The 288,358-nt window shown below is 41.4% G+C and overlaps 12 protein-coding genes and 1 non-coding gene across 21 annotated transcripts; 7 read left to right on the top strand and 6 right to left on the bottom strand.

The window, feature by feature from the left end:
- Positions 1 to 86,785: 86,785 nt before the first annotated feature.
- LOC125761407 (putative tRNA (cytidine(32)/guanosine(34)-2'-O)-methyltransferase 1) lies at positions 86,786 to 87,980 on the bottom strand. Its single transcript, XM_049422498.1, has 3 exons — positions 87,769 to 87,980; positions 87,048 to 87,706; positions 86,786 to 86,974 (listed from the first exon to the last, which is right to left on the bottom strand). The coding sequence occupies exons 1-3, from the start codon at positions 87,887 to 87,889 to the stop codon at positions 86,831 to 86,833; spliced, it is 924 nt and encodes a 307-aa protein (XP_049278455.1). The 5' UTR covers positions 87,890 to 87,980; the 3' UTR covers positions 86,786 to 86,830.
- Positions 87,981 to 88,313: 333 nt separating this feature from the next.
- LOC125761410 (heme oxygenase 1) lies at positions 88,314 to 89,590 on the top strand. The gene is made up of 3 exons (XM_049422503.1): positions 88,314 to 88,485; positions 88,556 to 89,212; positions 89,336 to 89,590. Exons 1-2 carry the CDS (start codon positions 88,389 to 88,391, stop codon positions 89,200 to 89,202), a joined length of 744 nt encoding a protein of 247 aa, XP_049278460.1. The 5' UTR covers positions 88,314 to 88,388; the 3' UTR covers positions 89,203 to 89,212; positions 89,336 to 89,590.
- LOC125761395 (mucin-5AC) lies at positions 89,297 to 126,076 on the bottom strand. 3 transcript variants are annotated; one of them, XM_049422480.1, is made up of 11 exons: positions 125,948 to 126,076; positions 124,250 to 124,488; positions 110,058 to 110,150; positions 99,419 to 100,644; positions 94,290 to 96,357; positions 93,252 to 93,586; positions 93,078 to 93,174; positions 92,808 to 93,014; positions 92,320 to 92,741; positions 92,063 to 92,246; positions 89,297 to 91,844 (listed from the first exon to the last, which is right to left on the bottom strand). In XM_049422480.1, exons 4-11 carry the CDS (start codon positions 100,423 to 100,425, stop codon positions 91,794 to 91,796), a joined length of 4,371 nt encoding a protein of 1,456 aa, XP_049278437.1. In that variant the 5' UTR covers positions 100,426 to 100,644; positions 110,058 to 110,150; positions 124,250 to 124,488; positions 125,948 to 126,076; the 3' UTR covers positions 89,297 to 91,793. The 3 variants fall into 3 exon arrangements, with proteins under 3 accessions (XP_049278437.1, XP_049278436.1, XP_049278438.1); XM_049422479.1 differs by lacking the exon at positions 110,058 to 110,150; XM_049422481.1 differs by lacking the exon at positions 110,058 to 110,150 and having other exon boundaries at positions 93,252 to 93,565.
- On the top strand, positions 120,335 to 121,548 carry LOC125761405 (serine protease 27-like). The gene is made up of 2 exons (XM_049422496.1): positions 120,335 to 121,145; positions 121,221 to 121,548. Exons 1-2 carry the CDS (start codon positions 120,368 to 120,370, stop codon positions 121,424 to 121,426), a joined length of 984 nt encoding a protein of 327 aa, XP_049278453.1. The 5' UTR covers positions 120,335 to 120,367; the 3' UTR covers positions 121,427 to 121,548.
- Positions 126,077 to 142,430: 16,354 nt separating the features above from the next.
- Positions 142,431 to 142,502, top strand: Trnae-cuc (transfer RNA glutamic acid (anticodon CUC)). Its single transcript has one exon. It is a non-coding gene; the product is annotated as a tRNA-Glu (tRNA).
- A 1,318-nt stretch (positions 142,503 to 143,820) lies between these two features.
- Positions 143,821 to 149,155, bottom strand: LOC125761398 (elongator complex protein 1). Of its 2 annotated transcripts, XM_049422485.1 has the most exons (4): positions 149,120 to 149,155; positions 145,500 to 149,060; positions 145,020 to 145,420; positions 143,821 to 144,934 (listed from the first exon to the last, which is right to left on the bottom strand). In XM_049422485.1, exons 2-4 carry the CDS (start codon positions 149,015 to 149,017, stop codon positions 144,870 to 144,872), a joined length of 3,984 nt encoding a protein of 1,327 aa, XP_049278442.1. In that variant the 5' UTR covers positions 149,018 to 149,060; positions 149,120 to 149,155; the 3' UTR covers positions 143,821 to 144,869. The 2 variants fall into 2 exon arrangements, with proteins under 2 accessions (XP_049278442.1, XP_049278441.1); XM_049422484.1 differs by lacking the exon at positions 149,120 to 149,155 and having other exon boundaries at positions 145,500 to 149,113.
- Positions 149,156 to 149,305: 150 nt separating this feature from the next.
- On the top strand, positions 149,306 to 151,845 carry LOC125761400 (vacuolar protein sorting-associated protein 45). The gene is made up of 3 exons (XM_049422491.1): positions 149,306 to 149,761; positions 149,850 to 150,048; positions 150,113 to 151,845. The coding sequence occupies exons 1-3, from the start codon at positions 149,669 to 149,671 to the stop codon at positions 151,543 to 151,545; spliced, it is 1,725 nt and encodes a 574-aa protein (XP_049278448.1). The 5' UTR covers positions 149,306 to 149,668; the 3' UTR covers positions 151,546 to 151,845.
- On the bottom strand, positions 151,831 to 153,528 carry LOC125761402 (metaxin-1 homolog). The gene is made up of 4 exons (XM_049422493.1): positions 153,343 to 153,528; positions 152,811 to 153,254; positions 152,244 to 152,744; positions 151,831 to 152,178 (listed from the first exon to the last, which is right to left on the bottom strand). Exons 1-4 carry the CDS (start codon positions 153,409 to 153,411, stop codon positions 152,104 to 152,106), a joined length of 1,089 nt encoding a protein of 362 aa, XP_049278450.1. The 5' UTR covers positions 153,412 to 153,528; the 3' UTR covers positions 151,831 to 152,103.
- Positions 153,529 to 153,632: 104 nt separating this feature from the next.
- LOC125761408 (methyl-CpG-binding domain protein 2) lies at positions 153,633 to 155,614 on the top strand. Of its 2 annotated transcripts, XM_049422499.1 has the most exons (4): positions 153,633 to 153,920; positions 154,329 to 154,628; positions 154,861 to 155,038; positions 155,111 to 155,614. In XM_049422499.1, the coding sequence occupies exons 1-4, from the start codon at positions 153,799 to 153,801 to the stop codon at positions 155,420 to 155,422; spliced, it is 912 nt and encodes a 303-aa protein (XP_049278456.1). In that variant the 5' UTR covers positions 153,633 to 153,798; the 3' UTR covers positions 155,423 to 155,614. The 2 variants fall into 2 exon arrangements, with proteins under 2 accessions (XP_049278456.1, XP_049278457.1); XM_049422500.1 differs by lacking the exon at positions 154,329 to 154,628.
- A 114-nt stretch (positions 155,615 to 155,728) lies between these two features.
- Positions 155,729 to 162,259, top strand: LOC125761394 (mucin-19). The gene is made up of 2 exons (XM_049422478.1): positions 155,729 to 156,971; positions 157,051 to 162,259. Exons 1-2 carry the CDS (start codon positions 156,622 to 156,624, stop codon positions 161,756 to 161,758), a joined length of 5,058 nt encoding a protein of 1,685 aa, XP_049278435.1. The 5' UTR covers positions 155,729 to 156,621; the 3' UTR covers positions 161,759 to 162,259.
- Positions 162,260 to 162,508: 249 nt separating this feature from the next.
- Positions 162,509 to 164,223, bottom strand: LOC125761406 (3-ketodihydrosphingosine reductase). The gene is made up of 3 exons (XM_049422497.1): positions 163,938 to 164,223; positions 163,628 to 163,870; positions 162,509 to 163,561 (listed from the first exon to the last, which is right to left on the bottom strand). The coding sequence occupies exons 2-3, from the start codon at positions 163,839 to 163,841 to the stop codon at positions 162,792 to 162,794; spliced, it is 984 nt and encodes a 327-aa protein (XP_049278454.1). The 5' UTR covers positions 163,842 to 163,870; positions 163,938 to 164,223; the 3' UTR covers positions 162,509 to 162,791.
- A 361-nt stretch (positions 164,224 to 164,584) lies between these two features.
- LOC125761399 (phosphofurin acidic cluster sorting protein 2) lies at positions 164,585 to 199,013 on the top strand. 4 transcript variants are annotated; one of them, XM_049422487.1, is made up of 12 exons: positions 164,585 to 164,857; positions 166,756 to 167,040; positions 192,766 to 193,591; positions 193,680 to 193,992; positions 194,824 to 194,976; positions 195,715 to 196,243; positions 196,331 to 196,485; positions 196,559 to 196,818; positions 196,908 to 197,261; positions 197,350 to 197,437; positions 197,519 to 197,635; positions 197,725 to 199,013. In XM_049422487.1, the coding sequence occupies exons 2-12, from the start codon at positions 166,931 to 166,933 to the stop codon at positions 197,853 to 197,855; spliced, it is 3,036 nt and encodes a 1,011-aa protein (XP_049278444.1). In that variant the 5' UTR covers positions 164,585 to 164,857; positions 166,756 to 166,930; the 3' UTR covers positions 197,856 to 199,013. The 4 variants fall into 4 exon arrangements, with proteins under 4 accessions (XP_049278444.1, XP_049278445.1, XP_049278447.1 ...); XM_049422488.1 differs by having other exon boundaries at positions 164,585 to 164,933; XM_049422489.1 differs by lacking the exon at positions 164,585 to 164,857 and adding an exon at positions 164,981 to 165,234.
- Positions 199,014 to 201,529: 2,516 nt separating this feature from the next.
- On the bottom strand, positions 201,530 to 204,470 carry LOC125761404 (UPF0692 protein CG33108). 2 transcript variants are annotated; one of them, XM_049422494.1, is made up of 4 exons: positions 204,204 to 204,470; positions 203,199 to 203,753; positions 203,000 to 203,096; positions 201,530 to 202,932 (listed from the first exon to the last, which is right to left on the bottom strand). In XM_049422494.1, exons 1-4 carry the CDS (start codon positions 204,341 to 204,343, stop codon positions 202,711 to 202,713), a joined length of 1,014 nt encoding a protein of 337 aa, XP_049278451.1. In that variant the 5' UTR covers positions 204,344 to 204,470; the 3' UTR covers positions 201,530 to 202,710. The 2 variants fall into 2 exon arrangements, with proteins under 2 accessions (XP_049278451.1, XP_049278452.1); XM_049422495.1 differs by having other exon boundaries at positions 203,199 to 203,989; positions 204,204 to 204,316.
- Between the last annotated feature and the right edge of the window lie 83,888 nt (positions 204,471 to 288,358).

The following is a 288,358-nucleotide window of genomic DNA, read 5'->3' as shown; positions in this document are numbered from 1 at the left end:
TAGGCAAAATTTGGTGCAAAAATGAGGAAAATTTTACATTTTCTCTAACAGGGTAAGGAACTTGGTTCCTCGCATAACTTCTGGCACAGACATCTGAGGGCATGGCCGGCCAAGATGAAAATGTAGCCATTGATGCCATCTATCGACCACAGGCAAATATTGGAGATCCGTTAGATACCGACCGAGTTATAGGCAAAATTTGGTGCAAAAATGAGGAAAATTTTACATTTTCTCTAACAGGGTAAGGAACTTGGTTCCTCGCATAACTTCTGGCACAGACATCTGAGGGCATGGCCGTCCACGAAGAAAATGTAGCCATTTGTACCATCTATCGACCACAGTTTAAAGATTGGCGATCCGTTGGATACCGACCGAGTTATAGGCAAAACTTGGTGCGAAAATGAGCCTTAGTGGATTGACAAATTTATAGATTTTTTCAATTTTTTTCATTATTTTTTACCTTTTTTTAATTTATAGCATTGTTTGAGTGAAAAGGAACTAATTGCAACAATTTCGCATTAAAATAAAACAAATTTTTAAACTTTGCTAAATTTCTCAAAAAAAATGGCAAGGGGTTCCCCTTATGAAATTTTCGAGTGGAAATTTTTTTTGAAATTTTTTTCTGATTTTTTATTCTTTTCTTAATTTAAAGCAATATTTGAGTAAAAAGAAACTTATTGCAATGAATTTGCAAAAAAATATATCGCATTTAAAAATTTTGCTGAATTGCAGAAAAATGAGGAACATTTTACATTTTCTCAAACAGGGTAAGGAACTTGGTTCCTCGCATAACTTCTGGCACAGACATCTGAGGGCATGGCCGTCCAAGAAGAAAATGTAGCCATTGATGCCATCTATCGACCACAGGCAAAGATTGGAGATCCGTTAGATACCGACCGAGTTATAGGCAAAGTTTGGTGCAAAAATGAGGAACATTTTACATTTTCTCAAACAGGGTAAGGAACTTGGTTCCTCGCGTAACTTCTGGCACAGACATCTGAGGGCATGGCCGGCCAAGAAGAAAATGTAGCCATTGATGCCATCTATCGACCACAGGCAAAGATTGGAGATCCGTTAGATACCGACCGAGTTATAGGCAAAATTTGGTGCAAAAATGATGAAAATTTTACATTTTCTCTAACAGGGTATGGAACTTGGTTCCTCGAATAACTTCTGGCACAGACATCTGAGGGCATGGCCGTCCAAGAAGAAAATGTAGCCATTGATGCCATCTATCGACCACAGGCAAAGATTGGAGATCCGTTGGATACCGACCGAGTTATAGGCAAAACTTGGTGCAAAAATGAGCCTTAGTGGATTGACAAATTTATAGATTTTTTCAATTTTTTTCATTATTTTTTACCTTTTTTTAATTTAAAGCATTGTTTGAGTGAAAAGGAACTAATTGCAACAATTTCGCATTAAAATAAAACAAATTTTTAAAATTTGCTAAATTTCTCAAAAAAAATGGCAAGGGGTACCCCTTATGAAATTGTCGAGTGGAAAATTTTTTGAAATTTTTTTCTGATTTTTTATTCTTTTCTTAATTTAAAGCAATATTTGAGTGAAAAGAAACATTGTTACCGCCTAAGTCCTGATATTTGCCCAATGTGCAGTTGTGCTGCACGATCGAAGGCAGCTTAGTGCTGTCAGTAAGTGCTGTCAGTGCGTGCTGTCAGTGTGTGTAACTGTCAGTCAAAAAACACGTTACAAATTATTACAACATCAACAACAGTACCACGACGGAAAGTTACAAAGTAAAGCAAACGTGTAAAACCAAAAAATCTGATTTCACGAAAGTGTTGAAACCCCACAAAAATCCGAACACACAGTTATATCGATTAACATTTGGTCCTTCGAACCGGATTTGTGGACTATCCAAATCGGATTATTGGTTATATCCCACCGTATCATACGGATCACGCCACGTGCAAGCGTTGTAACAACTCCTAGCTAACCCTACTCTACGTTTTTTAGCTGGATTTTGGCAAAGAAGGAAAAGTTGTGAAGGATGGCTACCGATGGAAGGAAAACCGACACGAAGAAGGTGCTAGCACGAGTTGCCACGATGCGATCACGTTCTCAGATCGAAGCACTCGAAGACTTTATAAACCGGTACACGGATGATGATTTGCTTCAGGTAAACGTTCGATTATCCCACCTGGAAGCATCGTGGACCTCCTTTGAAGCTGCCAATCTAAAGCTGGAGACGCTAGAAGAGGAGGAAGCTGCCCTAGTGATTTTGTTTAAAGAGCGAAATATGTTGTTTGAGCGGTACTGCAAGGCGAAAGATTTCCTAACCTCAAAGGTTCCACAAGAATCGACTACATCGGTAACAGTGAACGCAGCAGATGTGTCTGTTTCATCCTTGTCGAAGCTACGTTTGCCAAAGTTGGATCTACCAACCTTCGACGGGAATACCACCGAGTGGCTGAGCTTCAAGGATCGATTCATTTCAATGATCGATGCATCCCCCGATCTAACCCCAGTTATGAAGCTACAGTATTTGTTATCGGTGCTGAAAGGTGACGTTGCCAAACGATTCCAGCAAGTTACGTTGATTGCCGATAACTACGATACCACATGGCAGGCTCTCCTGGACAGATACGACAATGTGCGTGCTCTAAAACGGGAATATTTTAGGGCTCTAACTTCTATTCCTCCAATGAAGGGAGAATCCATCGAAGAGCTTCGTCGAGTAACAGACGAATTCCATCGCCTTACGCAAGGTCTAAGTGCACTCGACGAGCCGATCGCGCTATGCAACACCGTTATGCAACTTGCTGTTCTACAAACTAGATGCAAAAACTCTGTTAGCTTGGGAAGAATTTTCATGCAATGAAACAGAGGACTCATATAAGAAACTACAAGAGTTTCTTCAGAAGCGATTAAGAATTCTCGTTGCAACGAACCACTCCACGCATGACGTACAAAGGCCGAGTACCAGCAAGGTAGCCGGCACTAAACCCATCATTAGACTTGCTAATGCTAGTGTTGTGCCCTCATCGAGCAGTAAGTGCTACGCCTGTGATGATTCGCATTATCTTCATCAGTGCATCAAATTTAAGGAAATGTCATTATCTCAAAAGGATAGCCTTATTGCATCGCACAAGTTATGTCGAAACTGTTTCCGGACCGGACATGTGGCAAAAGGCTGTCAATCGAAGTTTAGGTGCCATAAGTGCCAACAACGGCATCATACCCTGCTCCACATTCATCAGGCTATGCCAGAAGTATCAACCCCCGATAACCTGATAGTGGCAACCACCGCATGTAACACTAATCTCACGGTGCTGCTGCAGACGGCGATGGTTTGTGTTATAGACGACGACGGCAATGTTTTCAAGGCGAGAGCATTACTGGACTCAGGTTCGATGTCGAACTTTATGTCCACAGCATTAGCGAAGCGACTATCCAACAAGATTCAGAACGAAAATGTATCGATCATAGGCATTGGGAAAAGCGAAAGTCTTATACGTCATTCTGTTAATGCAACCATCTCATCGCACGCTGAAAACTTCAGAACAAGGCTCAACTTTTTAGTGCTAGACTCTCCTACTTCCTGCTTGCCCACCATCGACGTTGATATTCGAGATTGGAAAATCGAAGAACTTGTACTAGTAGATCCAATGTTCAACACACCCGGTCCTATCGATATTGTCATCGGAGGTGACACATTCTGGAAGGTACAATCGAAAGAAAGAATTTGCATCGGTTCAGATAAACCTTCTTTAATCAAAACGAAGTTTGGATGGACGGTTGTCGGATCAGTAGCAATAGAAGGCCAAGGTCATCCCTTTTCGAGTAATCTAGCGATTGGATCTAAAACATTGGAGGTAACTCTTCAAAGATTTTGGGAAATAGACAATGTATCACCATCAAATGTTGATCAGCAAGATGATAATCCGTGTGAACAACTATTTTCAACCACAACTGTTCGAAATGCTGAAGGCAAATTTGTAGTAAGATTACCCAAGATAGACAACCCGACTGTTATCCTTGGTGCATCAAAGGGGATAGCATTAAAAAGATTTGCTAATATTGAACGTCGACTGCAAAGAAACCCGAAGATGTATGAGCAGTATAAACAATTTCTGAAGGAGTATGAAACTTTAGGCCACATGGAAGCACTAAGCGATGATCTTCATGACTCAATACCGCACTGCTATTTGCCACATCATCCTGTCGTGAAAGAATCCAGCACCACAACGAAGGTCAGAGTTGTTTTTGATGCTTCTTGTAAAACGGAGTCAGGGTATTCGCTAAACGACATACTACGTGTGGGACCGATAGTACAGAACGAGCTGTTCTCAACCATTCTTCATTTTCGAACTAATCCCATTGCTCTTTGCGCTGACATAGAAAAAATGTACCGACAGATAGAGGTACATTCGGACGATCAAGCGCTTCAGTGTATTGTGTGGCGGCCTGATGCATCGCAAGAAATTAAAGGTTATGCCCTAAAGACTGTAACCTATGGTACTGCTTGTGCGCCCTTTCTAGCAACTCGAGCATTAATCCAAATCGCAAACGACGTAATGGAAAGTCATCCACTAGAAGCGAATGCCATAAAGAATGACTTTTATGTAGATGATTTCTTGTCAGGTGCGAGCGATGTGCATACCGCAACTCTCCTACAGCAAAATGTCACGCGCTTACTAAACCAGTATGGGTTCAGTTTGAGGAAGTGGGCGTCGAACGACTCACGGGTGTTGGAGAACATTAAGGATGAAGATTTGGCGTCGCCAAAGGGTCTGGAATTCCTACAGGACAATCCTATCACGACTCTTGGTCTTGTATGGAAGCCCCAAAATGACACGTTCTGCTACAACATAAAAAATAACCCAGTGCCCATCGCAAACACCAAGCGTCAACTTTTATCTTCAGTCGCCCAAATATTCGATCCGCTGGGGTTAATTGGACCTGTTGTATGCAAGGCTAAGCTAATGATGCAACAAGCCTGGAATATCATTGATGCAGATACGGGCAAGTCGATTGATTGGGATAAGCACTTACCGGCGAAACTGTTAGGGTCGTGGAAACCGTTCCAACAAACGCTTCATCTACTAAAACAACTCCATATTCCTCGCTTCATCTTTGGAATCGATAGTGAAAATTGCGAACTGCATATTTTTGGAGACGCTTCGGAACGAGCCTACGGATCATGTTGTTACGTAAGAATCAAGTCTAGCCATGGTATTGCTACGCATCTACTAACCGCCAAGTCCAAATTGGCTCCCATCAAGTCACATTTCACCATAGCAAAATTAGAATTATGTGCCGCTTTGTTAAATGTTCAACTATTCCAGAAGATCATCGCAGCACTACGTTTTACTCCTGCTTCGGTAACATTTTGGAGCGATTCTACCACTGTATTGCATTGGCTGAATTCATCACCATCTCGCTGGAAGACGTTCGTGGCCAATCGCACATCTCAAATCCTCCACACTACTAACATCAGTCAATGGCGTCACATCGCGGGAGACGCCAATCCAGCAGATGACATTTCCAGAGGAATGGATCCAGCTGATATCATCTACTCATCAAGGTGGTGGTTTGGTCCAAAATGGCTATCTGATACGTCCGAAGCATGGCCTACTAGCTTATTTTCAATCGACGAAGGGACAACAACTAAAGAAGAGTCGCGAAACCCTACAGTCACATTTATGGCTACTGTCGCAACAACGTTCTGTGATGAGTTAGTGTCGAAGTACTCATCGTATACCAGGCTTCAACGCGTTGTAGCCTATTGTATTCGATTCATCTCCAAAGTTCGACACCATCCTCATAAGCCTGCTGATAAAGTGATCCCTGAGAATTGGAATCCGTGGTTGACATCCGACGAGCTACAGAAAGCAGAAGTTGCACTGTGTGCACTGCAACAGAAGCAGATGTTCTCAGACGAGTTACATGCGTTGCAGAAAGGTCGACCTATTCCCCGGTCATCTGGTTTACGATGGGTAAATCCAAAACTCACCGACGATGGTCTCATCCGTGTAGGAGGACGACTCCTTAATGCTAGTGTTCCAGCGTCGTTTAAACATCCGATCGTGCTCTCCAGCAAGCATCAGCTAACCATCATGTTGGTTGAAGAGTATCATAAAAAACTCCTACACGCTGGACCAGAACTGATGCTTGCGTCTTTAAGGCAACGTTTTTGGATTCTAGGTGCTCGGAAGCTAATTCGAGCAATCTACCATCGTTGCGTCACGTGCTTTAAGAGAAATCCAGCTTTTATTGAACAAGTGGTAGCTGATTTGCCTGCTGCTCGAGTAACACCAACCCGTCCTTTTTCGGTCTCCGGAGTTGATTATTGCGGCCCTTTTTTCGTCAAATTCGGAGCTCGACGTGCAACACCCCGCAAGGTCTATATAGCGATATTCGTTTGCTTCTCAACGCGCGCAGCGCACATCGAGGTAGTAACAGACCTGACAACAGCTGCATTTATCGCAGCCCTACAACGATTTGTTGCGCGGCGAGGAAGGGTCAAGGAGCTGCATTCAGACAACGGAACTGCCTTCAAGGGAGCAGCGAATCAGTTGCATCACTTATACCAGCAGCTGAAAACTGACGAGAAATCACGAGAACTGATCTTTGGTTGGTGCGCGATCAATGAAATAGTGTGGAAATTTATTCCACCCCGAGCTCCACACTTTGGCGGTCTGTGGGAGGCCGCGGTTAAGTCGGTAAAGCAGCATCTTCAGAAACAATTGGGAGACTCCACTATCATGTACGAAGACTTTCTGACGTTATGCGCGCAAATTGAAATGTGTCTTAATTCTCGTCCGCTCACTCCCATCCCGTCAGAAACAAACGATCTGGACGTATTGACTCCAGGTCATTTCCTTACAGGATCCAATTATCAAATGGTACCTGATGTAAGTCTAACTGACATCCCTGATAATCGACTAACGCATTGGCAACGTACCCAAAAACTGCTGCAAGGTATTTGGGCTCGTTGGTACCCAGAGTATTTGCAGCAGCTTCAAGCGCGAGCCACCAAGCATAGCAAGCCGCCAGTCACCATCGAAGTCGGGCGTGTCGTCATCCTAAAGGAAGATAACATTCCTCCAGCTCAGTGGCCCCTCGCTAGGATTACTGCCATCCATCCAGGAAGGGATCAAATAGTCCGGGTTGTTACGCTGAGAACCTCCGACCACAAGACAATCATGCGACCTGTAGTGAGAATAGCCTTGCTTCCAATCAATAATTAGATTTCGAAATAACGTGTTATTTCAAGGTAGCCGGGAATGTTACCGCCTAAGTCCTGATATTTGCCCAATGTGCAGTTGTGCTGCACGATCGAAGGCAGCTTAGTGCTGTCAGTAAGTGCTGTCAGTGCGTGCTGTCAGTGTGTGTAACTGTCAGTCAAAAAACACGTTACAAATTATTACAACATCAACAACAGTACCACGACGGAAAGTTACAAAGTAAAGCAAACGTGTAAAACCAAAAAATCTGATTTCACGAAAGTGTTGAAACCCCACAAAAATCCGAACACACAGTTATATCGATTAACAAACATATTGCAACGAATTTGCAATAAAATATATCGCATTTAAAAATTTTGCTGGATTGCAGAAAAATGAGGAACATTTTACATTTTCTCAAACAGGGTAAGGAACTTGGTTCCTCGCATAACTTCTGGCACAGACATCTGAGGGCATGGCCGTCCAAGAAGAAAATGTAGCCATTGTTGCCATCTATCGACCACAGGCAAAGATTGGAGATCCGTTAGATACCGACCGAGTTATAGGCAAAATTTGGTGCAAAAATGATGAAAATTTTACATTTTCTCTAACAGGGTATGGAACTTGGTTCCTCGAATAACTTCTGGCACAGACATCTGAGGGCATGGCCGTCCAAGAAGAAAATGTAGCCATTGGTGCCATCTATCGACCACAGGTTAAAGATTGGCGATCCGTTGGATACCGACCGAGTTATAGGCAAAACTTGGTGCGAAAATGAGCCTTAGTGGATTGACAAATTTATAGATTTTTTCAATTTTTTTCATTATTTTTTACCTTTTTTTAATTTAAAGCATTGTTTGAGTGAAAAGGAACTAATTGCAACAATTTCGCATTAAAATAAAACAAATTTTTAAACTTTGCTAAATTTCTCAAAAAAAATGGCAAGGGGTACCCCTTATGAAATTGTCGAGTGGAAAATTTTTTTGAAATTTTTTTCTGATTTTTTATTCTTTTCTTAATTTAAAGCAATATTTGAGTGAAAAGAAACATATTGCAACGAATTTGCAATAAAATATATCGCATTTAAAAATTTTGCTGAATTGCAGAAAAATGAGGAACATTTTACATTTTCTCAAACAGGGTAAGGAACTTGGTTCCTCGCATAACTTCTGGCACAGACATCTGAGGGCATGGCCGTACAAGAAGAAAATGTAGCCATTGATGCCATCTATCGACCACAGACAAAGATTGGAGATCCGTTAGATACCGACCGAGTTATAGGCAAAATTTGGTGCAAAAATGAGGAAAATTTTACATTTTCTCTAACAGGGTAAGGAACTTGGTTCCTCGCATAACTTCTGGCACAGACATCTGAGGGCATGGCCGTCCAAGAAGAAAATGTAGCCATTGGTGCCATCTATCGACCACAGGTTAAAGATTGGCGATCCGTTAGATACCGACCGAGTTATAGGCAAAACTTGGTGCAAAAATGAGCCTTAGTGGATTGACAAATTTATAGATTTTTTCAATTTTTTTCATTATTTTTTACCTTTTTTTAATTTAAAGCATTGTTTGAGTGAAAAGGAACTAATTGCAACAATTTCGCATTAAAATAAAACAAATTTTTAAACTTTGCTAAATTTCTCAAAAAAAATGGCAAGGGGTACCCCTTATGAAATTTTCGAGTGGAAAATTTTTTTGAAATTTTTTTCTGATTTTTTATTCTTTTCTTAATTTAAAGCAATATTTGAGTGAAAAGAAACTTATTGCAACAAATTCGCCATAAAATTTATCACATTTAAAAATTTTGCTGAATTGCAGAAAAATGAGGAACATTTTACATTTTCTCAAACAGGGTAAGGAACTTGGTTCCTCGCATAACTTCTGACACAGACATCTGAGGGCATGGTCGGCCAAGAAGAAAATGTAGCCATTGATGCCATCTATCGACCACAGGCAAATATTGGAGATCCGTTAGATACCGACCGAGTTATAGGCAAAATTTGGTGCAAAAATGAGGAAAATTTTACATTTTCTCTAACAGGGTAAGGAACTTGGTTCCTCGCATAACTTCTGGCACAGACATCTGAGGGCATGGCCGTCCAAGAAGAAAATGTAGCCATTGGTGCCATCTATCGACCACAGGTTAAAGATTGGCGATCCGTTGGATACCGACCGAGTTATAGGCAAAACTTGGTGCGAAAATGAGCCTTAGTGGATTGACAAATTTATAGATTTTTTCAATTTTTTTTTATTATTTTTTACCTTTTTTAATTTAAAGCATTGTTTGAGTGAAAAGGAACTAATTGCAACAATTTCGCATTGAAATAAAACAACTTTTAAATTTTGCTAAATTTCTCAAAAAAATGGCAAGGGGTACCCCTTATGAAATTTTCGAGTGGAAAATTTTTTTGAAATTTTTTTCTGATTTTTTATTCTTTTCCTAATTTAAAGCAATATTTGAGTGAAAAGAAACTTATTGCAACAAATTTGCCATAAAATATATCACATTTAAAAATTTTGCTGAATTGCAGAAAAATGAGGAACATTTTACATTTTCTCAAACAGGGTAAGGAACTTGGTTCCTCGCATAACTTCTGACACAGACATCTGAGGGCATGGCCGTCCAAGAAGAAAATGTAGCCATTGATGCCATCTATCGACCACAGGCAAATATTGGAGATCCGTTAGATACCGACCGAGTTATAGGCAAAATTTGGTGCAAAAATGAGGAAAATTTTACATTTTCTCAAACAGGGTAAGGAACTTGGTTCCTCGCATAACTTCTGACACAGACATCTGAGGGCATGGTCGTCCAAGATGAAAATGTAGCCATTGTTGCCATCTATCGACCACAGGCAAAGATTGGAGATCCGTTGGATACCGACCGACTTATAGCCAAAATTTGGTGCAAAAATGAGGAAAATTTTACATTTTCTCTAACAGGGTAAGGAACTTGGTTCCTCGCATAACTTCTGGCACAGACATCTGAGGGCATGGCCGTCCAAGAAGAAAATGTAGCCATTGGTGCCATCTATCGACCACAGGTTAAAGATTGGCGATCCGTTGGATACCGACCGAGTTATAGGCAAAACTTGGTGCAAAAATGAGCCTTAGTGGATTGACAAATTTATAGATTTTTTCAATTTTTTTCATTATTTTTTACCTTTTTTAATTTAAAGCATTGTTTGAGTGAAAAGGAACTAATTGCAACAATTTCGCATTGAAATAAAACAAATTTTTAAATTTTGCAAAATTTTTCAAAAAAAATGGCAAGGGGTACCCCTTATTAAATTTTCGAGTGGAAATTTTTTTTGAATTTTTTTTCTGATTTTTTATTCTTTTCTTAATTTAAAGCAATATTTGAGTGAAAAGAAACTTATTGCAACAAATTCGCAATAAAATATATAACATTTAAAAATTTTGCTGAATTGCAGAAAAATGAGGAACATTTTACATTTTCTCAAACAGGGTAAGGAACTTGGTTCCTCGCATAACTTCTGGCACAGACATCTGTGGGCATGGCCGTCCACGAAGAAAATGTAGCCATTTGTACCATCTATCGACCACAGTTTAAAGATTGGCGATCCGTTGGATACCGACCGAGTTATAGGCAAAACTTGGTGCGAAAATAAGCCTGAGTGGATTGACAAATTTATAGATTTTTTCAATTTTTTTCATTATTTTTTACCTTTTTTTAATTTAAAGCATTGTTTGAGTGAAAAGGAACTAATTGCAACAATTTCGCATTGAAATAAAACAAATTTTTAAATTTTGCTAAATTTCTCAAAAAAATGGCAAGGGGTACCCCTTATGAAATTTTCGAGTGGAAAATTTTTTTGAAATTTTTTTCTGATTTTTTATTCTTTTCTTAATTTAAAGCAATATTTGAGTGAAAAGAAACTTATTGCAACAAATTTGCCATAAAATATATCACATTTAAAAATTTTGCTGAATTGCAGAAAAATGAGGAACATTTTACATTTTCTCAAACAGGGTAAGGAACTTGGTTCCTCGCATAACTTCTGACACAGACATCTGAGGGCATGGCCGTCCAAGAAGAAAATGTAGCCATTGATGCCATCTATCGACCACAGGCAAATATTGGAGATCCGTTAGATACCGACCGAGTTATAGGCAAAATTTGGTGCAAAAATGAGGAAAATTTTACATTTTCTCAAACAGGGTAAGGAACTTGGTTCCTCGCATAACTTCTGACACAGACATCTGAGGGCATGGTCGTCCAAGATGAAAATGTAGCCATTGTTGCCATCTATCGACCACAGGCAAAGATTGGAGATCCGTTGGATACCGACCGACTTATAGCCAAAATTTGGTGCAAAAATGAGGAAAATTTTACATTTTCTCTAACAGGGTAAGGAACTTGGTTCCTCGCATAACTTCTGGCACAGACATCTGAGGGCATGGCCGTCCAAGAAGAAAATGTAGCCATTGGTGCCATCTATCGACCACAGGTTAAAGATTGGCGATCCGTTGGATACCGACCGAGTTATAGGCAAAACTTGGTGCAAAAATGAGCCTTAGTGGATTGACAAATTTATAGATTTTTTCAATTTTTTTCATTATTTTTTACCTTTTTTAATTTAAAGCATTGTTTGAGTGAAAAGGAACTTATTGCAACAATTTCGCATTGAAATAAAACAAATTTTTAAATTTTGCAAAATTTTTCAAAAAAAATGGCAAGGGGTACCCCTTATTAAATTTTCGAGTGGAAATTTTTTTTGAATTTTTTTTCTGATTTTTTATTCTTTTCTTAATTTAAAGCAATATTTGAGTGAAAAGAAACTTATTGCAACAAATTCGCAATAAAATATATAACATTTAAAAATTTTGCTGAATTGCAGAAAAATGAGGAACATTTTACATTTTCTCAAACAGGGTAAGGAACTTGGTTCCTCGCATAACTTCTGGCACAGACATCTGTGGGCATGGCCGTCCACGAAGAAAATGTAGCCATTTGTACCATCTATCGACCACAGTTTAAAGATTGGCGATCCGTTGGATACCGACCGAGTTATAGGCAAAACTTGGTGCGAAAATAAGCCTGAGTGGATTGACAAATTTATAGATTTTTTCAATTTTTTTCATTATTTTTTACCTTTTTTTAATTTAAAGCATTGTTTGAGTGAAAAGGAACTAATTGCAACAATTTCGCATTGAAATAAAACAAATTTTTAAATTTTGCTAAATTTCTCAAAAAAATGGCAAGGGGTACCCCTTATAAAATTTTCGAGTGGAAATTTTTTTTGAATTTTTTTCTGATTTTTTATTCTTTTTTTTAATTTAAAGCATTATTTGGGTGAAAAGAAACTTATTGCAACAAATTCGCAATAAAATATATCACATTTAAAAATTTTGCTCAATTGCAGAAAAATTAGGAAAATTTTACATTTTCTCAAACAGGGTAAGGAACTTGGTTTCTCGAATAACTTCTGGCACAGACATCTGAGGGCATGGCCGTCCTCGAAGAAAATGTAGCCATTGGTGCCATCTATCGACCACAGGTTAAAGATTGGCGATCCGTTAGATACCGACCGAGTTATAGCCAAAATTTGGTGCGAAAATGAGGAAAATTTTACATTTTATCAAACAGGGTAAGGAACTTGGTTCCTCGCATAACTTCTGGCACAGACATCTGAGGGCATGGCCGTCCAAGAAAAAAATGTAGCCATTGGTGCCATCTATCGATCACAGGTTAAAGATTGGCGATCCGTTGGATACCGACCGAGTTATAGCCAAAATTTGGTGCAAAAATGATGAAAATTTTACATTTTATCAAACAGGGTAAGGAACTTGGTTCCTCGCATAACTTCTGGCACAGACATCTGAGGGCATGGCCGTCCAAGAAGAAAATGTAGCCATTGGTGCCATCTATCGACCACAGGTTAAAGATTGGCGATCCGTTGGATACCGACCGAGTTATAGGCAAAAATTGGTGCGAAAATGAGGAAAATTTTACATTTTCTCAAACAGGGTAAGGAACTTGGTTCCTCGCATAACTTCTGGCACAGACATCTGAGGGCATGGCCGTCCAAGAAAAAAATGTAGCCATTGGTGCCATCTATCGATCACAGGTTAAAGATTGGCGATCCGTTGGATACCGACCGAGTTATAGGTGAAAATTTGGTGCAAAAATGAGGAAAATTTTACATTTTATCAAACAGGGTAAGGAACTTGGTTCCTCGCATAACTTCTGGCAAAGACATCTGAGGGCATGGCAGTCCAAGAAGAAAATGTAGCCATTGGTGCCATCTATCGACCACAGGTTAAAGATTGACGATCCGTTGGATACCGACCGACTTATAGGCAAAACTTGGCGCAAAATGAGCCTTATGCAATTTTCTAATTTTTATTTTTTTTAATTTTTTTATATTTTCTTCATCTGTTTTTTATTTAAAGCATTATTTGAGTGAAAACAAACGTTTTCGAACCAATTGGCATTAAAATAAATCAATTTTATTTTTTTTGCAAAATTTCTCAAAAAAAACGTAAGGGGTAAGCCTTATGAAATTTTCGAGTGGAAATTTTTTTTGAAATTTTTTTTCTGATTTTTTATTCTTTTTTTAATTTAAAGCATTATTTGAGTGAAAAGAAACTTATTGCAACAAATTCGCAATAAAATATATCACATTTAAACATTTTGCTGAATTGCAGAAAAATGAGGAACATTTTACATTTTCTCAAACAGGGTAAGGAACTTGGTTTCTCGAATAACTTCTGGCACAGACATCTGAGGGCATGGCCGTCCAAGAAGAAAATGTAGCCATTGGTGCCATCTATCGACCACAGATTAAAGATTGGCGATCCGTTGGATACCGACCGAGTTATAGGCGAAAATTGGTGCAAAAATGAGGAAAATTTTACATTTTATCAAACAGGGTAAGGAACTTGGTTCCTCGCATAACTTCTGGCACAGACATCTGAGGACATGGCCGTCCAAGAAGAAAATGTAGCCATTGGTGTCATCTATCGACCACAGGTTAAAGATTGGCGATCCGTTGGATACCGACCGACTTATAGGCAAAATTTGGTGCAAAAATGAGGAAAATTTTACAATTTATCAAACAGGGTAAGGAACTTGGTTCCTCGCATAACTTCTGGCACAGACATCTGAGGGCATGGCCATCCAAGAAGAAAATGTAGCCATTGGTGCCATCTATCGACCACAGGTTAAAGATTGGCGATCCGTTGGAGACCGACCGACTTATAGCCAAAATTTGGTGCAAAAATGAGGAAAATTTTACATTTTCTCAAACAGGGTAAGGAACTTGGTTTCTCGAATAACTTCTGGCACATACATCTGAGGGCATGGCCGTCCAAGAAGAAAATGTAGCCATTGGTGCCATCTATCGACCACAGGTTAAAGATTGGCGATCCGTTGGATACCGACCGACTTATAGGCAAAATTTGGTGCAAAAATGAGGAAAATTTTACATTTTATCAAACAGGGTAAGGAACTTGGTTCCTCGCATAACTTCTGGCACAGACATCTGAGGGCATGGCCGTCCAAGAAGAAAATGTAGCCATTGGTGCCATCTATCGACCACAGGTTAAAGATTGGCGATCCGTTGGATACCGACCGACTTATAGGCAAAACTTGGCGCAAAATGAGCCTTATGCAATTTTTTAATTTTTATTTTGTTTTATTTTTTTATATTTTTTTATTCTGTTTTTTATTTAAAGCATTATTTGAGTGAAAACAAACGTTTTCGAACCAATTGGCATTAAAATAAATCAATTTTATTTTTTTTGCAAAGTTTTTTAAAAACACGTAAGGGGTAAGCCTTATGAAATTTTCGAGTTGAAAATAAATTTATTTATAAAATTTTGCAAAATTTCCCCAAAAAAAATTAAGGCTATAGCGTTAGGAAATTTTCAATTTTTTTTGTTTTTTTTTAAATTTTTTGAGTTGTTGTTATTCTTTCTTTATTTAAAGCTTTATTTGAGTGAAAAGAAACGTATTGCAATCAATTTGCATTAAAATACATAAATTTATAAAATTTTGCTAAATTTCCCAAAAAAAAACTAAGGCGGTAAAAAAATAGCCTTACGAAATTTTCAAACTTTTTTATTTTTTAAGTTTTTTTTATTTTTTATTCTTTTTTTATTTAAAGCATTATTTGAGTGAAAAGAAACGTATTTCAACCAAGTCGCATTAAAATAAATCAATTTATAAAATTTTGCTAAATTTCAGAAAACTGTCATGGCGTCAAGTCGTGCTTCGAATAGCAATTTTTCGCTGAAAATACACGTATAGTGACTTTTCACAATTTTTGTTATATGGAGTTTCTCAAAAAATTTCTGAGTTTCGTTCGCAAACTTGACAATTGCTAAGCGTTTAGTGACGGGGTGACATTCGATTAAATTAATAATTTACTTTTCACTTTTATACATATGAACTTTATAAAGAATAATTTATTATCTTTTTTCTTCAAAAATATTATACATAATCAATTGGTGCTGCATCAGAAAGAGTCCCAATGACAGCTGTCGACCAAATACCAAGAGGAGAACTTACACTTCAACAAATGTGTTCATCGGTGTCTTCACCTATTTTTCTTCAGAGAATTGAAGATTACCATCTTGATGTAATAACACTGAGAAAAAAAACTATTAAGTTAAAGTATGTGCAAAAGAGAGATCCTCAGAAGAATTTTTGAGCGCTTATGGAAGGAAAATGAAGGAGCCATTATCATACGGCAAATTAAACTCTCTATGCTCTGGTTTACAGACCCAGTCCGTAAAGTCCTTTCATGATTTTCACATGAGCTGAGAAGGAATGGTAGGTCCAAACTGAGATAGAGTGATGACTTTGATGCTACCTTCAGCGATTTAGAGGACACCATTGCTGGCCAGAACAGCCGACATCGTGATGGATAGCTATTCCAGTTAAGGTAAGGAACTGATACAACGTTACTATAAATCGCATGTGATTTGGTTTATATTTATGTATAAACATTTATTTCTCATCATTAACTTCCTATGATAAATTCTTCTGTTACTGCCAAGAACTTTTTAACAACGTATTTATAACCAGAAAAACGATTACGAAGTCATGCTGAGAGTTATAAAATCGAAAGCAAAAAAAAAAGTCTGTAAATAAGTTTCTTTCGTAAGCACAAAGCACTAAGCACAAAGTTTCGTCCGCTTCATCGGTTGACGATCACACATCTGTATTTTTTAATGTGACATGTACAGGGTTGTTCATATTAATTATGTCAGATGTCAAAATGCCAAGATTTATAATTTTACAATGTTTATAACTCGGCCTTTCCTGACCACAAAAATTGACCTCAATTTTTCTTTTTGTGTAGCGATGCGATTTTTGAGAAGGTTTAGTTGTTCACTGCAATCCATGATCTTAATTTATTAGATTCTAAAATACCATCATACGGTATTTGACTTATTTTACACCCATCAACATCACGAACAACGTATCGATCGTGTGGGAGACGTTTATGTATTACATAAGGCCCTTTATACTTCGCATTTAACTTTTTATTAGTATTTGGTGTTGTATCTATGTTGTGAATGGCTACTAAGTCTCCCTCTTCAAATTCTACTGCGGGACGGTGTCTTTTGCTGAATTGGTTCTGGTTAGTATGCTGTGAACGTATTATGTTGTTAGAAGCATCAGAACGGTATTTTTCTAAATCTCTTGGATGTTCAATCTTTTCATCAAGAAACTCTGTTAGTTCATCAATAATAGTACCTCTTTGTTCGATACCAAACAACAATACTGACGGCATGTATCTTGTTGATGATTGAACGGAGTTATTTAGCGCATACTCCACCATTTGTAATTTTGAACTCCAATCAGCATGATCGTGAGGATCAGATATTTTGCTTAAGATAGGTCTAACAACTCGATTTATTCTTTCCACCTGCCCATTGGCTTGAGGTGAAGCAACTGCATTAAGCACATGAACAATATTGTGAGCGGCGAGGAATCGTTTAAACTCATTAGACGTAAAGCATGTGGCACGATCGCTTACTAACCGTCTGGGACGACTGTAAAAAGCGAAATATTGTTTTAATGCGTTACAGACTTCTCTGCTGCCCGTTGATGTAGCCGAGAAAAGCTTTGTAAACTTCGTGAATGAATCGATTACTACAAGTATGTACTTCTTCTTTGATCGAAGGCAAGGTAGCGGACCTAAATGATCTATATGGAGGGTATCAAAAGGAATTGGAACTTTCGGTATGCTGTGCAAGTTACGTTGGTCTTTTCGAGCTGGTGCAGAATAAATTATGCATTTAAGACAATTTTTAATATAATTTTCAACATGATTTTTCATACCTGCGAACCAGTAGTTCTCACTTAACTGAGTGCAACATTTATCTTTACCTAGGTGGCCAATCTTCTCGTGAATATTACGTATAACATTAGTTATCATACCTTTCGGAACAATCAATTGCAATTTTTCGTCAGAAGGCTGACGATACACAATGCCATTTATCAATAAATATCCAGCTATTGGATTGGATTCAAGTTCAGCTTTGAGTTTTTTAATTTCCGGATCTTGTGACTGAGCAATCTGTAACTGCATGTCAATATCAACGTCATCTACAGCACAGGTCATTCCATTTCGACTTAGAGCATCAGCATGACTCATAACGTTACCAGGTCGATATTGCATGGTATAGTCATAATCCTCCAAAAATAGCGACCATCTAGCGATTTTCGCGGAACAATTTCGATTCTTCAAGGTTTCTACTAGTGAATTACAATCGGTGACAATTTTTATATGAATTCCATGCACGTATGGGTGGAAACGTTTAAGAGCATATATTACCGATAGTGTCTCCAATTCATAACTATGTAGTTTAGCTTCACTTGGAGAAGTAGTTTTGGAGAAATACGCTACTGGATGGAATTTCCCATCGTCCTGCTTTTGCATTAGAATCGATCCGAAGCCTAACGAACTAGCGTCACAGTGTAGCTCAGTTTCTCTCTCAGGGTCATATATGGCTAACACTGGGGCGTTTAATAGTTTCGATTTCAATTCATTAAATGCCTTGATACAAGCATCATCGAATAAGAATGGCGTCTTTTCTTTTAACAAATTGCTTAATGGTTTGGCTATACTGGAAAAAGATGGGACAAAACGTCTGAAATATGAAAAAAGACCTAAACAACGTTGAACTTCTTTTGCTGTTTTTGGGCACGGGTAGTTCTGAATGGCTTTAATATGATGATTATTTGGATGTATTCCATGTGAATTCACATGATAACCAAGATAATCCAAATTATCATAACCGAATTTACATTTATCTAACCGTAATTCAAGGCCATTTTCCTTTATCGTTCTCAAAACTTTATTTACTGTCTCAATGTGCTCTGCTATATTTTTAGACGCTATAATTATGTCATCTATGTAAACTACAAGTTTACCTTTGTGTATATATTCACTCAAAATTGAATTGATGAACCGTTGGAACTCTGAAGGAGCATTTTTTAAACCGAAGGGCATTTTGACGTACTCGTACTGCCCATCCGGAGTTACGAAAGAAGTATATTTAATAGAATCCTCGTGCATATTAACCTGATGAAAGCCACTTTTCAAATCCAAGAGAGTGAAAACTGTTTTATTTGCAAGGTGTTCAAGACAGGTGTCAATTAAGGGTAAGGGAAAGTTGTCACGTATCGTAATTTTATTTAATGGGCGGTAATCGATACACATACGAAGTTCACCACTCTTCTTACGAACTAACACAAGCGCAGAAGCATATGGTGAATTACTGGGTCGAATAATTTCTTTTTGTAAAAGGTCGTGCACTATGTCTCGCACTTGATTTCTTTCTGCAAAAGATAACCGCCTCGGTTTGCAGTATATCGGCGTATTGTTTGTAACATTAATCGTCATCGAATGTTTAAACTGTTTGATTTGCTCATTCGGTACCTTTAGATAATTAGAATGTATTCCCGAAGCTACTAGGTTAGATTGTTCACGAGTTAAATTTGAACCAATGTCTAATTTTTCCACCTCTGGGTTAATATCAATAGCACAAAGTTCGTTAAATGTCGTGGAAATGCTTTCCGCCTCTAAACTTGTTTTCAATTCAACTGGTCTAATGGATTGCAATTGAACACCCTTCTCATAATCACGTTTCAAAATCCCCAACAGTCCAAGACGCTCCCTCACGTGTGGTTTTAGTTCATTTTTATTTAGCTTCTTGTATTTCATGAAATCTTCAAAAGAATAACGATAACAAACATAAAGCAAATTAATATTCAGTTTCTTCAATAAATCCCTTCCAATAATGATGGGCCAAGCCATTTGTGATTTTGGTAGTATTATAAACGTATGATAAACATTGGAATCACGAAAACTTATTTTTCCTTCTGCCTGTCCTAATGATGTTAGGGGTCGGTCACCCAATCCATGGTATCCCGAAAAAACGGGAACATGAGTTAAGGATGGTACAAGCTGTTCATTGATAAAGCTCTTGGGGCTACCAGTATCAAAGAGAGAAAGCACACGTGAGGATAGAGTCTCAAACACATTGGAAATCTTGAATGCAACACTCACCTCTTGAATAGGTTCTACGTGTTGAAATCCGACGGCCTCATTCGCTCCTTCCTCTTGAATTGCAGCCGATGTTGACTGGATGCGTCGTGGACAGTCACGGAAGGCATGTCCCATCTCGTGACACGAGAAACACGATCCTGGTGGGCGTCGTGGCTGCCGACAATCCTGCTGGAAATGTCCGTAACGGGAACAGTTGTAGCATTTTACAGCGAAGTCAGGTCGAGTGGTGTTTGACGTCTCTGTTGCCCGGTTCGTTTTAGATGGTCGAATAAATTCATATCGTTGCAGAGCGGCTCTTAACTCATCCATATTTTTCGTTGCGAATCTAATGGCCGCGGCGTTGATCGGATCTCCAATCCCGTCCAGAATAATTGAGATTAATTCTTGCTCCGGAATGGCACCTTTTTTGGCGATACTCTCCATATCGATTATGTAGCGCAATGTGGATTCATTCACTAACAGCTTTCTTTTGCGAAGTTGGCGATAAACTTCTTCAGCCGGGATTTTAGAAGAAAAATTCGTCACAAGCTTGTGTTTCAACTCATCGTATTCGGTGTACACAGATGATTTAGCTAACATGGCAGCGGTTCCTTCCAACATTCGACGGGTGATTATGATTCGCTGCACTCCGTATATTTCGAGCATCATAAATGTTTGCTCGAGATGATCGATCCAGGTAAATACATCCTCTCCCTTATCACCACTGAATTTCTCCACTAAGCCTTCCACGTGGACAATAGCTTCGGATAATGGTAGCATTTTTTTATTTAGTTGCGTATTCGCAGTTGTACCAATTTCGTTGCTTTTTCCGCTGACTGCTTCATTTACTACAGCCGCAACGTTGCCACCATTTTCGCTTGTCGCCATTTTACACATCACCGATACGGCGTCGGTTTCATTTCCCAGTAGAGACTCCTTTTGTTCCTGTTCGTTATTGTCTACTGGCACAATTGAACACGTTTCTTCATACAACCTACGAATCTGGGGTATCGTAGCAGTAGGAGACACAGGAATGTTCGCATTTTGTAGAATGCATAACATTTCGTCCTTGGAGGGCATTTTTTGCAAATTCTATCCCACTTCTGAACTGTAAATAAGTTTCTTTCGTAAGCACAAAGCACTAAGCACAAAGTTTCGTCCGCTTCATCGGTTGACGATCACACATCTGTATTTTTTAATGTGACATGTACAGGGTTGTTCATATTAATTATGTCAGATGTCAAAATGCCAAGATTTATAATTTTACAATGTTTATAAGTCCAAAACCCTATCAAACTCTTTCACTACAAAATGTATGACTATTATAAATCATAAAACAACTCACTGTTTCCTGCGGAATAGATCACCGCCTCTCTCATTTCCTACTTATGGCCAATCAATCTTTTGGCAGAACCTTAGCACGAAAGGCACAAAAAGACAAGAAGCGACGCATTGAATAGACATTGAATAGGGCTACGGGATTAGTGTGCTGGCAAAATGAAATGAACCATATGATTGATATGAGCTGCTTTTTATTGTCCGATGGAAGGCTACACGCACATCATATATTTTATGGTGGGTTAAATCTACTGGTTTTTTTCCTTTCTCCCATCCCGATATTAGTGCCATCGCTTCGATGGTTATCATTCGTTGATAATAGAGCCATAATTTTACGGTGTCGAACTACATCGAATCGTGTTTGATGCGATACGACGGACAGAGGTTATCGGCGATTTGGTGGTGAAAATAAATCACTTCAGACGGGTAACACACACACACACACACGCACGTGAGCACACGCCGCATTTTACCAACTCAAAAAGGCTATGTCCTAGCCAGGATCCTTGTTATCCTTCGTTCGTTTGCTTTCCTTTCGATTTTTCACCCGGCTAAAAATGTTACAAATTTCCCACGAAATTCACATTCCCTTGTGAATGTCCTAATCCTTACCGTCGGCCGGGTTATAAAATTCCCTTTACACTTCAGCGAAATGTCTTAATCGGTAGAAAGCGAACGTAAATGTTGGCCCAAAAGCAAAAAAAAAACCTCCAACAACCAACCGTTTCGTTTGGCTTTGATGATCTTTTTTTTCATTCTTTTTATTAAAGTCAAGGCGTGTAAACGTAAATCGTTGCCTGATCAAATACAACAAAAGACTTTCCGCAAAATTTTCATCGACGCTTCAGCGCGTCTTATAAACACTATATTTATTTTTGCCACTCCTCCTTAAATAAGATCGAAATGGACAACACTTTCACGCCGTCTGGCTCTCGCACCACCGCACTAAAGTCGATCAAATTTTCCGGTTTTCTCGCTTCATCCTTAAAACGCCTTCCGCCAAAAACATTTTCAACGAGCCTCAAATGAATGATTGAAAGCAATTGAGTTGAACCGGAACGGAGAAGTGTTGGTAGAAAGTTAAAGGGAAACAAGTGGAAAACCCGAAAGCTAACCAAAAACTTGTTCATGAATATAGAAGTAAGGGGAAAATAATATAAAAAAATCACAAGAATAAAGCTGAAAGACGCAAAAGCACCTTTTCCAAGAAAGATGCTTGAAGGTCAGCAAAATCCAAAACCGTGAAAAAAGGAGAAAGTGAGAAAAAAAACTTGAAGAAATGAAACAAAGAAAAGCCTCAATCATCATGGGTTTTTTTTTCTTCGCGGGATGCCAGACGAAGACGAACATGCCGGAGTCGTATGAAACCGGAACCGAGCAGGAGGATGGGAGTGAGAAAATCGTTTAAGATACCCCCGGAAAAACGACGTCTCACCCCAAAAACGGACAGGTCTCCCCCGGGTTGAGTTTTCCAGCAGGGAGGAACTGAGAAAAGCCCCAACAATTTAGGCACGTCCAGCAGAAATACTGTGTGTGTGTTTGGTGGGAATGGACTCTCTGGACCGAATATGCGCTGAAATAACGAGAACGGCCTAAAGCGGTACCTTGATTGGATCGAAAGTCATTTCCCGATTTGCTCCCGGGACGATGGAGAGATGGTTTTCCGAGGGTGAGGACAAGGAAGAAAGACGAAAAAAAGAGTACACCCAATATACATTTTCACAGTAACTCTTGTGTGCGAGAAGTGTGTTTGGTTGAGGGTGAGACTTATTGGCCGGAAGGTGACATTTTGTTCATCACTCATCATTCTCGTACGCAAGGCATGAGCGGATGAGTTAAATGTCCATTTAGGAAGATTGAAGGGAGACAAGTAAAACAAAAAAACAAAAAAGGGACCAGTTTCTATGCTGGTCAGTTGGTCACCAGGGCAACCGAACGGATCGTCCACTATGCCTTATGCCCTAATGACGTGATATCGTACACACAGTTTGAAGTGAAGGAAGCTTATTTTTCGCATTGAGAGCAACATTCTCGCATGCGACACAAAAGCGAATTTCTCATGTGTTTTTTTTTGTTTTGTGTCCTTCTCACTGGAAAGGAGGCTTGTTGTAGAATTTTCCATGTACCGAAGGCATTCATCGCTTCCGATACACATAGAGACTCACACAGCCTGGTGGTCGTACCTTTACTCGTAACGATATTCTCATTTTGTATAGTTCTTCCGTTTTTGGGCTCGTATCGTCATCCCATTTCTCCGATCCCTGACTTGGTCGTTTTTTTTATTGACGATCGGAATGTTACCGGAAATTGGTAGCATTCTAGGAATCGTGGGAAACGGGGCAGAAAACAGGACAGAAACTGGTACTGGGAAGTACGCTGGAAGTCCAATTGGAAACTAGTTCTCGAGGATTTTAGGGTACGGAGAGTGCAAAATGCATGTACTACAACGATACTGACGACAGGCATCGTCGTCTGTCGCCCCTCAAAGCTATATCCAGTACTACCTACGTGAGGTATGACCATTATCGTTCATACTGATTTTTCCCGAAACCCTTGTTCGTGGCGTTTTCTCCTTTTTTCCCATGGACACACATTTTTCCATGGACACAATAAGGCGGGATGGGAAACGAAACCAAAACGGTATCCACTTGCTCTGTCCGACAAGGATTGAATGACCAATTTGTGGAAAGCTGTACATAGGTTCCATGCAGCCCTTGATGGAAGAAGCAAACAGAAAAAAAGCGATCGTTATACATTAACTCACGCTCACTAGAACGTTCGGCAAGATTTTTACTCTCCCGGTAGCAATATCCTGTTTCCGATACGGTTTATTTTTCTCATCAAACGTAGCTCATACTTTGCACCTGGAGCTTTTTTTGTTTTTCTTTTTGAAACATAATTTCAATCAATGTTCTATGTTACCTGCAGCTGGCATGTTGCATTCGAGTGTAGTAGCATATGTACGGTATCAGTGTATTTGGGAGTGAATGCCTCTAGGATTTTCGAAAGGTAAGCTTAATAAAAAAGGTATATATGTGGGCGTTTTTCTTTTTGTTGTTAATTTTGATTCAGTCTATTTTCGAATCCCTGTTCATGCAAACCATCACACCATGGTTACTAACTGCTAATGCTAGAACGAATTCTAGTTTGACTAGCAAAAATCTAACTTGATTTTGATGCCCATCTTTCATCATACTCTACTCTCTGAAACCTTTCCTGTTTTTTTTTTGGACAAAGAAAGGAAAAGATCGTTCGCTTTTTTTTAAAGTGAACGAACCAGCCTATTAGTGTTCGAAAATGAATTAAAAAAACACAAACTGTCTGATTGAAACTCCGTACTTCAGTTTATGTTCGCATCCAAAACGTTATGGTCTTGTGTGCAGGTTGTCCAATGGAAACGGGGTACGATATAATTTGTGAGCAAAGAGGTTCGGTTGGAAGGTTTTCGTTTTTTGTTCACTTTCCCCCATCCTGTTACGGGGGTTTTGCTCTAACAATTGGGTTTTATGTCAAAAATTTACCCGATCAAGGAGTGATGGATACGATGGTTTGAATATCAATGAGCAGTAGCATCCGGTCAGCAGAACGAATATGTGTGGTGAGGGTGGCGAGATGTCGCAGTGAAACTTTCTGAACCAGAAAGTCCTTCCGAGCAAAATGGTGAACATTTGGGGCGTCGTACGGTAGAGAAAACTGAATTTTTGCCACAGATCCTGTGGAAATACACAGAAAGCACTCAAGCGGATTCAAGATTCAAGCACCGAACGTATGACGGTGGGCTTAGAACCTTTTGCCCCCGCATGGAATGGAACCACCCGCCGGGAACGTGTCCCCCATTTGACTTTGGGACATCAATTCGATTAGCCTACCGACCACCGTACCACCGTACACGGTAATTGAAGTCCGGGTTTTTGGGGTCAACCTTGGACGATATATACCGTGTCCGTTGTCGTATAATAGGGCGGGTGTTTTTTTTTTTTTTTGCTCAGGGAAAGCTTCGTTCCTTTACTACGCTTAAAGTTCGTTCATTGGCACGAACCACATTCAGACATTTGTGCGTCCAGTTTGGACCACCAGCAAACTGGTTTGCAGGTGCAGAATCTGACTATAAAAGATCCACGCTAGCGGTTATGTGTTCCGTGGCTACATCCCGATGAAGCTTTGGTTTTTTGTGTTAATTTTTTTGTCCACATTCTTGGGGGTGAAAAAAAAACCGCGACCGTGTACGTTTACTTAAAAATTCATTGGTTTTGCGACTGCCGGACCCAACATTTGCAGGCCGCGCTGTAGTTGATGCGCAAGAATTTCCAGCACCTTGTGCTTGCTAGCCACTAGCCAGAAAGCCACCGGATTGTGGGGTTCCCATTTCAGGATGTCGCTTGTTTTTTGAGGTTATGCAAATACTACGAAAGGGATATGAGTGTTTCAGTTGGGTGTGAGAGCTGTGAGAGCCAGAGAAAAGTCGGGGAGGAATACACGAAACAGCAAAAAAAAAAGAAACTCTCTTCAGGAAAATCATTTTTTCGCAGCAAAACCAAAAAGCCCGAGCTTCTGCTTCCTGTTGGGGAGAAGCTTGCAAAAAAAAGAAACATAAACAAGCACCAGGCAGGCTTTCTATCGTTGCATCGCACTTGCACTTGGCAATCCTTTCCTGGATCCTTTTTTTTAACATCGTTTCCCCCTTTTTTCGCTTGCCGGTAAACTTTGAAAAGGCGAAGGAAAAATTGAAAACTAATCCAATCAGCATTTTTCATCCCCACTGTCTTCATTGTCCAGCACAGGCGGATGAACGTGGGTAGGGTTTGCGGGCTGTGTGTAGGGATTAGTCAGGGCTTTTGGGACATCTCTTAATTTTTTTTCTCTTACCCAACCCTACCATTCGCTCCTGTTACAGATTCATTTTTGTATAATTTTCTCCCCTTTTCGTTTTTTTTCACTTAACATTGGAACAGGAAAAACCTTCTTCGAAAGGGGATTTTTTTGTGTTCACTCGTGCTTTAACACACCCTTCCAAAAAGGGAATCGGGACACTGTGGAACCATCATTCCACATCAGAGGTCGATGTTCGCTTTAGTATAGCTTGGTTGTACTACTTGTGCGAGGCTCGAGCTCGAGGATCCTCTTTTGTGAGTTGTTTCCTTATCGTTTCCCCATTTTGCAGAAGTTGTTCCTTTTATTAGGCTGGCTTTGCAGATCTGTAGAATGTCCCCCTATTTTTTACTAATGCGTTGTTTTGTCCTTCTTATCATTTTACAATTTATGCTACCTTACTGCGTAACACACCATTTCAGTACGATGGAATTCTATGAACGGAAGAACAAAACCATCTGGCTTTAACATTCCTTATGGGGGGGGGGGAGGTCGAGATTTTGTTGTGGCTAGTTGTAAATAAAGGACACATGTTGAACGTGTACGTTTAGAAAGATTTCAAATAGTTGTTCAGCATTAGATTATTGTGTAAACATTGATGTTTACCGTGATGGGATTAGAAAAAGAAAAAAAATATACTTTTTTAATTTTAATTTTTTAGATTAGTTTGAATTAATTTTGTATCAAAATTTCATGGAAATTATCATACAAAAATGTTGCCTCACTTAAAAACAGTTAAATAGATTTTAGAGTATGTACAAAAATCATTATGCAAAACAGGCCTTTTTGGATATTTTTCTAGCCTTATTAGAGCCCATCACATCCTCTCCGTCCGTATGTTAATATAGCTAGCTTATGATTAACTAATGTTAAAGTAAAATTTTATGGTTATACACAGCGAACAATTTATCTAGCCATAGCTAAGTTATTGATGAAATAACTTAACTGGGTATAACAAATATTTCTCTCTTCAAACACTTTGACTTCAAACACGTTGAGTTGAGAAAAGGATTTAAGAAGTCCTAGAAGCAACCCATGTTTGTTTGTCTTTTTTTTCATTTCTTATAATGCGGTATGTATTGTACATAACCGTAAGTTTTACAACCTAAAGAAGATTCTTAGACATACTTCATAAATCATATAGACAAAATAGGTTAGGAGCCAAACTTGACGAAAGAATTGCCAAAAATAAGTAAATGGAAAAGAAGATAAAGGAATACAAAATATTTGACAAACATTAAGGAGTTGTACACTGTAACCTTCATGGATTTTGATATAGATATTGGTAATAGTGTTTAATTTAACTGCATAACAAACCTTAATAATTTAATAAATACGGCCGTTCTACCTGAATAAAAAAATTCCTTAATAATTTTGTATGAATTGTTTGTAAGGTGCTTTTGTGTGAAATTTTTAACAATAAAACCATATAAAAATAAAAATTCTAAAAAATGTTTGATCAACGCCATCACAATAGCATATGAAACACATACAACCGTTACAAAACAGCAATTGCACTGTAATTACTAAAATAACATCCGTGATGTTACACTAAGTGTGTAACACAACACACACACACACAAAAAACAGAATTTCATCTCCAGATACATTAGAGGATTTACTGATTAAAACCCGTAACCCGTGTGGATTTGCTACCGACAGCAGGTCAAGTACGTTCGAAACGTCAATAATGCTGATCCTATCCAATACTCAACAACGCGTGTAACAATAAACCCACTTGCAAATGGGAAACATGCATGGCCACAGTGTGTTTGTGTGTGTGACCTTGTGTTAAGCAAGGAAACAGACAGTAAAATTGAACACATTTTCGTTTTTTTCCATTGCGCACAATTCCTGTGAGGGATTAATTCTATTGCATCTAGCTTCCATCCCCCATTTAGCACGGTACGGATGGTTAACACTGATCTCTGGTAGTGCCAAACAACCTTCCCGACTCCTGGTAGGAAATGCATCCGAGTGAATATTGTACACTGGAGGGCACTTGTGAAAGTTGAATCCTCACCGTGCAAAACACACACACAGACCAAAAAAAAACCTCTGTCCATCTAATGGCCATTTGATGCCAATTTTCGAGGATCTAGATGCTTCCCCTATTCCGAACACTTCGAAATGGTACACTTTCGGTGCGGAGGAAGGTGAATGAAACGGCGTAACGATGGTGGTATGTAACGGATATTTTCTCTATTGTGGCACAGTTTTCCACCTAACGCACTGGAAACGATTGGGTAACGGACAAAAGCGGGGAGATAGTGATTTTAAAACAGAAAGTTCCATGGTAATGAATATTTGAGCAGCGGTTAATTTAATGGTTAGAAGCAACAATGTGTGCAGTTTGTAGTTGCGTTTTGCATTATGCTGGATGCCAAAGCGAATTTAGCGAAAGCTTTCATTGAAGATAAAATTAGAAACATTGTTATCACGTTAGTAAAATGAGCACTAAAATCATGGTAAGGTAAAGATAAAACGGATTAACGTTAAACACGTTAGGTAGAGCAATAGAAATTTGCTACTATAATGTAAATGTGTAAGAATGCACGTTTTGTGTTTTTTTAGGATCAAAGAATGAACATATTTAAGCATAAAATTGAATTGAATTGATCAATCAATTCGAAGATTTAATATCCATTTGTTCCTTATTTGTTTCGCGGTTAAGTCCTTGCTGATAAGGGGAAATTCAATTTTCATATTGTTCACATTCAGTGTCTTTATTCTAAAGCTACGAAAAGTATTCAAGCAGAAACGTAATTTTAATTTAAAAAATAATCAAACAAATTAAAAGCTAGCTGTGTAAACACAACGGATAGTTAATTTACTTCCATCTCCAACCGCATCGAACCACCTACATTGTTGTGATTTCCCAAAACATGTTGGATTATCTGACATACACAAAGAATTTCTTTGAAACACAAAACCCTACATCAGCTATGGTTGGTTAGACGGATCGGGCAAACGGAGCTCTAATTGCTAAAACGGCCATTCGTAGCGTAGGGATGGATACAATGTACACGAGGATTGGATTTATTTGCTTTGCTTTTCCTCCAATGCGGCTCTGCAGTTTCCTCACGCAATACTATTCCACTATTGCTACCGGTGGGATTTTGAAGGCAAGAATCGTAAGTAATCGACATACCTAGTGTGTGCGGTATCCAAAACTCCAAACTCACGGCCCCACAAAAAAAGGCACCCGAAGGTACACAAGTCTAAACGAGCGCGCTTACCCAAATTCCCATCCGGCCGTCAAGGGAGTAAACGAACACGAGAGTGAAAGAAGTAAGGGAGAAAAAAACACACACTACCATCCAGTTCCAGCACTGATGTTGGCGCGTCTGTACGTGCCAATTTCCACGTCCATTTTCATTTCCATTTTTGGGGTGATGCCGAATGTGTTCACCTTTTTTTTCTTCGATTGTTTGCTTCACTCTTCGTTATTGGTCGAGTTTTATTGTAGCTTTTTTCTTCTTGTTTGCTCCTTCCTTACCACGAAACGGAAAGCTCCCCGTTTGCTGCTTGTTATGCACAAAAGGAATCAACAAAAACCTTCTCAACCTCACCCCAAAGAGTTGGCATCAGTCGAATGGGAATCGATATGGAGATTGATACCAACCGCCCGGTTCCGGAACCGAGTCTTTTTTTCTCTCTCGTCTTTTCGGTAATCCCTTGCAGGCCACCTGACCGTATCCGGTCGATGTGTGTGTGTGTGTGTGGGTAGATAGACATTCCAAAAACCCGACGGGTGAGTCCCAAAGGCACAAAGCTCCCGGAACTATTCCAGCATGTCCCAAAAGCCACAGCAAAGGCCACCGGTTTTCGTGTCCGAAGCTTTTTCCGGCTAGTTTGACCGTTCGTAATGATATGGGTCAACTATGGTGCAACGAACGAAATGTGAGAGTGAATGTGGCAGAACGGGAATGGGTGAAGTATTTTTGGCGGTAACCCCTAAAGCATAACCTCCAAGATTTGACCAAGGATAGGCAAAGGTCTTTCTCATCCGCTTTTGCTTCATTTCTTCTCAAAGAACACACACACAAAAAGAAGAAATGATACGAACAGCCCGGATGTTCAGACAAGGTTATACGTTTCTACGTTGGCCGAGATTGGCCCGGCAAGATAATTCGATCTGAAGCCGGGATTTGTTGTGGTCCTTGCAGGCTAGAAATCGAACCCGAAGCCTTTGGTGTACTGCGCTGGTTAATCGGATGGTAGAAAGATGGGTCTTTTGTTGTTACTGCTGGAAGCTACCCACAAGTAGTACCCGATGATCGCAGAAAGCCATCCTCGGTTGGGCGGATTGGCCAGTATCATCAGCCCTTTTAGTTATTGTTACAGCAAACAGTACAAAACCGACAAGATGAGGTTTTTGGTTTCTTCGTTCGGATGTGTGTGGGTGGATGAATGCGAAGATCCGGCCGGTTGTGGCCTATCCTTCCACACCGGATCAGCACGAACCAACAGAACACGGCAAAAGGGATCCACCATGTACCAAACACTCTCCAATCGACCATGACATTTATACACACGATTTCACTAATTACAATCGAAAATTTGTCACCAAAGCAGAAGCGCCTGGTGCGTGTGTGTGTGTGTGCGTTGTCCGTAGCAGATTTTGCGTTCTGAGGTTTAACGAGAACAGCGAACAGCATGTTCCCTAACATCGAGGTCAGTAGTGCGTTTATTTGGAGAAGGCATACAACGAATGACATTGCTGTTTTAGCTCCCTGTCTCTCCCTCGTAGTGCTGCCGGATTCTGTTAGCGATGTACAGCCGCACTCCAGTACTGTTTGTCCGGGAACCTTAACAGGACAGGGGAAATCGTCAACCACAACCAGCTGTTTTTGAAGTACAGTTCAGCGGACAGGCTCATTAAGCGTCCCAAACGAGCTTGTAATAACTCCGTATAAAGTCATTTTATTTTACAAATTGCATTAATATCGAAATTTTTTAATGCAAATTACATACTTTTTTGGCGCATCTCCCTTTAGTAACGCCTGTAGTGTATGCAATTTGCATGATAGAATAGGGTTAATTATTTGACTTGTTTTACAATTCTTAGCTTAATTGCTTAGTTGATCCTTTTTTCCGTAACCTGGGTGTCACCTGGGTAAGGGAGTCTCGTTTTAAGGGGTTAAGGATTGTGTACATGGTGCCACAGTTTTGTGTAGCGGTAAACCTGCCCGTTGTAAAGCCCGTTTGGAGCGGTGCCATTTTGTCCTCATACATCACCTCCCCGGGTGTTGCAAAACACTCTCCAAATATCGAAACATAACGCGACTGAAGCAACACGATAATGCAATCACGCTGGTATGCGTGTTTAAGGATAAAACAGGAAGAAGCCGTTCATACGGAAGGAGTGGACCAAAAGAAGAAAGAAAAGAAAAACAAAACGCATCCTTTCTCTCTTCACTCTCACTCAAACTGAACTGGTAGAAGATGGGCAAGAGTATCACAATGGCAGCAAAAGCGCTTGGTGGGACCATTATCCTTATTTTCAAGGATAAAGAAGAACTTTATCTACCGCGCTGCAGACACGACAACGATGATGATGCCGATGATGACAATGGCCTGAAGGAGGGGAAAATGGAGCTGGATCGAGGAAGTGTGTATTGTGGTATGTCCTTGTACAAGGACCTTGCAACGAAGGACATTTACCGCACCAAAGCTGGGCAAGACTATAAGACCATGAGACCATGGTACAGCGAACTTACACGCTCGTGCATGTAGATATGGCTGCATTCAGTACTATACAGCCCGTAGCATAACAATGCCCCTTGCGGGACGGATGGCACAATAAAACGGACCATCGCAAAAGGTGGGTATATGAGGGCGTGTGTGTAGTGTGTTGCCTGAAGTTTACCTAGTAGACTAATATTATTCCAAACACCTTTACAAATGCTTGCCTCCTTCACTTCGCACTCTTACAGCAAAACACACACTCTACCGATGTGCAGGCACAAGAACGTAAAGCACCAAAGAAGCATCCTGATCTGGAGAGTTTAAGTTTCCAGGAAGAACTCACCCATCAGCAATGGGTGCAAATGGTGCTACCGAATGGGCAGAGCGGGGTGGTGAATGGTGACGAAACGTGTAACCGCAATAAAAGCATACGATGGACAGACGAAGACAGGCGAGCATGCACATAACATGGCCCGAGCGCCATCCAAGCACATCGTTACGCTTCGTCGAACACACAACAAGCCATCCACAGCTCGGGAAACTCGGAGGCACCGCTTTCACCAAACCTATGCCCCTTGTGCAAAGTGCATTTGTGCGCATCCCTTCCGGAAATCGGAAGTGAGCCTTTTTGGAAGAGGTTCCCTCCCTTTCCTTGTCTCCTCCTCCTTGGCTCCTTCAGAATCAATGATCTTCCCTTTGCCTTTGCTTTCCATATATGTGTACATTCTTCTAACTCACACTCACACACGCACAGGCTGGTATCGTTTCAGGAAAGGAAGACATCCGCCGTATCTAACCACAGGGAACGCAACATTATGCTGCTGTAATTGTGTTATAGCGTTGGGAATTTCCGCACGGTTTCGTACGCCTTCCGTTTTTGGTGGACACTGCAGCATGAAGCCATTACTTCTTGCGACACACTTAACGTCCTTTTATTTCGTGTCGGTAGCGCACACGATTAACTAACTCCGTTCGGCACATACACACACATAAACACTCGGGGAAGCATGGTTAATGTTTGTGTTTATGCGGCACAGGAATTTTATTTAAGGGGGATTTTTTCCCTTTTTTTCGGGTGGGTCCATATCGTACCCTGTCACGGTGGAGAGTGTCACACTGGATTATTCATCTTTCACAGCAGTACTATTGGAAGAAGAAAAAAAAACTGCGAAAAACTCCTTATCGTTTGTCACTCTTTGCCTTGGTCTGTCAATCGCAAGCGTACGACGCGTTTCTTCGACAGTCAAGGTTATTTTAACAACTTTCTAAAGGTCTCATCTAAACAAACAATAATAGTAAAAAAATGGACAAGAACATCAACTTCCGAGGAAAGGGTTTGAAATAAACGGCGAAGCAAAAAAAAAGGACACCGAATAGCACCGACTCTGCAAACTGATGATAGAGGGTTGAAAAACGGACTCAGCAGTATTGTAACGTTCCCAGTTTTCTATTCGCTTCCTTTCACACTTTACACGAACGACATTTCGCTCGGGACATTTTCTTTATGGCAAGCATGTCCCATGCTTTACTATGGTTGGAAAAAAATAATCCATTCCAAAACAGGAACAGATCCCGATGCAGAAAATGGAAAAGACAACAGAAACAAAAAAGAAACGTATAAAACGCTCCCAAGGGTCACCAAGCGGTCGTAGTGTAATGGGGAAGGAGGGAGAAAAAAACTTCCCCGGGATGGGTCCACTATAAAGACATCATCCGCAAGGATAAATAAAGGCAACCGACCAAAAATGAAGTAAACACTCACAAATACCTATATCAGTGACACGATGAAGCAAACAACACGGGAAAACAAGGGAAAATACCTCACAGAATGGACAAATAAAAGCAGACCGGCAAGAATGATGAGAAGAAAACAGAAAACAAAGCACAAAAAAACAAACATACACACGCACGGTACAAACGGCCAGGCGTGAAGGTTAGGGGCCGAAGCAGTGGAAAACTTTATCCATAAACGTCACTGGTGGATAAATTATGATGCAGCGATCCCGGATCCAGCATTGTTGTGTCCGAGACAGTGAGCGAGAGAACAAGACACGGAATCATGCACGGAATGGTTTTGTGCTTTTGGTTTGAAGGCATTCGTGCATGATTGCTTAATTTCCACCTTATGTACATTTATATTTAATGGCCGACACTGCTGCTGCGGCTAGTGTGTCTGTGTGTTGAATCGATAGTTTGAGTAATCTTTTATCGTTTTCAGTAAGAAGCCCCTAATTAATGTGTTCTCGATAGGGATCTTCAATGATGAGGTGTTGAATGAAGAAAAATGTCTTTTTAATAAGTGAAATCGTTGACATCATTTAATGTACTTAAGGACTGGAAGATTTATGAAGTAGAAAGATTAGTGGGAAAAATACTATTTCCATTCATTTTTAATACAGAAATAGAATACAGAAATCAACTATATGAACAATCGTGGCACATTTAAAAGGCATTTAAATAAGTAGCAAGCAAATGACAACAGCCACAACCAAATGGAGGCGCATGGTACTTCAATTTCAGCGCATCACATCACCTTTTTCTTTCTATTTTTATTCTTTTTTCTTTCTTTTTGGCATAACGACCTAAAGAGTCATGTGTATTATATATTATGTTACAAGAAGCATGTTTATCATGGAGATGGATTGCAATGAAGAACGGCTTCGCTACTTATCGTCTTAGTATAATTGGTGTTTTTAGTGTTTTAAGTGAAAATGAAATTTAAGTTTCACTCCTCTTTCATAAAGGTTAATTTCTAACAAAAAAAATATCAACAGTTTATTACGTTGAGTGTTGTTTGCAGATTTAAACTCCATTAAAAAAAAATAAAAAAAAAGTATACGATGAACAATGGAGACGCCTGGTGCTTTTCGAAAAAATGGCGCAACTTAAATACAGAGTTGATTATTTAAAAAAAACCCCTTATTTTAACGCCGTATTCTTTGTCGTAAGGTGATATTGTATATCAGAGATATGTCTGGATATTGCGATAGAGGAACTTGCACAACAATTTAATCAATAAGTAAGCACACATGCGTGTGTGATTACACTTCAAATAGTCAATGCATGTCAAAATGTTAGCAAACTCTTTACTAAAACTCTCAATTGGTTTCTTATTTTAACCGATAAACACAACATTCGTATTATTTTCCTTTCCAAACGCGTCGCCCTTCCGCCGTCAAGTCTGTACTGTTGCTGTGCCGTTTGCACCAAGGAACAGGCGTCTCTCCCACTGTAAACACACCTCAAGTCGTTGTTGATTCATTTCCACAAACTTTCGTGGCACACTTCGATTGGCAGAGTTTCAAATACAGCAACAATAGCTTACGAGAAACTTGCCGAAGCTCGCAACAAAGATGAATTCTCCCGAAAGGAAGTCAGTGTTTTGTCATTTCCATTTCCGTTTGCTGCGAGGCAAAAGTTTTACATTGTACGAAACTCTCGTGCGCCACTGTGCGGTACGCGGAATACCGGGAATACTTGCCCGCCAGTAGCTCCGGGGGGGTGCGTTTGAATGCTTCGAAATCGGGGGTTTTCGTAAAGGTTCCGACGCCCTGTGTCTCCGGACCGGAAGGACACAGGAGGTAGTTATTGTTTTTGCCACAAAGAAACGCTAAAGTACCCGGTCGCCCTGTACTATCTGGCCCTGTCCCGGTTTTGCTAACAAGCGACAGCTGATAACATGAACATGGCTACCGGTGGGGTGGGCCCGGTTAGAGATTGAGTGGCAAAACGGCGGAAAAACTACCACGATACGAGCAACACAAGGGGAGACGGATGGCGAAGAAGGAGGGCTGGAGGAGAAAGCAAAGGATGAGAAGGACGTTGCAAAACCCTTTCGAGCGAAGGGCGCGTTGGCGTGGGATTGATTTATTTTCGTGTTCCGAGGCGAGCTTTAACCGTTTGTGTAAAACAAATGGCACCCCATGAAAAACTAGGAATACATGGGATGGATGGAAAATCTATGGTAACTTGAAAAAAAAAATCCCACAGAAAAAGGAAAACTCCAACTCGTGTACAAGTGTGCTCCGTGGAAATCGTACTTTCTTTGCAAAACCCCACCGTACACCAACCGCCATTTCCCTTTGTCCGATTGTGGGGGTGTCTCGTCGGACCAGAGAGTTTGTGCTTTGCCAGACAAAGATTTCTTCCCCTTCAAGGGTTTTTGTGCCACCAAATGGGGGAATGGTTGTTTCGGAGAATGGAAGGAAAAATGGTTTACTTTTTCCACCGTGGCGATCATCTCGCACCGTGGCGATACTTCCGCCATTCCTAGAATTCGCGCCTTCTCGGTAGAAATGTTTCCGAGCAACTGTACCGAAAAAAGGGAACAAAAATTAAATATTCCGCATTAAATGTTTAGGCTCACTGGTGGCATTAAATGTTTAGCAATGCCAGTGCTTTAGCAAATGTTTAAATACATTTAAGAACGGATTTCATTTGAATTAGCATTAAGCACATAGCTTGAAGAAGACCAAATATATAGGCTTAGCAATGTGCTATATGATTGTGTATGAGAATGAAAGTTAATTACCACAAAACATTTTCCTAGGCTCTGTGATCAATTTCCACTCCATTTTGGACACGACATTACTGGAATAGATTCTTCTTTTCAGAATTCGCCTCAGAACAGATCTTTCTTCTATGTCTGAGGAGTACTGGAGCAATTCTCAGCATAAAATATATCAGAGAACTCCTTCCGATTGGTAGAATCTTCTCCGGATTGTTCGAATCATGACTAAACTAAACTTGACTAAACCTGACAAAAACTTTTGCATAACAATCTCCATCATTTACAGATATTTCTTCTACTTGTGATCGGTTGATTCAGGACTTTGTTCCGCTGTTCCACATGCACCTTTCTTAGAAATTATTATCTTACTGTTTTTACATATTTCCACTTTCGATATTGAATCATCCCACAGTAGTGAAATACTATTGAAAAATGGCACAGAAATGTAACGGGGCAAAGGAGTCCAACGCTCTGAAATGGCAAACGTCTCCATTTTTGTTTTTTCTTTATTTCTGTTAGGTGTAAAAATTTCGCCAGAAACAAATGCTCAAACCAAATACTATCAAAATGGTACGATGATTCAAAAGGGTCCTTTGCATAAAAACGGTAGAAACGACCGTCTCCCTCGGAGGTGTGGCAAGAAGTTTTACTTTTTTACTATACTAAAAAAAATCACCTAACTGCCCAGCGTCTGTAAAAGTCATCCGCGACACGACAAAAGACCAGAACCATCGAAGGACGTACAGAGTGAGTGCGCAGTCAGGCAACGAAAAGAAAAGTTGTACGCTTTTAAAGTGTACAACTTCTTGAAATGCTGAACGTCGCCGATCGGAGCAAAAAAAACGGTCAACCGTGAACCAAACCAACGCCCGGCCTCGAACGATGTGGAAGTGATTTTTACATTTTAAACGTAATTTGCCAACATGCTCAGGCGAACGAGCAGCGACTGCGACATCCAACCCAAGTTTCACTCTTGAGGAACGTATCAAAAGGACCTCAGGACAGTATGGCGATGGACGATAGACGCAAGCACAAGGAACACATAAAACATCATCAACACGCAGCGCATAAATTAGCCAATTCAAAAGTGACCTTCTCACCGATGTGAAAGCGTGTTTCCCCCCTCCCTTGGTGGTTGCGAGTGATTCTCATTAAAATGGAATTCAATTTATCGTCCAATGCAAATCAGCGTATCACACTGGGTGTGCTTCAGTTCGTGAATGGGTGTGTGTGTATTTGTCGGTGGGTTAGTTGAAAAAGGGCGAACAAGGAAACGCCACCAAATTTCCATACGAAACGGAAACAGAATCGAACAGTGCTTCCACCTCCTCCCCACGAATGGCAGAGTTGATGAATGAACGATTCGATCCCGGGACGGTATGGAAATCGAAGAAAAGTGTAGAAGAAAAATGGCAAATTCTTCGCAAATGCTCACAAGCAGAACACCACCACCATTCGGTGAGAGTGACTTCTTGCTTCCTCATTTTCATTCGACCAGCTTTGGCTTTTGGTCTTTTTCCTTCCGAGCAAATGCAAAAGGGGAAGGCGGGGGGAACGGTACACTTTGGGAATAACATTCGATTTGATTGAATTTCCTCCAACCGGAACTCGTTCCAATACGGTGAAGGTAAGGATGAATCGAAACGGTACGATAGACCACCTCAGGTCTGGGCACGGTACCTGATCATCGGCACGCAAGCTTATCTTAGCTTGGACTTTGTGCGAGGAAATTGGACGAGGGCTGAATCCCTACCCCGAAACGGACACGATGGTCACCTAAATCGGCAAGGGGAAACACTCCACCCCAAAGCCAGAAGTTGTCACGAGGGACATAAAAATATTTGTTTGATGATTTGGTGATCAACAAAGCAAAAAAAAATCGGTTTTTAGAGGGCCAGTGCAAAATAATACTTGTTCGGATTTTTCTTGCCGGTTTTCTTTTTTTTTCTTCAACTACCAGCCATAGAATTTTCCACCCTACGCTTGAAGCATTCACAACAACAACAACAAACAGCAAGTAAAGGAAAGTGTAATTCACAACATATTTGCTAAATCTGTTTTTGAGTAGCGTAAAATTGTTGTTTACCTTCATCATTGCTGCGGGGATCGATTGGAAAATGCGTACCGCACTGCCTACGGGTGCCTCAGCTCAGATTTCGTAACGATATATGGGCCATTTCCTTCCCCTAGTCTTGCTTCCACCTTTGCCACCACCATCGTATATGCTCACAGTTTCATTGTTGTTCGCGCGAAAGGTTACAAACAAATTCTACCACAGTGCGTGGCCAAGAGTATGGTGGCCATAGGTCGGTTTAGGCTGGTTTGTTTCATTTTTGGGATGTGTTTGGTGTTTTTTTCTTCTTTCGTTTTTGTTGCGCGCTTTATCGCAAATCACCGATCGAAAACCGATTTCGAAGAGTGGAATATTTATTTCCTTTCATAAAACCGTCCTTCTAGTGGGCCGTTTTTTTTTTTGCTGGAATGGTTCATCCATTTCTTCTGGATGGTCTGTTAATAGCTTACGATGACCTGACACGCTTCTTGCAAGGGAAACAGCAAGGACCCATTCGAAAAAGGAAAAAGAAAACGGAAAATCGTTAAAAAGCAAACTTATGACTGAAAAGCATTCCTCACAGAAGAGGTTGAAACAGATGGACTTTTGGGATGGAACCATTGCAGTGTTCTTGAGTTTTTGTTACTTTAATATACTAAAATTCAATCTCGATTAATCCAAAAAAGTAAGCGACACTCCACATGCTTAAATTGTGTTCTATCGACTGTGGTATAAAACTGGCCAACAGCATTTAATAAAACGTCCAGTTCCATCATCCTTATCCAATATCTCAAGAGATGATCGTTATCCATCATCACTTATCCTAGTATGATCACCATTAATCATGATAAGAGAGCTTCTGTTATATTATTAATATTCAAATTCTATCAATAATAATCATAAACATAATTGGCATTTAATAAACTGATGATGAAGTTTTGTAAACAAATGAATTTATATATTGAGTTTTATTCTAAATAATTGTGGACACCTTTGTACATCCACAAAATATAAAATCCTTACGAAAGAACCCTGCATCTTGATTGTTTTTTTCCCTCTGACATTCCTTTCTTTCTCCAAGTAACTTAGATTTTCTACATGTTTTCCTTCCATCGAAAAAGGGGGACACGGGGACGGGGGACGCGTGCTGTCTATAAATCAAACAAACGATTTAACACTCCACTATCTGCCCATACCGTCCCGAAAACAAACAAACAACTCACGGCACCATCTCCGATCCATCGATTATCGATCGAGCCTACCGCGAAGGCTCGCTGCTGCTGCGAGTTCCATCACTCGGAAGGTATTTCCTCTCGTTTGCAAAAAAAAAACATTCATCATTATCATTTGCGTTAGCGTGTTTCCTCTTTGCTTCCTTTCCTTCTTTCTCTTTTGCTTCCCCCATTTGTCCTTGACTTTCCATTTCTTTTCGAAATGGGAAGAATCTGATTTTTCTCGTTTTTTTTCGAATGTAAAATGGAAAATGAAAATAAACATAGAAAAAAGACATACGTAGTCTGAAGCGAACAATAAGAAGGAACAAAAAAGAAAAAAACGGATCTTTAAAGCAGCTCAGCGCTTATATCATCGTCATTATTATAATCATCACTATCAGCAACAGTAGCAAGCAACAACATGCTTCCCTTCGTCGCGAACCTTTGGATATACGCGTGGCTGCATTTACAGACGAAAACCCCAGTCCCGGAAGTGATTTGAAAGTAAATCCAGTTTCTTCCGCATGCCTTCTACATGTAGATATTCTCTCTCTATTTCTATCTCACACACACACTCTTCTCAGGAAGTGGAAAGTGCAATAGAATCCAATATCCAATATCATTCGCCATATCCTACCCTTCCGTAACCCGTTCTTGTACCATCCCGACACGAAGGACGATGATTATAATATTATCAAACGCAAAAGCGAAGGAGATAAATCTGTCCCCTTCTCCCTCTCCCACCCATCATGTAACATCATCTGGTGTGAACCGCAGGACATGGTCGGGATGACATGGCCAAAAGTGCCCACCCCCCGCTATGCTAACGCGATTGGAAATGATCGATTTCCTTCACATCATATTGTGAAGGCCCGGCATGCCACACTGGGACTGAATCTGTCCATTTGCCGCGTTGGGCGTGACGCAGCGTTCCGGCATATCTTGGACTTCCGGTTTCCGTTTTCCGCGAATTGCCAAATGGCATCTGGTCCGTGGAGAATAACCACGGTGCTAGCGTTCGATAGGTACTACGGCAATAGGAGGAAAGGCCTTTGATTGATGAGATGCCTTCCAAAAGACACATCGACCGTGGGCCAACCCTCTGCATCGGATGGGATCTTTCATCTTCTCACACGGCCCCCCCTCCCAAGCATCGGTCCGCTATCTGTTTCTCCGATAACGCCGATGAAGTGGCGATGAAGATGATGTTGATAGCACAATCCTCCAGGCGAGGTGACGCTAAAGCCCTTTTGGCAGCTGGCAGCCACTAGAAAGGGTAGAACTAGCAATTCAAGGAAGGTAAAGCCAATCAGCATCGTTAGCTCAAAAGCCATCGAGCAGAAGCAGTAGGAGCTTTGTAGTGTTTTGAGCGATAGTATCCTTCCACAATGGCAAAAGGGGAAATAGTTTTCTTTCCCATTTCCTAGCCCCCGCCCGGGCTGGTAGAGTGAGAGATAATCATCTACCCGGCAGCCTTTATCGGTGGTGTAGGTATTAAGCCCATATCGGTAATGTATAGGCTCATCGTACTATTTCTCTCATCTCCCTTTATCACTGCATACAATATGGTGAGATGCAGGCTGGGAGGTTTGGATAAGTGGTTTCAGTTAACAAGTTCGATGTAAAGTCAAATTGGATGTCAAATTAGCTGTCAAAGTTTGACGTTTGCACGTCATGACGTGCAGAGGTGTGAGAAATGTGTTTACTTTCTTGACGAAGGATCCCAGGCCCAAGGCCGAGCCAGTTGAGCCTGATGCTGTTGGGTGAGTTATTCGCTTATCAGATAACTTTCTATTTAACTCATGTGGTTTTTAACTGAACAGGGGTAAACTTTTACAGGGTGAGGATTATACAGAATCTAATTTATGACCTGTCACAGGGCTGAACTTAATCAGAATTCCTTTGGATAAGCGTCTAAATGTGTTAATCAGCACGGAACTTTTTTCTAACGATTTTCTATAACAATCAAACATTTTTGTTCTAGTAAAAAGTTAAACATTAACATTTAAGCTAATTTCAAAAGCTTCTCTACATTAAATTTGAGTGAAAAAATATCACAAAATGATAATAATTCGTATAGCATAAGAATAAAATAAAATTGTCCATTGTACTATAGTTTGTAACATTTCTATAAGACAAGTGCATATTTAAAAAAATGACATTTTCTATTCTCTACAATTTAGATTTAAACTTGATCTCCATATTTTGGTTTTATTATTATTATGGAAAAAATAAATCAATTAAAAAATAAATATTAATGTTTTTTGTATCAAAATAAAAGTATTCTTATAATTATTTTACAAATAAAAGGACTTTCAATTTAATAGCTTATCTCACCGAAAAGCAAATATTGTATAAATAGACAAAAAACTGTAAAGTAAGAATAGAAAGACCAAAACTAAACATGGCAGTGAGTGATAAAAAAAAATCTCAAGCAATTCAACCATGTGCTTAAGGTAAATTAATATAAAGCGATCTAGAAGGTTAATTAAGCTTTAATACAGACATCAAAATTACACGAGAAGCTTAAAGACTTCTATTTTTATTTTCCATTAGAAGGAATAGAAAATACCAATTCTGATATCTACGCAAAAAAAAACGCAAAAAAGTTCCGCAATTGTTTTTGCGATTTTGTGATTTAAAATGAAATATAGTCTCTTTTGATTGCATAGCTAGATGAATACTGCGTCATTGATCAGCCTGTCTGTATCAAATATATAAAAATGTGAGAAATTCCATGTTCAATTTAAATTATTTTGAATTCCATTCCAAGCCTACTGTACTTAAATCGTACAACTTTAGTATTAGCATAATTAAAACAATCTCTCTGTACGTATCATCCACTTAACACTCTTTATCAAACATGAAGCAAATAGAGAATGGACACAATCCTTCACATAAAATTCTATTCACCCTTACGTACAATGATAATCGACTAAACGATTTTCCAATGATCCCGGCCTATCTGTATCCCAGTTTTCTACCTCCCTCTGCTCACATCATTTGTATCGTCCGGCAACAGGAACTGTTAGAATGTTATGGAAACTTTAAAGTAGCGCCGGTTCTATATTTATCCGCATTGCGTCGTGCCCACGATAGGTAGAAGAATTTACGCTCGCGAATTTAGAGTACCTCATTAGCAGGCAGCATTTATGATACCCGATCGGTACAGCAAATTCATCTCATTAAATTGATTTCACTCTGCCCGTAGGGTTCACCACTCCACACACACATACCCGCCGTACTCTTTCAACCATGTTTATATACCGCTTCAGCACGGACATTGGAATTGTTGTACCACACGGACGTAGGAGTACAATCTCACCCCATGGCGATGGAAAACGGTTTGGATTTTAAAATCAAAAGTAAAGAACTCACCTTAATACTACAGAAACTGTAGAGTATGAATGTTGCGTGGAGAGTTACGCTGGGTTAAGGAACAAGGATTGATTTGCATACGACTGACGTGAACGAATCCGACGTTAGGCTTTTACGCTGAGGGAGAGTTACTTCTCTGCTTTGTAGCGCTTCCCATCAGATGAAGCATTTTCCCTAGAGGGATGGGCAAACAAAAAAAAATCCCTCCACTAACCGACACTGAGCACAGTGCAGGAAGTTGACTAGATTTTGTGGTTGCTCCACAAATGTGGACACACACACACATGCCACCCCAATTGCACCTGTTTTGTGGGTAATGCTGTGTGTGGATGTGTGTGTATGGAGCCGAGGAAATGGATCCCCAAATAAATGAAAGACCACGGAAGGAAGACGCCGACGCACAAACACAATGATCAAAGGGATGGATGGAGTTTTTTTTTGTTCGTTTCAACCGATTCCCGGTCGTTGATTGGAATGATTGGAGCGCACTGTTGATAGGGGTTTGGTTTGAGGCGTTAGATGGAGAGGACTTAACAAAGCAAAAAAGCGAGAGAGAAAAAGCTATGTACGTACACAATCAAACACATCTAATGCACTATACTACCATGGGTATTTTTTTTTGCTAGCTCTTTATGTTTTAAATTTATTCGTTAGCATGCTACGAGCTTTGTGGTGGCACGTTTTCTTTTTTTTGTGCACTGTAGTTGTTGGTAGAAGCAAGTTTTTTGGGTAATTTTTTTATTTAAAAAACACCACGCGCCTCCATTTCGTCGATCGGCTTGATGCGGTTTTCCAGTAGCATCGTTATAGGTAGTGTGATAAGTTTGTAATTTAATTCTAAAATTTCATTTTAAAATTTTTTTATCAACTCACACAATTTAAAATATTTATTTTTGCACATTAGTCATTAACAATACTTTTGAAGTATTCACACCAAATACTGATCGTTTACAACAAAAAAAAACAAATTGATTTAAAGTGTTAAAGAAATTCAAAGCAAATGTTACACAAATATCTTTTTAAATCGACTCATCAGTTTACCTCTCATCCGAGTGGCACAGTACCAACCCACTACGCACTACGAATACATATATATAACACTTACATATATAAATATCACAAAGCCCTTGAACGCATTTTTCCATCCACTAATCAATTGCTTCAACGTTGACGAACCATTTGCGCTTTTGTGCCGACGCGTTCATTCAGTATCGCAACCAGGTGTGGTGAGCACCTGCAGGCTTGCATCCATGCAAGCACTCACACGTGGAAGCGAGTGTGATGAGCTGAGAGCTACGATGAAGTGACACATGGGTAGCTTCCCAACTCACCTAAACCCGGTAAGGATGGTTACCGATTTGGTGCGGTCTAACAACTACATCCAATGCGTCCGGGGTTGAATCCCTTTGAACTAATATCCATTACCCCAAACCCCAATCCTTTCCATCGCCTGCACCGACCGACTCACCTCAGGGGTAAGTGAATAAGTGAAACCATGCTAGTGCCAAATGCGCTTGAGTGTGTATGTGTGAGAAGAAGAAACATGGCACGCATTTTGTGCCTAGTGCATTATACAGTATATAATGCAATTAATTAATTGTTTGCGTGCTTTACAGCACTGCTGTAAACGTTGTGATAGAAGAAAGGATCTTGCATTCTGGAAGAAAATTGGAAGCGATATAATTAAATGCCGACTAGAGGCGGTTAAATTACATACCAAAAAAAAAGAAACAATACCTAACACAGGTTACGAAAATTGCGCAATGCTGAAACTGGCTGAATGATGAATTGCACAACTAAAGGCTTTCACGTTGATTGTACGTGTTTGAAAGCTTAATTTAATGAAGGCAAACCCATGTGCCATAGTGGCCACAGGGCAGAACCAACGCATTGAAACCGCTCCCTTTGAACAATCAACCGCGGACGCGATATGGGTTTGGAATTGATTATCTCAAGCCAGAAGGTGTTGCTTTTGCACAACCATCCTCATTGCCGGGAATGCAAAGCGACACTCATTAGCGACAAAAGCTTAATTTATAAACAAATAGACGACGAATGGTGTGTGGAATATTATTCCATGCTAAAGCTTATTGATTGCATAGAAATTGAATAGAGATGCATTAATTTGTTTGGGGTATATTATGTTATAAAAAAAATTATATTGAAGAACCTAATGTAAATTAAAAGGTTTTTCTCACGATCAATTAATTTAGTTGGCAGTGGAAAAAATTGCTCTGCTTTCATACCTACCACAAACAGGTGGTTCTAGCTGCACCGGACGCTTTCATCCCGTACACATTGAGTGCAGTAGAAACGGACAAAAAAAAAATAAAATAAAACAAAACACTACGTGTAAGAACACAGGTTGGCATTAAATGCAAAGGGTTTGATACACTGTTGATACCACAACATGCTATGAGTTGCAACCGACACCCACCGGCTGGTATCGAAAGCAGGAAATATATGTAAGAAAGGAAAACAAAAAAACATAAAAGGATGGAATTTTCAGCATGACATTAAAACATAAAGTTTCAAGAAAGAAAAGAAAAACATCACCAAAGATCAAATAAACTATTCGTACACCGCACATTAACATGAAGTAAAGCTTGATCTAATGTTTGATCCTTTTCCTCGCCGTCCTTAGTGTGTGCGTACTACCGTTGGAACATGACCATTTTTTGTACCATAAAACAAATTCAGAAAATATGTGGCAAAAGGCTATAGGCAACATTTATGTCGCGACGGTACCGTGTAAAAATTCACCTTTCATAAAGTGCAACAAACAACAAAAAAAAACACGACCGAACGATTTACTTCTTCCTTTTGTTACCACAGTACGTGGTTTTTTGTTTTACAAAAAAGTAGGAAAAACAATGTTTGTTAAAAAAATGTTTTCCCCTCCATGCTTAACCACTTGCCGCTCATCACTTTACCTGTACCTCATTAAAATGAGTAGACTAACAAAGAAAGTAAAAAAAACCCTTCTACCACCAAACCCCAAGGTTCTGACCGGCGTGTCACAGCGGCTTTGAAATATTATGGTTGGCATAATTTCGTTTTCCCGACCATACCGGTTTGTATGTGCATAAATGCATTTCCGTGCTGCAGTTTTGTTGTAATTGTTTGTTGCGCCAATGTTGGATGGCGTGCGTTGTGCGAATGTGTTTGTACCTGTTTCTAGTCGCTGTAACGCTGAAATAGAGCGGACCCGTTACAGAACAAAACACACCAAACACACCGTCGTGTACCATTTTGCAACTGTGTGTTTTATTGTTTTTTTTTTGTTACTCAAACGTTGTTCCATTTGGATGCCCTTTTTTATCTTTTATTTTACACAAAAACACTTTCCCATTTTCGTCTACACACACACACACACTCATACACACTTTTCAGTTTTATCTTCGAACTAGAACTGTATTGTTGCAACAACGCTATTGTTCCTCGTTTGTTGGTTTGTTGTTGGCAAGTTGGTGTTCGGTTCTTTCCATTACTATGTTGGCTCGGGGTTGGATACATTTTTATTTTTCTCTTGTTGCGTTTGTTTTGTTTTTTTTAACTATCCATTGCCACGCTTTTGAAAGCTTTTATTGCTACTTCCGGCACTTTGACGGTTTGTTTGGGTATGGTTTTCTTTATTTCAAACTTGCATGTTGAATGTTTGTTTTTAATTGTTTTTGAAAATACTTCCAAAGTTGGTTTACTATTATTTCATCGATAGTTTTTTTTGTTAGTACACATTCACACTTATAGACAGCAACCAAACATTAAACACGAACATTATTTGGTTTGTCTGTTTGTTCTAAAAAAATGATAAATTTGATGTGTTGCAGAAGAGTCGTTATTTATGTTTATAATATTGTGGTTTAAATAATAAATCCTTTCGTTAAATATTTTACATCAACACTAACTTCATAATGCTGTTTTAAATGGTAAACCATAGAAATAAAAAGGGTCTGTATAGTTAGCTTTAAGCTTTAGGTTTCAATAAATGTTATTACTATATTGGACCATTAAAGCTCATCAATCGGTCATGGTTTTTTGTCTGTTTTCACTTTACACGTTTTAGAATGTGTGTTTTTTTTATTCTAGGTATTATCGTAGCTTACTGTAAGGGTTATTTATCATACAATAGATGTTTTGAATTCAATCATTAGCTCTCATTATGAAATATGATGCTGCCGTATGATTTTATTTTACATGAATTATAATTATTGAAATAATTGATTTGTTTTTTTTTTTTGTTCAACAGTTTTTAATCACCAATAACATCGTTTTCTCTGAACAAAGAGGGGTTTTTAACTTTTTAGAAACGGCCACGCCGTATCGAGAATGAAAAATGAGGTATTAAAATGTTAAAAAAAGCTTACTTCACAAACCACATGGCCTGTTGGAAAAATAAAATATTTCATCTTAGCAATAATAGAGAATGCTGCTCATCCCATTGTAAAGTTAATCATTATCAGTGTAAATTCTAGCTCATGAATATGCTTATGCTCAGCTCAAAAATATGAAAGTCGATTAATTAGCCATGGTTAGATGGCTTATGTAAGGATTATAGCATGCAAGCAATAAAAATTTTGCAGATAGAGAGAGAGGTAATAAAGAGCAATTATAATTAATACTGAAAAATTATATAAATAGAACATAAGTGCAGTTGTATAAGGATTAGTTGTACGGAAGATAATTAAATTGCGAAAGAGCGGATGAAACCTGCGTCGGTATCGATTGAAAAAAAAAATCAATTAGAACCAATACGTTAAGCTCATTCTTTGACAAATTATTTTTCTCTTCCTTCAATTTCGAGTGAAGCGAGAAAAAAACGTTCCTATAAATAACACAAGTATCAAAATCAATCATTACCAGTTTCCCGACAACGGTTCCACCGGGCGCTTACGTTCAATTAACATTTTCCTTCGAATTTCTTATGCCGGCTGGCTCCGGTTGGTTCTCATTAAGCTTAAGAAATTCCATTCCATGCCATGAACCAATCTAAAACCAAACCGCCGTGCGTTTGCCAAAACAGAACAACAAAAAACAAACCCCAACGGAAAACGTCTGAATTTTGATTACCGGCAAATAATTTGGCATGTTAAAAATGTACTTAAACATTCCAACTCGGAAACCGTCCACGGACCTTTCGTTGGGTTCAAGTTTTGCTGAAGCAGTTGTTCGGCAAAGGGCCGAGTATGCAATTAAGATGGGTTTTATTTCAACGTTCCTGTGAATGTGTGTGTGTTCTTCTCTTTCTCTTCGATAATCCATCTATTGATCATCGATACAGTTTGTGGAATGTTTGTGCAACGTATCCACTGTGAAATGGATGGGGATGAAAGGGGAACAGGAATGAAACCGAAAAAAAAGGCCCAAGGTACTGCAGATGCAGGGTTTGTTTTTGGAAGCTTTCTTCTTTTCGGTACACCATAAGAGAAAAAAACCATTCGTTTCAGGTTAACGCGGATTTCCCACTCAAAAAAGATTTCATTTGTATTTGTGACAGCCGTCCAGGAAAGAAACGAATTAAGCGGCAGAAAAGAATGGTAATGATGATAGGTGAAGGATAAAATCGTTTTATCATTGCACCTGTTCACGAAGCTTTCTGTGACGAACCATGGTGCGGAGGTAAAAGAATCAGTAAAGAGGAGAATTAAATATAAAAATGAGTGTAATGTTATGTTACGTGTATCTTATTTTTAATGTGTTTTCGCTAATTCTATTGAAATTGGAGTTTTTTTATGCTTCGGTGTTATCCGTTAATTTGAACCAGCCACCGCGGAAACGGTCAAGCAACTTCTTTCCATGTTTTGCTTTTGCTACGAGTACATTTTACTCAGTGAAAAGCAACGTATTTTCCGGATATGACATATATGGGATTTAAAATATATTCTAGAGAAAGGATGGAAAGGAGTAGAAGATGAGGAACGGCTCCCTAACGTCCAATATACATCCATGTATACTTGAAGCGGAACACAAGCAAAAGTTTCTAAGATCGAAGGTGAAGTGACGTCATCCTTGTTCAAAGAGGTCAAAGCAATCAAAGGATTGAAGAAGCATCTGGACATAATAGAAATAGAAATAGATTTGATTATGTAAAGCGCGGAATTGCGGCCTCTATAGATGACGAGATCTAATTGATACTGGGTGGCAGCGAAAGGCATAAGTCCAAGTACAATCTGGTCAGCCATCATGCATCAAGAGAGCATTGAAGAAGATGAGTTGTTTAAAGATATACCTTATATCGCGAATCGTCAACCATTTCAAATGAAGAGGTTGACAAAACTTTAATGAGCAAACCTCAAGCGGAACAACTTATACAATAATGTCGTTGAAAATTGGAACACAGAGACGATTGTCAAGATCAAGAAACATATTTTATCCTTTACTTTCTCACTAGATATTGCTTTTGCGTAAGATCTTGCAGTTGCTCTCAGTAGATCCGTAGGCGTAGGTTTATAAAGGCATCAAAGTAATGGAAATACATTTTATTATAATATTTTTTGTGACGCATTTTCTTTATCTATTAAAGATAAATATTTCTTTACTCAAAGGCATTTGAATGCAAAGAATTTTGTCTTTCTTATTTACCTCTAGCTTGAAACACGCAAAGGAAATTATTCAAGCGTGAAAAGTATCTTCTTATTAAAGTTAATCTTCTTCTTATAGAAAACGACTAAAGGTTTTAAATACGTCAGGATAATCACCTACAAACCGTCTTGCACATTTTACAAGACATGTGACACATAGATGGCAATATGGAGTAGGAAAAAAACAAGCAGTAAAAATGATTTCACATGGGCGGATAATTTTATTTCTTTACCCTCTCTCTGTCCATCGAGCCTTTTTCATTTGTTTTTTTTTTCTTTTTAGCTTAAAATCCCTTCGTCTCGTATTTGAAACACCTTCCGGTTTGCCATTTCTGTGTGTTTCAACGAGCGTTCGAAATACCACGGAAATTCGACTTTCGGAAAGGGGGGAGCGACCATGTGGCTTAAAGCTGTGATTAATTGTGCCCGCACTCGCGAAATCGCACATTCGTTTTGTTGGTCGACAGACGACAGACGAAATCGCTTGTCTGACGCTACGAACGGTCTTGACGGATGGAACTGAAAATGAGGAATGTACGAACGATGGGAACAAGGGAGCCGGGTGGAGAAAAATCTCATTCGATCATCTTTTCTCCAGCCGAATCACGACGATTCACCAATCCGTGGGAAAAACGGTTTTCGGAAGGAAATTTATTTATCTTTTCTTCTTTTAAGCCCACCCTCCGTATAGGCTACAGGATGCAGTGAAAGAGAAAAGCGGAGGGATAAAGTCCTAACCAGCAGCAAAGAAAAAGAAGAAGACCATGAGTTAAAAAAACAGATACGAGCATAAGCGTAAAATAAATTACATCCTATTCATCGCAGGAAAAAATGTGGGATATAGAAATAATAACACCACGCTGCTGCTGCTTTACGTTTTGTGCGGTACGCTTCTCGCTGATGATGATAAAAGCTGATGTGGCACAAGTGTGATAAGAAGGCAAAAAAGGGAAAATTTTGATAGCAAAACACTTCTTCCGTGTTTCCTGGAGAAGGGCAAAGGAGGTACATATTTAGGGGCCTTTTTTCAACTTTCGCCAAATCGTATTAAATTGTGCGGATAGACAGTTCTGGCAATAGGAACACAAAAACGCAGCTGAATGTCGAAGTGCGGTGAAAGAAGAAAACAAAAAATTAAATAAATCGTAGCTTGCAAATTACGGAAATGAGCGGATATGTTGTGTAACCGATCGAGGCTTCATATCCATACCGAAACGTTATTTAGTCGCACCAACTGATTTCTAAATCATCGATACGACAGGACATCGTTTGAATACGAAGCGAAACAAACCATAATCAAGAAGATGCAAATGATGAAGATTCGCCAACCGGGCGAAAAGGAAAATTGTGTTTTCATCATCAGCATCATAATCCGGTTTTGAACAAAAATTGCAAAACCTAAAGGGAAAGAAGGCAATACCAGAGAAGAAGAAAAAAAACCAAGAACAAAGTATTGGATGAGTTTTAATCAGAAAGGACACAATGTGCCTCCTCGATCAGGGATAAAAGGAGAAAAAATCCGCATAAATTCGCTCAAATCGTTAATCACAACCGTGAACGCAAACGAGCACTGTTTTTCAAAGGAAATAAGTTCATCTTGAAAGCAGCAATATGCAAGCAAAAAAAACCTAAATAACAGAACCGCTTTCAGAAATCACAAACAAAACAACAACAAAAAACAATTGCAGTGATGAAATGTCCGAAAAAAAAACAACTACAAGGCCCAACAGCTAACTACCCCAGGGGCAAAAGAAGCAACTTCTAGCGCATTGATGAAAAATGTTGATGGAAACGATGCACCGAAAAACATAATCGTGGCCGACACCAGTCGCTCCCCATTGGCAAGGGAGGGGGGGGGGTCCGGTTTTGTGCGGAGTAGAATAAAAATGCGAATTAATTCCCGACCCGCTTTTGTGGAGGATGAGTGCAAAGCCATCATCATTAAGTTGTTGAAACGATGTTGCATCTGTCATCTACAGTGTGCAAGAGCGAAAGCAAAAAAAACAAGACGCTCTAATGGATGTTGATAACGGACATTCGGAAGCTTTAATGGATCGACAAAGTGAGCGAAAGAGAAACGAGGAAGAGAAAGAAAGAGAAGCAAGTATGGCAGATCCTTGCTATCATCACATGAAGAAGCAGCTTAAACTAACGTAAATACTGCTAATTGCTCGTCTAAATTCGAATCGAAGCTTTATCTTGGTAATGTTGCATGACCTTACCTTATATTGAAGAACAGAAAAGCTTTTTTTTAATACCAATAGAGTAGCACTCTGGTGAGTCTTGCCAGTGAAGATTAATGTGTACTGGAATTGTTTCGGCAAAACCATCGTGTCCTAGCACACAACCTAGCCTTTTAATCGGTTCTTTGAATTAATTCCAACCATAATTAAACAATGGAGTAAGAATAATTGCTTTAGAACATCAATAGAGCGGAATGGAAAACAATTCTTTATTTTCGTAGTATTAGAGATGCTGGACATCCAGTAATGAGCTTCAATATACCCAGAAGGTTGTTTCAGAATTTCAACTGAACTGATATCTCCTAACAAGGACTTAACTACATGGCAGCACACATAGCATGGTAAACATAACCTATATGCGTAGTGAAAGACACAGCTTTATAAAAATCACTCCAGGCTAGAGGTTTCTTTACTTCAACACAACTTCAACAAAACGCTAAATATGTAGTCGTACTATGATCAAGGTTTTCCTTTGCCATTTTTAATTCTACTCCAGGTACTGAAAAGTTTGAAGACTTCTTGTGTACTCCAGCTGTTGATTAATTCACTCGATATACGATCAACACTCTAAGATCAACGATCTACAGTGAAGGATGAGTTCAATCTGATCATCTTTGGCTGAGCCTTCTGTACGTCTGCCAGTGTCGGATTAACCTCTAGGCGGCATGTACGGCCAAAAGGTTCAATTGTTTAAATGGACCAATACCCATCCATTTATCCATAGTTGCACAGTAAACCGTTCGTTCGGAAAGTTAAGATTTAGAAGAATTTAGAAAAGCTTGATACGGCCAGGCCGTTGTAACCGAGTAAAAAAAAATAAAACCAAAAAAAAGAGGAGTTGTTGAATTATAAATTACGAAGTTTCTGAGAGTTCTGGAATATCTGCACGTTAATCAGTTGCCCCTAGTCACCTGGACTCTGCTGGACTATTAATTCGTTATGAATTTGCATGTATGTTTTAAAAATTTTGTTTTTTAAAGTTCTTTGTGATTAATAAGCAATAAGTTTACTGTTATAAAAAATAAAACAATTAAAACTCCTTTTTTAAGGATGACAATATGGCTAAATAACGTAATAATTAAGGATAGATAAATAAAAAATATAAAAAAAATAGGAGCATGCGAAAAACGGCGCCCGTCCACACGGCAGGACCGGGTTCAAATCCCATCCGGACCGTCCCCCCGTAACATGGACTGACTATCCTGCTACGTGGTAAAAAAAGTCTTGATACGGCTAGGCTGTTAAAATAATAATAAAAATAAAAACCCCTGTTTTATACCACTTTACAGTGAGCTAAAGAAGATAATTGTTTTAATAGCTCGCCCACAGTTAAACGTTGCCACATCGCTATCATTACACGTAGAAGGAAGAGATAAAGAAGCCTTAAAAACCCCCTCAAAAATAATTCAACTGAAATAGTTCATCATCATGCATCTAGGTCATTCGGTTCGACAAAACCGATATGACAAGGCCTCTCGGCTTTAAACTTCGGCGCAACTGATGCATTCATGCATGCGAACTTCGATCCGAAATGGCATTGAAAAATGCCAAGTTTGATCGGAACCGCGTGTACGTTTCCCGGTCTATCTTTCCTTTCAACTTCTTTGTGTCTGACTCACCGGAACGTTTGCACACCTTGGACAACGGGGTCCCCCCTCTCGTCTTTTTTTGTACCACCAAACCTCGGTGACTTATGATGATTTTCCAGTTCGGTTGGCCTGTTTTTTCACCATTCCCTTTTCTGCCTTTTTTCTCCCGGAATGGTTTCTACCGGGGGTTTCTATCACAAAAGCGAAAAGTTCGTCGGTTGGCTGTCAGAAATTTTGCCGATGAATAGTTTCGATCTCGGTGTCTTGCGATTTTTGCGCGATTTTAAGTCATCGGGATCGTCTTCGGCAAAAAGGTAAAGATACCGCTCCAAGTCGCTGGCATGCACATCCTTCCCAAGCCGTACGATGCTCCACGCAACGGTGGCATTCGAGTCATGCAAACTCTTGTGCAATTCATTGCGCGTCGCATCGTTCTGTCGTGGTCCGAACTGATCATGCGACTTGCGGGGTGATACTATCGTTTCGTTGATTTTTTGTTCTCCTCCTTTCTGTTTTGTGTGCTTCAACTCCAACTCTCTGTCCTCTTGTGTCTTGTGATCTGGTTACTCGTTTTTTTTTGCTTCTTTCTTACTGTCCGATCACCACCAGCAGTACGGGAGTGGAAAACTTTTGCCCGCTTTTGCCAACCACCCAGCATCCCAGCAAGACGACGACTAGCATTATGTGACCCGTTCGCGCACAACATTTGCAACGAATAGTTTTTCGTACGGGCGGTGAGTTTGTTCCAACTTCAATGTCCAGCGCACGGGCTAGTTTTGCAATTTGGAAAGGTGATGCACAGAAACGGCATGGAAGGGATGATATGGTGACCCCAACCTCAAGACGCAAGGTACCAGGACCAAACCGTCCAAGAGAATCCGGAAAAAGCAGAACACCGTCCAGCAACGCGCGGCAAAGACCCTCCGGACCGGTTCAGATTTCAAGTTATTTCTTCTGCTTTCGAACAGTCTCGCGGACTTCGCCTGCGTTTGGCACAAGTTGTGCGACTTTGCTTTACGTTCGTTTTTGGTTTTCATTTTCCTTATTTTACTGATTTTGTTCCTGCACTTCACGAAAGGTTGTTTTGTTTTTAACCTTCCCTGCAGCACATCCCTTTTCCTTTCTTTTTACAGTCGCAAACCTCCGTTCACAGAGACGTGTTCCACATCTCGGAAAGTGTCGCCCAACTCTTCACGTGTCTCCGGTCGGCTTCGGGTGTTGTCCAGCGTTTTCTGCACCTTTTATGCTGCATCATATCTACCAGCGGTACTGGCAGCGTGTGTAATGCTGTGCCTGTTTTACGTTCTCTTTGTTTTTTGTTTTGCTCTGTTTTTATATTTATCTCTTTTTCTTTCCAATTCTTTTTGTCTCATTATTCGACACACAGTTTTTCTTTTATTTTTACTGTTTCCTCCATGTGTATGTGTGTTTTTTTCACGTTTTCAACTGTCTTCTACTGCTTCCCTTTTTATGCTAAGTATTTTATCGGTACGTGGAGTTTATTTCCGCTTCGATTCTTTTATTGCGAGCGAGATGGCTTTTAAATGAAACCGCTCCGGTGGATCCTCTTCGGTGGAGGAGGTTACCTTTAGCTCTTTTTTTCGTTATTTCGTTCCTGTTGGATTCATGCCCTTTTTTTCCACTGTTTCTTTCTTCCTTTTCCGTGGTATCCTGTTCGCTGTACTTATATCTCCATCTGCGTCTTCTTTATTCTAGTTCAATTTTAAACCTCGTACTCGGTGTGTTACCTTCCTGCTCTTCTGGTACATTCTGTACTCTCTCTCTCTCTCTCTACTTCGTACTTCGTATTATTTTAAAATTTTATTACCTTTTTTATAATTCTCTTAATTTTTTGTGTTGTGCATCCTCTTTTTTGTTGTTGGTAGTTTTCTTTCTACGTTTTTCCAGGCCTTTTTTTGTTACCATTACAAAACTTGCAGAAATAGTTGTTTTTTTTTATATCCTTCAATGTGTTCTGCTGCCATCGTTTTTCATCGAAATTCCTTTTTTGGATGTGCGACCACCGAAAATGCTTAAATTGAGGCATCTTCTTTTGGCCCGAGCTCCAAACGGTACCAAATTACTTTGTCTCCCATTTGAACGGACAGTTTTTATTTCGCTGATCTCCCATGGCTTTTTGTGTGTGGGGCGACCAGTGGTGGCGCAATTGCTGTTTCGATCACTCTTAATTTACGTTTTTATGGCAACTTTTATTTGCATCCCAAGCGCCATCGTGCCAAGATTTGTTTTCCTTTTTTATGCTCGTTTTTTGGGGGTGAGAAAAGCAAAGTCAATAAAAGAAATCAGCACCAACAGTACCCAGTTTTTACCGGTTTTTTGCATGATTCGCTGAAGAATTCCAAGTGTACATGTTCTAGGAAAGTGGTCAGTTCTTAATTTCTCGTCCACCTCAAACGGACCAATGTTTTTTTTTTTTACTTCGCCGGCCAATCGTACCGAAAGCATTCCCAGTGTTCACTTAAATTGGGGTCACCGTAAAAAGAGAATGTCGCCAACGAAAATGAAGCGTCATTTTTTTTTTGTTTACTTTGCTTTGCTTGTCCGGTTTTTTTGGGGTCCCCTTTTCGGGATTCTTTGCCTTTACCTCTCACAGTTTTGCAAACCAATTCCTTTGACGGGAGGGTGACTATTGACCTTTTTTTTTGTTTCGCCGACCAGACCAAATGGAATGCATTTCGTGCCGGGCGCAGAATGTCCACTCAATTGCACACGGGTCACTAACTCACCGCGGCAGATTCGGGTGATTTTTTCGCTCTCTATCTCTCTATCCGCGGAATGGTGTATGGCTAGTGCCACAAGCTGGGCAGATCATCGTCGAGAATCAATCCACTGAACTTTCGCACCCAACTGAAGCCTTTCCATCGGAGGTTTTTTCATTTACACCAACCAAAAACGGAACGGTGTGGATTTTGACGTTTTCAATATTGCCTTGCTAAGGGGTTGTGTCTCTTTTTGTGTTTTTTCGTACGCTCAGGAACAAAATTGACTTACGGGGGTCGATTCTGGGAATGATGCACACTGGAATAGATTCTACAAGCGAGGGGGGAATCGCTAATGAATCGCCCGCATTGCTGTTTGCAATCGTTGTTCGGACATACCATTCCGGGCTAGTAATTGAGTGCGACATCGGGTGCAAAAATGCGCTGCCTATGTATGGATACCACCCGCTGATAGTACGATTTCCGGCGCTGGCACTGGTTTCGCGTTTGGTGGAAAATTCATATCAAGCTTAAAATAGGTGCAAACATAACAAGACAACAAAAAAAGGTATAGACATACAACTCGTGTATGAAGCAAAGTGATGCTACGTGATTGAAACGGTGCATCCTGGGTCATGGGTTGGATATTCAGTAGTAGTAGGAAAAAAAAGGAAGCGCAATACTGCACCACCGGTAATGGATAGTTCCTGAACTGAAATCCGAACATAATATGCAACCGGTGTAGTTCCTTGCTGGTTGATTTCACTTCATTTTTTCTTCACGTGGCTATATGTGTTTCAGAGAGAAATGAAGCCGTGAAATTGGAACAAGCTCACTGTGGTAAAAATGTGGTTCAACAGTGATGTTAAGAGAAGGTTTTTTGTTTTTCAATCCTTCAGCAGGCATTAGAAATTATTCACGGAAATGCTAGTAAATGTAGGTATAACGCATAATGGTCGAATAATGGAGGAAATAATGGAATAATACTAAGAACTGATACGCGTTTTCAGAGTGAATAATGAACAGAATCATTTTTTTAAGTTAAAGTATTTGTTTATGACCAAAATATGCGCTTTTAACACAATGTGCCGATGGCACTGAACTAAATTTTGAATTGTCAAATTGTAGCACACACAACGTAGGAAATAAAGGCGATCAGACGCGTGTCCGAACTACAGATCCAGGAGTGTTTTTCTATTACCGCATAGTTCCTTTAAAAGTCATATATTCAAACATTAATTTCCTCATACACATCATAATTTGGTGCCGTGACCAGGATTTTGTTAAATCCTTCAGTTTTTGGTAAAACTGCCTTACGCAAGCGTGTAGTCTTTGTTAAGCTACTGCTGTATTCCGAGGATTGGTGTTTGGTTGTGTGAGTGTCTTAGTCGAAAATGGCGAAGCAAGAAAAGTTGCGGTGCAAGGAGCTGAGGCGAAACCAGCAGATGGATTCAATGCAGCGCGTGTGTGGCTTTATTAAGGGCTATACGGAGGATCAGCAGCATCAAGTGTCCACGCGATTAGAACATCTCGAAAAGATTTGGGAATCATTCGAGAGAGTCCAGGACGACATAGATGATTTGGACACCTCTGAGGAGGGTAGCGTCACAAATCAACGTATTAGATCGGAGACAGAAGAGTTGTACTTATATGCGAAGGCGCAACTACGGGCCATGCGGCCAGTTGAACCCAACCCTGTTGCAGTGAAGTCTGTTGCAGAGAGTGCTTCTTCTTCCCGTTCCAAAGTGAAACTTCCAACGATCACACTACCGGAGTTCGGAGGAAATTTCGATGAGTGGTTAACCTTTCATGACACCTTTGTGTCACTAATACACTCATCAACAGAAATGTCAGCAGTAGCAAAGTTTCATTATCTTCGTGCGTCGTTGAAAGAAGAAGCTGCGCATTTAATACAGGCAATTTCCGTCACAAGTGGAAATTACGAGTTGGCATGGAACACAATCGTCAAGCGTTATTCTAACAAGATAATATTGCGGAAGAAACATATTCGTTCGCTGATTTCGCTTCCGAAAATGAAGGACACAGGAGCTGTGGCCCTTAATCGTTTAATTGACGATTTCAGACGACATGTTAGTGTGTTAGAACAGCTTGAGCAACCAGTGAAGTCGTTTAGCTCGATATTCATCGAGCTAATGGCTGATAAGCTGGACGAAGAATCTCTACGTGTATGGGAAGAATCCCAAGCTGATAAAGATCCGGTGTTTACGGATATGATGGAATTTATGGAAAAACGTGTTCGAGTTCTGGAAACATTGTCGATTGATAAATTCGGTTCTACACACAAAAAACCCGCGAAAGCGAAAGTATCGCTGCATGCGGCTACCACTAATAACAGCAACGTACCAGTATGTCTTATGTGTAACAAGAACGGTCACAGCGTAGCATCGTGTATGGCGTTCAAGAACACTAATATAGAGGAACGTTTGAAAGTGGTAAATGAGAAAAGGTTATGCAGAAATTGTTTGAAAGTTGGACATATGGCTCATACTTGTTCATCCAAATACAGTTGTCTGCAGTGTTCTGAGAGGCATCATACATTACTACACACGAAGTGTAAGAGCGATGATGTAGTGGTGAGTTCACCGGCAGCTAGCGTATCAACGATGGCGTTGGCATCATCCGAGAAATCCTCCGTCAATGCATTACTTTCTACAGTGGTATTGGTTGTACTTGATGCATACGGAAAGGAGCACGTAGCGCGAGCCTTGCTGGACAACGGATCGCAACCTAACGCGATGAGCGAACATCTTTGTCAGTTGTTACGACTACAACGAAAGCCGGCAAGAGTTTCGATTAGTGGTGTGGATAGCACTACAACTAGCGCAAAACATGTTATATCCACGGAAGTAAGATCTCGAATCCACAATTACAGTCAAAACATGGACTTTCTTGTATTAAGAAAAGTAACGGCGAATATTCCTTCAGCGTCATTTTCCACTACGTCCGTTGGTGTTCCATCAAGTTATGTTTTGGCTGATCCAGATTTCGGTACAGCACGTCGTGTAGATATGATCATTGGCGCAGCATATTTCTACTCATTATTGCGCGGTGGACAAGTGTATTTACCTAATCAACGGAACATTTTGATCGATACGGTGTTTGGATGGATCGTCACAGGAGATACACCGACCGTGTCTGAATGGCAAGGGGAAACAACGTTGAGCTGCCATATGATGGAAGTGACCGATGATGTACAGACGCAACTGGAACGATTCTGGAACGTAGAAGAGCTCAGTGTTTCGTCCATGTCTCCAGACGAGCAGCAGTGCGAGCAGTACTTCAAAGACACGACAAGCCGAGATGAAGCTGGTCGATACATTGTTCGAATGCCGAAACAACAAGGTGCTACTAAGATGCTCGGCGATTCTAGAGCTGCAGCGCAGAAGCGATTTCGATTGTTGGAGCAAAGGTTGTCTAAGGACAAGCAGCTGAAGCAACATTACGACGATTTCATGCAGGAGTACTTGTCATTGGGTCACATGTTTGCAGTACCCATGGAAGCTGACAGCATGCACTATCTTCCACACCATCCGGTGGTCAAAGAAGCAAGCACAACAACCAAGGTACGAGTGGTGTTCGATGGCTCCGCAAAGACAACCACAGGGCATTCTTTGAATGACGTATTGCTCGTCGGGCCTGTTGTGCAAGACGAACTATTATCCCTCATCGTGCGGTTCCGTAAGTACAAGGTTGCGGTTATCGCTGACATCGAGAAGATGTATCGGCAGGTGAGTATGCACCCTGACGATCGTCAACTACAATGTATTTTTTGGCGCTTTAAGGAAACCGATCCTGTACAGACGTTTGAACTGGCTACGGTAACTTATGGACTAGCTCCATCGTCGTTTCTGGCAACGCGAACACTTCTTCAACTAGCTGAAGATGAAGGAGTTTCGTATCCGTTAGCAACTGAAGCTGTGAAAAAGAATCTTTATGTGGATGACCTGATTTCTGGAGCAGAAAGTATCGAGCAGGCTGTTCAACTTCGTGACGAGCTGATTTGTCTTATGAGCAAGGGTGGCTTCCGGTTTCGCAAATGGTGCTCAAACGAGTTGGGTGTGCTGGACGGGCTAGCACCTGATCTGCTTGGAATTAAGTCATCGCATGAATTCGAGGCAGGTACAAGTATCAAGACGCTTGGCATATGTTGGGAGCCACCATGTGATTTGTTCCGATTTACAGTAATGGTTCCTGATATTCGACAATGCACAAAGCGTTCTGTGCTTTCTACTATCGCTCAACTATACGATCCGCTTGGATTGATATCACCAATCGTGGTGCAAGCAAAAATACTGTTGCAGGAACTTTGGGCCAAGAATCTTGCTTGGGATGAAGAATTGCCGCGGCAATTGAGCAGCAAATGGAATGAGTTTTGTACTGAACTTCCCAGGTTGGCTCAGTTTACGATTCCAAGATTTGCTTTTGCTGAAAACTACCAACATGCTGAATTGCATTGTTTTGCCGACGCCTCCGAGTATGCATATGGAACATGCATCTACGTAAGATCGGAAACAGACGATGGATCCATCTGTGTCAATTTACTAGCATCCAAATCACGAGTAGCTCCGTTAAAGCCACTAACCATTCCAAGGTTAGAGTTGTGCGCAGCTCTTCTTGCAGCACGGTTGTACGAAAAGGTTGTCTCCGCTTTAAACATACGATTGGATGCATGCTATTTCTGGTCCGATTCTACAGTTACTCTACAATGGTTGAAGGCTCCTCCACGCACTTGGAAAACATTTGTAGCTAATCGTGTTGCTGAAATTCAGTCGCTTTCCAAAGGATGCATTTGGCAGCATGTGCTTGGGAAGGAAAATCCAGCTGATATGGTATCCCGAGGGGTATCAGCTTCAATGCTAGTGAGCAGCAAACTATGGAAATTTGGACCACCATGGCTACAAGAAACGAAATCATCTTGGCCGAGTGCTAATGATATTGAAAACATTCAATCTACCGCTGAAACGGAGAGAAAGGAAGCTGTCGTATTAACGTTAGTTAAAACACGTACGCATCACGAGTTATTCGAGCGTTACTCATCTTATCAACGTTTACTTCGAGTAATTGCTTATTGTTTCCGATTTGTCCAGAATGCATGCAATAGGAATCAACGAAACATAAGTGAATATGTTTCTGTTACTGAACTACAACACGCCAAACGAGCTTTGGTGAAGCTATTACAATCAGAAGAATTTCCCGACGAAATCAAGCAGCTGCAAAAGGACAATCGAGTTTCGAACAAATCATCTTTACGATTGCTGAATCCGTTCCTTGATTCTGACGGGATAGTACGCGTTGGTGGCCGGTTGAATCTATCTAAGGCATCATTTGACGTCAAGCATCCCATACTCATTCCCAGCAATCACCCATTCACTCAGCTGCTGTTGAAGTACGAACACGAGAGATTGGTTCATGGTGGCATATCCATGACCTTAGCAGCAGTACGAGAAGAGTTTTGGCCTCTGAGCGGCAGACGAGCTATTAGGAACATTATACGCAAATGCTATCGATGCAATCGGGCTAATCCGCATCCCATTGAGCAACCCATTGGACAGCTGCCTGTTTCAAGAGTCACCTCCAGCGGAGTGTTTGTATGTACGGGCATCGACTATTGTGGGCCAATAATGCTGAAGCCGATTCACCGTAAGGCTCCTGCTCGCAAGGTGTATATCTGCATCTTTGTGTGCCTCAGCACCAAGGCAGTGCATCTGGAACTCGCTAGTGATCTAAGCACAGGTGCATTCTTGATGGCGTTGGACCGATTCATATACAGAAGAAACAAACCGCAGCATATATATTCCGATAACGGGACTAACTTTATTGGTGCAAAGAACGCATTGCATCAAGTATATCGTATGCTAAACTACGCACCCGATAGTAACCAGATCGGCTCCCATTTGGCAAAGGACGGTATACAGTGGCATCTTATACCACCACGGGCTCCAAATTTTGGAGGCCTGTGGGAAGCAGCCGTGAAGGTAGCTAAGACTCAACTGGTGAGACAACTAGGATCATCGATGTTGGCTTACGAGGAATTAGGAACTGTCCTTGTTAAAATCGAAGGCTGTATGAATTCCCGCCCATTACTACCTATGTCGGATGATCCAAACGACTTTAATCCACTGACGCCTGCACACTTTCTGATAAAGGGAATGTTGCGTCCTCCGCCTGAAGCAGACATTCGAAATTTGCCTTTGAACCGTCTTGATCAATATCAAAGGATTCAGCGACTACTTCAAGACTTTTGGCATCGCTGGAACAACGAATACCTGAAGCAGTTGAATCAACAGTACCGCATGAACCCGAAAGTCAACCAATTAGCGATAGGCGACTTGGTTATAATGAAAGATGAGCTGTTACCTCCCTCTAGATGGCCGCTAGCACGGATTATTGAGCTGCATACTGGACCAGACGACATTAACCGCGTGGCAACGCTGCGAACTCCAACGGGCACAGTGAAACGAGCGGTATCTAAGATATGCCTTTTGGAATGTGCGCGGGAAAATAGTAATTAATTGAAAAAGGGCTTTTCAAGGTGGCCGGTATGACCAAAATATGCGCTTTTAACACAATGTGCCGATGGCACTGAACTAAATTTTGAATTGTCAAATTGTAGCACACACAACGTAGGAAATAAAGGCGATCAGACGCGTGTCCGAACTACAGATCCAGGAGTGTTTTTCTATTACCGCATAGTTCCTTTAAAAGTCATATATTCAAACATTAATTTCCTCATACACATCAGTATTTTTTATAGAAAATAGACCTTATTTTGGGGGCGGCCCGGTGGTGCATGTGATAAATGGCGCCAGTCCATACGGCCGGATCGGATTCAAATCCCATCCGGACCGTCCCCCCGTAGCAAGGGCTGACTATCCGGCTACGTGGTAAAAATAAGTCTAGTAAGCCAGAAACGGCCGGCGTGACCTGTAAGGCAAAGAAGAGAGAGACCTTATTTCTTGTATTAGAGATTTCCGGTGGTGGAGGAGGTAGCGCCATTGATCTATACACGACAGGACCAGAAATCAAATCCAATCCAGACCGCTTACATCCTTACTTAGTACTGACTATCCTGCCTCGTGTAAGTCACATAAAGCCAGAATTATCAGGCCAAGATGTCTTAATGTTGTAGTGCCACAAAAGAAGAAGATCTTATTTATATACTTCTTTTTAGCACAAGTTTACCAAAGGCATATAACATTTATTTCTCATTCACAAAAAAGCAAAAAATAATTGCAAGTGGCAGGAATAGGAATATTTCATGAAAAAATTTGAAGGACGAACCGAAACGGGAATAACTAAATTATCTAGAGCATTCAATGAACTTGACAAATGAATGACAAATGAACTGTAATTAACTTGATATACCATAGCAATAAACTCACGGCTTTCTCGTCTCGGGAAAAAACTAAGAATCTAAGAATTCACAACCGATATATCGTTTCCATTGACGTTAGAAATGTGTGTTTTAAGACTGCTTTGAAGAGAATCAATATCCAGTAGCAAAAAGGTTGGAAAAAATGGGAAATATTACAGATCTGTGGTGTGATGCATTTCCAGTTCATGTTAAAGTTGAAAAATCTAGAAATGATTGCAATTTTACCATTTAAGCTCGAAAGTCCTGTAACCATTTGATGGTGAAGCGTCCCTGCCAAGCTAAAAGTTCACAGTTGAGAGCGTATAATTTCACGCAACTGATCTATCACTTAATAGAAACATTATTTAGACATTGATAATGATGGATGACCATAATGCCAAATTCTCGGTATTTATCTTGTATACTGCGCTTTATTCCCATATCAAATATCAATGCTTTTAATGATTCACTGAAAACTAACATATTGATATAATTTTCCGAAATTTTCATAACAGTGTATTCATCCAGAACGATATTCCAAAAGAGATGACATTTCCGTTGTAAAATCGTAAAAACATATAGTTTTGCTCGGCAATGGTGTCAGAGAGCATCCCTGCCGTGAATGAGCATCTGGATGCATACGCAAATATCAATGCGTTCATATATCAAAGGGAAATATTTTCGGAAATACATTTGAAAATGAAATGAAGGAATTTAAAGCACTCAAAAATAGACAATACATTCCGTTTTCATTTAATCAAACTTTCCTGCCAGTACGCACATCGCAAATTGTGTATCGGTAAATTCCTAGAAAAAAGATTAAATACAAAATGTACACCATATTCTAAATAATTTTCATGATGTATGTCACTTTCATTTGTTTTTGTTTTACATTCCCAGAATGGCAATGGTGATTCATAGTACAATTAAAAAATAAAAACAGCCGAAAATTTCACCTAATTCGGAATTTTAGGGTGAACTGTCAACAATGGCGCAGGTGGGGTGTCAAAAGCGAGTGTTTGAAGCACCACCTTCGTTGGAAAATTCCCGACCATTTTCCTGTGTGACTCTAATTGATTTAACTTTCCATTTCGTGTTTTTAGTTCAATTTTGTTTTAAATAACAAACACGTCACACGAAACAAAGCTGACAGCCGGCGGCTGGCGTCGTGCAGCAAACTATTAGAAAATCTATCCGTCCCGTGTTTTTTGGCCAATCAAAAACAATCAGCTGGATAACATATCGTAGCGTTTGTACCTTTTTTTTATTTCACAAAAAACACGAAACACGATGGTGGCGATGGTAAGAAAAAAACCACCAGACCAGAGGGCTTAGAAGGAAAAAAGTTTAAAGTGATTTCTCCTTCTTGAGATCGATCCTGATGATCGAACGCGAGCTTAAAGAGAAGGTGAGCTGTTTTAAGCCATTTTCAGGTCCTTGTAAAGATAGGCAACAGACAAACGGCTTTACGATGTCTTTTTTTCCTAAAGAAGACACAAATCTCATCCACATTGTCGATAAAGAGAGCATGAAAGCAGAAGTGAAAAAGAGACAAACATTTCAAATAGCAAATCAACGAAAAATTAAACTAAACTTGATTGCAAAAAATGAGGCAAAAACCAAAGCATTCGTCCTGTGGCGTTGGTAGGTCGCAATACAAAGTGGTGGCCAGGATGCTCTGTTAAGGTGAAACGATAGGCTGAAAGGGGAAACGATAGTAAAACGTGCGTGCTGCACGCACGATCGAGCATATTCGCGTACACGGCACGCACATACAATGCTGAAACGACGACTAGAACACCTGAGAACGAATCCTTTCGTTGCAGACTGTTTGGTGAGTCAACCGTACGACAGACCGGAAAAGAGAAGGAAGTTGTTGATTCGCTGATTTGCTTCCCCGTTGTCGCTGATTTGCCTCGGGGTAAAGTGCGCGAAATATTTACGTTGAACAAAAAACAAAACAACGAAAATAACCGTAAAGGACAACATACATTCTTCGGAGTGTAGGTAGGTTTTGCCTAAAGTTTCCCCCACCATCCCGCTAATCGGAGACGATTTTTCTTCCTGCCAACGGTACGTCTTTTCTACATCGCTCGGTGATTGTCATCTTCATCGTTATCCTTCCGTTTTTTTCAACAACAACAGCAAAAAAGAAATCCCTTTAAAGAACTGTCTACGCTGTGGGGGAACGTTGGAAAAAAGGGAGTTAGAAAATTGCAAAGGGATGAAATGAACACATGATGGTAAAACGGTGTCTCTGTATTCCCCACGCTGGAACTGGAGTTGCGATTTCTACACGACACACAACAACGATCGTGTGTGTGTGTGAAGAAGAATCATTTCGTTTTTTTTTGTTGCTATTATTGTGTCTCCTGCAGAACCACATCAGGCAAACAGTGTTGATGGTCGTAACCACTGTCACAGGCCACACAGTTTGGTTCCGTCTGCCGGCGTACGCGCGCATTTCAATTTCACTTTAATATCTCCGGTGGGAATTGAAACGTTTCGTCTGTCGCCTGATATGGTGCGGGCAGCAAAATGTGAGATGGGGTCACAGGGTCGGCAGTGGACTTATGGCACGATGGTGGTCACACTCGGTGGTGTATTATGAATGCGGTGATGGTGCGATTGGAAAATGAAGTACACCGGAGTACCCGGTCTACCCGTTTTTTTTGTGCGAAAAAAGCACCCGAACACAACCAGATTAAATTCGATTTCTTCGGTGAAATTCACTATAAACGATCGGTGTGGACAGACAGGTTCGAGCGATTGCTTACTTCTCCGTCATCATCGTGTCGGTTATCATCGTTCGAACTTCTTTCATCGAAAGATACAGTGATGGCCAGCTGGTTAGAAGCTATAATCGCGACTAAATTATTCCTTTGTGCCACGAATCATAACACACATTTTCGTGGTGAATCGATTTAGTTCTTGTCAAATGATTGAGCAACACGTGCTACGATTTTCATGACATCTTTCCAATTTTAAGAAGCACGGAGATAGTAAATTTGGTAATCAAAAATATCCTTTTCTATTGCATAATTGTTTAGGAGGTAGTTTTGGATTTATCTTTGAAGTTAATAGATTTTAAGTCATGTTTAGGTATGTTAGAAGTTTCACCTCGTTTTCATTATTTCACTAGAATCATCCCCTTAATGCTAGAAAACACCAGTGTTTTTGAAGGTTTAAAAAAATACTCACCCCCCCATCCACAGAGTGTTGTGTCCCAAGTAATTTGAGAATCACATGAGAAAAAAAGGAAACTAAATAAATTTGTTTTAAATCTTTTTTTAACTTCATCTAAACATTTTCAAAAAGAATAATTCCAAAAAAGATAATACCACCAAAAAGCAAAACAGTTTTTTTCAAATCAGATTCCATTATCAGATGTCCATTTTCATTTTGGGGATGTTTTCCCCGAAAAAAGATGATCCGATTTTTGTGGTGGAATCTTCTTTTCCCTGTTCTGTTGGGGCACTACAACCTCAAGAGGTCTTAGCCTGGCAGAATTGGCTTTCGTTTACTTTATTTAACCGTAGCACGATAGACAGTATTGCATACGGGTGTTTGATCTGATCCCAAGTCCTTTCGTGTAGAGACCGCGCCGCCCCCGTGGTGCTGGAATCAGTTCGACTTTTTTTCTCTGAGTTGTGTAGATCCGGTACATTTTTATCAAGTTGCATTGTTCATAATATAAATATAAATATATGACAAATAAAAACTGAATGTACATTTGCATGTAATAAACGAAAAAAACAGGGCAGCCCTTTGAAGGCGATTTACGGGCGATGGAACTATATCGTGATCGGTTTATAGGACAGCTGAAGATACAAAACAAATCTTGAACAGGACCTCCCGACAACGGTAGCAAATTTCGAAGTTAAGTAATATCTCGTATAAGTAAAAACGTTAAAAAATATCGATCATCAACTCATTCCAACCATCCATAAAGACAATACCTTTGGTGTATAACAATGTTTGTGAAGTTTTAACCATACACAACACTACACAAAAACTTTTACTTTCCTTTAAGTATAATTATTACGTTTATAAAAAAACACAAAATGTTTGTCAAGATTAAAATGGAATAATAAAACTGAGCCGATCGTTATGTCTGCTTGCAAAACTACACCCAGCAGTGTAGGGGTTAAATTCATTTTTTCCGGCTTAAGCTTCCTCGGCTCGAAAGCACGATGTGCTTCACCAGAAGCGGAACAAATCACGAAGAAGAAAAAAAAAAGATTGCAATATAGTTGCAAAACACAGCTCGGTAAAACACAGTACGGTCGGTAGGAGCGACTTATACAAAAGGAAAGAATAAAAAAAACAAGTGAAGGAAAATTATTATCTCTCTTGTCTATCCTTTACCATCCTGGATGGAGTGGATGTACTATGAAACCGATGGATATGGGAAGTTACACACATACACACACACACACTTATTAAATTTGAACATTTCCTCCCTCTGTGTGTCTCTTTGATGGGAAGATAAAGATTCACTCATGGTGCCAGCGACGGAGGCAATCTTTTTTTTTTGCCTTATTTCTATCCTCTTTTAAGCCGCCGGATTAGCACTCTCATTCTGTGTGAAGCGTGAGAAAAACTAGTGACCGTTAGTAGTGACGCTAAGAGAACCCGGTGGGGGGTTGTGTGTGGTACGGTTCAGCGTATAGGTACGAACCCGGGGAAAAGCCCGGATTCCCAGCAGTGGCTGGTTTCCCGTGCAAAAGGATGTGAAATTTAGTTCATTCAATTTTCTCCATCTCCGCTTCACGAACGAAACCACCATTGTCTGTCGGTTGTATTAATCGATGGATCAAGTGTGAATCCTTGCCGTTGCTGCTTTTGCTGTTTCCGTGTTGGATGAAAATAATTTCCCCAACTTGAAGCCGGATTGAAGTTAAAGTGCGGGATGGTGCGATAAGGTGAAAAAGAATATAATACTCATTCTCAGATTCTCGCCCTCTTACCGATGGGTGAAAGATGAATTTTTCCCCACGGACCAACCACGTGTGTCTGTCCCCACCCGCTATACGCGTGTGAGTATTTATGACCAGTGCATGATTAAGCTACATTGATTCTCTTCTCGTTTGTCCATCCCATTTCCACTGATGGTCCGGTGTCAGATGGTCGCTTCAGCAAGAAACCGTAGCAGGAGCGTTCTCCACCTACCATTCTCCACCGATCCGACAGCGCCATCTTGCTCCTTTTGCTGACACACGCTTCACAAATCAGTTAACGCTGTTAGCCATCGGTTGTTGGTTCGCAAACATTTCCACCAACACCACCACCGGAACTCGAGCCCATCTTTTCGCTATCTATTGTCTATCTCGCACGGGGATTAGTTGTCCGGTACAGCAACATACAGCAGTAGTAATACGCTCCAAGAATGCTAGCTGTGTTGCGAGTTCTAGTACACTGTCCTGTGCTCGGTTGGTGTCTGTGTGTCCGTCCATCAAGGGCTACCCACGTAGCTGCACTACATCCACTCAAACTACGCCACCCCCAGCAAGGTACAACGATGACGATGGGATGTGATAGTACGTGGAATTATTAGGACGATAATAACCAGAAAAGCAATTAAAAGGTGGCAGGCGGATATGCGCGCGTACCGTGGAACAGGAAAATGGGCGCGTAACATGCATGGGATGCTTCGGCATTACGGAAACACGGAACACCGTCAGGCAGCTTCACGTCCTTAATCTTATTGTACTGATTCGACATGAAATAAAAGCAATCGTAATGCGTGAAAACAGGTACATCGTACTCGTGTATGCTTTTCGCTACTAAAGGGAAGGTGTATGGAGGGTTTTTTGGGGTATGGACGTGTGTCTTCAGAAGGTGTTTGAAGGTATTTCAGGAAGCAAGGTGACGATTAATGATGCACAGTGTAGAAATGTACGCTTTATCTGAACTATAATACTGATCAATTAAATATTGTTAAGAGTATAAAGCTATCTAAACAATTTCTTTACTCATCAATAGATCAGATATTCGATTTCGGGAAAAAATTCGTAAATGTTTCATACCCAACTCCATGCGTAGCATGAGTAACAAAATCCCCTTTCAATTCCCCAAATATCGAAAAATGTTTTACGAAGTTGTTAAATTTACTTACATCCTTCTAAAACCAATTGAGGAAATTCGAACAAACGAAATACAGAATCCTATTTACTGTATTTTTGTGTTCAAATAATGATAATGATTATGCTCGGCGTGATATCGATCGTTCAGGCGATCTTCAGAACTCTTGAAGAGATTTCTCTTGTTAAGATCGGTGGAGACATTGAGGGTGTACCTTGTATAATAAGATGTTCAAAGCTCTTGAAAACAGAATGCAGATTTTGTGTTGAAAAATATCAAGCCCATGACTGTCCAATCGATTCTGTCACGTCAAAGTTTAGTTGCCTTTATGTATGTCTAATTTGAAATGGTGTTTTTTCTCTATTTTCTATGGGAATTTTTTGCGTTAATTATTTTTTATAAAAACTTCATATTTATGGTTTTATTTCCTTCCGTCTTTACGAAATTTGCTGGATATAAACATATTTTGCATGATTAATCTGTCCATTATTTAAAAATATTGTAACACAATGTAGTTCTTAGGGAGCTCCTTTAACTCATCTGTTTAAAAATCCAACCATCAACCATCACTGTTAAAATATAATAAACTGTCGATTTTTATTCCCAAAAAAAATCACGCCACACACACACGCGCGCCACACGATGATACGCAAATAAAACATTAATGTTGCCATTATAATCACTGCAAAAACACGAGTGTTGAAGAGCGCTCCATTCCAAACACGTGGGAAGTGTAGGAGACGAAGAAGCGCATTATAGCATTAATAACGATGTGGAAGATAAAATTTAAACAGCTCTTAAATTTCATTTCATTTGCATCCGCCCGCCACGTTTTCATCTTGCATTGGTCGTGAGCTGAGTTGCGTGTGTGTGTGTGTGTGTGTCTGAGAGACAAGCAAAAGAAACGGTTCCAGCGGGTGTGTATTTTCTTCTCACAACCCGCGGAAGCGTATAAAATGAACGTTCAATCATAAACAAAGCAGCAACAACAATGTCACGGTAAAACTGTTAAACTGTGTGTGTGGCTAAAGTGGTTGTAATTGTCGGGCTGTTGTTTTCTATGGTTCTATTTTTTTATGTACATACCTCACGCTCTTTATCTACTTGCAAGCCTCCACAGTGATAAAGCTCCGATTAACCACCCGGTGCCATTTTTTTTAAATCGTTCCTTTTAAGAATCCTTTTTTTTCCTTCGCACACCTACTTGTGATACTCATATATATACCAAACGGAGTGTATGTGCTCTTCATTCACTAAGGACAATGAGAAGTGAGAGTGTTGCTTGGATACACTAGAAGGATGAAGGCAAAGAAAAAAACACACACTACGTGCTAGAAAATAGCCTCCTTATCCTTCTTCTATCTTTTTTTTTAAAAAACCTTTTTGCGGTGCCCGATGTAACTTCACCGATTCCATGTTCCGTACGTAAAGTGTACATACAAGCGGGCGTAAAAATGTGGCAATCACGGTATGTTGGTTTCAAAAGTGCGAAGACGCAATCATACGTCGGCATTCTTATTATCAACGCCATCAACGAGGACGATAGGCGAGCGTAGAACGATTCCCTATACCCTTTCTTCCAGTAACTATTGCCAAGACCTTGAAGAACATTCTTTAGAAATGTGGAACTTTTTGCTTTTCATTTTCTCCGTTGTCTGCCGTTGAGATGTGTGGCTGTGGGGAGTGAATTGAAGGATCTTCCTTGTTAACGTGTTTGTTTCTCTTTTTTTAGTTTCTTTTTATTGTTGTAGGTACGGTGCGCTTTCTTCACAAAACACTAACGATCTGTAGCGAGCATCCAACGAGCCAGTGTACTGTTTGTGGTTTTTGGTGGGATTGGGGATTTTGCGCGCGATGTTGGAGATGAAATTGCACGAACGGATTATCAATTCACCCGCCGGGAAAATTTGTCACCAATGTTCGTAGCGTAAGAGTGGTACAGGGTTACACATTTGTTGGATGGTGTTGGACGTTGTGCAAAGTTTATTAAAATTATAATTAAAAGATAACATTATATTTTTTAAAGTTTATGTTTCCAATTTTAGAAATAGAATTCTTTGTGGCTCTTCTTGTTAAATAAATAAATAATAAATAAATAATTAAAAAAAGCTTGAACAATCATTTCTATGTGGATCGTCTATGTGGACTATAAGCAAGAGAGAACTTTGCAATGTGAATATATATTTTTTAATCAATTTTTAAAACACAGAGGAACGCATTCATTTTACTGGAGAATAATATTTCGATTTTGGTAAAAATCATAAAGGTGGAAATCATGCAGAAATAAATAATACAATTTTCACCAAACAAAGATATAAATAAACTGTTTGTGAAATTATTCTCTTAACCCTTAAAACTTAGTGCACTTTCTTAATTTCCCATGTCATGAATCTACTACGACTCCGGAGTAGAAAATCCCATTTCGACTCTAACAAAATCCGGACTACACTCTGGATTGTAGACTCAAAGTCTCCAGACTCGAGTTAAATCCGGGCTCAAAACAGAGATTAACTTCGGGGTCAACTCCGTATTATTCCGTAGTCAAAGCCAGAGTTAAATTCGATATCGATTCCGGTGTTAACTTCAATTTCGATTGCGAAATCCTTTTCTTCTTGTATTATACCAAGCACATTGTATATTATAACGTCTTTTTCAATCCTTTCCCACAAGATATCTAATGTTTATCATACAAAAATTAATTATTTTACATCTCTGTGCAAAAACTCTTTGTAATACCCTTTCTTGTGACGTCACATAAATTGCATGTTGAACCATCTCTTTCTGAATAATACCCACACACACACAGGGACTCTGTTTCCGTCGAGTTGTTTTTATCACGATCACTCGTGTGACTGTGTGCAATAAAATTTGCGTTTCCAGCTCGTATTTCCACCATTTCCGCCTAACCATTTCCGGCCATGTTGGGTAAAAATTGTTTTTCCGTATGTTTTTTCCTTCCCTCGTACTATTTGCCACTGCACATGCAGCTAAGTAAAAATGATTCCTATCGCAACCAAAACGTGCCTACCGATTACGGTCTAAAGCTGCACGCACGCTATCACATTTGGCGACTGCACTTATGCGCTTATTATTAAAAAGTGTGTGTTTTTTTGTTGTTCGTCACAGTAGGCACTGTAGTCTTTCTTGTATTGCCACCCGTATCGTAACATCATGTCAAGTAAGCGTTACAATGGTTGCTATTCAATGCAAAACGTTTTTGTTCTATTTCCCTTATCTCCAGTGCTGTTAATGAAAAGCTACAAATTAAATCATGGAGGGGACCATAATAAGACACATCCTGGGCTGATTGCAGGGCATCCTGAGATTGACGGTGATGGGTGAGATTAACGTATGTTTCTTGATAAAATGCACCGCAAAATAAAATGCAATCTACGTGCACTTTGCTGAATTTGATCTTCTCAGGGGATAAAAGTGCATGCCCTTCTCCTCCTTTTTTCCACTTTTCCCAAACAAAGGGAAAAGAAAATCATTTCCATTTGAAGAATATAACAAAAACGCAGCTTTTAATCATTGCCATTAACATTAATTGAATGTCATTTTCCAACGCGCCATGCTTTGATTTCAACGTTTTCCAACCCGCAAGAAAATCTTCCGCTGCAACAGTGTTGCAATTTTCTGCGAAATGCATTTTCCATTTCCATTAAGGGATGATTCAAGTATTACGTAACGCAAAAATTGTTAATTTTTGACCTCCTATGTTTCAGTACTTCTCCTCCTCGTCCTAAAAAAGTAGAATTTTTTAATTATCTTATTTTATGATACTTAACACAAATTTATTTTTTTGGGAGTAATAACCACCCTCCTTTCGCCCTCCGATGTTACGTAATACTTGACTGATCCCTAAGTAATTTATGCGTGAGCAGTGTCCACGAGTGTACAACGAAAGAAGAGCGCCATAAAAAAACACAAATCAAACCATCGAAAAGAACACTTCGTGCGCGGGGATAGTGAAGCGGAGCTTACAGCGCTACAATTAAAAGCACACGAACAAATGTACTTTGGTGGAATGCAAACGAAAACCTTCAGCAGCAAAAACACGTAGAAGAAACACAAAACAAAAATGCACTTCCGATGGATGTGCTCAACCTTCAAACCATTTCGCTACTCATCTTCTAGCGTCAATGCAAAATCAAGTGGAAGAACGAATGAGCAAAAAAAAACCTTTTATTGCATCTTATTGTACTACATCTTCTGCTCCGTTCGTTCATTCTTAGCGAACTATCCTCCGCTGCGCGCAATGACAATGGTTAGCTTAACAAGGTACACGATGTGTTTGGAAGAATGGAGGGAATTTCTCTTGCTGCCATCTATGGCGTTTCCGCTACGGACGCAAGGACGAAGAAGGACAATTCGAACAAGGTCGATTAGGGAAGAAAATCTAACGGATAGGCAAAAGGAAATAGGCAGAGGATAGGAATTGTGCCGGTACCCGATGACCTACTTATTTACTGAAAGTTGTCGATGGGAAATTTTTTCACAAAAAAATGCAGGGGTGATATTTTATATCACATAACTCATCAGGGTGTTGCCTTTAACCATTTGTATCACGTGGCATTAATGTGTGTTGTTATTATACTCTTAAGTTGTAAATCCAATTGGGCCAAATCAAACAAGAGAACGGAACTGAATTGAACTTGTTTCAAATAACTGTCTAAAATCTATTTATTCTAATGTTCTAATTTAATTGCTATCTAATCGTTCCAAATAAAGGATATTTTTGAGTATATTTGCAATATGTATATCCAGATTTTTTTAAAGAAAGATTATCATCTTTAAATTTAAAATATTACAATTTCATGATTTTAATTTCCAATTAGTTAAGACATTTTTTTGGACGATCGAGGGATGTTCCAAATGGCATAATCACGATACAACTACCACAAAACAATGTATAGCAATTTCTGGTGATTTAATGTATTTCTAAAGCGTTAAGATATATTTTACATTTATTGCTACAGTTATCTTACCATCAAAAGTAATCCTCTCGAAGATCTGATATAAAACAGACTACAATCCTGTAACTTATCATGCGAAAAACCCTGCAGAAAAGAAACAAAAAACAAAAAAGAAGAAGATGGAATAAATTTATCTATCGCAACGATTGCATTTACTGCATCCATTTTGTGAAGCACTTCGTGTAGCGACCGACCCTCCCCAGGATAAGAATTCACGCTACACGGCAAAGTGGCAAATTGAAAAGAAATCCGATTCCACCACCGTAGGGCATGCCGGAGGATATCTTGAGCGAATTTATTCCCAGTTTCTTTCCTAGAAATAAGCTATCACGGGCTTGAAAATTAGAAAGAGCGCTTTATCCTTTTTTTGTTTTCTTTCGTTTGTGCCCTCTAGGGCACAGTTTGCGCTCTACAAGAGCCTACACAACAAGTAACGTGAGATACAATCTCGGAAGCAGTAGAAACAAAAAAGTGAACCAAACAACGGAATCTAACAAATGTTAAAACAAGAAAAAAGGATAAAAAAATGCTTCAAGTTTGACGGAAAAAACAACGATGCAATGATAGAACTCAATTCGTCATTCGCAGAACTTGTGTGTGTGTGGAAACTGTAGCAAGTATAAACGAACTACAAAACACGAGAAAGCTATAACGCAGTGTCTCATAGCGCCCTGATTAGCGCATTAATACCTAGAAAGCGCTCAGCGACGGGATGAGGGAGACTTAATTTCATTCGCCCCGGTTTCTCGAGACAAGAACTTTGAAAGTTTGAAAACTGCATCCTGCAAACCACCCTCCAGAACTACCCCTTTATGCCCTAGTCAACCAAAAACCAAATCCAGCCAATTCCGGGGGTTGTGATGGTTTTACGAAACTTTAAGTTTCATTCTCTCTTCCTTCTCTCTCTCTCTATCTCTCTCTCTCTAGCTTTTTCATTTACCTTCCTTGGACAGATTCGCTCATTCGAAAATTTTAACTCTTGCAACACACTTTCACAGTGAAACAATGCGCACCCTTCCCTTCCTGGGGCACAGCGTTCGTACGTAATTAAGTTTAAATTTTAAGTTGCAATTATTAAAATACCCATCCGACGGTAGCACAAACCTGTAGGTGCAACGCCAAATCGCTTCAGTAAATAAAGTGGCAAAGTGAACTTTATCTCGCTTTCCCTTCTCGCTTTCTCGGTGCATCCGGGGCATAAAGTTTTCCCGGTACAATTTACATGCAAAGGTTAATGTTTAGATCACTGCGCTACGCTTTTACCGATGTGATCCTTCCCTTTTTTGTTTTTGTTTCATGGAAGTAGAAAATTTGTCACACAAAATGCCGAATGTTTGCGATGCATTGAAAGTTTACGAAGAGGGGTTTTTTTTGAAAGATTTGTTTGCAATCGGTTCTGAAAATTCGATTCCCGAAACTATTGCTGATCCGTTGCAACTTTTCGATGAAAGTACAGTGCATGCATGATACGTGGTTTTATTCGAATTAGGTTTGTTGTTTCATTTCTATCCATTCTTGCACATTAATAAGATCGCTTACAATCATTTTTATTTATTTTCACCAAGTATGTAATAAAATGTGAAAACATGAAAGTTTAAACTGTTTCTTTTGATGGTTAAATGGTTATAATTATTATTTAAATTAATTAAATATTCATTCCCAGTTCTATTTGAAAGAAAAATAACTAATTTATACATTTTACACCCAGAAAAACCGTATGAAAAAATTTCACAAATAAGTATACGATCATTTTTGTGATCACAACTGTATAAAGCTCTAGCCTTGTTGCCAATAGCAAGGTGCCACCAACCAGTCATGCTACTATGATTTGAACTACTGAAGCTCATGCTCAAATGATCGACTTTCCGTTTGCAAACATGACTGCAACCAGACATACTTTCGGTAGGAAAAATTCGAGAAAAAGGTTATTGCTTTTTTTTGCTTCTTGTTACATATTGGTACAAAACTGCATCCCTGCTACGGTCTTCCGTCATCGATTGCAGGGACCAATACAACCAACACAACACCATCGATCGGCCACCAACGGTAGAAGAATCCCGAACCCAGTGGAGCAATAAAAGGCGAGGGAAACGATACATTGAATGTACTAAAACAAAGCAAATCGTTCGGTTCCGTGTGAGCTGGACGATGCTGGGGGAAAAACTGGATGATTTGAGGAAAAAGTTTTTCGCTCAACACTTCACCCTCGACCGTTCTAGCGGGGATGGCAATTCATTTTCCAGACACGCCACTTTACAATAAGCGGATCAGTTCAAAATTGGCAACGGACGATGAAACAGAATTTCAATCCAAACATGGATGAACAGAAACAAATGCAAAAGGACGAAAGAAGGCGAGTGTGTGAGGAAAGAACCAAAAAAAATCGTTCCTTTTATAAAATTGCACCTAGTTTTTTGTGTGTATTTGTGTGTGTTATCGCATTTTTTTTTGTTTCGGGGGAATATCTTTCGTTGTCAAAAATCGATAAAGCGGAAGTGAAAAATTTCAGCCTTCCTGACCCTGGGGATAATTCCAGACCCTGACCCACAGAATAGATTGCAAATATTTGGTAGAAAATGTTACCGCATACACCGCCAAAATGAATGTCTGCTTCTGTTTGCTTCACACCGATCATTGTTTAGGAAAATTAGATAAAATAAGTATGTTTTTTTTTTTTAATTTACCTTGTTTTATTTTCGAATAAATTCCGAAGTAGTTTTATTACATTTTCTTCAAGGTATATTTGCAGTATATTTGTAAAGAAATTAATTTGTCTGGTTCCGACAGGATAACCCAGGTATACGAAACAGAGAAACATGACGTATAAAGGTGCAAAAATGACGTATATAAGTGCAGCTTCCTCAACAAAACACAATGAGCGGGCTTGATGATGACGAAAGTGCAAGCAATTGACCTACCCGTTTAAAGGATAACGAGTCTTAACAAAAAAAAACGAAAAAATAAAAACACAAGAAGAAAAAAACACACATTAAAATATGGGACAAAAGGCGCTCAAGCGCATGCGAAAATTAATTGCACCATTGTCAAACATTGGCAATGTGTGCGACGCGAGACGAATAAAGGAAAATCGAAGTACAAACAAATGCATCACCATCAACGGCAGCAGTTTGATGGCTTCGAATGGCAGGAACAGACCAAAAAAAAACCGATCCATATGAATGTGGTGTGGATAAGTTATGTAAACATTTGCGTGAAATGGAAGCAATCGAAATGGTGTTAAAAATGCAATTACGCAAAATCGTACTAAAGAAAAAAAAGCAATAATAGTGTAGTTTTGTGAATGAATACGAATACATATCGTTTTATTGTTTTGTAGGAAGAAAGTAAAGCAAAAAGTGAAAACCTATAAACAAATCATCGTAATTGAATAATGTAATTATTGTTAGATAAATATTGATGAAGGTGTCGACTGCCATAAACAAAAAGCTGTTGAAACACTTAATCGGAGGAGTAAATAAAATGAAACAACAAACAAAACAAATACAATACAAATACAAACGATAGAAAATTGAATTTGAAAATACCTTTTCTCATTAAAAGTTAGAGATAAAACTATACAACAACAAAAAAACAAAACAAAACACAAGTGTGTAACTAAATGTAATGTAAACTAAGCCATGGGAAAAAAAGCAACAGACACCAGCACAAAAGTGTAAAGCGTACGCGAAATAAACCGACGTTAAGCTCAAGCGTAACGGTGTGTCCATGTTTTCCATTCTTTTGACAGATCGCATCCCCAAAGCTGGGTATTAACGCGCATATCATCGCACCATCCTCTGTTTCCCACTGAAATTCGCCGCTGAAATGATCCGGCAAGCTGATACAAATATTCAAAAAAGCTCAACCCGAAAAAAGGGAAGACGGCAAGGGAGGGGTTTGGAGAAGCGAAAAAAAGGGATGTTGAAGTATATTTTGGTTTTTATTTCCTATCCCACAACCGTTACGGAACGATCGTATCGGTTTGCATTTCGTTCATTGATCGTACTCCTTTTGTGTGGCGTTTCTCTCTCTCTCAAAGGAGTTATTTGGTAAGTGTCCGGCAAAGGGATTATCAAAGGGCGACACGATCAAAGGGTGGCGGCAGATGTTTCCAACTGAAGGTAAGCTTGAAGACAGTCGTCAATTTGGACGAGCATAGCGGAGAAGGATTCACCACCGTTATTTCCCTTTGCTTTATACGAGAACTTTTGCACTTGTGTTTGTGATGGAATTCGATCTCTTTTAGTTCATCTTCTCATTGAAGGAAGAGGATAATATTGTGTTAGATCGAGTAATAAAGGGATCATATAATACACTATTGTCTAGAAGTTCATCAGCAAGTAAATTGCTGCGATCGCATACAGAACTGTTTCATCGGTTGCCTTCCCGAAGATGATGAAGATCCAACGTATCACACTAATCCAAACGATTGTCCAGAACGAACCGTACGAATCCGTCACCGTGACCTGAAATTCTTTACATTTGCATTAACGTTCAAAATACGGGCACACACAGACACAACCAAGTATGTACGTTGCATACTCGAGAATCCAAAACCACGGAGAGTCGCGATCGTACCGGTACGATTTCCAGGAAGCTTCCCGTTGGACATGCGTGCACTAATGTGTGCGGAAAATACTGCCCCCAAGCGAACTGACCCCAAAAGAAACGGTGAGATAGCGAACGTGTGTATATCCTAAAGAACTGGCAGCTAACCACCACACGCCGTAGAACCGGTTGAAAACACCGTGACGGATTGTGGCAGGGCACGGCCAGTGCTCGTGAGCTTTGGTGGGGACACTCATTTTGGCAAGGCAGTGGTCTATTTCATATACGGACGAACAGTTAGTTGAAGCAATGCCATTAAAATTTGTATTTGAAAAATAATTAGTTGGAATATAGGAATTTATAATTATTTGTAAATTAAAATCTTAGCCAAATAGAACTTAATGACAATAACGCTTGAATAAGGATAAAGCTGGCAAGCGTACTAAAGACCTTCTTATTCTACTTCTCGTGTGCAAGATCTTCGAGTTTTAGTTGCTAATTTTACGAGTTTTAGTTAGGATTAATTTCTAGAATCCTGCTAAGTTGACCATGAATATATAGAGGAACCTGTAGAATCCTATTTTTCTTTCTGAATATTGTGCAAATTGTGGCAGACTTTATGCAAAAAGTGTCCGAAAAGTTTTGAATTAAAAAAGTGTTTCCGTAAAAAAATTAAGTTTAGAAAAGGTCCAGAATGGAAGACAGAATCTACATTCATCCATAAATTTTACACTGTTCAACATGACTATCTTTAGTTTGCGTTCTATAGACCAAGGCCTGTACCGAAAGAACACCACCCCGTTTAACCACAATAATCGTTAACTTTATGCAATGAGATAGCGTGGCCTTAGAGTGAGTTAGATCGCTGGTGACCAAACTGTACCGAACTTACATTTAGAACCTCGTGTATACCGTCAGCATATGGACGGCATCTCTTCTTTGTCTTCCACCGTTCGCGTTCTGTTAAACCAGTTGCATCCGAGACGCTAAAGAACGCTTGGTTAGAGAGATGGCGAGTTCTACGAGCCGAAGAGGCAAGAGAAAGCGAGCCAACCGAGATGGTTGAATTGCAAATGCATCCATCGATGCATCCTCGAAAGAGGCTGTAAAATGGGAACTTACATCGTCCCGTACACTCGAAGGGCACTTTTGCATTTCCCGTCACCCGTCTCCGACGAGGAGGAGCTGGGATCTGCTTTCATTATATTGCCTTTCTTTTCCTTCCGGAGCGTGACGCGCACACACACACACTGAAGCATGCATTGGCTTGGGGATATGCACTGGGGCCGCTGCAACCGTACACCTTCCTCTCACGTTGCACGATGCGTATGGTACACCACATTGCGAACTCGTCACTCGGAAACCAAAAACTCTGCCCCGGCCATTCTGAGCGGGCGCGATCGTATACCAAACGTATTACCCCTTAAGCCAAACCGCCCGCCCGGAGTGAACTATCAGTGGTCATTAGGGGAGTGAGTGGGGAATAATTTCTCGTTTTGTCTTTCTGGGTACACTCTGCCCAGTTGTCTTGCCCCTTTATTTTTATGCTTCATTTTGCGTGTTCCTTTCAATCTTTCCGCTTAATGTTCTTCCTCGGTCGGTCGGTTTCTCTCTCTCTCTCTCTCTCACACACACAGAAATAAAAACGGGCAACAATTCATGCACCCCGCCGGGATGGCCCGGGAGTTTTTTGTTTCTTACGCTTTTACTTGTTTTCACCGCGAAGGGTTCCGGCCAAAGCACGCGAATTCAATGAACCCGATGGTACCTCCTCCAGCCCCCCTCCCGCATGGATGGATGGTTCCGCAAGGCACGATGAGGTAAAGATGAAGATGATCGGTCAGACCACATCTGCATCATCCCCGCTGGGAGTACGTTTTTCCACGATGCATCAATTAATTAGGCACGTCCCACATGGTGGCGGCCGTAGTTGCGAAATCCCACCGGGGGCAACAACAACAACAACCAGCAAAAAAAAAGGGAAAAAGCTAACGCAAAAAACCAAGGATGGCCCAAACTTATGCCGGGGTTCGTTGAAATTATCCAAATCTTGATAAAACATTCGAAAAGCGATTCATTACAGAACGGTTGTTGTACGGCTTTTTGTTTTGGGGTTTTCTGGGTTGAATGTGGCAAAGCTGTACCGCATCAAGTCGAGTCAGTAGTTAATGAATTGGCTGACTCATAAAGCATACCTAGTTGCAATACAATAAAGATATACAATAAGTGCACCATGGGCTTAACCGCCTATTAGCCGCTCTGGAGCGAAGAAAACAAAAGCACAAATAAAATTATGAAAAAGATAAGTAAAGAATCTTGAAAGCTGCAGTAAAGAACTGAAGCAGCTTAAGCTCGAAAGTAAAATGCGAAAAGCGATAAGCATTTTAAAGCACTGCTACAGAAGAGGCATACCATACCAGCGACAAAATGACGAAGAATGGGCGCGAGTGGGAAAGAACCATCCAATGCCATGTTCTTGCCGGTGAAACCGATGATGGAAGCTTAAGAGCACGTTGCAATAAAATCAACTGATAAACGAAATGTCAAATACCACAAACAGCTTCCACCACCAAAGGGGTTGATGGCTGAAGCGGACACACGAAAGTGGCACGGCAATCGAAGTTTGCCCATGACAAACATCGAGCTAAATCGTATGAAAGAACGAACGGCCACAAAAAACACCATAATAATAAGGATGTAATCTAGATAAGCGCACAATTTGCAAATTCTGTTTTTTTTTGCTGTGCAAAGGAATGGAATTTAGGCAATGGGTAAGTAATAAAAAATAAGCCAACAAAAGGAAAAGCTAAACAAAAAAAAAGTTAAATCCCCATTTTATCATCTCCACTTACACTTTTGCTGCTAAGATGTGTAAGCGTATGTGTCTGTATGCTCGTATGCGCTATGTAATGTGATAGATAAGTGAGAAAAGGTATAACAAAACGAAAGAAGACAACAACAAAAACAAAGAAAACAAAACCCTTCCTACCTCCCTCGAATGTGTGATGCAGAGCAGCAAATGGAGCATAAGAGTAAGAAACGAATGAAATAAAAGAAATGAAACGAAGAACACAAAAACCAAAAGACCAGACACACAAAAGAACACGGGTTAAATGATCTGGAATTGCAAAAGCTTCAGGCGCCGAAAAGAAAGATACCAAACACAAAGCAAAACAGCAAACACAGCCACAAAAAACAGTCGAAGATGAAACAACTGTTAAGAGTAATTAGCACCAGCAGAGACTCCAGAGCTCTTGCATCATCATCATCATCATCATCGTCGTCATCGCCATCTGCATCGTCGCACAAGTAGAATGTGTGTGTAAAAAAGCACGATTTTTTTCGAGAATATTGGAAGATATCATAATTTAAAAATTTACTTAATAGCTGTTAGTAATATGCCATCAATTCCAATGCCAAATGCATTTCACACATCCCAATAGCAGTACACAAATACCTCCAACTTTATTATTTGGTCTCGAAACCTCTGTTTGGAAAACCTATGGTCCTTTGTCCTCCTGGGCTGCATCCTACAAGCCACAGATTAAAGACATTTTAATCTCAGAGACACAGAGACTTTTTAAATAGTCCCTAAATAATATTCAGTATGTACATCTCTGAGAAAAGAACTCTGGCCATCGATGACGAATACCCTTTTAGTATCGTTCGATAGGTAAACGATCCGACGCATTTTTGGACTGATATGTGTGGAACAGAAGAGTCAAAGGAAGTGACGAGCCCAACAAGTTGTGCTATGAACACCACTATCATGCAATACATTAGACTTTGAGAGTACACACAGCTACACACAGGAGCAATTGTGCGATGCGCTCCCATTTGAAAATTTCCTAAGACTATAGCCTTACGTTTTTTTGGGAAATTTTGCAAAAATTTTTTAATTAATTTATTTTAATGCGAATCTGTTTAAATAAGTTTCTTTTCACTCAAATAATGCTTTAAATAAAAAAAAGAATAAAAAATATAAAAAAAATTCAAAAATTAAAAAAAAAATGAAAATTTCGTAAGGCCTTACCATTTTTATGAGCAATTTAGCAAAATTTAAAAATTTGTTTTATTTTAATGCGAAAATGTTAAAATAAGTTTCTTTTCACTCAAATAATGCTTTAAATAAAAAAAAGGATAAAAAATATAAAAAAAATTCAAAAATTAAAAAAAAATGAAATTTTCGTAAGGCCTTACCATTTTTATGAGCAATTTAGCAAAATTTAAAAATTTGTTTTATTTTAATGCGAAAATGTTAAAATAAGTTTCTTTTCACTCAAATAATGTTTTAAAAGAAAAAAATAGAAAATAAAAAAATAAAAAAAATTTCAACTCGAAAACTTCATAAGGTTTACCCCTTGCCATTTTTTTGACCAATTTTGCAAAATTTGAAAATTTGTTTTATTTTCATGCGAAATTGTTACAATAAGTGTCTTTTCACTCAAATAATGCTTTAAAAGAAAAAAAATAAAGAATAACAAATAATAAAAAAAAATATTTCAACTCGAAAATTTCATAAGGCTTACCCCTTGCCATTTTTTTGACAAATTTGACAAAATTTAAAAATTTGTTTTATTTTAATGCGAAATTGTTGTAATAATTTCTTTTCACTCAAACAATGCTTTAAATTAAAAAAAAAGAAAAAAAAATAATAAAAAAATGTAAAAAATCTATAAATTTGTCAATCTACTAAGGCTCATTTTTGCACCAAGTTTTGCCTATAACTCGGTCGGTATCCAACGGATCGCCAATCTTTAACCTGTGGTCGATAGATGGCATAAATGGCTACATTTTCTTCTTAGGCGGCCATGCCCTCAGATTTCTGTGCCAGAAGATATTCGAGGAACCAAGTTTCATACCCTGTTTGAGAAAATGTAAAATTTTCCTCATTTTCGCACCAAGTTTTACCTATAACTCGGTCGGTATCCAACGGATCGCCGAACTTTAACTTGTGGTCAATAGACAACACCAATGGCTACATTTTCTTCTTGGACGGCCATGCCCCCGGATGTCTGTATGTCTGTATAGATGTCTCAGATGTTTCTATAAATATGCCAATCTCCTAAGGCTGTATAGCCTTAGGCTTTTTTTTTAAGTAATATTGCAAAATTTTTAAATGTGATTTATTTTAATGCTGCAATAAGTTTCTTTTCACTCAAATAATGCTTTAAAAGAAGAATAAAAAATAACAAAAAAAATTTAAAAAAAATTTCCACACAAAATTTAAAAATTGTTTTATTTTAATGCGAATCGATTGAAATGAGTTTCTTTTCACTCAAATAGTGCTTTAAATAAAAAAAAGAATAAAAAACAAAAAATAAATTAAAAAAATCAAAAAATTTAAAAATTTTCTCAGACTATACCTAGTGGGTCAAGAGCGAAAGAGGTATTTCAATCGCCCCGGTCATCTTATTGTGCGCGCTACCGCACAGCTCACGGGAAAAAGAGGTAGCTGTATCGCAGGAATCGCTCCTGCGTGCAGCGCTCCTTGTGGTGCGAAACTTCGCTCCAGGGAGCGCATCGCACAATCGCTCCTGTGTGCAGCGCTCCGTGTGGAGCTACCTCAAGCGCACCGCACACTTTAGAGAGCGAGAGCGGTGCGCTCCGCTCTTGCAAAAGAGCTACTTGACCCAACACTGCTGATATCCCAACCCGATATGGTTCTTTTTTGGCCGTAGTACATTTATAAAGGAGTACATCTACAAACAAGAAAGCTTTCAAATTCAAACCAAAATACAAAGGTAGAAATGTCCAAACAATCAATCATTCCACACGAGCACAAATTGAACATAAAATGGGTAAACAATGAAGTAACCGAACAAAATTAATGCCCTTCGACCCTGATAAAACCGCTGTAATGGATAAGCGGAAAACAGGGAACTACATTAAAGCTCGTTCACAAATTTGCTCCCGTGTACAATGGATCAACGAGAATGATAATAATCGGTAGCGTTAAGCAGAACACGATGGGATTGTAATTTAAACATGAAAGCGAATGATTTATTATATTACAGCAGGGTAATTTTAACATGAATCATTACTGTATTGATCATTACTATTATTATCTGTTGCAAAACAAAATAACAAAGCAACAACAAAAAAACAAGATAACCCGATAGTAAAGGGACACAAGAGAACGTAGAAACAGGAAACATAATATGAAACAAAAACAGGTGGAAAATGAAGTTGATAAGTAATGTATAACATCATTCGTACGGCGGAAAGTTGAGAAGCTGGACTGAATTTATTCCTTTTTTTTACTCTTGTATCATGTTAATCCCGAAAGGATGATGGCTTTATGCATTATTATTATGCATCGAAGGTCTCATTGAACCCTTTTTTTTCCTTCCTCTTCTTTGGAAAAATTATTCGAATATATTTACATTCTTAATTTGTTTGCACTTATTTATGAAATTTTATGCTCTCACTGAAGGTTTTTTTTGAGCCCTTTTTTATATCTCTTATTTTTTTGCGTTTGTTTTACTCACATGTTGTTGAATGCAATTTTTATCACTCGCCGGCATGCTGAGAACGGGGCACAGAGGAAACAATTTGTTCTGTCGATCCCAAAACATTAACCTCGCATCAAATCACATGCAGAATTTTGCATAATGAGCAAACGGCTCAGGTAGCATATGGTTTACCCATGGCATGTCGATGGGAATGTCGTGTTTTACAGGTGTTAATTGGTTGTTTTATCATAACGGGCGGGTGATTTTTGCCGATTCCCACCCCATACCAGAAACGTGGAACTTTACAGGGGGGCGACCAGTGTCAATTACCACCGGTGCGAGAAGAAATGGTAAAGATAAAAAGAAAATTCCCGAAAACTGAATGTGAGTGTTTGGAATATATAAACAAAAAAAAACACACACACACACAGAATTCAAAATCCATCATTTCCCATGGTAAACTGGTCTGTGGTCCATATGTATATTGAGCAAATGCACACACAAGAAAAAAAAGAAACAATTCGTGCGAATTGTAAAATGCAATCGATGCGTACGAATGGAAGGAAACATTATCATCCACCAAAATATCAACCAATTAAATTGAGAAAAAATGGTATGTATGTGCACATGGTTTTACCATGGTAACCAACCGCTTGCCTGGCAACCGCATTGTCCGTACCGTCCACTGGATGCGTTTACTTTTAATGACGCGTTGCAAATTAAAGCGTGTCATACATTTTTTTGTTTGTATGTACTGTACAGGCGTCCGTCCGTTCATGCACTTATCAATACGATTTACAATGGCCAGGTTCGGGGTGATTTATGCAACATAGAATATGATATACGAAACATTGGTACATTTTATCGTATTGTTTAAATTAGCAGTACGTGTGTAAATTATTGTAATAAAACATGCCTCCCCGGTACAATTATTATAAATACCGGAAACACTTTCGCTTCGATTAACTACATCCACTCACTCCTGGCACTTTTGCGATCCGAAAACATTCCGTTTTTTGAAAGTAATTATGCAAATAGAAATGTGTCCCCATTAGCGAACTCGGCGTATCATTAATGGGAACTCTATGGAAATTGCGTGTTATAAAAAAAACGCACACAACCACATGCACAATTAGGCATTCAATCCATTTAACGACGATTCCTGTTCTGCCCTCCATGTTAATCGTACCCGTTATCAAACGATCAGCAACGATTAAACCTAGTCATGTGAATGTAATTGCCATTCCCGGGCATACCCAGCCGATTAACCGATCGTCCCGAACGAGTGAATTATGGTTGTTTTGATGGGCCCATTTCATTCACGCCCATCACCCGCTCTGCCAATAATCGATCGTGCAACATTTGGGTTCGGATGATAACACCTAAGTTTTGAAAAAAATACTTCCACCAAAACTGCATGCATTATTGTAAATGTAACTTACGGTTTTGCGAGAAAATGATTTCCTCGGTTAAGTGGATTTATTTAATCCTTCTTTTTATCTGCCTCTACCTTTATGCTACCGTGCTTTAACGAGGTGGTTTTCATCCGTTCCAGTACCTCACTGTAAGCCGGTGCTAGTGGTTTCTGTACCACATCGCGATATTCATAATCCTTTTCCGGGTCAATCTGTAAAGTGTTTAGGAATCGCAAAAAAGGCTATGTAATAAGGAGAAATTGGTTTGTTTTTACCACAACTTACATTCAAACTGTACGACATGTCCGAATCGAATTCACGTAGATCGCCACACACCAGAAACGGTACGATCGCACGATTGACAGGCGAATCCGTTTCACACGCTATCTGCCGTACATCGTCCAACATTGGATTGATCAACTGCGGCACGTAACCTGCCGGTGGCTTATAATCCTGACACACCACGAACGCTTCGATGCTGGAATTGCGCGAGCTTGGCGGTTTGGCAATCGTGACACGCTCGAAAAATATCCGCAACTGCGAGTACAACAGCGAGGTGTCCTTGCCGCGGAAGATTTTAGCCACAAACGTACCGCCCTGCATCAGCACGTGCGTGGTAATGTTGAGTGCGGCTAACAGCAGCTGCGACTGAATGTACTCATCAATATCATGCAACCCGGTCACATCGGGCGCTCCGTCGCAGATAACCAGCTGAGCCTTTTGCTGCTCGCCAAAGTGTTGAATGATAGCTTCCGCCGTGCTGAGCATGGTAATGTCACCCTGCAGTTGTATGATGCCCGGCAGCGGTCCCATCGATTGCAGATCCACCGCAATGATTTTCACCTCTTCGCGATCCTTCGGTTCACGGCTTTCGTACAGGCGCTTCGACAGTACCTGACTCCAGCTGCCCGGGGCAGCACACAAATCGACCGCACGTGTTACACCTAAAAGCAATAGAACTGTTTCAAGCGTCGGGCAATCGAGATGAAGCAGTGCATATGCCTACCGTCGAATATGTGGAATACTTCGTCGATGTGAATCAACTTAAAGGCGCTACGCGCTCGCCATCCTTCCTCCTTAGCCAGGCGATAGTAAATATCCCGTTTGTCCTTGCTAGTTTTGCCCATTTTGAATCGTGTTTTGTGCTCTAGCGCTTGCACGACTGGAAAGAGCTGTGTGGTGTTTGCAAATTAAAACTTTGAAACGTCAACAGTGACAGCTGTTCTCAAGCGATTGTGCTTATGTTGCGATTACACGTACCGAAGTGAATTTCCTATTCAATTTCCCTTTTCGTTTTTCCCCTTTTTAACAATATTCCTACAGGATTTTTTCTTCTGTACTTTTATATTACAATCACTTGAAAATAGGGACAATAACAACATAAAAACGCCTTCTGAAAGTGTAAAAACTTTAAGCGTTTTCAATTAAATGACAATTCTCCAAGAAAACGCTTGCCACAAGCAACGGTTGCTTTGTTTACGTTCCAGAGCTGCCGGCTGGGAAATCTACGCCTCGTCCATAAACAAAAGAACAGCTGATCCTTTGTTATTGTCATCGCACTTTTTGCGCAATATCATTCAATATCAGTTCATCATCCATTCCGAACGGATCGTATAGTGCAGCAAAATGGCACAAAGTGTACCCTTTTCCAAGGAAATGCGTCGAGCCACGAGAGACATCCACAGTGTTAGTGATGCACTTGTTAACGCGAAATTAGCATTTGGTAAGTTATAGACACTTACGTGGGTAAAGCTTTTATTGGTTGGCTAACATTTTACCATTTTACCCGGCAGCACTATACGACAATCGTGTATGGGCGGAAGGTTTGCTTATCTTCTACGACGTTTTTAAACATCTCGAGCAACGCGTTCCACATGATTTCCTACCCCCGGAACTACATCGGACGGTACAATTCGAACAGGATTTACGCTTCTATCTCGGCGAAGGATGGATGGAACGTCACACACCAAAGCCAGAAGTGCGTGCCTACCTGAACCATTTGCACGAAATCGAACAGGAAAATGCAAACCTTCTGCTGGCGTACGTGTACCACCTATACATGGGTCTCCTGTCTGGTGGTCAAATATTACAAAAGCGTCGTTCCCTGGGGCGTAGGATTAACCCATTCCGACGTACAGATGAACATCAGGTGGACGGAGCAGCTCTTACAACGTTCGAGGATAACAGTATTTACGAGTTGAAGCAACGTTTACGCAAAATAGTAGACGAATTTGGTGCCCGTTTAGATGAGGAAACGCGTCAGCGCATGTTAGACGAAAGCCGGAAAGTGTTCGAGCTAAACAACACCATCATCCGGACGGTTGAAGGTGTCGGTTCGGCAAACGTGCGTATCGTTGCGTACGTTGCTATGGCAATCGCTGGCATCGTGTTGATGCAGTACATTATACGAAACAATGCCGAAAACAGACAAGACCAATAGACGCTGCTGGGTATGTGATTATAATTATAACGATTTTTTAATTAAAGTATCATTAGTTCATTTCGGACATGTTAACACAAAATCAGTGACCACGTTGTTTTTCTTTCCGATTAATATTTGTCTTCTAATATAGCGCTTACCACACTGGCAGGGCCAGCTAGTCGGCGGTACGCTTAGGAATTATAACATCGAAATAGACTCTAGAAGGGTACCAGGTCCGGACGGTGCGAACCCACCTTTTTGTTGTGCGCTTCCACTCATATTAACCCGAAGTAATAGCACCCAAACATTTTGCGATTATAGTAATATCGAAACCCCTCGCTCCTAATAGTGGTCAATACAACACGTGGTAGTACTGCTCTAACAGTACCAGCCCTGCAAAGGAAAACTGTTATTACAGTCTGTTGTTTTTTTACTTCTTACACACGTTGCCTTTCTCTTACAAGGTACATGGTCCGGGGGAGTATAATTCCCCCCTCGAACCGCGACACGGATTTAGAAATCTCTTTCAATTGCTTGTCGTTACGTTAAGTTTTCAGCCTCAGATGGACATTAGTTTACGCTTGATGTGTGGATTGTACTTACACAACAACAACAAAAATAGCCAACAACAGATTTGCATTACGGAACGCTTTTCACCAGTAGGATAAATAATTACACAAATTCTGTTATTGTGCCTGTGATAAATTTGAGCTGTTTGGCTTCTTTTTTTAAGTGGAACAAGTCTTGCCACTATTAACGACCGACTGTCTCTGTTAGCAAGGATCAAAATATCAGGTAAAGGGCGAAGTTTACGCTGTATAATTAATGCAACACCCAATCGTGGCAAATGTACACAAAACGAAAAGCGTCATTAGCTGTATGAAATCGGTACCCATCTTATGCTAAAGCTTATGTTTGCCAAGGTGGGCATTCTCTACACTCTGTGGGGTACTTGTGCAGATGGGATATGTTGCAATCGGTAGCTTCACGCGCTTTCTCCCTCCGTTTTTTTTTCGTTCTAGTTATAAATTTGCCTATAAATCTATGCCGTGTATAATAATAGGTAAGTGTGTCTTCCTTTTTCGGTGTAAATATCCCGTAGCTAAAGTATCACATTTCTAATCAAATCTTTCGTCAGTTAGTTTCTATTCATCGCTCGTTTCAATTAGACGATCATTTCGAATTGTCGGACAATCAGTGCTATAAATTGCCAGGACGAAAGCTGCCTTCGAAATCTATCTAACCTCTGAGGAGCGGGAAGGAACGACACAAGGGAGAGAACATCGGGCTGGGGACACTTTTCTTATCCTAATTCCTTACCTAGCCTAAGAGTGTCATAGATGATAAATGTATTGAGTTTAACTGCTCCATTACTTCCTATATTGCAACAAAACAAAGTTGTCCTTCCGATATATTCTCCCTCTCTTTCTCTATCTCCCCTGTACGACACTCCCCGTGATCGTTGGGGTCTTCTTGAAGGTTAGTTTGATAGTTTCTGATGCCAAGGCTAAGACAAATCTATTCTATCCTGCCGAAAACATTGCAGTCCTTTTCCAATTCTAGTGCAACTGCTAGACACGCTGTATTGAGCTGATCGTTAAACGATTCTCCTTTTACATTGCTGCTTTCATAAGCTATACATATCTATGCTAATTTTGGACAGAACAAAGGGATGCCATTCCCAACGAACCATCACGGGTACGACACAAAACAAACAAAACAAAGGATATAACGTTATACCGCGGATCTTCACATGTACAAAACAATACCCCAACCCACAGTGAAACAGCGAAAGAAAAAACAGTTGTAAAGAATTACATCAGTGGATGAGATATTGAGATTTGAGCCAAATTTTAACCTTGCTAAAGTGTTTGTTTTCCCCCATTTATCAATATTTAAGGCATCGTTTTGCGGGGTTGTTTGCTTCCATCACGCACCACGTGCATTCTCGAAGAGGTTGCACGCGTGTTTCCTAAACACCTGCAATATTGATTTCGCCGCGATTAAGCAAATACTTTTTCGTTTTCTACTACTTCTTGCATTTAGGAATAGGATGAAGGATTATCGCGATTTTCTCTAGTCCCTGCTAGAGATTAAAATCAAGTATTATGAGTAATCCCCGACACCGAAGCACGCGGCAGGAACGATCATGCTGACTACCTGTTACGCTGAAGGCGAGACAGTCAGCATCATCGTCCCGGCTACCGACGGTGTCTGTGTCACTGTCGATCTCACCTAGCGACGACTGTTTATTAGCAGGCTAGAGTCTGCACGACGAGGGGGAAGCCTTAGAACAGGGTCAGTGATTGAAGTGTTTATAGTTTGCGGTGCAACTGGAAATTGCAAGATGCTAGTGGATGGGTAGTTTCAACACTTTCCGTGTATTGCTGGTAGTTGACGCACTGGAGGACACATAGCACTCCATTAGTTGCCTTGATTGCTGCATGTTTTGTTCTGGTAGTGCTGGTTTACGTTCCTTTCTTCTTCCTCTTCGCTTCCCCTCAATCGCGTCGATCGAGTCTCTGGAGGATCGTGGACCGATGGATCGCTCATCTCCATCCGAGGTGTGTCGAACATACTCACAATACTTGATTTTAAATGAGTCTTTCCTATGTTTCTATGGTCGGTCCCGTCAATTTGGTCGCGTACACGTTAGCTACCTGTAATGTGAAAGTGAAGGTGATCCATTAAGAGATGTGAACCATTTGCAACACAGTAGTTAAGGGTTTGGATATGAAACGGTTAACTTGAAACCCTCTCTGGGTTCTTGAAGTGCTATATGTAGATTAGGAATTCTAGTATGACTTGAAAAGAATCCAGGAAGGGCTCTAGTTTATCCAAGTGAACTCAAAAAACCTGTAGATATAGTTTGCCTTACCCTGTAGATCAGTTCGTACTGTTCCCGTGTTCGGACGGCACTGGCCCGTCCTCGCCGTACGTAGTACACTATCTGTGGCAGATCCACCGTACGCGGTGGCACCTCTAGTAGACGCAGCGCAATGTCACATGCGACTAGCGTTCCGGTACGTCCAGTTCCCGGCGAACAGTGCACGGTGAGTGGTCTGCAATGAGCGATCAAAAACCAAATCCATCAATCCACCTCATTCGAACTTGCTCCCTTAACCCAACACTTACCCCTGAGTTCGTTGCAACGATTTGTGTTTGTCCATAGTGCCACCGTTGCTGACGATGCTGGTCGGTTCTTTGCCCGCGCCCGCCGTACCATTGCTAGTGGCGTTATTATTGTTGTTGTTATTATTATTATTGCTGGCATTGGTGGTATCCGTTCCGTTGGCAGCTTCGCTTGGCTGGACAGGTGATTCCTCGGTCTCCTCGGCGATCGTGGCAAATTCCGCCAGCTCCGAGGGGGAAAGTTTCAGGTAAGTGCGTGCCTCCAGCAGCATACCGATGATGGACGATTCGTCGATCGGGACGCCCGTATCGGGCCACTGATACCAGAAGTGCATGATCTCGCGCATTGTGTTGCTGGGCGTGTGGCGCATGTGCACCGTCGAGATTGTATACTTCTCCTTGTTTTCACGATTTTTCAACGTTAGCTACAATGACAAGAAAGAGCTTACATTGGTATCTGCCTTTTTTTGGACCTTTAACCGAGCTCTTACCTGGAAATCTCCAAACGTGCGACTATTGTCCAGCACAACCGATGGCGGTAAATATTCGGCACACTTTTCCACACCGTTTTCGCTCAGATCCGTTGCCATGATGATAACTTTCGAGTTTTGCTCCCACACCATGCGCCAAAAGTCGTTGATCGTGTTCTCCATCGGTGCCTGGCAGGCAATGTAATAGTTGGCAGAATCCTTTGGACCCTGTTTAGACGAAAAAGTTCGTTAAAAACCAGTGATTTTACAGTATCAAGCAACACAACTTACCTTCACAAAGTTGGCATTAATGTATTCCGTCTTCTCATCGTCGCTCATCCGCTTCAGATGAACGCGCGTTTCCGGTAATGGAACTACGTTTGCGTACCTTTGTGTAGACAAAAATTCAAGATGTTTGTTCAGTACACACAGTACACAGTACACTAAAACCAACTGTTTACTTACCGATTCTTATCCTCACATCCTTCCGGTACCTCATCAGCACGTGCCGTCACGTTCGGGATCTCCTTAAACTCGTCGTAAATGGCCGTCTTATTGTGGATAATGTTGGCCAGCTCTGCCACCGTCAGTGGATTGGTTTTGAAGTTAGGATCCTCGAACGCTGAATTGCCATACGAGCGTTTGGACATCCGTGCCGTATTACCCTTCCGGCGGACACTGTTATACACGGACACATTGTCCAAGCTGTACGCATCCAGCCCAACCGGACGACAGCGTTGTCCGTACGAAACCTGATTCTGACGCTTGCGGAACACGATCTGCAATGGCGGATAGTACATCTAGATCAGCGCAAGCGTGCACCTGTCTGCCCAACGATCGGCAGGGTTAGGAACCAGTATTTACACTATGTGCACTCGTTCATACTCGCATTCGCAGCAGATAGGGATATAAGGATAGTATCAACACACAAAACTTCCCAATACCAAGTGATTAGAATTTATACAAAAATAACACTGAATTAATGGGACCATAATATAGGTGGTCCATTTTGGGTCAAAGGCTTCAAGAAGAATGTTTGTTTTGTATTACTTCTTCCAAGAGTTGTGGTTTCACAGTTTGTTTTTAAAATTTGTTATTAAAATCATTTCATTGATTCAGACAAGAGTTTTAACTATCCCGAACCAATTTTCTATTTTGATTAAATATGGTTGATGTCTTTCTTTATACATTATTTATGTTAGTCTTTCCAATCAAAATCAGTAAAATTTATATTGATTGAGAAAATATAATAAAAAACATCATATAATTACAATATCACTCATATGTTTGAGAGTTATTTCGATAAATATAGATTTTTCACCATTTCCTCAAACATATTCGCCATCCCTTTAAATAAAACCTTGAAGAAAACCATCCACACTCTCATTTCCATTCACACTCTCGCCTATTGCAACACATTCATGCCTTTGCGTCACTCAGACGCGTACTGCGCCAGCAGTTACGGAAGGTTCCTCGTGTGTACGTCCGCTTGAGAATACTTACGAAAGCCGCTATCAATAGTAGCACCACAATCACGCTCACAATACTGGCCACTACAGCCACGACAACACTGTTATCCTCTTCGGCAGCCGGTTCACTCTGAGACTGTTCCGTCGTACCGTTAGTGTCCTGCCGCTGTACACCCTGTTCCGATTGATCTGTCTGATTCTGACCATCTCCCTGAGGTTTACTAGTGCCTCCCGCAGCTGGCACATTGTTCAGCTCAATGTAGTCTTCCTCGGTGACGGATTCCTCCTCGGACAGTTCGGTTGTCGTCATGGAACGATCAATTGTGCGGCGTGTAGTGTAAGCTTCGGCCGAAATGCCAACCGATTGTCCGGAACCATTCACCGCTACACCAGAGCTGTGCTCCGTTGTTGGGGCTGAAGAAGACGTGCTCGTAGTGGTTGTTGCAACGATTGTTGTCGTCGAAACCATGTCGTACAGATGCTTGTCGTCCAGCACAATCGGAACTTTGCCACCCTCGTCAGCCGTCTCGTCGGTGGTCAGCTGAGGTGATTCCGAACGTTCCGTAGTTACGCTCGACTGTCCAATTAAGTTTTCACCCGCAGAGGAATCATCAAACTCAACATTGTTCGTTTGCGTCGCACTGGAAAGGTTCGGCACAACGGTGGTCACAGTAGAAATGGTGGTTGTGGTGGGTACCGGAAGTCTTTCGTCGGTGCGCACATTTTGGTTCACTTCCGAAAATTCGGTTGTGTCCTGATCTAGTGGCTTCGAGTCGGAACCTTCACGCAGCACTGGTGGTAATTCGCTGTTTGATACTGTCGTGGTGAATGTTGCACTACCCAAGTCTGTGCTTGTAGCTTCTTTCATTGACACATCCGTGGTGGTAATGCCAGCGAGTTCTTGCTGCAAGGTGATTGGACGTCTTGCAGGCATCGTGCTAGCGATGCGAGTAATCATGGTGGTAATCGGTATCGGAGGTGTCGTTTGTTCCGTACGTCTCAGTATCGGTGCCACAGGCGAGTATGTCGTCACTGGGACGTCCTCAAACATACCGAAACCGGTGCTAACGTCCGATCGTTGTGTTGTCGTTGTTGACGTACGAATTTCCGGTGTATTACGAATCTTCGTAGCTAACTCAGTTTCGTCCACATTTTCACTAACTTCATAAGTACGTCTCGTAGTGGTAGGAACAACGTTTCCACTGTCGCTACTGCCCACAACTTCATTCGCCATCGTTGTGCTGCTAGTTGATCGATCTTCAAATTTGAAATCTTCCAACTCTTGTCCATCGTTATTCGGTTTCTCGGTTGATGGGACAAACGTCGTATCGACTACATTCGCATCTTCCGCTTCGGTGGCCACACTCTCACCATCATTGGCGGCTCTCGTTGGTGCTGCTTCTGTTACGATGGCAGTCAACCGATTCTCCTCGCTCAGAACATCGCCACCCTCGACAGTCGGGACCTTATTCGCATACGTTCGTCTATCCTTACCAACCGACGGTTCATCGGATGATACGGTGGAACGCACGAACGAACTATTCGCAAAGTCCGCTTGCTGCATAATTATTGCCCAATCCATCAGCTGCTTAAGCGTATTGTTGGCCACCACATTCTCGCTATCGTCCCTTACAGTTTCCGTGCTTTCACTCACAGCCTGACCAACGTCGGATTGCTTTCGCTCCACCATACGCATTCCGGCCAATGCCCAGGCAGCCCCATTCGGCAGATTAATATCATTGTCCTCCGTAGTTTCCTCATTGAACTGGTCCAAGAATTTACCCTTCTTGGTACGGGATGGGATCGTACCGGTTTGTGTCTGGTTGCGGTCCACCTCATTCGAAGATTCTTCGTAAGCAGTCGTTTCGATCTGTGTCCTTTCCACCGACACGGAACTGTTTCTTTCGACGCTTTCGTTCACACGGACTCCATTGGAGGTGGATTCATCTTCCGAGTCAACGTTAAGTGTCGATAGCGTGGTCACCGGCAAAGGTTCCTCCGTACTGAGTTCTGTTGCAGCATCATCGAACGACACCTCGTCGACAGTGGAACTTTCGTTCCGCAATACAGCACCCTGCGAGTAGTTGGATGGCGCCGTATACCTACAACAGAAAAGAAGGTTAATGGTGTAATCAAATCTGCCGCACAGTACAGTTTACAGTTTTCACCAGCACAAGTCCCGTGATAAGGGCGATTAATTTTTGAACGCATCACCACCAACCAGGCACGGATTGAACGGAATTAGCTTTTCAGTGAAATCAGATCACTTCTGGTAATGGTACCATTATCGATAAAAGTATGTGGAAGATATTAATAGAGAGAACACAACATCAACAACAAAAAAAAAAAAACACATCTCCACCAACGGTAAACCATTTTAAAGAGCTTTTGATTTCGGTTTACAATAATGATAGGGCCCCAATAATAATGATAGGGCTACGGGAAATAGAAAGCCGAGGGAGAGAAAAAAAACGAACCATATCAACCATTAAAGATGTGCATCAGGAATTTTAAACGGTTTCTGATTGAACCGTGTATTGATTAAATGAATTGAATTATCAGCAAATGTTTATTCGTTGGCCGTTCCGTTCGATGTGGGTATTACTGTGTCGGAGAAATTTTTATAGCTTTTCCCATTTTAAAGGTCATGAAAATTAACAAAACTTATCGATGATATACCAAAACAATGCTATGGGTTTCTTTCTTCTTTAGCTATTATCATGCAATTATCATGCAGAAACAAATTTCATTTAAGTTCTTTCTGCAGTAAAACGATGTAGAGACCGGGAACGAAAGTCTTCGGCTCTAACATTACTTTTTTGATTTTGCAACGGAAAACTCAGAACCGGAAGCAAAAACATTCGCTTTATCAGTGAACAGTTATGAGCTAATGAATAAATCTTAAAAGTTTATAAAAAATCCTTACTTTAAATGAATAACCAAAAAATAATTTCATTACAAACTGAATCAAGTTTTGGACATTAAAATTTTGATAGGGTTTAATGGTATCATTTAAATAGGTCAATATATAAAACATTTTATTTTTCTATTTCCTTTCCACTTGTTCTTCAAATTCTCTTCTATTTAAGTTACACACATGACACAAAGAAACACACGTGTGTGCTGTTGTTAACTTCAACTTAATGCAATTAAATGAATAATCAGATCAGTCGTCTTTCACCACACAAATCAGGGCCGGTCGATAATAATTGGTGGCATACTTTTCACACCCAAAAAGCGCACTGAACCTTAAGCAAATCAGGAAAATAAAACTATACTATCTTACATTAGAAAAAAAAAGTTCACATACACCCTCTTTCCCTACATCGGTGAATCTATCGACGAGCAAAAAATACATACTAACAAACGCTACGCTTTCCCAAAATACTGCACACACGTTTGGATGGAAAGTGTTAGCTTTGTTTTAGATTGGTTTAGACTTCTTCTGCCTTCCTTTCCTTTAGCGCTTACAAATTGTGCCACCAACCAATCCCCACAAACATGCTACCGTGTAGTGAATCAAGTCCACGAATACTTCCAAATTAATCACAAAACAGAACAACAAAAACGTTGATCCGAAACAAGCGCAGCCCGACCGGACGCTTGATTGTGGTGTGCTAAATTTTATCATAATTTCTATTCAATTTCAAACCACCGCACATTGCACATTTGATTGGAGCAAAACATGTGCCGCCGACTATGAAAAACTCCCAAAAAAAAAAACGCCGAGAGCAACCATAATGGGGTACCCAGGGGCAGGATTTGTTCGATACTGACCGATCGCGCGATCGCGATTGCGGTTCGCTTCTAACGTTTAAATAGATCATCCAACAATAACAATAACAACAACAAATGAAAAAAGGAGAACACTCTCATACAATCACGATCCGGTGCCAAACGTAGCTGCAAACAATAGGCACCGGGAATGGGCACGCATCCATACCAAAAACTTATAGAAAAACAATGAACAAAAAAACTCAAAATACTGAGTGAAAAAATGAGACCGTTTCGATCTTACCACGGTGGAATCGAACGGTGGAAACACTTCAAACCTGTATTAAAAGAAGCAAAAAAAAAACAAACCACTCACACGCACACAAAAAGAAAACACCCATGAATCGTGTGGAGCAAAATTGGTCGGAAAATCAGCGCATGATTGAGAAATTGGGCGCCGCAGCCGATAACAGATCAGACAACGATCGGGTCAGTTCGATCGGAAAAAGCAGCTCGGAAGGGAGGCGCAGTGTACATTTCGTGGTTGTGCTGTACCGCGATGATTATTTTCTACATTTTTTAGGGAAGAAAAGGGAGAGAGAGAGAGAGAGAAAATTGAAAACTTCTTCCGCTCCCTCCATCCATCCGCAGGTGGGAAACAAACTCCAACAAGCTCCTTCTGACGCACACGATCCAGTACCGCTTTCACGCCTTCTTCCTGTACACAGAAGGTGTTAGTTTTCTGTTTTTCCACCGAATGCTGATTCGCACATGAAGCGGGCCAATTTTCATCCCCTACGTCATTCCGGCTGAAGCCATTTTTGGCCCCGAAATGTTCCTATTTTGTGTGTGTGCTGGTCGATTTTTCAATCCCACCCAAGCAGAGAGAACAGAGAGAGTGAAAGAGAGAGATGATCGAGGCCACGCGTACGTACGCCACTGCACTGCAGACGACGCGATGCTCCGGGAAAGCTGAGCAGCGAAGCGATTGGAGTTCGATAGGAAATGAAATTAGACGATTATTGTTGTTGCCTTAACTGTGGCGCTTGTACTCAACCAGCACAACCTTCTTCCCGGCCGTGTAGCCCAACACTACCGCACCCCGTCGCTAATCATAACGGTGGTCGATGTTTAATCATGAACGTAAGTGCGGCACTCGTGCTCTTTCCTGCCACTTGCTACCAGCGCGAAAACGAGGCCGCACGAAATTAGTAGTGAACCATCTGGCGAGAGTTGCACCGGCGGGAAAGCGGTGAAAAACAAAACACACACATACACAAAAAGCGCACACCAGCGCCAATAGGACCACGCGTACATACAGCGAACATTCCGGGCACTGGCCAAGAGCGCACCGGTGATCGATCATTAGTGGCCCTCCCGAAAATGAGGCCCCATTGTTGTTATCTTTCCCCCACGGGTGCCGGTATATTTGCCTGTTTGATCACTTACCTACTTAAGTCGAACCGTTCACCATCGTCCTCGGTACGATTCGTGCCCGCGGCACCTAATGTTTCCGCGTCTGGGTTAGCCTCGGGAACGGGCACAGCGGTTACTGCGGCGACACTATTCACATCCTCATCATCAACTCTGACCTCGGTGGTGGTCTCCTCGGCCACCGTATCCTGCACAATGGGACCCTGCTGCTGGACGGTTTGTTCCGTACTTTCAGGTCTCGAACTTTGGTCCGATTCAGCGGACGGTTCCGATTCCAATGTTTGTAACTCCACTGACGATGATCCGCTACCACTGCTAAGGTTCTCCACTTCGGAGCCCAACTCATTTAGGGCATCCGAACGAGCCGGTGCGGCTGTTGGAGCCGGTGTGGTAATTGCATTGTTTGCCGTAGATTCTGCAGATACCACAGTATTTACAGCGGACAATTCCGTTGAATCTTCACTCTTATCGGACGCACCACTATCTGATTGCTGTTGGCTATCGCTCAGCGATTCATTCGTTGCTTGTGACGATGAAGAATTCGCACTATCCTCCTCGACCGTACCGGACGAGTCTTGTCCTACGGATTCCTCACCAGATGGTGCTAGCGTAGTCGCAGCAATAGCTTCTTCCTCCCGTTCCATCGTTTCCGCAAGGGAAGACGTTAGCTCATCTTCACTTACATCAGCCGAAATGACGGCACTGTCCGAGTTTAAACCCTCGGCCGGGAACTGTTCGAAACGATCGTTTGGTCGGGGTGGAGTAGTTGCCACCTTATTAGCTGCATCTTCGTCTGTTGGGGCCAACGTTGTCACTTCTGGCACCGCATCCGTTACCATTTGTTCTGCATTGTTTGAAACCACTGTTGGGACGGATTCCTCTGCCTGGCGACGTACGATTACACGTGCCTGTACAGAGGGCGCATAGCTGTTGAGCATCAAAAGACACCCAGCCAATGCCGCCAATGCCACAAACCGTGCCATTCTGGACGCTTGTCGATTTAACTTCTTTTGTTCTAACATCTGTTTGCAAGTTTGATCACTCTAGTCTGGTGGTGATGGTGGTGTACAGAAACACGCCCGGGTTTTGCGAGACTTTCCACTTTCTCACAGTAACACTACTCTACAGTGTGATGCAGTAGCACTCGGTGAGGTGCTGGTCATTCTTCTATCCTCTTGTGCCTGTAGGATTGTTCACTTTCTTAGGACCACTTGCTGTAAAGTATTGCGAAGAATTTAAACCTGCCGAAGAGAAAACAAGGGAAACAAGATATATTATTAGCCGGCATTCATCAGTGCTGTAACTAGGTATGCTAACGCTGCTAAAACATTGTATCTTTCTCAGCTTTTACTTAGGCATCAATACACATAAGAGCGTCCGGATGGTGGATCCATCGGGTTCAATCCATACCCTTCGCTTATGTCAATGTTCGCCTCCCATGACCGATGACCATAACTACGGCATCGACTACTGGATGCTTTGCACCAGCTTCCCCAGTATCGCGTAACATTTACTTACATCCGTGCGAAAGCAAAAACCTGCCATGGACCATCATTACACCATGTCCATCAGCTCACTCCTTCTCATCGTGATCGACATCTTCTCTTTTCCCTCCCCGTGTCAATCCGGCACGGTTGACGCTCCCATCCCTAACATGAAGAGCTAATGGTAAATCGCAACGGATCCCAAAAGCCATCACAGTAAACGATCGAACGACCGCAATGAGTGGGATCGAATGTTTTCTTCGCATTACACACTTTCACCTTCATTCAACCGGCCGGTCCGGAGAAGTCATCAACACGCGCAGCTCAAGTCTCATATTAACCAACACTCTGCTGATGCAGTGATCGATTGACGACAAACTCGGGACCTGCTCTAGCGAGATGAGACTAAAGGCATTGGGTTTGGCTCAGTTTCTTCAATCACTGCGGTCAATGTTTTCCTAACCGGTTACGAGATGCACTACTTGTTTAGGCGTGCCCAGGGTTTTGCACCATACATGCGAGCGATTCCGTCAATCCGGATGTTGGCAACATGATCACGGACGTCCGACCGTGCCGTAGACATGTACGGACCGATGTTTACTACGGCCGGGGTGCGGAACTCCATTCATTGAACCGCTGTGGTCTGTTTGTAGTTTGTTTTGTTTGTGAGTTGATAACGACCCTGAAAATGCTTGAAACGTGATGTCTAGACAACTATGACCGTCTCTTGGTGGTTGGCGATTTGTTGCGCTCCTTGAGCTCCAATTCCAACGATTCGTTAGTGAAAGATTCCAGATGAAATTAAAACAAATTTCTGGAGACAACTTCATACCGGTAACATCATCATCATAGTCGGCATCGTTTCACCAGCACGATCATCTTGATCATCGTTCCGCTACTTACCGCGGCCTACTATGTAAAGCGTTGACAAACGATCGTTGCCGGTAATTGGGGCCACACGCACACAACACGTACGTGAAGAATGGAAGGAATGAAAAAAAAACTGGAACAAAACCAGCACATACACTCCCACGAAATGCCATCAACATGATCATGATTGGTGGAAATTTCTCGCTAGTACCATGGTGCGGAAAATTAAAGCCTTCTACCACAACGCCACTCGCATGTCCCATGTGCCATGGAGACATGGAGAGACATGTCATTAAAAATTTTGCCAACCAAAAACAAAAAAAAAAATCATCACCCCACCCCCATGACTTGTTTTATTACACTAATACGTTCGCCTGTTTGGTTTATGGATGTTGAGTTTGTCAATGTACAGGCAAACTTTCCACATTTTTCTATTAGGTGAAAATGTTTTATTTGACACCAATTTTTATTCAATTACAGCTGTACGGGCACACTGTGATGTGGGCGCTGATGCGTAACTTGCCATATACTATCATTCGCATTTTAAGTAAATCCTTCCAAAAGCTTAAACATCTTAACAAGAAATAAATATAAAACAAAAACCCGGTAATTTACAAACACGACAATCATCTTGACTGCTTGAAAATGATAAATTCTCTCACATCATGCTGCCACACATCCGGAGTGGCCTGCTTCTGCCTAGTCTAATCGCAAATGAGGTGTGTTTGTACGTTTCTTTACGACCACACATCTTCATTATCCACCCGATGGGCCACCAGGTGGGCTAATGGCGCGGCATAGTAATAGAACGAAACATTAACCATTGCCTAAAGGTGTAAAACACTGGCAGGCAGCAGAAGGGCATAGAAACCAACTCATCAACATCCATGATCATCACTTCTTTTGATGTTGTTTGCGATGCCGTTGTATGGTGGAATACTACGGAATACCTGGGCTATGACAAATGACGGTGCAACCCTTTTGGACGGTCTTCAAAACCAGCCCAACTAGTTGAGTATCGCGTGCCCGGGAAAAATCACATAAACCACTTAAGCTGTTACTCAAACTGGACTGTAGATTGGCATTTTCTTTTAATGTTTCAACTTAAACCTGTACCACCTGCAAGCACCTTCATTCACTTCACCACTGAAGGTGCTATTTTTCTAACGTTTAAATGATATTTATCTCCCATCAGGTTTCCCAAAGATGGATGGCAAATAGGAAACATCATTTTGAATATGCAAAAAAAGCGAAGAAAATGCTCACCAGAAGAGGGTTTTCTTCACACTTTCTCACGCATTCAGCGTCACATTGCGAATGAAATCGATCATGCTCGATCGTGCTTATTACGTCAACTTCCTTCACTTCCACGCTTGATCTTTCGCTAATTATAAATCCATTTGGCAAAATCACAAATTTCCAATGTGTGCAAATGCACTTCCCTTCCGTAATCTGTGATGGAAGAGAAATGTGATGCTTTCACTGCGGGGGGTGGCGGGAAACTTTTTTTCATCCCCACGACCCACCCACCGGACACCTGTTGCCTTTTAGGTGGCATTCGATTGATATGCTGTCCGATTGCAAGTTTTCACTATGGCGTGGTTTTTTATTTTACACATTGCCTGAGTGATGGAAAAAAGGCAACCTCGTCGTGTGTCCTCGTCTTACGACCGATGGAGACGATTTCCCAATTTTCCCCACAATGGTTGAGTATGCGGGCAAATCGACGCACCTGTCAATCGGGTTTTCACACACCACAATCTTGCTAATGGAATTTTGAAAATTCTGTTTCTTTCTTTATGTGTTTAACGATCCTAAGCATGGTGCAAACAAGAAATGGAAAAAACTGCAAATAAAAAAACCCGTTGGCCGAAAGTGGAAAACAAAAGTGAAATTTTTTTAATTTCAAACGTTGGCAAACTAATTTTCTGTGTGGGGTGCGAAATTCGACATTGAAATGTGATTCTCTTCGGTGGAAGTAATAGAAACATAGCCGGGAAGGTCGTGTGCAGTGATGCAAATCAATGCCCAAAATGGGAATTTGTGCTTAGCGAAGAAAATAAAATAAATTTAAATTTACTGAAGTTTAAGAAAAGGTAATAAATTAGTTATTTTTAAAGGAATTAAAAATGTTTTTCTTTTCATATAAATTTTAAGATTTTTTTTCTATTTTTGTGACAAGGAGATTAAATCTCATCCAAAAGTGTTAAATGCCACGCCTTGCTGCCTACTCTTATAAATAATACTGTTTTCCTAACTGCTTTTTTATTACCGAAATCAAACGCCACGAACGCATCGAACTGTAGGGAAATGCAACATCTGGATCAAATAACAAACACCTGCAACTAATAGCATATTTATGACACACACCGACTGGTAACGGACTGGTAATAATATCCCCGTTTCTGGCAGAATGCACCCAGCCACCGTAAGGGGTCCAGGCTTGTGTCGCGCTTGAGCTTTTCTGCCGTCGTTTATGGCGTGTTCGGTGCAGAGATACCTGACGCCACTGCCTCCAAAACACTACACAACAGTAAGCTCACACCCTGTTCGTTAATAATACCGTGCCGTTCCGGGTGTTGGAACGATTAGAAGAGACCATACCGGCCTTACCGGAGAGATTGTTCGGCGGAACGACTTGCATGCAAACGGTGACACACTTTTATCGTTATTAATATTTTCGTTTTATGAAAAACGGAACCCCGTTCGTCGCTTTGTTCGACCGGCGGTAATTCGGACACAAAGAGGGGATAAAGAATTTAAATGTAAACAACACACTGAGTGGGGTTAAGCCGTTGACTGAAATCGATTCAAATTTGAATGGACTTTTTGTCTGTGGACAAGCTCCCACGGTCACATGATGTAGCAGTACCGCTAATCACAGCGTATCGGTTCTTAACGGCGCATTGAATTCCTTTCAGCTGATCAACCAAGCTCTAACAAGAACGGTATGCGATTGATTCATACATGTAACACATTTTGGGAGGTTTCGTTCGATTGTTAGGAACATATTTTAAAGCAAAACGAATAGTAAATATTACCATTAGTCAAATGTTTAAAATACTCAACTGTTGTATATGACATATTTAAAAATAAAGAACACATGTTGTAGGTAGATGACAAAACTTATCCACTTAATTAAATAGTTGATATCCATGGCATTAAATTCAAGTTCTTTAAACATTATACTAGATATTTAATTCGAGTATTCGACATTAACGAACAAAACGCTCCAAAAATGCTTATGCTAAAACCAAGAAAGGAGGAAGATCAAAATGGAAATTTAAATTTTTTTTTCTACGTTCCTACTTTGCATTTTAGGTGCTTCATAAAGTTTCAAAACAATAAAAGTTAGTTAGATTTTTGGTGATAAAATTAAATTGTTATTTTTTAAATAAACGTTTCAGGCAAAGTTGATCAATAAAATATTCTTCAAAAGCCTTACAGTTTCAAGCACTTAAGCCAAGACCTCCTCCAGTCAGTAGTAGCAGAAATAGCAGAAATTAAATATTCCTAGAATATCTAATAGGATTAAAAACTTTATCGAAAAAATAACTCCCTCTTCTTGTACACCTTTTATCGATTGGCAATCTTATCGATTTTTGAAACGCCCCATTCCAATTCCCCTACGATTGCGTGCATTATCGAAACACTATCAAAGCAAAACTTTCTATGCCCTAATACATCATCATATGGTTTCGTGTGCCGACACCCGCAGGGAACTTTATGCACAGTCATTTTTATTTTAGTTTTGTTTCACCTTCCCTTTTCACTGTAGCTCCTCGGTTTCCAATTCCCTCTACTGTTTCCTCACAACACATGGAACACGTTGATTCAAATATTTACCCTTGAACTTTCAACGGCACGGTAGTACGCGTCCTGAATAGCAACCACGAATAAACGGTTCATGCAAAAAAGGGATATTTATGCGGTTCTGTGAGTCAAAGCCCGCGTAGCATAGCTCTAGTGCTGTTGCAAAACCGAACGAAATGACACTTTCAATGCCACCAAGGTGGATAACGGACGAGTAGATGGAGTTGCTTGTTTTTTTTTCTCTCGCTTCCTTCTGTACCGTTTACTGCAGATCCGGAACCACTTGCCATCGACCCGATACCGGTACCCGATCAAGCAGGTGATTGGGTAAAACAAAAAGAAAAAATTAAAACACATACACAACATCAGCAACGCGCCATCTTAAGAAGATAAGCAAGTTTCGTTGGCCCTTGCAGCAACTCGTAGCAGCTGTTTGCCTCGAACGAGTCATTAGCAGCACCTCTGTTTTGCACGGCATTTTTTTTCCTCCATTTTTACACCGTCTGTTTCGCGTTTTGTAGTACTACGCATGATGAAAGCGTCACCAATACTAACCCAAAACGTCAATGAACGGAAATGTCAACGAACGTCAAGCCGTGCGACATTGACATTGACAGTTAGTAGACAACCGAGAGAAGAAAAGGACACCGCTTTGTTGAAAAGGATAGTGTGAAACAAAAATCAATGTTGTTGAATCGATCCAAACTTTCAGTGCAATAAACGCGTTTTTCAATGAACGTGTAGCTGGCCAGCTTGGGGCTATTCGAATAAGCGACAAAACCCCACACGAAATGGTTTACAGTCCACGTACGGTTGATTCGAAATCGAGCACGATCATGCTCACCGTATCGTCTGTGCCTTTCGTCATATCTGCTTTTACTCCTCCACCAAAGCACTGACGAGTAGCGAGTGAAAGTAGCCCAATTATTAATAATGCACCGTGGACATCCTCCATGGACAGTGGCATGGTGTGTCGCATAGTAGCACGTTGTGGGACACGTTCCACGCGACTCATAAACGCGTCCGAAAGAGAAAGGACCACCACCATCATGGGTAGTCACGTGAATCGATATCACGTCCAGGTGTTTAAGCACAAACGAACGCCTTGAAGAAACATCCCTTTGGACACGTGCTCGGGGTTGAGTTTATTTTTACGAACACTGTCACTTTAAGTTGTGACCACTTTGCACCATGTACCGACCAGATTTGAAATGGAATGACTACACCCAAACAGTCTCAGTAGTTATTACTTACTACAATAATATTGATAATTCATTTAGCAACAGTCTTACAGATGTTATTTTTCCAAATGAAATATGTGTAAGAGACATTTCGTTGAAATCTTTGCAACGGTATTCTCAAGGTGGTTAATAGCAATCGCCGTCACACGACTGTTTTGTCAATACGCTATACTTCTGGAGCATGTTTTCCACGGACGACCATGGTCGATATGGTAACGACCTTCAACCATCAACGCCTCCAAACTACGACTCAAATTCAATTGTTCCACATCTACCACGCTAAGGTTTCTATTTTGTGACAATTTTTCTTCCACATTTGAAGCTTTATGAAGCAGTGCGTTAAGCACCATGTGATGGTTGGCTAATTGTTGTACATTTTATATCTATTTGTATATAAACAAACAACCAATAAAGGCGGATTAAACCCCAAGCAGCTAGTGTGTTTCATCCAGAGATGGTCATAATGACACGTGTGAACTATTGGAAGGGAATGTCCATTATTCCCCACCGACTTAAATCAGCGTCCCGAAACAAAGATACGCAGACACAAAGGGAGCGGCAAAAATGCACCCGAGCCAAAACGTGTCCAGTGCTCATGCAAATTAAGTACAACTTCTCACAACTCGATCGTTTATTAGTCACAATCGCACAAGTCACTTGCAGGCGTTATGTGAACACCAAGCCGGTTCGACTGTGTAGTGCAACGGTCAGCATTCATTCGTGTGAATAAATAATCGATCAAATAGCATTTCTAGCAGACGTAGCTCATTTAAGATGGCGAATTAGAAGTTCAGAAGTTCAAAATCAAAATACTATTCAGTTGACTGATCTCTTCACCTCGAACACTATTCCTTTATGGGGTATTTTCGTGTCATTAGTTTTCCTTTCTAAGCTCCAATGTTTTCCGATTAAGCGTAACTTTAATTCGATTCGATCCATAAGTAGAGAAGAAATAAAAAGATCCATCATTAAAATTAACGGTCAATCTACTAAACACGGCCACAATCAAACACTGTCGAGCAATTAACGCCATCGACATTTGAACGCACGCACGACGACCTCCAGCGGCAAAGCGGTTAACCACGTCTAAAACCCCCTTCCCATCCAAGCGTTGCGACGCACGCACAACTTCCAACTGCATCGGAACCGTAAGCGCATCGGACCGCATGTAATTGCACGCACAATTACAACCGATGACTCTGATTAGATGCCGAAAGAAAGATGAAAGAAGAAGGTAATGCGCGCGGTTACTCCCTAGGGTGGGGAAGAATTTGTTAAACATGGATGGGAATTTTGTAGCGCAAAAAGGCACTCTTACCACCCATGAGAAGCGGCCGTTGTTTTTTTTCCTAGAATGCAAGCTAACCTTGGACTAGTGGAGTTTTTTATCTGCACACACCGAGAAGCAAACGCATCCATTTTGCAATTTGCAGTTGGCGCCATTCCTCGTCGATCACGTGGTTTCGTAGCTTCGCGTCAGCTGACGGGTGTGCACTCGCAACAAAACCAGCGACTTTTCGATGCGTTAGCTCATTAGCGCAATTGTTCACTAGCATTTGCTGACCGTGAACCACGAGAAGATGCATCTTGGACACGATCGAACGAAGCGTTCATACTAAAGGAAGAGTACATCCAGTGTTTTGAATGTAAAATTAATTTGAATTGTTTGAGTTTGAGGCAAAGAATGGTCGAAAGAAAACGAGGTTCGTGCTCGTTTACTGCCAGCAACTCCCCCCAACGAGCTGTAACCGTGTCGAAGGAGGTTAAGGTACCTCACCCCTCATATACATCGACAGGTGAAAGGACGGATGGGAGCCAACATAAATGGGTGTTTAGTAAAGATTATGCGTACGGTGTAATGAGTGCCCGCAGTTCTTGGGCACAGTTTTTTAAAGCGTAGTAGCACCGACTACCCCAACACCTTAAAGTCCCATTCCGGCAGCTGTTTCGGGCTGGGTTCACTTAGTACCGGTACGAAAACCATCAACCCATTACTTAGCAATAGCACTTTCGGCACGAATCGTCTTCACCGGCGTCAGACAGTTTGGAGGTCTGTGGGTCAATTTTTCAAATCGCTTAATTTCGAGGTCAGCGCACAAGCGGAGCACGGAATATCACATTTTTATTTAATGCTACGGATGTGCGTATGACTCTGGTTGGCTTTTCTTTTCCGTGCGTTGAAAAGAGAAGTCAAGCAACATCGAAGAAAGTGGTTGGCAAGAAGAGAACGGTTGAACCATAACCATATGTGCGTCACGGTGATTTAAAATGGTTTTATACTGCAAATTAGTAAATTTACTGGCACCGGCAAAAAACTTTGCTTCCAAAACTAGGATAGCACATCACATCTAACCGCATTGTACGATAATGGAACTAACCTTTCCGAATGATTTATCATACCGAAACGCTTGCCAATTATTCGATCGAATCGTTCCAGAGCTGGGCCGCCAGCAATCGATCAGAATAAATGGTCTGAAGCGCGCAGGTGATGGTCAAATACAATCGATTTTTTTTCGCTCCTCACCACATCACCCCATGCAAACATATAAAAGTGTCAACTCAATCCAAAATAGATCACCGTACGCAATTTGCTGCCGCGTATCGATGGACAATCGATGACATTGACGCTTCGGTCACATTCCAATCGTTCACTGTGTGCGCCTGCTAATGCGACTCTTTCGCGGTCCGAAAGGTCTCATGAATCATCACATAATGCCGCGACCGTTACAAACTGTCACCGGGACAAATAGACATGGTGCATCATACCGTCTTCTTTACAGTTCGTTCGCGTGCCCCAATCTGTGTGAAACATTACATCGGAATGGTGGATTTTTGCAAGTAGAGCTGTGGACTCGGTTTACTACGAGTGCACTGAACGCTTCGATGTTGCATGTCGTCTAATTAGTTCTGCATGCCATCCGATCCCCGCTGTACGCGCCTGGGCTTGATTGGATTGGATTGAAAGCTTCCGGTGTGTCCTATCAGGTGCTTTTGCATTACACAACCGATCACACAAAACAACAACTTCCCAGCCCATGTGATCACACTCCAGAACCTTCTGATCGTGCTCAAGTTACCAAGCCCAGTGAAGCGTCAAATAACTCGATCGTGCTGACACAGTGTACGATCAATCAGTTACGATCACTTTCGTACGACACTTTTGTGCAACACTCGGGTTCGATCGCGGCTCATAATTGGGTTTGGGATGTTTGCTGTTTGCTGGGGTAATGCATAATGATCGTTTACCTCAGCAAATCGTGTAGATCGAACAGTCATTGCAATACACATTCCGCCAGCTACGGTGTCTTTGTGCTGAACGTCGTAAGCTGATCGTCTTACCTACAAAGAAAATGGGGGAGAAGCAAATAAAAATATGGATTAGTATTCAAAAAGTCATATTTGGATTGTAAAATGTGGCTTATATTTAATTAATCTTTGATGATTCAATAAAATGAAGCAACAACTTTAGTTGGTTTGGTGGATGTTGAATAACTAACGTTATGAATATATATGAAGCAAATTATTATGGTTTTTAATTCCGTAGCGAAACTTTTAATTAAAATTAAATGTAATTAGTGCCTTTGTAGAACCAATGAAAATGTTTTCGTTAATTCATGGATCGCTGATTTTTTTTTGTCATCCTGACCTTGGCTAAATGGAACGAATGTTGCAGAACGAATACCATGAGACGAAATAGGCGATGACATACTACACACATTTATTCATCCAACCTGTTTAGAGTGACTATTTCCTCTTACAAGTGCATTTCTTGTATTGATCTTCAAACTGTATTTTCAAACATGAAATACATGCCGCATAAAAAAAAACAAACCCTTTCTAGCACATCTGTGTAACGGATCTCTGTTTGGCTAAGATTGACAACCTAGCATATCCGGTCAAATCCGGTCTCAATCAAAGGAGCGGTTCTCTCGCTCAATACCCACACCAATCAGCCTCAATCGGGCACAGTTTGACAAACCGACACTTAGCATCAAATTGCGTTAGCAAATAACGGCTCGATCGAAACGACCTTGCAGAACCAGATGTGCAAAGCATGTTCAACCCCGTCCCAATGCATCATTACTGCTGAATAGCTGAATTAACCCACAAGTGATGATGGTGAAGCCCGTCGGTTCCTAAACCGGAAATGAAGACCGAACTGGTCGGACGCTAAAAATAGTGTTCGCAACTCCTTTATTCCCAGTATGTGAGTTGACCGAGTGCTACTACCATCAAGCAATCGCAACATGAAATTAGGAAGTTAACAAATGCGTACGAAGCGTGACATGAAGACGCTCGACGTGGGATCTGTCTGTTGCGGGAGCATGTTGTTTGATAAGAGAAAATTAGGTAATAACCGTAAACGGGTGTACACACGACTATTGGGATCGCTACCGTAAGATGGGTGGTGATCGTTGCGTAGTGATCTTTATGTTTACTTGAAGACGACGATCTGGTCTGGACAAGGAGCTCCAAAAAAGATACAAACTATGATGAACATATTAATATTATATAAATACATTGCAACATCGAAATTCTCCCACCAGTTACTACTATTACACGACACTTTCTATAGATTTTCATTATGATCATTACGTTCACTCAGTACACTAAGTACACACTTTGTCTACAAAACTCCCATCGCCTAACCTCATCATGCTGCTTCCAAATAAACATTGGTTGATGCAATAAGGGAGGAATCTACAAAATCTCATCTGAAAATAATAAGATTATCAGCGATAATGTCGGGGTAGCATTATTGTGGCACTCGACCGATTAAGAGAAAAAAAAGCAACATGGAAGTAGTGTACGATCGCGTAGAGAGTTATGACGTGTTGGAGATATTTCTCACGCGATCACCACTTGCTAGATGGACCTGAGCCTGAGCACCTCTGAATATCTTTGTCGTGAACATCTCCATTTATAATCGGATCCTAAACTCCTTACTCCAAACTCCTCTATGGGAGTATCTGCTTGAGTATGCTTGAGTTAAGATCGGATGCAACTCATCTCATACCTACTATGGATCACAAAGAAATATTGAGTTGAATACTTATTCAGGAATTTCACATTTTGGCATTAAACAAGTTTGAGTTTTCTAAGACCACAGAAAAAACCCCTTTTAGTGGGAAATTTTTGTACACTAATTCGCTTTTAATTAACCCACATTTGCTTTCGGTTCTTCTTCACAGACACACCATTTCCCATCGGGACTTTATCCGATGTGTTAGAATTTTCCTCCTACCATAACAAAAACAAACCAACAGAGTAACTTCGGTTAACGGATCGCTTTATGTAGCAGACTTTCACTCGCAGCGTTTGATTCCGTTAGGTTGCACCGTGTGCACGTGGTACACGAACAGGTCTGCACAATTGCAATTGAATCAACGGAGTAGCAAACGATTGCTTCATCCACATTCCGTCTCCGTCGCGCTATTCTGAGTTTTGTTTTCATACAATCACTAGACTCACGTCTATGCCCGTACCGTACAGACACCCGTCACTCACTAACCCGCTAGGCTGGTGCACACACTTCGAGTACGATGATTGCAGCTGTGCAACTGGCCAGCTCCAAAGAACTGCATTCGTTCAGTCTACCACACCGGCTAGGTTTCTTACCGTTTTTCACACAAACACACTTGTGTTACGATCGGCGGTGACGAGAGAGGTGGATAGGGAAGTTCTTTATGATCACGCTACCCTGCCAAAGGTGTGCATAGACAGATAAAACCACTCATGGATCAATGGAAAGATCGAAGCAAAACACACACGGCGGTGCGCGCGTGTGCTTTGTCGGGCGTGGAAAACTAAACAGGAAACGAACACGCGCGGTCTGCCCGGTTGAAAACCACTAAGCCACTGGCTAAAACTACTACTGGAGAAGGTGTTTACTAAAAGCCGCACGGCACGGGCATGGTTGGTTATGTGATGGCTGCGGTTCTTTTCCATTGCTTGCTGGCCGCGGTTCGTTGAACCAGCCCCCAAAAACGTAGTTAAACGATGAATAGTAGTAGCCCAATGTTTAGCACATTTGCCAGCACCCTTGGGTGAATGGCGGAAGAAATTCTTTCAAGCACTAACGTCGGTAACGAGACAGCCTTTGGAGTCCTATTAGACACGGCGGTTTGCCTCTTTCGTGTGGTTACAAAAAACCAGTCACATGGATTTAATGAAGCGATCGAACCAATTTCGGTGTACACCGGTAATGGGTTTACGTTTTGCTGAATAAAAGTAATTTCCATTTCTATGCGTCTGCATTGCCCTGAAGGGAATGAATTATTCAACATTTGTGGACATAATTATTATTCTGAGTGCTTTTATAATTATACCGGTACAACATCTGTCAACATTGTACAAAACTCAAGAAGAGAACTTTATCAAATTTATGTATGAAGTAGTTAAAATTCCAACTGAACAGAAAGGAAGACCCGATATACGCTCAAAAATATTGGAAAGGAACTCTCCAAAGAAAATATGATTTCATTTGTTACAAGATCTAATCACTGTTTTGGTTCATATCATCACGGAACGATGAGAATCACGATACGTTATCACTATGGAATGGAGAAAATAATTTTCATGGTCACTATCAAAACTCTATAATAGTCCCTTGTTTGTCCAATGCATTCGAGAAGGTTATCCGGCAACCTTCCAATTTGGTCAATTCCACTTAACATTGATCAACTAAACACTAATCTATCGCAGGTACCTTACAATGAATACATATCGAACTTATCACAGCATTGGCACGTTTTGCACGAATTTCTAACACGGCACGCTCCAATCAATTGTCCACAAGACCACACTGTTGGACATCGCTGTATGTCCACGACTGCAACGATGTAACACACACTCGTCCTCACCAAGGTGCCCTAATCTTCCCGGGCTTTCGATGTTACTCATAGTTCGCTTGTGCCTCTTATCAGACCTCCCTCATTCGCTCGTTCACCTCTCTGTCTCCTATGCTAGATGCGAGTACTGATACCGACACCGGCGCTCAATTGGACTTTTGGAGAGCTCTATCGCTAGCAACCGCCACCGTACCCTATATGTTCACCCTCACATACTGTTGCTTGCTTATCAGTGAGATAATTTTTGAAGTGCACCAACCTCCAAACCACTCATCGCCATTGAGAGAACGCATATGACGCAAGAAAATGATCATGATTCTACGCAGACATTACACGAAATCACGGCAGATGACATACACCCCACGTCGACCACCTGATGTGGTAGGCAATTCGTTGTATGTCCAATGGTACGAAGTTTTGGACCACCCACAACTGGTCGTCCTCTTGACCCAGCTCACAGGGTCTACAAAATTCGACCACCGAATGAATACACCTTCGTTACGCATTCGACACCTTAACCTGCTTCTCGTGCGGAAAGAATACATCTGATACTAACTACTGACTAAAATGAAGTAGAGAAAACCGGACCAGGGGACCTACGGTAGCACTAGACACGGGAGAAAAATATCCCGCAGACATGCAATCGTACTTGATTATGCGGGAGATAACCCGTCGTCCGACAGATTCAATCGCTAGCCTAGCTTTCCCAGGTTTTGTTTTGGGCCATCTGTCAGAAAATGATTAATTCATAACCCTACGGGTGAGGGTTCACCCTCCGTGAGAACACTAGTGGCATGGCAAATCAACACCTAGCGCCAACATGGACCAAACTTGACCAACAAAAAGCAATGCTTGTACAGTAGAAAAAAATTTACGATATGACATAAAAATCATGTTTTTAGGACCATCTGCATTACAAATTTATGTTATTATCTGGATGGACTACTGGAACTTACTATGCTGCAATCATTGGATTCGCACAAATAATGACTGATACTTCCTCGTAAAATATGTTTTTCGTACAAAAAGTGTCAATAATCGGACAAAGTGTTATAATCAAATGATCCCCTTTAGGAAAAATAATTTAAATGTGTATGAGTTCTTAAAATTAATAATTACCCAAGAGTTTTATCTCTCCAACTAATGCCCGCCGTCTAAAACTTCTAGAGGAGATATAAATTAATTAATTTAATTTTATGTTTCATAAATCTTGCCTGACTCTCACACGCTTCCTGTCGAAACGGCTGAAGTCTATCCAAATTCCTGCACGGAAACGTTCCCCACTGAATTGTTTGTCTTTGCAACACAAGAACACCAACCGCGCAAATGATCGTTCCTCCCTTCTCTACTGCACCACCTTAGAAATGCCTGATACAATCCCTATGATGAGAATATTTTGACAGCTATAGCAACTTGTGCGGGTGGATGAGAATTCTTACAGCGCACACGCTCCCTTGTCGAACGTACCCTTTGTTCGGTGCCTTTACATCCCCCAGAACAGTTTCCCAACTGTTCCCCGAGAACATCGAACCCAAAAAACTAATACACCCCGACAAACGATTCATGAGCATGAAGCAACCGCCGCGAACTGAAACTCCATGCCACTTCCGAACAACAGCGAACAAGTGACACAAAGCGGTAAAAATGGTAGGCCTCACGCCTTCACGTGCCATTTTCAAACATTCCTGAACAGCGAGTTGCGCTGGGGCGAATGGCGCTGGGAAAACTGTTTCTGCACAGTTCAAGGGTACAGCGATGGATACGGCGTCGGTGAGGCTTGCCCGCAGCCACAAGCTTTGCGACACTGTTTGCCAACCGCCCAGTTTTGCACATCGACGGTATCGATGGAATTATTAAGATACGGCGACGTGCTGCGCTTGTTTTGGGGCGAGCGAGCGCTCGCGCGCGCACTTGCGGTGTGATTATGAAACAAGCACGCGCAACGACTGGAACTGTTGAGTTAAAGCTAGCCGCCATCGATCGTGTAGAATGCAGTGCGCGGAAAATCCAACGGGAAACGACGATGTCCAGCGATGCTTGGGTTCCTTGCCAACGTACCGTGGGCTGGCAAAAATGTGATATGACCTGAATTTGTCGCCGCTCCACTCTGGTGGAAACAGTTTACGTGTAGAGACGATGATCGCTGTGTCCCAGCGATAGCGTTCCAAGCTTCAAGCGTGGAAAAAGTAGATCAGTTTTCCTGGTTGTGCTGGTTCTGGTTTTGTGCAAAGTTTACAGGGAACCGGTTCCTAGACCCAGGGGCTATGTTGTAGAAGAGTTTCTTTCTACAAGTTAGTGTCTAGCCGAGTTAAGTCTTCTTAATCGAGATATTTAATTTTTGTTTCGTAATGATTTTGTGCTATTTTCCTGGCTTTGCTTTGCTTAAAAATCAGTATTATTTTAGTAAATAATAGAAATAATTATAAAATTTTCACTAACATAGAAACTTTCTTTTATACTATTACTATTAGAAATCTGTTTCTTCTTTACCACCAGACTCCGTTGGGCAGAATTCTCAAATACCTCAACGCTCACTTACAATGCAATCCGGAAATTGCAACTTTAATGTCTGCGGATGAGCTAAACTTCCCCATCACCGTATGGTTAGATCCTTATGCATCATGCCAGCACGCAAAACCATTCATGGCTACGGAGAAAGAGGATGACGTGAACGACAATTGGTTAGACGCAATCCTGCTCCAAATAATTATTACTCTATACCGGCTTGACATTGGAACCGTTTGCTGACGTTATAAAGCAACTTCTTACAACCGTCACAAGCTTAATAGTGAGGAACATAAATGCTTTCTTTTTCTCTTTCTTCTCACTAAAATAGGTCACTAAAGCTTTATGGAATGGTTTCGACTAACAGTTGCGACATAGTTTCTTGGAAGTATTGGTCAAGTTTTCTTTCTTTCTTTTGTGTTTCCGGTGAGTTGCCAAGTGAGGAAAGATGTAATGAAATATGTTTATGATTTAAAGCTTTCTTTATATTTATTTTAAGCTTTTTTGGCGTTTAATTCATTTAGTGTTTGAAGTGATTGATTAAAATGTCAAGTACAACGAGTTATTAAATGTTTCATAACTTGAAAATTCAAGAAAGGGAAAGCAAAAATATTTTTACACCCAAAAAAATCATATTACTAAGGTGTTAAATCGTCACCAGGGCAAAAAAGGCTGTTAACAACCCATCGTTTGTCGTGCTAAATGTCTTCCCGAGTCGTTCACACATTGTCCGATGCTTAGCTGCAGTTGAATGATGCAACCAAATGTTGCCTGATGCTATGCTGCGTCATGCAAAACCTTTCGTTACATACGGCACATTACATGGCTACCGTATCGGCAGTACAATAGTGTTTCTTATTGCCAACTAAAGCTTGTTTTTTTTGTTGTTCCCTTGTACTATCATCATCATCGTATGAATGCACTATCCTGTTTCCCAAAATTGAAGCTACCCCATTAGTGTTGTCGGTACACGATACAAAAATGACCACATGCTACATGCAGCATTTTGCTTTCCGATTTTTCTATACGAACGTAACAGGACGGACCAAAAAAAAAGAAAAGCCATATAGTAATAAAAAGGAAAACATTAATTACACAAAAATCAACACGACGGAAAAACGACGGCTTGATCGATTGTATGAAGAGCTTAGCGGTGCTATTTGTCACATATGAAAACGCGAGAAAGGCGGAAACACGATCTCTATGGTGCTGGATGAATGTAAAAATGAAAGTCGATTTTTTGGCTGTTACAGGCGAGAAAATTTATCACGCGTTTATTAATTATGATTGTATTATATTTTGCTATCTATTCAAAGGTGATCATTCCTATGCCTTTGGAAACTTTCAAATATAGGGTTCGTCGCCTTAGATAGTGATGTTGTCCCAAGTCTTTTAACTGCAACGTCGAAACATTCAGTTTTTATTTCATTCCATGATGTTAGGAGTTAAAAATTCCTTATTTCTTGCCAGTAAAACAGTTGCAGTAGGATGCTTGTCGGTGAAAAATCGTGTTATGTCTTAATGATCGCGAAAGAAAATTTAAGCAGCGTGTACATTGCCGCTTCCATCTTGCTAAAGACATCGTCTTGCCTAACGAGCATAGTTCTCCACGAACCCCCCAAACTCACAAACACACCTAGAAGAAGCATTGTGCCACCAACAAGCTTGTTTTCAGTTGACAGACAGACAGATCTTGGTTAATCTCTTGCTTGAGGGAACACTGCCCCCGGCACGCGTTTAATCGTAGCGAAACCAATTTGCTTACCCAATTCCCATTTCGTTGTTGCCGTGCCCAACTGTTTGGACGTTATTGTGAGGTAGTAGAAGTACTGAGCAAACATAAGAAAATAATTGAAACAACTATTTATAACATTTCCATTACGATCTGAACAGATTAACTTTCATGTACTTAGACAATGGTTTCAATTTTCATTTACCTTTTTTTGCTTGCGATCTGGTAGTAGTGGCCATTTATTATGGAACCATTTTGTACACACCTCGATTGTCGATTTCTTGCATGCAAATGCATCTACCAGTTTGACACATATCGCCCATTATCCGAACAGACAATAGGAATAGAAAAACGAAAATCGTTCCACTTAGTTTAATAGTAGACAATTCGTTCACCTGTCCGCCCCTTAAAACAATTTCTAATTACCAAACTTCATTCATGAATTAAAGTAAAAGTGAATCTATGACTAAAAAAACTGGCGCACACTAAACACACTTTCGGGGGCCTAACCAACCTCAACAAGCGGCACATTCCAGCACAGTAAGGGATCTGCAAAATTGGGACATTTTCATACAAGCTTCGTGACGGAAGTATTAACACGAACGCCAAAGTCCTGTATGACCCGTAACACAGCGAAGAAGGACATTCGCTTTGTTCGAGTTTGTTCTCAATTTCCATCCTCACAATCAATACCGGGCACGAACGATAGCGCGCGGGTAAGGCCATGTGACAGACATGATGGAATGGTAATTTCCACCCACCAACAAGACGCCCCCAAAAAAAAAATAGGGGCAACAAAAAACGAGAAGCACATTCGAATGCAACACGCAAACGCGATAAACGCGATGACATGACGCCTTCTCCGAGCGAAAACATTCCACTGGCGTGGGTTGAATGCTTGTGCAAAAAGCACACTGCACAGAAGGTTTGATTATTTCATCATTTTGCTGAAAAATTCACTTGACATGCGCTCGTTGCTTAGGTTAAATGGTATCTCAAAAAAAAAAAACCTTTACCCTCCCCCACAGTACGACCCAGATCTAAAAGCTTTAATGTGCTTCCACAAGTTGCGTGCTGTTGTACGGGGAGGAGGATGTTACACAAAAAAAAAACGATGCTTTTTATGTGTTGCTGTACGTTTATCCACAAGAACTTGTGCGGTGTTACGTACCGTGTGCATTCGGTGAAGGTCTTTCCAAGCAAAAAGGATTTCCTAATGCTCCACTAAAGTCCAACGAATCGTAGCGGGAGGTGCACCATATCGCAAGCAAACCTTTTAAAAGGGGAGATGCCCTTCGATCGCCATTGTACATTCACCAGTCAAATTCTCTTGCTACAAAAAACCACAAAAAAAACAATTCTTCGATACGATCAAAAAACGAACAATGCTGCAACGAACACACAAATGAAAAAATGAAGTTATATTTGGCAAATGATGGATGCGCTTTTGTGAAGAAAAACTGCCAACTGACCGACAGGTCCGTTTTGTTCGTAAAAAAAGAAAAAAAAGTATCCATTCTACAGGACGTTACAATTCACGTTCGTCCCACTATCAGCAACCCACAAAAAAGGTAACTTGTACTTTTCTTTTAAACACCCCGTTTTGGACACAGGAAGGTGCTATCGGGCGGGACGTGCTTCGCACAACTTCGATAACAACACCACACACCAATCAAGCAAAATTAACCCTAATCACGGTCAGAAGATCTAGTCACGCATTACTCCTGCGTAACAGGGCAGGTGTTGTGCGCTTCCATTCTATCGCATTCTTTTGGGCGAATTAGCACTCGACGTGGTGCTAAAAGCAAACGATTAAAACTATCGGTTTCGAAACACACACACTCACACACACTTTTCAACGCAACAGATACAACACGTGCTGCTGCTACAGCAACATGGCGGTACGGTGCAAAAAATTCTGCTGTCCAACACTTCGTTGCCATCTTACGCAACGTGTTACAGTACAAAGGATGGGAATCTTTGTGCACAAATGCTGCCTTATATCGATATCAATAAAGGAAAAACCATGAACACATACTTCGTACATAAGTGATGTGACACCAATCGCCTGAAGGGGCGTCCACACTTACGCAATCGCAAATTTGTGCAAAAATGTCCCGTTCACTTCCCGTTTCGCAATAAGCCTGTGCGCGCACAACCATTTCAGCTCATCTCGGCGATGTTCTCTGTCGCGTTTGTGTATGTATGCGCAACATTCCTAATGTCATCTAAGCGCGTACCAAGTAGCAAAGCGAATGAAGATATCTCTCGGACACGCGGGAGACACAGTACCACCGTACCAACGATCCAACGAAGGTATCAGTATACGACCTTCGGATCTTTGGAGTCCGGGTGACAATGATCGTTCTAAATTGGACCGAATTATACTCAATCGAGCTGGTAGAAGCGACCCGGCCCTAGTATATAACCTCTACTGATAGCGATCGGGTGCGGTTACTTGCGCCAAGATGTCCATCCGCACCGGACGGATACGCGTGTGTCTCTTACCGTCATCAGTGACCGTACTGTTGGCACTGTTACTACCGGCAACTCCAACATCCGTGGCCTACCAGTGCTTCTGTGGTGTTCGGCGTGCACAGAACGAAACCATCTATCCGGACATACCGATCGAACCGGGCGAATGGCCCTGGCACACACTCATCTACTATTGGTCCGGATCGCGACTTGATCCACCGGCCAAAATCTGTGAGGGAGCACTCATCGATGAGCGCTTTGTGTTGGCCGCAGCTCACTGTTTGACCGTACGTGGAAGTACCGACGGTGAGCTACTTCCAGCCGAACAACTCGTAGTCCATGTCGGAGTCGTATCGGTGCAGCAGGATAATGAGCGATCGAGACGGTTCCAGGTACGCAACGTTACCGTGGAGGACGAATCAGATTTAGCGCTGATCGAACTACAAGTAAGTGAACCTCGCACGGTCCCGAAACTGATACCAGATGTAAGCCTCTCCAGTGAGGAAGGTAGTGGCGAAGAAGTACAACAAGAGCTGCTGCCAACGGTGGACAGTGGCTGGAAACCCATCCCCGTCTGTCTGGTTGATGCGCTCGATCTGACCTCACTGTACGGGACGGAAATGTACATACTCAACCAAAGCCAACGAAACCGGCTCGGCGGTTACGAACCGGTACGTCTAGTGCTGGACGAATTCCTGCTATGCTCCGGATCTACGCTCGCCATGAAGTCACGGTCCATCAATGGTACGACCGTTTCCTTCACCATCAAAGGTAAGAGTCAACCGTGTGCTCTAGCTACCGTCCCGAAGCATCTGTCCGGAACTCCGTGTTTGCTCTGCATTTTAGATCTCAACCTACCCAGCAACGATCGGGGGACGGCACTCTACTTCAAGCATCAGGGCACGTGGAGCCTGCTCGGTTTTACCGTGTCCCGGGCGACCCGTCAATGGACGCCCGGGTCCGTCTGTCTGCCGAACGACATCATTTCCTTCGATTGTCTCTATCCGGCACTGGACTGGGTGATGGAAAACTTTGCCGACACCAACAGCTAAGCGAATGCGGTGAATCGGTGCACGGTGGTGTTCATCCATTGTGTCGTTAAAGGGGCATCGCAGCGTACCCTTTCGGCCCCGTCCATTCGGTGAAACAATAAATAATGATTGTGTCCATACAACCGCGTCTGGAAGGTATTTTGATGGCCGGGCAAAAGATCTTCCGTCCCACTTGTAGCACTTCCGATCCGGGGTAACTATTTGGGGTGGAATTTCTCAACAGAAAACCCTCGCTAGGAAAGGGTCAGCCTTTCTTGATCGTGACAGGTTTGGTACGTTGGAAACCAGTACGAGTTTTCGCGTTTGTTTGTTCCGTTTTCCGAATTGTATTGTCTTCAAAGCGGAAATGCAAATTTCTCTTTCAATTATTTGACCGTCCGTCGGTTTCCCGTTGTTCGTTTTTCGAAGCGAATTTTTCGGACGTCACAGTGAGTTTTCGGTGCGAGGCAGCAACTGTTTGCTCGTATGACTAGGTGAAACCTTGGTAGGGAATTTAAATCTACCTTCTATTGGCACCGGTGGAACTATTATTTTCATTAAAGACAATTCAGCTTAAGAGGTGTATGATCGAGAAAGTAAAGATTGCAGTGTTTTTAGTAAGTTGCTTTGTTTCGCACGATCAAGTAGGGGAAGATATTATTTGCGAAATTGCTCGATTTATGCTTTTTTCCAGAATGGAACAAAACAAAAGCTCGCTTTAAGTATTATCGAAGCGATTGTTGTTGGTTTTTATTTTTGGTCTTTTTTAATGATCGTAAACTTTAACCACCATCACCAACAAGCCAAAAACAAACCCGGAAGACAAGTAAATACGCCCCTGCTCAAGTGGTGTCATAAACCATCGATAATCGGCAAACGCAGACGACCCTTCAGTGATTCGAATGCGCCACAGTCACTAACTGGTTTCCTTTCCTTTTCTATACCCATCATCATCAGAACCCAGTAGAACAAAGCGCAAACAGACGTACCACCGGATGTAGTAAAGCTACCTAAAGTTGGCTTACGAATGGTGCGGGCGGAAAAACAGAACTCCAAATTATGTTTTAGCAAAGTTTGTCCAGCACGGCATGGAATGTGCGAAGATAACGCACGAACCTTTACAGTACGGTAGAACGGCATAACGCACTTGTTGGACTTCTTATCGATGAGTGAGAACATTTGCAGCACGGGCAGAAAGGTGGTTGTGTTCTTATGTGTTTTTTGCCTGGGTGCTTGCTTCCGTGAAGTTTTATCTCTACCCATATCGCGCAGACTTATTGACTCAGTCGGATGTCATGATCGGTTTTTTTGTTTTTTCCCCTCACAATGCTTATCGCACGTTATCGAACGATATGCACTTTGCGTCATAAATGTATGGTTTTTTTTCGCTCCACTTCTTAATGCGTTTCCTGATGGATTTCCCACCGGAGCATTAATGACAGTAAAATAAATCAACCATATAAAAACAAAACCATCAAGAAGCATTCGGTCTGGTTCGATGTCTTCTCTTCGCTGGTGGTGGTAGATTCGTTTTTTTCTGTTGTTTGTTTGGATTCATTTTCCACTACATCTTCTCCACTTCCTGGACAGACTTTATGCGCCCAACCGTTACGTCGTTGCTGTGACTCATCAAATGGTTCATATCGTCTATCTTGCTATCTACGGCCTCTCAACCTTCCGCGTTTGTTTCTGGTTGCTGTTTGCTGCTTTTTTGTTTTATCTTCCCCCCCCCCCCCCCCCCGTAAGTTTAACCCACCCAAAATGCTTTCGCTCTCTTTGATGCTTCTTGCTGAATTTTGCACACACATTCATCATCTCGTAACAATTTTAAGTCTTGCGGACAAAAAAAAACAGCACACAAATGTACTGCTATAATGTTTGGTTTGATGAATGTGATGCGCACGGAACGATCTGACGCAAATAAAGAGAGAAAAAACAGACTTAAAACGAACGTGTTACGGTTCGATGCGCCAAGCGCGGTAAACTGTAGAAGGCAATTAAAAAGTACTAGAAAGAAACATTATATTTGTTCTCATCAAAATGACAAAGAAATGATGCATTTGCTTTGTAGACGCTTTTGGCATTTAAAACATGCCTTCTAACACGTTTGCTGTCTGGCTAATAATGATCATGGATTTAATATTTCTCGCAAAAAAGGTTGACTCATGGGACAACAATTCTTAGAAGGGTTTAAAACTTAATAGACATAATTCGACAGCGAAGCTCAAAGCTGTGATTTAAATCATTATGAGCTAACAATTTTAGATTTCTAATCCCGAAATGGAGGGTGAATTAAATAAAAACTAATCGCATCCTTCTTGGAAGAGAGAATAGAGAAAAAAAAATTATTGACCCTGCTCCTTAATTATTCGGAAATCGGTTCGGAATTTAAAGTTTGTTCAGAATTCTTTTTTTTTTATAATTCACTTTACACACATACGAACATAGAATTCACATTTGCTTACTGGCTGAACACGTATCTTCCATTCAATTTCATATTAATGAGCAATTTTCACTCAACAATAAATCAACATTTATGGCACAATCAATACAGTGCGCTGCATTGCAAATCTTACCATAAAAGGGGAAGAAACGAAAAATGCCTTTTAGGTTTATGGCCTTCGTGAAACACATAACTAGTATTTCACTAGAGGACAGATAAATTAAGGGCCAAGTGAATGATTTTAAACATACACCATCCAAAACATGTGAAAATGTCCTTGAGAATTGTCAAGATCGTAAGAGCCCAAAATAAAGCAATACCAAAACAATGTATTATGGTTGTTGTGATTCAAGTTCAATTCAAAGACAAATAATAACTTATGTTTTCTGTTAAAAACTTACCGAAATCTTTTGCTCTTCGATATCGTCAAGTCACAGTTTGATGCAATACCGTAGGTTCGTCACTTGCAAATTTTGCCGCTCGCTGAAGTCTATTGATCAAACTATTGCTAGGAGAATAATTTCATGAAATCTGTACACCCTAGAAAGACTACTACTTCTTATGCACGGAACACACATACACTTTTGAAGGTTTGCTTCTGTTTTTGATTTGAATTGTATCTTAACACCTATTTGCTACCCTAAAATACCAAGAAGAAAAAAAATATATAAATTACAATGGAATGCAAATCCTCTTTACACACTTATAAAATATATTTTTCTATGCACGAACGGTTGAAACTTTCGTAGCTGTCGATCAAAACAACGCGCTGCAGCATTTGTAAAAGTCACCACTACTATCATACGAGAGCCGCTACAACACTGTAGGTTTTCATTTCATTTTATGATCATTCATGACGGTTCTGTCATCAACCACAGAGACCTCGACCATGCACAGATGCTCTGTCGCGTGATGTTTCGTTTTGTTTTACGCTAACTTCCTCAACAGAACAAGAGACTTGAGCGGGCGAGAAAACATTAAAAAATACTCCGCAAGATGAAACGTCATAAAACAGGGTTTGTTAAGTTATGAAAATGCTCTCACTCAAACACCGATCGCAGGATAATCTAGCAAAACACACAACTGAACACGCACACAAACACATAACTACAAACATCCGTGTAACGCACTGTTTAGCATAAAGGTAGCTTTAAATGGCACATACACCATCAAAAAACCCTAGCGATCGCGATCTTGCACGAAATCAATTGATCGCATAGATTTCTCCGTTTTGTTTTTTGCTCGTTGCGTCCTGTACGCTACAACTGCACGATTTTCAACCACAATGATGGAACAGCATCTTGTAGCAACACACGCAAATGTGACCAGCGACCGAATAAAGCCAACGGAGATGATTCACGAGCGGGGTTTGTTTGTGTTGCCAGCGAGTCACGAAACCATCGACGCATTGTTCATGAGATTTTTATATTAAAGATCACTTTCAAAACGATCGTACTACTGTTGTTATTGTCGTTGTCGTAGTCGTCCGAAGAAAAAAAACGTCATCGAAATGTCATCAATGGGCAAGGGGTTGACATAAACAGATTCCCCAGAGAGTCACAATTGCCATTGGCGATGTCGTGGTGGTGGTTCGTCGTCGTCATAGTCACCGTTTTGGGTGAAACATACTGGAGAACGCACACTACTATCGCGCTGGCTGAGACATACGCAACAACACAACACTTGTGATACACCTCATCCGATGGGGAATGCCGTTTTGGCGCATTGGATTATTCAGGAGGGATGCGAGATTTTACTGCCAATGTGCTTCCTTCTTTCACCAGTTTCAACTTTGCTCAATGTCAAACAGCTTTAGCAATTGTTTTGTTTTCTGTGACAACTTATTTACACTGCGTTTAAAAGTGTTGTAGTATTTTGGGAATGAATAGCAAACTGTTCACATGTCTCTGAGTTTCACTTTTTTTTCGCAACTAAAACGAAGAACCTTCACCGCGACAGTAAAACCGTTCCGAGCTTTAGCAAAAGCATAGAAATGATTCGTTTTGGCATCGAATGTGTCCTATTTTGCTAGGCAACGCAACGTTACAAAATCTCACGCAGGCACAACATAACACGAAACAAACACACGACATACGAACCCGTAGCACTACTAAACTAGCTCTGACGCGACCACTACCGACGTACGTCCGTCTTTCTAGGTGGCAAAGTATCGAATGAATCCGCACTGAATGAATTGACACAAGTGCAGCAAATGCGTGAGCCGCTCCGTACGGAATATGGGAGAGGTTCCGCGTGGTTTTCTCTTGCGCTCAGGCATGTCAAACTCACGTGGAACGGAAATTGAACGTTAGTGTATTTGTTTTTTTTCGGTAGTCAATTTGATACTTAGGATGTACTAAGGGGTGGTCCGGTGATTTATGAGATAATCATAAACCGGGTATCAAATCCCATGCAGACCGGCCTCCCGTAGCAAGACAGGACGAGATTAAATATAAAATATTAAATATAAATATAAAGTTTTCTTAAATGTAAATTAAATGGATGTGCAAATCTTCAGTCCTTCTAAAATTAACAGGGTTGTGCCATAATGTACGTTTTGTTATTACATATTGTATCTTAACGGAAACGAGGAAAGACAAGCTAAAAACCCATTGAAACGTTAAAGTTGTAAACTGTACTGTATAATATCATTTAACACTCAAAATATTTGTTTTCCTACTGTTAATATAATATTTTTTCATTAGTATTAGTGTAAAATAAAATCGGGGCGGCCTGGTGGTGCATGTGAAAAACGGCGCCCGTCCACACGGCAGAACCGGGTTCAAATCCCATCCGGACCGTCCCCCCGTAGTATGGATTGACTATCCTGCTACGTGGTAAAATAAGTCTTGATACGGTCAGGTCGTTCTAACCGAGCAAAAAAAAAATAGTGTAAAATGGCTCCAGCTACTTCCTACTAAAACACCCAAGTTTGACATACCTGTTATTAGTGCACTTTGCCATAAAGAGAGAAAGAGTGAGCACTATTTCTTCCAAACTTCAAGGAGAGGAAAAACTTTGCCGATTTTATGTTGGTGAGCTTTTATGCTGGAGAGCGCGTGTATACATCGCTGGAGATCAGCATAAAATAAGTAATGAGAACAGCTAGCAAACAAGAAGAATCGAAATCAATAATTTGGCGGCGTCAAGAAAGAAGAAATAAGGAGCATTAGATAAAGTACAAATATTGTAAATACATAAACGACTAATTTAATGTTTTTTATACAACTAAAATTATAATTTGTAAAGATTGACTGTTCCACAGAGCAAGATTAACATTTTCCCTAATAAACCCTAGGATATGATATCGAATCTAGAACATTCCTCCTTGCTTTTGTTGCACTTATATATCAAGGAAAAAAGTGTTGTTAACTGTCGGACATGTTAAGCATACAAACTTATCGTGTGCTGAAATACACACTATCAAGATTTGAAAAAACACCAACGATTTCGCACATTTCTCTCAGCTCGATCTTCACCAGGTAGGCCACATTTGTGCAAACCCATTCTTCTTATTAGTTCACTCATTATCCACTTTCGATCGAATGGGGTAGAAGGAGAAGCAGATTATTTTTGCTTGTTTACTCAAACCACCACCTTCGCCAAAACCGAGAAGAGTTTGCTTCTCTCGCATTTCATCCCACCACCCTTTGGTTTTGGCTGGAAAAGCCAGCAGCGATACTATGTTTTCCCTCCGAATTCGTTTCACTTTTTCCCGCTACATTGCCTCCCACCAGAGAGAGTTAGTTTGGTGTGGAGCCAGCCACAACTGATTCGGATGCATCGTCTTCAAGCCGATCAAGGCACAACTGACCCGATTTAACTTCGCCGGTCAACTCGTTAAATGAATGCGCAAGCATTAAACACATAAAAGCCGGTGGTTGAGCGAGTGCTAGGAGAAGGTGCCTAACCAGAAACACAACCGAATTCCTTTCAGAAGCAGCCAGCAGCTGCATAGGGAAGGAGGTGTGATTAGGGGAGATGATATGAAGAGGATCAACAATTAAGATGCAACCGCATGACTTGCAGCTACCGGTCGGGAAAACGGAGGACGGTATTTTTTTGTTGGTTTTGGGAGGCACACGGTCGAAACAGGAAGGAACAAATGTTTCATTCATGACGTAAGTAAAAGTACGAATTTTCACCCAAAAGCTCAACCAGGAAACGGCGCGGTTGTGGAAACATTCGAAATTCAGATGCTCGCCCCAATAAGCAGGGGCCGGCTCGAATGCTCATGCGCACATATGGTTTGAACTTGTAAAGTTGTAAACATTAATTGTCCTCTGCCGTTGGCGTGTGTGTTTCCGTATGTTTTAGCCGTTTTCGATATTTGTGACCGTGCGCCATGAAGAAGATGAACCAATAAAATTGATCTGCCTCGGTGAGTCCATTTGGTCCATGCTCACTTTCGATTCCTAAATGTTGGATTATATACTTGACATACACACACATTCACACGTGTAATTCACGTGGTGAAGTTGAGCTACTTTTTTTAACAGCCTTTCGTCACATCTCCTAAACGTCGGATGAACACACTGCATTATGGTGAAACACTTTTAACCGGCTGTGGTCGAATTTAAATTGATTACTTTCCCCGTTTATTGGTACGCTATTGGTAGTGTATCTAGTTTTACACTTCCCTTCGCCGGTATATCACCTGGCCCCCGGGTACCTGCTGGTTTGGTTGGTTTTCAAAAAATTAATTTGAACCATCCTGTGCAATAAGTTGGAATTAGTGTTATAAAAATGGAACAGGTTGTGCGATTGGAAACTTTACATTTTAATGGTTTCTCTATAGAGGTGAATGTTTTCGAAACTTTAGCACCATTGACGATGGTATTTTAATCTATTATTAAATAATATTCAACAAACATTTCCAAAACTCGAATACGTTTGTCTTTAAAGAAAGTTTTGAAAATAGATGTGTGAACAAATCGACTTAAAATTTGTTAAAATATAACATAAATTTACAGAACTTATTAGCACTTGTCGAGTGTTATATCTTTGACTGTTTATTTTTTGGTTTGCAACCCATCAACTTATAGACACTGACTTATTTTCCAGCGAATTCCGCTTCATAAATGTGTATGCCTTTGCATAAAAATTCTCTAAATTCAATATTTGAATAGTTTTGCTTGAGAAAAAATCGTAAACAGCCTTTGTTCGGCCAATTCTGCATGCCTAAGATCGCTTACCAAAAAAAATTTAAAAAGAAATTGAATGTACTTTTAAGATGAAGGACGATGATTTATCCTCAGTATTTTTTCATGAACACAAATTATCAAAACTTCTATTTCTCAAAGCTGACACACTTTCAAGATATTCATATAAACTGGGCAAATATGAATTAAAAAAAATCGACACACTATAATAAAACTTGCATAATGCATTCCCCAAAAAACCCATTTTCATTCACCAAAAAAAAACACAACAATATTGCTGAAAAATGGCGTGAAAACTTTGTCTCGATGTTCAAATGCACGGTAGCTGGTGTTTCAATTTACACGCCATATAGAAAGGAAGGGAAACCGTACACCTAAAACGCACCGCCTAAACGTGTCCGATTAAAGTCAATATGCTCGAGAAGGACACGCGGACGATCCACGCTTTCGAAGTGAAAAATTGAAAGCGCCAAAACGGATGGAAGGAAGAAAAAGGTAAGGAAACTAACACTCGTTTCCATTTCCCCCATCGCTATGTCCGGTTTGACGATCGATTCCTTAACGCTCTATTTCCTTCCTAGCCGAGGCATCTTGGCGGCGTGGTGATCTCGTGTTGATCTCGGCACTTTGAGGGTGCAAGAGGCAAGGTTTAGGATTTTCCTTTCCATGTTTTCCGCTCCTATTTTTCTCTCTCTTTCAGTTCTTCGTACTTTGGACAATGTTTAGCGATCGTGCATTGCTATCAAGTTGATTTCAAAATGATTAGAAACTGTGAACAGTGAGCGTCTGGTTGGTTTAAAATATTTCATTTCCAACCATGTCGCTGCTGACGGGAAAAAAGAAATGCAAAACAATGTAAATCATAGAGGAATATCTCTTGCAACACATTCCTTCACATTGTAGACATCTTTTGTGAGTGTTTGTTCAGCAGTAGCGGGATGTAGAAATATTATGACATTAAAAGAAAACGGAACAACCATTTTCATATTATTTAAGATTTTTTTTTGCTGCAAAATTTAGGATTTTTATTTAAAACATATTTTTTGTTAGAAAACCATATGGATATTTAAATGTATTTAAAGATTATTTGTTTAGAATAAGTAAAAACTAAAACAGGATAGTAAAAAGAAATTTTTACACAAAAATACATATTAAACTTAAGCTTTGATTTAGAAAGATCATCATACACCAGTGAAAGCTGACCAATTCACACATGCCGAGCGTACATGGTAAAGGAAAACACGGTGAAGAGATAAACAAACGAAAGATTTAAACGATAGCGCACGACGGTAAAAGAGATCGCGAAATGATTTAAAGCTGCTAGTTCACCAATATAGCGGACAGTAAAGCAAACAGCGCTACAGTGACCATAGAAACTTCGGATCGCGCGCCATCTATCTTTCCCAACGCATATGTACATACTTGTGATGATCAAGCAAGCATGCCATGTATACCTCATTCTTCTGCATGAGGTGAAAACTTGTGGGGAAAATGGACAATTCGTTTTTTGGAACACAAAACCCGTGGATGCTGCACAACGTTTGCAAAACGTTAATGAAATTTAAAGGTAAAATTATTATATGTATTATATGTTAAAGACTCACATTTCTATCACATTATAAACAGTAAAATGTTGCTATTAATAGTATCAAAAAAACACGTAAAACTTTCCAAATCACACGAAGCATGATCGAATGAATATAAAACTAAAGTCAGCTTAAAACACCTCCTCTAAACTGGCTGTCGATCGTCGCCCAATCGCTGAACCGTGCAATCATGTTTTATGGAATATGTTAATGCGATTAACGTAATTTGTTCGACAAATTGGTTTCCGCGTAGAGGGTTGAGTATTAGATGAATTCCGAAAACCAAACATCGGTAATTTAAATGCGTCTGAACGGGTGAAAATAAGCGGACCACTTGTTACAGTCGATTTGTTCGTATGTTTTTTCGTTTTAAATTAAACAACAAATTTAATAGCTACTTTAGGTAAACAACATTTTGCTCTAGTGAGATGGTGTTGCTAATAGAAAAACAAATATGTACATTATCGTACAGCTGTTTTTTTAAATTATCTTCGTATTATTTATCTTACCCCGGCTCTAAACGCTTAGCAATTGTCGCGTTTGCGAACGCGAATCAGAAAATTTTTGCGAAACTCCATATAAAAAAAATTGTGAAAAGTCGCTATACGTGTATTTTCAGCGAAAAATCGCGATTCGAAGCGCGACTTGACGCCATGACAGTTTTCTGTAATAACAAGGTAAAGATGGCAATACCAAGGTAAACTAATACAAATTAAAAAATTAAATATTTTGAGTGTTATTAAATATTGTAGATTAAATTAACAAATCGAGTGCTATTTATTTTTTAAAAGCACGCAGGATTTGTATATAATTATTGTGAATGTCAATATTATTTTTAAAACAGAAGAATCGCTGTTGATTCAAAACAAAAATCCCATATCGTGGACAAATGCATGGCTGCATTGTTTATGAATTTATTACTTGTATGTTGAACTTGCTTGAACAAGATAAATTAATTAATAATTAATTAATAGTTAATTCAATTAATTAATTAGAAAAAATATTAGAGTTAACAAAAAATAGAATTAAAAATATTAGATAGTCCACAGCACAGTGTTCGATCCCTTTTGGAAGCTGTGTTGGAAACGTGGTTATGAATACCTGTATATTGATGGTAGTTTGGAAGCTGTGTGAGAATCGTGGTTATGAATACCTGTATATTAAGGGTACGGTGACGGTCATGAAATGAGAAAAAAGCCATACACGTTTGATTACCCCTATTCGAAGATTTTTACCTTTATGCTACTCGAAGCTGCCGATCCCAATTCTATTTTGCCCGGCGTATGACGTGGTGGGCAAACACATCTTCGTTCACCTATTTATCTTGTTACAATTCCTTCTGGCTACCAGAAAAAATTATAAGGCTGTCTACACATGAATCCGCGGACGCCGCGGTCCGCGGAAAACACGTATAACTTGTATACCAGTTGGGTCCGCTCGGCTGTCAAATTCCGCGGTGGGCTGTCAAACCTACCGCGGCGCCTGCTGTTCCGCAGATTTGTTGATGTTCAACAAAACTGTGTTTCCGCGGTGCCGCGGTAGGTTTGACAGCCCACCGCGGAATTTGACAGCCAAGCGGACCCAACTGGTATACAAGTTATACGTGTTTTCCGCGGACCGCGGCGTCCGCGGATTCATGTGTAGACAGCCTAACAAGATTTTCCAGCGTCAAACACACAAGAAAACAAAACGGACAAATTTGCGGTACAGTTAGCAACAGCCGTTATTTGTATCACAGGAGTCAACAGCATCCTGCCACGAGCTTTCTTGATGGTCCATTGTTTTGAAACATCGTCACTGGGCTTAAAAACTTGCCTTTCTCATCAACTTCATCAAAACAATAAATTTACTATTTATTATAATTTTCTTTGTTTAAATTAATTTAATTTTATTCGAAATTAATTTCCCGCTACCGGCCAGATTGAAAACATAAACAAACCTTGCACGAGAAAACTTAAACAACCTTGAAGTCGCGCCGAAAGTCGCAAAATTTTTTGGGAAAACTGTGCTACGATTGTCGCGTTCGCAAACGCGACAATTGCTAAGCATGTAGGCACGGGGTTACACAATTCAGTTACCCCGTGCCTACATGCTTAGCAATTGTCGCGTTTGCGAACGCGACAATCGTAGCACAGTTTTCCCAAAAAATTTTGCGACTTTCAGCGCGACTTCAAGGTTGTTTAAGTTTTCTCGTGCAAGGTTTGTTTATGTTTTCAATCTGGCCGGTAGCGGGAAATTAATTTCGAATTAAATTAAATTAATTTAAACAAAGAAAATTATAATAAATAGTAAATTTATTGTTTTGATGAAGTTGATGAGAAAGGCAAGTTTTTTAAGCCCAGTGACGATGTTTTAAAACAAAGGACCATCAAGAAAGCTCGTGGCAGGATGCTGCTGACTCCTGTGATACAAATAACGGCTGTTGCTAACAGTACCGCAGATTTATCCGTTTTGTTTTCTTGTGTGTTTGACGCTGGAAAATCTTGTTATAATTTTTTCCGGCAGTTAGAAGGAATTTTAACGAGATAAATAGGTGAACGAAGATGTGTTTGTCCACCGCGTCATACACCGGGCAAAATAGAATTGGGATCGGCAGCTTCGAGTAGCATAAAGGTAAAAATCTTCGAATACGGGTAATCAAACGTGTATGGCTTCTTTCTCATTTCATGACCGTCACCGTACCCTCAATATACAGGTATTCATAACCACGATTCCAACACAGCTTCCAAACTACCATCAATATACAGGTATTCATAGCCACGATTCATAACACAGCTTCCAAAAGGGATCGAATACTGTGCTGTAGACTATCTAATATTTTTTAACTCTATTTTTTTTAACTCTAATATTTTTTCTAATTAATTAGTTTAATTAATTATTAATTAATTATTAATTAATTATTAATTAATTTGTCTTGTTCAAGCAAGTTTAACATACAAGTAATAAATTCATAAACAATGCAGACATGCATTTGTCCACAATATGGGATTTTTTTTAATTAACAGCATTTTTCTGTTTTAAAAATAATATTGACATTCACAATAATTATATACAATACGTACGTACTTTTAATAAATAAATAGCACTCGATTTTTTAATTTAATTTACAATATTTAATAACACTCAAAATATTTAATTTTTTAATTTGTATTTGTTTACCTTGTTATTGCCATGTTTACCTTGTTATTACCCCGTGCCTACATGCTTAGCAATTGTCGCGTTTGCGAACGCGACAATCGTAGCACAGTTTTCCCAAAAAATTTTGCGACTTTCGGCGCGACTTCAAGGTTGTTTAAGTTTTCTCGTGCAAGGTTTGTTTATGTTTTCAATCTGGCCGGTAGCGGGAAATTAATTTCGAATTAAATTAAATTAATTTAAACAAAGAAAATTATAATAAATAGTAAATTTATTGTTTTGATGAAGTTGATGAGAAAGGCAAGTTTTTTAACCCCAGTGACGATGTTTTAAAACAATGGACCATCAAGAAAGCTCGTGGCAGGATGCTGCTAACTCCTGTGATACAAATAACGGCTGTTGCTAACAGTACCGCAGATTGGTCCGTTTTGTTTTCTTGTGTGTTTAACGCTGGAAAATCTTGTTATAATTTTTTCTGGTAGCCAGAAGGAATTGTAACAAGATAAATAGGTGAACGAAGATGTGTTTGCCCACCACGTCATACGCCGGGCAAAATAGAATTGGGATCGGCAGCTTCGAGTAGCATAAAGGTAAAAATCTTCGAATACGGGTAATCAAACGTGTATGGTTTTTTTCTCATTTCATGGCCGTCACCGTACCCTCAATATACAGGTATTCATAACCACGATTCCGACACAGCTTCCAAACTACCATCAATATACAGGTATTCATAACCACGATTCCAACACAGCTTCCAAAAGGGATCGAACACTGTGCTGTGGACTATCTAATATTTTTTAACTCTATTTTTTTTAACTCTAATATTTTTGCTAATTAATTAATTTAATTAATTACTAATTAATTATTAATTAATTTATATTGTTCAAGCAAGTTCAACATACAAGTAATAAATTCATAAACAATGCAGCCATGCATTTGTCTTCTTCTTCTTCTATTTTCTGAAGCATTTGTCCACGATATGGGATTTTTGTTTTGAATTAACAACGATTCTTCTGTTTTAAAAATAATATTGACATTCACAATAATTACATACAAATCCTGCGTACTTTTAAAAAATAAATAGCACTCGATTTGTTAATTTAATTTACAATATTTAATAACACTCAAAATATTTAATTTTTTAATTTGTATTAGTTTACCTTGGTATTGCCATGTTTACCTTGTTATTACAGAAAACTGTCATGGCGTCAAGTCGCGCTTCGAATCGCGATTTTTCGCTGAAAATACACGTATAGCGACTTTTCACAATTTTTTTTACATGGAGTTTCACAAAAATTTTCTGATTCGCGTTCGCAAACGCGACAATTGCTAAGCGTTTAGAGCCGGGGTTACGTGAATCACTGATCCTCATGACAAAACTCATTGCAGATAGAAAATTCCATTTCTATCGTACGAAAACACGTCAGAAGGAACGGACCAAAAAGGATTTGCAGCCACGGAGAAATGGGAGGTGAAGGCAACGTGGGCAATAGCTAGAGAGCGCTTCTACCTCATGATGAAACGACCTATTGGCGCCACCCGTACCCAAATTTGTTCCCACTTACACTTACGGCACAGCCCAAATGTTGCTTTTCGATCGATCGATCCACTTTTTTTTGTTGCTTTCGTTATTTTGTGGCCGATGTGAACCATATTACCAAGTGGTCGGTGCAATAATTTAATAACCTTCTTCTTACCCCCAAATAATGTGTTTGCGCTTGCGTATGAGGAAAAGTTCGAACATCACACTGGATACAGTTATTTACAGGCGAACTAACTAGGAGGTGTGGTGCCAGAATTATTTCTAATGGAATTTTGTGAGAAAATGAAAATGTTAAATATTGTACCCGTTTTGTGGATAGTTATTATACATAGCTTTGGGTGTTTAATGGTGGATTCTTTGTTAATATTTTTAATGTAAACAGTCAATCCCGTCATAACCTCTTTTAAAGATTTTTTCTAGTTAATTTAAAAAACATATCACTATTGACGAGCAAAAGCTCGCATAAGGAGCATCTATTTTTTGAGATTTGATTAAGTAATTTAATTAAGTAAATTTAATTTAGTATAGTGATAGGCATGGCGACATTCAATTTCTTACCAATTTAGGTAATATGAAGATCGTTAAAATATTTTTTAAAAATTATTGTAATTAAATAATAATTAATTATTGTATTATTGTAAGATGATGAATAATCTTTCAATTTCAAAAATTAAGCTTATTTTGCCTCCTGTTTTGTGACAAGTTGGTTTTGCAAAAAGTGAAAATTTATATCAGAAAAACATAAATTCAAGTAATGTACTAAATGAATTCTTAAACTCCTTGCAAACAATTCATCACAATCTTCAAACCGTAGTAGTTTTTCTGTTTGTTTGCATACTTAACACACCAGAAACCAATAAAACAAAAAATCCTCTTGAAACGTGTCAAAACACTTGCCAATGCTCAAGCATATCCGATCGGTTTGTAAACACACAAACCAACAACAGGTTGGAACTATTCGCCAATAAATTTCCTGAGCTTTGGCCATACACATCTCGTCCGATTCCGGCAAACCTGTCCATAACCGTTGGTGTTCGGAGGGAGGGAAGCCCTATTTAAAGGAGGGCACACACTCAGCCGACGCCGTGGGAAGCACCGCAAGACACCTTTGGGGATCGCAAGCTGAGGGTTCAAATTTTTAATGATAGGTCCTCTGCATGGAATGTGAGTACGCAAGATACAGGTTGAACATTTGGGGAAGTTTTTTTCTTTCTTTTTGGTTGGAATAATTAAGGAGAGAAATTTGCTAAACGACCTCTACTGCTTGCTTCCTTGCGATGGGTGTAGATGATGCACAGATGGGTAGGAAATATGAAATCTTCAATCTGCAATTCTTATTCCACTTCCCGCAAATACCTTGACCTAAGCAATGTGAGATCATGCTACGATCATGTATATTTTCACCGTCAAATAAAAAAACAACCCCTCAAAAAAGCACACATGGTGTATCAAATGGGAAGATGCTTTACTGGGCATTTAAAGGTTTGTTTTTTTTTTCTTTGCTTTGGTTACTATCATTACCATCTTCATTTGTATGGAGCAGGGCAGTTAAACCACACAGCAAGAGTTTGCGAAAATTTGCCTACCCAAAAAAGGGAACACAAAAGGCCCACCGGAACACTTTCCGTTAGGGTGATTAACACCACTTGGCCACTGGAAAGATGGCTATCGTTGGCTGACGTTGGATTTATTATTGTTTTATTGAATTCAGCTAAAAGAATACTTTTGGCATCGTGGTTGGTAGTGTGTAAGAGCCTGACAGGTAATTAGGAAATGCCTGTCAAAGCGAATAGAAAATGGAAGCTTTACAAAACTTGAACAAGTTGAACTAATAGAGCTGCAACGAGAAGATTGATAACATCATCATTCGTCACTACATCACCCTATCTGCAAGATGTGGCCAGTTTGTTATTCCACCCTCAACGAGATAACAATTTCACACTTTCCCCCACCCGTCAACATTTTCCCTTTCCTCGGTGCTTGTGCATCGATGCACAGGAATGCGAGAAAGGAAATCAAAATCAAAACGCAATCGAATTAATCTATGCCACCCATCGCCGTTACGCCCGTTCAAGCAATATTGAACAACGCTGGCCCCGCGTCAAACGGTCGCGTATTGAAGCGCATCGAGCGAAACGTTAAAAGCACGCAGCGCAACATAATTTTAAGCTCGGTACGCATCTGAAACTGCATCCTTGATGGTGGGGGTGGGCGCGATGGACAGTGGGCATCAAAATGCGTCGCTTTCTGTCGATGTAACGCCAACTAAAACACTTTAATCCAATCTAATGGACCGACGCACGTGGCTCGTGTGGTGAAAATGGGGTAAAAAAATATGGTTGCTTACTGTTGATTGGGTGGGTTGTACTAGACTCCGAGCTGCATCTCGGCCAACGGATGCATGTGGTATTTGAGAAAGTTTGAAGAATGAATGATGGATTAGAAGAGGTGTTGTGGCATTAAGAGATAGTTTAGAAATGCTTTTTGATAAGTGCATCTCTAATCGTGCATATATTTGACGTACGGTAAGAAAAACAAAATTAATTTGTTACGTTTTATTGAGAACGTTAAGTGGATTCTAGAACAAGAGATGATGAGGGATAAACTTTTCCACTGAATATTAGATTAAATGAATAAAATGGATTGAGTGAGTGACATACATAATTCTTTCATTTTATTCTAATTTACATATAATCAAAAATTCAAAAGCCTTCTTGTAATTCCTTTATTGCACAAAAACTTCATTTACATCTTAACAACTTAATCATCAGGCATCAGAAATATATTTTTTTAAATATATCTAAACTTAATGAAAGTGATCCTTTCAGAAATTCATATCACGAAATTGTAAACAAAAAGGAAAAAATATCGGCAACTCAAACTACCCATCTAAACGATGGAGAACGATAAATCAAACAAAATAATAAGAAAACAATAACATTATAAATGCATCATGACAATTCCATCATCACGCCAAATAGCTTTGAATTCCTAATTTAGTAAAATCCTCACAGCAACTCATCATCTTCCGTCCTTGTTCAGCTAATAATTAATTCATGCACACCTTCTAACAAATATAATGGTTGTAACTAACTTTTAAAGTTAAAAAAAAGGTATAAAAAAATAATTTACGGCACTTCCGACCGGTGTGAAGGTAGGAAAAACTTGACCGATTTTCTCCTGGATGCGACCACCAAAAAAACCCCCCCAATGAATTTCTATTTACTTTGACCTGTCCATCAAAGGCACGTGCACCACTTTGGCAACCGACAACACTGCGAAACGCATTCACAGGTGCATGCAAAATGGTGTCTCACAAAAGGGCTGGACTCGTGATCGATTTGGCCGTGTTTCCTTTTCTTTGCTGCTCGACCGCCACCACCACCACCGCCGCCGGTCACTCAATTAAAGCTTTTGCCCGCCCAACCTTGGCCGGGGTCTTGTTCGATGTTTTTCTTATTTTACGAACCTTTCCTATGCTTCTAGAGGAAGGGAAAGTTTTCCATCCTTGTGGTGGCTGATGATGTTGATGAGCTGCCAAAAAAAAAACCTAATCATCAAAACCCATCGCCAGCAGCATCTCATCTCATCGCTGAACTTTGCACTCAACCTGCTCAAGTACAATCGATTCCAATCTATTCGCGGATCTTGGTCAAATCGACCGCGTAGGGTGTGGAGTTGAGAAGAAAAGGAAGAAGGGTAGCAAACAAAACAAAACAAAAAAAGGAAGGAAGTCGATATAAAAATCTACCACCGATCGAGGCCATGGGAATTGATGGACCAGCAGCGCATTTGTATGTGTGGTCCATATATTGCGGCGCAATACAGTTGCGTGGAAATTCCTCGCTCACACCTCTGGAATTAGGTTACGCGTGAATTCGTTTGTTTTTGGGCAACTATTTTACCTTGAAGAGCCCAACGAAATGGTGAATTTTTCACTACGATTACTGAGATGCTGGATGTGGTTCGTCTCACTAGCGATCAAGTGATCTTTGGGGGTGATCTGTAAATAGAGATTTCAACAGGAGACTGTAAAGGAACCAGTATATGTGTAGAGTTCCAGGATTATTACTGATAAGATTGTCGATTACCTTTCATACTCACATACCTCTTATTATATTTCTTTTTTTTTCAATTTTTATATCATCCTTACAAGTCCTCAATCTAAAGTTCTAAGTTTAGATCAACTCAAAAGAAAATTACTCAAAAGAAATTTAAATTATTGATCGGTAACGCACATGCAATAAATTCATCTTCAAGATACCAAAAATAGATCGTTAATTTTAATCAATTTTACAACCTCTCCGCCTATCTCTAAGTTGTGTTTTGTGCACGTTTCTCCACTGCACAAAAGAATACAAATAAAAAATGGCTATGCGCTCCTATCACTGTGGGCTCTCCACCGTTTCACCCCTATACACACAACGCGCAGCGAGAAGTTTGATTTCGTTCGATTGCAAAGCCATGAGAAGATTAACGAAAGACTTCACCTAAATACCATACACAACTGGCCTGGCTGCCGCTGCCACCGCCGCCACCAGGTCGTGGTAATAACAGTGGAAGCGTTACCGAGCAATTATAACTGTACTATCGTGTCTACCAACACATCCAGTGGCCCGGGGGAATAACCATTTTCGGCACAAATCAGACCCACGCCGGGAACCGGGGGGGGGGGGGGCGGCCTCCGGGTGATAGGTGCTTCGATAATAAAATAATAAAGAAAACACTATACACCGACAGCAAAGCGCAGTGTTCGGTACTCGTAAAGACGGGTTAAAAACTAACAATGCACACACTTGCCAAACGATAATCATCAGACGCGTTTGAAGAAGCGTGAAATTTTATCAATAGAAAAATGGCCAAACAAACAATAGTAGACACCATTCCGGAGTGGATTGTTTTAGGAGAAAACCAATTGATTTGATTCTTTAGCATGGCAAAACTAAAGGCAACATTGGTCCTAAGAAAAAATGTTAATGGCAGCCAAGTACTTTGTTGTAGACGTCGGCTCGACTCTGTCTCTGTAGCAGTATGATATGTAATATTTCTCAATGCTCTATTTAACAGTTCTTGGGTTTTATGGTTCTCAATTCAATCTCTTAGTGATCCTGATCTATTGCAGGAGTTCTTTCATCCAGATCCACCTATGCCATCGCTCCATTTCTTGGAGTTAGGATCACTCTAATCTCCTTAGTTATTGTGAATCTGCTTCAAAATTCTGTACGTCCCTAGTTGTTCGGTGTCATTCTGATATCACGACTTTGTTTCAGGGTCAGGGTCATGAAAAATAGTGAGATAATCATCCTTCCGTCCATACAGAGTCAAAGACCCTTCTTCTACTCGAACCCGAATTCTCAAGCTTTCAACAGAGTTTTAAGATTCTTCGTATCTGAATAATATCCCAATATCTGAATACACTTGCCCAGTTTTTCTTCACATTATTACAGTGATGGTCAAGAGCCACACAAGATTTAATGTGTCAGAGGTGTAATGTGAGTAATGGAACGCTTAATGTTCTGCAATATGTTGTCTCAGAATAATGCAAATGTTCAACTAAATGAAACTACCTAATTAACCTAGATTATACTTTGTAGAAGCAGGTAAAGTGAGAGACAGTCAACCAACTAATTAATGCAACAAAACATAAATTATGAACAAACATCAAGACAAGTAATGTAAGCTTCTCAATCGAGAAAGTTCACGAGGTCATCGTAAAGTTATGCTGCTTTCAAGCGATAAAGCGATTCGATAATAATTTTAGCATATTGACCGATTTCTTCACCCATCTTGATGGTTCTAAAACGCTACACACCCAATTAGTTTCGCTAACCATGATAACAGCTGTTGGGCATTAGTAAGAGCCCTTCCTAGGTTAGTGAAGGTAGATAATGTGATGCTAATGATCGCTAGGATCTATCTTTTTTCTTTATTAAATTAATGACTATTTCTTGAAATTTGCACATGCTTCTGTCTGAGCGCAGATGTGCGAATTATGTTTCTGGGTAAACGGTTAAAACTTTTGGCTAAATTCGGTCAGTCTTATCGCTGGTTGTATGTCCGTTCCGTGATCTTTGGTCTAGGCAGCTAGGAAGCTTTTGGAGAGTTTTAGCATCATTAGAAAACAAACGATTTACCCGTTACATCCTCGCTCAATCGATCGTTTACATCTCACAGCATCGCGTTAAGGGCGCATTATCGAAGTCCGTTGATTTAAATCATTTATCAATATTTGCATTATTGTTTTGGGAAAGCTTCCGCCCATGTTTGTTGCAGTTTAACATATGTAAACTGTGTTTCTTTCAGTAATACAGTTGTACGCAAATTGTTAGAAATTGTATTCAATTACAAGGTGCTTTCCAACCTCGCATAACAAAAATCATTGCAATAATTACAATCTATACAGCAGGATAACACCTTGTTGATTTAGTTTACCCAAAAAATCATACAGTTTTGCAATACAAAGCACATCGATACACATCGATCGAAATTGTTACGCTCATATGTACTTTCGCACTGTAGATGAAATTATTGTGCTTCATCTTTCGCAAAACAACCAACCATCATTAGAGCTTCATCAAAGTGGAAAAAGCTACACCGAGAGCACCGAGGTGCAGCAGCATCAGCAGCCGAGGACAAATTAATTTTCGCTCATTCCAAACATTCCAAACCGATTTCACATAAGTGCAATTAATGTTAATTTTGAACCTCGCCTGTAAGCAGAAGAACATCCATTTGCTTTTCTATTCATCGACTTTGCACAATCACATAATCAAATAGCATCTCGCCTACGCATACGGTGGCTTGGCAAGGGTGTTGCCAAAATTAGACGAATCAAACAACAACCAAACCCCAAAACTGCATTTGGAATGCAGAAAGTAACCGCTCAAAAACCAACATCATCTCGTGGAGATGATGGTGAACCGATGCAACATGAAGCATTTGTCGTTTTGTGTTGTGTAAAGATCAAGAGAATAATTCGCTTTGGGAAATTTTCTCATCATTTTCTTATACCTTGAACCGCAGTTTGTGTGTTCGTAATGGTGAAAATGCTATTGATGAAGGTGCTATTTTCTTTTGATTTTCCACTAAAAATAGAATGAAGATAGTAGACGCTTACTCGTGTGGCGCTGATCAAATAGAGTCTCTCTGTCAACAATCCCATATTGTCTAGTGGTTAGGATATCCGGCTCTCACCCGGAAGGCCCGGGTTCGATTCCCGGTATGGGAAAGAAAAGTTTCTTTTTTTCTTTAAATATTTGACTGTGTTAAAATCATTATGCCCTTTATGGATATTTTTATTATTACAACTCTTTTGCAGAGCCTTGTATTCAAAATTTCCGTCTTCCTTCTTCGGTTAACACTTAATCATTGTACAATGTGTAACATTATCCTTCGCACAATCTCAGACATATTAACCATTTAATTGTAAACTATGGATGCAATAACTACCTTTACAACGATCTTTATCAAATGCATAATCGACCGGAGTTGCAGTTTTATTGGAGATCGTTTTAGTTGCGAGTTTCGCAACAGGCACACAGGCGTACCTTCCCGAAATGGAACCATCTCCAGTGTGGCAGGGCGCTAATCTAGCGATCTAAACAATTCAATGTCAAATATGACGAACCTTGCATAAAACCGGCGGAAGAGCTTCTTGTAATAATGGTTATAGGTTTGAGGTTGCTTTATCGGACAATAAGATGGATGGTCACGGTTCGGGTGGCAACGCGCGTTACGCGAAGAACAGCAATTCGAAACGATTAATTTAACTCGACGATGTTTCCACTACACCCATACCGAACTCTGCGTGTTTTGTTAATGATTGCTGTTTGTCTATTCAGTTAAGCAGTAGCTTCGGAAACAATGGAAACTAATAATTGTAATGGAATGTTATTACTAGGCTAGGTTTGTAAGACTTTAAAAAACACTGCAAATTGCAACTCATTGTCAGCAATAAGAGTGGGTGTTTAATATTTTTGCAACGAGGTAAGGATACTAGTTGTGTACTATTTTTGTGTACCCACCGGCAAGGAAGATGATGGTGTGTAACTACATTAACCCTGTTTCTGACAACCGAAGAAAAAAACATTCAATTTCTGGTAACGAAATTACCCGGTGGGTGAGCATCAACTTATAAATTTAAATTACTAAATGAATCCGAATCTCTTGTTTGAAGATTCATGATTCACACACGATTCATAGATTTTAAATGATTCAACTATCTCTAACGACTTATGAGTTTACACTGATTTTTCTTTCATTTCATAGCTACTGCAATAAATCTTGAAATATTATACTTGAATTTAAATAATAATTCTAATAACTTTGAAATGTTTCCTAATAAAACAAAAAGAATCTTGAAGGAGTCAACTCATGATTCGAACATCTCCACACTGAAGATTCATATGATTGACGCTCCTCGATAGATTACAAAAACACACTAAAAAGTTCTATTTCAAGTTTGTTCTATTTCTATTTCAACAAAATACAACTTATTGTTTTATTGGAACAATGCTTGAATAGCTGTAAATTCTAGAAATAAAATTTTTATCGATCAAATACGCCTTGGGTAATTGTGGGGAATGTTTAGTGTGTTTAACACCCACTTTTTGATAAGCTACCATACGTACGCACATTGCAAACGACGTATACCAGTCTTGTACAGTCTGGGATCTCCGCCAGAGATTATCAATGTACTTCCCTCGAATGACTAAATTAATAAATACTGTATCAATACTTAATGTAATTACAACATTGTGAAGTGATTGTAATTACCATTAGTTATCTGTATCAAATCAGATCAAAGAAGTTCAATCAAACCGCAGAAAGGGGACCACCCATGTGAACGAAACATTCGCATCGATTCGTACGGCGAAAACAAAAATCCTCAACACAACGGGAGTTTCTGTTTTTCTGCCTGCAATTAGCTTCAAGCTAGGCTGAGTGAATATCGGCACACACTGCATGCATTTCGCTCTTCTTTTACCGTCCGGTAGCAACGAATGTGCTCCAGTTTTGAGCACTAATTTTGCCTCCACTACCTTGCCTGCGATTTCAAAACGACCTCCCCTAAAAAACACCTCCAAAAGATGGTTAGATGACCGTACGCGACGTAAGAAACGTTTCGTGAATAAAGATGCATATACAATTGAAATGAAAACATCAAGTCTTACAATTTTCCTGGCTGTTGACGAGTGAGAAGGAATTGGGGGTTTATGCTCATGTGCAGGGAAAAGATCCACATTGATCTTACATACTCACCTGATCATCCGTGTGTGCCGTAATGCAGATGTACGAAACAAATAATGATCGTGCGTTACTGTTGAATCGCGGTGTGATCTGATCGATCGATCGCGTTAAATGGAAATGCCACACATTGGCGTAACTTGGATAACTGTTATCATGCTTTTGGCTGCACAACATTTCGATTGATACATATCACGTCATTTCGGTCGCGGTTTTTTTTGCTCTTTGCCTATATTTCTATTATGTTTTGAACATTTGTGTTTTTATTGTATTTGAAATTAACTTCCTTATGTTTCGATACCATTCGTTAATGTGCATAAATCAACAAAAGTTAGCAAAGCGATTGCTTCTATTTTAAGATGTCCCATTGCCAGGAAATTGATTGTATATCTGGTTTGTAGCGTTGATGTGGTTCTAAAAGAGAGAAATAGAAAAAAAGAAGCAAATAAGACTTCAAAAATGTCGCTTAAAAATCTTTCCATCCATTCCATCAACATACTTATCAAAGCATATCGTTGAGCATCCTGAGCTCGCACAAGATCCGTTGCTGTTAGGATTGGTGCTGATGCGTTAGCAATCATTGCCGCATCACCACCACTGCCCGGTGGCATCCCGGGTACAATCATTTCCGGCAGCCAAATTGCATCCAACGAATAGCGCATTAGCTGCAACAGTGCACCATACTCGTGCTGAAGTCGTCGTGCTTCATCATCGTACGAAAGTTCCAACGCAACTTGACAAATGGAACGTACATTTCGTTGCCGTTCGGTACCGCAAACTCGAACGACCAGTGTGTGCAAAGCGTCGATCAATGCGATATCCTCAAACGGATTGCCTTCCTTTAGGTTAAGTAGCTTCCGTTCATGTTTGCGACGATTTTTACTCGAACGGTGAGATTTACTAAAATCGAATAAAAGGTAAAGATTATAGAGAACAAAAAGTTTTGAAGAAGAAAAATATTATTCCCGCCATTACTTACCCCGAACGGCCCGAAGTTCCTGTATGGCGCGAAGAAGCAATAGTGGAGCTGTCTGAGTAGAGATCACAATCACCACAGTCCCCATCCATATCACCATGATCCTCACCAGCTGCGGCGGATGATTGCTTCCGGGTACGTTCCTCACGCACCGTTGCCAATCGCTCCTTTTGATGCAGGAATTGTTCCTTTTCCGAGCAAAGCGTTTCATCCAGTGTGGTTAAATAATTGCCTAAGCAACTTCGAACTTTATCCTGCAGATCGGGTTCGTTTGCCAGCAAGAGTGCTCTTTCGTACCGATGGTCCTTTACCAGACATTCAATCGCTAAACGTGCATCCTTTAAATGATCGTAAGCGATCGTTGCTGCTGCATCGTACTCTCCAGCTTCCAATAGCGCCGGTACGAGCGATCGTAAAACAGGTTCCACCGGTAGGGAACAAACGCTGGACAAACGTACGACACGGCACCAGTCGAGTGCATGCCGTGCGGAAGAGATCGCTTGCGGTAGATCACCGGCCCGTTCGTACATCAAACTAGCGTCCGCATGTTTGCTCCCTTTGCGCAAATAATCACCGTAAAGTGCACAAACACGACGATAATATTCCTTGTTTGCACTCTTCCTGTAACAACGCAGTGCGACCGAATACAGCTGATGGGTAGCAGTTAATTCCAACGCCTCCTGGAAGCGTTCCTCGTCCGTCTCGTACCGGGCAATATGTTCCAGTGCACGTTCGTAACGCTTCAGGTGACAATCGATGCGATACTTTCGATAATTCTCATCCATACGCTTCAGTTCGTTCAGGAAGGGAAGATACTCTTTCGGATCTTTCTGCGATTTGGTAGCGACAAACAGGACGAGCCCAAAATCGTACATACCAAGCGCTTCATCGTACAGTACGTTCACCTCGACCAAGTAGAGTAGATAGCGTAACGCTTCCTCGGCCGCTTCGGGTGAAGGTTGGTGTTGCTTCAGTGTCCAGATAAGCGCGAGTGCTTTCTCCATCTGTCCCTGTTTTACGTGGCAGGTAATTTTCGGGAGCGTTAACACTGTCGGATCTACATCCATGGCCGTGAGTAAACGTTCACAGCAAAAACGCACCTTTTCTTCGATCGAATAATCGGTCGGAAGAGTCGAATCGGCACCCACACTATTACGATCTCGATAGTTACTTTCGTACTTTTGACAGGCGTCCTGATTGGCAAGATCCGAGATGAACAGGTTCAACCAGTTAACGTTTGTTATCTGTACCAGAAAGTGGCTGGTAAGATGTTCCAGAAAACGGCCGGGATCGTGATCAACGAGTAGATTCAAATCAATGCGCTCTTTGCGCATTATATCGAACGCCGCGTAGTATTCGAGCGCATCGAGATGTTTCGCGATCAGACATAGGGATAGAACGCGTGGATTGATCACTTCCAAATTACCGCGTGGTAGTTGAAAAACGGTCCGTGAAGCTTTCGGTACAACCGTGACTAGTTTGGAGCCACGCTCAACACGACGCTCACCGATGATCGCATTACGACCGTTCGGCTCAACGATGGAACAACTGAGGGCGATGAATTTTAGTTCGGAAATTGTCGTACAGAGGAGATAGTTTTCCGTCAGCAAAGCGGATGTTATGTCTGACGCTAGCAGTGTACCATCACGATACAGATGGCGTCGGTTCTGTGCCAGTGCATAAACTGTTCGCTCGGGATGGTTGCGATCGACGTAGAGTTGTTCGCAGAATACTGGTAGTACGCTATGTTGGCCTGTTTCCATACCATTTTGTGTGTTGCTTATTCCATCCACTTGTAGCACGCGCCCAGAAAGGAGTTCTACAAGTATATTATCCATCCCGTATGCTTCGATGCAACCGATTTCGTCAGTGCTGTCCGTTTCCATTTGTAATATTTTCTTTAATCTTGGTTCAGGGGTAGTTGGTATCATACAATAAAAGCAGCACCGTATTTGGCTGTGATCCATGACGAGATAATTCGGGTTTACCCAAAGATGGTGAAGTGTTCTTGGTTTGCTTTCATAAGGATCTACATCTAAGGACATGTTCAGTTTACTGGCTTCAAGCTTCAGCAAAACGGTAACTCCAGACAAAATGGACCGTCCCGTATCCTTCCTGAATGTCGTGTCGTACAAAGTGATATCTCCCAGTGAATCAACGGTAAAGAATGCATTTGGGCTTACGTCCTGTCCTATTGCCTCACAACGTCCTGGCGTACGTATGAAACCGACCGCATTAATAGAATGTTCCTGTTCCAGTGTGTAGCCACACATCGGTGGTGGTATGACGGCATTGCGAAACGAAGTTAACAGCAGTCGCTTTCCATCGATAACGCCTACCAGTGCTTGATCATCTTCCGACTGGTCCACGGAACGATCTACGCGAAAATCGAACCGAATACACTCGTACCGGAATTGACCCGATGAAAACAGGTGCAATGTTTTACCGGCTGAATGTCGCGGATCCCACTGAATACTGGAAACCGTTGTACCTTTCACGTATGACATGGCTTGCTTCAGATACCAGTGATAGTTCCCGATCACGTACAGGAACACGTTACTGGTTTCTTTCTGCGCATCCTCCCAATGCACAGCTAGCACGTCCGAATCAGGGCTCCAGTGCAGGGAACGCACTGTCTGACCGGCACGTGGGTCTAGTGTAAGTGGAATTTCTCGATGGCGCAATCCGTTCTTCTCGAACAGTGCTATAACGTATCCCGTCTTTAGATCTTGCGCGATCGCAATCCATTGGCCCGAAGGGCGCCAGGCTAGTGATCCCTGCAATCCGTAGCACTTTTCCGACGTGTACTGTAAGGCACCTTCCTTGTTGAACACCTTGAACGCTCGCTGACCGAACGGTGCTAAATAGCTGACCGCAAAGTATTCTCCATCCGCTCGCCAGCTTATATGCACCGATGCATCCCGCTGCTCAACGTCCTGTTCGCTGTTCTCCTGGGTCTTGGGAATAGATTTCTTAGCAGTGGCAGCAGCTTTTCCCTCCGAACCATGGAATTGAGTTTCCTTCTTGCCCCAGCCCACACTCATAAACTGCCGGTCGCCAAACGTGTCGTCCTTCAGCTGTACTTCGTTGATCGGTTCATACTCACTACCGATCATGGTAACAACGTTTAGCTCACCGTCCACAAACACGACCAGCTCTTGATCGGGGCTCCATTGCATCGCTTTGATGCCATGCTTGCAGTGAGTCACTTCCTCTATCTGCCCACTGGACAGCTTGTACGACCACACATTCCCGCCGGCTGATGCACAGCAAAGCTCATCGATCAGTGCGAGATGTTCAATCGCTATAATGTCCTCGTAACCGTCACTTTGTGAAAGCAACGTTTCACAGAAGGGCTGTTCGATGTTCAAATGCAGGGGACAGCAGAACACACCACTGTCCTGGACGAAGTAAAACTTTTGTTCCGTATTTTGATCGACGGTAAAGCTGGGCCGGACAGCAGCTAGCTGGTTGTCTGTTAGATTATAACTTTGATGCGATACACGATACAGATTCCTCATTGTACGATCGTTTTACGATTAGATGCTCATCGAGGAATTAGAACTGCAAGTAAAAGGGAACTTTTTAGTAATGTTTTCCGCGAGCACGTTTCAGTTTGGTACCTTGTGTTTACAAAATAGTTTCCATACGATGCGGCAAAATGACATAATGCCTTCAGAAACGTGTCATTCTCTGTCAATAGATAAAAAGTAAACATCTTCTTACAGTGATAGATTGTTAGTTAAGCACGTTGAAGAAACAATTTGGAATTAATTTGAAGAAATAATTGACAGTGTATTGATCAACTTAATCCCTTTAATAACGTTTTATTTTACTATTGTTGTCCATTTTTATCTTGCAATTAAGATAGATAATCGCATTTAATCTACCTTTTATTACACCACCCTTCGGAAACGTCGCATCATCCTTCTTCGGGATAATCATCAAATGTCAAAACAGACCTGTATCACCAGCAAAATTAGGACTGATAATGGAAGCAGGAAAATCAAACCAGAAAAAGTCAATAATAGCATTAGCGTAGTAAAAGTACCAGCTGGAAGCGAAACATTTAACCATACCGTTCGCGTACTGGTGCGTACGTGGATAATTCCAACATCTACGTCGTTTCTTCCTATTTCAAGTCGCCAAAGAGTGAAAACCGTGCGGAAAAGATGAACGTAATTCGTGCTATACAGATGTACATTGATAAAATGATCGCTGATGCCGGACCTGGCATGAAATTGCTTATGATGGACCGGGAGACGGTAAGCAGCAGGAAAAATATTCTGCCAGATCATACGAACAGTCACGGTTTACTAATATGCACCGTTCCCTTGTTCCTATCCGAACCAGATAAGTATCGTGTCAATGGCCTTTGCCCAGTCGGAGATGTTGCAGAAAGAAGTGTTTCTGTTCGAACGGCTCGATTCAGTGCGTTCCAATGAAAAGCTGAAATATCTTAAATGTATTGTATTTATACGCCCCACGAAGGATAACATCTTTCTGCTGCAGCAAGAACTTCAAACTCCGAAATTTGGCTCCTATTACATATGTACGTAAGCATTTTTCTTAAGTCTTCCCATTTGCGACACTATTGATGCTAAGTTTTGGAACAGATTTCAGCAACATTATCCCACGGACGGACATAAAAATTCTGGCCGAAAGTGATGAGGGAGAATCCGTGCAGGATTTTAAGGAGATTTACGCTGATTATTTGCCGGTCAATCCGAACCTCTTTTCGCTACACATCCCGACCTGTCTGCAGGCACTTAACTGGAACCCGGAAGCACTCGAACGTTCCACACAGGGTTTGGTGAGTGTGCTACTATCGTTCAAGTTCCGTCCAGCTATACGCTATCGGGCCGGTTCAACAGCAGCACAAACGCTTGCCAAGAAGGTACACGAAACAATCAACAAGGAAACGGCTCTGTTCAGCTTTCGGCCACCGGAGGACGGTGCGGCACCACCGCTACTGCTCATACTCGACCGACGCGATGATCCGATCACACCACTGCTAAACCAGTGGACGTATCAAGGGATGGTCCATGAGCTGCTTACCATCAATAAGCAGCGGGTGGACCTGTCGGGAGTGGCAGGTGTACCGAAGGACCTGAAGGAGGTAGTACTGTCGACGGAGCAGGACGAATTCTACGCTAACAATTTGTACGCAAACTTTGGCGAGATTGCCACCACGATCAAGGTGCTGATGGACGAGTTTCAGAAGAAGGCAAACGATCAGCGAAAGATCGAAAGTATTGCCGATATGAAGAACTTCGTCGAAACGTACCCACAGTTCCGGAAAATGTCCGGCACGGTAACGAAGCATCTCGTGCTAATCAGCGAACTTTCGGTGCAGGTCGGCCAACAGCAACTGTTCGAGGTGTCCGAGCTGGAGCAGGAAATAGCCTGCCGGGCTGATCATTCGACCCAGCTGCAACGGGTAAAGCGGCTCGTATCGGAAGGCAAGATCAGTACGGCCAATGCGCTGCGGCTCGTGTTGCTGTACGCGATGCGTTACGAACGGCACGCCAACTGTGACACGTCCGGTTTGCTGAAGATGCTGCAGGATCGTGGCGGCCGGCCATACATTGCACCACGGATGCTTGAGTATATAAGTACCGTGGCACGTCAGGAACTGTTCAACACGGTCAAGATAACGGACGCAGTTAAGCTGACGCGTAATCTTATCAAGGAACTGAAGGGCGTCGAAAACGTGTACGCACAGCACGAGTGTGTGCTGAAGGGAACTCTGGAGGAGATCGTCAAGGGACGACCGCTCGATGCACAGTATCCAATCATGGGCAATGAGGTACCGTTCCGAAGGCCACCAGCCGAAGTGATAGTATTCATTGTCGGTGGTGCGACGTACGAGGAAGCGCTTGCGGTTCATCGATACAACCAGGAAGGGTACCGGATCGTGCTCGGTGGAACAACGATCCACAACTCCGAATCATTCATCCAGGAAGTGCTTGCCGCTACGGTCGGTGTGCCATTTAAACATTCGCGCTCGCTGCAACAGTTCCACCATGCACCAGCCGGAACGGCTTAAAGGGATAGGGGATGAGGAAGGAATGGATGCTGCTGCTTCCGTTTTTAATAATAGCAAAACGACAGTTTAACAGTTCGTATTTAAATTTTCACCGTTGACACCATTCCTTACACTGATGTTGGTATACTACTTCCCGACTGCCTTGCCGTGCGTGCGCGTGTGTAAGATGTGTATGTATAAGTATATCCTGCTAGCTTATTTATTCGTCCGTGGAAAGCCGTATTAGATAAAAAGAAATAATATAACCGGGGGAAAAGTTTAAAACAAATAAACTCTACACCTGCATTTAAGTGTAACGAACATGCGTGCTGCTCTTTATGAATTGTTTTGTTTTTGTTTGTTTGTTTTTTTTTCACACACTTTCAGCGAAACGCACTAATTTTGGTAAATTGTTTCTGACTACTGCTGCAATAAATCGTTGAAAATGATCCAAGTAACCCGGGGTGGGGGGGCTAGAATGTTGCTTGGATCGTTGTAAAGCATTTAGTTGAAGCAACCCTATCTGGAAGCCGTTGCAGCGAGCATAACAATGGCAGTGGAACCGTAATGGACTGCTACCTAATTATCATCGTCATCATAGTCGCCCGGATCATCGTACTGTACGAAATTGCCATGGTTTCCTTCACTGGGGAGCTACGAGTGAAATGCAACGGTTAGAATAAAACAAGTAAACACACTCTACTTTCCAGTTTACTCACCGTTAAAATACCATTCAGTACGGCAAAGCCTACCATTGCCACTGTCGCAACCAACCCCGACAGGATGTAACGTTTTCGTCTTTCCTTCGGCCCATCGTCCGGATCTTGCTGCTGGCCGGTATGAAACTTTGCATCGTTTCCATTCTTCTCCGACCGTTCACCACCGGCCGAGGAAGATGAAGAATTGGCATCATTTGGTGTTCCCGTATTGGAACTCTTCTGTTGGTTGCCGGTACCGTTGCTAGTATTCGTTGCAGTAAAACTATTGTATCCTTCCTTTGCAAAATATGTGGTCGTTATTCGGTCCACGTACTGCATTAGCTTCGGACACTGTCGGATGTGGTTCTGTAGCACATTGTTTGGTAGGGTAAGCTTTAGCAAAACTGATAGGTAACCGTACAGCATGGCATCCATTTCCGTGGGTTGGTCACCGACAAACCAGCGGTTATCTTCAAGCTTCGTTGCAATCCAGTTTAGGCAGGTTTTAGCATTATGTTGGAACTAGAATGATACGGAAAGTTTGAAAGTATCGAATATAACAGTCCACACTGCCAGTATCCATTTTACCTCCGATACGTCGTGAAATTCGATCGAATCTTCTAGCGAAAATCCTGCCAACGATTGCGTGATATCGTTTGTCCGCAGCACATACTTTCGGGGGCAATAAAAATTGAATGGAATTGGAATGCGTTTCGCATACACAGTACGCGTGGTGTCCACGTTCTTTGGATCGCCCCATAGCATGTACATAAAGTAGGCATGCAAATTCTCCTGCACATACTGCATGTGTCCATTAATACGAGTAGCATGCTGGCTTTCATCGCCTACGTTCGGGGTCTTGTTTGGCATCGGTGGTCCAATACCGGCAGCCGACAGATGCTCCACTATTCGTCCATATCCGGCAATCTTCTTACCGTTCGCTATCATGTACGGTAGCATACCGTTCGGTGAGCTGAACGGATTCCCATTATAGTTGACCGTTACTTTTGCACCGGAAAATTTCAGATATGCCTATAGAACAAAAAACAACGAAACGATGCAAATGTTCGATCATGTTTCGTAAGCCACTTTCGGTTAAAATGTGTGTGGCATTACTTACCAACAGCCGGTTACACTCGCAATCAATAGAGGGTAATCCCCATTCACCGCGGTAAACAAATATTTCCATACTTTGGATAAAATCCTGCTCTTAACACGTATCGTACCACCCGGCAGCCAGTCTTGATTTTATGTAGTTCCGTTTTTTTAACATCCAGAAATGTGTGTTTACGCGTTGTGCAATTCTCGTCTTTTGATGAACCGTTCCCAAAGGGAGCGTGAATTTTAACTGTCAATGAACTGTCAAACGAAGCAAATGCTAGAAAAGTGAAGAGAAAGAAGAAAGCTCTGTTGTCAGAGACAAACAAACAAACAACGCTAGAGCTGTGCCGTTAGCTGTATTTTGCACAGAAAATACCGCACTTCTTTTACGATAAGCGAAAATCTGATAGTGTTTAGTGTAATTAAAAGCATCCATTTGTATCGTTACGATTCGTCGTCAACATTCAGCCGCACCATGAACGTATCGATCGAAAGGAAACGAAACGATTGTGTTGCTCTACCGAAGGGTTGGCAACGGGAAGAGGTACTTCGCAAGACAGGCCTTTCAGCTGGAAAAGTCGATGTTTATTACTATAGGTAAGACAATGTGGTGTGCTGCATCTTCAACGGTTTGTATGGCGTGCGTTCACGGGTTAGCTTTTATTGGTTGTTCAAAATTTAGTGGCTTGATCGGCATGTTGTATCGTCGCTGATTGAATGAGATTGGAGTGCTGGTACACGCTCAAAGAAAGGAATTGGTAATGGACCCTTGCTTTAGCAAAAATCCCAACCACTCAACCGACACTTTGCGTTCGTTCAACTATTGCGACAAAATTATTATCGAATTGGCGGTTTCCAAATTTCCAAACTAAGCACGGGAACTCACTGTTGGAACTGTGTGCGTGTGGATGTGTGTCCCGTTGCTATAAACTTATGCTACAATGCTTTCGTCCAAACTTCCACCCCACCCCCCAAATTATCCCTGCATTCATTCCGCACTGGAAGTCCATCGGGGAAGAAAATTGAAAGTAAACCACAGCTTGCCCGTGCTCTCGGCGATACGATCGATCTGTCCACGTTCGATTATCAGGCGGGACGCATTATTGCACCACCGTCGGTGGCCGCAGCTCAGCTTCTGCACACACACCATGGTCCGGGTTATCATCTGCTGCAGCAACCAAACAGCAGTGCCCTGCGCAGGAAGTTGCCCCCATCATCAGTTCCACTCGGTGGAAGCAATTCACTCAATGCAACACCGATCAGCACCGGTTGTGGTGTGAAACCGCCATCTCAGTACGACTACAGGTAGTTTCGATTAGTAGGAGTTCGCGAAGAACCAGGGGCCGTTGGTTGGTTTTTGGGGATCTTATTAGTCGTGTTTGCAAAACTTCGTATTGTAAATAAATTTTAATTTAATGTTTTCTTTTTCGTAGCATTACTGTTATTACTACGCATGCTTTTTATCCGTTGTAGGGGGGCTTGTGTGCGAATCTTTATGAAGTTACTAATTCTTTGCTTTCCTTTGCACATATCGCAGTCGAGCGATGCGAGCGGACACATCGCTTATTCCACCGATCAGACAGACGGCTTCGATCTTTAAGCAGCCCGTAACGGTTGTGAGATCGCAGGAACCCGACAATGCCAAAGTGAAGCGCGAACTTCAGCACGGCAATCAGGTGAAACCGAAACAGCTCTTTTGGGAAAAGCGTTTAGAGGTATTCATAACACGTTTCACACGAATGCATTCGTTAAACCCATTCAATTAAAATGCTCTCATCTCTCGGCAGAATCTCGGATCAAGCAATACGCATAACGAAGAAATCGGTTCAATCGAACTACCGAAACGATTGCGCCCGATAGGGCCGGGTATAAGGGAAACGACGGTGCTGCAGTCGTTAGCCACGGCCTTGCACCACAACACACTTCCCGTAACTGGACAGACGGCATCGAAAACGTCCCTAAATACGAATGCTGGCGTATTCATCAATCCACACCAACCGCTCATGACGAACGTGACCATTACGGAGGAAGATGTGAAGCGACAGGAAGAGCGCGTACAGTACGCCCGATTGCGGCTACAGGAGGCGCTACGTGCCTAAGCTTTTCCACACAGCCTAAGGAGAGAGCGAGTACTGACATCCTCGATCGGAACAGCAACCTAACAACATCAACCGGTCGCTTACTACACCTTACACACTATTTTACTGCTAGACGTGATTCTTACTTTTTACTTATTCGTATAAGCCTGTATGATGGAAATACACAAACATACCTTGAACTTTTCAAAAATATATCCGCCAAAATCTTCTTTTGCCGTATAGATATTCCTATGGTCCCTTCAGGAACGATCACAACAGGACGGGATCGCTGCTTTGGGAGGATCTTCTAATATCTACATCATAAATATAGTACAACAATATTTTAGTGTTCGGATTCTAGTATTTTAAGGTACGGTCTAGACAAAGAGATATGCATAATTTAATATATTTACAAAACCCTAGCTTCCAGATCTTTTCCAAAACGTATTCAATTGTTCCGTTATCTCCGACAAATTCTGACTCTAAACAAACGGCTTTGTACCGTCGTTAAATGCTTCATATTTAAGTTGGAGCATAAGATTACACAATAAACTTTAACAATTTATGTTGAAATAAGCAAATTTCCATTCTTTTCGTAATTATGTTCCATTTCCATTGCCTTGAACTCTCTTGGACTATGGGCAAAGATACTTTTTGTCCACTCACGAACAAAATGACAGCCACCACACTAGAGCATGTCAAAGTGACATGGTAAGTGTCAACAGCGAGTCATAACTTTTATAATTTTCTACCAAAATAGTTAGTGCAGCCACCACACTTGCGAGCATAATTTCCTGTAGCGTGGAAATTACGTCCAGGATAATCGTTTATCAAAACGACAAAGTAGCAAGGACACAGTCGGACAGTGGTGGTACGTTGACCTTCGTATCTGTGCGCTCCGTAGAAGTATAGCTTGGAGGGAAGCAACCAAGCTTGGACCTCCCGCCGTAAAACGTCAAGCAAGTTTGCGCAAAAGGTGTTTGCTCGGCTGTGTGTTTGTGTGTGCGTGTGTGTGTTTGCGTTCGTACGTTTGTGATCCGTTTTTGGGACTAGGAAGTATGTACCGCGCGGTAGTCTAGTGCATCAACAAAGTGCATTTACTTGCAACTAAGCCCAGCGGAGTAGCGTCGCAACGATACAAAAGTGTCGTTTGTGTCGTGCAGTTTTGAAGGTTAAGACGCGAACGTGCGGCGGCGGGTCAGTGTGGTAACGCGACGGCGATGTTCGATCGATCGATGGAACGGGAAAGATCGGGTACGAATCAGGCGGCGGAAGCACGCAGCACGATGAAATCTGGCCCACCGTCATCGTCGTCAGCGAACAGGAATCAATGTACGCCGTCAAGGATGAGTTCCTTTGCGGGCAGTGCGATGGGCTTGGATCGAACACTCAGTACACCGCCGGTGGCTGAATCGACACACATCGGCGGCACCAGCTTCAGTTCAGCCTGGAACGGTACCAGCATCGGTGGACAGTCCAAACGGAGGCCCACCTCACCGTTACTGAACCAACATCGCACACTGTTCAAAAGCAGTGGGAATCTAACGGGAATTGGCCGTGCAAATTCACGGTAAGTTGTGTTTTTATCGTAACAATTTTGGCAAATTGAACGTTTCAAGTGTATTTTTCCCCTTGTCTCGTTCTTATAGCGTTCTTACTGATGCGCAAAGTCCCGGTTTGGTGAATCGTTTGGTACGCTATTACGATCGCAGTCAGTCCCAAGCAATGAATCGTTCCCAGTCTCTATCGAGCGTGTACAACAAACCGGGTCAGTTCCCGCTGGTCCAGTTGCGAAAACAGGAGCTACGTTACGCAAACAGTAATGCGTCCCGTCGGAATGGGAACTTCAGCATGGTTCGCATAGCCCCACCGGAACGCTCGCTCTTTCACACGAACAAGCGTAGCAGCATTTTTCGCAGCGGTTCGTTGCTTCTGCCGACCACAAACGAATCCGCAAGCGAAGCGTCTTTGTTTAGCGGTTTAGGGTCGGCCCGGAATGGCCCCACCAGTAGCAATGGTGGTGGTGGTGGTGATGAGGCGGACGTTGAAAATCGCGTTATCACACCGTGTGCCGAGCTGGAAGCGACACCTACCCGAAGTGTACTCGATGCACTGAAGGAAATATCCCGAAAGCGCATCAACAGCGAGGAATTGGATGCGGATCGAATCAAGAAGCAGTGCCAGGAGCTGTCGGAGCTAGATGCGGCCGGTAGTGGGCCACCAACGTCGACGGCAGCCGTTGCGATTGGAACGCATGGGATAGCTACGAAGAGAAGCCGCGAACAGGCATCGGAAAGCAGCCCTTCGTCCCCGTCGGAGCTGGGACCCGGATTGGGTGGTGTGGCCCGTGTGCTTAGCTCCGGTGGTGAACAACAGTCGCAAAAGAAGCGTTTGTGCATCAAAAACAATGATATCCTCAGTTCGCTTAGCTCCAGTTTGGTCACGATGAACACACCGAAGCGCAACATGGTACCAAGGGCAGAGCGACGCTTTAACGCGTATCAACCCTCGTCGATAAGCATGTCCTCGCCGGCAATGCCAACGTCCTCTTCCACCGTGGTCGGACTGGCGACACCGGAGAAGTTCTCCAACATGGCACTAAACACACCGGAATCGCTGAGGCGAAGCGAGAGCCCGAGAGCGTCCAATGGTCACACTAACCGCACCAGCTCGAATCTTGACCACTGGAAACAACCGGTTCGCGATGTTAGTAGAGAACCGATGGAGCAGGCACCACCGCTTCACCGCGCCCCACCAAAGATAACACTGTTTAACCGGCCGTATGAACCTACGATATCATCCTCGTTGACGGATAAATCCAGCTCACCGTCAGCTAGGAGCACCAGCCGAATAATAACGAGCGATGGTGAAGAAGACGAACACGGCGAAGGAAGCGGAAAGGTACAGTTCGTGCGGCCGAAAGAAAAATCGCCTAACGACGTAACCTTGACCGGGTCGAGTGCGAGCGGATTTAGTTGTTCGCGCGATCCGCTCAAGAAACCGGCCCCCTCGAAGCTAACTGTGATGCTGAAGTGTTTGAGCGGCGACCTGGACGACTATGAAGAGGAGGTGGAACAGCAACAACCGCCACGTTTATCGCAAGCACTCGCACAGTCACGCACGGGATTCAATTTAGGTCCACGGTCCACTTCCGCAAACGATACCGTCGATGCGGCAGTGCCCAAAGAACTTCCAACGAGCGTTGCTTCGAAATCTGTAACCGTAACGGGTACGAGCGTGACTTCCGTTAGTACTGTGACGTCGTCTTCTTCGTCTACCGTCACGAACGGTTTATCGGCTTTGATAAACAACCCTATCAAAGATACCGGGCTGGGCAAGATAGCTTCACCTCCATCCAAGGAGCCAAGCACAGAAACGACCGTTACAAAACCGAACGAAGAGAATCCCCCGAAAGTAAGCAACGCCCCGACAGATGCTGCAAAATCTCTAACGTTTACGTTCGGTTCTGGCAATGCGACCGCTACCGTTCCTTCAACGTTACCCACTACGACCACGAGTTCGGCATTTGTGTTGCCAATTAAACCCGTCACAACTACAACGGGTGGAGAAAGCGGCACGGTTACTACGGCAACAACATTCACGTTTGGAACACCTGCACAAAAGTCTACCGCTCCGTCAAACAGTAGTCCGCTCGCTGCGTTGGCGAACTCGAATTTGATTTCGTTCTCACCGGCCATTGATGGTAAGCTTCCCACACCGGTCCTACAGTTCGGTGGCAGTCCGGTAACATTATCCACGGCCGCCACCACCACTACAGTGACGCCAACCAGTACATCAACATTCTCCTTCACGGGTGGAGCATCCACGACAATAGTATCACCAACGGCAACAACCACATCACCGCTCATGACATCAAGTGCCACTTTACCTACCTTCGGCGCTGGTTCCACGTTCGGTGGCTTCAAACTTCCCTCGTCTCTAACGTTAGCGACCACATCATCCGCGCAACAGCAAACCAATAGCAACAGCACCACAATATCGACGGTGCCAACGTTGACGACATCATCTTCAGCAGCAGCAGCAGCAGCAGCAGCAGTGCCTCCTACCTTTAACTTCGGTTTCAACAGTGCTGCCAGCAATAAACCTGCAACTACACCCGCGACAATCCCAACGTTCGGTGCTGGATCCTTATCACCATCCAGCACGATGGTCAGTACGGTGGGTTCCTCTTCAACCACGACCCTACCATCGACTGCTGCTAGTGCTTTCACCTTTGGCAGTGTTAGTTCCACACCGAACGCTTCACCTGCCAGTACGTTTACGTTTGGCGCAGCAGCAGCAGCAGCAGCGGTGGCAAAGGCTAGTCCTACGGCGACCGGTATAAACAATGCTGTTTCATCTTCCGTGGCGCCCACAACAACATTCCCGACGTTTGGTTCACTTGCCGGAAGTGCAACATCTGCAGCAGCGACAACGGCTTCGACTGCGGGCGGAACTGTCACGAATGCACCTGCAACTACTGCACCAGCGCAACCATTCATGTTCGGTGGCGTGAAACCGGCACCTGCAACAACCGCCAACATATTTGGAGCTGCCACGACCGCCACTAGTAACGCACCGTCCGACGGTAGTGGTAGTAAAAGGAATCTTTTCGCTACAGCAGCACCACAACCCCAACCGAATGCTGCATCGTCCATATTCGGTGCTGCGATTGCTGGCAGTGGACAAGCGCCTACAGCCGGATCAGGAAACACAACAACGGGAACTTCCATCTTCGGGGCCGCTACTGGCAGTACCGCACCAGGAGCACCTTCATCTTCTCCCTTCACTTTCGGTGCTACTAAAGTGGCCACCTCGCCACCTCCACCAACGAATGGAGCACCGAATAATGCTCTCAGCGCAACGGCTTCAATCTTTGGCCAAGCTGCACCAATGGGAACGCAACCGGGTGCGCCTACTCCTACGGGTGGAATTTTCACATTCGGATCAACCAAACCAGCAGCTCCGTTAGCAACAGGTACGCAACAAAACACAGCAACCCAACCACAACAACCAAGTGCAGGACTAGCAAATTCTCAAATCGTACCCACATTCGGTACCGGTACGGGTACGTCCACCAACGCGACACCGTTTACCTTCGGTGCGGTTGCAAATAAAGCGACAGCGGCCACTAACCAAGGGTCCACCATTTTTGGCTCCATGTCCGTCACAAACAATGCCGGTGGAAATGTCGCTGGCAACACTTCTACTTCCGCCGTGCCCACGTTTGGTGCCGGCGCTATGAACGGTACCGGACCGGTTCCAACATTCGGTGGTGGATCCATCTTCAGCAATGCTACACGACCGGGAACAGCAACGGCAAGTGGCGCAAATCCTACACCCGGTTCCATCTTCGGAGCACAACAACAGAACGGACCTCAGACTGTATCGAACAATGTGGGACAACCGGCAGCACCACAAACGGCATCACTTTCGTCCGGCGGTTTGTTTACCTTCGGTGCGACCAACGCAAACAGTCCGGCATCGAACAATAACAACGCATCAACCGGAACGTTCGGTGCCACGAATGCCGGTGGCGGCAGTACCTTCGGTGGCTTTAATGCGGCTGGTGGTGGTGGTGGTGGTTTAGCGAATGGTATCGGTGCCAATCAAACGACGACACCGAACAAACCGTTCACGTTCGGTGCGACCGCTTCGAACAACAATGCTGGCGCTGTGATGCCACAAAACAATATGACCGCACAGCAGCAGACTACGCCCAGTGCGCCAAGTGGTTTTAACTTTAACCTTGGTTCGAATGCGGCCAAACCGTTTAACTTTACTGGTGGAATCGGTAACGTTAATACGAACGGTAATGTGGCCTCACCGCCGATGTTTGGTTCACCTTTAGCAACGGGCAACAACAATCCAGCCGGCAACGCGTCACCCTTCACATTCGGCGCAATGGTTAATGGTGGAGGATCAACTGCCGGCAACAATGCGTCATCCACACCCGGTCCATTCACGTTCGGTGCAACGGCAACACAGCAGCAGCAGCAGCAGCAACAGGGTCCGGGTGTCGGTGGAGCAGGTCTATCGTCACCATTTAATTTCTCCGCCGGAAATGTTGCGGCCGTAGCCCCCCAGCCACAGCAACAACCGGGAGCAGCGTTTAACTTTGGCGCTAATCTGGCTGGTCAACAACAGCAGCAGCAACAACAACAGCAACCGTTCGGAATGGTCGGAGGTGTTACACCAGCGTTCGGTGCACCACCCGCTTTTGGTGCACCCGGGGTGGGTGGCGTTGTGCCCGGTGGAGGCGTCATGCCCACATTTAGCATCGGTACAAACTCGACGCCTAACGGTCCGACGGTTGGCCAGCGACGAATAAAGGTGGCAACGAGGCGTGTTAAGTGACCGTAACAAGGGTTCGTTGTTGAGCACACGTTTGTTTAAGAGTTTACCGTGCGTAAGTAATCGGTGAACGTGGAAGGACAAGCCGCCGGCTCCCTTCTCGGGCAAGATAGTTCTTTTTTGTGAGCCGGGGGATGAAGTTTCGCAATGCCTGTCTGCCTATATTGCCTTAATCCAGAGCCACACTCTCTGTTTACAACTTCTCGCACTATCAAAGTTCCAACGTACATATTTTCTGGCGATTTTTTTGTCAAAAATAAGTCTCCTTCTTGTTGATAATATGTTTTGCATTGTGCTGTAGCTCTTCATACTCTTCACAGCCATCAGCTGTTTTGGCTAACAGATCGTGTCCCATTTGCCAATGGTGAAAATTGATAGTGATAGGGAAATTTGCGCGAAGTGCGTGTTTATGTGTATGTATATGAAACAGGTGATGAATTTGTAAAAAAAAAAACGAGAAAGATTAATAAAATTACAACCACAACCTCCAGTTACGAAACGGAATTAACACAACAGTACAGTAAAGTAAATGTTTTTTTTGCCCCTCTTTTCTTTAGATTTAAATATTCATTAAGACCGGGTTGCGATTGTTACGACAAAGGCGAGGATAAGAACCCGCTGTGTTTAGTTTGATATAACATTGGCTATATGGCGAAAGGTGTAATTTACAGGAGACGGTATAATTGGTATAAGAAAACATAGGAAAGTTAAATAACATTTGCCGTAATAGTAAATTTTGAAATCTTAACAACATACAATACTGTTTTTTTGTTTTATTACGAATGTTTCAAGAAATGATGCTTTACATAAATCAATATTTTTTTAAATTTGTGCTATAAGAATTCTATTTAAATACACAATCATGCTGGCTTTATATGTTTTGTGTTGAAGGTAAGAATCAAATTACACGTCCCTAAAGGATGTGGAGGATATTGTTGCAAAGTGTTTCTATCGGTTTTTTGGTGGATTCCGTTACATTTAGTTTGATCGCCATCGCATTCTACGCCTATGTTTGTGGTCTAAACATGTTGGTCATTCATGTACGTTGCCGCTGCTTGGCACAGTTCTTGATAATACGCTGGAAATTCCACTGCAGCGCCAGCCCGATCAACCGCAATGGTCCCAACAGATAAAACTGTACGAAGCTCAGCAATGGTCCACGCCACGGTGCCATACCGACGCACAGAATGCTCAACACCCAACTTTCCAGTCCCATAATGGAGAAAAATGAACCCTTCAGTGCGTCCTGTACGATCCGCTTGCCGACATGCTCCGGTTTGGCCAAACCACCCGATCCGGAAATGATTTTCGTTTCTTCCGGCTTGGAACGATTTTCCGCCTCAAACCCGGGCGTATCGGTATCGGCCGGAAGGGCAAGCGTCACACTAACGCCACGGTGCCGAGCCTCCATTGCGATCGTTTCCGCTAGCCCTCGGAGGGCAAACTTTGATGCGGCATACGCACCGTAACCGTAGATTCCCATCAAGGCTGCCTGGGATGCGGTAATTACGATGATACCGTCCCCAGCTTCCTTCATCTTTGGCAAAACGTAGCGCGTCGGGTAGTAGGTAGCGAAATAGTTAACATCCATCAGTTTCCGTGCGTCCTCGATCGATGTTTCCTCGACCGTACCACAAATCGCCATACCGGCACAGTTGATAAGCATGTAGATCGGTCCGACCGTTCGTTCTAACTCTTCCAGCGTGTTCTTTACCGCATCGTAACTCTTGGAGAGATCCAACGAACGGAACTGGATCAGCTGCGTGTCACGAATCCGCCGCTTTTCCAGCTCTTCTTTCGCTTTTTCTAAAAACAAAACATTATTTATTTAATACTTTCTGGCGTGAGATACGTTGACACATCATTCCTTACCCAGCAGAGGCACATTGCGTGCAACGATGGTAACGTGGGCCCCTAATCGAACGCATTCGATTGCTGCCCACAGACCGATCCCACTGGAACCGCCCGTGACGACCACATGTTTGCCCTTTATCAGCCGTGACTTTCGGGTGAGAAAGTAGAAAATTAAACCGTGTACCAGCACAATGCCGGCAATGGTCAGTATGATTTCGGTGGAATGGTTCATCGTGTTCGATTGCTCTGAATGCAAATAGCCTGCAAAAAAGGGGAAAATGAGTTAATAGACATGCAAAATGATATGGTATCAGGGACCACTCCTCACCTTATCCGATTGGTGCTTTTCGGATCCGTAGATCGATTGACAGAATTGGTAAACTTGCTGATAAGAGATAAATGTTGTCCGTACACCACTGAAACCACGTTGAAGGGAATGGTAGGAATGAAGAGAGAAAATGATCTTTATGTAAATATTAGTTTTTGTTTTTGAGTAAAGAAGTTAAAGTTAAACTATTTCGTTATTCTTTGCGAGTGTTGCCGGAATTGTAAAGTAAACAAAACATCGTTACTACACTGTAATGTAGATCGAGCTACACTGTTGTAATGTCAAGGTTCGTACATATTTTCGAAAGATAAAAGTTGTTTTAACATTAGCCGATAATTAATCTATTTAAAAGTGAAAAAAATAAAGAAATAGTAAACAATTTTAGTTATCTTTTATCAAGCGGTTCGGTGTTTTCATTTAATTTTTAACAACTTTTGAACATTTTTTTGCATACACAAGAGTCACACAATTAAGATGGGTAGCTGTCAAATCGTTGCGGGGCGAAATTGTTCGTGCCTCTCGTTTTGATAATAGGGTTATCTCGCTCTGCTTTTCTCAACTATGGGCACAAGTAGTTGTCTAAATTTTCGTGCACCGTACATAAAAAGGACAGTTTGTTTTACACGCCTTATAAATTGTGCAACTTTTGCATCTTATTGGCACTATTAATAATCTAGAATATATTTTGCACATTTTATACAGCATAACTGTCAAACTTTCATTCAAAAACAAGTGGTAATTTAAAAGAACAAATTGCAGACGGTGTGAAGTCGAAGTAAAACCCATAGTGCCGTGGTTGGCTTTTGTTCGCCTCGAACGCTGCATTGTGTCGATTGTGTTCCCGTTTTCTTCCTCCCGTGAAGAAGTGCGAATCGACTTGGTGTGTGCCGTGTGCCGTTTTGTGTGTAAAATTGTGCTATGTAAGTGAAATTCATTGTGCTTCATGCTGCAAACGAATGGTGGCAGCATAAACGATCCACAGCTGCCTATTGGCGGGTAGGTGCACACATGCCGTGCACACGTACGTGCGGAAAACTTCACGGCGCAACAAGGGTTGCACACAGAATCCGCGAAAAACCGGGAGCGCCGATGGCAATCTCGCAGACACGGGAATGATTTTAGGGCGTTGGACATCCGGCCCGCTTTATGTCCGTTGGTTGTGTTAGTGGTTGCATATTTATGTTGCGATGGAAAATCTGTGCATTGTTGTAAGAAAAACATCATTCGGTACGAGTGGCTCCAGGCGTTTGGCAGTAATTTCGGCCGCGTTGCTTCTTTCTGAAACGGGGGCCCAGGTGTGAGTTTCCTCGATTTATAGACGCGTGTGTATGTGTGTTTATCTCGCTGATTCTGACCTGTGGTGTAGTTTTTGTTGTTGCTATTCTTCAACTCCGGTTCCCGGCAGAAGACAGATAGGTTTTTGGTCACAAGACGAGGGAGGCTCCCGGCTTTGGCTATTAGGAGAAGCACGATAAGGTGGCCCTGTTGCATATTTTGTATATGTAAATATGAAAAGTTGTATAAAACCTTGTGAAAGTGGAAACAGTACCGAGGAAGTAGCAAAATTTAGGCAAAAGTTGATAAGTGTTTTGGAAAGATAAAAAAACAACATAGAACACAGATACCACAGACACAATACGTGCCTACAGACAATTATGCAAAGAAAAAACGGTATTGTAGTAAATTGTTTAATCCCTTCAGCTTCCTTTTCCCCCGCATTCACGCAATCCCCTTTGCCGGTGACTAATGTGCGCCATTAACGGCTAACATGAAAACAATTCCTTTAAGTACGGCCTACTGTGACGTGAACGGTGCTGTAGCTTCTTCTCTCATCCATCCATTCATTGATCATTGAGCGTGTATGTGTGTGCGTGTGTGTGGATGGGTGCGTTTTGTCCGTATGCTTGCCGCGAGCATAGTTTATGCGCGCGCGTGTGTGTGTGAGTGTGTGTGTGGGTTTCTTTGTTGTGTTGTTGTTGCGCGAGAAGTGGTATGCCCTGTCGCACACCCTTTCCCTTCATCCACAATTCCACCACCCTCCACATGTGTGTGGGTGTGCCGTAATATGTGTGTAACGGAAAGGTTTTGCATAAGATAAACGCAGAAGGAGAGAAAGAAAAGAAGAAGCAAAAAAACAAATCGTATCGAAATCTTTATCGCTCCGGGAAAGTGAAAGCAAAAAACCGGAAGTAAGCGTCTGCACGATGCGTTTTCAAAAAGGTTCGAAAGTGACAGTGTGCGCAGGAAAGAGAAAGGAAGATAAACGTATCAAATGGTGCTTGAAGATAAAGATGAAACATTCTTAATCGAAGCATGTGCCTTTTTGGACAAAAAATTTCCTTTCGACCCTCCCCCTTTCTTCTCCTTACCTTCCCGCCACATTTTTGCATGATCGATTGAAAACAGGAATCGTTGTTCCATCCTCATTACGGTGTTTGTGTCTGGCCCGTGCTATATCCAAATGGACGGTGAGCAAAACGAGCGAAGGCTTCCCAAGATTGTGCGTGAGATTGGGAGAGAAAGCAAAGGCAACTAGCAAGAGCGCCCAACCACCTTCAACTTCCGGCAGGTTGGGAGCGTTTTAAAGCACACCGATTGAGAGCCGTAGATCCGGTCCGTTGCCATAGTTCCCGGCGAATATGTTCGGCAAACCTTGGGCGAACCAGAGTGAGCACAAAACCCTGTTCCCAAAAGTATCTTTGTGCGTTGGTGCAGGTCCTTCCACATCGGCAGCAGTTCCCGTGGTGTAGTGAAAATTGGTTTTATTGGTGCTAATTTATCCATTTTGCTATCTTTTCGCCCCGCCGCTTTTGTGTAGAAATTGTCCCGGAAGGGTGAAAATTTTACCCCACTTCTTGAACGCCCCTCTATTGAGGGGGGGCTAGTGTTCTAAGTGTATGCGTTTCTGTGTGTGTGTTTATATGTGTGGAAATAAAGAAATAAAGAGTGAATCGTGAAACGTGAAAGCAGCCGTCATAAAACACTCGCACGCAATGGCCGACAAAGTAACGAAATTCGAACGGATGGCCATGACCAAACCCGTCCCGATGAAATTGTTTGCCGCCTGGGAAGTGGACCGGACACCATCGAACTGCATTCCAAGGTAAGGAAAATGTTACTGTTAGTGCATAGGAAGCCATCGTGGGACGGGGGAAAACGGACAGACTTAGATGGGTGACAGGCAATGAACCCGAATGGCGTCTTTCGATGGAATTCAGTACCGTTCGCCTCATTAGAACCACCGGGAGCTTAACGATTTTCACGACCCATCTCTCGAAGCTCTCTTTTCCTCTAGCGAAACAGCGAACTGCAGCGAACCATCGTAATGATGCAAAATTGCAATTGTTTGGGTGTGTATGCAATTGCGCCCAGCCTGCTTTCTGTCTCCGCTTTTACATCATCATGTTACTAATTTTCTCTTTTCCCCCCAAAAGAAAAAAAAACCTTGCGCTCTCCATTCGGCATGCAATTTATGCTCTCAATCGCTCTCTATGCTCTCCAGGGGGAAGGTTTGCCCGATTGAAAATGGGGCGCAAAAAAAAAGGAAAGGAAAAAAGAATCAGTTTCCATCTCGACCATCATCCCATGGTTTGCTATGGTCCGGGATAGTAATAATGGGCTGTAATTATATTGCGTAGCAGAAGCAGCTGCAGCAGCCACACAGCTTCATTGCAAAGTGGTTTGAAGCGTAAGAGAAGTAGCCAATATGCTAATTTCATCTGAAATTCTTTACCTTGCAATCATGTATGGAATGTGCATGGTCTTTCTCTCGCAAGCATAAGAATCATTTTGTGGTAGAATAAAATTTTTACTATGGCCATTTTTTATTTGCCCGGTTTGTGAGGAAATGGGGATGGTTTTTCCCTACTTCCCTTAAACCTGATGAAGAAAAAAGGAAATATTTTTCTCTGCACGGTGAGATCACTTCCACATTCCTATGGAACAGAGATACCTCTCCTCCCCTCCCCCCAACCCACCCGTTAAATAACAATAATAATAACAATAGTCTAACTGCTATGCCATTCTATCCGTCTGTTCTCAATGGTTTATTATTACGCCTTTCGCGCTCTGCTTCCATAATCATCAAACCCCCCGACCACACTGGAAACGGGTGAGAATCGTTGAACCCGCCAAGAATATGTCGTTGACCCAGATACAGTGATTTTCACTTTTGATATTCTGTGTGCATGCGGCAACAAGCACGGAAAGTCAAACCAAGGCGCGGTACTAAATATTTTCCTGTGAAGAAACACTCTTTTCGATCGAGCAAAAAAAAATCAGGAACGTTTGGGGGATGTTTCTAGTGCTCTTTAAAAAAAAGGACCATACACACACTTTTCTATGTGTGTCCCATTCGTCATTCATCGTGATGATGATTATTAGACAATCTTCTTGCTGTATGTTATTCTTTTCGTTTTTCAATCGTGTTCAAGGGCGGCAGAAGGAATGGAACGCCTGTCGTGTGTATGATTTTTCCTACTTCAGCCCCACGCCCACCCCTCTCCACCTCCTTCTGATATACACCGTCGGTTTTTGGCTGATCGTGAGAAATAGGGTTTTCCACGAAACCGGGGAAATTCAGTGATTTTTCCTTTCGCGGAGAAGGCAAATGGCTTTCTTGGAAAATTGGAATGACAGCACTTTTGAAAGGTTGCTTGACTTTTCGACCGGCGTACCGGTAATAACATGTTTTTTTCACGACGAGTTTCCCAATTCTCTGATGCTGTTGACCTCAATCAACAAAGCTGGTACTGATGAATGACGGGCGGGAACAAATATTTAGGTCTTTTGACAATAAATATTAAGCCGGGCAGTAGTGTTTGTGCGAAAAGCTCATTTCTGAAATTAGTGAAAAAAAGGAAAAAAAATATAAACAAGAAAACTTTGTTAAACATTTTTCGAAGAAACATTATCAGTGTTTTTTTAAATAATTTTACTGTTTTTTTTGCAGTATTTATTATTAGTTAATCCCTTCTGTGTTGTGCTCTTACAGCTTTAGATCGAAATCGAACATATCAGACATCTTCTTCTTCTTCTTGGCTTAACGACCTTACAGGTCACGCCGGCCATTTCTGGCTTACTAGACTTATTTTTACCACGTAGCCGGATAGTCAGTCCTTGCTACGGGGGAACGATCCGGATGGGATTTGAACCCGGTCCGGCCGTGTGGACTGGCGCCGTTTATCACATGCACCATCGGGCCGCCCCCAGACATATCACACATAATTAAACTTTCTTGCACAATGTCGCACTTGTTCGACATGTTTCATGCTGTGTGATGGAGAATCGATCGCACACGGTTTTGTTTGTTTTGTTTCATGTCGCATAAAGCGACGAATGTAGGCACGGGGCGCAAAGTATCTATAAACCAGCAACATTCCTGTCGCATGTCTTGTCGTGGAGAGTCGTAGAACGCTCCCTAAGCCATTATAGGTACTTCAGATTTGACATCATTTCCATAGAATCGCAAGAAGAAAAAAAAACACCCGAACGATCCAACATCCATTTTATGTTCGCTACGGTTGTATCAAACACCGAAAGCGCACGAAAATATTTTATTGCAGCGACGACTAACACTATTTATAAAAATCTGCCAATGCTGCTCGTGGACCAGGTCGTGTTTGATACCGGTTGAGATTCGGCTGTTCGCCCTTTTTTTGGATGTGATATTTTATGACCGTTTCATGAACCAACCGACCGGTTTGGTAGCAATTAATGTGCCGCTTTCCTATGGAAAGTGTTATTTAATTTTTAATCCTAATTCGTTTACTTGCTTGCGTGCTTTGTTGAGAATTGTTGTCTGCATTTCGAAGGTGGATACTAAGTTAAAGACCCCCTTTTGCTTTGTCACTGAACAAGCCAAAATCTCTATCCTTTTTTTCACATCTACCTTACAAGCTGTGTGTATCGAATTCTGCTTTCATCTTTTCATCAAACGCACGGGAATAGAACAGAGCTATAGCGATGATGAGATTATATGGCTTTGCGGAAAGATGTGATAAAAATACTGTATAAACAAGCCCCAAAATCCCGAGCTTTACTTGGCCCCCACCCCCTTCCTTGATGGGTCGGATGCGTACCGTAGTAATTTATTATAATTTTAATTGCATCGTTCTACCGTTGCGTTCCGTTGCGTAGTTGAGTTTGATGGTGTGTTTATAGTTGTAGAAACTGCTGCTGCTACTTCTTTTAGGTCTTGGCGATACATGGTTGAAACCGTTGGACCTTTTTTCCCCTGTCGGTGCTCTGGTTATGGCCAGAAGCGGAAAGCATAGAGCAACTTAAAATAAATACCTTGAAGACTATGCTTCGGGAAGGAAAAGTTCAAGTTCGTGTTGCACCCACATTTTCGACCAGCCAACAGACGGCAATAAACCATCGCTATGACACGTCCACGGGTGTATGATAAAAATTTCATTCGTCTTCAACGCAACTACAACAATTCGTGCCACACGAGAGTGAATCGATCCCGTTCTTTCGGTTTTCAAAAATTGAGCATTAATACTCGACAAGGAAGAAAAAGGAAGAAGCGAATCCCCAGATTTTACACGATCGCTACACGGTCGGTTTGGCTTCCGTGTGGGATCCGCGCTTGGGAAGGTGAAGATTATTTCTTGTTTGCTTTAGATACAATTTCGTGAGATTCTTTTCCATTTTTCTTCTCACGTTTCATAGGGTTTTCGGGTGTAACTGAACTGTCTGCAACATAAATCGTACCTAAAAATCTCGTGCCCATCGGTTCTTTTTAGCGTCTAAAGAATGTCATGTTAACTGTGAACCGAATAAAAAAAGTGTTTTAAATTAAGGATGATGAATCGTTCTTTGGAGGGTTGATGTGTCAGATGGCGTTTGTTGATGGTGATATGCTACCGTATTAATGCATTCCTTCTTCAGGCGGGGAACTTTTATTAGAATAAAGTTAAAGAAATTCCAAGACCTTTGACTTGGCGTTCGGTTTGTCATCCGGAGCGAAGAAGCCAATCAAAATGTTGTTGATTAATGCGTTACGAGCTGAGATTAAGCAGAAAAGGGTTAATAAAGTTCATTTCCATCACCCAATCGAAGGGTGACACTGATAATGGAAGATGCATGTTAGCGAAAATAGGGGTTTTTCCCCTTTTTACACGCCTGCGAGAAATCGTATTTAAACGTTAATTGGAGCAAATTATTAAAAATGAAGCTCTAACCATATGGCCAACACTGGAATGTGATTCACCTGAAGAAACTTTACGACTAAATTGATGCTCATTATGGAGCGCAAGTTTTGCAACTTGCAACTCATTTGAATTCATCCATAAATGAAACATTTTTAAAGCTGCAGTCGTTCTTCTTGGCGCCGCTTTTCGGTTAAATGTTAGATCGATGTAAATGTAAACTACTTTGCGAACATGAAAAAAAAACTGAATCACCGGGTTTAGTTGTGCGTCACCGTTGGACGACAGAATGGAACATTTGCCAGAAGTATGAAGGTGAATGGTCGAGCATGACCCTTACGCTCCATTCGGAAGCCCGTGCCAGTGCTTGTTATGATCAATATTGGAAACATAATTGGACGTCACCGTTGGGTCGGTCTTAGGGAGCCATGTGCAATGCATAAAAGTAATAACTTTCAAATGGTTTTTGCTGCAAGCTGTTGGAGTTTCAATTGTTCTTGCTTTTTTTGTAGAATTGTGTGCTGAAATTTATTGTAAGGGATTGTTTAAAGTTATTCAAACTCAACCTTCTGCGTTATGCTATAATTAACACTTTAACATTCGTTTTTAATGTAGTTGTTGATATACAGGGCTCCAATACTTTAGTTCAAGCTTCTTAAAACCAGGGAAGTTTAGGAAATGGTCAGGAGCAATGATCGCATTTTCCTGCGGCAATGGGTTTCAAGAATTAAATATTCTAACTTTAAGCATCTTTTTTGTTATTATTCCAATTCAAATATGGCAATCTTTTTTATTTTAAAATATCTGATTTTGCATACTGGCTTGAAAATCTCATATTAACCGGAAGTATTTACTATGTCACTGTTCTTGAAAAATTCTTTAAATACCTTGACTTGACATTAATATTCTGGTTAATGTCAAATCGATAAGGAAAAGAAATGTAAACAAATGACTTTTTAGATGACGTTTTTTTAAAAAATGCTTTTTAGATCTTTTTACACCACTGGAAAGCTTTTCATTATAATTAATTACAGGGTTTGACAGCTGATTTTTAAATAACATTTACAATCACATTTACATTTTTCATTATCAAAATGGATTTTTTTGAATAAACGATTTACACCTTATTTCAAATGAGCTGCAAAATCCGGTATTATAATTTAATTTTAATCATATTGATATTATTATAATTTCTCAAAAAACCTTTAAATAGAGAAAAAAAGTTAGCAACGAAACAGGGTGCGATCCTAACGATGGTTGGCGTGTATTGAAAAGGTCACTAGTTCCGCACCGTTCGTAACGATCTGTGAACAACCATCGTCATGCTTTTTGGCACTGCACATTTGATTGGGTTAGCCGTGGTGGATTTTGGCATTTAGCGCTGCTATGCCGACATTATGGCAAACGTCGCCTGTGAGATGAATCTCGCAACAACGGCTTCCGACGAAGACGATGAGGAAATGAACCCGCGGCTTGACATTATTTTGGGCGCTAATAAAGCAAGGTGATGATATGCCGGCGGCGACCATGAACACCACATGGTCGTGTTTGGATTGTTTCCATCAGGAACGGTTAGTTGCAACTGTTTAAACGATCCTCCGCTCGTACGGTGAGATTTCATAATCTATAATATCACATGTGAGTCAGTGCCAAATTGTGCCAAACGAAATCAGGTTCGAAACAACGGTTGGCGCTCTTGTATTAGGTATGTCACACGGGACAGGGCGATTTCAACATTCGTTGCAATTGGTGTGCCACATGCATTTTTGAGGGGACGGAATGACTACGCGACGCAACCGTTACGCAACGGTCGTGCCAATATTCGTGCACAAATTCTCTTCGTTCAAGCAGAAAATAAACACAAAAATATGCTTTACAACAGCGTCGCGCGGTAGGCTCGCGGCTGTTTTGGCACGAATGTTGTACAAGGCTTAAACAAAACAAAAACCAAAAAAAAGGAATATGAAAGCAAAATATTAAAGTCGTTTTTCTTTGCGCTCGCTAATGTGCCGGCAACGTTTGTAACACCGTGCCCAAAGTGAAACCCGAAAGTTGGCGGTGCCCGGTGATAGAATGGGATATCCGGCAAGGAAGCGAAACCGGAAGCGCCCGGTTTCCTTGCGACATTCGTTCTGGGGTTGACATTCGGCGCCTTTTTCTTTCCATTTTCTGCTGGTGCAATCTGGCATGCGATAGTGGTGAGAACGAAAAAAAATGTGTAACCGGGCCTCTCCCAGCTCTGTTGACAGGTCTGTGTTTATTATGCTTCTTCGACCTTAACCGGTCGTACACCAACCGACCCGCGGGCGTCTTTCCCTCCATTTGAGGCAGCTTTTAACCGGGGGCACGCGACTTGAAGAACCGTACCTTGTGTCGCATCCGAATATCAAGAGGGGGGAGGGAGAAGGAAGAATGGTAACCAGGTGTATAGAGGGAAGAATGGATTTGTTGGCCAAACCAACAAACAAGTCCAGTTGGTTTGATTTTATGCACAGTTGCGACAGAATAGTGGAAAAGGATTTCGTTTAGTGTCGAGACACGGGAGTTTGGTAAATGGACTTGCTGGTGGGGCGAAATCGATTTTCTACCATCTTGTGTCCCAAACTAGAGTCTAAAAGCTAGGTGAAATTTGGCATTTTGTTGTTTGGATAGATGAGAAAAAAAAGTTTTACTTTAGCGCTTTGTTTGTTTGCCAAGCAAAGACGGTTTACAATAGCCACCTTCTCATATTGGACAACTAACGTCCAATAAGCTGCCAATATTGGTCTTTGGTGTACTTCATTCTATTCTAAATTCACTCGCCAACAAACAAAAATAAGTGCTACATGTCAATAATTGGTCACCTTGGCCTTCCGTGTCAATCACTGATCTCAACTCTCCCACTGATTGAAATGGACAACAAGCATGTGGTGGCACGCGACTACTCTGCGGTCTTCCTTAGTTTTGTAGCTCAGCATTTTATTCATAGCTCTAAGTTCACCTGCAACACCCTGTCGTTGTTACCAAAACTCGCAAAATTGGAACAATGATCGCGTTCAATGCTGAAGGTGGCGTTCGTTACGACCTTCTCACTGATGTATCTCCAAACTTACCGACATCTCGTCTGTGCTTTTTTGTGGAACCGGTTTTGCATGAATTGTAAGGTCGTCTTCTGCTACACGGAAGCAGTGCCGGAAGTTTCCGGTTTTGTTGAAGATCATTATGATGCTTTGGAGGTATTGCGCACAACCCTTATGCAATAGTGTGGAGTAAAGTTCGAGATCTACATATCTGATGTATAAATCTTGGCTGTTGGCAAAATTCTCACCTTTGTACTTCGTTTTCTGTCGCTAATACATTGACCACGAAGTCATGGAGTGGGTTTTCCCACAGTTAGACAAACATAAAATGCATTTCCCTTGGCGGTGACGACCTTGGCCCTACTAAAAACAAAGCGTCCCTAAAGAAAGAAAACAAAAGAAAGGTAACCGATCGCTAATCTTATCATCTAGGTTAGCTTTAGATACGAGCTCTGGTGATAAACAATACTACTCCTGCTGTTGGGTGCGTTGTGTTATTATTTTCTGTTGACTCTGACAGTACGCGCGACAGGAAAGTTGTACTTCAGCAATGAAACAATGAGTATGACCTATTCTTTACTTTATCTGTGAAGTGTTTACTAGCGAACTACAAGATATCTACACCTTGGTTGTTTGTCTGTGTACAGGAAATTGTTCTCGGTCCAGTGGTTTTCGATCGGATGCAGTGATCCGAGAATTTCCAATTTTGATCACTACTTATTCGTATAGAAGGAAATAAAGATTCTTACCGGTCATTTCCATGATTGGAGAGCGTGTTCTTCCTGAACATCTTTTGCACATCATCGCATCAAGTGGCCGACATTGTTACTGTGTCGGTAACCAAATAAGGGATTCGTAGCATTAGTTCATCGAAGGGTAAGCGAAGGTAGTGATTTGAAGGATGGGTAAAAATTCCAAACATGTTTACCGCTCGAGTCGAAATTAGGAGTGATGGAGTAGAAGTGGTTTTTCATTTCGTTTTTCATATCCATTACAGAAAACCCCGAGAGAAAGAGAGAGAGAGAGAACAAGCAATATTGGCTTACTTTCCTCATTAAGGTATAATAAGAGAACACTTCCCATTCTGATGTATTCATTTTGTCTTTAGACTTTGTACAGAATGACTTGGACACGTTAGTTGAATTCTTTGTTAGCCAGCAAAATGCCCGTCGGCGATATTCTGTCCGAGAGACCTGATCGATGGTTCGACCGACGGCCGGAAACTACGAAGACGTCTTGATAGGTTTGCTTTGTTCGACGATGCGCCACCGTTACACTTTGGCGGATCGTCTTAAAACACTGAGTCGTCGTTTACCGTTCCGGTTCGGTGCATTAACGCGGTACGGCAACATCTCGTCGCAAACGGTACTGTGGTAGTGTACTAAAGGACCGTGGGGAGGGTTTTTGCTTACATTGGACCTCGGTAAGACGATCCTCAGTTTGAAGGTAATGAATTGTTGTTTGTTTTAGTTTTAAACCGATGCCCGTGCATGTCCCGCAAAAAAACCTCAAATTTCATAACACAAACAACGCACGCCGGTGTATTACTGGTAAACCGGCACCGGAGATCCTACTTGTTGTTTGCTTCGTGTTCGATTGTTTTCGTAGTATCGGCGGATGGAATTTATAGACGCTTCTCGTTGCTGTTAGACAGACGTTTGAAGCGTTTGCCACGACAACGGTGACGATGGCCGGTGGTAGACCTTGGGGTAGTGCGACGCCGCGTGTAAAGGTGAGTGTTTTTTTTTCCAGCCGAGAACCGATCGCTTCGACACGCTGCAGCTGAGGAATTGTAAACATGTAAACAAATATGCCCGTTACGTCGATGCCATTCTGGTGGGGCCGATACTTTACCCCATCGCAGGAAGAACCTCAGAGAAGTGTGCGCCGGTATAAAGTATGTAAGACAACTTACGGCGTGATAGCTATTAGAACTTTAGCATTCTATTCCGTTTCAGTTTCATGGTTGCGTGAAGCCTGAAGGACAACGCACGGGTAAAAGGCTGCACAATTGTTGGATCGAACTGTAGCTACCGGTGGATCCTTACCGGTTGATATCGTGCAACTCAACAAAGCCCAAGCTCCAGTCGTCTATTTCCGGGATGTGAAGTTTGCACACACGTCATACGTTTTCCTTGCCTTGGCGTTATGCGTGGTGTATTCGTGCGTGTGCACGAACTGGCTTCATTGTGTGAGCCCCGTTCGCCTACGGCCCCGGATCGCCCACCAAAGATTTGCTTCCGCTTTTAAGACGCCAAGGAACAGACGCTAAGGATCCGGCCGGGCGGTGTGGGCGATAGGTACCGGCAGTATGTTCTAATTTTACTTAGACCAGCAATTTGCCCTCCCCAACATTCAACTTCTTCTTCGTCGATAGGTGGAAGTTGCATGGAGTAGTAGCAGAAGCGCCCAAGTGCAGGCGTGGTGCGCTCGTTGAATTATTTACGGTCCGCACTCTACACACTGCCGCGTTCGGTGTTGGGTCTCTTGTTGCAAACCGAAACCACCGTTGCGCGGTACAGAAAACCCACTTCCTCTCCGGGCTTTGTACCACCATCTACCCTAGATATTTCCTATTATTCGCTCAGCTACAGGTTTCATTAACGAAAATGGGAATATGTGGTGTGTGTTGCCGTTTTGCGATGGGTTTCATGTTGGCGTATTCTTGCTCGGCTGTTACCGGGTCTAGGTGCTGTATTCTAAGCTGCAGCACCGAGTTTTCTGGTTTCATGTAGACGACGCGCGTGTCTGATGCAATTTGCCACTGAATGAGTTTCTAATTGTTTGCTGGCGTCAGAAATCGCTAACCACCAAAACGTGCGGCGTTACGTGTAAACTTGCACAGGTGGAAACCGAACTCTGTAGAATGGATTTACCATACAAGGTTAGCAATGTTTGTCGATTTTCAATGGTTGAATGTTTCCTTTGGAAAACTTTTTACAAAAAGTCTTGTGCAGTTTTATGTGTAGCTTAAAAGTTGATGTTTGATTTAGTATACCTGAAGAATATTGAGTTCCAGGAATTTCTTGGTGATAGATTTTACATTTCCAATTTATACAATGAATTCTTTACATTTTGAGATGAGATCCTGAGTTACGTTAGAAGAAGAAATACTCTTAAAAATTCATTTAAAAATTTGATCCTGTGAAAATGATATGCAGACTTAAAAATGGATTTTGTACGAGTTCTCTGACAAGTGGACGAGGGATTGAGATTAGATAGGATTGGTAAAAATGCTAGCATTTTGAGAACTTTATCTGCAAGTCTCTTCTTTCCTATAGTAGCCATATCAGTATTCATGAAGTTTAATGGTCTTCCTTTTTTAAAACCCAAACAAGTGAAGAAGTGGGAAATCCCCTTTTTCCTTCACAAAACAAAAAAGTTCAACCGTAGTTGTGTATATGGCTTCACGTTTAGCCAAGCGAAAAAGGGGTCCGTATGCGCCATGGACATACGGAACCGTCAGCCGGAAGAATGTCACTGTGAATAGAAAGTTATTAAACCGACCATCTAGAACCCGATGGCCAGGTCATTGGTAACCCAATGCTGGGGGGAGACGGTTTGCTTCATGTGCAAAGAATTTGCAATAAAAGTTGCAAAAAAAAACGAACATAGCATATTACTTCCATTCGAAAATAGTCCAATGAGGCAAGTGCTACCGTTTGCTTTCATGTCGTGGTCATGTTATGGGTGGTATGTGTCGTTCCCTCCTTTTTCGTTGTGGTGTTTGTGCGAGTCATCTTTCGTCCTGGTCGACGGCATTGCGAGTACACGCGTGTCCAGCCACAAAACGTCACCGGTACTGGCAGAACAAATTTGCCACAAAACAAAGCTATAAATATGTAGTTTTGTCGTAGAAGAGAGCACAACCCATCCGTGTGTGAGGTGTGTCGTACGGGATGTTACAGGAAGTGAACGATGGGTAATGTAAGTTCTCTCCATGTCGCCAGAGTCTCGTACATGTAAGACGTAAGACGTTCTCCGTCACCGTCACCTCACCGTCTCTTTATGCTCGCACTGTAGTTTATGAATACGGCAATGTGAGAAGCAAAATGTATAAATATTTCAATCGTGCCTGGAATGTGGTTCTGTCATTACGTCTGCACCTTGCACCTTGTCATGGTCGTCGAGATGGAGAAGCGATATTGATTTGCGCTGTTGGAACCGAAGGACAGAAAATGCGAAAGCCTTCGTTGCCAATGTTTTTCGCCGTTTTTGTTTTGTCCTCCGGAAAACATGTTATCATATGAGGCAGTAAACAACACCCGGTAAACACTCGTAGTGCTATTGTGCGTGTATGGTTTTTACAATGTTTTGGTTTTGTGTACCCCAAAAACCAAGCGGAGTGTGTTTGTGGCCCACATAGGCGCTGGTGGGCAAGTTTCTTGTTTAATCTTTACGATATAAAATAAAATGCGTGTACGTTTAGTACGTCAACAGCACCACAGTTGAAACATCTTGTTGTGGATATGTTGCCCATGACCCTGCTCTCTGCTATTACTTTCACCGTCTGGTGGTAGTCACGTATCATGTTGGTGAAACGGTACACTGAGAATGTTGTAAAAACTTCACCTTAAAACGTACTTAAATATGTAGCAGAAATAAAACCGAACGATTTTTATCAAGTACACTTTTTGAATGAAATGATTCATAAATTGATTAACGAAACCATTCGTGCGCCAAATGGTTCCAGATAATTTGTAATCATCTTAACTCTCATTGGCAATTCAGACCGCACAGGGTGTAAAAGTGTCGGTTGCGCTCGTGCCACAATTTGATTTACTTTACCGACGTACAAATTTCGTTAACCGACGCTGATCATTTTGCATTATTGAGAAAACATTTTTATTTTCGCCGGCTTCCTCTGTAGCCGGGTTTTTTTCTCTCTACTTCTTGTATTGTACGCTGCCTCACAGAACGGCCATCCGTGCACTATATTTGGAATATGCTGTGTCTGTGCTGTGCATAAATAATGAGTCACCAACTAAGTTGGGTCGTTGGTTTACCAGCGTTACCCCGCCTGGTCGTTAGTGCATGTAGTTTGTGATGAAGTAAAGTGATCGATAAGTATGGAAGCGCACCCCTAATGGATGGATTTTTTTATTGGTTTTTTTTGCCTTCTACTGAGAGTCCTTTTTATTGCTCTTGGTATAGCTTTCCCTCCTTCCCCAAAAAAGGGTTCGACCCAAATCAGTTTCGATCGTGGGTGCGGTTTTGTTCGGTCGTACATTAGAGTTTTGGTTTTCCTGATGAAGCTTAACCGGTGTATCCTTGTTGAACCTTTCAGTTGTTTTGTTGCAATGTTTTGTAACATTCTTTGGCGAGAGATTGGTTTCTTACAACAGCAGCAACACCAAATCTTTTATTTCCATCGTGTTTATTTGCATTATGTACAAGTCTTACAGGTTGGCTAATAAGTTACAATCAATTTTACTTGTTGATAACTATTGCCTGATAACAATAACTAAATGTTATTTTGCATTGCATTTTGATAACTAAATCTTCTTAGCATTACTTACAGATTATTGAAAATGTTTGATTTCCTATTGTTTGAACTCTCAGCGTCTTATTCTCGTTCCGTGGCGTTATATATTCTTAGGCAGGATATATTATTCTGAAAGAATTCTTTTAAATACTGATTGCTATTTCTATTATGCCCCCACGAAGCAATTTATTGTCAAATTGCCATGAAAGTTTCCTGTAAAACTCGATTTTTTAACGAATCTGAAACATTTTATGGCTTGCAACAAACATTTAACTTCACTTGTAGAATACGAGAATCATTAGCTAAAACTGTCTAACAATATTGAAGACATTTTGGATGCTAAGTGCTAAGTTTCGAGGGAAAAATCAAATTTGTTTTAAAAGAACTCCAAGACTGAGAGAATTATGGATAATAGTAAGTAAGATTAACAAACAAAACAAATCGAACATCAATGAAACAACTTTAAAAAAATGTAGAAATGCAACAATTTCTTCCCGTCACCCTGTACATCCGTGCTGTGAAATATTTCCTGTTCACTAGCACCTTTTAATCAAACCTGCCGGCCGGTGATCTATTACTGGCAACATAGAACGTTCGTTCCGGTGTAAGTATGGACAAATTACTTCCGATTGCAGGGTTTTTTTTGGGTCGCTGCGCATACCAATGCTATTGTGCCTTCAATGTGTTGTACTGTTCTTATTGACTTATTGATGGGTATTTCTGTTTTACTTCCAATTCATTGCCACTTCAGTGTTCCATTTCCTGCCTACAGTGTCTACACATGGGCGGCCAGTCAACCAGCCAAAGGTTTCCCCTACAAGCGTTGCATCACCTTTTCGCTGGCTGGCTGTGTGAAACGCCGTCACACTTCCCGGGCCAGCATTGTTTACCTTTTTACTGTCGTATATTGTTTCACATAGTTTTCGCGCCTTCAAGTACAGCTGCTCATCTGCCGTGCCGATGGGCGTAAATATGCTGGGTGCAGCAAGCAACCTGTCAGTCAGTCAACCAGTGAGTGGCCACTTTTTTTTACAAAAGAGCGTACTCCTTCACCCGTGACGTGCTGGTTGGTTGGGAAAATGGTCCGCTACGAGCTGTGTTATTACTATGACCCTATCCCACAAGAAAGGCTCTTGATTATAAGTTAGTTAAAGAGCTATAAAAAACTCCTTTTTTGAAAGAATATCATACAAACTAAATGGCGTCTTGGTAACACGTCTTTACACACGCTGTGGAGTTTTTGTTTTTCGGCAAAACTACACAACCGCAACAGAATCTTTGACCTGCCATTTGCTGGCTTTCCTTTATTTACCTGGAAGTAGGACAAATCAGAGTCCTTCGTACCGGAGTTCTCGGTCTGGATGGGATTTGATAACCGGTCCTGGTCGTATAGGAGACCGGCGCCGCTACCATCTTTACTACGGGGTCGTCACACGCTATGGACGTTAGTTCTCTGTTTGCTTTTCATGTACAACAAAACGGGGGTTTCTTATCAACCAACCCTATCAGCTTTGATTTTCCAACAGACTGGTTCCACCCGGTAATCGATCAGACCCTAAACCTCCTCCGAAGACCTACATTACCAGTACTTGGATGTATGTAGTTGTAATCGGTCGGTTGTATTCGCCGTTGTTTCACCGACGTCATATCGCGCGTTCAAGAGCTGCATGCTGTGTTGCAGCAAACGCTGTGTAAGACATGATTGTAATGGGCTGTTAAACAGGGGCGTGTTTTATACCGAGTGTAACGCTAAATAGTTAGCACCATTACTATATGCGTTCGATCTTGCCGCGCCAATCAGCAAAACGACGCTATCCTTTTGTAGTCCGTAAACAGCAGCATACTAATGGAACGAAATTAATCGACCAAATAAACGCATTGATGATGATAATGATAGCTAGAAAACAAAAAAATAAACACGAACAGGAAAAAAACTCTTTGAACTTTTTTTTGGCGTAAAGATCCGTTCGATGTGATACAGTTTTTTGTTTTGTTTTTTGAATATTCTGCGACCTAACTCATCTAGCGAGTTGAGTGTTTGGGGTTTTTTCACCGGTAAACTTCGTCGGAATCTTGGGTGTGGGACGAAAATAGCCGGTTGAAAACTCATCATCGGACAGTGGGTTCAGAGGGTGGCATTCCCACTACCGCGAGTAGTGGTCTAACAAGTGAGAAATGGTCGAAGGGTGCTAAAAGCAAATATTGCTTTTACATTCCATTCGTTAATGGGGTTTGCTGTGGACGGATCTAGGCGTGAGAATATTTCTCGGCAGGTCGTGAAGTGTTCCGTACAGTGGACATTACCCTCCGAAAAGAACGGTGTATCAGTTTTTAATTACTGTGACAAAAAGGTACACGAAGATGCGTGGGATTAAATCGCTTTTTTAATCGAGCAGAACCTTTGTGAACTTTTCTTTGTGCTGAAGCGTTGACTCATGGATGTAAATTCTTGCTCGCGTGTTTCACCCGCGATCTGTGTTGCAGCAGATTGCACACAATGTATCTGAGATCTTCCCACGTTATATTTCGGATAAGATGAATCATCAGATGAATACGGGTAAAAATCACATTTCCGATGAGACACTGGTCGTGACAATGAAAATTTGTAAGTCTCCCCATGCCATCACACACATGAATCAGCGAAATTAAATGGCATTGACAGAAAAGCGAAAACGAAAAATTAAAACCTATTCGAATGCAACATCTTACGGCGGTAATAAAACGAACACATTAACTGGGTGAAAGTTAATTTCATCCGCACAACCGTTATCGGACCACTACTGGCTGCACTGTACTGCAGTCGCCGAGCTAAATTGCCACCGTCGTGATATCCGGTGTTTGGGATCTGCTCGATTTACGACAGATTTTGCACGGGTTGAGATCGCACTCAACGCCGTTTGTTGATGCGTTTGCGTTGGGAATAAATTTGCCTTGCAGACACGGCGGGGGGAGAGATCAGTCGCGGCTCCTCTTGCTCGTGTGATGGCGATCTTTTTGAAACTGGTGCGTGTTTGTGTGGATGGTGAGCAATTTTGTGTGTGGGTTGAAAGTTACGACCGGGGGGTGTCTAAAGTGTGTACGAAACCCTTAAACTCGTAACATGGTACTGGCCTTTTTGCAGACTGTTAGGCACTGTAGCTGCTACCGGTTGTATATTCCGTGTGGGAAGCGATAGTTTCTGTTTTCCAGCCAGGTTTGGTGAAATTCGTCACGATTGTAATTCATGTATGCAGCAAAAGTTCCGGATCAAACTCATTTAGTAGTTGATCTTTTTGTGCAATTCAAATGATTATATGATTCATTTTGGTTTTATAATCTTCAATCAATCTTAATTCGAATCGAGAATCGTGGAAGAATATTTTAAAGTTTTGAAATGTTTATCTAATTTTATTTACAACTATTATTTCAATCCAAAAAACAGAAGAGTTATTTCATAGGGCATGTTTCTATACTCATATGTACTCCATGGGTTTAAATATGGAATGTTGAAATCAAAAGCAATAAGAGAAAGAGAATATTTCAGCAAAAGAATTTAATCTATTCAACATATGGAGTCACTATGCATGAAAAAAGCGATATTACCCTAAGACACATGTTTGCAATCATGTTACTCATTTTAGGCTTCCAGTTGGGACAACTTCCGCCGTGGATCTGATGTCGTCCAAAAAAATAAATAATCCACAACAATAAAAACACGTTTTCTGCGCCTAGGTCTGATGTCATTGGTACAGAATGTTTGGCACATTTATTCGCTCATATGCTTTCGTTTCTTCGCACGTGAACAAATAAAGATGCGCGGTATCGTTATTATTTCAGATATTCTGTGCTAATTTGTTCATCATTTGCAAAGAATTATCATCGTTCAGTAAGAGTTTCGTTGTTTGGTGCAAAGCTTAATTTACCTTCTATGGAACCGCAAACATAACACCCAAAAACAAGCTTAAAGATAACACCAACGGGTGACTAATAAAAACGATACATTTCGCACAATTCCCAAGCAAACGTATTTTGGAACGACCTGGAAATGACGGTAGTTGGACATAGCCAGACGGCAAACAAATTTATCATCCTAACTATACAAAACAGACGAAAACAAACCGGACGTGTTTAGATAGATTTAAATGATTCGCTAATTGATGACACATGACGACACACATGTGTCGTGTTTGCATGGTGTGTGGTAGTGAGCATTTCTTCTTCCCCAGCGGATGTCGTACTTGAAAGTGAAACTCCATCCAGCTGGCCGATCTGTTCGTGTGCATTCCGCCCTTGGGCGGATGTTGTTGTTGTGTTTGTCACGGGAATTTAATATCCAACCGCCGAACGCGTCACGGCTCATAACGCGTTCTATACTGCTGCTGCGTAGAAAGATGTTCTATAATAGCGGTGAGGACGCCGATTGCATACGCATGCCAACCACGCGCTCGTATTTCTGCGTCAACAAACAAACCACTCCACGAGTGGCTAACCGCACACACGTCGTTGCCCATCAACGTCATCGTCAGAAGCAACAGTCGTGATGGGTCTGACCCTGGTCGCCTCCTACGGTTTTGTCCGATATGGGTTATCTCGGCCAAACTCTCCAGTTCGTTCTGATGCTACACATTGCCCACTGTTGGTGAATGAAAATAAATAAATAGTGAGAAAATACTTGAACATACGCCCTCTGTCATAAAGCGAGTGAAGAATGGTCTGTTCCGGCGATTCGACTGTGCTATCTGGTGGACCTGTGGAACAAACATCCTTGTATCCCTTTTTGGGGGAGGAAGTGTGACATCAGTTCGATGAAGCGATTAATGATTTGGCCAACGTGACAGGTCGCCATCGTTTAATCTTCGTCTGTCACATTCGGGTGTTCCGATCGATAGACGCCCGTCCAGTAATGAAACGAATGTAGCAAAAACGGTGTCCGAGTTGTTAAGTTGAGTTGTTTATGTAAGAATAACATATAATATTGAATTCTCGTTGTCACTCTCGCTAACACGCCTTTTTGGGGAGTTGCTTTCCCTTGAATATGGTGCGAAGTACTCGTTCTAGCAGTGTCATTCGGCTATTGCTCTGATCGCTTGATTTACATGCATTTTCTCGATGGAGCTAAAACTGGTAAAAGTTCAACGCTCCAAAACTAGCTCCGATGGGTAGTGACATTTGAATTCATAAATTATCCACTATCCGATTCCTTCGAACGCACCCCAGAGGGTGATGTTTTTGGAGGAGTTTTTTTCATGCATTAACGGCTGGGAATGAAGTATATCCATTCCCAGACAAACCAATTAATCATTGTGTGCAGCCTACGGGAACGTTTCAGCGAAAGGGAAGATGCAGTGGGCCCTGAAGGACAGGTGCGTTCGACGAAAAAACACCAGGAAAAAAGTTGGTAGAACGATGAAACATTGTATGGGTGGGCAGGAGAATTGATGAGATTGCTGCTGGTGCATGTGGTGCATAACCCGTCGTCTGATCGATCTCGGTTCGGTTAGCATCCTCCAAAAGATGGTTTCTGGAGAAGACTGGAAGACAATGGTATGCTATATAACACGTTCTAGTCGATACGACACGGTGACTTAAGTCATACTCCAGCAAAAGCACTATACGCACGTGCCGCTCCAGTTAGACGAGACACGATATAAGGCGAACAGCAGATAACCGTACCCATCTGCGGCAAACAAAGCGAATGTGTTACACAAACAAATACGTCAGTCTTTTTCCATTTCGACATAACACGGTTTGAGGAAGTGAACAAGTGATAGTAGCTGCGCTGCATGTGAGATAAGAAGGCGCACCCGAAAAAAAAAAACAACAACACCCCGAAACCTCTATCTAAAGAGCAGAGAGTCTTCCATTACAATGCCTTCGATTCGACATCCCACCTTTAGGGCATTGGCTGCAACTGTGCCCATTTTGGCATGCGCTGGGAAATGGTGCCTTGCAATTTTCACTTTTCTTCCACGGTGCCTTTCCACTATCTGGGCACGCTTCCATTCACCCAAGCGCCTTCGAACATGCTGATGCTGTAATCGATTTTTTTATTATTAAGTGAACGGATGCCATGTTTCCCTGAGCGTATCATCTTCTCTAGCGTAAGTGTGTGGTGGCTGCGGGGGTTTTGTGGATGGGGAAATGAATGGGGCCCATACGCGGCCCAAGCGCACGATACACATTCGGATGCTTTCACTTGCATGTTGCTGGCAGGGTAGAGATTGGGTCGAGTGAGTTGAAATTATCACAAACCGACCTGTAGGGTTCCCGATAGTGTCGATGAACAGCAGCGCAGTTGTAATAGAAGGGGGCGAGAAAAATCTCAAATCATAATAACAAAAAAAAGGAGATACATGCATCGATCGGTTTTGCAAATGCGTAACAGCTCGTAATATTAAATGTATTATTTATTACACAACAACAAAACATCTACTGTGTGTGGGAAATGGTATGCTGGTACGGAATGTATCTTTGCATTGCAAACATAATGCCCTGGCCTTGATTATGCCGGTTTGAAGAGATGCCGGACAGAAGAGACCATAAAAACCTTGTGCGATTCTTTGCAAAACACTTTTCGATCAGACAAACGGGCCCAACGGTAAAGGATGTCTAAGATTGGAAGCCAGAGGAAATTCGAAGAGTACGTAGGAAAGGTAAAGGGGAAGCGAACCGCTCGATGATTGAGATTGAATGATTAGCTGTGAGCGTGGTGGAATAGCAATGAGGCAACACACCCAATCTACTGCTGTCCTACTTTTTGTAGCTGTTGGACTCTGGTTTTCTACGATCTGTTCTACGGCCTTCGGGGCCGAGAGATGCCTTGGGACATTGCTTTGGATAAAGTGGAGCAGAGAACTGTAAAGTATTCTGTCGTTGGTGAAGAATTCGGTGGCTGTGGCGGTGTGGTGTCGGCTGGGATGGGTTTTGGTCAATTGCCCGTCCCTCGGCGGGATACGTCGAAATTGGGCGCAAAAGGTATCTGTGTGTGCGCTAGAATGATGAATGAGTTCATAAATACTTCCTCTCTCGCGGCGGACTTGAATGTTTGTGCGCGTCCGTACTCTGATGGCCGCTGAAGGTTAGCCGGGTGGGCAATCTGTTCTGTATCCGCGTTTTTTGTGTGTTTCCATGCCCGATTGGGACGGCGGGTTAGACCTAGTCGAAGGGCAACCGGATAATCGCGCTCATCCAGAATCATCTCACTGATTTACGTACGGAATAGGAATGATAGATTGATGAGTCTGGGAAGTAAAAAAAAGGGTAGCGATGGAACTCCTCTGCCTATCCTCTCAGATGTTTGTGAGGAAGGTGTGGCAATGTTTTTTTTTTTTCGTTTCCACCCAACACTTCACATCGAGGGTGATCTGTTTCGGTGAGTTAACTGAATGAGTTGTACATGCATCCGAACTGTGACACTGCGTCTTCTCCGTGTTTGGTGCTAACGATGTCCGTAATGGTCGTGTTTTTTGACCCGTTTTGACAGATTCGCTAAAGTGGTTACGCCGCACGAATTTCCTTGTTGTCTTCCTCCTGCCAACAAGGGCTGGGCCAGGCCGGCAGTACCACGCTGGGTGTTTGTGGCAGGGAATTCCGTACGGAAATGAACTTCAGCTTGCAGGATGAATAAATTATTCATCAACAACTGCGCCCCTGCCGCTGCTTGTGCTCAGTTCGGCGCCCTGTCTCTGTGCAAAACGCTTCACGGGACCGTAGCAGCAGTTTGTCTCTCCGGTGCGGGTAAATTGTAAACTTAACTTTCCGATTGTTCTGCCATGACCTTGCGCTTGCATACTGTGGAAGGTTTTTATCTGAAAAGACCTGATTTATGGAGGGTTTTTTTTGCTGTTGTTGGGTTTCGTCTCTCGAGGCATTTCGATTTTGTAGTAGGACCATTATTGTGAAGATGTAAGCGCTATTTATGCATCATTGGGATATAGAGAGAAGATGGGAAATAACTCAGCTTAAAGTCATTATAGCACAAAATGTAAAACTGTGGTATTGTCACAGCATTCTTTTAAAACATTGTATATTTTTCAACAATTTCGCCACCCCCGACTGTACTTAGGTAGGTAATACTTCTTAGTTCGATTGGCCTAGCAAAACGAGGCATTACAATGTCTTTTGGAAGGGCATTTTTTATGATGCGTTTTGTGTTTATCTGGTGTTCTGCTAAGTGCGCAATAATTACTATCAATCACTCGTTTCCGCATTCAATCACATAGAGACGTGCGCATTAGCATTTTAATATGGAGCAAACGTTGTTGTTTTTTTTGGTTTGCTGACAAATACGAAAAAAGTGTGTTCGTAACAGATCGTCCAGATTTGGTTCTGGTCGCTTGAGAAAGCTACACAAGGCACGTGCCACATAATGGTCCCCAGCATGAAGGTGAGACGCGTTTCGCGTCTAAATCAATTGATAATCGATAAAGATAACCATAAATACGTAGCCGTGTGGTTTGCATGCATAATAACGATTGCGATTACGCTGAAAAATACCGACCAAACCACACAATTTGTATGGTCTTATTCGAAACGACACATTTGATTGATTGACGGACGTGAACAGAAAAATGGTCTATACTTGTATCCATGTGGTGAACCGGGGCGCATGATTATAGGTAGTAATTTGAATTGGGCAGGGTAGAATAACGTCCAATTCCCCATACAAAAGCACCAAGTGGCCACGTACGTTACGTCGCTGCTGCAACGTAAATAGCTCATCATTCACGTACGCAGACGCACAGGAGACCGTGCGTTTTGTTTACATCTCCTTGAGATTTCTTGACTCGCATGATGCTGGGGCATGATTTTCACTGCCGGTGGTGCCGGTTTTTTGAACGCGTCGTGTCAACATTCTTTCAAGCCAAGGACCGCAGAATGTTACCGTTTCTAACTACGTTCGCACACTACGCACCAATGAAACACCGGCAGCTGCACAGGAACACATCGTGCCAGGGTTCCCGTTCGGGGACATTATGAGTTAAAAATATCTCGCCAACGTTAACGCCTCGCGTACGGCACGGAAACAACACCCGGTGCACCGTAAAGCCGGGGTGTTGCTCCTTTTGCATTGGTAAAGATGCAATGTTGCTTTGTTGGTGTAAAGGTTACACGGGTTGAAGGTGGGCACGTTTGGTTCGGGTACGGTTGAAACGGGAAGAATTTTTGGGGCAAGGTCGGGCATAATATAGCGGTGATCTTCACATCCGTCAAACGGGCATTTTTTGGCAGGTTGGTAGTTAGAACCCATGTACCTTGACGGAAACGCAGTAGAGTGCGAACGATAAGTGCACAAATTTTACACTTTGTTGAACATGTTTTTTTTTGGCTCTTCAGTATGGGACAGACACCTTTATCTTATGATTGATTTCAAGGTCTTATACAGTGGCATTAACTCTATCCCTCTATCCATATAACTCTGTCCAAGCTTAGCTGGGATATAAGTCGATAAATGACCGACGTCACATACAAGGTAATAATGGATGGAGTGAATCTCTTAGTGTCTTTTGCTACCACCAAGGATTTCCATTAGGAAGTTGAGCTTGTCTACTCTTCAACCTTGCAGTAGGATCCTCAGTAATTTGAGTCATCAGTAATTCTGGAATGGAAATGTCGAGGATCACTTTTGGATATCAGGATCACTGTTACTGTAGTCCTTGGTCGTTTTCTTCTTTCAGAACATATGATACCAAGTCAAAGCTGGTTCCTCAAATTATAAAACTAAAACAGTCCCATTACTCAAATACGGCTCGGCGACATAGACTCTTGTAAAGCTTTAAAAGATCTCGTAGATATTGGAAGGAAATTGCTATAATGCAGGATATCTACTCCTTGGAGTGGATTCAAAATACGAGTTCGATGACCTGATCTATCGGCAACGGTTCGTTGGTTACGTCATTAGAATGACACCGAACGATCCATTTCGTACAAATTTGTTTAACCATCGGACAGTGGTCTGGTGTAGAAGACCTAAATCTAACTGGAGTGATGGCGTTGATGCATACGCTAGCAATCCCAGAATTCTAAGAAAATAATCCTTCAGAGAGAACACAAGAAGAGAACAAAGAGAACCGACAGATTGAAATGTTTCAGCTAGAGTTGCTTGTAAACTTCTCTAACGTTTGTAGTATAGCGTTGCAATGTAAATAATGTTCCTGTCTGATACGTTTGCTCTGGCACACCTGTTTCTTATTGCGCTCGAAATGTTGCCCTTTCACAATGTTGCCGACCTTAAATGCTATTCTTGTTGGAGGCGTCGTTTATCTTGGCCATGTGTGAAAGTGCAGAAATAAATCGGTACCACAATAAACAACAACCAACCCGGCAAATACCGTGGAGGTTGGGTGCTAAAGGGGTGGGCAGTAAGTGTTTGTCTCGTGACGCTACTACGGCCACCATCGAAATGTGACTTTATTTTCATCTCACGACTCAAATGCTTATTATGTCAACCGTCAAGATAAATCGAACATTTAAACAGTCCATTGCTGTAGGAGATAAATTTACATTATAGAAAAAAAAATCAAACAGAAACAACTCAAACAAACAAACCGCTATTCAAACAAAAGTTAAATTTGTACACTTACTTGTATAAGTAAATACAGACCATCTATAAGAGGAGGATGCGAAAGTAGCATAGCATAAATACACCTTTTGTTTGGCCCCACCAAACAGTAGCTCGTGGCAAGTATTTGGCAAAGGCCAAATAGCATCACACTAATGAACATGTCAATGTATATGTGTGTGTGTATATTGTGGTGTGTGCGAGTGTGGACGAATGTGGTTTCGTGTTTGCGCAATGATTTGGTGTAATTAAGTTTACTGCGGACAATTAATTTGCTTACGTTTCGGAAGCATTGCTTTTGCGTTCAGTCTGACGCCTCAACCGCACAAAACAACATCACTCGGAAACGGTGCCAGATTATTTAAGGATGACAAACACGTCACGGTCGGATGTGGTGAATGGGGATGGTAGCGGCGGCAGTAATTTTAGTGGCTCATTGGTTAATTTGGCAGAAGAGCAGGACGTACGCTTCGTGCACCGGTTACTGACAGGTCGAGACGGACAGGTGTGACTGTAAGAAGGGGGTAAGCTATAGCAACTAATAAGGGTAGACGCGTGTTAGCAAGGGTGAAAGTAGTGGGTTAGTAGAAATAATTGTTCACTAAGCGAGAAACTCTCATCGACCTGGAGGCCTGGTTGCCTTCATACGTAACACAAATTTTGTTTGTTTAGTTTTTTTTTCCTCTACGGATTGTAAGTGCGACGCAGAGGTACTAGAATTCCATACTGCTCAGCTCCAGGATATTGGAATTTGAATGAGTTGTGTGCACGAAACTAAATATTTTAGTTTGATCAATTTGAAGAATCATTTCGTTTGTTTTCTTCAAGAATTAACCTCGAGAAAGGTGTATATAATATTAGCTTTGGAATAAGAATTCCCCAGTTTTTTTGGAGAAACTAGGAAATACTAAGAAATATATGTCGTTAAAAAGCACCAAGACTTATGTGAGAGAGGTAATTTGAGTAATCCGAAACATTCTAAGAAAAGTCCTTAATTTCACTCGAAAATAATTTAAGAATTACTTCCCTTTGTACTGATCAGGATATTAACAATTATATTCAAACTGATAATATCTCTACATTGCGGTGGAAACGCAAATAGCTCATGATGTGTAATTAATATTCAAGCTGCCAGCTGAGCTTGTCAACAATGGTGTGCATTTAATGTAATTTTCTTGCGCCTCGTTCCTGATGCAGCCATGGTGAAGCAATTTACATTATACCACTTCCGCTGGCGGTACCGTGTCGTCCGGTTGCACCAAAGAAATTGTGCGGAGGAAATGTATAATACGAAAAAAAAGGTGTCGTGTGCAACGTTTACCAGCCTTGCGGCCACCGGCTACGTCACGTACCCTTGCTGCAACACTTGACATGGTCCGTCCCGAACAAAGAGCTTACGGACGTGATTTGTTGTGTGTATATGCTTCTTTTTTCCCTTACTGCTAAATGTCCATCGGCAGTGCAGGGACCTGCAGAAGATGCAGAAGGGGCACGCCACGTGAACGTAAACGGGTGGCGATGTTCTAGCTTAAATAGGAAAAAAGGTAGATTTTGGGTGTATCATGTCCATGTTATCAGCAGGTATATAACGATAAACTGATGAGGTAAAGATAAAAGGGATTCGGAACTTTCGGTGACCTTTCGTTGTTGTGCGAATTTGGGAAAAAGTTCGATACAGAACGTGGGTCTGTTAGGGTTCAGTTTCGTAATGCGAAGAAGGTGTGTTCTGTGAGAGTTAATTCACTAAGGACTAAGGAGAACAAGAACATGGCTGGAAACTAGCTGTATCGAAGGTATTACAATTTGTCACGTACACATCTTGTGGTCCAGTTGTACGTTGAATGTTTTTGCCATTAAGGACGAAACACTGGCAGAATTCTGTGGGTAGATAAATGATAATTTCACCTGAAATCCGTCAGGAAACAATAGACAATATTAATCCTTAACCAAAAAAAAAAGCATTAATGAATGATGAACAATTAGTTATCGGCATATTTTATCTACCCCCGTCGGAAAACTGGATTAACGAATAATTTTATCGCTATCTTATCCGTATCACAAATGTCGTCTAAACATACGAATCGTTATTCCAACACGATATCACCAACCGAACACAGATGCACACATGACGGTGACACAGTGTGTCCGTGTGGTGTTGGGTATTGTTTGTCTAGGTGCTCATAAATTATGCACTAAATCGACTTTCATTTCGTCGATTGGCCATTAGACACACGAAACGGTGCGACGAGAGCACAAAGGGACACACAGCACAGAGTGAATGTGTCACGATTCCCATCCGTCACGAAACGGGCCATAGCTTCACGTGACGAAGGGACATTTTTGTTCGGTAAAATCGAGCACACCGTATCCTTTTCGTCATTTCCACCATGAACCTAGACGGTGGTGATTTATCCTGCAGGATTCGTTTTTTTTATAGCTAGGCATGGTTATGAAACACTTAATGAACAACGACAAATAGTGGCGTTTATGATTGTTTGGAATTTCGTTTATAATATTTTATTGTATTTTTTTTTTTTTGAAATTCTATGAGTGTTACTAAATGAGTTCTTTTTTCATTTTTCTTTTGCAGATTATGCTCGTTAAAAATTACCCGCCTGTCCCTGCTCACTCCCCTGCCGGCCGATCTGACGTCACTGTCACTGGCGGTTCGGATGCAAAGCTCAAAGCGAACACTCCGGTCACACGAAATACCCGTGCCACAGTCATTGAGTAGCGGATACAACAGCAGCATAGGGAGTGGAACAATCGGCAGCGGCGGTATCGGTGGCGGTGGATCAGCCGGTGGTGGTTCTCTCGCCAGTGTTGGACAACTAAATTCACCGCCACTGCTGGAAACGGAGCTAGATCTGCATTTCAGCTTACAGTATCCCCATTTCATTAAGCGCGACGGTAACCGATTGCTGATATTACTGCAACGCCGCAAAAAGTACAAAACACGAACCATACTCGGTTACAAAACGCTCGCCGAAGGTGTGATCCGGATGGATGCAGTGCTGCAGAAGTCGATGGACATGACGGTGGAGCTGAACGGATCGGGTAAGGCGGGCCGTGCCGGTTTGACGATAGCAACGCTGCGCGCCACCCAGGTCACATCGATCCCGGTCGATCAGGATAACAAGAACAACAATAGCCTGCTGGTGACGGATCGTGTGAACGAGTATTCGGACGAAGACGAGGAGCAAGAGTTTAGCTCGGGCGATGAGAATGATGAGGGGCTGTCGGGATACGCGGCCAAGCGCAACTATGCCGGTAAGCGCGATTCGTACAAAAAGTTCGAATCGGGCGAGCAGGACGGTGAACAGGAGGATGGTAACATGATGCCCTCGAACCAGGCCGATAGCGATAGTGATTTTGACAACATGGGGAAAGAAAAATCACGAGGGAAAATGAGTCGGGTAAGTTAAAAACATCCATCGAGCCACAGTGTCGATGCGCAAAGGGTATTGGTTGTAAAATAATGTTTTTGTTGTTGTGCCTTTTTAGCAACGAAACTTCAAACAACGCATCATTTCACTGCTCAAACGCTTCAAGGTACCGGAAGAGCTGGAAGGTGATGTGCGGGAACGTGGCCCGGCACTGCGCGGCAAGCGCGATCTGGACGCATTGTTTCAGGAGCTGGAATCACTTTCGTGCGGCGAAGGTGACGACTCCGGGCAGGACATGGATAGTCTTTCCATCGGCTCAACGCCGAAGCCATCGTTGAGGCCATTCTTTGAGAACTCGGGCAAACCGGTCCTCACGCAGCAGCATTCCTCGATACAGCTAAGCTCGATGCAGAAGGGTAGTGGTAACAAAGGTAAACGAATCCTGCCACTGCTGTGTTCGCCGCACACTCTGGTACCGGTTAGCTGGTGGCCGATTTTGTTGTGCGTTTTGAAGCAAAAAGATGTTTTTTATTGCGCATTTTCATCCGATTCCCATCCGTTTTAGTTTACTGTTGTTTTGCTGCTATTAATGATTTTGGTTCTTTCGCTTACAAGCAACATCATGATTCGCGTGGTGTGTTCTTGTTAGACTTAGTCGCATCCTGGGCTAAATATCGCTTGTATTTGCTGCCATAATTTGCTTCATACTTAAACTAGTACCAATCTATTATTGCTAGCTGACGGATCGGACAGTAATGATCATTTTAGTGATACTTTTCATATCAATTTTTTCCTTTTCACGCAAACATTTTACTGCTTCCTTTAAAAGTTTTATGTAGAAAGGGTATTTATTTGTTGTTTATTTTGATGTAGCTACACCCTTTCGCTATTGTCGTACATTTAACTTTGATTTCTGCGCTCAGAATCTATTCTAAACTGATATTTTAGATTAGAATATTGTGTTCTCATGTCCATAGCCATATCCTGAAATGGATTTCAATTAATTTAAACTCCATTACTGCTGCAACATGACGTGTTTATTGCATGGCTTATGTGTTTCTTACGGTTTGTGTCATTTTTGTTTTTGTTGTGTGTTTCGTTTCATCAATCCATCTCGCGCAACCCCATCTTGTTTGTTCGAAATATACCCGGTTAAGATAAGGTGGTTTCGGTGTTGGCCAAATATGCTTACTAGCCGTTTAAGTTTGTTCTTTCGATTTGTTTTATTTGTTTTCTTTCATTATCTTTTACGTTCCTTTCAGATTTTATGCCAGAAAAGAAACCCAATTTAGAGAAGCGTGACTCGCTCGCCGAAAAGAAAAGCAATTCAATAACAATTGCCAATAATCTTATTAATAGTATGAACGGCAACAGTATTAATAACAATCAGACTAGCAATTACAGTAACATCCAAGGTTTGTAGCTTTCAACAACAACCAAAAAAAAAAACAATCGTTGTGGTTCACGTACTCTTTCTATCGTCTTTATACACACTCTATTTCTACCCTTCACTGTGCTCTCCTTTACTTCTTTATTCTATTTTACACCCGTTGTGCACAATCACCTCTGTACTTCCGTCAACTTACCGCACCGGGTTTGTTCGTGCGTAGATGCATCCTTACACTGTTACACGGATTGTTCCCAGTCGCGTGAATTATGTTCTTGAGCTAATGCTGCATAAACGTTTCACCATGTATTTGTTTTCTTTCACACACATAGACACACACACACACACTGACAGCAAGTACTTTTTCATGCTCGCAAGGGCAAAGCATCTACTGCATCATTTACCAATTCATGGTTTTCTCGCGGCATAAGTTTAGTGTTGATGTTATGTTATTTCTCTTTTTGTTTGAAGTTAATTAATCGACTACTGCTAATGATAACCTGTGCCTTGATTTGCTCGTTTTAGCTCGAAAACGTTTAAAACCTGCCGTTTATTATGATTATAGGTTTTGTACTCTTTTTGTCACATTTTCTTCCTTTCAAATTTTCTTACGCTATAACGATTCGTTCGATATCACTCTCACTGATTTCACGACTTTCTTTTAAAACTTCAATTGTAGCATTTAAAAAATTTCCTTCGTCAATCTGTACATAAGGCGAGACACTATCGAATGGCTAACAATTGGGTGTTTCATATTCTTCCCCAGACCGATCCGGGGACTGGAAAAATGATAGTTCCGGCAATGAGGGTGGTGCTGGCAATACGGACCCGGAAGCACTCAGTTCGGATCCGCAGAATACTGGCAGTCCACCGAAGGAGAAGGAAACGGCGGTGGAGAAGAAAAATCGCTTGTTCCGTACCAGCAGCAGCACTCCAAACAGTGCCAAAAAGCAGAAACAAGTGCTCAGCTTCCAGATGGATCAGCACCAGCAGCAGCAGCAACAGCAACATCACCAACAGCAGCAGAAACCTTCGCCGCTAGAAACGTGTCTGTCCCCGACGAATGTTGAGCCGCGGCGATCGTTGCTCGAACAGCTGCAGCGTACATTTACGACGGAAGAATCGTTGCTACCGGAGGTGGTCACCATCGTAGGGCCGCCGGAAGCATGCACCGTATCGCCGACACCGCGCTTAGCTTCGCTCATATCGTCCACGTTTCGGCCTACATTTTTACCCAACAATACCGCTGAGGTGAAAGCAATAACGCAGGCGCTTATGAACAAAATTCAGAAATAGTAAGCTAAGAGACCAATTTCTCAATGTGTATCCGTGGCATAACAGACATGGTTAATATTTGTGTTATTTTTCTCTGCACTTTGCAGCTGTAATTCAACGGCAAAACCACCTACAACTGTGAAAGTAGTTCTAGTCGGAGGCGATTGGTTGCAGGGCGCTGTTTTGCGCCATTATGTAGAATTATTGGGCATTCGGCCACCCGATTGGGTAAATCATATCAGATTTTACATTGTTCCTTTAGGTGAGTGGTCAATGAAAAAAAGGCAAGAACGGAACAGAATATTAATCCATCTCGATCACAATTTACAACGTAGGATCATGCGCTGTCGCTCGTTACATTGGGATGATTGATTCGAGCTACATGAGCATGTTCGGTACGGAGAGTTGGCAGCAGATCTGTGATCGTACGGCCAACCTGGAGAGCGCACAATCGAAGAACGAATCGGCTGAGTTTATAAACCGGATACAGCGCTATCTAATATCGGGTGGACCGTGCACGCAAGTTCCTATTGCCGAAGCGATGGTCAACTACCGTGATGAAGACTCTTGTCAAATATTTGTACCGTTTGTTAGTGTAAGTAGCAAAGATCGTCAAGGGTAGTAGATGTTCAAATGAATGAAAACTTTAACAAAAAATTCGCTCGCTCCATTTACGACCCACAGGACGTTAGAATCGGCTGTTTAGAAGGGCCTCAGGTGTCGCTTGATCTCGATGAATCGTTAACGTACGTTTCGCAAGGCAGTGCCGACAGAATGCTGTCGAGTTCGCCACCCCAGAGCGGTCGCACTTCACCGCCAACATCGCAAACACCGGTCGCGGTTGCCCAGCTGCAGCAAAAAGAGCAACAGCAGCAGCAAGCATCATCCTCTTCCTCCCAGATGCAGGAATCGCTAGAGCTGCAGGTTGACTATTGGCCGCTGGCTCGGCCAAACTTTGATCCGAAGGAAAAACCGCCTGGCAAGGGCCAGGATCCGTCGGGGAAAAACAGTATTAAGAGCACCTTCCGGCATCTGCAGGTATGAGCAGCGTTTGTCGAATGGTTGATTGGAATATTTTATTAATGGTGCTTCAATGATTTTACTTTTCGGTTGTCTGTTGTGGCAGGTTTGGCGACTTCCGCAAGCTCCTAGCTTTGGAGAGTTTACAAATGGCTTAACACTGAGTTTTGCTACCAAGGAGAAAAAACAGAAAAGTATGTGTTTTGTGTATCTCCCAGGCTAAATTTAAGAAACTCATATCTATCTAATCTGTGCATCGTTTTTCTTTTCTGCAGTAATGAGATTGGGTAAGAAGAAGGAAAAAGATCGAGATGCTGAGAAGGAACAATGTGTGGAAGGAGTCGCCCGTTTAATTTGTTCGCCGAAACAATCGCATCCAGTTCCGTTGCGAGGTACATTGCTTTGTTTTGCGCTTGTTAGTGGTTATCGGTTACTAACTTTCCCTTTCTTTGTCTTTCCTTGAAATCCCAATCGTTACCAGTGTACATCGACGGTACGGAGTGGACGGGTGTGAAATTTTTCCAACTATCTTCCCAGTGGCAGACGCACATTAAGAACTTCCCGATAGCGCTGGTCGGTGCACCGTTGGCTCCGGCCGAAATGCTAACCTAGTCAGTTTCATCCTCCGTTTTGACGGAGCTAATACCCACTCCAACATCACCAGCGACACCATCACCAGCGTTTTTAGGCTCCTCAACTTCCACCCATTCGACCCGCACCGGTATCATCACTTTCGGACCACTGCTGCCAATGGGTTGTAACGCAACCGTCTCTAAACTGCCACCCTTACCGCGTTCCGCTGGTTGTGAACCGCCAGTGAATACGTCGTTCCCGTCAACAACACCCGGTACCGGTCATGGTCACACCAGCGGCAGTACTGCGGGTGCATCGCGTCTTTTACGGCCACGCAGCTGGGCAGCGGTCAGTCGGTCGCGTGGTGATTAAATGGGTTAGCGTGTCCCATATCCAGCAGGTTGTGTGTGACGCATTGTGGAGATTGTGTATACTATAGTAGTAGCTAACTGTTTGTATTTCTTGCGTTAAGATTTCTTTCGTAATGTTCGCTTTTGGTGTGGACGGTGTGCACTTTTCGTTTGCCTCCAGTTGTGTCAGTATTGCAAACGAGATCGAGTGTATACCATACCATTAGACGGTACTGCGCCGCTCCACGGTTCCTCATTCCAAATTGAAATGAGTGCAAATTTTCCGTGGATAAATATGTGTTTTTAATTTGCTTGCATAGCCTGTTTGATTTTGTGATAAAAAAATAATTTGAGTGAGACAAAACATTTCACACAACTACTATTACTACTCATACGGCGCATATCATTATGGTGTCGCATTAGATTGCGTGCGCGAGCGATCCCTTTACTGTATGCGTGCTGTTGGTTATGCTTCAGCAGAAAGTAAGCAGAGTTAAAACTAGTCTTTACAGCAAAATCAGCAAAAATAAGAATCGTTAACGATTAATCGAATGCGTGATGTCAAATTTCGCACAACAGAAAGCTTTTGAGACAACGCGTTTGCATTTACCGTCAAGAATCCTTCTATCCTTTGGAAGCTTTTGAGCCTATGTGTTGTGGAGTGGACGGAAAAGATGACGGTAGTCTGCAGTTGGATGAATTACACCTTCAGCAAGACTGTCTGAATTGTGTCCCGTTTCACCACCACACGAAGTGTGTATTGTATAAAAAGAAAACAATGAAATGTTTTGTTTCACATCCATCGCTACTGAGGCGCAAATAAAGGTAAACCACAATTGTAGAAATAGTTGACAGGTGTCGACATGATTGGAATTATTTATTTTTAACGATACGTCTGTAAATCTATAAAACTTTACCCCGCTGGGGAAATCACATCCAGCGGCAATCCATTCACTCAACCGTTCCCAGTTTAAAGGGGAAACATTAGGCCGAATTTTTAGATAACCATTTAGAGACTGCTTGACTTTGTCGTAGGGAATTTAGAACGTAATGGCGTAATGTGAATGAACGTGTCTATCTAAAATTGTAAAATTGTTCAGTGGTAAACAAAAAAAATACCGAAGACGGATGTAGAAAGAAGGACGTTTGTTGTTGAACGCAAAAAAACGTACCGACAGGCACAATACAACTGATGTAATGCCGCTGTGTAATATTGCAATAATTAATGAGAAATGCTGGCGGGCGGTGAACGCAACACCAGCGCGTAGCGTAATGTTAGCGATTAAACAACCATGTCACATCTCCTGTCATATGTTGGGCGAATAAGCGATGTAAATGGATTTTGTAACATACCTGTGTAGTTTTGTTTTTATCATTATTTGCCTACTATTCCTCCAATATGGTCGGGCCGAGGACGCGATGTGAAAATAGGCCAGCGAGAAAGCGTTTCGTTAGCTCCATCATGCCATCTTTATCGCGTTTAGATAAACTCAATGTGCTCATAAATGAAACTCGTAAGAAAACTAGAAACAAAACCAAGCATCTATTACATGAAGTTAAAATTGTACCATCGTTGTTATTCGTAAGCGCAACCGATTTCTCACAACACATATACAGTCACACACACACACACACGTCCGGATGAAGGTCTGGCATATCTCCGTATCAATAGGCCAATTCATAAATGCTGAGAGATAAAGAAAAGAAAAAACAAATTACCAGGATTTAATGAATTGCAGTTTACCCATGAAACTGAACGTCTATTTATTCTGTGAGCACAGCAGCAGCAGCAACAGCAGCAGATCGTAAGTAGCTCAAAGGATGGATTGTGTATTGTGTGCAAATTTCTTGTGCATTCAGTAAATGTCTTAGTATAGAAAAAAAGCTACAACAGTAAGTTGAGAACAGTCATTTTACGTAGTGGAAATTGCAAGTTGGGCAAAAAAAACTACAAAGTGTTGTAAAGTATTTTATACGACTTTAAATGGGAAGAGCAAAAAAAACACAATGGAAGCTAGTGATTGGGAAGAGAAATAAAAAAAAAAATGTATGTATACAAAGTAAGCAAAAAACGCAACGACACAAGAAGAGGAAAAAACAAACAAACCAATACATACATACAGCGGACGGTGCAGGATATTCGTCGTAAGGATAAATATCGAAGCATTTAGAGAGCAAATTGGCACAACACAGAAGAATTGAAATGTATGCTCGTGATATTGACGATACATCGCAAAAAACCTTGCGGCACCAGCGGTAAGGTAAAATGTTTCTAGCTCTCTGGGATAAGCTGAAGCAGGATTTATAGCAGGAAGTGCTTATCCGGGGCTTCTTACTTCCTTTGCGCATAAACACATCCCCCAACCCCCCCAAAAAAAAAACACTGCACTGACACATATCCCTTGAATGAAAGGACAAAACACGCACGCACGCTCCCAACGCGAGCGTGCGGTGCACAGAAACCCAAGACAAACGAACGTAAGCGTTTGTCCTTACTTATGGCTGTGGAAAACTAATGTGGGAGATTACTAAGGAAGATAGAAAAAGAGAGAGAAAGAGGAAAAGAAAACAATCTAAACCATAAACAATGTACTACATCAAATCATGAAATCGCCATTTCGAAGCAAAACAAACACAAAACAAAAGCTTAGACAGTGTAGTTTAGCTTACCAGGATACGAGTGTGGAGGCAACGCTAATACTGCTACTCTTATTAGCTCTCATCTTTCTATCGGTGTAGATCATGTAGTAGATGGCAACGATTATGCCAGCCCCGTAGGAAGTATCAGGTACATTTGTACGTAATACGAATCCTGTTGTTTTTTTTCCGGAGCGGATTGTACCAGCTGTCCTGTAAGCTATCTCCGCCATCTTGAGGGTAGCGCAAGGACAAAATTGTTCTGCGCTGTCAACAAGCTGTTATGCAGCTTCCGTATGCGTACATGCCCCGGGGTATTGACGGACCGATCTAGCTGATCTTCTCACTATAATACACACGCTTAAAATGCGACTCAGATGTTTCGCCTCAACATACCTACCACCTTTCTATCCGATGTGGCCAGATTGATCGTTACTTGATGTGTAGTAGTTGCGCACTTACTACCGACTAGGTTTAATGTTCTGTAGGCTTTATTCCGTTCAACGATGTAAACCCGTTCCCGTCTAGCAAGCACGCTATTTACTAGAACTCTCCCTTCGCGCAGTGTTTTACCTGTCCTCTAGCGTTAGTGTATAGTAGCTTCAAGGAGCGGCCATATTGTGGACCCATATTTATAGCACAATTATTTCAAACCGGTCCGAATTGTTGGAGCATTAACTGTTCCTTTTTCTTCCTTCTGTTAAAGTAACAAAACAGGGGATACTATTGAGTTGTAAGAATCCTTTTATTTTCATCCGATCAATATCATGTATTAAAAATCGTTTATAAACCACTACATTCTCTGTATATCAAAAGGATATGTGCGTTTTTTGTTTCTTCCCTGGTATAAAAGCATTCTACATACAGCTCGTTCTCTCCTAATAGGGTTTCTCTGTCCATCGTGTTTTGCGAGTGTTATTAGTTTATCCCTGAATGCATCACACATCAAGCACACACACACGCACACTTATCTATATATTGGCATGGCATTGAATCAATATGTAAACTCCATACCCGAATGGCAAGCATCATATACACGTAATAAAGCAACCATCAAACGAAGGAGAAAAAAGAACATCGCTAACATATTAATCACACATACCCATTAAACCGCTAAACTTACTCAAATCATAATCGCCCCCTTGTCCCCTTCTCCCCCGCGTCCCAACCCATTACCGTGAATGGAAACGGAAAACAATAAGCGCAATAAATGTGAAACTAGCGAAAACTAAATACAGTAAAACAAAAACAACAACATTTGCTGGCGTGTTTGCAAGGATAGGCAAATTTGAAAGAATCCTTTACACACTCCGGGCCAATAATAGATAGACATCATCTTCAGGGGACAGGCGAACGTCCGGTCAGAGAGATGTGTGTAAGTTTTTTGCACACATTTCTTCTATTTGCTGATTGTTAGTGGGTGGTGTGAAACGTGCAAGAAGGATTCCTGAACGGTAGCGCAAATTCGATCGGTTCGAAATAATACGCCCGATGGAAGGATAATAAATCAGAAACACAAAGCAGTGAGACAGAAAAAGAGAGAGAAAGAGAAAGGTGGAAAAAGAAGGGCAACAAATATCTCAATACTGTTTTATGCATGTTTTAAAATAAATTATATACATATACATAAATATATATATATATATATAGCCAAAAAACGGAAACCCGAAAATAAAGCTATGAGTAAAATAAAGATAAATAAAGTTCAATAAATAGTTGCATCTCTCCGGTGAACGTAAATAAATATCTTTTAGCTAATGTGGGAAGAATATTGGACCATACGGAGCTGTATGCCCGGGATATAACGGAAAACAAGCCAAGAAGGATGTAGCTGGATGTGGCAAAATTCCACATGATTTATGCGGACAGACGGCGGGCTTTGCTTCGTTCGCTTTCATCCGGTTGCGTCAAAGTACGATTTCGTTTTTAGCCTTATAATGTTCGATCATGATGAATTTACACCGCAATCCGTTGCATCCACCCATGCCACCCTCGGGCAGGATGAAGGTTTCGTTAGGATGTCCTACCGGTTGGCAGAATTCGACTAGATTCCCATTGCTTCGGGAAAGGTCCCGCAGTGACCATAAGGCGAGGTTTTTCGTTTTTCCATGTCGTGCAAACACGTAGAACTGAAAAAGCGTAAAACGAAACGATTGTAGAATGCATTTTGAACGGATTCGGGGACGCTATACTTACGTCGCCAAACTGATCGATAAGATACCCGACAACGAGTGCCCAATGGGCACGGTGTCCTTTGTTAAGGCAGGGCGTATGGGTCTTGTCCGGATCGTAACTGCGATTCGTATCGGTTAAGGAAAGGATTTTGCTACAAAGTTAAATTGGCATAAAAGGGACAAACAAATGTTTTTTTTCTCTTTTTTTGGGAAAAGGATACGGTACAAGAAACATGGCTCCGAGGCGCAGCTTGATTTGAATGTTCGGATCATCCATCCAACCACCGACCAGCGTGTGGGTGACGGGCTTATACTCGACCAGATGACGGTTTTCCTCCAGCACCTGTTCGAACAGTTCGTTCAGCTGGCGGGCACTAAACATTTCGCCATTGTTCGAGTACCCGCGTGCAACGGCCAGCTCCAACAGTGCCGTTGCCGACGGTGCCCCATCGAAGATCATGCTCAGCGCGGTCAATCCACAGGTGGGTCCATTTTGCAGTATCGGTTCCACGTTCTGTAGGCGCAGTTCGCGTGGCGGCGCGTACTGGCAGACGCGGTTCAGAAAGCAGGCCTTCTGTATCTCGGGGTACTGCATCGCCCAGACACATTCACCGGACGAAAGAATCACATTATGGTACGGTTTACCGATACGGTTGTTGCTGTTATTGAGCACATCCAGGTTGAGTTCGGACAGGGGCGTCTTGGGCAGGGTGGGCTGTGGCGGCGCAGGAGACGGTGGTGGTGGTGGCGGTGGCGCTCGAGGAGGCGAAGGAGTGCTGTTCGACATTTAGTAGCAGTGTGGCACTCTCCGGGCACCCCCGGGGAAGGTTTGTTGCACGGGTGGACAGAGTGAAAAGGGTGCGTGTGTGTGTGTGTAGGGGTGAGCTGGGGGGGAAAAAAGGGAACGGTGTTTTGGGGCGATATCCCTTTGTTGTGGGGATGCTGGGTTGCGCCAGTACCCGCCAACAAAAAAAAAGGAAGATCAAGGACAAACGGCGGTGTCGGTTGTGCGCTGTGGGGCAGTTTTATTTTCAGTTTTAACCGAGCGCGGAATAGAAGAATTGAGAATGCAAACACAGTTAGAACGGGTACAATGGGTGAAACAATCGACGGGATAGGTGGGAACTGGGTGAGTGTGTGTTTTGCAGTTTTTTTGGAACTACGGAGTCAAGGGCAAGCAGATGCAGGAAGTTGGATATTTGATTACCAAGGAGCGCTTTTCTCACCTGAGGGCGACCGCAAAAAGTAGAACGGAAGAATAGCTACTGTGATAGCAAAACAGCTGCGAGCTGGGAAAATAAACGGAAAGAAACAAAGAATTGTCAAAAATAGATTTGGCTCTTCGAAAAAAAGGTAAACAATCCATGAACTAAGGGATAACCGCTGGACAATCTTGAGGACATTTCGTGAATATAGGTTTAGGATTTTATTTTAAAGTTTGTAAAATGTTGTACAAAATGTTCCTCAAAAACATCTTATAAGATCGTTAAAATTGGGTAACGAACGTGTAATTAGTTTTGGTCTAATTTTTAATTCATCACAAAGTGTATGGGGCGAAACGAGGGAGAAGGTTGAAATTTAACAGCGACATTTCTCTGAAAGATTTCATTTTTCAAAAGAAACATTTCATATTGATGTAACCCATGTAACGTCGGGTCTGTAATATGTAAGCCCGTCACATGCTTAGCAATTGTTGCGTTTGCGAACGCGCCTTGGGAAATTTTCAAATTTTTATAATTTTTTTATTTTTTCTGATTTTTTATTCTTTTTTTAATTTAAAGCATTATTTGAGTGAAAAGAAACTTATTTGAACCAATTGGCATTAAAATAAATCAATTTAAATTTTTTTCCAAATTTTCTCAAAAAAATGGCAAGGGGTAAGCCTTATGAAATTTTCGAGAAGAAATTTTTTAAATTTTTTTTTTCTGATTTTTGATTCTTTTTTTAATTTAAAGTATTATTTGAACGAAAAGAAACTTATTGCAACAAATTCCCATTAAAATATATCACATTTATAAATTTTGCTAATTACTCAAAAATGAGGAAAATTTTACATTTTCTCAAACACGGTAAGGAACTTGGTTCCTCGCATAACTTCTGGCACAGACATCTGAGGGCATGGCCGTCCAAGAAGAAAATGTAGCCATTGGTGCCATCTATCGACCACAGGTTAAAGATTGGCGATCCTTTGGATACCGACCGAGTTATAGGCAAAACTTGGCGCAAAAATGAGGAAAATTTTACATTTTCTCAAACAGGGTAAGGAACTTGGTTCCTCGAATAACTTCTGGCACAGACATCTGAGGGCATTTCCGTCCAAGAAGAAAATGTAGCCATTGGTGCCATCTATCGACCACAGGATAAAGATTGGCGATTCGTTGGATACCGACCGAGTTATAGGCAAAACTTGGTGCAATAATGAGCCTTATAAAATTTTCAAATTTTTATAATTTTTATATTTTTTTATAATTGTTTATCCATTTTTTATTTAAAGCATTATTTAAGTGAAAAGAAACTTATTTCAACCAATTCGCATTAAAATAAATTAATTTATAAAATTTTGCTAAATTTCGCAAAAAAAGCTAAGGCTAAATATAGCCTTAGGAAATTTTCAAATATAAAGATTGTTTTAATGTTTTTTATTATTTTTTGTTAATGTTTTTTTTAAAGCATTATTTGAGAGAAATGAAACTTACTTCAACTAACTCGCATTAAAATAAACATTTTTTAAAATTTTGCTAAATTTTCCAAGAAATAAGCTAAGACCTTCGGAAATTTTCAAATTTTTAGCTTTTTTAATTTTTTTTATTATTTTCTATTTTTTTTATTTAAAAAATTATGTGAGTGAACAGAAACTTTTTTCAACCAATTCGCATTAAAATAAATTAATTTATAAAATTTTGCTAAATTTCCCCCCAAAAAAAAAACTAAGGCTATAGCCTTAGGAAATTTTCAAATTTTTAGATTGTTTTAAATTTTTTTCTTATTTTTAATTCATTTTTTATTTAAAGCACTATTTGAGTGAAAAGAAACTTATTTCAACCAATTCAAAAAAAAAACAAATTTGAAAAGTACTAATGAATAAATCAGCGATTCAGCTGCTTTAACACAAACAGGATCATTCTTGAAGTAGTGAGTAAAACCAAAGCTATGTACCAGGAACACAACTCCCGTAGTGAAAACTAGAGAGAAAAAAAAACATAAAGTTCAATGAACAAACAAAATAAAAACAAAACAAAAACACAACCGGAATGATTACTAGCCGAAAGGAATGAAACAAAAGTTTGGTCGTGAGTATGACACACAAAAACAAAAAAAAACCCGAAACACACTCTCATCCTCTACGTACACCAATAACATAAAAGTACACCCCGAAGGATGCAACATTCATCTCACCTGCGACATGGTGTATGGTTGATAGTACCCTCACGGGCACAAACTAACTCAGCTGCCACCGTTCAGTGAAACGTAAAATCGAACCGGTCACTTAGTCTTCCTTGCGTTCCTGTTCATTTTGGGGCAGACTTTCGCTCCATTTTTTTTGTTTTATTTTTCGTTGTGGTTTGTGAAGGTTTTTGAAAGTACATGGATTCCTCCCATGTTGCAAATGTCGTTCGGTATAACGATCACGCGCAAAGTTGCATACTCTGATGCGTGTGCATACATCGATGACCTCAGGTACTGCCTGTCCGGTCAGCATCGGTGACACGAAGTTTCAGAATCAGAATCTACAAAGTTTATCAGAAATTCTGGACCACCATTTCCCTAGAAAAAAAACTGACATACTGTAACAAAAAGAAAGCCGTAAGCCGTTAAAAATGAAAAAAAAGAAATGGAGAACTGAAATAAAACCACAGCCCTCGACAACATCGGGTGAATGGATTTTGTGCGTTTGTTAAAAGTGCCATCTCTCGTTCCCCGAATACTGTACCGGATGTTTCAAAACCCGTGGCGTGTCTTTTCATTCTTTTTTCCATCCAAAGTTGGATAGAAACAAAAAAAAACACAAACACACACACAGTCATTCTACAGAAACCTAACAATGGGCTGAAGGCTGGCGAAACGCCGGCCCCAAAAAGTCGCCGAGAATAGGTCCCGGAATAGCAAAGTGTCGCCGGCGGACATTAGAAAACGCAGGTGCAGCAAAACGGTAAACAATCGGAAGGTGCCTATTTTGCAGTTGACTTCTACGGTTATGGCCTTTTATTGGGATGCCGATGCCTGACCGTTCGGGAGAAGCGTTCATCGGAATGGTGCTTGAGCATAAAGCATCGACAGAATGTGAGATGAACAAAACAAAGAATAAAGAAAAAAACAAGCAGGATCCTCTCGTCGGCCACAGTCGGCCCATGTCTCGATGGGAAGCATCTCGATCAGCTGCAGAATGACCGCAGCGTCACCGTGAGACCGTTCCTTTATGATTCGTTGTTGTGGGGTTTTAGCTTTCAAGCTTACTGCTTCGCTTGCGGGCGCACCATGATGAAGAAATAAAAACTGAAAGAAAAAAAACTGGACCTCCACCATCATTGGACATTGGCGGGGAAAAACTTGAATGGAACGGGAAGTTGTTTCTCTTTTTTTTTGCTGTGCTTTGGTTTCTCTTTTTTGTCATTCTTTGTTTGTAGCTGTTGTTTCGACTTTTTCCACTAGTTCGCGACATTTCGCGCTATCCAGGTACCGGGGAAAGTTCTTTCGAGTTTTGCAATTTTATTCGGTCAGTCCGGACCGTATAGACCGATCATCGTAGAAATTCACCTCCCCCCGGGGGGACGGTTTGGATGCTGCAGTTCATCGATAAGACTGGCGTCATTGCTATAGGTAGAACCAAATAGAGACAGTAAATGCGAAATTCTTTTTTTTTCTTTTGTGATGTGGGATAGAATGGATGGTGGCTTTGGCAACAAAACTTAAACGAATTCTTTAAGCACACTTTTCACAAAACCGTTTGCACCAGCTGTGTTGTGTTCCAGGTGGATTGTGTATTTGGCGCTTATGAACTTCCGTAATTGAGGCTTTAAGCTAGCTTGAGCCAGGCGATTTCGATTTAATAGACCTTAGGTATGTATGATTGGGGCTTCGATTTGGCATACTGTAGGATTATTTTACATCCACGTGTAACAATCGTTGCTGAGCGCTTAATGCTGGGACGTTTATAGAAAGGTTGAATTAAATGTTTAAATACGATTACGATTCGTGTAACTGTGATTTTGCCATCTGGTAGGAGAATGTGCCTTTTATTTATTGTAATAAAGTGATGTAAGTCTTAAAGTGGGGCTTTTGTTCCAGCTGTTGTGGCAATCGGAATATTGTTGTAAAAGTTGCAGGAATTATGAAGAGTGAGAGAGAGTTTGATGGAGAAGATATCCTGCCAAGAAGACGGAAAGAATATGATGAAGCCCTTGTTGATCCACCGACTCACTTGTTGAAGCATTTTGATGTCTGACTTGTTGACACACCGACGCACTGATCGCACTTGTAGGCGGACTCAGGTAGCTGTTGACGCACCGACTCACTTGACGCGCTTGTTTAGGTACTCACGCACTTACCGCAGCACACTAAACGCACTACGCACAGCTGTCAGTCTTGTTGAAGCACTTGCACATTCGCACTAAACGCACTGGTTGACACTCAGACTCCCTAACCGCACTGACTGTTGCAGTTTTTACAAGAACTGAACTGTGTAGAAGTCGAACACCTCGAACAGGACAACGTTAATCATGCCGTATAGAAATTGAAACAATAGATTGAGATATTCCGAAATAGCCAAAGAAATAAACTTATTTGAACCTAAGAAGGAATCCCCTTTTCTTCATCAGCATTCACAATTTCACGTGGAGCTGCAGTGCTCATGTCTAATTTCTGAAATAAATGTAAAAAATAGAAATTTAATTTATTTACTATAAATTATTTTTTACTATAGAAACATGTTTTTCTATACTTAATTACCAAATTTCAGTAATATTTTGCAATGAAAAACTGTAAAATAACGGTATTAATGTTTAAAAACAAAACTCAATGGAGACGCATGGTCGTTCACGTGGCGTCCAAGGATTGACGCTTGTACAAAAAACAACACTCTTGCTTGTTGTTGCCTTGGCTCCAAAATTTGCAAAATGATACCAACAATCGATCGATTTATTTTCATAATTTTATTATTGGCGAAAAAATGTCCTAACTTCACCGGGCCTGGTGAATTCGTTGCGGTTTTTTTTTCGCGCGTTGCACCCGCTCCACTAGGAGCAATGGCATGGAAACCACACCAAATGGTACAAAATTTGAAAGCTTCGAACAGCTCCTAAAACTGTGAGTATTTTGATGTTGTGAATAAAATATTTGTGATTGTCCCCATGTCCATCTTAGTGTGCGCGAGTACGCTTATAAAAATGGAATACGAAAGGCACAAGACGCACACACTAACAAGATCAAAGGCAAATGGAGGAAAAATAAATAGAATTGACTTCAATGCAATGTCCTTTTGGTCGAGAAGTTGAATGTTTTAAAATCTTCCTTACGCAGTTTGTTTTTCAGCGTTCTGTATGGCTGTTTTCTGTGTATGTTTGTGGAAGCGGTTTTGTTTTCTTGCATCCACCCTCCTGTTAGTGTCGTTTATTTCCGGATCACGGTTCGGTACAGTGTTGAAGCTGCAATAAATAAACTGATAGGGCATCTACGAGCAAAGCTCGCATTTGCCGGTTTGCGTCCATTCGCAACACCAAGCGCAAAGGAAGTGGGGATCAGGAAAATAATAACAAAACAAAAAGAAGAAAAAAACACACACCCAGCACCCAATACATTTTATGATGTTCCGAAAAATCCGATCGTTACAGGCCCGCCCGTACCGAAACTCGATGTGCCGTTATAACGCCCCAACACTAACGATAACTGTCGCCGTTTCATCGTGTGTCCCCACCAACCGGTTAGCGTATGGGGAAGAATTGAACGTTTTATTGATGGCAATGTGTGATATAAAACTCCCAGAAGTCACCATCCTCACTTTCCTGGCCTTCCCGTATCCACCCTTACTCCAACATCGTGGCCGTGGCATAATCTTGTGAGCAAACAATTCGCTTGCTCGCCTTCCCTCTTTGCAGAATGACGCTGTTGCCGCATGCTGTGTGCTGTTGGTGTAGTACGACGGAAACATCGGCACTTTTACCGCGTTCGGCGTGTGAGTGTTTGTCCTCGTGAACAGAACGTTGTGACTTCCTGGTTTACGATGGAGACGCCCGGTACTTCGTAGCACGGGTGCACGCGAACAGAGCACGGGTGGCGCATGGAGGGTGGACTGCCCGGCGACGGAAGTAATGTGTGCCATCGGTAGATAGCATTTGCCGGAAGCTAGGGCAAACAATCGATTGCTGTAAATGTTTGATTTTGGAATTCAAACATCACGCACCAGCAGATAACCAATCCGGCGGGGCCTTTGGGGTGCGACTGCTAAACCGTTTGGACCGATGGCCGTTTGCAAAAGAGTGGAGAGCGGCAAATGCCAAACAGGGAAAGGCATAATCCGATATTACTGTCGTACGCGCACCAATGTGCCAATGAGTGTTGGTATCGAGGGTATGGACGGTGTGATTGTTGTTTGTATGTGGTTTGTCTGTCTAGGCAGGTCACAGCTTGGACAGCAGATTATGCTAGACGATGGGGCACCGCGAGAGAAAAGGTCACACTTTATCGCGATGGCGAAACGCTGACGATCAATAAAGTGCAGAACCATGGCGAAGGCTCACAATTTGTAGCATAAAATGTGAGTTTATGATTTCTTGCATAAAATGATCAAACACTCGCGGGGGTCAATTTCAGCCAGGTTCGTGCGTTTGTTGGTAGTGGCAATGCATTTATACCAGGATAATAAGGACATTGTTGAGTACTGGAAAACAGTGACAAAAAATAAGATGATGAATGAGGTGTTCAAAGTGATGTGTAATATTGTTGTTTGTACCAATTAAAGTACAAGTGAGAAGTAAGTCTTTCATGTGCAAACAATACAGTCATTCTTGATGTGTTTGGAATTTGCATTCTCCTTTCATGCGAATAGAAATAGTACCTGCTGGGCTTTTAGGATACGTATTTAGCAATGGTTTTGTTCTAAATTCAAATAAATTAATTTAAACCATTTTTTTCTATATTGTCTGTAGCTATTTGTGTGTTTACAGAACCTTTTGTTTGAGTATGTTTTCAAGTTCTATTTCAAACAATACTTGAAATGGCGGCATGTTGTTTGATTGCCTTGATCCTTTATGGATTGAAGGATGATATAACCGCATGACATTTCTAACGAAGTTTTGTAAATCTTTTGTTAAAGAGAAATGTTAAAGAGAGCAGACAATGAGATGATTCTCCTGAAGTTGGTTTAATTTGCGGAAATTATTGTACTGCTATTGCATGATGGAAAGGTGCCAACGTATATTAATCTAGGAATCTCGTAAATATATAAATATAAGCTACTTATTTATTTTTTATTATTTCTAGCAGAACTCGCTTGACTTCATAGATTTATAAAGCAAAATCGGAATAAAAGGAATATCTCACATTTAACACTACAATTTCACACTTCGATAGTCCACTGTTTAAGCAAAGTGTTCTGATGAATTGCAAAATGATGCAGAAAAGCTAATTTACCGGTATTCACACACACAAACACCACCAAAAGTGCATCATGCCAAATGGTAAATGGTTTAATTTTGCAGTTGAAAATGTGCACAAGGGATTATGGTTTTATTGACTTTCAACCAAACGTCGGACCAGTTACGAAGCCACCAACCCAATACCACCGTAAAAGATTAAGCTACCAAACTAGCTGTGGTGTGAAGGGTGTGGAAGCATGATATTGTCGAATTGCTGCGAGCGTTGACTTTTCACTGATTTTCTGACCACCATTACATCATCGAGTGTTTCGGCACGTGAAATTCATAGTTCAATAAACTAACAGAATATGTTCATACGAAGCAGATGGAAAATCTATTTTTTTACAAATTGTAAAACTGTCCAAAAATAATAGTTTGATTAGCAAAAGTTTGTTTTTTGTTTGTTTGTTCGTCGACCGCAATATATCTGCATACAAGCAACTTTTTTAAAGTTGACATTTTAAAGACATTTTAAAGGACAGTTTTACGTATGTTTTTTTAATCTTACAGATAACTCAATGTCATTTGCTTTCGTGTGTGCTTTTTGTAATATTTATTTTTTCGCCAACCACATTTCCCCGCATCTGACATGTTGGTTTGTGGTAAATGTGATTTGGAAAAAAAAGTTTTTCTACTAAAATCAATGGTAAGGAATTTTCTGCTCGTAGAGAAACTATTCTGGTTGGGTTGAGTTCAATTTTAACGCTTCTCCAGGTAAACCACTTTCACATAAAATTACACATACTCTTTCATTGTATATTGGTATGCATGTCATCTTAGTTACGCGCCATATGATACACTGAAGGGTAGTAAGCAACATACAGAAGAGAAAAACCCTCCCTCCTTCAACAGTTGTTCCATAGTGAAAATAGTGAAAATACACTGACCAGATCGTCACTGCTGTAGCTGTAAACTGGTCATGGTTCATACCTGGAACCGGACGGTAACGTTTGGTAGCCTGTTAAACAGCGTACCGAAATAGTTGAACACATTTCTACACTATCGAAATAACTTTTTGGCTTTGACGCGCTTGTCCGGAGTTGTTGGTTTAGGCAACTTTCTTTTTTTGTTTTTTGGTTGCAGGGCAAATTGCTGCTTTTGTAGCGATGAAATGGATAGAGTATGTAAGTGTTTGGGTCATGATTTTATATCTATTACCATCAAATCCCGGAAGCAGAGTTTGTAGGAGCTGTCTGTGTGTTGGTTATCCTTCGAATCTGATGGTCGAATGTTAGACAGAGATGATGATGACGTACAGACGCGTGTACTATTATCTGAAGTATCTCTGAAGCTGAAGCTTTTGTAAATGTTTTATAGAAGTTAAAAATATGTGTCTTTGTAGTCCACATAGCTATCACCAGCACCAGCAGAAATTTTGAGATGAGATCATCAATTAATTGTCTTTTTTTTTAAATAATTTACTTTTATTTAGATAAATTTAAGTATTTTTTTTCTGCCAACTGCATTCGCGCTACTGAATATGAGGAAAAATGGATAGATGAATGTCATGATGATCCAAATCATCATCAGTTCTGCGTTCTGAACAATTGTCTAAAGAAACCCTCATCGCCTTGTTTGGAGTTGATAAGATTTTATAATTTTGTTCTATCATTAATGTTTTGTCTTCAATTGAAGTACAAATTAAGCGATTTTAAAATTTCATTAATTCAAAAGACTCAATTTTCTTCATTATTTCCATTCATGGGTATAGCATTAGTAAATATTGCCCGTACAAAATGGATTTTCGATAGAACTTACATGAGTCACTAAATTTTCCTTTTAAACTATTTAGTACTTATTTTGAAGATAATTTTGCTCTACCTCGTTTGTGTCAAAAATAAAACTCAAGTCTAGCGACCTCTTGAGGTAATAGTGCCACAAAAGAAAAATAATTATCGTATGCCAATCGTAAGTACATTGAAATGAAAATTTACTCATTTGTCTCAGAATCAGAATTTATTGCGTAAAATAATATGGAAAGATAATAGAAAAATTAATGAGGATGGAAAGTTCCAACGGTTTAAAGTGTAAGCTTCTTAATCAGTATTTTATTGTGAATTTTAAAAATACTTTTTTGTTTGGTAATGAGTAATTTCGCCATAACAAAAATTGATTTAATAGTAGTAACAACACTATGAAAACGTGATTTACTATCAAACATAACTGAAACGATGGTTTCCTCTCGTTACCGACTGTGAGGACGCAAAATAGGTGAGATAATTTTTTTTTTCAAACAGCATTAAGAAACGTGTGACACGGGGGAAATTCGAATTTTGCTGCTCATTTGTCATTATAGAATGTTTCCGTACCCGTAGATACGACATTTGTGCAAAACAGATCCATAAACCACATTATTCCACATTCCCTTGTTTGCTGTGTGATTGATTGTGGTGTGAGCACTAGTAGCCTTGCTGGAAACTTGCCGTTGCCATGCAGAAGAGCGAGAGAAAGAGTTCAACCCCTTTCTGGCTTGTGAAGCCACACTGGCCTTTGTGGATGGACAAAAAGTCATTTAAAATTTTAAGCGTGATCGGAACGATGATCCCCTTTCGCTTCTAGTGGCGTTCACCGGAGATGGCCGGATGGCGTGGTTCGCATCTTTCCGTCAACGCCGGTGTCTTGTTGTTGACAATGGACAAGTCGAGCTTTCGGAACAAAGATGAGCACGGTGTCCATTTCACCCCCGGCCAGAGCCAAACCGTCCGGTACATCCAGCTGACCGCAGCAATCGACAAACCTCTTAGTACGGTACCGTCGGATATCCGGTGACCCGTATACCGTACGCGGTCAGTTTGCTGAAGCGAGATACGTTTGTGTTATCTTTGTTTTTCTTTGTGCATCGTTCTAACGCCAAGCGCAAAGCCAAAGCCTTTTGACAGGTGACAAGCGGTGGTAAAGCTATATGGACTGGCTTTTTATGCTGCCGCCCGGTGCAATGTGACGAGTTTGCAACGATCCGTGTACGATGGCGATTGCTTGTCAATCGATCGGATTCTACCCGGTGGAATTGCGTTGCCTTGAGTGTCTCGTCCGTCTGCACGGACCGGTGGAATGTGGATGTTACCGTCCGGGATGGTCCGCCAGTTCTGGTTCGGAGTGACAAGCCTTGTATGGCACTGCGATGGGGACATCGGGCGTGATGATGTGATGCATGTGCAAATCGTGTACGCAAAACCCCCGACGTCACTGGCATGACTAAAACACGCAACGTAGGGACGTACTGTAGAGGAACTGTGAGTGATGAGAAATTGAAACCGGAGCGTGGCATAAAAGAATAGTGAGTGGATTGTCCCAGTGTGTGTGGATAAGGATGGTTTCGGTATGGCTTTTAGTGTTCGTGGATTTGTCAGCTTGAGGTTTCGATGAGTGATAGCTGTTTTGAATTTTATTCTGAACAATTCTAGCCAAAACGCCTTCCATTGCTTGAGTGACGCGTGTGGTTCTACTTCCTTTCCGTTAGTATTTTGCAGTCGCTGGTCATTTTACTATCTTTTTTTATTAAGTAATGTCAATAAAGGAGAAAGAAATGATATTTAAATGCTATTTTGTCGTGAGTGAAGTATTTGAGATTTTTATAAATTTTTGAAAAATTTAGAAATTGACAAATCCTTGAAAAAAAAAATAATAATGAGATTTCATGGATGCTTTAAGGATGAAATAATTATTTCATTCCCAAATATGGAATATGAAATAAAGCAAAATAATTTCTAGAGTATATACGAAATAGTTGCATGGGATTTATTAAATAAAAAAGTTAAAAAAAATGAATTTTTTTGTTGAACAATTTTTAAATGTTATAAGTTCAGCTAACATTCTCACATTTCCTCTGATCGGTCTGACCTACATAACAATATAGTAGCAGTTTTTTTTGTTTTCTCTCTTCTCTCTTCTTCTTTTTCTTCCTCTTCTTCTTCTTTTTCTTCTTCTTTGTGGCATTGCAGTTTAAGAAAATTTGATCAGTCATTTTCCACGGCTTTAGTTGATTATTTTTCTGCTATGTACAATGTTACAAGCCTAATGGGAATTGGTTTCGCATCGGTCGTGTGAACATCGACAATTACGTCCGAGGTTCACTAATAAATTCACAAATCTTTTCTTCTCTTGAAATTAACTATTTTTCTATTTATTAATGTTCGTGTAACAATTTAAGTGTTTGTTTGCATATTGCTAAAAACTACAGTCCTCAATCCGAAACGTTCATCATTTATTTATAAACACTCACGTTCACACCGATTGTGCGCTTTGTTCTTAATCATTTGTAACCCATTGCTGCTTGTGTATGTTCCATTTCCGGGTAAGAGAAGAAAAAAACCATACAAAGCATGATCGAAATTCCTCGCAAAACTGCAAAGCAAACCTCGTTTTCCAGCAACAACTACACAAAAACGGAGGAACGCGGTCGGAAAATGAGAAGCACACGGACGAAGGCCTATCAAACAAGGCCGAAAACAAGCTCATTTTACGGTCCATTAAAATGGCTTGTAATAACAAATCTTCAATAAACATGAACATTGTTTACGACTCGTACGGCAACGGTAACCTTCCCTGCTTTTCGAGGGGACGAGCGAGCGAGCGAGGGAGCATTCCATCAATGAAAACGAGCAGTGACTGACACCACTCACGTTACAGCTTTTAGTGGGAGGATGGAAGCCCGAATGTTTGGTTTGATCCTTGCACACCAGAATCCAAATGCGATACGCACCTCCGCCTCCGCTGGGCGATTTGTGTGTGACGCCACGGGTTAAAACGATGATAGCTTAATCTCGTGTCTCGAAAGTGTTCGAACCCCAAAAACCCGGCGAGCTGGTAGACGATTCCCGGACCGTGACCGTTGGTGGTAAAATTAATTTCCTCCCCTTTCGAACGAACAGAAGACAACGATGTTGGGCGATGAGTTTTTCGGCGAGGTTTCGATTTGCCAAACGCCGTTCAGTGCGCCGTCCACTACAATCTGTGGTGACGGGGTTGTGCTTTGCAATCGGTTCGAGTTCGAGTTCGAGTCGGTTACGGAATTTGTGTGAGAACAAAATTGACAGTAACGGGTAGCCGTTAAGATGCTTCTCGGGTGCCACTGGTATACTGGTAAAGTATGAAGATCCCGGAAAAGTTTACAACCATCCTTTGTGGCTTCCATCGTTTCATTCGAGTGGCGGGTTTTCGGGGAGAGGATTGCGTACAAGCAAACTCCCCCCCCGGAAAACATCCCCCAAAGAATTGCAGCAGAACACTGTTGCCTGGTTCGTTGTTTGGTGGTCTTTGCTAGTGACTTTGGCGTGTATTTCGCCAACAAACCAAAGGATGGATGACGTAAGGGGTGAACGTTGTTGAGTGGCTCGGTTGGTTTAGCGTTTTCCTTCGGCCGAAGTTGTCGTACGGTTGCGTTTTACGGTGAAACCACGAAACGAGCATAAGACGGCTAGCACCGTACCAGGGATGGCCGTTTTTTTTCTTTTTCTTTTACCATCCACTAAGACGACCTCCGGACTCACAGAAACAGCTTCGACTTCCCGACCGAAGGTAAAACACTGTGGTTAAGGTTAACGCAGTATAAAACCTTGGCTAAAGTTTTCTCTGATTAAATGGTTTATTAGTTTTGAAGTTTACTCCCCAAATCTGCGGTCGGTTTTTGGGTTGGTGGGTTACTGGGGAGGGGGTGTAGCATGATTCCCGAATCAGGGGTAAGCTACCCCAGAAATCTTGGCCCAAATGTGCAACCCGGCAGTGTGGAGAAAACTTGCACAAGATGGGTGACGGGATTAGTAGCGACTAGTTTTTTTTGGGGGGGGGGGGGGGGGGGGGGGGGGGGGGGGGGGGAGGCAAAGTATCTACGATCGTGGCTGAGTGTCATGTGAGCTACACCAAATACTAAGAAAACGGGTAGAAAGGCCATAGTGTGCAACATGGAATACATGTTTAGTATAAATATTTCTTTATCGTGAAACCTTTAGTTTGAGCGAATGGTGCTGCTTTCCTCTCTTGTGCCGTTACTTGCCATATTTTACTCAATTCATCTTGTTGTTAGTGGTGTTGTGTGATGTGTATTTTTTTTCCTTCCTCTCCCACATCCAAAGGAACCGGTGTGCACCGGTATACATATCCGTACAGAGCAAAATCCGCCCAGGGAAAATCCACCAACAAAACCAAGCACCGGAGGAACGGTTTTGCGATAAGGATAAAGTACCGTACCGGGGGCTTGTATTTTCTTTTTCGGTCGTGGTACCGTTGTTGTTCGGTTGGCGCCGGGGACCGGGTGTGTTTATTTTAAAGTTTATTAAATTTATGAGCGATCAAAGATAGGGCGCATAAAGTTTATATTTGCAATGCATTAAGGGCGAAATTTATTGGCAACCAGGGAAGGGAAGGTGTACCATTGGAACCTTTGCCACCCGTTGTACCAACCAGTAAGTGGATAACGTGGAGGCCAAGGGGAGAGGGGTAGATACTGGCTTTTACTAAACCACAACCTTGCCATGGGTGTTGGCCGGTTTTTGGGGGGTCGCAGCATCAGCTTTACGTCGGTTCGTTACCGGGTGTGCCTTTGGGGGTAAAGTACGCCGCTGGAATCTTCACCGTTCGGAATGTCAAGATTGTCCATAAAACTCGTACCCAGTGTACCTTCCTTTACCGTGCGCACTCGATGAAGCGGACCGTGTACTTCGGTACTCTGGAGGGCAATTTGTTGATAGCTGGTTAAGCTAATGTGACGTCTTCTAGGAGTAATATAGATCAGCTTAAAACCTGCCCAAGCTTTGCCGTACGGCATGATTGGACGCATAAAACGGTGGATGTGCTTGCGTACCAAGAAAAAGGGAAAAACGGAGTTGATACTTTGGTGGTTTAATATGGGGAAGTAAACGATTTATTCAACTGGTGATAGCTTTATTTTTGCCTTGGTACACTTATACTCATCGATCGTGTATGGCTTTGTTGCACAAGCAGCATCTAGCAATTTGACGGCCGTTCAGGATTGGATATAAAATATTCTTCTCACACGAACTCATTGTATGTGTATGTGTTAGTATAAATATGTCAACAAATTGAAATACCTATGATCTTACTTTGTTCTATGCGCGAAAAAACTGGTGCGAATAATACAACGTGCTCCTAAACACTCCAATACACAAAATTTTCATTTTACAGTTACCAAATAATATCAAAGTTTTTAGTAACACAAACCGAAATTTAAAAACATATTTACTATACAGAACAAAATTTAAAATATCTATTTTTTTAAATTACATACTTCGTTTGGTGAAAAATAAAACAGTAATAAAAGTAAATAATATCATCCGTTTTTTATTATTTTTTGATAAATTGTTTGTAACGGAAAATACTTTTTCACATTACTATATTTATTGAGAAAAAAACACCAAATAGAATAAAAATAGTTATTACCTTAAATAATACATCATATCTTTACGGATAAGAAAAAGTTTGCATAACTTCTACGTAATATCGATCATTTTGCTGCGGTTCGTTAGAAATCTCGAAGAGAATTTTTTTAAGAGATACACGCACTGAAGGACGCATTGACGGACATACTAACGCACACACACACACACACACACACGCTGACCCCACTGACATTAATTAATTGACGCATCGACGCATTGACGTACTTACAAAACACTGACGAAGTAATGCACTCGGTTTTGATGGGATCTGATCTCAAGACTATCGGTGTAAAAGCCGAACGCCGATCCACAGGGTCATTGGACAGCTTGGATCCGATCATGCTAATTCTGTAATAAAAGTATTCAGAAATTAATAGTTTTATTATGCTATAACAACTTGATCGAAAATCTCAAAAGTCAGTAAGATCAGTTCAATAGTATTAGCTCATCGTGATAATCAAGCATCACTTAACTTAACTGTAATAAAAAATGTTCAAACATCATCATGTAAACCATTCATTCTGACAATGCAAACAAACGATTGGATTTCATTCGCAAAATGTACCTTTTCCAAAATGGAAGCAATTACTTAGGGCTCGAATTTCCTCTCAGCAAAAGAAACGGCCACTAATGATCAAAGCACACCTGTTTCCACCTGCTGACTATCTGCTGGACAGATTTTTTTTTTCGCTTGGAAAACGCATCCCCAAATACGCGGTGATATGGAAAATCGGATGGTCCAACCTTCGCGGTTTGGTACAGAATTTAGGCCGCATGTACAGATGTTTAACAACAGTGTAAAATAATAGCTTAAAAGAAGTACCCACACATGCATGAAAGGGAAAAGAGAGAGAGAGAAAAAACTCCCCCACGGTGGCAACAATTACTGTTTGACGATGATGGTTGTGGCTATCTGAAGCCCACTTACAAGTTCCTTTCATCTGCCTTCCATTCACAAGGGGGCGTAAAGAAAACAGAAGATAGAGAGAGAGAGAAACAACAAAATCGGCATGTGATTCGTTTCCTTTTGTCTTCTGAAATGTATGAGAAATGGGGCTGATGGGCGAGGGGGCGGAAAAATGACACCCACCAGTTGTAACCGGTTCCCTAATCCGTACCAAAAACTTCATTTTGACGGCCCATTTTGATATCACGCTTCGCCAGATAAGGGTATCTCGTGCGGTTCGCGGTTATGTGGGTGCTACCCCAAAAGAAGCTGGCCCGCTGGATAGATTTCGTTTGTACTTTCAGTGAGATGGGTCCATGGTGATATATACATACAGTTTTTTCTTCTGATGCTGCGTTTTCCGTTCTCGGAAATAAAAATTAAAATCCTATCCTTTTCGCTTCGGAACGGATTTTGTCAAGTGAGAGCTTGCGAAAAGCTTTCCAACGCCTACCATGATGTGTGGTGTACTGGATATAGAGCTAGAGCTGTGGTTTTTGGTTTGAAAGCTGCCGGCTCGCACGGACTAATGGCCGTACCGTACCGTTTGTTGCATGCTGCAAGCAAGCAGCACAATTCCTGCGAGAATTAGCGCAATGCACAGGTGTCGCCCTATGTTTGTATGCAATAGTGCATTACTGCAAAAACCGGAACGGTCGCTTTTTAATTCCCCTTTTGTTCGTTGGGCAGCCGTTCAATGTGGCTGCCTTTTGTTGTAAAAGAGGTTTCATCAAACCGGGCCGGGGGTGCCCATTGTTGCGTATTTTAATGGAAATGAAGCCAACGATAGCAAATGATATTGTTTTCCACTAGAATCAGTTTTTAAATGGCTTCTTCTTGGTTGGAATGGCGACTGGTTGGTGAAACACGTGTACAGTATCTCATCCGATGGAGCTTTGTTTGAATTTAGAAAAAAAACTTTAATTTAAAATAAAAAAAATGCTTTTAAGCTTTTGTTCAATATAGATGATGCGTCGGTAGAAAAGCTACAATGTGCAGATGCTAGGAATTTCATTTTATTTTTGCGAAAAAACAGTGAATTATCCACCATGATGCTTTCATTAGAATTTCAACCGTTGAAATGTGTGGCTCCTTTTTTTTTGGTTCCCATTCCATCTCAAAATGTGCACGTGTTCTTACGCGTCAGAAATTAAGCAGTCCTTTCGGTGTAGCAAATTTTCCTCACGACGGCACAGCTCGTGTCAACCACGGGGTTGCCACTTGTTTGTGGCAGTAACTAACGCAGCTGCCGGTTGGTTAACCTTCTTTCAGACAAGAAATTGTATCCCACGGCCGGTAAGAGAGCATCTGCCGGGTTCAATTACCGCAACCGATGTGCGTGCACTGCGTGAAGATTTGCCGGTGGAAAATGCAGGCCCTGAGCGTCATGCAATTTGCATCCTTCGTGTGTGGCTGTGTGCGCCTGTTTGAATGCTGGTAACACTAGACACGGATACGGCTATCGGTTACCGGTTTAGCCTTTCCCTTGGCAGCTCGTTACCCGGGGATTGTGGGGTCTAAGCTTTCAATCGGCACCGGTGTCCGCTTAACCGTACGTACGGGAAACATCACGTACGAGAAGAGCAATTAAATTTCAGCTTCGAAAACGCAAATCGAAACGAGCTTTACCATTTGATGGCATTTACCTTCCCTGTGATCCATCCACAGATCACGGGATCACGGAACACCAAAGCGGGAGCGTAGTGGGTTTGGAACTATTTTCCATACAGTCTTCTTTGTCGTTTCGTGTAAAACGGTACTCACCCACCGGTAGGAGATGCATTGAGAGACGTTCTAAGTTTTGTGGCAAACACTCGACGCTTGACGCCTCTGTTTGGTTAGAGACAACCGAGGTGTATAGTACGTACAGTTTCCATAACGGTATAAGCCGACTTTCAACAAGCAAAACCAAAAGGGAATAGATAATTAAGATAGATTATTTAGGGCAAATCATGAATGGCCGTAAAGCTAGGTTTTGTGCAAAAGCACTCAAAGGGTAGAAACAGTGAAGGGTGGATTGGGATGTGTTTTTATTGAATTTCGATTAAGTACACTAATCAGAGAATGCACTAATATCAAACAGAGAACGTTCCGTACATGGGGTCTAATCCTCTTAAATGTCATCACACACTAATGGTGGTTCTCGAACACAATGCGCTTGCTTTTGGAAAGGCACAACAATGGTGACACATTTGTTGATTGCTTATCTGCCAGCAAACACGTGTTTGGATCAGGTGTCCGCTTTTGATGATGGTGTTGGATTAAAATAAAGGCTTTGTTTAAATGTTTAGTCAAAAGTATTTTTTTAAATCAATTTTACTTTAATAAAGTTTTTGGGTGAAAATGTCAGTACCCTAATGAAGTATGAAGTACCATACTTTACGTCAAAAGTATGTTTAAAAATACTAAAACAATGCGTGATATAGAAAATGGTAATTAACGAACGCAACAATGTACGATGTTGAATGGTCCGTGGTTACAATGTGCTCACCAATCACAATCAGCATGATTACAATCAATCGCTAGTGTACCACACAGGATCGTACATATCTAGTACAGCAAACAATACGTACATCTGCACAGGTTCTCTCTTGTTGATGGAAAATAATGTAAAGCACAATCACATATCAACAATGTTTTTGTTGCGATTTCGCTATACAATAATTTTTGTATATTATTTGTATTGAATTTTGAAAGTACAACAAATAAATCTTCTTTACCTTCTTTTCAAGCGATTGATGATTCGACAGCTAATACAGATATATGGCCTGGATATTTTCCTGATTACATATGTTTTATTTTATGTTGTATTCTCCAATTATTTGCTAATATTTTTACAGGAGGATACATTTTTGCACAAATAAGAGGTGTTACAGAGTTGGCAAGATCGACGAGTGGATGAAAGCTGTGAAGTTGGAGATTTCGAACTAAAAGCCTGAATTCATACACATCAGCAGCCACGAAAGGCGATTCGAAAGGCCTCGATACTGGTAGGTTCAGAACTTATTGAGCCTGCCAGAAACTTCAAGTACCTTGGGGTTAAAATCGACGGCTGACTGCGATTCAAGGTCCACCTGGAGGAGGCCTACAAGAAGGCTATGAAAACGGCAAACGCGTTGAGATCTTTCACAACCTTCTCGCTGATCCCCGATTTGCCAACATGATTGAGAAGGAGGCATGGTGACGTGGACTTCTTTATTACACAATTACTTTCCGGCCACGGCTGCTTCAGGAGCTACTTGCACAGGTTTCGTCACGATTCCTCACCTCGGTGCCCAGCTTGTACGGATGAAGACGTTCAGCTGAACAGCAAATGTGGCCCGGAGGTATGGCGAATAAACTTGGTGCAATTGATGCTGCTGAGCGGAGGCTTGTGGGCAACCATCTCAACATCGATCTGCCAGATCCTGGAGAGGCTTCAACGGTGACTGTCCTGGTAGCCGAAGATCAATTGATTGATCATTTGATCGTAGCTACTGTCCTTATAAATCTCTTCAGGATCGAAGACTTTTAAAGCCTAGGTTTATCAGTCATAGGCTTGTAATACTCTACTTCGTTGCTTTCAGAACACGACTTCTTCTAGATTGCCATGATAGCCATGATTAGCATGGCGGTGAAAGGTATAAGACAAGTTATACTAATGGAACTCCACTAAAATTATCCCGGACATTATGTCCTGGGTAAATCGCAAGCACGGAGAAATTGATTTTTATCTCTCTCAACTCTTTACAGGGCATGGGTTTCTCCGGAGCTACTTCGTCGACAAAGGCATCCTCGACGGCTCGCCAAACTGCCCGGTGTGTGAACACCAAGTGGAAGATGTCGACCACGTAATGTTCCACTGTCCACGGTTTGCTCGAACCCAACACGAGATGCAGCAGCAGAGCCACACCCGCTTGACGATAGAAAATCTTGCAGCGGAAATGTGTGCCAACAGCAACACATGGGAAGCAGTCCGGACCGCCGCAAGGACCATCTTCAGAAACCTCCAAGTGAGATGGAATGAGGAAAGTCCACCTACGGCCAGACGGAGACGACAACAACGACGGCGGAACACGGAACAAACGGGACAGCAACAGCTGCCGCCGTGACCGCACCAAAGGATGACGACAACGGAAGCAGCAGCAGCAGCAACGAGTAACCAGAGCAGCAGCAGGAGCTAGACCCCACCGGAAGTAGCGGCTACGGACGGGCGGAATTAAGCAGCAGCAGCGGAAGGAAGGCACGAAGCAGCAGCAGCAGCTGAGACAACTAGGACGAATGACGCAGTAGCAGCATTGGAAAGCAGCAGCGCGTCAACAGGATGGGTGCATCGCACAAACGTTCCTGCATGGAGTACTACGCACATCAAGCGCATCGGCAGGGTTCGGATCAGGTCGAGGAGTGGTTTAGTTAGGGTCCCATCGGCTGCCGGGTCCGCTTCACGGGCCCAGCGTCACGATGAATCCCACATAACCCATCTCGGAGGGATTGGTTTGTAGCCGCAAGCCGCCCTTCGAGGTGGGTACCTTTTGAAGGTTCCCTCCCCGTTAACAAAAAAAAAAAAAAAAAAAAAAAAAAAAAAAAAAAAAAAAAAAAAAAAAAAAAAGAACTCCACTAACATTTTCATCACGTAAAACAAATGCATCGATGGTGGAAGGCTAAGTTTCAGCTTCGACACATCAAAATGTCTGTAACAGTTGTTAAATGATTGCAAAGAAAAACCATTCTCCCTTCATCGATGATCGGCATCCACGGAATGGTGTCTGATTGTTGGCAAATGGCGAACAAGGCATCGATCCAATAGGAATTAACTCATTCATGAATGTATGTAGGATGTGATTGAAAAATGGGGCCAGGAAAAAAAATAAATTCCCATCATCATCATCATCATCGTTATTGTTCCCAATGGCCACAAATGTACATTATTGGCTCGTTTATTTACGTGTATCGTTCTATTCTCTTTTTTATTCCTGCGTTCGAACGCAAGAAAGGGATGAAGAAATGATAAATATTGCGAAACGCTGGTCCAAAACTTGAGTGCAACAGTTGCCAGTTGTGGGGAGAAGGTCAAAAGCAGCAAAACCATTACCACTGTAGCACAGGTCCATTCGTGTGTATTCATGGTGAAAAATGGGGAAGGCGAGGTGTTCCATTAATTCATTTAAATTATTGAAAATCCGAACGAGATTGAGTGGTTCAGTTCCGAATTCTGCGTGCAGGTGGTGCTGGTGCTGGCGGTGAATTGAATTCTAGTGAAAATATATATAGTTAAAATGGTTCCACATTGCACCCCGGTTAATGAATGAAGCGTAACCAATTCGAACAAAATGGGGACAGAATTCGTGCATGTGAATGATTAAAAAAAGGAAGCGTAACGGTGAATGGGAAATTAAAAAATCCTTCCAAATGGAACGCATTTCATGTGGTGCGCGTTTGTGGAACATCAATGTGAGGGCAACTCCCTCACAAAAAAGGGTCATAAATTTGTGGATCGATAAATTTAAATTCCAATTCCACCTCAACGCGAGCGGGTAAATGGTGGACCAAACAATTTCGAAAAAAAATCAAACCCCAAAAAAAGCCCAAATGGTCCCGAAATGGTGACATAGATAAATACACAAATTAATTGCTTCAAGCTTTACGTACATTACTGAGCAAAACCGTGCCCCTTTTGGAGTAATATTTGGAGTACCAGTTGCCATTACACAAAAAACCACCAAACCCTTTGGGCAACGGAAAATTAGCCTCTGTAACATAAGTCACGTTGGTAAAAAGGTAAAATAATGCATCGTGAAAAATGACATTTTTAGCTTAAACTACAAACAGTTTCGCTCATTCGCTGGTTCAAGAGTGACCCTTTCGAAACGGGTGTCTGCCCAATGTAATCCATTGGAACGTAACCATTCAGGTAAAACATGAAAAAAGCGATCCATCACCAGCAGCATCGAATGGGTTTATGTTTTCCCAATCGAGAAAAATAAACAAATTCGTTAAATCTTTTTTTTTTACTCGCTTCCAATTGCACTTGAACGTTGACTTCGCGTCCATCCACGTCACGGGCATCCTTAATGCTTATCCCTTTCCCGGGACACGAACACGGGAGGGGGCACTTGTGATGGAGGGTGGATAAAAATCACGCATGAGGAAAATTTATTTAACGACTGTTTCGGCAACCAAACCCCTTTGCCACCAATGCCACTTTTTTCCCTCCATCCATGTAGTGCATATATTGCACTTTCCATCATTCTTGCGTGTCGTTGCCAAGAGTGAACCACGTTTGAGATTGGATTTTACCAACCACGTAACGGTGCACGAGTGAGCGAACTTTCCGATTCGGTTGAGGCATAATATCACCCCCTACCCAAAACGGTAAGGTATGTATGATGGTGAAAAAACATTTTCATCTCTTTAACAAAAAAAATGCTCCGTGAAAAATCACTCGGAAAAACAGCTGAGCCGGGGGAAAAAAGGGAAAAATCCTCCTCCACATATTGGAGTCAATAATTGAGTTCATCCCGCATTTTTAACCGGGTGAAAGTTGGGCCCACACATCGTGGCTTGTGTGCGTTCTTTTGTTAATTTTTCACACACTACAACGATGCCTCACCACCCAGTCTGTCCGGATGGCCGATCAACCACGACTGGAAATCCTGAATCCCGTATCTTTGCGTTACGCGAGAGTTGTCGTGTTTTTTGGGCGCTCTCTTTTGGAATCTCTTTTTTCCAATTCCATTGTTTTGTTGGTCATGCAATGAAATGTCAATTATTTTAAAGAGGGTGAAAATTTTTATTGCACAAGCTTGTTATTTTATAATCGTGCGCTCTGCTTCTTGCGTTCGGGGCCAGAGATTAAGTGTTCGATTGTCGAAATGAGAACTATATTTCGTTTGACCATTTTGCTTTTGACCCCCTGGTTTGATGGGATTTTGGGAAAAAAATAGTTGTGCTGTGGTTAATTTCAAATTAATTGATATTTTTTTACATAGTTTACTACTTTTATTGTAAAACAAGATTAATTGAGTTGTATAACGAGACGAGCGACATACATAATTCAGCGAAAAAAATCTGTAACATTATCAAACATTTTTAAATGATTTTTTTTGTATTCTTAAAGAGAACAAAATCCTGAATGTAACCAATTGATTGATTGATCACCAATAACTTAAACAATTGAAACAATTGAAGTATGAAACGATTATGTGGATACTTTTAAACAGCGAAATATCGCTTTCTATTTCTTACAAATTTAAAAATGTTACTAATGTTTGAAATGGGTCTAAAAGTAAAACCAAATTTCAAAATTCTTTCACTATGAGATATATGTGAGCTTCGTTTTTCTTTTTACCGAACACATACACACATACACATCCCCCTTCTTCGGTTAACTGTAGTCGTAAAGCTTTAAGATGAAGATCTCCCGTCCCACAAGGGGCCCAAAGGAAACCAAACCATGCCCTAGATTCATCCGGTTAATTCCAGAGGCCAGTGTATGCCGAGCGGCAGCATCGCGCGCGCAAGAAAAAAACCGTTTTCATCCTCATCCGCGGGTGCGCGAGGTGAGCGCCAGGGATTTAAACTGTAATTCATTCATATTTCATTTTGCCTTTTTATTCTGCCCGTTTCCGCTGCGGAAGCGAAAATAGCGTCCCGTTGATATCGCGCTCGTACCGGAACCTAGGGGGAGCTGTGCTGAACAAAAAGAAAATAGAAGACAAAAAAAAACAAGTTCAGCAGGAAAAGAAATAAAAATCGCATACACCAATGCACGTGCTGCAGGGGCGACGGCAAGCATGAAGGAAAAGCATGCTTTCTCGGGTTCGTTCGCTAGGAAAGATGATAAAGCTTTCACTCCGGTGGCTCTGGGTGGAGGGCGAACAAGTATGAGATGATAATAATTATTTCATATCCGAGACGTTCGTTTCCTTCCATTACCATTCTGCCCCACCGTGACCCCGCCACGGTTTGGGCGTTTCGCGACGAAGCGGTTGCATTTATAGTGTGTCCTTCCCCGTGTGTATGTAGGAGAGGTTTTTTTTTTTTTGTTCCCTGACTCTTGCAGTCGTACGGAGAAAAGTAGGTAAAAGTTGATCGCTGAAATTTCATTGTAGTCAGGCGAATTTATGCTGCAAGCATTCCGCACCAAGCGAAACAGCAACGGGGCAGCTGGCACAATGGGGGAGGGGGTGGATGATAATGCAACGGTACAGCACGTATGTGTGCCGTGCTTTGAAGCCGTGCCCGTGCAACCAATATGTACCGTGCCAGTGGGAATGGGGATGAGCTCCAGAAATGAAAAGATTAGAGCTATGTTTCTATCAGGCAGCAGCGAAGAATTATGCACTACAATCCGGTCCATCCGGTGGCCCCCAACGTGGGGCTTTGGATTGGGTGGGACGTGTTTTTTTTTTACTTTTCTCCCCTCCTTCTGGTCGTGGAACAAGTTGATACAGGTTGGTGCTGAACGTGACGTTGGTGAGCGTGCGAATGACAGGAAACATATTTAAAGATTTTACTTATTACGTTGTTTTAGGTTTCAGGTTTGGCTGAACCATGCAGTGGCAGTTTTGCATTGTGCATAATGGTTTATATGTTTAGATGGTCGTTTATGGTTTTAGTGTTTGCCGTATAACGTATGAAATATAAAACATTTGGCTAAATAACTCATGAATTGAAGTTGAATAATTAGTTTAAGTCTTGTTGCTTCATGAAGTAGAGTTTTTAATTTTTGATCAGAGAATATTATCAGAAATAAGTAGTATTAAATATGTTTCTTTTGCCTCAGCGATGGATCGACGATATTTCCTAATTCATCGTTCTGAAGTATTCCGAATTTCTATACAACTGTCATCACCAAGATGTCGAAGTGGACTAAACCTACTCATTCCCACAATTAACACAGATTCATCGGATGTTCAATGCAGCTAAATATTATAGTTGTGCACAACAAATATCTTGTGTTTATTACTCCCCAGAAAATATGCGCCATTTCGCCAATATATCCTCCCTTGAAAGCGGTGATCCAGCACCAAAGGCCTTCGTCGGGTTATGATTGAAAGACTTCTGGATTTAAAGGTAGCCGTGGAGTAACCTTGGGTAAACCGGCGATGAGCTCGGTCCAGAGATCCAAATTGTATCTCTTGGTGAACAACACAAGATCCCACATGGATTGCTAATGCAGAGGATGGATCGAGTGTCTTCGGCTAGCTCAGTATACCCCCCATTAGAAACCTTGGAGCACATGTTTCCAAAGTACTCTAGAGTATCTTATCCTTGGGGCATACTATTGGAAGAAATAGCAGTCATATTTCCGGAAAGCTTCCTGAACTTCCTTTCCCTTCTCTTAACCGTATTAAGAAACGTTAGTTTCAGTAATAGCACTCTTATGCTACGATTCTTTTCAAAACCATGTACGTCATCCCTTGATGTTTCCCATTCATTTTTTGAAAAGGTATGTAAGATGTTTTTAAATATACGCTTTCAAAGAACTCACTTCCCAGCACTGTGGTGTCCTTGATGGTGTACACTGGTATGGTGTCACATACCCTTGAATCTGTATACTTTCTCCTGAGAGCACTATTTCTCGTAATTCATTTTAGTAGAAAAAAGTACAAATTTTGATTGTGTTTTTTTTTAGTCAAACATTTATGATGGGTCTGCAATAAATGGAAATGTTGAATGAAACATATCATTAAACCGTATTTTACACCAGGTAGCCCTCCATATGAGGATGAACATATGCCAGTCAGGCTATTTCATGAAATTTCTTTCAACAGAGAAATGTATTCTTTGTGAAAAGTAAAATGTAATAATAACACAACATGATTGTGAGTAGTGAGCCGAGTAGTGAGTGAGTAGTGAATATCTAAACACAACCGGCAATCGTAGTGACGCTTAGAGCGGCCTAATTTTTTTTTTTTTAAGCATGGTCATTGGGCCAGCTACTGTTTGATCATCCCCTTCAGGTAAGGAAGGGCCCAAGTAGCGATCAGTTGCAATGTTTGTGGGAGGTTTAGGGTCATGAAGAGGGACTGGAGGATCTCAGAAAGGGACGGGGTAGGGGATCTCGGATAACCCTTGGGCTCCGATGGAAAGGCCAGGCTTTCCAAAGGTCGCTTCGGTTCGGTTCTTCGGTCCGAGTGGATCGCTTTTTCCTGGGCTGCTTCATGGGAATTTCAGGAGAACTTTTGAAATATGTTAAACACCCAGTCAGCTTTCTCAAAATTTAACTTCCTGTGATCGGAAATAGTGGATAAATGCTAAATAAAACTTGTTCATTTGAGTTCATCGACAGTGCGACCATAGTTTTGGGGCCCCAATCACCATCCCGCTTAGGGCCTCCGGGAAGCTTGATCCGCCACTGGTCTCATTGGCACCTGTTGTCTGACGTCCCGAGCGATGCAAGTAACTAGCTCAACTACATATACACCTCTTTTGGTGTAACTTTTTCTATTTCCAAATGAAGACAAACAGTAAAACACTAACAGTGTCATCCAGCAGCCACCGTACAACGACGATGACACCACACATGGGGCAAACATAAATGCACAAATGCTTGCATTAGGTGCAAATGTGTATAGATTACCCGTTAGACCGGTTCGCTGTTGCTGCGACATGTTGCAAACATTAGCTTTAGTATTAGCTTTCTCATCCCACGGATTCCAAAGACAGATGCTTTTCAAGGATACATATGTGGCGTTGGTGCGGGGAATCTTGGGGGGGAATTGTTGGTTTCTTTTTTGTCTGCTCTTCCCGAGTATAATGATAGTGCGTGTTTGGCTGTGTGCGTTGTATGTGTGTGTGTGTTTCAGTTCCACCAACCTTCTTCAAACCAAGGGGCCGATTGCGCGAGATAGTTGATACTAAAGGATCCCTTCCGCGTGAGTTTATTTAAACATTTTTCTCCATTTAGTAGGGAACCATTCGCCGCACAAGCACCGACCGAAGCTCTGGTAAAACGGTAGTATAAAAATACCCGACCCATAAATAACCATTAAACTTTAGCCAAAAGCCACTCGAGGGTCTTGCCAGGTTTTCTTAGCATTTTTCTTACCTTTCAAAGGATGGCTGTGAGAGTGTGTGTGTGTGGCCCTAAGAGTAGGAATGAAATGGAAAATGCGAAAGCAAAAGAAGAACCCAAGCAAACCCCAAACCCAAAAACTGTGGCGCAGTCCTTTCCGGATAAGAAGCGGCAAACACTCAGACAGAACCTGACGATCCCGGTACCTGGTTTGCTTTAAATGGCGGATGAAAAACTCCCCGTGCTTGAGTGGTCTTTAAAAGTGGCCACAAATTCCATCGCCTTCGCATTCGTTGGCATTAGGGTAGTGGCTGGACCCCGGTTACCGGGAATGCAACCCCGTCCATTAAACACTATATCGGGGTCTTCCGGCCTGTCAGCAACGTCGTCAGCTCGTGAAAGAGCCCCGGAAATGGAATGTGACTCCTACGGCTACGGCTCGTTACAGGTGGTACCCGCGGGGGGTGGTGGTAGGTAGCTTATGGCGCCCGGTTTTTCGTTAACTCAAGTACTGTACGAAGTACACAGCAGTAGCAGTTTTCTCCACCGTAAAAGCATGGGACAGGATGTGCACACTGGTGAGGGAGGTGAGCTGTGATACAGGGAGATCGGAGGGGAGAAAGAGAAAATTAAAAAATGATGTACAACTGTATGGAAAAATTGTTTTCATTTCTTCGTTCCGTTTCGTATATCCTGTTTCCTCTTTCAGGGGTGCTTTCAGTGTGGCGGCTGCAGTGTGCACAAGTCTTCGAGCGCTTGTGGAAAGTGTCCACCATCTAGCCGACTTGGTTGCGGTGCGCACAGTACAGGGTAGGAGCCGGGGTATCAGGGTGAAACGATGCGCAAGGTAAGGCACCGGTAAGGCTCTCGTATATCAAAATCACCCTCAGCAATGGCACTGTTGGCCACAAAAACGCGCCACCGGTAGTAGCTTGTTGATAGTCTTTTAGATTCGTTCTGCTTTTCGTTCCGTGCCATATTTCCTGCTTTTTGCTTTCCAACCACCGACCATCCAACTCGGTATGCCAGTGGCTTTTTCTCAAACACCGGCAGGCATTCGTACCTGTCGAGGGGGTTTTCCGTCCGTTTTTTTTTCCTGCTCATTTTTACGTTCAAGCTAAAAAACCTCCCACTTGCGTTGGTTGCTTTCAAGGTCCGAAACCGTTTGCACCTGACCGAACGGCGACCGGAAGCTTTCGCCGCAAAAGCTTTCATCTTGCCATTCTGTTTCCACGCTTTTCTCCATCTTGGAAAATGGAAATCAAGTGAAGGTACATGTGGTTCGTGTGGTTTCCTTGCTTGTTGAATCGTACGGAAGTAGGTGAAAAATAAGAAACGAACACAATGGGGAATAACGCAACAAAAAAAAACGGAGAAAGAGGGAATGGGAACATTTTTTACCTCTCCACACAAGTGTGACGGAAAATGGAAAGTTTCCACTTTGCTGCTTGTTTGCCCCCTAACCGAACAGCTCGAGAATGGAAATAAGCTCGATTGTAATCTGCAGTATTTATATGGATTACCGATGTTCAATTAGATTGGCGTCATCGGTTCGGTGGAAATCTTACAATTTCAAAATGTTACTCGCCACTCCCGTTCCCGATCGCGACAGAGTATGGTGTCTTCTGGTAAGATGGCTTCATTTATTTTTTTCTACGTAAGAGCTATTTTTGCAAATGAATAATAATGGTTTTTTTCGTTGTGGTTGTGGGTGTAAAGACCAGGTCTGGACCAAAACGCCAACACGTCTTGTTGGGAAATGAATTTTTTCGTTTCCATTTTCTATTGGTATGGTCGATTTGTCTTCGAGTGCCATTCGTTTGATCGTGGGTAGAGCATAATGTGTTGATGCTGTCAAGACTTTTGCTGATATTTATCGCCATTTAAATGGTGTGACGATTGTTATGAGATAGCACAGATGAAGGAATTGGATGAAGTTTTCCCAAGAGAGTGTCGTAAGTTTCGTCGTCTGTTTATACAAGTATGGGAATTTTAAACAAAACAAAAATATATGTAATAAAATATATTATGTTCTTTGAAAATACTTAGAACTAATAGGTCCGACGATGGTTTATATTTCTTCATACAAATCGATCGTTTATAGAGTAGTTTTACGTTTGGTTTTTCTATATTCCAAACTCTTCTAAAGTGATTTGCATACAGAAATACAGAACATATTGAATTATGCTGGTATTTTTTCTTCTAATTTCGTCAAATTACTTATTATTTCATCAGTGTTTTATAGGATCCGCCATTTCCCATTAACGATTTGTTTAATTGTTGTGCTTTTCGCTGTAATAAGATTATAGTTCATCTCTCGAATATCTTCGCTTCATGTAAATATCAGTTCCGATCCATTTGCCATTTACAGTTAGCCGGATTATCGTTTCGTTCGCTGTTTTACTGTTTTACTTTCACCTTAGAAAAAAAATCATCCCAACAAAATCGTGCCCAGATCAGCTGCATCCGGATTGGTGTGCATTAAGAGCTCTGCTTACTGCTGCGAAACCATACCGAGAATCGCCCGAAGTCTCCATTTTAATTCCACCCCCAACCCCGCACGAAGAACCCCCGCGCTTCCCTAAAGACTTGTATCATTTCTTTATGAGGGTGATGATTAAAAAGAAAATCTCTCAGCAGGGAGTTTAGCGTTCCGAGAGCGATCCGAAACGATGCAGTTCCCAAACCATGGTACCATGGTAAGCCGACTGTATCTTGAGCATCATCCTTGTGTACGATTGCATTCCGTGCCGTGTACACTTTGCCCAAACCTTTGCCGCCTTTTGCGTCCAGGGTTCAGTGGATGGTCCATGGACTATGCAGCCCATCGGATTCGTCCACACAGTGGAGCTATCAGCAGCAAAGCGATAACGACACGACCGTGGAAGTGGAAAATTTATATTTATTGTTCTCCCGGGAGCCCTGAACCTCTTGGCTTCGGTCGGCTTCCAGTTCTTGTCGGGTAGGTTTGGGGCGGTCCAACAACCGGAGCTGTCCGATTGCTCCGTCAAGCTTACCCTAATAGCTAGAGTGGGAGTGATAATTGATTAAGACTTCTGCTGCAAAGGACTTTGAATGCTGTCGCTTTACGGCGTGATACTGGACGGTGGTAGCATTGGCCATTCCAGTACAAAAAGGGGTTTTCCATCTTTAAGATGAAGGTTACGTTACCGGAACTGGATTCACGATTTCAAAGAGATTGTGATTTAGTTGCAGTTGAGCAGGAAGCTGGAAAATCGTTGAAAGGAAATGCAGCATTATGTACCAGTCGGATTAAGAGTCTTGTTGGGTCAGTTGTAAACGGATTGTTAGCTTATGGAAGTGCAAGGAAAAAACAGCTTCCTGTCAAATGTTAAACAGTGAAGTAAAAATGATTTGTACGAATATCCAAGCAACTTACGGGGACAGTGTAAAGCCTTGAACTGTGTAACCGAAATCAGCTATCGCTGTGTTGCTATCGATCCGAACGCTTTGTCTCTCTCTGCATTCCATTAGCGTGGTTTTGCTGTCTTTGATCGTAAAGAAGCCATCACTGCTTCCTGCTAGTAAAAAGTATAGCCGACAACGTCAAGCATGGTCATGGATGGAGCATTTCAGGCTGATTAAAAAATTCAAGCACGCACTAGCAGCCGTACCCTTCCCCGTACCCTTCCAAACACTTGGGAAAAAGTGGGAATAGGATAGGATCTTGCCCGAGCATAAAGGAAGTTGCATGAATGTCGTTATCTTTGAGCTTGACGAAAAATTGATGATTGGTTCTGCCCGTTCGCATGACGGTTAGGGCGAAGGATGCTTTAGTTCTGGTACATCTGGCTGTGTGTGTGTGTGTCGTTCACAGAGCAAGTTAAACTAGCGGCGCCTCTACGGGGGTTAGGGATGAGAATGTTTCCTACCCCAAAAAGTGATGCTTGGGTGTGCGAGGTAAAGGGAAAAGTTTAATAGACTTTTCCGATTTTAAGTAAATTAGATTTTTCTCCCACACCGTTTCCATGCTCTGCACGTGCACTTTCGTTTCAAGCAGCCGGAGCTTAAGCCAAAGTTTAATGCCATTAACTTTCCACCGGAGTGAAAGGTCCATTCGGTTAAGGAGCGGCCCAGGATAAGAGGTGTTGTACGAAAGGTGCTGAAACGAACGAGGGTAAAAAAATAGGCAAAACAAAAAAAAAGGAAAATAAAATAAAATCTACTCAGTACCAGACAAACAAGGGAAAATGCCAACACCAGCAAAGGCATCTAGGCGTTTTGCTTGGTTTTCCTTCGTTTTTTTTTGAATTTGTCTTTTACCTAACGGTAAGGGTGATATAAATAATTTTTGCCCTCTGGTTCATGTCTTGTTGCGTACGACATTTTCCGGGAATTTACGGTGTGAAGCGTAAAGAAACAGTACACGGTGACACAAACTAACTTTTCATTTGGAGAATGTGTGCGTGCCGATTTTCTTGTTTTTGCCTATGCCGATACGTGTTAGAGGTCAACGTTAAGGTAAACTTTTGAAAGTAGGTGGCACACAAAAAAAGTATCATCTGTTTGTATCATGTTAGTAAAGGGGTTTGTTAATTTCTGGTAGTTTTGAAAGGCTTTTTCCGGATTGTCCATTTGGGACAGAAGAAGAGCTGTTTCATGATTGCTAATGGCTGTCAACCAATGTTGATTAGAAGTGTGTGTTTTTCAAAGCACTAATTTTACGGTTACATTCATTTAATTAGTACGTATTAATAGGGTCAATAATTATAATGATGGTCACTAAATGTGTAGAGGATATCAGTTCAATTAAGCGATGGAAGAACTATTCTACGGCATTGAATTCTCTAATTTTTCATTCTTACAATTTGAACTGAAATTGGCTTTAGTTCGGTGAGTTCGTCGAGGTAAGAGCTAGAGTTTGTCTCCTTAAAAAATCTTATAACAATATTTATATTTTTGCGTCCTCTTAGTACGCAAGTAGCATAATAATAAACACTTATTTCATTAATACATTTTTGGAAACCCTGGCTCAGGAGCAAATGACACAGGCTAAAGAAGGAACCAGCTCGACTGGCCAGTCGGGAAAGTTTTTTCTGATGTAGCGAAGTTACTAAAGCTGATTTGAAGATGGAAATAGTTTTAATATTTTCTTGCCTACTGATAATTGCTAGCTAGTAATATTCTTTTGCTCCTTCTCACGTTTTTAAAAAATGGTTTATTAGTCAGCATTCTTCATTACTCTCTCTCTCTATTTCGCTTTTATTTACCTAGACGATTACTGGATATTGACCTGGGAAAACGTTTTTGTTTCTGAATTTACTGTTAGATTTGGGGTTAATGAGCTGTAAATAGGGTTAATTGCAACTATTTAACGTATTGTGCTGTTGCTGGCGAATCAATACGAAAGAAATCAATGTATTATTTGTGTATCAAATGTTTTCCAAATATTGTGTTGTTTATCAATAAACAAGTTAAAGTGTTTCAAAAATATTCTTAAGTTAAATAAAGTTATTTTTAGAACCATTTCTCGAGTCATCTAGATCGAAGATTATTCACGAAACATTGTAAAACGAGATTAATTGTAGTTTTCCTCAATTATCCAGTTCAGTTTTCCTTCGAACATTTTAATTTTTTGTTTCAGTTTGCTGTTTATCTAATTGACAACCGTCCTTTTCGATCGAGCTTTTTGTAATTTTGAGTGAAACCAACAGTTCTTTGATCATGAAACTCAATGGTGTGTATTTGACATCAACGGCTGTAGACCGAATTTCATCTGGCCAGGTGGCTTCACATAACAACTTTGCTGAGATGTAGATTAAAAATAATTCTAGTTGTACATTACATGTAATGATTCATTTGTAGGCTGTAATGCTAAAGACAAAGAGGGTCATTTTATTCTCAAAACACTGAAGCAAATATTGACATATGTATTTGAAGACAAATTTAAAGAGATTTCCTTTTGCTCGAACTTTGTTACAAGATTTTCTTAAAGGGTTTCACTCGACAAGTTTTATTAATTAGTATTAATCACCTTTCTTGTTAAACAATTGGTCACATGTTTCCTTAGTGTGCCATACTATTCGATCATGATTGTTAATTTCCCCTATAAATTTGTTCGCGAAGCAAGAATTAAGTTAGTAAAATATTCGCTTTTGTTTCGATAAATTCAATGTAAGCGTTTATTAAAAACAAATGTTTACTTACTATTTATTACTAACCGCATAACGTGTAACCCATATGAAAATTTGATCTACTAATATGGCGCGGTATAATTGAACAAGCTATGAACAGATTCAATTAATATGAAACAAACCATCGATTGTATTGTAGGTAACAAATCTTTGTTCATTACCGTACACCGAGCATTACATTTCATTATCAATCAATTTAATTAACTACCCCGTTTGCGCGCCCAGCACACACACATGGACACGGCAGGGAAGGCGGAAACACAAATTGTCAATTATCAGTTTACCCATTATTGAGTTAGCAGTGCGATTGAACGATTTGTAGCTTTGATGTTGGTTGTGTACAGGCACCAGCGAGCGAACTTTGCAGCACAATGAACACGATGTACAGACAGCCGGCAAACACGACGTAGTATTTGGCATTCGGGGGGTGGTGGGTAAATTAGTTAGATGCTGTACTGGGTGGTTCTAGTAAGGGTATATTCTTAGCCGATTGCTTTCCATTCCGATACAGTTCCTTATCAGTGGGCGATGATGGGGCGTGCTGCTAGAGGATGTACACCGTGTACCGAGATTCGCAATGATTGGACGTCGTACTGCCAACAGCAGTGGAGTTTCAACATTTCGACAATCCGATGTAGTTGGGGTTTTTGTCAGTAAGCTGCTGTACGTTCGTTTGTCTGTAAGGTAATTCGTGTTCGTGCACCAGCACGGAACCAAGTCAATGATCTTAAGCATCTCAATTACCGCTCCGTAGTCATACTCGAAGTAAATTTCCGTAGTCGAAGTAAATTTTGTTTGAAAGCAGATGATTTTTTTTGTTTTTTGTAAAAAGAGTTTGTAACATGATTCAATACCAAAACCCCTTCCGATAGGTTCCGATGTAAAGCGGTCGAACAGCAGGGAGTTTCAGGCAATTCCGTACTGTGCCGAGTAAAAGCTACACATGGAAAGGCGTACACTCGAAAACAACATTATCACGTACTATGACGATGTATTGCCAATGTGCTGTAGCGATCCCTTTTTTTATGCTACGAAATAGTAAAATGGGTTTTGCAACTTGTAGATACCCCCTCTTGATCAGAATGATCGGAACAGATGAATTCTTCACAACTACAAATCGGGAATGCATTTTCCAAGGTAGAATCGGAACGCTACATTCCGTAGACTCAATCATTTGCTCAATGTGCACGATGTGAACGCTTATTTTGATCCTTGCTTCGATATGGTACCGTGTGCCTCTATGGTGTGTGGGCTAAAAAAGCAAAAACCACTTCCGGCAGATGGTGTGTCGTTTGGTAGTCGAGACGCATCCCGAATTGCGAATGCGATGTAAGCAGATTTGATTTGATTTTATACTTATTGCAACACCTCACAGGGTAAAAAAAACCTATTCTTCCGGGTGCCGGGTGTAACGGGCCACCGTACCCATCAACAAAACAAGAAAGGGGTTTTTTGACTTCGATTGCTGCGATGCGATGGGAAACGGACGGGAATCAAATATTCCACCAACGATCGTGCAGTTACGGTGCGGTCCGGTATACTTGTGCAGCGTAGTACAAAAACTTTCCTCTCCCTTTTCGAGGGCGTCGAGGGTGTACTGAGAAGGGGATGTTCGAAACTATTTCTTTATCACTACCACAGCACGCTGTTCGCATATTGGCCGAAGGAAACGATCAGATCCTCGATTAGGTATTCTGGACATAGTTTTCACAATCAGCTCACCTCTTCTCATTTTCGTATTTGGGGCAGCCCGCATGCTTGTTCGCAAAAGGGGGTTGGCACTTAATCGTAAGGATATTTCCATATCCTTCTCATCGCAGATTGTAACAGCGCGCAAACGGTGGCCGGAGATGAGTTTCAGCTAGGTTTTTAGCATTTTCTTGCTGCTTTTTTATCGATGTGGGGCGATTTGTATTTTGTTGTTACTATCTTTCGTGCCGTTCCATCCCGAAACCGATTATTGCCCCCAAAAATTTTACCTCCTTCTCTCCATTTCCCACGATGTGGAAGGTACAGTGCATAAAGTGGATTGTTTACGCTTGGTAGAAAATTGCGAGTGGTTCAGTGCTGATGTTTATGGCACTCGTTACACGATGGGATGATGAGCGGCGAGTGCTGTACTGCTGGCGGTGGAAGAAAATTGGAAAACTCGACCAACGACTCGCTTTCCCCCCACCCCCTCTCCTCTAAAAAAAAAAAACACCATTGCCGATGGTTCGAAAGTCGGTTCGATAGTCGTAATGTTGCTTTGTATGGTGGGGAAATAGAACAAAAAAAGAACAACCCCCCCCCCAGAAAATAACAACCCAAGGTAATAGAGATGGGGTTGCCGGGAAGTGCAATTATCGTTGATTCTATTCACCTGATAAAGCGCGTGGTGGCGTTTTTCCTTTCTCACCGGGTGCCGGGTGGATTTTTTGTTGTTGTTCTTTCCATCGAGCTGGATCGCCACCAGGAATGCTGGAAGTTGGCAACAAAATGCTACTACTTTACCGTGTTACGGATGAAAATTGCACCCCGGACTGTGGTTTTGAAGTGGCATAAAGTTTTATGTAACATTCCACGCTAACCGGAACGGAAGTGTACGGCAGCGCTCAAACTCCGTTTGATAGGTTGAGTTTACACCTTAACTTTTTGCTATCTGGATCGCTGAATTAAAAGAGTCTCCGAAGAGTTATGAAATGTGCTGAGATGTTGCCATGAAGGAATTTGTTCCAATTGATGGGGGGGAAAACTTCGTGGCTTGGTTGGTTACTTTCGATTAAAATGTTTCTTTGTTAAGGTAATATTGACATAAAAATATAAAGTGATAACATACATGTTAGCAAGGTTTTGAAATATTGTTTAAAGTAATGGCTATGTTACTTTTATTATTTATTGTGATTTATACCCCAGGTAAGTGGGAATAATGGTATGTATTACTTAACTTTTATTGATATTGACTAACTAAGAGATTGAACGTTAATTGCGATCTCTCGATGATCTTTATCACTTTTTCTCTCGTTTATCCTATAGATCGCTCGTTGAGATTTCTCGACGATCCTTACAATTTGTGAAACTCTCGTTAATTTATCCCTATCTCCTTCTACTGTCGCGTCACCTAACGAATGCAAATAAATCGTCGGAATAACGAAGGCTGAGGCGCAGTGAAGAGTGAAGTGGAATCGTTTACCCACTCCGACTCAAGCGTATAGAAAATTGATTCCGACTCCGACTAAAAACCAAAATTGACTACGGCGATTCCGGTCGACTCCGAGTTCGATCAAGTCCGGATGAGTCCGGATGGGTCCAGACGAATAAAACTCGATCGAGACTCGATTGGAGTTGATCGGACTCGACCAGTTTCAACTGGAGTCATTACACTCCTACACCGCAGCTGGCGGTGCAGTCGTGACCGATCCGATAAATAATATTTAACAGCTTTAATAATCGATTATACAGAAGATATATAAAACATTAATAGCATCCTCTAATTAACATTTGAGATGTACAGAATAACTTTAAAACACTTGTTTCCAAGGAGTACTCTTACTACTAAATTAAACTGTATTAAAAAATGAGTTTCTAAGGTAGTAGAAGCGGAAGTATGTAGAAGCGGAAAATTCAAAACAATACTCTATCAACATATTAATAATGGAGCTCTTCAAAGTTGATCGAAAGGGTTCACAAAAAGTTAAAAAAAAAACAAATCTTTTGTGCAATCAACATCATGCTAAACATGTTCTAAGCATATGTTAATCTCACTCAGTTTTCTATAATTAAAAATGTAAACTTTCAAGCTCTGCATTTGAAAAACTGTCAAACTTTCTTGCGAAGTTAAACGTTCTTTTTAAAAAGCATTTAAAATCCAAACGACCTTTCATTCGTTCTGCATACGTCCGTTGCTTCAACGTATGACGATTAAAAAGCTTCCAAAAGTCCTAAACTGACGAACTCTCAGCACAATGCCAGATGGATGGAGCAAATTTTCGAGCGAATATTTATCACACCCCTCGCCATTTTACCCTTTCGTGCACACGTATACGCACGTACGTCCAACTTTCCGCACAAGATTCGTCTGCGGGTCCGTTGCTGAAAAGTTTCACGAGTAATTCCACATCTGAGCATTCCATTTTGCCACCTGTTTCTGCGGGTTGTGTGTGTGTGTGGGCCCACACGAGTTGCAGGGAGGAGGATCCACCTTCACAATTGTTGGATAGTGAAAAAGTGAAGTTCTTCATTTAATTCCTCAAGTCTGCTCCCCTTCCTATCCTCAACATGTCTGAGCTATCTGGTCGCTTTTCAACTGGTTCGTACGGTTTTTGCCACACCTGTTTCCTGCATCAAGGGTCGTACGATGAAGACGTCCCCGCGCAAAAGACATCTTCATTTCCTAAGTGATTCAATATTCACCATAGTGAACGTGCACCGTTCGCAAATGGTGGATGGCATGTCACGGCTTTCCTTCCCATTTTGCCTACCCCCTCGAAGACGATCTTTCCGGGAGGAAATGGAGAAACACTGGGGAAGGGGAACACGTGCTTCAACACTCCTTCCCGCTCCGGAACACAAACTAAGGGTGAAGATTGTTGGTGAACGGTTTGACGAACCGTCGTCGTCATCGTGTTTGAATGAACGAAACGCCACAAGAAAGTGAGCAGTCGCTTAAGAGCATCAGTTACTTGCGAATGTGGAATAAAATCGTGAGCAAAATAGAAAGAGAGATCACGAACCGCGCAAAGGAAAGGTTTGGCCATTTTGGGTGGGTAAGAAATGAGGTCTTGTTTTGTGCAACTCTCCATCGGTTGAAGACAACTGGGAGGAAGCCGCGGAAGGATACCCGTTACGAGTCGTACGTACGAATTCGCTATGACAGGAGCGTCCCGCCCAAGCATGGCTGTGGCAATCAAAAGACGCACAGTGTGTCTGGGATAAAATTATTTTCCACCACACGGGGGACGAATTTGGCAGCAGCAGGACCAAGGAACGGAAGTGTTTTGCACATCAATCAAAAATTATTCATTTATTTCGGGTGCAACGAGTGTCACCGCGTGACCGTATACACAGTGTGTTGGCACTACTGTGTGTCGAACGCCATTGGAAAAGTGGACGTGATGTCACGGGGTACGAGGTGAGTCGCGCGTCACGGTAAGAAAGTGCTTCTCCGGCGTTGACGACGTTAGAAATGCTGCGGTCGCACACAATCTGTGGCAGGTATGACTTGGAATGGAGGAGAAAAATTATTTTGCAAAACAGTCTTGCCCGGTCGTCTGCTACTGAATGGGAATGGCAAAAGCTCGTGTCGAAGGTTAGCCGAATGCTGCCGTACCCGAAATGGTTCTGATGCGAGCAGTACCGGTTGATTATGCTTAAAGGAATCGTTTCTACTGTATCATAATTTATGATGCAACATGAACGATCTGTTGCAACCTTCACCGGGAAGCGGCAAAAACCGGTTCACCCTGAAACGGACCACCGAGTGTAGTGCTGCTGTGCAGAAGATTATTTTAATTTATTGCTTTGCACCATCAAACCGACCACCAGGACTTGGGGGACTTGAAATAATATGTTTTATTTCCCACTAATATGGTTCCACGTGGGGAACCAGTTGCTGTGACCTGCTGCTTGATGCTTTGAGTCGGAAAAGTGGAAATGTTGTGAGATTTACTGTGACTTATTTCACCTTGTGCAATGTCTTGTGATTGGCACACTTTTATTTACGACAAAAGAACTTATACGTGTTTTTTCTTCGCTAATTGAGCGAAAGTGCAATAGATCATTGGGAACCAATTCTCCCTTTTGTGGGGTAGGAAATCGATTGTAAACATTTCTTTTCTTTCCACCAAACATTGTACCAAATGATGTATCGTTTATCAATGCTTTGTGTCTTTTTACCAGTTCACTATACGGCTGCGAGAAGGTTTTAAACACACCGAGAGCAGTATATCAAATGAAGCTGATTGCCGTAACAAACATAAAAAAGAACAGCAAAAGAAAACATATCTTGTAACGATTCCTTCCACATTTTGCGTTCGATCGTAAAGACCGTTTAGTGGCACATTTTGGACAATTGCTCGACTCTTGGGAATTTATTTTGTTTTATTTATTTCTTCTTTTTTCACTTTGGTTAAGCACTTCAATTCCCGCTTCATATTTCAGTTTAGCAAAAAACAAAAACGAAAACAAAAAGAGACAAGATGCTACTGATGAAGAAAGCGATCCCCGTTTCCCGTTTTTGTTTTCCTCTTTTTCCACTGAAAAGACACTGTCCCTGGTTCGCTTGTAATCGCATATGGGACGGGCGGCTTGGAAAAGCCATAAAGGTTGATAAATGGGAAAGTGTTTAGTGTTGGTTTGGTTTTTTTTGCTTCTCTTTTATTTCATTCGTTTTGTTTGGTATTGCCCGCTGTGTCTCAAGTCTCAAAAACCCTATTGCATCAATGTTTGTACCGCGTGTCCTTTCGATGAGGACGATCTTCTATAGCGCCGTCCTTTGGTAAATAAAAGGATTGAATCGGCACCCCATTATGGTGCTGCTACCAAATGACCGTTTAAAAAAAATCGGGCAAAAAACCCCGTTATTTGCCAGACATTTTCCACATTTTTTAAAGAGAGTGAATTAAAAACAAAATACCATCACCGCAAAAATAACGTCCCTAGCGTGTGGTAGAAGGTTGATTTATGTACCGTAATGACTACCGTGGAGTTTATAGGCGCAACAAACACACAGAGTCAGGAATGAGTTTAAAAAAAAGGAGGGAAATTTCACAACAGGACGTCGGTCCGGAAATCACACTCTTAACTAGGGGTACCATGGACAGATTGAGCCGTATGGGCCCCATCCGAAAGTAATTGCCGGCGATGGCGCGTAAAAGCTGCAAATCGATTGCCCTCTCTGTTGAATGGATCGAAGGCCAGGCCGGGTGGATGGAAACAGTGGTGGGCACACAAAACGCATGAAGAAACATACAAAATTACCGCCAGTTTCATTTGATTACTGTTCTTAATGAAATTGCATCCTTTCGCTATCACGATTGCTGATGTTTTGTGAAGAAACAAAAAAGAGAACAGAAAGGATCCAATCAATGGGTGATTGTAATGTGGGTGGAAATGCCAGGAAAATATGATGTAATAGAAAATTTAAGAGCAGTTTTGTTGTTTTATATAAAAATAAAACAATAAAAAATAATTCTAGTAATTTGTCACTCCTTTTTTTTTATTGAAATCTGTTTTGGTTTATATTTTGCAATGAATTTGGGTGCTATTCCATACTGTGTGATGTATTAATAAATTGTTGTTAATAAACTAAAAATAAAAATTTAAATAATAACGGGATGTTTTAGTTAAGGTTAAAATCTTCACGCTAAAACTGTTAACAATGATTTAATATTCATTGCCTTAAATCAACGTACTTTATGTGACCACCCTTGAAGAGGCAACCGTTAACAAAGATTTACATTTAACAAGCTCTAGACCGCACATTATAATATTGAAACTTTTACTTTCATGTGCTGCTGAATCTTTCGATATTCATTTATTAAGTAAAACTATTTAGATAAAAATGAGATTCTATTAACATTAATATTCATAATTCGTTTCAATCCTTCTTTTGTTTAATCCTTATGTTTAATGTGTTAATGGTAATTCGTTTTACGAAACTGCATTCTATCATTGACTTTGTACGATTTCAATCCCTTATGATGAGCTGATTATAAAATTCACATCAACTAATGCGCTACACTTTGAAAGCCATTCGAACGAATGCTTGCAGATTAGTCGTCAACCGGGAGCCAGAAATGAGCCAACCCAACACCCCAACTGTCTAGCGAAGCTGTGCGAGAAACGGGAAAAGACAAGCGAGAAACGAATTCAAAAAGATTGTTTAAGCAAAAAAAAAAGAAAGAAAACAACTAGATAGAAGGATACCAACATCCAGCCTGCCTGCATCGGATGTAACAAATCGGATAAATCTAATTAAACTTGATAACAGTTGTGTTCACACGCTGAAAGCATTCCGCAAAAAAAAACCTCGGGTGTTGTGGCGAGACCGGTGTTACGCCAACTTTCAAAGGGGCCGTATGGCAAACAATCCCGCAAATCCATTGGTGCAGTTTAACTTAAATCTAAATCTCCAATTTTCCCAAAAACCCCATCTGTGTGATATCGGGTCTCGGTGTAGATTTTGTATGGCAGCCGGTTTTCCACTGGTGGAAAGTACACCCAATTCACTCGGTATCTTCCGTATTTTCTATTTCGTTTCTTTTGTGTTTTGCTTTTTTTTTGTTTCAACGCTTCTGTCAGTCGGTTTACCCACAGTATCTGCACAGGATCACAGGATTCAAAATGAGCCGCGACGTTCGTGTAAGAGCCGTATATGTATGTATGTGTGGGTGTGTGGGTGTGTGTGTGTGTGTACGCGATAAGCCGTCTGGTCGGGTTGGTTGACGGGGTAATGATGCAGGGAAAGCAGATGAAAAAGTTTTCCTTTCCCCGTAGCAGCTTCCATTTAGCAGCAACGGACAGGATCATTCGGTTTTTGTGCTTCGCTACAGTTTTCGCTCATGTACAGCTTCATTTTAATTTTTCATTCTATGCGACGTTGGGAAAAGGAAGAGTGCTGGTGCTGCTGCCGCATCCAGTCCAGCGATCACTGAGATGGTGAAGCAAATGATTCTACGTTCTTGATAAGGGAAGATAAAGGAACTGAAGTATGGTAACAAAAAAAAGCTGGACGAAAACCAACACACACACACCAACCCGCCGACACCGGGAGCGAACTTTCCATTCGTCCAGCGGTCTTGCATCCTGTATGTCTCTGTATGGAAAAGCAGTGCTCTTGCACTCAAAACCACATGTACTGATGGTTTTTTTGGGGTTTTGTAAAGGAAAGCTACAATGAGCACTAGAAGCTTCGTTTCTGGAAGGATCCAGCGCATAGTGAAACGAACGGGGCTTTTGCTATCTCCCCTTTTTCCCGAAGCTTTTACCCTTCCACGATTGAAGTAGCATTAGACGTAGACTGGAAACCGATGGAAATTAGTTACAACTTTTCACTGGTTCGTTTCTGCTGGTTTTTGGGGGATGTTATTGTTAGTATCGCTTCAAGGTTCGGGCTATCAAACCGAGCCACGGCACAAAACTCTTATGCAATTCCTGACTGGATTCGTTTCTTACACTCTCATACTCTCCGTTTGACCGGTCGTGATAGGTTGAACCTAAAAAAGGTTTCCACCTTCCCACACCCCCCCCCCCCCAATCCTTAATCGGTTAACGATCCAGTGGGTGGAAAGATCGAGAGTGTTCGCCGAGTGAGGGAACCATAATGCCTGGTTGAAGCCCACGCAACTGACTTAAGTAGTAACACACGGGGAAAATTGGGTTTTACCACACCCGGGCACGAGTGTGGCAGTGGATGGAAACTTTGGTAATTTTTGTCCAACCAAACAATGTTGTCTGCATAAACGTGTTAGGGTAAAAGTTTGACAATGTGTCCGGGAGAACCCGAGGTGAGTGCCCGATGGTAGCTGATGAGGCAAGTCGAAGAGATTGCTGCCTTTTTTGGAGCTCGACTTGTATCCTTCTTAAATTGGTTTTACTTTCGTCATTGGGCGTCCCGTCCCCTCTCTAAAAAAACCCCGTGGCTTTCTAATGAGATTTAAATTGTTTCCACATTCAGAGGTGGAACGGCTACTCACTTTCCGGCACAGTGTGGTAAAGTGAAACGCGTACGTTGGAAGAATCGACGGGAAAACTAGCTTTCCCTAGCAATGTGATACTATGTGGGACGTTTACATTGACACAGTCGTCCCTTAGCTAATCGGTGGTGATAGTTAGGTAATAGCAGAATGACAGCTATTGTTTTAAAAGATATTTTATGCGAAATAAAGCAATGGAGTTTAAAGCACAATTTTCGATTGAATAAAAATATCGTACAGCTTAAATATCTTGAAGCTCTTATATTTTTTGGAGTGTAGAATGGATTGCACATACAGAAAGAAATACACATAAGAAAATAAAGAAATATTTGTTAGAAACTACTACGAGCAATTTTTAATAAATTTACAAGCCAAATATACATAAGTCTCAAATTACTCGTATCTGTAAGCAATTTTCCCCCAAGAAATACATTGAAATGCTGTTAGATCAATCAAATTGCTAAACGACTTCTATATAAACAATTATTTACCACTGAATTTAGTGGTACTGTCAATTCAAAAAGGATAAATGTGTTAGATAAGCACAAATTTTTTATTTTTCGTGATGAAATAAGTTTTTCAATTAACCATTTAAAGTTTCGAAACATTAAACTCTACTTTCTATGAAGTATTTTCAAAATTTAAAAATGACTTAAACTTGCAAAAATAGTATAACGTTGTACTATAAAGTTATTTACTAACACTAAAAAGTGATTAAAAATCTTCACCAGTGTTTCAACATGAACGACCATCATCGTGCAAGTGTTAAACCAACCCTTCATAAAAGCACTCTTAGTAGATTTCAAGTGTTGAAGTTGATGACGACTGTTGACTATATCGGATTAGTTTGAGGAAAGGACCGGTTTGTAGACTCACATTACCCCATTTGCTACGGTTACAATGAAGTATACTGACAGTACACACTAACTACCACTTATTACCCACACCCGGCCAGCTTACAATTCACCGTGTAACAGCCTGACAACCATTTGAAAAGCATACCCATTAAAAGGATGCTATTTGAGCAGCATATTTCATATCGCGGGTAAAGCGTGTTTTTCCACGGTGAAATTCCCAAAACGCGTAATGCAAACGTACCGCATTTATGCGTTTGAGCGTGTGTATTTTGCTCGACGTATACATTTGCTATTGTTGTTTTAAAATTTATACCCACCAAAGTTAATAAAACTAGCACAAAAACCAACACATAATGTTCGCACGATCCGGACAGTGGACTTTGAACGGGAAGCGAAAAGTACATAGACGTTTCTCACTTCCATCCCTTCCAGGCATGGATTCGTAATGCAATATGATCCGGTTGCGAGTATTGTTGAAATTTTAAACAAGCCTTTTTTATTGTTTCCTCCATCTAACACGGCTGTCCCGTGTCTACATATCCCATTCACTCTTTCTCTCTCTCTCTGCTTTTATCTCTTGTTTCACCTCTGCTTGTTTGCACACATCGCGATGCTACAACAACACTTCAAATCGTTAAGCTACATCGAATGAGTAGGGCAAAAAATAAGCTTTCATAATCTGCCCGTGGAAGGATTGGACTGGTTAGGACAACGTGCGCAACTGTTTGCATGGTAAGGTTTGCGCAGAAAACAAGACCAGGGGCGCCAAGAGTGGATGGAAAAATTATCGTACATATCTATTGTGTAAATGTTCACCGTTTTGCTGTTGGAGCAGCCAGCTAGTAGGTGCGGCCTACCATGGTGAAGCTTTTGTTTTCTTGCACCATCCTGCAATGTACGACCGGCACCGCGAATGTACGACGAGTGGGAATTTTGAACGTCTGTTTGCAGAAACAATCCTCCAAACAAACTGTTTTAATTAACTAGTTTAGACAAATGCAAATACCGAACTGTACTCCCCCCCCATGTCTCCATGGAGCACGTGAAATGCGTAATGCTTTGTGCTTTTTAAGTTTTGTGTGTTGCATTTTACAATTACGGCATTTTCCAACTCGCGGGAGGAACTAAGGTCAGTTTGCGATGAAAACCACATTTGTTCGATAAACATCGATGCGTAATTTATACCGTGGCATGGTACCGGTTTAGATGATGCCGGTTTTCAAAACCGAGCAATCAATTACATGATGAAATTATAGGTTATGACAATTTTCCCAGACCCTTCCCCGGGGCGATAGCGAGTCCCACAGCTCGGGCTGGCTTTATCCTTCAATGAAGAAGCACTTCATAAATAAGCCTGCACATAAATGTCAACTCGTATCGTAAGCGCCACTCATACACCGTTTTCACTGGAATTCCTTCGAACGTTATCATTCGGAGATCCTTTGAGATTGATAAAGTGCCCAAGGAAGTGTATGCTGGTTTCGCTAACGGAGGGCGAAACTATTCGCCTACCGGTCGGGGTTGTTCCTGCGGGTTGGGGTTGGGGTTGGAAAAGTGGGTATCTCGAATGCGCTTTGCACGGAGAGAGCAAAATAAACAACTCGAACTCGGGCACACATTAGCACACGAGGCATTAATCAAAATAATTATATTTATGGGCCAGTATGAGCTCTCTGCGTGTGTGTGTATGTAAGGGCCCGAGCGCTAGTATGCGTATGTATGGGGTTGTGTTTGGTGGAAAAAGTTTTTTCCACCACCCCCATTTAGGATTAGTCCGTTTTACGGAAGCGTAAGAAAACTCACCCCCAACAGGGGGACGTAGCAATGGGTCCTGTCCTGTGCTTCACAATAAAACTTCATCAAAAGTGTACACGATGACGATCGTTCTGCGTGAATGGGTCGCTTTATCTTCATCCACACCATCCACTGAGTGTGGTGCGGAAGGAAAGTTTTTCATCAGTTTTTGGTCCTTACTAGCGATAGGCTACAACTTTAGCAGTAAGAAAGATACACTTATCGCTATTATTTCCATCATTAACACGTAATCTTTATATTTATGTTGGCACCCTAGTTGCCGGGTGCTAGCGTGACAAATGCGGGCGTTTTTTTGTTTTCTTTTTTGGTGTTCTTATGTGATCTGTCCCATTGGATGATATTTGGATGTTGATGCTGTATATCATGTAAGGGTTTCTGGCCAAAAAGGAACGATGAGCAGTTATGATTGCTTGTCGTTTGTAGTGTATCAATCAATTAGTAAACTTCTATCGTGATGGAATGGTTGCTTCTGTGTGACTTTCATACCATTTTGGTACTGTTCTTTGTTTTTATTCATTGAGTTTAGCTTACAAATGGCAAAAGTATGGGTTTCTTATTTGAAGATCATTTTCGAAACTTAAATTATATATTTTACGGTAGTTTTTGGAGATACTCATATACATTTTTTGAATTTGTTTTTGGAATTATTTTAACTCTTCTTTCATTAGATGAGTACTGACTTATAGCTTTATTGCTTTTTTTATCATGAAGAATGGCCTGGCCATATTGCTATAGCTATATTGCTGATAGCACAAATTTAATTTTCTTTTAAAAATGCTAACAAATTTCATTAAAAGCAGGACCCTCTGGAAAGCAATAATACCTTCAAAGAAATATTTTAATCAACAAAAAAAACTATATTACTATATTTATTTCTTAAATGAATTCTTAATACCTGAATTGGTACAATATTCTTGAAATGTTAATAATTGTTTCATAACAGAAGGGTAAATAATCGTGATTTGTTAATTTTAAGGGAATTGATAAGGGAAAATTGAAGTTATGTTCCATAACAATTTCCCAATATACTTAGCTTAATTATTTCCATCTCATGGAAGGTATTATACAGCGATGTTTATTCAAATGCTACGTTCAAAACAAAGATTATTATTAACATCAATACAAGGATAGAATATTTTCTCTTTTTCAGTCCAAAACCAATATAATGCCAGAACATTTTCATTTAATCCGTTGAAGAACAGAGAGCATTTTCAAATAACATTTTCGTAGCACAATTTCACAATAACAGTGAAATGAAATCGTTTCAACATAGCAACACATCCGTTGTGAGGTAACATTAGCAACATAAATTATGCATCATACGAATATCGTTCCAGCAAACGATAGTGATACATCTACAACAATATCCACCAAAACCGCACCAAACACTCTCCACTCCATTAGCGTCGATGAAAAAGTAATCGAATGAAGCCATCCCCCCCAAAAAATCCTTCTTATTCTCAACTGCAACAACAAAGCCCGTCAACACGGTATGTCTGTTGACCCGCTTCGGATTCATTATTAGCCCGGGCACACTTTGCGCCACATCCGGCCAGCGCTAATTCGATACGGTAAATATTAACCGTTTGCAGGCAGACCATCTAAGCCACAACCACGTGTGCCCGAGTGTAGGAGTGTGTTTGTATGTGCGAATTTGCGACGAAATTGTTGTGATGTCACATACCACGGAGCAAGCAAAACCGTGGCTAACCGACCGGTAGTAACACATGGTGGAAAAGGTTAAAAGGGGTAACGGGGACGAAAGGGGGGACGTACCATTTTCCGGCCCGGCGGATGTTGCAGAGAGTGGAAACCGTTCGTTTCCATTACGCTAAAAAACCGACACTATTTCGAGGTCGTGCCAACATTGCCCGAGGATCACTTTTCCGCGGTAGAGTCGTTTTTGCCGGGCCAGTCGAAACTGGTCAGTCGATAATGCCAGTCACGTTTGAAATTAGCACAATTATGAAAATTTCAGAATCCACCGTACCGTGTATAGTGGTGTTGGTGGTGATGGTGACCATTAGTTTAGCTCGCCCGACAACCGAACAGCGGCCAGGACATTCGATCAACAGCGCGTTTTGCGCAGTAAGGAAGAGTGCTTTTTGGGGGAAAAGGAGAAAGAGAAGGGAAGCAAAACTATTTCGCCATTATTACTGTCAGAGCTGCCGGTCACCTTTGGTTGGGTAAAAGATCAACCCTAATATTTGGCGGTGTTGTATGGTGTTTTTGGGAGGAAACTATTTTTCAACCACCTGAGCTGAGGTGACGAGGAGCTGACTCTCGTGTTTCAGTGCTGCTCGGTGCTTGAAAGACCATCGAATTAACGAAAGCCGTAACACCGGGTTACGTGACACAACAGCCAGTAATGATAGCAACACGTATAGTGATTGATTTGTTTTAAATTTTAAACATAGTTTATGAACAATACAGTTAGTTCTTAGCCAATTCTTTTTTTTCAATTTATATTCAAAACTTCTACATATATTTTTTTAATATTGCTAAGCAAAAATGTGGAGAATAAATTTGCAATAAATTTCAATCATTTTATTAACTATTAACGCACGACAGCATAACAGCTGTTTAATTCAATTTCAAACCATTTTTTTTCTATTTTATCCGTTCCTAACCGCAAAATAAGTTTCTTCGGGTATGAACAGGAATTGAGATGCATTTTGACTTCTCATAAAAAAAACCCTGTAAAAACAGGTTCTCGGTAATTCAGCCTTTCAGGATTTTTATCAATTAAAAATGAAATATTGACAGGATAGCAGAACTGTAAAAAGTAAAAAATTCGTTTAGAAGACTATAAAATGAAATGTAAAATCATTATTATATTTTAATTTTGAGTAACTCATCCAAACAAATCGGTCCTTTACGTTCGCTTCTTTCGATTTTAGAATGAAACATAAAACACTTTAAATTAACATCCTTTACATTATAGGAAGAAAGTAATCTTATCAAATCCATTCTGGGTACGCCCATCACTACTAAATATAATCTCAGAATAAATGTGTTTCATTAGTAAAAAAATGTATTCTACATATTTTTCAACTTCATGTCTACAATCCAAATAGTATAACCAACTACAATCAAACAATTTTTAAATTACATTTTCGAGCAGCACTTATTGTTAATATGATCATTCACTGATACACAACTAGTGAAACTAATCGGCCTTTGTTTGTCGAGTTCGGTGCGATCCCGTGCAAAACGAATTGTCAGTAAAACCTCCGTTGTCGCGTTTGTTGGAATGTTCCAGCACAAAACCAACCAACCCTTCGTAGTTACTGTTGGGTGGGCAACAATCCGTTATCCAATGGTTTATTGTGCGCAATAGTTTCCCTATTAGATGAGCCCGTCCGTTCATCTTGCCGGCTGTCACTCGATAATTTCTCCCGCCGACGTTTCGTACGCGAAAATGTCAGACGCGTGGCAACGTGGTATGTACATTGCTGCGGTTGTCGCATTGGTGATGAACAGTACGGGTGCCGTTGCGATAATAACAATGGTAACGTTAGCAGTAACAGTGACGATTACACTAACAATAATGCTGAAGAAAAGGGGAAGATTCCAGCACAGTGACAAGCAAAGCAAGCGGCATCTCGGGCATCACATTCTGTGTGGTCTCTTGCGAGGGAACTAGCCGTTCACTACGAATGCTTGCCCTCATACCGAAGACTCGTTCCAGCCCTGGAGAGCCACTTTCAAGTCATTTTACGTGAAGTGTGAAGTCAAAGTGTAAATAAGGAATTGCAATATCGTTCCCTCGGTTTTTGCACCCCAACTGGCGATACGATGAAATGGTTTCAGTGCTGTTGGATTTGTCCGACTGTGTTGCATTATCGTCTCTAAGTTACCATACAAGCTCGACCAATGGTTGCAACGGCACATAAAAGCATGAAGGGACCCACACGTCAAGCAGGCACTCCGATTGCAAAACTGGTACACGGTAGCAGATGCAGAATGCTCTCATTTGTATGTATGTTCGTGTCTGAAAACAATACTTGTATGGAGCTTTTGTTCTTGAAAAAAAAAGCGTGAGAAAATAATAAGGACAAACAGAAAAAAGAATACAACACCTCCTTTAAAGCCAGTGAGGTGTGTAACAAAAGAGAATGAATGTTAACATATTATTTTAATGATATGCACGAAAAAAATTACTCTGATAAAGAAGCATATTACTTTTTTGTAAGATTATTTAACGAAGTTAACTGAAAAAAAGAGTCTAATTTACTTGTTCGATTTGAAATCTAACACTAAAATTACTATCTTCATATAACTTAAGCATCATAATTGATGAGCAGAAAATTGCCTAAATGTAGGCGCCAACATTCTTCTTCTTCTTCTTGTCTGGCCTGCTCACGGTCGAGCACGTCGTGTAGACATGGCCTGGTCGCCAATCCGTTTCCAGGAAACTCGGTCCAGTGCTGCAGTCCTCCATCCACGGCTGCATCCGATCTCCGACAGGTTTGACTCCACCTGATCCAGCCAACGAGCTCGCTGTGCTCCTCTCCGCCACGTGCCGAACGGATTGCTGACGAGCACCTTCCTGGTGAGGCATGAGTCTGGCATCTTCATCCTACCTACCTCAGCCATCGTATCCTTCCGGCTTTGACAACCGTCAGGATACCTGTAACCCTAAACAGCTCATCTAGCTTGTGGTTCGTTCTCCTTCTCCACACGCCCTGCTCGCACACACCGCCAAAGATAGTCCTTAGCACCCGCCGTTCGAAAATAGCGAGTGCATTGGCATCCTCCGTTAGCAGAGTCCAGGACTCGTATCCGTAGAGGACTACCGGACGTATCAGTGTGCGATATATCGTGCATTTCGTGTGTTGCTGGAGCCTTCTGGATCGCAGGAGTTTGTGGAGCCCGTAGTAGGCACGATTTCCCTGAACAATGCGCCTTCGGATTTCGCTGCTCATGTTGTTGTCCGAAGTTACGATCGTACCAAGGTAGCAGAACTCCTCTACCACCTCGAGATCGTCGCCGTCAACTGATACTCTGCTCCCGAGTCGGGCTCTATCACGGTCAGAGCCTCCGGCAAGCAGGTACTTTGTCTTCGTCGCATTGATCCTCAATCCAATTCTGTCGGCCTCGCGTTTCAGTCGGGTGTACGCGTCGCACACCGCCGCAGATGTCCGTCCGATGATGTCGATGTCATCCGCGAAGCCGAGGAATTGGAGAGAACGGGTGAAAATCGTGCCCCGGATGTCGAAGCCCGCGCTTCGCATGACACCTTCCAGAGCGATGTTAAACAGCAAACAGGAGAGTCCGTCCCCTTGCCTTAGACCCCGGTGAGATTCGAACGATTCCGACAGCATGTTCGATACTCTCACCTTGCACTGCACCCCATCCATCGTGGCCTTCAACAGCCGTACCAGCTTCCCAGGGAATCCGTACTGCTGCATGGTGTTCCATAGTTCGGTCCGATCTATGGTATCGTAGGCCGCCTTAAAGTCGATGAACAGGTGGTGCGTGGGGATCTGATGCTCTCGGCACTTCTGGAGGATCTGCCGTAGAGTAAAGATCTCATAAAGATCATAAAGTAAAGGCGCCAACATTACATTGATTTAATTTGTTTGAGCTATCTTGTACGTTTTTCGAAGCTATCCATTTTTAGATTAATAAATGTAAAGGGTTTAATTTTTTTTTATTATAACGACTATTCGGAGATATGTTTTTTCTTACATTTTACTTGTAAAATCAATATTTTTCAAGATTTTACTTAACAATAGCACAATCCAACGTCGAACCCTTTTATTCACAAATGTACGAGAACACTTAATGGTAGGAAAACATGGCAGAAAGAAAAAAGCTTTTCACACTATTACTTTATTCACGATTATACCGGTTCCCGAGGTTAGTCTTGGCTGCCAGAGCGCTGGCAATTGACCAAAAATTCGCTCGAATAGGCACGGGCACTGAAAACTGTTGACCACCGTCAGCCAACGCAAGAATGCATTCGTCGGTAGCTGTTCGGGCTTGGTGCAATTCTTCGTCAACCGGACCCACCACAATGGTACCGCTGTGCAAACCGGAACATTCGGTAGAAGCAATAGACTAGCGGAATGGTAAAGTCAACGTTTTTGGTGACTGGATGGTGTGTTCGTTTGCCTTTTACCCGAGGACCGTAGTCCAGCATTAGTTTGGTATGCTCGATACGGGACCTGCCATACGAATGGGAATGACTGTGTTTCGTGCTGCTCATCTTTGCTTGCTCGTGTAGCTCCATCATTGCAGGCAAACCGGCAAACGATTGCTTCATAGAGACAGAACGTCGAATCGTTGTGCGAATGCTGCACGTTCAGCAGAGAGCAAAGCTGATAGGGAACGGTGCCGGGTGAAGGTGCCGTGGGCGAAATATTCAAACATAATAGTGATAGAGGAATGAAGTGATAAGGATGCATATTGTCATAACAGTTTATTTCGCTGCGATAGGGAATGTCAGGGGCATCGAATGCAAGCGCAAAAGGGGAAGGATGGAATGCACCGCATTTGCAAGACAGCATCAACTTTATTTATCAAAACCCCCTGCCGCGCATCGTACAGGTCCCACACACACACCACACCAAGAAGAACATTTTTCATGCTATATTTCCCATTTTACTATTCATGGCCGTTTTTCTCTCGGCTTCAGGGAAACCTCTTCGGTTCGGTAGGTCAAATGGGGCGTGCAGATAGTTCAGCGAGAAGCCGCTCATCAGCTGCAAGTTCAATTTACCATTTGCTTCCCCTTTTGCCTTTTTATCTTGGATCGCCCATCCCTTTCGACTGATGGGGTTCGCCTGCTGTCCCTTCGTTGAGAAATGGGCAAAGTTTTCGATTTATGAAATATTTCTATGAAAATTACTGTGCATATTAGAAATGTCAGAGCAACACCCAAGAAAGATGCACGTCGTGCGATATTCTTCGCAATACATAAACACGCACACACACACACACTGACAGGGGATGCAAAATGGAACCCAACACCTTCCCTGTTCCGCGGGGTGGAAATGTATAAAAAGTTTATTGTACGTTCCTGGTATGGACGCAGTGGAAGTACAAGGGAAGTGTGACACACGTTCTAACGAGCAATGGAAAACATTCATTCAAATGGTTTTCCATCTACTGACGATGGTTCGATAATGGCGTTAGTTGATTTGCAGTCTGTTGGAAGATTTGTAATGGAAGTATGATCATTTTGTACCTCAGCGTGTTTCATAATGGTGGCTAATGGTGCTATAGAGGAACCTAGGAAACGCTTCTATATGGTAGACACGAAACAGGTTTATATAAAATTGAAAAAGCAAACGAAAAAGTAACGAAAGGCGTTTTAAGGTGTAATTTAAATGGTGTGTAATAAATAATAATAAGTGTAATAAATAATTTAGGGGCACGAATAAATCATCAAATAAATATATATTCAGTTTAGAAGCTCCTGAACGTATAACAACTATGCCTTATCATTTTACTCCAAATATTTTTGTTCTCCTTTAGCATAAAAAATACATGCGATATTAAAAATGAAGTTCATAGGTTTTTGAATATAAAAAAACGATTCATTACATACGAAGTAGATTGTGACTATTTTTAATTTTATTGTTTGCATTTTGTTTTTTGAGCAGAAGCGAAATATGAACAATCAGGTTGTATGCTTGTATAGAGAAAATATGTAGAAGAAACTAAAGAAAAACAATCTAATCCCACATTCTACACAGTCGTTTAGTGCGTTGAATCATAATGAACAACCGAATGCAGTAAACCATAATCAAGGAATAACTAAACCATCACAATATTCGCCCATTCATTAGTTCGGTCAGCAATGAGTGGGCTGAGAGCGCGTTAAGCGGAAGCGCCTATCGATATCAACCCTGTACAGTCATGGGGCAAAATATTCGGAATGGATGATAAAGCATAAAAACGATGGACAGAGAGAGAAAGAGAAAAAAACCACTCCAGACACAATGAAGCATCTAGCGAAGCTTAAGAAGATTCGTTTTGCCCGATCACGCGAAAGCAAGAGGCGAAAAAAAAAAATGGAACCCCGGTCAATATTTACGACCAACCATTAACGATAAATTTATCATTGATCATTCGCACTTCGCTGAAAGCTTGGCCGGGTCCGGGCTTTGATATTTTCGTCTTCTGCTTAAGCGTCCTTCCGTTTTCGCCCACACGATCTTGGCCCACTTCGTTCGAATCACTTTAGCATCATCACCACCCCATTGGACCGACGACCATCGGTTCGAATGGCACACGAATCGTTTATCCGGCACCCCGTGCGAACGATGTGCTTGATGCAATATTCGATTTTTATTTGACATTTCTTTTATGAGGAAATTGCCAATAAATGTGTATATATTTTAATAACTAATATCGCTATCATAAAACGTATATTTTACTTCAATAAAATATTTATGCCCACGCCGCATCCGCCCGGTCCAGTGAGTGTTCAATCATTTTTGGGCCCTCCACATTTTTGACTGTCCGTGTGTGCATTGTTGCTGTTTTCTCTCCAACTATGCTTTTAGCTTATCATTTATTTCCAGCCAGCCAGGGAAAGAAGATAAGCATGGTCTACCAACCAGCAAGTGAGCCTTGTTTCCAGATTCCATTCATAAAATAAACGACACATCGTCTATTTTTTGTTTTGTTCTTTGGTGTGTGTGTTTGTTATGTCGTGGAATTTTCCCACCGACATTAGTGAATCGCGACCGGGTGGGACATTGTCCATAGCGTTCTTTTTTCTTTCCAAATACCGAAACGTATCGCATTTGGAATTGATATGCATAGGTGTCAGAAGAGGAAGAAGCGGAAGGACGGGATAGGAACCCGGGGGAAAAACGTGTGATAAATTCGTAGCACGATGTGCTTTCCACATTCATAGTCTGTGTTCGGTGTTATTTTCCATCTGTACCAATCTAATGTCGTTCGTCGAAAAAGGATGTCGATCGCAAGACTCTCTACCTTCTCCAACTCTTTTTCTTTCTACTCACGGAAAAAACTGGTTTGCTACTGTTACACCGATTTCCACCGGATCCTGCTCCCGATACCCCCAAAGAGCGGGGGGAGCACATGTAGTTAACTATAAATTTTCCTCGATAATGGGTTTTCCACGAAATGCCCCGTTGAAATTGGAGTTGGAGTGTGAGACAAAGTTTCTAAGAAAAAGGAAACACACCAACCGGGTTTTTATTTCTCGATTCGGTCGCTGTTGAACGAAGGACCAGACGAGGTCGATTGCTTTGTGTGCGTGTGCTTCGTTCTTTGCTTTTTCCCAAATGAACCGATCGCTAGACGGGATGTTCTATTTTGGAACACAAACATCAGCGCAATACCGATTCGTTGTTGAACCAATCGAAGAAAATTCGTAACGTAGGCCGAGCTTACCGACTGCTGCATATGTGTTGAGCAAAGGCTGTTTTCCATTTCGTTGCTCGTTCGCCCTATAAACACCGGAAGAAAACTAGACGTAATAGAAGGGATTCGCTTTTTTTAAAGGATCCTACCAAAAAGAGAAGAACAATACGTTCGGCTACGCTGTGTTGCATGTAACATATGGGTACGTTTGAATGTTAAAACCAGTATCACTGACGTCATTTGACCTACCGAAATGGCTTTTAGTATTTGGGGGAGCATTTGTTTATGTGTGCAAAGGGGAACTGATCACAAGAAGAAAGGTTGGCTTAAAATCGTTCTAAACAAGAAAAACTATCGTCTAGCCCTTCAGATAAGGACATCATTTTAAAATGATGTCCACATTTTACGCTTTACAACGTAATCCATTCGCTTCCACTTACGCTTCCTACAACCACGGTGCCGTGGTTTTTGTAAAGTTTTCCGTTGAATTTCGTACCATGGTGCGGGACAATGTTTGATTGATTCTGGCTGTAGTTGGTGAGTCCAAGCTTCAGACTCTCCTGGTTGGAGGTTGTAGTTTGTACCGACCGAGCTTAACGTGTCGGGGAAACTTCCACCACCGCTATTCACTCGGAACATTTGTGCGAGTTCGTAAAGTGCTCAGGCACAAAACTTATACACACAAACGGGGCGATGGTTCTGGATTTCTATCGTAGTGATCTCCAAGGCACGGTGCTGCACGCCTGTGCTTATAAGGGTGTCAGAGTGTCATCGCCGTAGCTCAAGGCTCAAAACCAAAATCAAAAACCTAAGGCTGCGCAACTCTTGTTCGGCTAGATCGGGGGCGTACAACGGTTACGGGTTCTCACCTTAGCCGCGGTTTAGGTGCAACTTTTCCTACCAAGAATGTTCCGATTTGATCCACTCTGTGAGGTTAGTGAGGATGAAATTGTCTTTCTTTTGCCCCGATCTACGGTTTGGTGATGAAACTTTTTGCATCAGCTCGTCACCGATACTTACCGAAGGGAAACGGGCTTTTGTTGAATACTGGCCAAACTTTATCGTTTCCAGCGATGACACTGGATGAGCATTTTCGCTCCCAACTTTTCGTCACACTGGTTGAGGGATAGTTTTCTTTTTGCTTTTTTTATATGTTTTTCCTTACCGACTACGAAAAAAGTGGTTCTGTGGTTCTTATGTACCCGTGTTGCTGATCTCTGGTTCCGGTTTTGAGCATGGGATCGGGATTTTGTTGAACCTTATCAGAAAACAAAACCATCCGTACAAACATTCGCTAAATCCGATGCGACCAGGTGAAGCGATGATAATTACATTTCACAACTATCGATCTCGTACTACCCGGCTGAACAGGGTACAAACGGAATTGCGGAATGATTTCGATGCAGTTGATTGGTTCGCCGAATTCGGTACCCACCGCTCATTAGCACCGAAATCGGTTGTTGGAATGTGATCGGTGGTAATGTTATTATCGTTCCACTTTGATTGACGGAACGGTTTACCGTGTGCGATATAGTAGCTGACAGGGAAATGCGCTCGTTAGTGTTCAATCTTATCCGGTTTTGTGTTAAAATGAATTTGTTTTTTTTTATATTTTACTTCAATAAACATTTATTGGAAGAAAGTGTTTTTCATGCGATACGTGATGGCGACGATAGAAAGGGGATACAACGCTGATTTTACCGTTAGACATTATTTATAAGTCAGTCAGCAAAAGTTGAAGCCCTGTTGATCATAAAAATACTTGTTCGTAGTAGTTTTTCAGTTTTATATGATTTTTGTTAAGTTTCACAACAGTTTCAGTATATTGTTATGCTTGGGTTGACATTTTATTTCTCTCTTCTTCTTTTCATATTGAGTTTTTAAAATTATCTTTCGCTTGTTTGTAAATCAGTGGGCAAAAATATTTGCTCAGACATGTTGACAATGTGCGTCACCATTTAGAACGAATTTGTTCAATACCAGGCGTCTCCATGCGATGTAAGGCTTAGGTACTGGGCGTCTCCATTGAAATTTTTTTTTTATGTATGTTATTTATTTATTATTATTTATTATTGATATTATTGTTATGTTATTTTTATATTTTAGAACCACTAACCAACAGTTGTTAGAAACAACTGAGAAATATCAGCAATTCGGATAAATTATTATTTTATTTTTAATTACTCATACATAACATTCACAAACGTTATTTTCGATTTTATTGTATAAAAAGTACCGTTTTGACAACATGCATTGTCATGCATGTGTTTGTTAAAATTTCAAAACATTTTGTTCAGGAATGTTGACAATATGTGTCACAATTTAAAGCGAATTTGTTCGATACCAGGCGCCTCCATGCGATATAAGGCTAAGGTACTGGGCGTCTCCATTAAAAAGATTTTATTGTTATATTTTTTTATATTTTAGAAAAAACTTTCCAATAGTTGTTAGAAACAGCTTACCAATATCAACAGTTCAGAGAAATTATTCATTTAATTCATCCTCCGATAGAAGAATCCATAGCTTAATTTTCAAATTGTTTTATCAAATACTACTCAACTTATTGTTGAATGCTGAAACCTAAATGTTTATGGTTAAGCGAATGATTTATGTTTATTTCGTTTTATTTCGATTATTTCACTTCACTAAGGTATGCTTTATCAATCTGTATGAAATAATTGTTATGGTAACGTAAACTTTTCAAAAACCTGATTATGTTTAGATTCATACCGCAATGGCAATCAGTGTCACTTGCCAGCATCAACCGTGCTATTAATGTGCTCGTTAAAGTGAAATGTACCAAATGGAATATGTTCGCCCGTGCGAACTATCGGGGCACTATCGTCACCTCGATCACAAAAAGCTATTTGCAACTTTATCACAAACCAGTCGTCGGTGATGGTAGCACTTTTCGGAAGGATATCCTTGTGCAGCCGATCGGTAGGTAGACGCTAAGAGGGGGTCGACAAAGTTTGGGTTCGATTGAAAATAACACCGTCCGTCACAACGCTACACGTTGACAGTTTGCGAAACCCCAGCTGCTGTCAAGTTGAGCAGTTGAGACGGGTACGGCCATCATATTGGCCCGTTCACTCTGCGTATCGTGCGACCAATTAGTTACCCTTGAAACCGACCAACCGGCTTCGGTTGACTGGATGATTTTAACGATGCAAACAAACGCCTGCCTCGGTCCGTGCGCACGGTGACGCGAAAGCCATTGCGAAGCCGAGCGGTGTTGTTTGGTGAACTTAATTACTTATGCAGTCGCCCGACGGTGGATCAAATCGAAATGAGCTCGCAAACGCATGTCATCTCAATTGACAGCGTATTTATTTGAAGCAATTAGGCTTTTGTGGGAGTGCATTGGTTTGGCTTGGAGGGATGCTATATTTGGATCATTTACTGGAGCTCGATCATCAGACGAGCGTGATGATAAATTAAGCACAATGGCACATTTGGTTCAGAAACTTTTTTTTGTTGTTGTTGCAATTTGAACTCATTATTTGCTAGGAATTATCGTAGCTACGACATAATAATCTTCACAGCAAAATAAATGTTCTCCGCTCCGGAGCATAAATTTCCCACTTGTTCAGCATCATGTGCGGGAAAACTTTCACAATATGTAAAACATTCTCGGTTTCGGTTGATTATGTTTGTATCCTACATCCCGTAAGCAAGCCCCGTTTGATGTGTGCCAACAACAAATTCACCGTGACAAGTTGTGTGATACTTTTTTGAATGTTTAATTAAAAGCATTCGCTGGTATGAGCGGTGGTGGAAGTGCTCGCAATATTAAAAACCACCACCCACGGTACCGTGGCACACAAAGTTTAAAGTTTGTCATGATTGCGCTGGTGCGAGTTATCAGCAAATGCACCATCCGACCCGAACCGAGCTGTGAAATGAATGTAATATCCCTTAATGTGCGTACGGGTATGATTAATGTAGAAAATTTGAAAAGAGATGTTTATCGTGCTGTTAACATGGCTCGTTACGACCCCGCACCAGGTTGCGAGCGCAAAATGCACCGCCGCCAGCCAACCGCCCACCGGTCGGCAAACCGTGTTGAATGTTTAGAGTCAGCGGCAGCAGATACGGTTTTTGCATAACGTTGGAAAAATGTAATGAAAATTTTCGGAGTCCGGGCACCGTACCGGGTAGCGCTTTGGGAACGCTGTACACATCGTACCATCCTACCGAGAGCAGCCCACAAACCGTATGAATAATGTAAACGAAACATACCGAAGAGCATGAATCAGCAAACAACCATCGGTGCGGATTTCGAGCTTTAAATTGGCCTGCCACTTTGTCGCCGGTAGCCCCAAAACCTGTTCTGCCCCGGGTGCTCCCAACTGCTCGTTAGCATTTTCACATGAATATCATCGAGTTGTGGGTTTTAATCCGTTTACAGGAAAGTGAACGGGCCCAATTTTGTTACGGTTCCCGTACCACTCGCTGGTCTCGCAGCGATGGCGCAACGATCCTTGGGCGGTGTGTGTGTGATTGTTGATTTTGAATGCTTGCATCCCGAATGCTGCCCGTTGGATGATGTCCCGTCAATAGAATCGGGCTTGGGTTGCTCACACCGGGTGCTGCCTGCCTTCACCTGAAGTCATCCGTAAACAAAAGGTTTTGCCATCGAATTTACCACACATACACACGCTGCTCTTCCTCCGGTCCCGTATCTCTGTATGTTCTTGTTAATCGATTTTCCAACCGAGTTTCGATACACCGACTCGATTTAGTGTTTGCAACAACGGGAGCTAAAGTTGTCGGGAAAGAATTCATAGAGCAAATTCCGGAAATTCCACTCAACGGTTCCGATCGATCAGGGCGGGCATTCGCATGAAGCAAACCAGCGCTTTGGAGCAGCAACAAGGATCAAACAACCACGCGTGGAACGTACACACCCGAAAGAAGTATTCCCATAGCCTAAGGGAAACGGCAGATCATCCACAAAATCCTTCGATAATGGTCGTGTATACATGGGGCACGCGTGAAACCAAACTCACCGTTCAAGCCATTTTAAAGATACGCGGTTTGAGGAATGTCGTTTGCAAAGAAATGGGAACTGTTTTTGTGTGTTTGAAGTGCGTTCAAGTGAGAGTACTGCAACAAGTGGAATGTTTTTCGGACGAAAATGTGTGGTCCACAAACGATGTTGGTGATTTTGAGTATTTGCTGGAAGTGAAACAAGATGAAGCCAAGTGGACAAAAATAAGAATTGTAAAAACTGTGTAGAAAGTAGTCTAACCGACATGTGTTTTTCTAATCTTCAGATTGTATTTTGTAGAAATTTTAAATTGGGTTTGGTACCTTGCCGGGAATGATAACAATAACTAATCATTAATTGTCTGGCCGATAGTGTATCCTAAAGACTGGACTTAAGCCTATTCCAAGAACTAACTCTAACGTAAAGAAGGAGAAATCAATGTTTTCATAAAAGTTGATGAAGTGTCTCAACAATCGTTCGTTATGCCTATAGTATAATCGCTCCCGTAGCTGAAGAACTAAAAACATTCGAATAATTCTTTCAGGACTATTAATAATTAAGCTGACCAATAAAGCCGGGTCGTCAATTTCTCTAATTGAAAGGTTTCCGTTGAACACATATTGTGCTTCTAGTCTGTCTGGTCAAGTAGTAGTAGTCAAGTCTAACGGAATCATTATGAGAAAAAATACGGAAAACAATCCATGTAAGGCGACACTGCACTGATTCTATTTAATTTTTCTAAAAATTAGAGGACGAAGACCAAAGAAAGCTTATCAACTCTAAATCTAAAAGAACTGGCATAATTTTCAAATAAGAAAAGTCTTGCTGAGATCTTAGCGGTAAAAAATATTATCATTAGAAACTAAATAAATGACTTAAAATTATTTTAAAATTTTAACTACGTTTATGAAGTTCTTTCCGATATGTTTCTTCGTAAAATCCGCTCTAGTTTCGACTCGACTAAAATATTGCTTTTTCAAATTTAAATGTCAAACCTTGCAATGCAGTATGTGTCGTAATCGTTATAAAGCTTTTAGATAATCATGATCATCATAAAGTGTAATATAAATCCATCTTCTGCCCCACCGTTCACGCACTCTTTTATCATATTTAACGCAATCTGCTCATGTCCACCTTCACCACAAAACGGGCGTTGTCGTACCAAAAATTTCATTTCAGCTATCAGCCATTTCATTTTCAGCCACAACACGAATTCATAATCGGAAGACACATTAAGCCATTTGTCACAAAACTGGTACGGCTTCCGGCTGTCAGCTGACAGTAGACACGCAGTGCCGCCTGTGCGACCGACGGGCGAAAGGGCGAAGCTACAATTTCGGAACAAATCGACTGTGACGAGAGGACATTGGACGTGAAGTACGGCCATTGTACGTGAGGTCTGTGATGGTTTCGGTTAAAAGAATAGCAGCTTCACTACCACCAATCATCATCATCATCATCATCATCATCATCATCATCATTATCATGATCATTATCTTCATCATCCAGCCACGTGTAGGTGTAGCATAGGCTTTCGATACAATCTGTCAGCTGCGCAAAACACTGTCACTATGTCGGTCGGCACTCGGTAAGATTGTTCATACGATCTCTTCGGTCGCAATACTGAACCGGAAAGTTCCCGGGGTTTTTCGGTTTCCAGCCGCATTAGCATACATTTGAGCCTGACGTTTATGATAGACAGATTTCGTATTTCGTCAAACTTTGACAGCATTGTAGCATGTTTTTTTCGGGGTTAGGAAAATCTATGCATGCTCCAGTTTTACGACCTGCCAACCTCTGATTCTTCTGTGTTTAGCTCTAAACATAGGAAAACGTTAACGAGAAACACTGTAGTGCCACAACCTAAAACTGGAAGCTGAAAATCAAAGTAAAGGATCACCCTTCTTTTCCATTTTCCACACCGTGAATTCTTTGTGCGCGAGGTCATCGACAGTGGTAACGTTCCCCTCAAAAAAGTAAAAAAAAAAGAAGGAACCAACCGTGAATGTGTGCTGCTGCTACGACCTCGACGCGACATCGCGATAAGTTCGGCTTCTTTGCATTCGTCAACGAGGTAAAGAAATTTAAATTGCTTTTCGCAAGATTAAAATCTTCCTCTCGTGGTTAATGCAGCGATGGTTCGGTCACAAATTCGGTCCTCGCTTGACACGGCGAACACATTCGGGTAAAGTGAAAGCACGAAAAATGTGAAAAATCAAGCGATGAAAATCATGCCATGCATGTGCTTAAGATGATGTTATCAACACACCCATTTAACATATTCATGCCAGTGGATACTGTTCCGCGCAAGATGCTTGCCATGGATGTCTTCTAGGGATGGTTCGACCGGTACGGCGGTGTGGGTCCATTTGCTTCGATGGACATTCATGGGTAAGGTTTGCATAAGCCATCGTTCCGTGTTAACTAGATTCGGTCCGTGCATAAAATGGCTGCATGCATCAGGGTTGAGTGCAGGGAATACGCAGCGAAAGCTTGACGCGTTACTTTTATGGGCTGCTCCTTGAAGTGGATAGTGAGAACATTCGCTATCACATTCGAACGATACAAGATACAGCTAGCAGGTGGGAATTTTAAATTAAGATTTATAAGATTTCAGAAATAGAAACAATTTCTTTATGGTAATCTATTGCGTACGTGATTAATGGTGGAATTAGTTGTGATAAATCAAGTTCTTGGAGTTTAGTTTATTTAACAGAATTTTTTTTACAATTTTGTAATTAATTTTTAATCAAATCAAATGAAATTTTTAATCAGTTTCAAAAAAAAAATAGTTCAAAAAGTATAAGAGTTAAATCGCTTATCATTTTAAAATTAAAATTTAATAACTAAAATCGACTAAATATGTGTAGACAATGGAGGTGATGAAAGTAATATTTCGTAATTCTTGAATGAACGTTCGTTTTCAGCAAACATTCCATTATGAAAGTATAATGCATTCTTCACACAAAACGTTTTTCGCTACCTTACTACAAAAGCTGTTGTTGTGTAGCCCATTGTAAATTGAATTGATTCAATGTAGCTACATTTCGCCAGACCATTACACGAAAAGACATGAAGGCAATAGTTGCACTCGTGAAGCGATCGTTGATACTTTCCCTCTTTGCAGCGTTTGAGGTGCTGTAAGTAGTCGACGCAAGTACACTGACATTTGATTCGAGCACTAGAATTACATCGATCGTGGATTTCTTTTCACAGCATCCACATCGTGCTGTGTGCGAAAAGAGACGAGGAAGGTGAAGCTTGTTCGTTTTGTAAAAATGTAACTAGTTTTCTTGTTTCCCACCTTACGAAATGTCTGCAACCGACGGTACTACCCTGCCCGGGGACAAATTGTACCATTCTGTGAAGATGTGATTGAAATACGCTTCACGAAAGGATACCTAATCCATATGGAGGCGGGAATGGTTCGGTGTATGAATGTGCACCTCGAGTTGAGGTGAAAAACGAACGCATACACACACACCAACGAAACAGCATTCATGAAGTTTTCAGCAGAAATGTAAAGGGCAAAATACTGCCTTATAAAAGTCATGAAAAGATTTATTGAAAGTAAATATTTGCTCTCACTGCTACCGTTGGCGTTCTTCCCGCGTTCATCATCGAAACGGGGGGTAGTAGCGCTCGTTCTGCGATTCTTTCCAATATATTGATTTGACTGTGCAACATCAAACGACAAGTTTGCACAACTACCTTGTGTGAAGATCAAAAGGTTGAGTGTGGGTAAACATGGTTCTATCGATAAGTAGCAATATGCGTTATTGTAAACGGTAGGGGATGATTGAAATTTATGTTTCAAGAAGTAACGAAAGCTAACTAATGATCGAAGTGATATGCAAGATGGATTGCAGCCTTCATACGGGATGTATCTTGGCGAGAGTGTTCGTTTTATCTTTTTATTTTTGGTTCTTCGTTTGATGATTCTAATTATATTTATTATTGAATATTTATTAAACGTTCGACTCAACCGATGATTGACTAAACAATACGTAAATAAAATTTAACAAGATGTACATAAATAACATTTCTCTGTAATTAGTCTCTTCTCTTTTCTTTGCCTGGTCATGGTCAAGCACGTCCCGAAGACATGACCAGGTCGGCAATCCGTTTACAGGAAACTCGGTCTAAGGCTGCAACCCTCCACCCACGGTTGCATCTGATCTCCGAGAACGGATCGCTGACGAGCACCTTCCTGGTGGGGCATGAGTCCGGCATCCTCATCACGTGCCCCAGCCATCGTATCCTTCCGGCTTTGACAACCGTCAGGATATCTGTAACGCCAAACAGGTCATCTTGCTTGTAGTTCATTCCTCTTCTCCATATGCCCTGCTCGCATACACCGCCAAAGATAGTCCTTAGCACCCGCCGTTCGAAAATAGCGAGTGCATTGGCCTCCTTCGTTAGCAAAGTCCAGGACTCGTACCCGTAGAGGACTACCGGACGTATCAGTGTGCGATATATCGTACATTTCGTGTGTTGCTGGAGTCTTCTGGATCGCAGGAGTTTGTGGAGTAGCCGGTAGTAGGCACGATTTCCTTGAACAATGCGCCTTTGGATTGATCGTACCATCGCACCAAGGTAGCAGAGCTCTACCACCTCGAGATCGTCGCCGTCAACTGATACTTTGCTCCCGAGTCAGGCTCTATCACGGTCAGAGCCTCCGGCCAGCAGGTACTTTGTCTTCGTCGCATTGATCCTCAATCCAATTTTCGGCCTCGCGTTTCAGTCGGGTGTACGCGTCGCACACCGCCGCAGATGTCCGTCCGATGATGTCGATGTCATCCGCGAAGCCTAGAAATTGGAGAGAACGGGTGAAAATCGAGCCCTGGATGACGAAGCCACGCTTTGCCCGCGACACCTTCCAGAGCGATGTTAAACAGCAAACAGGATAGTCCGTCCCCTCGCCTTCGATATTCTCACCTTGCACTGCGCCCCATATATAGAGGCCTTCAACAGCCTCCAACAGCTTCCCTGGGAATCTGTACTGCTGCATGGTCTTCCATAGTTCTGTTCGATCTATGGGGTCGTAGTCCGCTTTGCAGTTAATCTGCTTTGCAGGGATCTGGTCGAGGATTCCTGGAGGACTTCTGGAGGATCTGCCGTAGAGTAAAGATGTGGTCGGTGGTCGATTTGAATCCAACAAATCTAGCTTGGTAGCTTCCGACGAAATTTGTGGCAAAAGGTGTAAGTCTGCGGCTGTAACGCAATAACTCTGCTGTAACTTGTTTTTTAAATCCTTGTAACTTAGAGATCGTTGATGAAGATAACGTTTATCTTTCAAGTATAAGATTGTACTGTGATGTCTTTTACTTCTAGGAACTCTCTCACCTGAACAAACTATCTTACACGTACTGAAACATTCATTTGATTATTTACTTTTTAAGTTTTGATTTGATTTGAATATAATTTGGTTTGGTTTGCTTTTACAAACAATGCTTTTAAAACATTCCCTGAATCTGTATGTAAGGGCAAATTTAAAACATAAAACTTTTACTATGATTTCGGTGAAGTTTTAATTAAAAAAACCCTTTATCCGTGCATTGAACATTGATTTTACCGTCTTCCCAGACCCGAGCCCACCCGAAGCGCGCATTGCCTCAATGAATAATGATTTAATCAATAGAGAAGAAAGTTTACCACCGATTGGAATACCATTAGCAGACGACGAACACGAACGGACGAATGTTTGTCCTTGCTCACCTGCTCACACGCCCATCCACTGTGGCAAACAATGCGGCTAAAGAGATGAAGTTAGCCCTAATTTGCATTGTACGGGTGAAGCACTAGTACGCTTCTTTTGTTTGTGACAAAGAAAAACCAACTCTTTGCAAACCGAAGGTTAGGATGCACCGAGTGGTGAGAACACCCGACACCCATTGATGCTGACCGGTTTGCTCCCTTTGCTGTGCGGGTCGGTTGAGTGTCCGCGACGGAATCTATTGAAAATGCATCTTCAACCAAGATTACTTTACTCACCGCAAGCCGAAGTATGGAAAGCCGAACGAAACGTTTAACTAAGAGATGGAAAGTTGAGCTGAAGGCAACGAGTTAGAGTGGAAGAAAGAACAGTTGGTAAGGGGTAACAAGATAAAGGGGATAACAGAAGAACATTTGCCGTTTGGAGCAAAGTATTTCCTCGGGCTGACCACACCTGTAAAGCTAGTGTTCGATCCCACTGCCCACTCTAGCAGTGAAATGCAAATGGTCGGTTGCACTGCAGGCGTCCTTATCGATGGACGAACCGTCGTCGTTCATCGATTGAGTGCCCGTTTAGTATGGAGGAATATATTTTTTTCTTCTTCTCTACCTCCCCTCCCTTGCTTGTTTTATGTAAATGTGAACGGATGAAGTTTTACTCGATGTTTTTTCACGGTTCGTGTGCCACTTGGCTCTCGTGGTACAAGGCAATCAAAAGTGCAAATGTGCAGATGCAAAACCAAATGCAAACAGTGAGCGTGGCGCGACAAAATGGCCTCAAGGGGAAAAAACGAAAAGGATAATAAAAAAATGATAAAATGGTAGTTTCGAGATAAAATCAAAGTTGGCTTAAATGGTAAACTGGCCGGTGTGAATCTGTCAGGGTAAAGGTCGTACTGAAGATGATAGAATTATTCCATAATTTAATATGATTACACCGCTGGCCTGAAGAGAAGATGATTGATTTTTCATGTGATGAAGTTGAAGATTTTTTCTGTTTATTTTTGAATTGCAATAAAAGAATGTCTACAATTGCTGTGTGTATTTGGTACAAGTATAATAAGAGGATTTAAATAAGAGGATCGAACTGACGTAAAAACTTCTTCAAAGCTTATGATAATGAAATTCGTGAAATTTCATACCGTTCCCCAGCTATCATTTCACCCTGTTTGGTGGATTATGGTTCCATGTTTCTATTTTGCATCGTCTATCGATTGCGTTCAGCGACACGGTATGCCGTTCGTCATGCGAAACGGACTGCAAGATGAACAGGAAAGCGATTTGCTGCATAACGTTGTTTTCTTTTTTACTTCTGTGGCCGCTACTTTCACGCAAATCGCAACCAGTCCGGATCTGGTCCGGGTGCGATAAGAGCCCAACGTTCCCGAGCAGTCACGAAACGTTTCAAACGATCGTTGAAACAGTGGCCCCAGTTTTGACGGTTGCCACACTTTTAGCACCCATCGTATGTTGACTCTTTAAGCTGGCACCCGCCAACTCGTGGTCCGTCCGAGGTGCGAACGATGATGTGGCGGGCGTGTTTTTGCACGATGCTAAAATTACCACACAATCCACGGACACTCGGCTAGAGTCGTTTCGATTGGCTTTGATCATCGTGGGTACGCGTGGAAAGGCGCACTAGGGTTTGTCCACCTTCGACATACGCGATGCTCTACAGCAAAACTCCACACATTCGCCGCTTATCATCACCGATGCACTCGAATGGGTCACTGCTCGAAAAACCCGACCGTGCGTAAACTGATGCACGCTGCCACGGTACATGCTACCGTACCGATCCTCGTATCGATGACCTCCGGCACAAGTAGAGGGTTGGCATCGTCGAAAAGCGGGATAATCGGAACTCCAGATCCAGAGCTTTTGCCACAGTAAACCGGAGAGATTGGTAGCAAAAGTGAGTCAAAAACAATGGACTAACCGACGAAGTCAACGAGTTTTGGGGAAGAATTTTTGTTTAATATTTGTATGTGTGTGTGTTTGTGCTAAAGGAATGTTTGTACAGTGTTTCAAACCTCACTGCAGGTGAGCAGAAACGTGGTTACGATTGAAATTGCAACGGGTCCGTGTAATATCGGTTTGACTAAAGATAATTGTTTACACAAGTTGATTATTTCGTTGCCACTGGACAAATGGTTTACAACAGGTTTCGGTGTTCGACGCATTATTTAGATGTTTATTTTTGTGTGAAATGAAATTAGATTTTTACTTGAGTTGCTGAGTTGTTGTGCATAAAGTTATAATAAAATTTATTGCTAAAAACATCTTAAAATATGTTTTTGTGATGAATGGTTTGCGCCAAGAAGAGACTGCTCAACCTAGCGGTAAAGAGGACCATCTGCGGCTCTCAGGAGGAAACTTTGGGGAACATCTTCTATAAACCAATCCAGATCCTAGCATTCGATGATGACATCGACGTCATTGGTTTACGGGTCTCCAGAGGATTGATCAGTTGACCGTAAACCTCGGCTTAGAGATTAACGAGGCATAAACCAAATTAAAATTGAATTGAACCAGCACTAGCGGTCCTGCTAACTGATACTGATTTTCGCAGTGGAACCTATCTTGGGTCAAAGGTCACGATCAAAAACATTAATGGTGAGATACTCAAAACACTCGTCGCAATTGCTGAAGCAGGGCTCTTTCTTTTTCTATTTTTAATCCTCGTACTTCTTCGTTGACTTTTCCTTTCCAACACATATTTCTCCTATGTTGTTCAATGTTGATCCTTTTTCATTTCAGATACTTTTCGCGAACCGTAATGCTTAATAAAGTTCATATTTGTAAACTTTATACAAATTCGTACAATTAAAATTAATGAACAAAATTTTTCACCCCTGATACTGTATAAAGAAAACAATGCCTATTAAGACATGATTACTTCCACCAATCACAAATCAGCAACAATATAGAACAACTTTAGAGTAATTGTAAAAAACTCATTTTGCGTATCCTTTTAACATCGTTGGCGTAGTCTTCAGCTTTGAATAGTATGTAATCATTTTAATGGATAATTCATCAGAATGATTACGGACGTCGTTGGGGTTTGGGAATCCGTCCGTTGCTAGAATCGAACCTGCTGTGCATCATTATTTGCTCACGAAATATATAGACGGATCTGCATCGTCTTCTTACAGCAGGAATGGGTTAACGTCCCAAGTGGTTGATGAGAGCGCCATCAAAGCGATAAAGTTCACAGCTGAATGGTTCGATTGCGATGGGGGAAGCGGGAAACAAAACAGAAAAGTTTCCATATGTTTCCGTCCGGCAATACTTCATCACTTGCCCTTAAATATGGGGCAAATGCGCACCAGCAGCGTTTATGAGAGGCCTTGGCAATGGAAAAGCTGCGGTTCGTGTGTGTGTGTTTGTTTGTTGGAAGGCACGCGTAAAAATTGCGTATATTCCCTTACCTGCCTGTCACAGCGAGTTTTTCATTTTGCTTACTAGAGAGCCGTATCATACATTCCACAAGAAAAATGTATAAACTGAAGGAAACAGAACCAGAGAGAAAGAGAGAAGAGAAATTGGAATAGAAGGTCACACACTGTAAAGAACCATCCCTCCAACTCACCAAACCACAAGGATCATATTTTATAGCTCATGTCAGCACGAAGAAGTTTTGTGAAGCCGCCAGCAGTTGAAGCGCTGGCCGGACCACAAACCTCCCGCCGAGGAGTTCCGCGCAGAAAAATGATGATTATCATCTTTCATCACACGCCAAGCAGTTTTCTGGAGCGTTTCGGGCACTTCTCCGTTGGGGGATGTTCTGTTCTGTGGTGGGTTGAACAAAAAAAAAAAAACTTCTGCAAAAGAGACTCGTTAGAATTTGCTGGGTGTGTATCCGTGGGCTCGGACGGTCTGAATGGTCGGTGTGGTATGGGAATTGCGTTGGGTCCATGATTTTTGACATATTGCTTAGTGGGGCGTGTAGATAAATGGCATTAGATTTGGCTCGAGTGTGCCATAAATAGTCATTTCAACTAACTCTTTCTAGCAGTAATGCGGAAGCGGTACGGTAAATTTTCGGTTGTCTTTTGACGTAGAAGTAGCGGTGAAAAAAGAAACACAATTTGTAACCGACATATGGTAACCGGTTACAGGAGTTAGCTTAAGAATATTATTAGAAAAAGACATTTGGGGTAAAGTGTAAACGGAACAAGAAAATATGATAGAAAAATTGCTTTTAAAGTATGTCGCGAGTAAAAAATTGCATTGTATCATAATCGGATAGAAACAGTTTTTTCTTGGATGATTTTTATCAATATTTAAAGACATATTTGAAGGACCCGTCTGGTCAACATGAAACAATACTTAACCTAAATGACCTATTTTCTTGTTATTTCTATTATTTTAAAGATTCCCTTTCCTTATCTTCTTTATTTCCTTATTAAACATTCTACCTTCGTTATTATCTTTTCTGTACTGTCAGTTTCGTTTTCTCAGAATTTTCAATTTAAATGTCATATTTCTATATGTATTATTTATTCCTTTTCCTTTGTGCTAAATGTAATTTGCAAAAGTTATTTTTTTTACGATATTTTCCTGTATTTATGGTCGATTCCGAATTTTTACCTTTTTTTAACTCACAATTTTAAAAGTTCTCGAACTCTTTGTATTATGCTGCTTCTCCACTTTCACATTAACCTTTTACGACCTCAAACAGTACGGTCTAGTTGCGATGCTATTTTTCACAAAATTTCTTTCAAAACGAGAATCATACTGTTATTACGGTTAAGACGCGTTACAAACGGTGCGCCGGAGGTCAAGATGACCATAAATTGCAGATTAGGGCGATAAATGCGATTGAAATCCGGTCAAGCGCAGTCGGTGGATTATTTCTGTGTGTGTATGTGTGGAGTTTAGTGAAAGTTTTGAAAAATCTACCCGTACAATGATTGTGCCATTGCTTCGGCAGAACTCTGGAGACAACATATTGGTTACGGTGTAGGTTCAACGTCAGGCGAAACAGGCATCAAAAGCAGACCGGAAATGGAAGTTTCTTGTTGCTTTGTTCAGCCAAAAATGTTGCACCAAACGCTTGACCTCCAGAGCGGGCAACATAAACCTGTTGACGAAGGGTGCTCGATCGTAAAATGTCGTAAAGAAAATCGTTCAAAATCGTTGTCCACCCGCCGTCCAACAATGCGAACGAAGAGATGGAAGACTGTTTGGGAAGGAGGTGGAAATGAAACCACCGGGTGCTGTGTAAACGTAGTCCGGCTACGGTTTAACACAAGCCACAGCCAGATACTGCCACACCGCCGTTCTCGAAACAATCGTTCGGTATTGTGTGCAAATATTTATTCGAACCGCTTGTCGCGCTCGCAATAAATAAGCCCAGGTCGACATGTTAAGATTTTTTTTTTTTTATTTCGAGTTCCGTCCGTGCTTGAGTTGGAGGACGAGAAAGTAATCATGATCTTGGTCCATAAATTTCTCTATTTACGAGCACGTTCATAAGCACGTGATAACAGGAGGGTGCATAATGTGTGGGTAGGTTTCACCTAATGGAAATAGGTGGCGGGGTGAAAATGAAACGTAAAGGAGACTAAAGAACTTTTCAACATGCTTCCAACCGTAAGAACTTTGCAGTGATGGTGAATCGCCCAGAATTGGTTTGGTTTGCTTTTGGGATGAATTTTCGAGGAAAATTTTGATCACACAAGAAGTTCAGTGTTGAGTTGGAAAAAGCTAAAAACACAAAGTCTCGTGACGCGTAAAACGGCTATTTACGATGTGACGTGTTTGCTGGGTGCAAGAATTAGCGTAACTAACTTTGAATATGTTGACTTGAAGCAAACATTACCAATTTTATGATCTAACAAGAAACAAAACGTAAATTTTTGGGAAAATGTTTCGGAATGTATCTTTGATGATTAGTAAGATTAAACACAAAACAGACATATTTTTTTAACCTAATTTCAATTTTGTAGACTGGCAAATGAAATTATTTAAATTATTAATTTAAAAATTGGTATTTTTCAAACTAAATTTTCTAAACATTTCAGTTGTTAAATTATTACAAATAACTTTTGTTTCTCTGTTACTTCCCTATCTCAATCGATGAAACAATTCTCCATTCGAGAAATCTTTATGGTGCGCTGTGGCAGAATGTTTTTTTCTTTTGTTCCAAGTAGCACAATCATATTCTTTGAAATTCATTCTATGCTGTACAGTATCGAAATTTAACGCTACACATTTTATGGTTCTTAAAAGCATTCACTCTTTAACGCCTCCTGACATTCGCACCGCGTACGGGTCGGGTCCTTTTCTCACGTCTTTCCGTACGCTGCCTTGATAGCAGTATTGTTTCTTTGGTTTTTGCATTCCTTATTGCAACGTACAGGACCACCATACTTTGTTTGCTGGCACATTTCGCAAGATCAGGCTGAGTTGCAAAAAAGATACGGTAGCGATCCTGAAGGTGTTTATGGAGGCGCCTGGTGGTTGATGGTTGGATGGATGGAGGCGCCTGGTGGCTAAATTGGCTCGCTGGTTGGCAGCAATACGAGGCCGAAGTGCTCGATCACAACCAACGTCTGGACTCGGTTCAGTGTGCCTGTGTGCAGGAAAGGGCAAAGTATCCCAAAAAGGGAGCGAAAAAACCACGAACACACACTATCATCACGAATTCACTTCCGAACGTTGGCTTGGTGTCGGAGATGCGAAAAAGCATACTACTTCTGTGTTTCCTTTTTTTTTACTACCCAACATAGCGATGGAATTGCGCGGTGCACACTGCATTATGTGGTGAAGACAACTACAGGACAGCGTCCGTACAATGAAACACTTTTTAATAATTTTTGCTTAACCCGGTACGCGCGAAAGCTCTTTAGTGTATTGCTGCGGTAAGATGCTCGCCTGCAGTCCCGGTCTGCAAACGGGAGTGGTTTCTTGGTTGTGTTTTTTTTGCTGTTTCCCTCAACCGGTGCTACGCTTTTATTTGCAGCTGGCCTAAACGACGTGAAATAGTTCCAGCTGCAGTGCTTCATCAGGCGTTCACTTTGTGCGAGCTAGTGCTATTTTAATGGGTTTTTTTTGCGACATCGCTCGTTCCCATTCCGGTTGATGTTTCGTGCCTGCTTACTGAATGAGCGGACGTTTCGGTTACGCTGTCACACGTCCACACGGAAGGTAGGTTGTTTCGGGAACGGCCAAATGGAACGCTTCTTATGCACTGTGCCATAAAAGTCTTAATTAAAAAATTACATCTATTCCACATTTTGCAATAAATTACCTCATTTTAATGCACGTGGTGATGTTCCAGTGCCTATGCCTTCATTTGAGTGTACCTGTTTTTTTGCTTCTTCACCTTTGCAGCTTGTATCTATTTTCACAGCTGCTAGATTCGTGGGCTGTTGGGCGTACCTGTAGACGCGTAGCACACAAAAAAAATACATTTTGAACACATTTTACCGGATGACATCCCACGGAGTGACTTTTCAAGAATGGTAAGCACCGGAAAGCTAACGAGTATGCAAAAGTGCTTTTATGAAAAGCACGAAACAAATAGAAGGAAACTCAAGTTTTATCAACGTTGTTCGTTGAAGACACTCGCCCGCGCGGTGGAAAAGGTCACCAGCACTGAAGTGTTGCGTTGATAATTGAGAAAATAGCTTGATCTCGATTCTTAATTTTCAGCCTCATTAATGTCTTCCTTTTTGTTTTTTTTTGTTTCAAATTTCGTTACAAAGGAACCGAGCGTTCCTTTTCGGTTGTGGATGATTGGAATCTGGCTCGTAGAAGCTTTTTTTTTTATAGCAGTAATAACGAGTGCTGGTAGTGGGAAAGCAAACGACCGACATGAAGAATGAAGTCACTTTTGCTATAGATCGTTTGTGTTTAGTTAATTTATTTTTCTGATATGCTGAAATGGTGGAAAATGGAACCAAATTAATGAGAAAATATAGACTTGTCCGTTGTTGAAATATTTTGTTCTATTTTCTGTACAGAATAATTTAGTAATACAACTAACAACTTTTATTAAATTTAATACACATTTCAAGCGCAAGATAAGAATGGTTTTGTACGAAGTTATTCAACTCTTCTACAAATGCTTAAACTGTTTCAATAACCAATTTATTTAGTGTAAATCTGAAAAACCACTACAACTAAAAATGTAATTAATACAAAAAAACATAACAAGACTCATCTTTTAAATAACAAAATCAAAAACACAAAATACAAATCAACCTGTACGCGTGCATTTAATTTCGTAGACAAACTAATCAAAACTCGATTTGTTTACATACCTCACCATCTAACGTTTGTACACTTCAATTTGCTTCCATGCCGATCAGACTGCTGATCGCTTCCTAATGGCGGCTGCACCTACCCGGGTATACACCTTCACCACACAAATTGACAGATAAACTAATTTCGAAACTGCATGCTATAAGTTAACCAGGATGCCTTTCTCGCATACACTATCGGATGTCCTCGACATGGCAAGATCCGAGATAGTACGAAAACTACAAATCTCATTACATGACACCTTCGCCCGATAGGAGTCACTGGTTTGTTGCAACCATTTGGCCATTTGGAAGTTGCGTTTTCGTTTTTCCTAAAGTGACGTTGCTTTGGCGAACTTCGTAACTCGTTCCCTTCAACATACAGTGGCAGCACTTGCTTCACGACTCGCTTCCGGAAAGGAACAAATAGAATTAAGGAAGCCGGCACGGTGGCATAAGGGCATGTGTCTTCTTGCTCGTTTCTTTGCTAATCATCCTTGACTTTCGGTCCGTTTGCTTCGTTTTTCCGCTGCTTACCCGGATCGGCATTCGGGAGGGGGGTGGTTTCACGTTTCGCACACTGGAAGGATAGATGAAGAAAGATTTTAGTCACCAGCTATTATCGTTATCTAAACTACCGAAGCATGACCGGTTTAATTTCCTACCCTCTTCCACCAAAAACTGTTGAAGCGTACCGTCTCATGTGTGCTGATCGGTGGAAAGGCCAGTATGGAGGAATGGATGGTTGTGTAGGGAGGGTAAGTGTAAAAGATAAGTTCCATTTAGCAGTAAGCTATCCGCAGCAGCACTGGACCGTACGGCACAAAACGAGCGTCCACTACGACCGGAAAAGTTGAGGCTCGAGGTTTGGAGGTTTGCATGGTTTGGCCGGTAGACGGATGGCTTCCGATCGATCAGCTTCAGCAGTGGCAGCGACGGAAAAGAAAGTACAAATGCAATCAACAAATGACTTCTGCTCGCCGTAGTGAACTTATCTTCCTTCTTCACAGTCATTAGCCACCGGATTGTTGATGCCAGTGGACAGTGTGGAGCTCGGGACAAGGGCGAACGATCTGATGGGGCAGAAGGGCAAAAGCACCGTACGATGGATTCTAGTGATCCGAATTGTTTCTCAACGTGTGTCACGTATGGTTGGTGCTGATCGAATCATCGCTTGTACTACTCGGCCCCATACCGGCAGGAAGCTTCATTCATGTTCGACAGCTCTCATGAATTCATCAAATGGATACGCTGATGGAGAGCTTTCATCGGATGGATGGCATCGAATGGAAATGGTCAGGATAACACTAAGCATTCCGATACCGGCCCTTCCCTCCCGGTGTTAACCGTGCGGAGTGTTTTAATGATGTAACAGCGTGTGATATCGTACTGTCTTTTCATTCTGACCCCCGCCCGGAAATTTTCTTCTTCGACCCCGGGTGTGGTGAATGCAGTGAAGCCCGTTCACCTATCGTTAAGGCAAAGCAGCATGTCAGCGCTGCTGATGTGATTTATGTTGTCCATAAGCTGTCAGGCATGAGAAATGAATCGAAGTGCTACGAGTCAGGCGACCAAACGAGGTAATTTTCTCGCTAGCTCATCCCTCAAGCCGTTCGTGTTCGTGTGTGGGCTGGTTGTTTTTTGAAGAATCGGTTCGAAGCCCCTAAAACCCGACCACTGGCTATACGGTTACGGTTGCTCTACCACCGAAACGAACTGGTTGCACTAAATTAATACGTTCAGCACAATGTACCTATAAATATTCTTCCTCACTGCTTCCACGTAGTGGCAGTTCCGCCAAGCTCGGATTGCAAATGATGGCCGATGTCTGATTTAACAAATTAACAGCACCGAATGAGGCGGCATTTGGACGTCGTGCGAAAGATAACGCACCCCTTTTTGGATATTGTAATTATAAATCAATACTAAGTGGAAATTAATGGCTTTATTTATCAACGTCATTCAATCGCTATCGCGCACATTACAGATGAGTTTGATGAATGCTTACGATTGGATAGATTAGAATGTATTTCATTATTTGATGATCACGGTGGCACGGATTTCTGTTTTGCCAGCTTTTTTTCTTATGCTTGCTGCCACTTTGATGATTAAATAATATTAATATGTGGGTGGGTGTGGGCCGTTTTGTAACTTTCTTCGTTCTTCTTTTTGATAAAGGTGCTACATTTGTTAATTTGTCATTTTGTTCATCGCGAAACGTTCAATACTTTCCCTGTATCTAATTATAATAAAGACAAATTTAATAAAGCTTAAATGCATAAACTTCATAACACAATTGAAGTGAGTATACTTACTAGTGATGGGTAAATTATAAATTTTACCGCAAGCTGGAGTCGGAGTCGGAATGACTCCGGTAGAAGTGAGCGGGATGTGGGGGGAAGTGGGATTTGGGGCGACTCCTTTTGAATCGGGTCGAGTCCGATGAACTCCGATCAGGACTCATCCGAAATCGATCGGACACAGTCGGACTCATCCGGACTCGGTCTAACTCGGAGTCGACCGGACTCGCCGGAATCAATTTTGATTTTTGGTTGGAGTTAGTTAGTTAGTTAGTTAGTTAACAAAAATTAAACAAAATTATTCGGTTCATCTGGAGTCTTCTTCTTTTGTGGCATTACAAGCTCAAGAGGTGGTGCTTGGCTTGTCATTTCTTACTTTTCTTGACCTTACCTGAAGGAGGAGTTTGGGTTGTTAATGGGTTTTGCTAATGTAAATGATGCCTTACTAGCTTGAACATGTATTTGCTATTTATATTCGCATTTTTTATGGGAGGTCAGCTGAAGTTTCAACTATTACCTTAAACAATGATAAGAATTAGGCAATTTGAGAAAAAATAAAATATTTCCCTTAAATTCATTTGAATAATTCTACTAGTTCATCATACAAGATTATAATTATGTTTTCGTTTGAGTATTTAAGCTGTTTTGATTTATAACTTACGAAAGTATAGCTTAATAAAACCGACTATGGCCTAAAAATAAATCAAACACCTACCGTCTTGGTGTTACAATAAAACCAGAAAACGATTCAATGTATTTCCCAGCTATCCTTTTATATCCTTGCATAATGCACTTACATATATTTACAATATGACACCATGAATGAATCGTTAATGCCAACATCCAACAAACGGAAGAACCTAAACACAATAGAAACAGAAATATCATATGCACTTAATGTATAGAAAAAAAGACATACAAAACACGCAACCATTGCAAAATGGTGGCAGATGACAGGAAATTTTGCTCCGCCTCCGGTGTGCTTATCAGCAAAGCCCGCATTAGATACTAAGTAGTGAAGTTGCAGGACGGGAAGAAACCATTGCAGATGCAGTTTGCAAAAAACCGTACGTACCACGCGCGGCTAAAGCACGCGCCCCGTGTGCGATTTTTCACATATGGGAAATATTTAATCAGACGGTAACCGGCGTCTTTCACAGATGATAAATGCATCAGGCGTACTAGCATCGAACACGCCAACTCTTCGCACCTGCTTCCTGTGTCGCACCGCGCGAGATGTGTGTGTCACACTTTCTTTTGTTAAGCGTACGAACAAACAATCAACGAAGAACTTGCCGGCAGACTTCGTGTCGTTGCTAGTTGCAGCACCAGCGCAAGGAACTGAATGAAAGGTTGAATCGTGAAAGGCTGCCTGTTGGTGGTGTTCATCGTGCGCTCAAAGCAAAAAGCACCGAACAAGAGGGTGAAGGCGTCCATAATTCATGCAATGTGAAAAACTGCTGCCAGTGACAATAGCGTCAAGTTGGGGTTGGCGTCAGTTTCATTGTGCTGGTATGAAAGCCCTTAGCATCAAGCAACCGGTAACGCCCTCTGGTGAGATGGTGGGTACACCACGCTGCTACGTTTGCTGATCAGCACGAAATTGTGTGCCATCATCATCGTCCACCTGATCATATGTGGGTGTTTTCAGCTGTGGACAGTGTTTGGTTGCTGAATGCTTGCTAGCTGGATTCATTTATGTCACATCTTTATTTAAAATAAGTTGTTGAAATATAATTAAATGCATCATACCAGGTTAGCTGTTTATTACATTAAGAAACGTAAGGGTTTGAGATGGTTTAAGGAAGATGAAGAAAAGTAATTCTTTGTAATTAAAATTTACATTTAACGATGATTTATGTTGCAGATTTTATAAATTTTGCTTTGCTTTGGTTTTGCTTTACTAATTTTTATTTCATCTTTTCGCCTCGACTGTCCGGAGTCTTTGCTCGTTGCGATTTCTCGATACCTCTAATCTGTCTTTCTCGCGTTAATTCATGCCTATCTCCTTCAACTGTCGATTTATAGGACTATTATGGTCTTGGCATTTCAATTCGAAGACTTAAAATAATTTTACAAATATTTCACAAATGATGAATTGTTCTAGCACTTGGAGTTTTCTGTTACTTAGATACGAGCACGAGCTTTCATTAAAGCTAAAATTCCAGGATCAAATGTTTCTGACTTATAAGTTTTAAGTTATGATATACTTGAACGATCAGAGATTTAGCCCTATATGCATTTGAAGTTATACATTTTATATTTTTTAAAATGGTAAATACAATAAATCTTTTTTCTAAATTTCATATTTTCATGCAGCTGAATGTGATACAATGTCACATCAATTCAACTGTAAGGTTCTAGTGTTGACTATTATTCTCCTTGGATACAGCAAACCTCACGCAACATTCTCGGTAAGCGCATTCTAGCTTTATGCAATAGATTATAAAGCCATGCGATTAGCTCTTCGGTGATGGCTGTCATTTGTCGTGCAAACAGAAACAAGTGTCTTTATGCCGTCTCCTGTGCACGCCGCATTCAGCTCATTCTTTTGCCCATTCTTTAGCGTGAACGAGTTTCTTTCAAAAGCTATTTGTTCGATAGCAGCTATTTAGTTCGTTCGGCAAAAGACGATCTAAATGCTCGTTCACCGTCCCCGTGGCTAATTTCCCAATGCAAACCCGTTTAGCTGAGGAGCTATGCATTTTACCATTCATCATTACGACTCATACATGGGTCAAAGTGCAATTAAAGCAAGCGTTTTGTCTGTTTGCAGCTTACTAGCTCTCGTTGTAGATGTAAATTGTCCTTCCCAAAGGCTTTACGTATGGTGAAAGGAAGGAAACAGCCACTCTGTGTCTGTTTGCATAATTTATGCACGTCCTGTACGCTCATTTCAGCCGACGAAGCCACACATGTGAGGTTGATCATTCGAAGTAAAGTAAAGCGATGAATTACTTTTCACTTTTTTTTCCACGTGAAGTCAACACACCGACGGAAAGAAATGTTTTGTTTTGTTATTAAAATTAAGTAGAAAATGATGAGTTGACATATGATGGACATTAATGGAGTTTCGTCTGGTGGCATTCAATCCCTTGTTTTTTCCTGTTCCGCACGAAGGATTCTATTGCAATTTGGATCGTGTTTGTGTGGCTGTGTTTACGCAGGGGAAAAGCGTATTTCCTTTTCTTTTAGTGGTTGTCACCCGATTGAGCACACGGTCCAGATTTGCCGGATGCTAACAGCAACAGGGACGTTCATCGCATACCAACGTTTTCGGATGACGTATCGTCTACGGATACTATCGCCATACACGGGTAAATGCAGACGGCTAGGAGACACGGTTTCGTGTCGCGCGGTACTGACACATACAGTCGCTGAAAGCTTCTCGAAAACCGTACAACCGGACCTCTGCAAACCGGTGCGCCAGGTGCACCATACTGCAGCATAGTGTTACGGGCGGATGCAATGCTTTTAAGCTGCCTTTCATGCTTCCGTTTTGTTAGTGATGTGTGTGTATATATATATTTTTGTCTTTTTTATTTTATTTCCCATTTCACTGCTAAATGACTTCCCAGATACCTGATACGGGAGGATTTCTGTGGGCACTGTTCCACACATCCAACACGAGTGTGAGCCGCTGAATCGCGGAACTGTGTAAATGGGCAATGGAAAGTGGCCATTGCCTGGTCGGATTAAGTGTAAACATAAGCTAGGCGTTTTGTGTCATACGCTTGGGTGTCGTTTTGGCTTGGCCAGTTGGCAGGCTGGGTGCTGGTTTGCCATCTTCACTACAACTGTGCCCAGCCCATTTGCCGCCAGGCTGCCAGGGTTTTGCCTGCTAACGCAACGGGCGTTGATTTAGTGGGATGCTAGGGTTTTACTTTTTTTTGCCACGCATTGCCACTACCCCAGCACAATACGCCTTCCGAGAATGAGAACCACTTCCGGGCTGGGAATGTGGACGTTATCCAGGCGCTTTCCATTAGACCGATTATAAGCGGTGTAGAAATACGAATACCGTAACTCCATGAGTTAGATACTGTTTGCTCTTCATTTCATGCTGCCAAATCCACCTACTAACTAGGAAGAAGGAAGGCTTTAGTTTTAGACCGTATATGTTGATGTTAAAAAAAAGGTTCTAGTGCTTTAATTTAAGTTGCTATAAAAAGAAAATAGTAAAATGTTTTTAAAAAACTTAAAGAACATTTTTAAAACAATCATAAACATATTTTCAATCATATTAAAATTTATTTGATTGATTTTGCTGCGGGTTTTCCTCAATAAATTATCATAAAAATTTTTTTTTCTAGAACAAAATTCTAAAATATTTCATTCCAAGGTTACTACTACTACCACCATAATCACTTAATATCGCTTTGCTTTCAACAAACTCCCATAAGCAGCGTTACACACATGTGTCTTATCCTTCGCTACCCATATCCGCTTGGTTAGCTCACACATGTGGCAACACTACGATGCAATAGATCATGCATGGAGCTTGAAAAAGGACCATCAGGATCACCAATTCAGTGCCGGAATGCCTGATACACGGTACCGGACAGGTTCCCCGGGACCGGATTTTGTTTGCTGCTTTATGGCCGTACGGGTCGGCCAAGGACTACGCGCAATCCTCTTGTTTGTATACCGTCGTCTTATCACCGTCTCATTAGTGGGGAAACACGTCTATTTTGCCTCGAGGTACCAGCCAACCGGATCCGGATTTTATCCTTTTTTTTTGCTGGTTCTTCCTTTCCTCCCGAACCATCACATACATTCAAGACACGGTGACACATGTGCCAACATGTGGTGGAACGACTTGGTGTTATCTCGTCATCATCTCATCAGACGATCGCAGCCTTCTGGTTTTTGTTGGTGTACGGGTGAAATTGCGCAATCAGTTCATATGTGTCTAGTTCATATCCAAAGCATAGTCCCCCACGCGTCCTTCCACGTGTCCCACTATCTCTGATGTAGAAAGTTTATTAAAAGCATTGCTGAACAATTGGCCCACCGATTCTGTCGCGGAAATAGAGCGAACAACTTATCTTTTTTCACCCCGTGTAAGGTCCATCACTGTTTGTAAACGATGCGATAGGAGGGAGATTATTTTTAGCGAATGTAAGTACACAACGGTGTGACAGGTTGTGTGTAGAACGCTATCACACAATCTAGGCCACGCATGATGAATGGTCAATCGTGTTACGAGGTTTTTAAATAAATAATCCAGGCTCGAGAGCATGGGTACGAATCGTGTAATGTGCTTAGCGTGGGAATGATAAAGGATTGTATGGAAATGGTAGGGTTGCGTAATAATGTTTACTGATATAAGTTTTTCTAATTAATGTTGTGCTTGGCAATGTACCATTTTGATTATCCATATGAGCTTTTCATCAATTGCGAAAGGTGAGTTTTTATCTTAAAAGAATTTAGTTGCAATCAATCAAATCAATTTTTTTGTTTGGTTTAAAATATGGATGTATGACATTTACAATCAGTAGAAATATAAAAAAATATTGTGTGGATATTTGGTGTAGAAATTTGATTTCATTTTTTTTACATTTAGTTTTTATTGTGATAAATTGTTTTAAAGTTTTTTTTTAAATGTCAATTACATCGTAAACTTAAACATTTTGCTGGCTGTTGAGTGGCTGTTGACTCAAAATGAATTTAAGATAAATATGAATTTTATTTGATTTAATTTTAGCCTATGTGCTCAACTAATAAAAGGCGTTCTGCAGAAAGGGAGTTGTCCCACCCACTTTTATGCAAATAATTGTAGGCTAGCGCAAAAACATATGACGTATGTTTACATAACGTAGAATTCATAACGAATTTTGGTCATATTTCTTTCAATGATCAACGAATTATCTCGTATCGATACTTTTCCCCATTGGTCTTTCTTATCCAAACCCACCATTAATTTAATAGACAAACTCCAGTGAAAGTATTTATATTTTGTGTAGTAAATAAGTAAACAGTAAATAAGTGTTCTAGAAAAAAAATTCCCTTACAATTTTGTACCACGATATGATAAATCATTGTTTTGCACATTTTCGATCTGCATGAATTTTGCCGTAAGCGCAATCGAAATGAAAAGAGAAGTAAGTAACAAAAAAAAACCTTCATATGTTTATCTAGCCAAAACATTGACAGCCACTGCCGTGAGCTTTTCAAATGAAACGATCGTTAAAACGAAGCAGACGAAAGCGTGATGATATGCACGCGCCTCTATCGGTAGGTGGGCCACAGCCACACTGTATAAATAAATGTTAGAGTTTAGTACACTTCACGTCCACGATGAGTTATGGGCTTGATTTACTGCAATAAATCTGAAATTTATTTGATGGACCCATTTGTTTGTACGCGAGCCACATTTTCCCAACATAGAAATTCAAAACCAAAAAAAAAAACGGAAGGAATCGGCTCACTGGGTTCGTGTGCACATAGGTGCACTATCTGGTGTTCAATATTTTTACATTCCAGCCATCTCCTCTTTTTGATGTAGTGTTGAGCTTGGTTCCGAAACGGAAGCTTCAGCGTTGGCCTGGGTTGGTAGGCATCGGCATCAGTGATATTATGTGCAAAACAAAAACAGCACTGTCTGTACGGTCGATAGAGTCATAAGCTTATTCGGTCGAGAATTTTCCACAGAGGCAGGCAGACAATGCACAGCGACGGCGCTTTAGCTGCATATTCCGATGGCCGAAAGCTTTAGCACGATTAAAGCGAACAGATAAAGTGGAACAAACTAACGATCCTTAAAGAAAAAATAAAACCCCGAACGATGGTATATAAAAATAAGTTTTAACGGGAGACAAACTGGAGATAAAAGCCAACCAAAACAATACAAAAACAAAAAAAAGATCCGAAATAATCTATGTGCTGTTCAATTCGGGCAATTATTTATTTTTTCCCATCCTCTCGCTTTTACTCTTCATTGCTTTATCGCTTGAACCGGCTGCCACGGCCGAATGGGATGGAATATCTGTAGCGACACAGCAAACGCCGTAATTAATGTGCATCAATCAATGGGTGGTGCACTTGTTAGATTGCATTTTTGTTTTCGGATTTTTGGTGTTGTTTCTGTTACTCTTCTTCTTTCAGGTAATCGTGAGTGACATAAAATTGCCGAAAAAAAAGAAAATTCATAATGGATGACAAAATTCATTGCATCAAGCTTTGAAGCTTTCTAACATGAAAAAAGGGCGATTAAAATCGACATTCAAAATTGTTTTGGCCCGGTAGCTTGTAGCTGTACAATCTTCCTGTTACGTCGATGTGGAATGTAATCTAAATATTTCCCCGTTATGGCAAATGGAACCGTGTTGCGCAAGGCAGGATGTTCCCAACGTACCGTTGTTAGATTATAACTGGAAGCGCGACTAAACTCATCGCTAAAGATATTTCATAGAAATTCCACCGGATTATTGTGGCACAAGCAGCGGTGCTACGTGCTACGCAACGTTCTACACGTGATTTCCGTGTCATGTGTTATGAAAACAACGACAAACATGCAGTTCGGCGCTAGGAAAAGGTATCCAAGTCTCTATAGAAGAATGGAAAAATAAGAGTGATTTATGAATTTGAGCACGAAACAAAAAGGTGTCAGGTTAGAAAGAGGTACTTTGAACACACCGCACAAACGATTGTTGAAACTCTCGCCAGGTATTTCACGATGAGACCACACGTGGGATAAGTAAAAAGCAGGCGAATCTTCGTTCGTCCTATGTCGCTGAAGATAAACTACGACCGAAGTGTGTGTAAAATGGAAGCAGCACACGAACACGATGTCAGGTCGAGTGAACGTAAACGAAACGTGCGATAGAATAAAGAGCAACACTTACGAAAAGCATAAAACTGGATGGTGGTGAAGAAGATTTGTTGTTTTTTTTATAGCAAGGATTGCAAGAAAACAATGTCTAGCGATGGTATCAGATTCATTTGCTGGTATTTTTTTTTCTTCGGTTAATGCTGGTTACCGGAAGTCAACGACAAACATTCACCTCCTCCTAACAAATACTTGATGAGAAGGTGCAGAACAGTGCAAACAACCAAAACAACAAGCGTTTCGTATTAAAATGGCATTCAAATTTCGCGGGATTAGTTAGCATGAATTATTCAGTATTTAGATCATCCGTTTTGTTTGCAGATGTTTCGTTTGTTGATTTTGTGTGGTTGGCACTCGTTGCACTAGATGTAACCTTTGCCCATGAAGGTCTTCTGGGTGTCCTTCTGTAGGTCTTCTGTATATAGCTCTAGCAGGGCATCTTGTCCCTCGTCACTTTTCACGAAGAGATAAAAAA

This window comes from Anopheles funestus, chromosome 2RL (assembly GCF_943734845.2).
Source record: "Anopheles funestus chromosome 2RL, idAnoFuneDA-416_04, whole genome shotgun sequence".
NCBI lineage: Eukaryota > Metazoa > Arthropoda > Insecta > Diptera > Culicidae > Anopheles > Anopheles funestus.
The sequence above is the reverse complement of the archived record's forward strand: the minus strand, read 5'-3'. Positions and strand labels throughout refer to the sequence as shown.

Bases quoted from the DNA above. Each gene is read 5' to 3' on its own strand.
- LOC125761407 (XM_049422498.1), bottom strand. From the start codon at position 87,889: ATGGGCAAAACTAGCAAGGACAAACGGGATATTTACTATCGCCTGGCT. The intron at 87,707-87,768 runs GTAGGCATATGC...TATTGCTTTTAG, and splicing joins AGTATTCCACATATTCGACG to GTGTAACACGTGCGGTCGAT. The intron at 86,975-87,047 runs GTAAGTTGTGGT...AACACTTTACAG, and splicing joins ACATGTCGTACAGTTTGAAT to ATTGACCCGGAAAAGGATTA.
- LOC125761410 (XM_049422503.1), top strand. From the start codon at position 88,389: ATGGCACAAAGTGTACCCTTTTCCAAGGAAATGCGTCGAGCCACGAGA. The intron at 88,486-88,555 runs GTAAGTTATAGA...TTTACCCGGCAG, and splicing joins TAACGCGAAATTAGCATTTG to CACTATACGACAATCGTGTA.
- LOC125761395 (XM_049422480.1), bottom strand. From the start codon at position 100,425: ATGTTAGAACAAAAGAAGTTAAATCGACAAGCGTCCAGAATGGCACGG. The intron at 93,015-93,077 runs GTAAGTTGTGTT...TCGTCTAAACAG, and splicing joins TTAATGCCAACTTTGTGAAG to GGTCCAAAGGATTCTGCCAA. The intron at 92,247-92,319 runs GTAAGTGTTGGG...CGCTCATTGCAG, and splicing joins TCGTTGCAACGAACTCAGGG to ACCACTCACCGTGCACTGTT.
- LOC125761405 (XM_049422496.1), top strand. From the start codon at position 120,368: ATGTCCATCCGCACCGGACGGATACGCGTGTGTCTCTTACCGTCATCA. The intron at 121,146-121,220 runs GTAAGAGTCAAC...TCTGCATTTTAG, and splicing joins CGTTTCCTTCACCATCAAAG to ATCTCAACCTACCCAGCAAC.
- LOC125761398 (XM_049422485.1), bottom strand. From the start codon at position 149,017: ATGAGGAATCTGTATCGTGTATCGCATCAAAGTTATAATCTAACAGAC. The intron at 145,421-145,499 runs GTAAGTAATGGC...ATTCGATTTTAG, and splicing joins GGAACTTCGGGCCGTTCGGG to TAAATCTCACCGTTCGAGTA. The intron at 144,935-145,019 runs GTATGTTGATGG...TCTCTCTTTTAG, and splicing joins TCAACGATATGCTTTGATAA to AACCACATCAACGCTACAAA.
- LOC125761400 (XM_049422491.1), top strand. From the start codon at position 149,669: ATGAACGTAATTCGTGCTATACAGATGTACATTGATAAAATGATCGCT. The intron at 149,762-149,849 runs GTAAGCAGCAGG...TATCCGAACCAG, and splicing joins TTATGATGGACCGGGAGACG to ATAAGTATCGTGTCAATGGC. The intron at 150,049-150,112 runs GTACGTAAGCAT...GTTTTGGAACAG, and splicing joins ATTTGGCTCCTATTACATAT to ATTTCAGCAACATTATCCCA.
- LOC125761402 (XM_049422493.1), bottom strand. From the start codon at position 153,411: ATGGAAATATTTGTTTACCGCGGTGAATGGGGATTACCCTCTATTGAT. The intron at 153,255-153,342 runs GTAAGTAATGCC...TTTGTTCTATAG, and splicing joins GCGAGTGTAACCGGCTGTTG to GCATATCTGAAATTTTCCGG. The intron at 152,179-152,243 runs GTGAGTAAACTG...TTTCACTCGTAG, and splicing joins TACTGAATGGTATTTTAACG to CTCCCCAGTGAAGGAAACCA.
- LOC125761408 (XM_049422499.1), top strand. From the start codon at position 153,799: ATGAACGTATCGATCGAAAGGAAACGAAACGATTGTGTTGCTCTACCG. The intron at 154,629-154,860 runs GTAGTTTCGATT...CACATATCGCAG, and splicing joins CCATCTCAGTACGACTACAG to TCGAGCGATGCGAGCGGACA. The intron at 155,039-155,110 runs GTATTCATAACA...ATCTCTCGGCAG, and splicing joins TTTGGGAAAAGCGTTTAGAG to AATCTCGGATCAAGCAATAC.
- LOC125761394 (XM_049422478.1), top strand. From the start codon at position 156,622: ATGTTCGATCGATCGATGGAACGGGAAAGATCGGGTACGAATCAGGCG. The intron at 156,972-157,050 runs GTAAGTTGTGTT...TCGTTCTTATAG, and splicing joins ATTGGCCGTGCAAATTCACG to CGTTCTTACTGATGCGCAAA.
- LOC125761406 (XM_049422497.1), bottom strand. From the start codon at position 163,841: ATGAACCATTCCACCGAAATCATACTGACCATTGCCGGCATTGTGCTG. The intron at 163,562-163,627 runs GTAAGGAATGAT...TTTTGTTTTTAG, and splicing joins ACGCAATGTGCCTCTGCTGG to AAAAAGCGAAAGAAGAGCTG.
- LOC125761399 (XM_049422487.1), top strand. From the start codon at position 166,931: ATGGCCGACAAAGTAACGAAATTCGAACGGATGGCCATGACCAAACCC. The intron at 194,977-195,714 runs GTTTGTAGCTTT...ATTCTTCCCCAG, and splicing joins CAATTACAGTAACATCCAAG to ACCGATCCGGGGACTGGAAA. The intron at 196,244-196,330 runs GTAAGCTAAGAG...TGCACTTTGCAG, and splicing joins ATGAACAAAATTCAGAAATA to CTGTAATTCAACGGCAAAAC.
- LOC125761404 (XM_049422494.1), bottom strand. From the start codon at position 204,343: ATGGATTGTTTACCTTTTTTTCGAAGAGCCAAATCTATTTTTGACAAT. The intron at 203,097-203,198 runs GTATCCTTTTCC...TACGAATCGCAG, and splicing joins GGAGCCATGTTTCTTGTACC to TTACGATCCGGACAAGACCC. The intron at 202,933-202,999 runs GTAAGTATAGCG...ACGCTTTTTCAG, and splicing joins TTATCGATCAGTTTGGCGAC to TTCTACGTGTTTGCACGACA.